The sequence below is a fragment of the Sphaeramia orbicularis genome, chromosome 24, assembly GCF_902148855.1.
Source record: "Sphaeramia orbicularis chromosome 24, fSphaOr1.1, whole genome shotgun sequence".
Taxonomy (NCBI): Eukaryota; Metazoa; Chordata; class Actinopteri; order Kurtiformes; family Apogonidae; genus Sphaeramia; species Sphaeramia orbicularis.
The window spans coordinates 9,579,359-9,822,783 of record NC_043979.1 but is presented as its reverse complement, the minus strand read 5'-3'; the positions used below and the strand labels follow the sequence as shown (position 1 = coordinate 9,822,783).

At 38.6% G+C, this 243,425-nt stretch overlaps 1 protein-coding gene across 1 annotated transcript; it reads right to left on the bottom strand.

The window, feature by feature from the left end:
• Positions 1-109,187: 109,187 nt before the first annotated feature.
• Positions 109,188-233,432, bottom strand: LOC115415227 (CD2-associated protein). Its single transcript, XM_030128733.1, has 19 exons — positions 233,147-233,432; positions 207,939-208,096; positions 191,510-191,696; positions 188,808-188,908; positions 187,207-187,333; positions 181,375-181,553; positions 174,960-175,047; positions 174,539-174,633; positions 168,467-168,571; positions 166,553-166,606; positions 156,771-156,807; positions 156,121-156,183; positions 147,852-147,999; positions 145,760-145,869; positions 143,014-143,129; positions 132,673-132,756; positions 123,410-123,636; positions 121,317-121,380; positions 109,188-112,920 (listed from the first exon to the last, which is right to left on the bottom strand). Exons 1-19 carry the CDS (start codon positions 233,148-233,150, stop codon positions 112,879-112,881), a joined length of 1,989 nt encoding a protein of 662 aa, XP_029984593.1. The 5' UTR covers positions 233,151-233,432; the 3' UTR covers positions 109,188-112,878.
• Positions 233,433-243,425: the final 9,993 nt, after the last annotated feature.

The window sequence follows — 243,425 nt, the reverse complement described above, 5'->3', positions numbered from 1 at the left end:
TCAATGTCTGGAAGGCAATGGCTTGAGAAAAACTTAACATTATCACAAAAGGTGTTATTAATCTACATACACACATTGGGATTTAATGCTGAGTGTGCAGCTCCTGTTAGCACAAAATGTGGCAAGTCCCTCGAGGCTGACAGCATTGTGTGGTTTAATGAGGTAAACCATGTCCCTAACTGAATTCATGCACAGCAGGTCCTCATCTTATGTTTTGTTGCTAATTACTGCTGAAGATTATCTTCGTTCTGCGTTTTGTAGGGGTTGCCCTCAGTGCTCGAGCTGAGGGGGGATGTCATTCCCCTTCTAAAACTACCATCCCCCCTTTCCATCCCTTATGTCATTTTATCAATGAATTACTGCTATTTCAACATTTAGCGTGTTTTGCGCATATTGAGTAAAACACTGTGGGTGAAAGGGCATACACACACATGCAATGACACAACATGATTTCTTATTTTATTGTTATTATTCTTTGATTGACATCAGTGAGCACCATACCAGTGCGCGCAGGTGCAATTTCAGCACCATGGCCAAGCGACCAGGAGTACAAAGCTCTCTGAGGGACTTATAACCCTCTGTCGCTCCATCCTTGTTGCCCTGCCAGTGCAAGGGCAGAGAGAGCAGGTTCTAATTGAGTTAACAGGGAACACCAGTTTTTTGAGGGCGTGGGCTTTAAGTTGCCTGCTCTGTGTGGGCATCTTCAGGATTGGTTCTTGTCTTTGGTCAGTGGCACAGAGGGTGGTACTGAGGCACTCATCCGGCTTTTTCGTTCAGGCACTTTGATTTCTGATTCTCCTACTTTCCACTCACTTGGGTTTCTTTCCGTCTTTCTTTGCCATTTCTCTGACATTCTTTGCATCCAAACTGATGTTTACATTTCATCCACTATCACACATTACACCAACTCCTTCCATTTATTGCTTTATCCCCTAGACAACTGATATTCAGTTTATTAAAATAAACAAACTTCGTGTCAATGTGCACCTTGTGTGGTTGTCTCTCAGAGACAACCACACAAGTTGGTTGATTATTATTAAAATTAGCTGTCTTAATAATAATCGAAAGGCTACACCATTGGTCTCCCACCCTCTGCACTATCATCAGCAAAAACTATCTGTCCCCATATGATAAAATCCACCATCCCCCTTATTTATTTATTTTTTTTTATAACTTGAGAACTGGTTACCCTACAAAACTAGCAATTATCCCACCCTGACATTTCTGCAAACACTACAGAGTAGTCAGTGAATGATTGTACCTGCAGCAAGTGCTGGTTATCATATACCAACTTACTGAGACTGTTGACTGCTGACTGAGAACATACAGCTGCAGTCAAACAGGGTGCTGCTATCTTTCAAGCTATGTTAAGTCAGGTAGAACACCACTGATGGCCAAGGCATGAAATTCACAGCCCACCACTGTATAAATAGTATATATGTAGGAAGGAAAGAGGGAGGTAGCATAATGCTAGATAGGAAAAATGAGGTGAATGTTTTGCATTTTAGTTTTCTTCCATTGACAGGTTTTTTTTAGAAGATATAAGGGAGAGCCAAGGTCAAAACAACAAATAAAATATCACAAAATAGAAACAGAAATTGCCAATAACCTACCCTCAATGAAGAACAAGACTTACTGTAACATACTACAAATGGGTTATTTTTTGACACAGGGTAGTCTGACAGAAGGCAACACAATGTTATGGTTACAGTTTGGTTAGAGTTCAGTTAAAGGGTTGAGGTAAGTGTTGGGAAAAAAGGACCACATAAATTACTTTTACCACCCCAACTATGTTACAGAAAGGTTTTTGCTGCATATTGAAATTTCACAGTCCTTGTTGTCAACTTACAATGCCTCACATGTAACAAAAATTGACACTGTAGGGGTCCCCCTTGCATTGAAAACTGACACCAGAGCTCTTGTCAAAGCGCTAATATCGGACAACTGGAGTGTGAGAACAGGCTCACTAACAACATAAGAAAAACACAAGCAAAGTAATGAACAAAAATGACAGCTCTCTCTGACAAATCCCTACAGGTAAAATAATAAAGGTTGCATTTTAGAGGAACGTAAGTGAAGAAGGTAGCAAAGTAGGTGTAAGAGGTCCAGGCCATGCAGCTCTTCTGTCCTTATGTAGGGTTAACATTGAGCTCTTCTTCTACAATATGGAGTGAACGTGGCTTAGACCGGCCTCAAATGTCAACATTTTTCAAGCCTAGGTTAATGTTATATGTGACTATGATCCTACTTTATTAACTTTGACCCTATTTTTACTGGACTGTCAATCTTCATCCACTCATATTGCACCAACTTATTACTATATAACTCAAACCTGTTATTTTCCTTTGGATAAAACCAGAATATGTTCTCTTTCAAATGAGGTCTAATATGTTTCTTCAGCCTCACTTGTCCTCTGTTATAAGAGTTGGGTTTATATGAGAAGACTGGCCAAACAGTTGACTCCCCCCCCCCCCCCCCCCAAAAAAAAAAACATTTTTAAGGATTTTTCTTATTTCATCAATTGAAATTATCCATTCCGTTCCACAAAATTTACCAGAAGCCATCAGCTAAAACATACACACACAAATACAGATGCGCATGCGCACACACACAGACAGGGACACACACACACACACAATACATTCACACTTTTCTTTCAAAATTTTTATACCGCCTGATATTGTCAAACTGTAATAGTTAATAATGCTAGTAACTAACCAACAGTTAGCTAGGTATAGTCAGTTAACTTTGAATACACTCAATAATGTTATATCTTCTTGCACTAAATATATAAAATTGTATGTGGTATATGCAAGAATTTCAACAAAATGAATTGTTCACCTAAGAAAATTGATCACTGATTACCTTTCAACATGTGTGCTAGAAAGGAAGCAAGGAAGTTTGGACATTTGAACAAAGTCAGTGTCACACCATTGATGTTTTTTTTTTTTTTTTTTTTTTTGGGGGGGGTGGGGGGGTGCATTGGTTTGCACGGTTCATGAAACAGGGGGAAGGGAGGCCTGGTTTGCCTCCAAGTCTGAAAAAGAGAATCATGAAATTGAACAGTAAAAGCAGAGTACTTATTTTTTGAATGGTGAAAGGAAGCATACCGCCATATATTAGGTCCCATTTTCCCATTTTACATCAATGTTTAGGTCCTCATCATCTTCACCCCTGCTTTGAGCATCACGTTTCTCAGGTGTGGTGGCACTTAGTGCCACTGATGGATTCATACCTGCATGGGCCCCTGGTATGCCTATGGAAATAAGAAGAGTTCTTTAATAATAATTTAGAATGTTTGACAGGCACCTCAGCTAATGTCTATTAATCATTTCTTTTCCTAATCATTACTAATTAGGGTATGACTGTCACAACTTTTCATTATAGTGTTTTCTCACCTGCTATTCTGTTTCAACTAAGTCTAAGGTAAGCTTCCCATATTGGGTGAGGTCTTCATCAGGAGGGATAGCCCCTGCTCCTGATTTCCCAAATTTCATTGTTAGCTCCTGATTCTGCAAATATAAATACATGAAACGGAAAGATTAATTTAATGGCATGTACACTGCATTATCTTATGTATGGCTACATGTATTGACAGGAAATAGATTATTGAACTCATTTTGAAATTGGTGATTATTTTTCATGAATATACCTTTATCTGTGCATCAGAGACAAGTTACCTCAACTTATCCACATGCTTGACCATAGTGCGACCGTTGGAGGACATTGTATTTACAGTGTCTGAATGAAGATAAAAATAGCCTATGTTATCCCTTTAGCTGCAGGTCATATTTAAATGAACAAACATGAATTTAAAAAAATAGTCCAAGGGGCGAGAGTTGAATGAAATATTATAAGAAATATAACATCGCAGGCAGTTCAGACATTTTTTTTGCCCTTTTTACGGAGATCTCAGCTAGGTTTTTTTTTTAAAAGATTCTGAAAGATGCTACATTGTATAAACAAAATATCTACAAGAGTACTTTGTAAATATATTTAGAGAGGTGTGAACATGTACACACCTGCCAACTGTTGCTGCTTAGCTGGACGCCGCTGATTGCTGCCATCCGGCCCTGCATGAGCTCCCATGAGGTCATTGCGGTTCTCGATGGCTGCATTCAAAAGCACTTTTATTTCTTCTGGCTGCCACCTCAGTCACCTAGCACGTCACTGGCCAGTTCCTTGTTTCTTTGCTAGCTTTCAGAGGACAAAATGGAATAAAATATTAGAAATTAATCCCAGTCATTTACAACTGCTGATTAAGTTACACTTTACACTTCAATATAATTTCTCCCTTAGGCTAGGGTGGATTGCCCCAATGTGGAACGTTAGTCTGTGGTATATTACAATATTAAGCTAACATGGTAATTTAATAATAATAATAATAATAATAATAATAATAATAATAATAATAATAATAATAATGTAAAGCTTAAGTGTCCCACATTAGGCAGTGTCCCACATTAGGACAATTCACCCTATATATTAAATATAAGGGGGAGGGGAGAAGAAAATCGATGAATGAATGTAATTCCACTTCTCACATCGGCCTGTGTGGGTCTTGTACAAGTATCCAAATCTATGGCAAATAAAATTAAGTAATATATGTAGACCTAAATGTTGTTGATGGTTAATAAACTGAGAAATAAATTGAGAAAAATATTGACAAATAGTTCCACAAATATGTCATACTAGCATTGAACATTGTCGATGCTTTCACCTTGATGACTGATGATTATTGACTCTCACAGGAATTTGGCAGTTTTTCTCCTTGAAACTGAAACGGAAGTGGAAACAGCAAGAGCGAAGGCGTTCATTCATTTGTTCAATAGTTGCGTTGACATTAATGAATACAACCAGCCCAGAAATAGATTTTGCATTTGTTAAGCCTCTGTGTTCGCTACACCATCATTAGCTAGCTGTTTGCTTTAAACAGTGCACTATTTAACACGGAAACAAGGCCCTGCGGAAGGCTGACAGATTAACGTGGCTGCCAATCTACGCCAAACAAATGTTCCACCAAAACAACCTCTTCCCCTGGCAATACATAAGAGTATTGTTGCCTCCCAGGCTCAGCACCACCCAATACAAATATGATTGGTTAAATTAGATTTTTTCACATTCCTGAGAGTGCCAGACCTCTCTCTGGTGCTGGCACTGCACTACAATTAGTATGACAGACATTATAATAGGTGTGTGGTTCATAACTGTAAACCAAGAAAACACAGTGGCCACAAATGAGGCTTTCACACTGTATTCCGTATATATACTATACAGTGGTATTTGTCACTCTCGTCCTACTTTCTTACTTTTATTGCATCCCCCTCCACTCCCTCTTCTCAGCTCATCAGAAAATCCCATCTGCTGCTCCAATAATGCATTCCCAATCCATTTTTATCACTGCCAAGGAGGTTACGTTTTTGCCGCCGTTGGTTTATGTGTCTGTCTGTCTGTCTGTCTGTCCGTGTGCAAAGTAACTCAAAACTTATGGATGGATTTGGATGAAAATATCAGGAAATGTTGATACTGGCACAAGGAACAAATGATTAAATTTTGGTGGTGATCGGGGGCACTGATCTGCCTTGGCGGAGGTCTGCGTTCCCCGAGTGCTTTTCTAGTTTTGTTTGTAGTGTTGTTTGCTTCCCTGCACTTATCTAGCAATTTTCTTCTCATTGGATTGTTCTGATGCTGCATTCTTTCAGATAGGTTTGTATGTGTGAATGCCATTTCTCCACGACTGTAGAGTACTTTGTTGTGTATTTTTCATTCCTCCATTTTTATTCTGTGCCTGTGTTTTCTATAAGGCTTTGGTCTACTAAGATAATAATTATCATCAACAAAAGTAGGACAAAGTTGGCGTCAATAAAATCTTTTGTTATTAGTAATTATGCACAGTGGCAAACTCAGTACCTGCTAAATTTGAGATCAAGTTTTAAACTTTAGGGACCTTAAATGTTTAAGTCATCTATATTGCCGGCATTTTATTCATAGGATGATTACGTGTGTTTTTTTTTTTACTCCTGAATGAACTGCAAACCTCATATCTTAATCAAAAAGGCAATAAAAGAACTGGGCATTAGAAGCTGCTTCGTTACAGTGGTTGGGGGAGTTCATAACCTGGCGGGCATGAAAAGAGCAAATTAAGAAGGTCTTTATCCCTTTCACCATATATCCAGTGTTGTCACAAGAGGATTGTTGTGGTTTTTTGACCTTGTCTCACTATTTGCAATGTGTTTTGGATACTATTTTTCAGTTTACCATTACTATTTGGTTATCTTTAGTCACCAGTAGTACTTTCATGTGCACAACATCCACAACATGTGGGAGAAGTTTTCCTCGGGGCTTTTCAATCACATGGTTATTGTGAAAAGTACTATTTTAAGACATCTTCCTTAAATGAACAAAAATCTGTACTATTATGTTGAGGTTCCATTCAAATTCATCATAGCATACATTACATTACATCTTGTAAATATTACATCTTGTTTGCCAAATTAATTTTATTCTTTCTTCATCTTCATTGAAGTATTAAGTGGCATACTGAAAGGAAATGAACTGGAGAATGGTGGAACTGCATTGTATTTGTTAGGAGTTGCCATACACAGGCAGTTCAAGGCCTCCACATCTGTGTTTCATTCAGTACATCTGTATGGAATAAGTAACGTCTGTTTTTTGCTTGAGTTTCCTGATATTATTCCTTGCTTATGTTCAAGGCAGGGTCACCACTTACAGATGACTGCTGTGGCAGGAAAATGTTCTTCACTGTACCTGTCATGCAGGCCATCCATTTTATCATCTTTTATCATTTATAGCTTTTCTGAAAGATTTAGGTTTGTACTTATCACAACCTCCTGAATTTCCACCCCAGCCTCCATAGCACTTGACCATTAAATATGCTGAATAGATGTGCAACACAAACAACATATTTGCAAATTCCACCAAATCACAGAGATGTCAAATCTCTCTGGGCTCTTATTGTCACAAGACTTGCATTTGCAGAGAGAGCAAACAGTGTAAATACAAAGAAATTTGATTTTACAAACATGGCAAATTCAGGATTAAGATCAGATACATCTGCTATTCTTGCCAAGTACCTCAGGCCCAAAGGTAATAATACTAGTCCTGGATGAATAAGGCTTAAGTCACCTTCAAATATGCTCAACTTCTCATGTTAACTCAAAAATTTGGGTTGCAACAAAAAAACAAAAAGTTGTTGAGACACATTACAAACTATAAATTTGCTGTTTGCATTGTACTTTTTTATATCAGGGGTGTCAAACATATGGCGTTGGGTCAAAACCGGTCCTCCAAATCATTCATTCTCGCCCACAGGATGAATTTGCAAAATGCAAAAATTGCACATGATGACAATGACAGTCAGGTTGTATTGATCATAAAGTTAACCCCTTACTGCCTAAGTTTATTTACAGTTATGTTTAAATTATTTGTGTTGTTGCTGTCAAACAGCTGCTAAATTAAATGGAGATTGTTTACTTGAGTATACCTTATTTATGCTACTATTAATCAGTTCCTCCAGTCAACAATTGTCCAAAAATCAGGAGAATATCATTGAATTAATAACAATGTTCAACTGGCCGTTGAAATCGATCCATGAACATCATTCACATTTATACAGAATGTTGATCAGCACCTCATTACAAAAACTGGAAAATTTACGCAATTTTGCACCAATTGTCTACAAGTGGTTAAATGCAATATTTTTCAGTTCCAGATGTCTGCTACTAAATGTTTTGTGCCTTTTTAGATCCACTGCGATCTGTAAGTTACATGTGTATATGATAAACTGATGCATAATATTGTTAAAATTGCATTTATTTTTCTTACAAAATTTCAGGTTGTTCATGGATGTTCAGGTTCTTCACATTTTTGACAAACGATAGTTTGTAAATCAAAACATTTTATGCTGTAATTTTACTATTTTGCACTAAAACCAACAAATTTGGGGTTGGCATTATTATTACCTCCACCAAGGAGGTTATGTTTTTGCCGGCGTTGGTTTGTTTGTCTGTCTGTCTGTCTGTCTGTCTGAGTGCAAGAAAACTCAAAAAGTTATGGACGGATTTGGATGAAAATTTCAGGAAATGTTGATACTGGCACAAAGAACAAATGATTAAATTTTGGTGGTGATTGGGGGGGGGGGGGGGGGGCACTGCTCTGCCTTGGCAGAGGTCTGCGCTCTCCGAGTGCTTTTCTAGTTTATTATGCCATTATTTTACTACTTCAGCCTGCTTGAGATCCAGTTGGGCTGTATGTGGCCCCTGAACTAAAATGAGTTTGACACCTATGTTTTATATCATTATTATTAGACTTTGCACATATTCATGTATTTGGTTTTGAGCTTTTGCTGTACATGTGTTGTCAGATTTGGACATATTTTCATAAACTGCGGTGGAATGAGCTCTAGTGGCTTAGATGCATACAGCAGAGCTTGGCCTTGTTTTTTTTTCTTTTCCTTTTTCTTTTTTGTGGCACATTACAAAATGCACCTTTCAGGAAAAAGTGAGTGACTCACAGCAACTTCTATTAGATTTATTTTTTCTGTACTGTACTGTTTTTTTGTGACAGAATTTTATTACATAGTAACAGTTATTGACCATGGGAAGACAATTGAAATAATCATAATGTAATTTAAGGGATAAATAAGGTTAACAAGAAAATGCATACATTCATCCTTATACCCCAAACCCATGTTACCAAAGGGGGTTATCTAATTTTAGATTAAAAATGCAATCACAACTCTACCTGCTTGAATGCAATGGCTGAATGCACAGACGTGTAATTATAATTATGACAGAATTTAATTCAAGGACAAGTGAGGTTGTGGGTGGAGAGGTGAATCAGCTTAGGCTGGTTGTACTATGGTCATTTAAGCTCTTACTGTGGACCAGAAGATACAGATAGCTTGAGAAAGACTGTCTCTTTGGTGTAGATGATTATGAAACATCATTTTTATTCATACTACAGGACTTACATCTTAAGTGGCATCAGTTCAATCTAACTTTTTTTTTTTTTTTTTTTTTTAAATCTGCTGCAGCTTGTTGTGAGGTTGGATCTGGCATGTTGATAAGCAGCAGCCAGCAATAGCTCACCTGAAACATAGATTAAACTAACATTTAATTTGGCCTAGTCACCTTGAGAAGAGAGGTTCTTCTTGTATTCAGTTTGCGTCATTGCTTCCACCCCAAACACATTTAACCAGTGATGAGAGGGAGGTGCAATCATGTAAGTAACCCATCACCAGAGCAAATTGCTGCTGTTTTTTTTTAACCCTGGATATTTATATCTTACATATTAATGGATTCAAAACTACATTTCATATCAGCATTTCTAGATAAGTATGTTTAAATTCATGTAATCTAAGATACCAATTAGTGATATTTCCTGTTTATCCTGTTTAGCAGGCTACCACATTAGCAAAAATCAATTCATGCTAATATTAATACACATAACTAAGTTACGTAAGATTAAGTTACACCCACAGGCCATTTTATAAATTACATTTATTCAACTGTACATAAATATAAATATCTAATAATCTAGTCACACAACATTAACTCTATTTATTTCTGCATGTAGGTCAAACGCCTGCTGAAAGTCAAACCAAACAACAGAATGGGGATGAAGGTGATTTCAGTGACTATGAACTGACCGATAGAGGGCACTAGGGCGCCGCCCACCTGTCTCACATTAAGATGACAATAGGAATCACATAAAATAATCTTATAAAAACATTAATGTTTAAATAAATGAGCTATACATGATACGGCCTGTGAGTACCATGTATAATCTGCATTTAATGCCAGTTCCACTACGTGGAACCAGCTCGACTTGACTCGGCTTGATTCGACTCGACTTGGGTACCAGATACTGTTCCTGAGACCGTTTCCATTACAGGATACTACCGACTTTAGAGTACCTGGACATCATAGCGATGCGGTGCGTTACTTCCGTGTCATCTGCTCAGAGAGTTGCTGATAAATCAAATCAAATTTATTTATATAGCGCCAAATCATAACAAAAGTTATCTCATGACACTTTACATATAGAGTTGGTGAAAACCAGACTCTAAGCCAATTCACAGAAACCCAACAGAATCCTCCAGGAGCAAACACTTATGACTGGTGACAGTGGTGAGGAAAAACTTCCTTTTAACAGGCAGAAACCTCAAGCAGACCCAGACTCCTGGAGGATGGCCATCTACCTTGACCAGTTGAGGTTAAAGAGAGAGAGTAAAGGAGGAGAAATGAGAGAGCAATAGAGATAGAGAGAGATTCGGGGAGAGGGGGAGAAGGGGGGAAGTAGGGGGAGACACAAGAATGCAGTTGATGCACAGATAATGGAACTGTATAATAAACACTATCATAACTATATGGATAAGTGAGTGATGACGATGAAGGCAGGTAAGAGGCAGGACCACAGCAGCAGGTCCAGAGATGATCCAGGGAAAACCTGTGATGATCCTGGGAAACCCTGTGAGGCGATAAAGCACAGAGACTCCAGGGAAGAAGTCAAGTCAGTAACATGTATTCACTGGGGTGTAAATAGAAGAGAAAATGAGGAGAGAAAAGGTCAGGGAGAAAGAGGAGCAGAGAGGAGGTCATAGAGGAGGAGGAGGAGCAGAGAAGAGCTCAGTGTATCCAGATGAGTCTCCCAGCAGTCTAAGCTTATAGCAGCATGACAAAGAGCAGCCTGAGTTGCCCTAAGTGTAAGATTCATCAGAAAGGAATGTTTTTAACTTACTCTTAAACATTGAGAGGGTGTCTGCCTCCCGGACTGAGGCAGACACCGAAGCAAACGTGCTCATTGCGTGTTGTCTCGTCAAACTCATGCTGAATTTTTACGTCTGCCACCGAAGACTGAATCTCTTGACTGAATGGTGTAGTTTTGCAGGCTGTCATCATGTGGATTAACCTACCGCTATATTTACTATATTTAAAATAATTTCAGAAGCCGCCCTGGAACTGACTATCTGGCATGGTTGTGGGTTCCAGACAGGCTGGTCTGAGTATTTCAGAAACCGCTGATCTACTAGGATTTTCTTGTATGGCCATCTCTTAGGTTTACAGTGAAAGATCTAATAAAGAGTCAATATCCAATGAGTGGCAGTTCAGTCACTGAAAATATCTTGTTGATGCCAGAGGAACCTGAGTCAAACTGAAATATGCAGATGAAGTTCTGGGGATTGAGGCAGCCACAGATGGACATATGAGGAACTTCAGTTCTTAGCAGGCCCTAGTGGCTTTATTTTTCATCCTTGGAGGTTGTCACTTGACAGAAACATACAATGACAACATTTTTTCCTGGTGATGGAGTTGTAGACTCATGTGGACAGACAACTCTGCAGTTGTTGATACAGTGGAACAAATTATCTACTTAAATGGTCTTGGTTGGTTCACAAGTGAACTCAGCTTATTGTTGCTGCCGGTTGGCTCTGACATGTGGAACAGCTGACTCCTCGAACAAAAGATTAAATCACCTTGGGCAGAGAAGATCTTCTTGTTTTCTTTTACTCTGCTTAGTTGCTCCCTTCCTATACTGATGTGACAAGTGAGAGGAAATAAAGCTCTCGTGTAGCTTTTAGCAGCATTTACGCTTTCCCCAGATTTGTCTATGTGATAGGAAGCTGAAGCACATGAAACACATGAACATGGATTCTAGAAGGTAGCTTTCTGGAGGTTTTTTTTTTTTTTTTTTTTTTTTTTTCTCTAGTCAGGAACATATGACATGATTTTAAAAAACACTTCTCCCTTAAAAGACAACATAGAGGTCATAGGTGCTAAGTCCCTTATTACAGCCCATATAAGTGACATAAAACTACTGTTTTGTGAGATTACTTGTTTTAGCAGTTAGCTCAGGCCACACAGGATGGGTAGTTCAAGAAGATGGAAACACTGACCAAGAACTAAAACAAAGGAAACTGCTCTTTATTTCAGATTGCAAACAAGCAGAAAATGTGCTTTGAAGTGTACCAGTACTGGTCATGCTTATGACATTAATTGTGCTTTGTGTATTACTGATAAGCAAGAGCGGCCCAAATTCAATAAAAAAAAAAAAAAAAAAAAAAAAAAAAAGGTCATAAATGCACCACACTGGACCTTTTTATTATGTGTATTACATGCGAGGGCAAATCCTACGGGGAGCAGCCATTGCCGGCCAGAAGTGGTGTACCATTGTTGACTACAGCTGACAAAGTGTAAGTCAACAAACAGCAGTCAGTGAGCAAGGCTGAGTGGATTTCTACACTTGTTTGTACAGCCGTAAGCTTTACACTCCGCCATTGTCCTTGGGACATGACCCAGCACTCGCCAATAATGTGTCATTTTAGACTGGTGTCTGCGGCTCGAGGTCAGTGACCAGTCCATTGTAAGCCCTGCCAATCGGATAAAACAACATTACTGCATCACTACCAGTGCTGGAACAGCTTATGAAAGAAGAAACACGTCACTGAACATGCCTTACTGACGAAGCAGTGACTTAATACTTACGTGCACTTGACAGTGGGCTATAAAGTAAGCTACCTGACAGAACCACTTGCATTATACATGATCTTTTGAAATAACTAGCAATGAAAATCACTACAGGTACCCTTTAGATGTACTTTATATATGAATTTGGATTTGACTGGATTGATTTTGTTTGACCATTCTGTAACCATGAACTAATATCCTCTAAAAACATGCAAGGTTGTGTTTACATGCAAAGTTATGGTCCCATTTATGTATGTCAGCATATGAGTCCAGGGAATTTCCCTGATCCATTACAAAAATACACACTGTTTTCACTGTCTTTGCTCTAACACAGTTTTCATGACATGAGATCCAATTGCTTCCTGACTTATGCTGTCTATAATTATGCATGACATGTCACATCATTCAGTGTGGTAAACTGTGGATCTCTGTGGTGCAATAATGCAGTACGGCATGTCACTCAAATGGTTCAATGAATTATTTGTTACTCTGTTTACACTGCATCTGTTCTAAGAAGTCAGTGTGAGTGTAAAGAAGACTATGTGTATTTATATACACATAGTCCTCTTTACATGGGTGGTCTGAACTGTTCAAAGTGAACCACAGGGTTTTTACCCCCTCGGCTACCCAAAGAGGGTAGTGTCTGTCTGTCCATCTGTGACACATCTTGTAAACACTCCAACTGAAAAAACAAACAGAAAAAAAAAAAACAGCTGGAACCTTAAACTTTTTACCATACATACATCATGTATAGAGCTTGGACAAATGGGAAATGGGTGACCTGGACTTATTCTGTGACCTATTTTTCCAAGGTCAAATGTCTGAAAACACCATAACATAATGCAGAAGGTTCCTTCTGCATTTGTACAGGAGGGGGCGCTCCACTGTGTGCAACCTAGATGTCTACCAGTGGTTGGGTGTAGATTTTGAGAAATAGGAGAATCTTGTCTCCTGGCGTTCATAGTGTCCTGGCTCAGTGAATTGGACCGGGACAAGACCCTGTAATTCAGCAGGTTCGAGACCCTGATCCATCTGGACCGGTCACCTGAAATCACCGGGAAAAGCCAAGGAGGAGGAATATACTTTTTAGTGATGGGTCAGTCATGAATGATCCAGGTTGGTCAGTGTTAAGGGTTAGTGATTTTTGAGTCTGTGATGTGTTATGTCATTTGTGATTCTGTTGTATTGTTGTAGTTTTTCTGTTCTCTTCTGTGTGTGGGTGTGTGTTCTCTGTCTTTTCCTCCAAACAGATAGTGGTTAATGGAGGATGAGCTGCAGGTGTGGTACTGGTCTGCTGGCTTCTACTGATTGGTTCCTCAGAGATGAGCTGGGAAATTTAAAAGTCGGATCACCCTACCTCCCAGGAGACTCCTCTCTTCCATCGCCCTCATTTCAGACCAGCCTACTGTAGTTTTTGTTGGAACTTTGTAAAGTCAGCTGCAAAAGGAGGGAATCTTTTTCTTTAAGTTTTCTCCTGGTTTTCCGTTAGGGTATATGTAAGATTGATGTATTTTGGTTTCTTTGGTTTGTGTTTGTAGATCAGCCTAGTGAGCAGCTTGAAGTATGATTCTGTTTTTGTTACTTTGATTCCCTACCTGATTTAATTTACTTTTTTTTATAAATAAATATTTCAAATTGCAGTTGCGTGACTGCTGGTCATTTGTTTTTCTAGCTTGCTCCTATTTGTTAAGGGACATGGAGGGAGGGGAGTCTCACACCATGTTGTGTTTCGGCAACCCCTAGACCGAGAGTAACAGTCACTCTTAGAAGTGACCAACAGGAGCGGGCTCTGTTTTCTGTTAACCCTTTATAGGGCACTCATAGAAATATTCGGAAATTCTAAATTTCAACCTTAGTGTGTTATTGGAGGACATAACAAGACTTATTTACTTTTGTGAAATTTTTCAAAATGTTTTATTGCCGTGTAGAAAAGCAAGGTCAATGAAGTTATCATATTTGGTTCCTTGCCCATAAGTGGCAAAAAAAAAAAATAATAAAAAAAATCGAAGAAGTGTATATATAAAGAATACAAGAAAAACACATGTAAGGTGAAGGGAATATGTCTTTTAGAACATTAGAACAACATTTTTAGAACATTAGACTAACATAAGTGCTGATCCAGGTCCTGTCAACATACACATTATCACTTTGAACATCATTACTCACATTAGCGGTATTACTTCATGGTACCTAACAAAGCATTTACACTCACTGTTCATGCAGAGGTGGACCTTACAGACGCTTTAGACCACATTTAACCTGAGATTGTTGACTCACTGTCCTCACTGTAGCTGTTGCTGTCACTGTCTTGTAATGTATGTGGAAATGACCAAAAATAGTCACTTGCCTGATAAAGGGTTAAAGCAGCATGTGATAAGCCAAGAAGTGTGATGGCATTTGTGTGTCCAAACCAAAAGGGCCAGAATTCAAAGAAAGGTACTCTAAAAGTGTGATGGTCAGAGAAATAATCTGCACTGCAATTTCAACATTTTTTCAGGCTGAGGGGGTCTTGCTATGCTGTAGTTCATGGTGCTGTTCATGCTCTTTACAAATAAAAGCTCGTTCCCTAACTACAGGCATTGTTTACTGAGTGAGGTGTGGGGAACTGTGGTACTTTGTTTTTATGTCGTTAATGACCCCAGGAAGAGTAGTTGCTGTGTGTGCAGCAGCTAATGGGGATCAAAACAAATAAACAAACAAGTAAATAAATATAAAAACATATAATCATCATGTAATGTATGTGATATGCTGCCACTTAAGTGCAATGTAGACTTTTACTTTTCTCTCATTTAAGTGTTAATGTGAGGTTTCTGTCACTGCAGGTGTGTCCTAATTTTTCAGTGAAACTGTCATTTGTAGAAATGTTCAAAGTGTGATAGGAAGAGTGAAAATTAAATTTCAGTTAAGGAATGAATAGATTCTATCTACTGAAACATTAGAGCTCTTTTATTTGACAATGATAGATAAAGTGTTGTGTATGTAGAAAATTCTTTTAACTTTATTAACACAAGAGGGTCAAAACAAAGTTTCATACTACATGCAACATTTCTACTAAATAAAAAGAGGAAATTAGAAATAAAGACCTGTCTCTAAAACAAGCCTCCTTCAAATAATGGCCAGGAATGTCCTGCAGCTGAGAAAAATAAAGGCCCTAGACATTATAAGAGGAAATCACTTGTATGATGACTTGTATGGCTGGTGACATATGAAAAGCAAGTTGTTTTAGCACAGATGCTGAATTAGCAGGTGCATTGTTTTGTTTCTTGAATATTTTAGTGATTTAAAAGTATATGAAGTCCATTGTTGACTCTCTTCAGTGACATATCAGATATGAGTGGGATTAATTGTGTTACACCGAGGGTCATTAGGCGACATAAGCTACTGGTAGCTCGTGTTATTCACTACAGTGTAAGGATTTTCACAGTAAAACCAGTCCGAACCTCATAGAACTGGGGCACAGGTTGTAAATATACCATGATAGGTAACTGTGACAGATGTTAAGTTAGAAATATAAACTTCATTAAACATAAATTTCATGTTAGAATGCAAGCATACCCTTAAGATGTCATCCTGGTAGGGACTATATAACCTCTTTTTGTACATTTAAGATTTCATTCTGGCCAGTATTTGTGACAGTACTAAACTCAAAACTCCAAAGGATCCTTTTTACTCAAATATTAACCCTTTAGGCGCCAGTGTTTTTTAATGTTGCTTTGTATTAGGGTTTTTTATATTATATTTTGATATCAAGCTTTCAAAAAGCTGTCACTTTGGCACTTAAAGGGTTAACTAGTTACTAAACAAATGAAATTCAAAGATTAAAAAGTACAATATTGGCCTCTGACATACAGTAGAATAGAGGGATAAATATACATGCAACAGAAATACTCAAGTCAGGTTTCAAGTACCATTCTTGTCTGCACTTATATTTTTAATATTTAGCCAACTTAGTCTGTGCTTTACTATTCACCCGGTGTCCCCTTTCCCCACTCCCCTCTGGGGGAGTGGCTACTTTTTCAGTTGTAGCCGCTTGGGAGCCAATGACGACAGGATCTGCGGTGACCCACCTGTGTCCTGCCCTGACCTGTGTCCTGACCCCCTCCCCCACCTGTCTGGATGGACGTCCTCGGCCTCACCACTGTGGATGGGCCTCCTCGCCCCTGCCTGTCTCATCCAGCGGGATGGACCCCCCATGTGTCGACCCTACTGCATCCTTCAGACTGGAACTCCATCTGCAAATGGACGTCCATCAGTCCTGGTGCATCTATAGCCTGTCCGTCCATGGGAGTGGATCTCTCCTTCACTGTGGTTCTCCCCGAGGTTTCTCCCTTTTCCCACTGGGTTTTGAGTTTTTCCTTGCCAAGAAGGAGGGTCTAAGGACGGGGGATGCCCTGGACACTACTCATTTTCTTGCTGTTTATTTGACTGTTGTTTACATCAAACTGACTCTGTAAAGCCCTTTGAGATAACCTTGTTGTGATATTGGGCTATACAAATAAAACTGAATTGAATTGAACTGAACTGAATTAAATCTGTACTTATGTTCAGTACTCATTTACATTCTATCGCCTCCAGATGTCTACAGGTACCTGACACTCAGATGTAGTGTTATGTAAAAAAGCCTTTCAATCACAAATAAAGTGAAAACATACCTTGATGAAAATGCACTCCATACTTTATACTGCTCCTAGGTCCTCCCATACTTCACATATTGTTTTTTTTTTTTCATATATTAATTTTATTAGTGATAGTTAACAAGACAATGTGGACAGAAAACAACAACACATAAAGGGGAAATCAAACAAATAAACAAACAAACATAAAACAACAACAACAGAGTATTGACAAACAACAACGACAACATTATATTACAATGAAAAGGATCATAAATGTAAGTAGCAACTAAACACTATAGCTTGGTTAGGGGCGATAGGGAAAAGGGGAAGGGGGGGTATGAATGAAAGTAAGAAAGAGAGAGGGGGGAGTGAGGGGGAAAATAATAACTGTTGTAATAATACAAAAATACATAATAATAATACCAGTAGCCTAATTTGCTAGTATTATTGTGGCAGTGGTAGCGGCGGAGGCAGTCACAATACAACAATGAGTTAAATCATTTAATATTTGTAATAATGTATTTGTGTCAGTTACTATCAGTTTTGAATTTATATGAATTAATTTAAATTAATATGGCTATGGGGGGGTGGGGGGGTGGAGCCCAGCATGCAAAGCCAAAGACCGTGGCCATACCACCAGGGGGCTAAGGGTCGGGAGAGGCAGGTGCCACCTCACCCCAGGCCCCGCACTGCCTGGCTCCTGTACCCCCCACACAAATTTATTATTATCCAGACTTACGAATGCCTCCACTGCCACCGCCACCACCCTCACAAACTATGGCAATGGCAATAATAATGAAAATAGTGACAAGAATAAAGATGATAATGATGATAATAGAAGTGGTAACAATAATAACAAAGATTATGACAATAGTAGCAATGACAATGACAATAATACTTGTAACAACAGCAACAGTGATGTTAACACCAATGATAGCAACAACAATAACAAACAGTAAGAATAACAACAATAGCAACAAAAATATCAATTTCTAATCAAAAAAAGGGGGAGGGGAGAGAGTGGGGATGAAAGAAGTGTAAGTGGGAACAAAGGAGAGCAGGTATCCTGGTTTGTCTGTATGTGGAGGTAGAGAGAAAGAATGAAGTTGATGTGAATGATATAAATTAAAAAATGTTTGTTATGGGTTGGATGTGGTCTGATATGTGGTCCTGTACGTGGCTCTGGTTTTGGTTACTGCTTTGGTTTGAGTTCCGAATGGACTTTAGATAATTTTTGAATGGGTTCCATGTTTCCTCAAAGGCTGATATATTGTTCGTTTTGCAGGCTGTTATTTTTTCTATTGATACAGTACAGGCCAAAAGTTTGGACACACCTTCTCATTCTTTGCATTTTCTTTATTTTCATGACTATTTTCATTGTAGATCCTCACTGAAGGCATCAAAACTATGAATGAACACATATGGAATTTTGTACTTAACAAAAAAGTGTGAAATAACTGAAAACATCTCTTATATTCTAGTCTCTTCAAAGTAGCCACCCTTAGCTCTGATGACTGCTTTGCACACTCTTGGCATTCTCTTGATGAGCTTCCAGAGGTAGTCACCTGAAATGGTTTCCCAACAGTCTTGAAGAAGTTCCCAGAGATGCTTAGTACTTGTTGGTCCTTTTGCCTTCACTCTGCGGTCCAGCTCAACCAAACCATCTCGGTTGGGTTCAAGTCCGGTGACTGTGGAGGCCAGGTCATCTGGCGCAGCACTCCATCACTCTCCTTCTTGGTCAGATATCCCTTACACAGCCTGGAGGTGTGTTTGGGGTCATTGTCCTGTTGAAAAATAAATGATGGTCCAACTAAACGCAGACCGGATGGAATGGCATGTCACTTCAGGATGCTGTGGTAGCCATGCTGCTTCAGGTTGCCTTTAATCTTGAATAAATCCCCAACAGTATCACCAGCAAAGCACCCCCACACCATCACACCTCCTCCTCCATGCTTCACGGTGGGAACCAGGCATGTAGCATCCATCCATTCACCTTTTCTGCGTCGCACAAAGACATGGCTGTTGGATCCAAAGATCTCAAATTTGGACTCATCAGACCAAAGCACAGATTTCCACTGGTCTAAGGTCCATTCCTTGGGTTTCTTGGCCCAAATAAATCTCTTGTGTTTGTTGCCTCTCCTTAGCAGTGGTTTCCTAGCAGCTGTTTGACCATGAAGGCCTGATTGGCGCAGTCTCCTCTTAACAGTTGTTGTAGAGATGTGTCTGCTGCTAGAGCTCTGTGTGGCATTCATCTGGTCTTTAATCTGAGCTGCTGTTAATTTGCGATTTCTGAGGCTGGTGACTCGCATGAACTTATCTTCAGCATCAGAGGTGACTCTTGGGCTTCCTTTCCTGGGGCGGTCCTCATGTGAGCCAGTTTCGTTGGAGCGCTTGATGGTTTTTGCAACTGCACTTGGGGACACATTCAAAGGTTTTGCAATTTTCCGGACTGACTGACCTTCATTTCTTAAAGTAATGATGGCCACTCGTTTCTCTTTACTTAGCTGATTGGTTCTCGCCATAATATGTATTCTAACAGTTGTCCAATAGGGCTGTCAGCTGTGCATCAACCTGACTTCTGCACAACACAACTGATGGTCCCAACCCCATCAATAAGGCAAGAAATTCCACGAAGTAACCCTGATGAGGCACACCTGTGAAGTGGAAACCATTTCAGGTGACTACCTCTGGAAGCTCATCAAGAGAATGCCAAGAGTGTGCAAAACAGTCATCAGAGCTAAGGGTGGCTACTTTGAAGAAACTAGAATATAAGAGATGTTTTCAGTTATTTCACACTTTTTTGGTAAGTACATAATTCCACATGTGTTCATTCATAGTTTTGATGCCTTCAGTGAGAATCTACAATGTAAATAGTCATGAAAATAAAGAAAATGCGAAGAATGAGAAGGTGTGTCCAAACTTTTGGCCTGTACTGTATATGTTCTGAGAGTAAATTGATCCAGTGGGTGATATGGCAGGAGTGTTTGGATTTCCAATTTTGAAAAATGATTTACTTGGCAATGGTTAGAGAAATTAGTAATGGGTTATTGTGTTTAGTTGGAATTGTAATGTGTGTCAAGTCCCCCAGCAAGCAGAGCAATGGGGATGCTGGGATTCTGCAGCCCAAGATACACAAGAGTTTTTCTGTGATTTTTGTCCAAAATGAGAGAACTGGCTGGCAAGACCAGGTGGTGTGAAGATAATCATCTGTGTGACCCAAGGTGCATTGTGAGCAGGTGCTAGTCAACCCCATGTTAAACATTTTCCCCTGAGTGATGTGTATTCTGTGAATGGTTTTATATTATATGAGTTGTAAATTTGTATTGGTAGTCATGGAAAAGATGTTTTTATTGATTTGTATCCAGAAACTGGGGTTGGGAGGTAAAGCCAGGTCCTTTTCCCATTTGGTGGTTGGGAGTGTTATGGAGGTTTCTGACAATGAAAAAAGTTTATAAATTTTAGAAATGATTTTTTGGGGGGTTGTAATTTTAAAGATTTCTTCACTTAAATAGGAAGGCTGTAATATGTTGTTGAATATGTTGATTTAAGATTTAATGATGGATTTTAGTTGTTGGTATTGGATGAATTGGTTTCTTCCAACCCTGTACCTCTGGATAAGTGTCTTAAATGATATGAACTGGTTATTTTCAAATAAGTGGTGAAGGTGAGTGATGGCTTTGTGTTGCCAGGATGGAAAGTGAACAGGGGTGTTGTACAGCTGGAAGTCCGGGTTGTGCCAAACTGGGGTGCATGGTGCCTTCATGGTGGCTTTCCACCAGGCTGTCAGAGTTGAAGAGATTGTGATGTTGCTTGTAGTAGTCCTGTTTCTTGATTTACTGTGGTAGGAATGGGAGGTCTGTGAGCAAGGTAGTTTTACAATGATTCTGTTCTATCTGTAACCATGGTGTACTGTACTTACCTTTATGGATCCATTTGAGTAAATATTGTAGTTGATTTGACAGGAAGTAATAAAGAAAGTTTAGTGCTTCAAGGCCACCCTGTGGTTTTGAGCTCTGTAATGCTGAAAGTGAGATTCTTGTTTTTTTTTATTTTTCCAGTAGAACTGAGTTGTTAAAGAGTTTACTGTTTGAAACCAGTTGTCCATGGGGGTAATGGGGAGTAATGAAAATAGGTAATTAACCCTTTCATGCATAGTGGTCACTACAGTGGACAGTTATTCTACAGCTGTTCTCTCGTCTATTCATGGGATTTTGTTGTTTTAGTTTCATATCAGCCAACACAGTGGACGCTTATGCACCATCCCATAAACTGACATTGAAAACATAACTGTAACTTTGCTGTTCTAGATAAACCTAATCTAACCTGTTCGAGTGTAAATCAATTCCTTGTTATTGTTATTAGACTGTAATTAACAACAAAAGTTGTTTGTTTTTTGTTTTTTTTGGCATATTATGTCCATGAAGTGAGTAATGACTAGTATTAGAGTACACTACAAAGAAAAAGTTAAGGATATTTCTTTCTTTTTTTTTTTTTGTCTTTTTTTTTTTTTGTTGTTATTTTTGCTATTTGTAAATAAAACTATGTCTGGTCATTAAAAAAAAGTGTTTCAATTCAGTTCACACACAAAAAATTAAAAAGCGTTGTGCAAGAATCCCAACTGAAAAAAATAGCCCAAAAATTAAAAATATCCATAACTTTTTGTTTGTAGTGTATGTTAAAATGTGAGAAAACATCAAATTTGCAGCATTTAATGTTTTTATTTCATAGTTTTCATACAGTATATCATTAAAAATACATGTTTCTTTGCTTCAAAAATTAAACACATGGTGTCCAGCTGAGTGGACATTTTTGCAACTCCATGAAAAATAGCTTAATATACATATATATACATATATATATATATATATATATATATATATATATATATATATATATATATATATATATTTTTTTTTATTTTATTTTTTTTTTTTTTATTTATTTATTTATTTTCATTTTTTAAGGCCCAAAGAGGAATAAAGAAAAAAATCTTGATTAATGTTTCCATAATTCATGCATGAAAGGGTTAATTTGTGAAAGGGTTTTCATTTTAACAGTTGCAATGGTATTGTTTTGGTATTGGAGCTGTTTTAGCTGGGACTGACTGAAACACCGCTGACCCTGAACAGGGTTTTTGAGGTATAGCGTGTTTGATAAAGGCATCCTTTGCATAAATCACAGCATGATAGTAAATCTACATGCTACTAAATGTTGATGAGGTTGAAGCAATTATCTCCTTGTGTTAATTACCCACAAAGTACAATACAAATATACACGGTCAAGAGTATAGTGAGTATAGTTTTGATAATTTAGTCAACACAATCACACTGATAGTGTTTTGGGAGGAGGAAGATAAGCATCTTTGATGTCAAGCCTAAAAAAGTTAAATAGACTCACCCCGGCAAAGCTGTTTTTCTGGTGCCCCTTTTCATGGAGGGTTTGTTCCTTAATTTATTGCAAGTACAGAAACAAAATGGACTTTGTGCTTGGTATCCTGTGATCTCAGTTTGAGTCATGGTCCTCTTATGGGCCAATAAAAAAAACAAGGCATGTCTTGTTTAGTCAATGTAGGTCAAAACATTTATAATGTGGAACTGCAATGAGAACTTGGAACACTGACAGCTGTGTATAATGTAATAAGGTACTAGTTTCTCTGTTAAACAGTATACACACTGTATATGAATGAATTTATGTAAAGTATTTGTTGATGAATGTTTCTTTTTCTTCTTTCTGAGTATTTTATTACTGTACTTTTTATTACAGGACTGGAAAGTTGTAAATATTAAATGCAGCCACTAGAACAAATCACAACCAATAAGCTAAGAGACCCTAAGTGACCATATTATGTCAATTTGTTGAAAATAGGAACTTGTCATGAGGTAGTGAATGAATGGACTCATACACACGGTACTGAGGGGAAAAAAAGGTGCTCATTGAACAGAAAAATAAGAATATCAGTAACAAACAAAAAGCTGAGGGGAGATGAAGTCAGAGTCCACAGGGGGAAGAGGAACAGGGTGGTGGTGTTAGTGTGGGTTATGCTGATGAGGTAAGAGGTGAAATGAGCTGGCATCGCACTGGAGCAGAGGAGCCTCTAATAAAGGCTCCTGATGGAGATCAGCTCCAGGTGTGGTGCACAGCAAGTGAGTTTGACTGTTGAGGGAGGAGTCAGTGACCGTGCCAGAGCGGACTGTCACAGGACATGATGGAATGGATAATGGATAATGGGCTGGATCTACTAAGATCCCAATTTGCGAAAACTAATTTGCGTGCGCAATCTAGAATTTTGCATGTGGGGTTGAACTGCGGTTTGCGGGTGATTTACTAAGACTGCTTGCACAAATGTCAACAAGTGCAAAGTCTTGCAGACCGCCTTATTTAAATGAGGATTTTTCATGCGCTAAACTGCTTTGGGATATGCCAGCACAAATGGTAACAGTGCGCTGAATGATCCAGACACACAGAAATGTAACGTTGGAGGAGTTTTGTCATAGAAGGTATTGCATGACTCATTCATTCATTAATTTTTCATTTTAAAGGTGAGTCTGTGTGTGTGTGTGTGTGTGTGTGTGTGTATGGGGGGGGGGGGGGGGGGGGGGATTGAATGACTGTCAGGTGGACATAATTTTGTCACACTGTAGCCTAATGTTAGTGCATATTTTTAATCACAATCATCTGGAGCGGAGAAGAGTCCCGTTAAGTGTGTGTGTGTGTGTGGGGGGGGGGGCATATGTCTCAGTTATTTTTTCTTCCATCATTCCAAAAATGTTCACATGAGGGTGAAAAATGCATTCTCTGCATCTCGTTTCATCATTTCAATGTTTCCTAACCACAGCCATGTGTGCGAAATTACACATCCAAACTGTTTGCACCTCCTTTTGAGACATGTTAAATATAGATGCAGTTTCTACAAGCAAAATTGCTTTCGGGTTTGATAAATCACTATGCGTGTACTAAATTAATAAATTTACATTTTTTCCTCCCAGCACACGCACAGCTGCATGTAAACGCCCCATATTGCATATTCATTGTGGCAAACATACTAATTGGATGCAGACGCCCTATTTTGCACCTTTGAAAGACGTAACCCTTAGTGTGCACTGTTAGTAAATCAGTTCGTAAATTTTTTTGTGTGTGTAATGAGTTTGCACATGTTTTAATACACGCAAACCTTTTGTAGATCCGACCCAATATGTATAATATGCATAACTGCTCATTAGCTAGCACAAAATGCAGACTAGCTCACAGCTAATACTGAACTAATAACTTAACTTAGAGGTCAGAATGAAGTGAAGAATTCATAGGCTTCAATTTAAAGCTGTGGTTTTTACTCCTTGATATGTAACAGAAAGAGCAACAGACCTGGGTACTGTCTAGATCAGGCATGTCCAAAGTCCGGCCCGGGGGCCAATCACGGCCCACGGTCAGATTTTATACGGCCCACAGCTTGGGTTTTAGAATGTATTATTTATGGCCCGCATGGACTGTTGAACAGACTACATGAATCATAAAAGGTTCAAAATGCAGTTCCTCCTTTCACCTCATGGTGGCAGCACCACTCTAACTCTATGTGGCTCTGTGACCTTGCTGTGAACCCTTTTCGCTAATTTCTAACCATGGCGCCTGTAAATAAAAAAACGAAAGTTGACAGTGAGGGCCGCCGCTTCCAGGAGAGATGGGAATTACAATTTTTTTTCACTGAAAATCGAGGCGATTGTGTTTGCCTAATTTGTCAACAGACTGTTGTCTTGTTTAAGGAATTCAATGTAAAGAGACACGAGCAGACAAAACATGCTAACGAATACGACAAGCTAGCAGGGAGTGAGCGCTCCGAAAAATTGAAGCAAATTCCAGCTGCTTTAAACTCACAACAGTGACTCTTCATGTGAACCTGTGAGTTCAATGAATTCACCACCAAGGCAGGATACCAAGTTGCCAGCTTAGTTGCCTCTAACTGCTGGTGTGATGTACTTGTAGATGTGACACAAAATATTACTTTCTGAATGATTTTGTGGAAGACAAGAGTAAGAGTCAAATGTTTTCATCTTAAATGTTAACAGACTTTGCATTACTGAGTAATATATGAGTAATGATTACTCATATAAGTCATGTTTAAAATGAATGTGGGGTTAAGATTTTTATCAACTTCTTGGACGTTTCAGATACTCCACACAGTTTGTTCTATGTTATCTGATTCCAGATGTGAAAGGAAGGCAGAAATGTTTTTTTTTTTTAATTTGTTCACACCTGAGTGGCTTAGATTTGGTTACATTGCCATTTAAAAAAAATGATATTGTGACAATGAAAATAAAATTGTTGTAGAACAGCGCTTTTATATGTAATTTTTACTGTTTAAAAAACGTCTGAAGGGACCACTGGCCCCTGGCAATGTCCACATTATCAGATCTGGCCCTCTTGAAAAAAAGTTTGGACACCCCTGGTCTAGATGTAGAAACAGCTCTTTGTAAACAATCTGTGGAAGGAGGATTCACTCCTCGCCTCCCCTCCGTGTGCCAAAACGGCACTGATTGAGGGGAGGTGCCATGCGCTGTATACATGAGTTTCATGTGACGTATGCTTACATTAAGTCTTGGTGGTGGACGTCATGTCGAGTTCATAGCGTGTTAAATGATAGAGCTGCTAAACTCCTGTGTGCCGTTTATTCCTTAGCTTTCACCAAGTATAAGTTAGGCATAAGGACCGCACGGTTACATTGTTGGCAGTGGTGGTTCTGTTCTGCTGACCACTGTTTATAGTTATTACTGCGGTTAGCGTAGCTTCTCAGTATAGTTAGTCTGTGTGCCTGTTGCGCTTAGCGACGTGGAAAAAAAGAATTGTCGTGATGAAGACCCCTTTAAACCTACCAAGGGGGCTTCCCCTGGCCTATCACCCTATAGAGAGAGAGTGATTGTGGATCTGCCTGCTCCCTTTGCCAGCGATGGCAGCCAGAGTTTCCTCAGCTGGGTGAGGCAGCTGGATGTGGCAGTCAGAGCTACTGCAGGCGCCACCGGTGAGTTCAGCGGGGAGCTGGTGAGAATACTCCCCACCCGTCTTTGCAAATCTGCTTTTCTACTATGGGACAGCCTTCCCAATGCGGTCAAGTCAAATAATGCGGCCGTGAAAGAAAAGATGGGATCGGGCTTTTGGACAGAGACAGTTAATGGACCATTTTAGAGCTAACATATCGGCTCGTTCACGAGTTCCGGGGGAGATCCTGAAGGTGTACGCGGCTGATGTGAACCGGGTGGTAGCTGGTGCTCGTGTTTTTGCCTCCGAATTGCGCGCGCATCACTGTTGTTAGTAAACATTGAAACTCATCTATATATACTCAGGTGCACCCACACATTAACCCTCTCTCTCTTCCTCATTGGCAGCAGTGTTAGCCGTGTGGCGATTTAATCCAGTGTAACGCTGGTGGCTGGTCAGCGGGTCTGAGCAGGTGAGGTATTTGAATTCAGCCTTTTGTCCGGTTGCGCAAAAGCACTTTAGTAGCTTTGAGCATTTATGACATTACTGTGCATTGTAGTGTGGCTGACCTCCGGAGCGGCAGGTAGAAGCGCGTTGCCCTGCTGGGGTTCAAGTGGGGTGTGTGTGCTGGTAGGTCACTGTCATCCGTCCTTCAGTGCGGTTCTGTTCTTTGTTGCCTGGCTCCTGGAGTTATGCTTTTTATGCTGCAGTGTGATTGAGCCTGGTCACAACTCCTCCCCTCCACACACAGCGAGGCTGTGGAGCCGGCACCCATCCCCAGCTTCGACTGGCCGTACTTCCCCCACTCTCCTGAGGCGCTGCTGTTCTGGCTTTGATGATTTTGTTTTAATCCTCTCGTTCGTGGTCGGCATAGGTTTGCCTCGTGCCCTGGCCGAAGCTCGTGGCTGGTGTTTAAGGAGTGCTGCGGATGCGCCCATTCCACTCTCCGGGGGATTCCTTCTTTTCATACAATTGATTTGTATTTAGTTGTGTTAAGTGGTTTTTTTTGTTTGTTTGTTTGTTTGTTTGTATTATGTTGATGTCGTTTCATTGAATCTTTTGTTATATTGGGTGTTTTTTGTTCTGTTCTTGTGTATTGTTGGATTGTGTTTATTATAAATTACCGTTTGTTACATTGTGTTTGTCCAACTGAATCTTGGTTTATTTTGTTTCCTGTTTTTTGTATTGTTGGATTGTTTATCGTTATTGTATTTATCTGTTTAGTAACTTGTGTTTATAGTTAAGTTTCCTATTGATTGAATTTTTAGTTTATATGTATTTTTTCCTTTTTGTTCTGTCTTTTGTGCATTCCTAGTTTGTCATTGTGTTTTGTTTAGTTCTTTGCATTATAGTTTGATTAATTGTATTCTTAGTTTATTTTCAGTTGAGGGTTTGGGTACAGCACGTGGCCCTTTTTAACAGTTTTCTTTCTTTCTTTTGAACAGGTGCCGTGGGCCTGGGGCAGCAGCGTGATGGATTTTCTTCAGTTTCCAGTTTTGTTTGGCGTGCAGCTTCACAGGTGTTGGTTTGCAGTCCCTTTTTTTTTTAAATATTTTTTTCGGATCCCTGGCGCAGTGGTAAGCCCCGGCCCTCTTCACCTTTATGGGCCATGTGCTAGTTTTTAAATAATAGTAGTCTTTTAAATATTTTTGTTCAATAAATTTTTTTAAATTGAAACCGTCTCATGCCACCTGTGGTATTTGTCGAACCTGTGAACCTGCCTGCAGAACACTAATTTCCTAGGGTGCAGTTCCCCAGGTGGCATTGTCTAATTTGCATTTTCCGCGCTCGCCACAAATCCTACTCAAATATGTACTTGCATTATCTGCAAAAGTGGTTGAATCCACCCGGACACTTCCTGTGAAAGAAAGAAGGCATCATTACATTGTAACTGGTCACCATGTATCTGTACAGTAAAAGGCATATTTAGTATAGGGGGAAAGAGTTTAATATTTTATTTCAAGGATCAGGCTATAAACAAATGATGTGACAAACAGTAAATCTGATTCTCTCTCTCTCTCCCGCTCTGTGTGTATGTGTGTGTGTAAATATATATATATACATATATATATATATATATATATATATATATATATATATATATATATATATATGTGTGTGTGTGTGTGTGTATGTATGTATATATATACAGGGTGTCCCATAAGTCTCCATACATAGGAAAAATAAACGTTTCTTGACATAAACCATTTTTATTTATTTAATATGCTCTATATGACTGCCATTTTGTTGGGAACACATTTCAATGCGTGTCCTCCACTGCTGAAGAACTATAAAGAAGAAATATAAAGAAATACATGTTAGAACCATATGTATTATGTCTCCTGTGTATGGAGACTTACGGTACACCCTGTATACATATATATATATATATATATATATATGTATGTATGTATGTTAGAGGTCGACCGATTATCGGCCGGGCCGATTATCGGCGCCGATATTTGGAAATATGACGTATATCGGTATCGGCCTTTTTTTAATCCGACGGGCCGATATTAAGAAATCAATTTAAAACTGGGTTATTTCGGCTCAGATGCAGCTGCGCCTCTCTCTCTCTCTCTCTCTCTCTCTCTCTCTCTCTCTCTCTCTCTGATTGGTTGACGCAGAAGCTGTCCTCACACACACACACAGACTGAGACTGACTTGGGATGAGACTGTGTTCTACATACATTTTCTCCATTACTAATCCGTAGTGTGCAGAGCGTTTAGAGCCAGACTGATGAACTAATGTTCTGGTAAAAGCTCATCAGACTCCACCTTAGCGTGCTTCCCTAAAATAAGTGAACTGAGTTTTTTAGGCGCTCTCTCTTAATCCCACACACATGCTTTTCTATCACAGACTGTTTCCATCTCCATATTATCAGCAGTCTAATTCACACACATGTCAGGAGGTAATCTGAGTTAGCAGAGCTGCCGCTAATGTTTACTCTGCTCTGACGTTCTTCTGAAACATTAGTAGTAGTTGTGAGATGTAGAGCACAGGGATGTTTAGTACAGTTTCAGAAGAGTTTTCTGCGTTTACCTTTGACACATGTTTTCTCTCTGGAGCTTCTCACACGAGAAAACTTCGCCTCTCCGCGGTGCGCACTCCTTCCGCGTTGAAATCCGATGTGGAGGAGTACCCCCTGCGTCAAATAGTGCCGCTATGGGGCTCTTACCGCTTGCATCGATTTCTGACTATTTGGGATGAGGCTGTGTTGGTATGTAATGTAATAGTGTGTGTCTGCGTTAAAGTCACATGAAGAACTCTACAACTCACAACTACTAATGTTGCTGTGAGCTTTCTAGTCCTATGATCTGAAAATTAAAGTGAAGATGAGACAGAGTCAAATTCAGAAGTGATTTATCTGAACATGGTGGAACATTTTAAATCCTGTGTGCTCATTAAAGCCCCAAAGGCTGTTTGTGTTCTGTCAGGAGTTTAACTGCACTCATAGCAACTATTATACTTTTTATGTAGCTTTTGTCATATTAATCATTAATAATGTAGCAACATAGTTTTGAATGACAGGGTCCCTGCTATCACATGGTAAAATATAAAATTTAATAATGAAATCAACTTAAGGCTTCCCAAATGCTGTAATAAATTAAGCATGATGAGTTGAGCATATGTCAGCATGTGGCCCAAGAGTTTACAAGAGTCTCCCTGTATTTTTGTTGTGTTTGAACTTAAAACAAAGATAAGTCATTATAGTTCTATTTAAATTTTACTTTATTTACTGTGGAAAAATTTTAAGGGAGCTATTTATTTAAGCTTTTATTCAACATTATAAGAGATGCTTCTGAGTCTAGGAAATCCATGCACTTCTGGAGCTATTATTTTTATTTGTTTGATTAAATAAACATGCTTTAGGCATTTAAACGAAGTTCAGTGTTTGTATTATTCAAAAATTTTCACACCAATTTTGGCACTTTTACTGCAAATGAATATCGGCTCCAAATATCGGTTATCGGCCTTCTCTAACCACTAATAATTGGTATCTGCCCTGAAAAACTCATATCGGTCGATCTCTAATATATATATCTCAAAACACAAACAAAACAACTTGATCACCCATCCTAATGAACACAGTTGCCTACTATCAAATCAGCAATTAGCATTAGCACACAGTAAGAACAGTGAACTGCCATTGAAGCCACTCAGGGACCCTGACATTTTTCTTTTCTTTTTTTTTTTGCCTACCTGACCCATCTTTTAGCAAATCCAAATATTCAGATTTTTCTGCCATTTAAAATTGAGAGTCTCACAAAATTGCTCTGGAAATATGAATAAATTTAATTTAATGTGACTTAATGTACTTTATGTTACTTATCTTTAATGGACTGATAAATAAATAAATGAAAAAATTAGAGACATGCTAGCTTTGGAACATCTCATCACTTTTCTTCAGCAAATTGAATATGTACCTCAGTCTGCATCACATGAATTGCACTCTCCTTTTAAACACTTTTTTATTCAAATTTATATGACTGTTTTTATGTGTATGTGTATGTCTGTGTATGTTTTTTTATGCTGCTAACAACACTGAATTTCCCCACTGTGGGATCAATAAAGGAATATCTTATCTTATCTTATCTTATGAAACTGCTGAACTTTACATTGTAGTGTGAGACTCCAAGTCTTACAGGAGTGAGAAGAGTCAAACAGTACTGTAGCAACCAGACAAAGTATGAGACTGTTCTGGAGAAAAATAAACCATTTTCAACCCTGTTTATAGCAAACCATAAAGTTTTATGATACATAAAGACTAGCTATATTCTGGGGGTTTAGTGCCAATTCTTCGTGAGCTCTTTATTGATCTTCTTTTGTGTAACAAATGTGTAAAGCACAATAAAGCACAAACGAATACAGCCATTCTCTGGATTTAGATTTTGCAGGGCCAGTGAGGCTCACAAGCATTGATCAATCTGGCTTCATGAATAAGCAATCTGTCAGACCCAGGGGAAATGAACATGGCTCCAAGATAAAGACAATGTAAAAGAATGTTTCTTAAAGTGTAGTACCACTGACTGTTGCGTTCCGGCCATAAAGAAGCCTAGCTCCCACAGTATTCCACATATGTACAGTAGTACCCATCAGGATTTTGTATATCCCCTTCAACTGCCTATTACAGAATGCATTAACAGTGTTGGGAGTAACGCGATACAAAAAGAAATGTGTTACAGTAACAGATTACTTTTCGTTGTAACACAGTTGTGTAAGACATTACTAATCAATTTTCAGCAATATTTTACTCAGTGCATGTTCAATAGTGATTATGTTACAATGAACTTTTCACCCATAATTGCTCAAATGAAAAAAGCCAAACCAAAAAAAACTGCAAGACCATCAGACCAGTAAGGAATCAAAAATGCGAAAAGAAAGTTCTATTTCCTGTTGGTGTTCAGTCAATGGGTGAAGATGGCAGAAGACAGTACATTGACCACATGGATGTATGCTCATTACTAACCCTAACCCTGCTTTCAAGAAGCGAGTTAGCATGATCCCTGTGATCAGCAAATGACAAGGTAAGCTAACATTTCTATGACTAGTTAGAATTCTTCATCAGTTGCGGATTTGTCTACTGGCGTCCTCGGTGCCACCCCCCCCGCTTTGAACATGAAAAATATTGAAGAAAAAATGCAAGCATTCCTGCTGGGATTCACACGTTGTAGACAGTAGCGTTACTTACTGAGCTATTTGTACACATGTACTTCAGTGGTGGTGGTGGTGGGGGGGTTCTACTTGTGCACGTGCCATTTATGACGTGAGTCTATATCAGTGGCGGCTGCTCGTCTTTCAGAGAGGGGAAGCTCATTGTCTGCTTACATCAAAAAAATTGTCAAGTTATTTAAACATAAATTCGGCCCTCCATTCCTTTTTAAGAAAATGGTCAGTGACCTTATCGTACCAAGTAAACAAGAAAATGTTGAAATTATGTTAAATTGAAGTAAGGACGTACAATGAGTGTGTTTTATTTACAGTGCAAGAAATGAACAAGTAATTTCATAGTGGTTTCTCTCTCGATTTCACAAGCAAAATGTGCAACCTTGTTAAACTGAACTCTGTCACATGAAGGAGTATATCTCAAAATAGCTGTCAATCAAATGGGATTCAGCCTTTCGACTGATCATCCAATCAGCACGTGGAAGCCCAGCATCCAGCCCAGCTGCGGTCCGCCCACAGCTCCATTCACCCCCAGAGACGCTGAGCGTCTGGGGCGGGACAACATCGTGGCATTTATCCAATTACCGTCCAGTTTTGAGGCAATAAAAAAACTGTTCCACCTAGTCCCATTGAAGTGCATGGACGCTGAGCATCTACAAGCAAATGCATTGACCATAGATCGTATGAGAAAACAGCACAATGGGAATATATGAGAAGTGAACAACATCAAGTCCATTGATTTGTGATAAAGCTGAGTCTGAACGAACTCGTCTTTGAGATGAACATGTTCTGACACATTTGCAGTCAATGAAATGTCAACACAACAGTACATATTTGACTATTTAATTTTTGTAATTTTAGGGGAAGCTGAGCTTCCCTTGCAGTCTTTGAGAAATCACCTCTGGTCTGTATGTAACTCAAAGGCTGTATTCACACCAGGAAAGTCCGATAGTTGACTTGCTTTGGTCCGGACCAAATTTTTATTATTTTTTTTTAAATTTGGTGTGGTTTGCATTCACACTGTACATTTTTGTAAGTGGACCAAAATCTGTAAACAAAACCATGTGTGCTGAGGTCGTTCATCCATTGGACAGAAATGAGCAGTATCGATTAAAGCGCTCAGTCCAAAGTGAAAGGAGAGAATCATGGAAATTTCGCGTGGTGTTTTTGTTATCGTCATAGCGGTTCTTACAGATGTAGGCGTTTGCACAAGTGTTTGAGCAGCAAGAGCGTTTGATGCAACGTCAGGTTTACAATATTGTAGAATTTATTTCTCAATGACGAAGACACAGGGCAAGACAGCTACGGAGGACAGCGCTCATGTGTGCACATTATGTTGTGACTGTTGGTCTTATTCACGCAAGATGTAACAGGTATGAAGTTGGAAATCTGCTGTGTCCTTTCTAGCAGTTGTGTTATATGTACATCTGCCCAGATGTCTAAAAGGCGTGTCTCTTCCGAGCTCCAAGTTTGACCATGGCTCATTTTCAGCTACGTAGCCTATTCTCACTCTGAGCGGTTATCTGGTCTCTGGTAAAACTCTGTCGTCCATAATGCTCGACGCACGACGGGAGCTCGTTAGGTACAAAAAAACCCAACTGTGTTGGATCGGGTCCGGGCTGCTTTCACACCTCAAACGAACCGCACCAGGGTTCGTATGGAACCGCGCCGAGACCTCCTCTTCAACTGGGTCTTGGTTTGCTTGTTTGGTCCGGAACAGAGTTCGGTGGTTTTTATTCACACCAGCCCAAAAGGTCCGAATCAAGGGAGCAAATGAACTCTGATCCGTTTTAAACGGACTAAACAAGGCAGGTGTGAATACACCCAAAAGTAATACAGGACTCATGTAACGCTTTTTTTAATTTTACAAATTTATTACAAAATTATTACAGTTATTAAAATCAACAATAGATCAAAAAAATACATTTTGTAATAGGACACCCCAGAAGCAGTCCTCAAACATGTAGTAAGAGACACATTTTACATTATCATCTTTAAGGCATCAAATGTTCTAATAAATATCTACACAAACATATATTAATATATTTGCCTATCTGCTTAACGATGATAGGTAGTATTTTAAGTGATATTTTAACTAGCATATTCCAAAATTCTCAGATATTTTGATAATAAGACATGGAGCTTTACCAACATAAGTAAAGAATTTATATAATTTGTATATCAGCCATGCAGGGATTTGGATCAGGTGTATTTTTGAAGTAGCTCTCTTTGTTCATGTTTACATTTTTTGTTTCGGTTCATTAGGCCCACCCACTGACTATTATCCAATCAGAAACCCTGCAGAGCTTGGTGCAATAAACCTAAAAATATGACAGGTTAAGGCAACCCAGCTTTCCATTATGACTGTGGTACCATTAAAAACAATAGTAAGTGTGCATACAACACTTACTTACAAATTAGGTATACAGTGCACCTTTGATAATACCTACATCAGTGGTCTCCAAACTTATTTATCCCATGAGCTACCTTTGCATAACAAAAGTGGCAGAGAGCTGCTTTGTATTTTTGTTTTTGCTTAAAACCAAATGATAATTCACATCAGCTGATGATAGTGTTATGCCTGATGATTCACATCCGCTAAATGTGAATCATCAGCCATAAGGGGTTACACTAAGCATAAAGCAGCAACAATTGTTGCTTAAAACGCTTTTTAAATATATTAAGAGAAAATGACTTTTTTATAGAGTTTTCAGTCTCATTCCAGATCTCCGGACCCCTACATGCTACACTAAAGCTGGTACACTTCAGCTTATGCTTTTCCCCTCTTAATAATGGTTTTCTTTAGTGTTATGTTCATAGGAAGGAGAGGTCCCTGGAATGAGATGGCAAAGTCTGAAATTTAGTTTGTATACTACATTATACATAATACAAGCATTGTGCGAACTGTTGCATTTGCATTCTGTGAGCTTCGAATGGGAGCATTAAAATTTGCCCATGATATAACATGTATAACTTTCTTTTGCAAAATCTGTAGTTTCGGAAGGTAGCTAGGATATGTGTTACACCATATGACAATACAATAATTTAGATGTGGTTCAATTAGAGACTGATGCAGAGTTAGGAGAGCTTCAAGGGGAAGACAGTGTCTCAGCTTGAGAAAGAGACCAACATATTTGGATAATTTATTAGTTAGATACTCAAAGTGATTTTTGAAATTTAAAAATTCATCTATATATATATTCCTAGGAATTTGATGTTCTCGACTCTCTCAATAGCTCTACCATGTATTTCTGTCTGAATCTTTCCAGTATTTTTCCAGCTACTATTTGAACAAAATATGATACAATTAGTTTTATTCATATTTAAAGATAATGTATTACATTTGAACCAGTTGTCTATTTTAACTACTTCATAATTTACAAGATTTTGTAGGCTGTCTGGATTTTTGTGTGACAAGAATAAATTAGTGTCGTCAGCAAAAATGACATTATGGAAGACATTAGAATAATTTACAAAGCCATTTACGTATAAGATAAAAAGTAATGTTCCTAATATGGAGCTATAGGAACTCCACATCTCATAATTTTACATTGAGATTTGCTGTTGTTTATTCGCACATGTTCCCTTTCAAATGGCAGCTTCTGAACCAATCAAGTGCATTTCCTATGACACCATAATGTTGCAGTTTGTCGACTAAAATGCCACAATCAATGGTATCGAATGCTTTTGATAAATCAAGGAAGACATCAATTCCATACTCACCTTTATCAATAGCATCATTGATTTTTTTCAATGACATCAAGGTTTGCCATACAGGTAGTGCTCTTCCTGAAGCTGTATTGAGATGGGATGAGTATATCTAGTTTGTCCAAGTAGCCACTAAGTCTATGATACACAATTCTCTCAAGTACCTTCGAAAATGTGGGTGGGATAGATATGGTCTAGTAAAGGTTCACACTGTCTTCCAAATATAACTATTATGGGTAATTCATTTATCAGACAAGGTAGCCCCCCCCAACCAATCCCTCTGAGCAGCCTATAAGACACGTCACAGCAACATCATGTGACGCTTCTGACAAAGGCTACAGGAAGTAGCTGAAATTAGTCAAGCATGTAAACAACTACCCCTGTTTGATAAATGAATTACCCACAATAGGATCGATATGGGTCGATAATTTTGTAAGGTTTTTTTGTCACCAGATTCATATTGGTATAATTTTTGCAATCTTAGTCATTGTAGGTACCACATTATGGAGTAAAGAGAGATTTATGCAATAGACGAGAGGATCTACAATTTCATGTACTATCGATTTGACAATTTTACTACATATATTATCCACACCTGCAGTGTGAGAACTTCTCATGTTAATGAAAATTTTGATAACTTCTGATTTATCAGTAGGTGTAAGAAAGGATGAGTTTAAGTAATTACCTTTTAGATATTGTTGGTAAGTGACTACCCCTAGTGGATGAGTTATGGTTTTTGAGAGAGTTTCTGAGAGAACTATAAGGTAAGAAATTACTTTTAAATAACAGTAGCAAGTAACAGTAGCAGTTTGAAGTAACTTGCACAACACTGTGCATCAAAAAGGTAATAAATCAACTTTAAAATAACAAGAGGTGCCAGGCACAACAAACCCTGCCCCTCACAAGTTTTTCACCCATTATAAGTAAATGGGAAGATTTTAAGAGATCATAAAAAAATTAACTTTAACCTTCCTCTACCAAAATGTAATGAAATCTATTTTAGGTCACTGGCAATCTATAAACCCAATTTGGTATATGAATTGAACCAATAGTTTTGCTGCTAAAGTGTTAACAAAGAAACAAACCAAAAGAAGCAAACAAACAAACCAATCCAAAAACAATACCCCTTGCCTCCCCTTCAAGGGGCGGGGTAATGAAAGTTCTGTCAAAGATGTATTTGATTGTGGAGATATGTACTTAATTTATTTACAGTGACAGTTCAAGGGATTTATGTGACCGCTAGACTGAGTAGTGAGTCACTCTGTCGGTCTTCCATGGTGAGGAAAACTAATGTCATGGGGCATTTGACTAAAGATTCAAAAAGTGACCAGATGGGATGAGAACAACTAAGAAACAACTTTTAGAGTCAAAAGAAGTGACTCAGTGATAAAAGCTACAAGCACTGTTGTTTTTGCCACTGGACACAGTCCTAAATGACAAGAATGGACTTGATTCTGAAATGGCAACATTTCATCTACAGGGGTGAGTTTGATTGTGAGGCTCACATATAAAGTATAAAGTTATTATGTGATGTTATCTTTGCTAAGTTGGCTGTTTGTTGATCCATGGTTCAGACTAAACTGTAACAGTTCTGACATTGTTTGAAGGATTCCAAACAGATCTGTAGTGCAGCTATTGGCAAGACAAACCGTACAGAAAATGGAGATGGTTTTACTATGGTTGTCTTCTGTCTAAAAACAGAGTTAAGCTTTAACCCATAAAGGCTCAGTGCTACTTTTGCGGCAGTTTCCATATGAATATTCTGCCTATTTTACCATTTTTAAGTGACTTAATATGGCGTCAAAATGAGGCCAGATAACACTGTACACATATGTGAAGTATTGTAAGCACAAGTGAAGTTTTGTAAACACACACACACACACACACATATATATATATATATATATATATATATATATATACATACATACATACATACACACACACACACACACACACACACACACACACACACACACATATATATATATATAAATAAATGTTTGTTTTTTTGTTTTTTTTTTGTAAAAGTGCACCTACAAAACTTATTTTACTCCTACAAAGCCTTTTTTTTTTACTAGATCCCAACACAAAACAGATTCCAACACACAAATATGTGCCAGTCTTAAAGATGCCCCCTTTTTGACTGTGATTAACCCATAAAGACCCAGTGCTACTTTTTTGGCAGTTCCAAAATCTATATTTTTTTTCCATTTTTAACTTTTCTTTAGTGATTTATCACCAATTATTATAATATTATCCTCTGTATTTTGCATTTTTTCAGTGAGCATCAGGGATTTTCCTATAATTAATTTACTGATCATGTAGATGTTCATAAAAATTCAGATTAAAGTTGAGGGTTGTAAGAGAAAACTGAAGAAAAAGTGACTTTTTCAGTAAAATATGTCATTAACTGAACATAAACCAAGTGTCTCCATCCACTGTCACTGATCCAACTCCATGGGTTTTACTGGTGAATCAATGTTGTAGAAGATGACAGTGTTTCCACGTTCACTACGGAGCCTCTGAATGGATCATATCTGATGACCACAAAAAGATGACAAACTGCATTTTACACCAGTTATTTACATGTGTTGATAGGATGAGTGGATCAACAGGTATTAAACATTTTAGATCAGTAGATGGTTTTGGTTGTCAATGGCTGTTTGGATCTTTATGAGTTTTGTTTTTTTTTTTTTTAAATCATGAGATAATCTGCTGGTTATTACATCCATTAATCAACTATCCAAACCTATCTAAACCTGCATTGATTAAAAATAGATTCCATTCATTATAAATAAAAAAGAAAAGCTCCAGATCTTCATATTATGTGATCTAGAACCACCATGAAATGTTTTAAAAATGAAGTGATTGTTTAGTAGAGGGACTTCTGCTTAGATGTAAGAATAACAGGCAACCAAGACAGCTTAGTTCAAGCACACTCTGCTCTTAAATGTTGAACCCTCTACATCAGCAGAGATCAACCTGTGGTAACTGAGGAAAGGGAGTGGGTGTCTGCGTGTTAAGGGACAACAGATGAAGAGGATATTGAGAACATAAGAGCTGCACTTTAGCGCTTCTTGCCAGTTTAGCATGTATTAGGCGTCAGTAAAAATATAATCCAAAAGTGCTCTTTCCTCAAGGTTACATTTTTTTCTCACAAACTGCTGGTATTTCTTAAATCAAAGACAGCAGTTTGACAGTTTTAGCCTAAAACAAGAACTACACTGAACATCAAAAGAAACTTATCACATATTCTATGCGATGCCATTTCACACCATTTTATTAAATTTGAAAACAAATTCTTTCTTGTTCTTAAAAAACATTTAATTAACAAACAAAATACAACAAACAACAAAACAGTGGATGAGTATCCAGAGGATAATGTAAAATTTGACAAAGGGTAGTTCAACAAAGTTCACATTTAGCAACAAGCAACATTATTAATCCACAGCAAGTCAAAGATTGACCAAATGGTCCAGATCATTGTCCTCAGTACTGGGTCTGTCCTCCCTGAGCCCTAACACAGGCTATGCACCTTCTGACCATTTGGTCAATCTTTGACTTGCTGTGGATTAATAATATTGCTTGTTGCTAAATGTGGACTTTGTTGAACTACCCTTTGTCATATTTTACATTATCCTCTGGATACTCATCCACTGTTTTGTTGTTGTATTTTGTTTGTTAATTAAATTTTTTTTAACAAGAAAGAATTTTTCATATTTAATAAAATGGTGTGAAATGGCATCACATAGAATATGTGACAAGTTTCTTTAGATGTTCAGTATATAAGTCCAATCAGATGTGTCCACTATCTTTGCATCACAATCTATCCATGCACTTCTCTTAGTCACAAGAAGTTTTGGTCAAAATTGCATTTAGTGAGGTCAAGACAACCTTGAGCTTTGGTCATCAAAATTTAATGTTGTCCTGGAGTCAAAGTGAATTTTTGTTCAAAATCCCACCAGGCTTTACCCAGGTTTCACATCAGTAAAACAGAGGGCTTCAGTGACATTTAGCTACTGACCTTTGACACCAAAATATATTGTAAATTTGTTGCAGATCTGTCAAAATTTCCTCAAGATATTTTTGAATGGTAACCTTGGGCCACCAAAGTTGCTTCAGTGTATTGTTGCCTACAATTGGACATTTTTTCCTCGTTTTGAGTGATTCTGTCAATGCATTCTTGAGGTCTGACATACATGCACCTTGTTACAGAGGTGTGCCATTTATGCATCCACATGTTTCTTTTTGACTTTTTAGAAGTTTTTACAGTTAGTCTGTCGCCTGTACAATTTATTGTATGCCTTTCAGTTAAATTAACATTAACATCATCAAGTCAGGCCATGTTACTTTCCTCAAAGTATGGTCCCATGTGGTCTAGAGGTTAGGATTCCTGGTTTTCACCCAGGTGGCCTGGATTCGACTCCCGCTATGGGAAAATTGTTTTGCGGGGCTTGTGACTAGTGTTTTTGGCAGCCTGTTTAAATTTTAGTCTAGCCTTTGTGTCAAACTCTCATTTCAGTCTTTAATAGTTTTAGTCACGTTCATACTTTTCGTCTAGTCAAGTTTTACTCGACTAAAATTCTGAACATTTTAATCCATTTCAGTAAAAATAACCCATTACCATTTTCATCTAGTTTTAGTCAATGGAAACTGATGACTTTTTTAGTCATGTTTTAGTCAATGAAAATTGTATTTTAGTCTCTTTAGTTATGCATTTCTATTTAACCTGGTCAATATAGTCTAGACAAAACGAACAGTCTCTTTTAGTTATAAACCCATTTTACAGTACAAACAAAGTTATCTTATCGTTATGGACTCAGGAATATATCCATTCAAGAGTCAGACACTGAAGAGGTTCAGTTTTGAATTTCAACATATTTAGTTCAGAACCTAGAGAGCACAGGATTCAACTAACACACACTTGTACATACATATAAAATTAAACTGAATTAATAAAATATATAAAAATATAAATAATGACAGTGAAGTGCAATAAAATGTGTGCCTGTGACCAGTGTTGCTAGTAAACTGAAAGTCACATTTTGCATCATAAAAACTAGAACAAAAAACAAAGACAATGGTTTGGAAATTAGGTAGATATAATAGGATGGGAAGCACTGCAGTGGAATTCTCTGCGCTAGAGAAGAATAAACACTACTCAATTATGACAACTGCTGAAACAAAATAACCATCAGGCTCAACAGCTAGTTACTGTTAGGACTGAAAGTACGAGGTCCGAACCCAAATGCACGACCCGCAGACAAAAATACAATGTAGCTGTGTTTATTTAACACAGACAGGAAATACAGTTCACACAAATAGACTTTGGGTGAGTCCTCAGTGAAACTCCGTGGCGGAGTCGTCACGACGTCCGAACCCAAATGATAAAGCCCACGGCCCGGGTCGGGAGCACACGAGGGGAACAAGCAAGCAAGCAAGCAAGCAAGCGGGCGGGCGGGCAGGCAGGCAGGCTCTGAAGAAGCGCTGGTAAGTAATCACACAGAGGGCAAATACAAACTGGCACAGGACAGGGGAAAACACAGGGCTTATATACACAGGAGGGAGGGAAGACAATGAGACACAGGTGGAACAAATCAGGGCGGGGACAGGTAATCAGCGACAGGTGAAACAATCAGGGAAGGGAAGCAAAGACACCAGACATGACACAAGAGGAGAACTTAACAAAATAAAACAGGAAATAACAGACAAGACAGACAAGACAGACAAGAGTCTGGGGACTGATATGACAGTTACAGCATGTGCTGGCTGAACTTTGGGCTATATATTTGTTCGGGAATAAAATAAAATAAAAATGAAATGAAATGAAATGAAATGAAATTAAATTAAATCTCACTGCCAAATCAGAATCAATAATTTACAATCAACATACAGAAAGATTGATAATCATAATGCTGTGAATGAAAGAGAGAGAGAGGGGAGGGAATGAGACAGTACAGTAAATGCATGCTTGCTTTATGTCTGTTCAGGTCAATTATTAACCATTATTTAGACTTGTTTATTTTGAGGAAAGTGCTGCGATGACACAACCGGAGATGTCAATTGAGATTTGTCGTGTTTCTTCCGGTGATCTTGTGCCCACATTTCTTCCCTTCTTTTAACACGATACATTCAGTATTCTTTTCAACCTCAAAGAATTTAAAGTAAACCCAAATGTCCTGTCTTCTCTTCCTCCTGCCCAATGCCATCAGGCCCCCCTGCTTTGTTTTTTTTTGTTTTTTTAGGATCAGTTAACGTACACCGCAGTTGGATGGGTTGTGTTTCCTCCACAAAGAACTTCTAAATAACAGCACGAGTGAGAATTGAGGGAGCGAAGCATTCTGATGTCGCTTGCGTCTGCACAGATTCTATAAAGGGGAATCTGGCACAGCATAGGAAAGGGAAATGCTGCAAAATGATATCTTAGTGACACAATTAAAAATTATAAAGTCAATTCGTCTCGACTCGTTAACGAAAATGAAGAGATATTTTAATCACAGTTTTTGTTTTGTAAACTACATTTAGTCTCATTTTTATTAGTCAAAAATATTGCATTATACATTTAATTATAGCTATCGTCACATGACCACCATTTTTGTTACATCTCATCTCATTTTTGTCACGCGATAAAGGTTCGTTCATGAAGATATTTTGTCAAAATTTTCATTGACAACAGCAACACTATTTGTGACCAACAACACTGCTTGTCGTCCACTGCAGTCTGTGGACTGACAGAGAGTTGTTGGTTTATGTGTTTTTGAGCAAGGTATTTAAGTCCCCATTTGCACCTGACATGGCAAGCCCACTGCTCCTAGTCTGCAGTGTGTGGTTTGTTCCTGTATCTTCTAATGGTGGTTCAAATGCAGAGGGTCCATTTTGATGGCTGTTGCATGTTCATAAGTAAACTAACAAAGTAAAGGCTCTTCTTCTTAATTACCAAGAACACATCCAGCAGGGAAAGCAGCTGAGGACTTGTAAAGTTGAGAGTGGCTCATCATGATTCATTTATTCTATTCCCAAATGTGAAATAAGCTCCATTTAACCCATAAAAACCTAGGGCTATTTTTGTGGCAGTTCTCAAATAATTTTTTTTCTATTTTAAAACTTTCTTAAGTGATCTATCACCATCTATTATAATATTACCTCTGAATTTTGCCTTTTTTCAGTGAAAATCATGTATTTTCCTATATTAAATTACTGATCATATAGATATTCATAAAAGCTCAGATTAAATTTGAAGGTTATTCTATCAGAAACAAAGAAAACTGAAGAAAATGTGACTTTTTTGGCAAAGTTATCGACAATAGAATGTAAAAATAAGTGTTTCTATTCATTGTCATTTATCAAACTCCGTGGGTTTTACTGGTGAATCAATGTTATAGAAGCTGACAGTGTTTCCACGTTCACTATGGAGCCTCTGAATGTCTGAATGAGTCATATCTGATGACCATAAAAAGATGATGAACTAATGGAGAAACTGTCCTATTCATTAAAAGTAAAGCAGAATAAATTTATGGATATGTGGTCAGAATGGATTGTATATATCACCCCATCAAGGCCAGATTTCACTTGAAATGACGAGTTATATTTGTACCGGTCGAAAGTAATGGAGTTGAAACTTGTGTGGATTTTGATATAAGAATAGTGAAAATAAGGGGGAAAATCTGACATCTATTTGTTCTAATGTATGTTATTTAACAAAAATATATGAAAAAAAGAGAACTTACTCTATATGGAATGTACATCAGCTGATGATTTTGGTCGCCAGTGGCAGATTGGGTCTTTATGGGTTAAACAGCAGAAACTAAACTGCATGCAAATAAAGTTGTTTTCAATCACACTTCTCATCTGAGAGATGTTTTCAGTCGCTCCTTATTTTTCCTTCTTAAGTCCAGGAGAAAGAGGATGGGAAATATGGAAAGAAACTGCATATGGGGAACAACACTGGGGGAGATCCCTAAAAGCAGTAGTCAAGCCAAGGCTGTTTCCTTGGTTACCATCTGCCCTGCTTTTCATTTCCAATAATATGTAATGTCATTTCATAAGCTGTCTTGGAATTCATGATCTCGATCTCACTGACTGGGTGCTATTAGACAGGAGCAGCTGACACCAAACATATTTCCCCCCTGTGAATTCACAAGACATTGGTATATCATGCTTGAAAGCTTTTGGCCATGCTGCCCCATTGCATCCTCTTTTGGTGCAATTTAGCCGCTCTGGCCAACTTTAACACCTTTAATGGGGCCTGTCAGAGGTTCAGTCTCGGGTCAGCTGAAAGCCTATACATGTTTTTAACAGCTCTGTGATCTGTGAGAGGCTACTCCTTGATTTCCAGGCCCACCAAGGGATCCAGATGCAATCCTAGATTAAGCTCTCATACCGACTCCATCTAGTCTTGTTATGAAGCTCTTTGAGGCTAACAGTGATGGGTGAAGGTAGGAGTTTCCAACCGATTTGAGACGGATTTTAATCACACGTACAAACACATTCCTTTGCAACTGCCACTACAATCCTCATAATCACAGTTCAGCACATCCACGTGTATTTTATTTATACAGTTAATACTGGATGAGGTGGAATACTAATTGGAATGCAGTACTTGATTTCCTGTTTTTCAGCATCAAACTGTGCAGATAAGCCTCTGGTCTATGTTTTTAACCATAAGCCATAAATAAGGGAGGAGCAGTCTCCTTATATTACAAATTCTCAGCAATAGCACCCTTGGATGAGTGCATTTGTAATAAGAAACTTCATAAATAACTCACATGAGTTTCCCTTGACTTGCATACCAAGTCCAACTAGCATAATGGCAGCTGTTTGCACAATGTCTTATTTTTATAAACTCCCTTCTCTACAGAGCACAGTGATAAAGCACTGATGAGGATGCATAACAAGTGTGTTGAGTACAGCTTTGTGACGTAACATCATCAGTCTGCATCTGTTTAATCAACACTATGGTTTTAACAGCATCCCAAAAAGGAAAACACAGGTGGACCTTTAGATTACACTTCAGCACTTTTGTGTGGTGTTTCACTGACATTAGTACAGATGCCATATGGTATACTTCCATTTTTAACAGTCAGATCAAAGTGTACAAAGTGGCTGCTATATGATGTTCACCACTTTTGTAGAATGTTTGACTAGCTAGTACAAATATTAAAGGTGATAGAGCATTAAAAAGGATTCATTCAGCACAAGCAATAAAAAAAAAGGACTGTAATGGATTAACATGTCCTTCTATCATTATGTAAAAGTGCTGCATCTGTCGTCAATGGTGGATCCAGAAAAAAATGGAAGAGGGGGGCGCAGGAGAATCGTGGGGCCCAGGGTCAGAGACCGGGGGGGGGGTTCAGGGGGCAAAGCGAAGCAAAATTTTCATAACTGCTTCAAATCACATAAAAACTGTATTTCTTTTTTTTTTTTTTAATTATCATACACTAGCTAATGTGACCACATTGGAGCCAAAGCAAAGACTTGGTTTTAATAAGGTTGGCCTTAGTTATGGCATTCCAAATAATTTACATTTAGAAATAACAGGATACACTAGAGGTATAGGCCTATGTTTGAAAACTTTGTGTGATTCATTCAATCACTAGCTGTGTTCCTTTGCAACTCAAAGGTATTTAATATTCAGTCCATGCAGTTATATAGTTTAGAGTGTATAATAGTACATTACACACCTTCTATGGCTGACCGTTTGTTTTTCATGCAAACTCAAATGCTGCTTGAATACACAGTTGTCTCTTCATGATTAGACTTTAGTTTAGATTTATCTCCCTTTACCATATAGACTCCCATCATATTTGCGTGTGTGCAGTAGACCCCAGAGTTCAAATTATATTTTCTTCTCTAAGGGGGTCTCTATCTCCAAAAAAAAAAAAAAAACGTTGCACAAGTAGCCTAAATATAATTATACTGACAATGTACACTTTCCCAGAGCAACAGCCAGAGCCACAGGTGGCAGTGGAATCATGCATTTATAAAGCAAAGCATTTAGGGCCTATGATTTGTCAGATTTGCTTAATAATGAAAGAAAAACTGCATCAACCTTCCATGGCCAGTAATATCCTCAGGACGCGACACAGAGAGTGAACTCCCGCATTTCTCCTAATATGCCACACTCTCCTTTTCAACAAAAGTGATGAGTGCCGAACACCACAAAAAGATGTTAGCCTATAGACCTACAGGTGCTGGTCAAATAATTAGAATATCCTGAAAAAGTTTATTTATTTCTGGAATTCCATTCAGAAAGTGAAACTTGTATATTATATTCATTCATTACACACATACTGATATATTTCAAATGTTTATTTCTTTTAATTTTGATGATTATAACTGACAACTAATGAAAACCCCAAATTGAGTATCTCAGAAGATTTGAATATTGTGGAAAGGTTCAATATTGAAGACACCAGTGGCGATTTCTCATAGACTGCAAGGCTTCCCCTAAAATTACAACAATTAAATGGTTAAATATGTTCGGTTGTGTTGACATTTTATTGACCACAATTGTGTTAGAAAACGTTCATCTCAAAGATGAGTTCGTTCAGAATCAGCTTTATCACAAATCAATAGACTCGATGTTGTTCACTTCTCATACATTCCCGCTGCGCTGTTTTTTGTTTTCTCATACGATCTCTGCTCAGTGTATTTGCCTGTAGACGCCGGGCATCTATGGGCTTCAATGGGACTGAGTGGAGCAGTTTTTTTCATTGCCTGAAAACTGGATGGTAATTGGATAAATGCCACGATGTTGTCCCGCCCCTGGACGCCGGGCGTCTCTGGGGGTGAATGGAGCTGTGGGCGGACCTCGGCTGGGCTGGACGCCAGAATCCCACGTGCTGATTGGATGATCAGTCGAAAGGCTGAATCCCGTTTGAGATCTACTCCTTCACTGACACAGTTCAGTTTAATACCGTCGTGCATTCTGCGGCGAAATCGAGAGAGAAACCACTACGAAATTACTCGTTCATTTCTTGCACTGTAAATAAAACACACTCATTGGACTTCCTTGTTTCAATTTAACATAATTTCAGCGTTTTCTTGTTTCAGTTACATAATTTAATCATTTCTTGTTCGAGTTTAATATCGTTTTGTAGATAGTTAAATCAATCAAACTGTTGGCTAGGTCGGGGTGAAAAGAGCATCTCTAGTTTAAAAAGGCTGAAGTCTTACACTCGCAACACAATGGGCCAAGGCCGTCTAAGCAGCCTAGCCCTCCTGGCCATTGACAGGACACTGGTCAAGTCCCTGGAAAAGACGCCTACTTGGTACGATAAGGTCACTGAGCATTTTCTTAAAAAGGAATGTAGGGCCAAATTTATGTTTAAATAACTTGACAATTTTTTTTTTTATGTAAGCCAACAATGAGCTTCCCCTGTCTGAAAGACGAGCAGCCGCCACTGGAAGACACCTGGTGCCACACTCTAATCAGCTAATTACCTCAAAACACCTGCAAAGGGTTTTAAATGGTCTCTCAGTCTAGTTCTGTAGGCTGCACAATCATGGTGAAGACTGTTGATCTGACAGTTGTCTAAAAGACTACCATTAACATCTTGCACAAGGAGGGCAACACACAAAAGGTCATTGCTAAAGAGGCTGGTTGTTCACAGAGCTCTGTGTCCAAGCACATTAATAGAGAGGCGAAGGGAAGGAAAAGATGTGGTAGAAAAAAGTGTACAAGCAATAGGGATAACCGCACCCTGGAGAGGAGTGTGAAACAAAAGCCATTCAAAAATGCGGGGGAGATTCACAAAGAGTGGACTGCAGCTGGAGTCAGTGCTTCAGGATCAACCACGCACAGATGTATGCAAGACATGGGTTTCAGCTGTCGCATTCCTTGTGTCAAGCCACTCTTGAACAGGAGACAGCGTCAGAAGCGTCTCGCCTGGGCTAAAGACAAAAAGGACTGGACAGCTGCTGAGTGGTCCAAAGTTATGTTCTCTGATGAAAGTAAATTTTGCATCTCCTTTGGAAATCAAGGTCCCAGAGTCTGGAGGAAGAGAGGAGAGGCACAGAATCCACATTGTTTGAGGTCAAGTGTAAAGTTTCCACAGTCACTGATGGTTTGGGGTACCCTGTCATCTGCTGGTGTTGGTCCACTGTGTTTTCTTAGGTCCAAGGTCAGCCGTCTACCAGGAAGTTTTAGAGCACTTCATGCTTCCTGCTGCTGACCAACTTTATGGAGATGCAGATTTCATTTTCCAACAGGAATTGGCACCTGCACACAGTGACAAAGCTACCAGTACCTGGTTTGAGGACCATGGTATCCCTGTTCTTAATTGGCCAGCAAACTCGTCTGACCTTAACCCCATAGAAAATCTATGGGTTATTGTGAAGAGGAAGATGCGATACGCCAGACCCAACAATGCAGAAGAGCTGAAGACCACTATCAGAGCAACCTGGGCTCTCATAACACCTGAGCAGTGCCACAGACTGATCGACTCCATGCCACGCCACATTGCTGCAGTAATTCCGGTAAAAGGAGCCCCAACAAAGTATTGAGTGCAGTACAGGCTCATACTTTTCATGTATATACTTTTGTGTTGGCCAACATTTCTGGAAATCTTTTTTTTTTTTTTGCATCGGTCTGAAGTAATATTCTGATTTTCCGAGATACTGAATTTGAGATTGTCAGTAGTTGTCAGTTATAATCATCAAAATTAAAAGAAATAAACATTTGAAATGTATCTGTCTGTGTGTAATGAATGAATATAACATACAAGTTTCACTTTTTTAATGTAATTACTGAAATAAATAAACTTTTTCATGATATTCTAATTATATGACTAGTAGGCTTGTAACGGTACGTGTACCGAACCGTTTCAGTACAGACCTGTTTGGTTCGGTACACAGCTGTACCAAAACGGCACAGTATGATGAGAAAAAGAAAAAGGAATGAAAGACGTCGTTCGATGCGGAACTTTAAATCCGCGCAAGTTTCACACGGACATGTTGAAGGATGCACACATTGACCCAAAATATGAAATAGCCGCTGATATAATGTTAAAAAAAAAAGAAAAAAACACAAATATGATGTGAACCTGGAAGGAAGAGACTGAAGACCCTCCACCATCATTACAGTCCAGTTTGGATCAGTTCAGGTTCAGGTGAAAGACAACAACGAGGAAAGAGACGTTAATAAGACAGACGTTGTTTGGCCCCTAGGAACTACAGTAGCTCTAAAACACTGACACTAGCTCTGTCTGTCTGTCTGTCTGTCTATCATGCACGCTGTATAATAGAGGAATAAATAGAACGTTGAAAGTATGTAAAGTTTCACTTTCTTTTCACGACAGCGTTCGTTAGGTTAGTTATGGACTGCACCCCCAGGTATATAACTGCACGCCCCCCCCTACCCCCCGGCTCCGACAAAAAAAAAAAAAAAAAAAATAAAATAATCCCCCGTGCACACAGGCACACACAAATACACAGTGTCCTAAACAGTTTGTTCTCTGTCCTAAAATAAATAATTTGGTTCATTGTTGTCAATGTTGCTCTTCAGTTTGTTTAAAACAGAATACTATTTTTTCCTTTTCTTAACTTTGCACTTCATGTGGAATTTTTTTGTTATTTTTCTGCAGAATGTGAACTGCCAGAACTGTGATTAGATTGTTCTTGTTTGTTCTAAACTACCTTTCAGGGAAAAGTGCAATACTAATGTTTAAAATACATTTAGTAATATTAAGAATTTATTTTATTTTCTATTTGATTTGTAGCAGCAGAATTATATTATTCCTGTTTTTCTATATTCTATTGTCTCCAAAAATTGGGGGAAAAATGTTAAAAAATTCATAAATGCATTAATAGACATTTTGAGGGGTTTTCTTTCTTCCTGTACCGAACCATGGCTTTGAAAACCGAAAACGTACCAAACCGAAAATTTTGTATACCGTTACAGGCCTAATGACCAGCACCTGTATAGTTAAGATATGAAGACAGGATAAAGTGTACTAAAATGGTCAAGTGTGTACATCCAGTATTTGTTGTACATTATACCTTTTATAAAAAGAAAAAAAAAAAATCTTTCAAAATAAGATTTTAAATATAAAAAAATAGATAATCAATCAGGTAACATAGATTTTACATACGAAAAAGCAGCAGTCTGAGAAGACATCACGCTGATAACTCATATGAAAACTGGATCGGCCCAATCACTGTGACTAAATCCAATCCGATCTTCTAAAAAATCCTAGATCAGCAGCCAATACCGATGTTTAGATTGGATCAGGACATCCCTAAGAACTGGCCCACCAATTTTGATTTAACATCTTTCACAATAACACCTCACAGGGATGGAAAATGAGTTTTATTTATGGTCAAAATATAATTCGACATTTGATGGACCCCCACAAATTTTTGACTTTGTTGCTTTCATAGGAGCCATGTCCCCACTCTATGGGGGCTGAGCTCCCTCTGGCTCACGTAATTTGAATACTGGTAGACCCCCCTTCAATACAAGACATAGAAGAACCTTGGGACGCATAACTTTGCATTTTGAAGTCCACATGGAAAGATAGCTCAGTAACACTATAGTTTGTGTTGTGGCAGACCAGGACTCCAATCCTGGTAAGAGCAGTTATATTATTTTCAACATTTTACATGTTCAAATGGGGGAACTACTATATTGTTCTACTGTTCAGTGTTTTTATAACTTTTTTTCCTCTAATAACTGTTTCCAACGTGTAGATTTTCTAAACTCCAGTTTGTGTGTATCCATGTGTTCAGGGAAAACAGAGACTGGAAAACAATGGTATCACACCCCATTTTGCTCATATCTGTTATCACTTTATGCAATGAAGCTGCACCTGAAACATCAAATCCAGGTGTATTCAGTGTATGACTGTAGTAGAGGTCAGCACAGATCCCTTCAGGAGACGGACCAGACCAGTGTTACAGACAAATCCACATCATGTAAAGAATACACTTCCACAACCCCATCCTACGACTAATTTAACAAAGGAGGTTAACTTTATAACTGAACTTGTTCCGGCTCACCGTCATGACAGATTTCAACCTCTTTGTCTGCTATGTCCAGCAATATCTGGTTTAAACAACACTAACTATGGTTTGTCTGAGCATTTGGTCCAGTTTGGAGTTGTATTTGAGGACAGAAATGTTCTAATATGAAAGTCGCACAGACCAAGAAAATATCTGTTTAGAAAAAATATCCACATTCAGTGGACAGAATATGAAAGACTGAACCAGATGAAGTAGGTGTGAAAGTGATCTCAAATTTTCAATCAATTAGTCAAATTTTATTTATACTGCAGCTTTCATACAGATTAGGAATGTGCATCTCCATCAATGAGGCCAAGGCTTATCTCCATACATTTAAGACCAGGCCCGGACTGGCTAATCGGGAGGACCAGGACAATTCCCGGTGGGCCGGTATAATATTTAGGCCGCGAGGGCTGGAGTTCACTTTAAATATATATTTAATATTTTATTTATTTATTTATTTGTTTATTTTTGGGGGGGGCGGTGTTCAGTCATAGCATTGAGTTGATCACGTAATCTGCAACTGCTGTTCCTGGGCCGCCACCCCCTCTACTCACAAGCTGTTTTTTTTCTTTGTCTTTTTTGCAAACGCACCGTGACCTGACATAGCATGTCCTTGCATACGATTAGTAGCTCTATACTGTAGCTGTGTAGCATATACAATCTCTGCTCTGTAGGCTATGTTGATGGTCAGCTGTGTCTGATGTTTGAAACATGAATAATAGAAAGTTTCATGTCTGCTCCCAGACTGTGTCTGGATTTGTCTGTCTTTTCTGTTTTGTCTGTCATTTTCTGTTTTATTTTGTTAAGTTTCCCTCTTGTGTCATGTCTGGTGTCTTTACTTCCCCTCCTTGATTGTTTCACCTGCTCCTGATTACCTGACTCCTCCTTGATTATCTCCACCTGTGTCCAATTGTCTTCCCGCCCTCTTGTGTATTTAAACCCTGTGTCTTCCCCTGTTCCTTTGCCAGTTTGTGTTCTACCTTTGTGTGCTCACTTACCAGCGTTTTGGATACCTGTCAGTCTGTCTGCCCGTCTTGACCCGTTTTGCCTTCTGACCACCGATTCTGCCTGTCCTTCGTCTGCCTGCTCGTCTGGTTCTGACCTGGTTCGTTCATCCGACTTCTGGTTCTGCCTGTTCCCTGTTTACCTCAGCCTCCAACATGTTACCTTGTGTTTCCACCCTCGCTTGGACTTTGACCGTGAGTAGCCTATCCCTCATGTCCCGTTGCCTCCTGAATTGCCCTCCTGTGTATGACCTGGCTTGTCTTTTGACTATCCTCTGTTTTGCCCTAGTCGGGGTGTTGATGGGAATCCTCCGGCTCGGCCGCGCTGACCATCCATATTCCCCGTTCACGGCCCGGACGAAGAGTCCTGAATCACACGCCTCCATAGACATGTCAATTATTCTGTGCTGTGTTTTTCCTACTGTGATTGTGTTTAATAAACACTCTCAATTGGTCATCTGCGTTCTGGTCTTGCATTTGGGTTCAGCCTTTGAACTAGTCCCATTACAGAAAGAGCAAGGGTGGCGCAGAGAAGGCAAGAATTAAAAAGGGGAAAGCTCTTGAAGCAAACGCAGCCAAACGTGCCACAATCGGCAACTTTTTCACAAAAATGACCTCCCAGTTGGAAACAACTAATGAGGATGATGAAACGGGTAAACCACCTTTCAAGCTAGTTAATTATCGAGTCGAATTGTGCGGCATTGTGGCATGTAACATAGCGTTACGCAATTTAAATAACAGTATGATGTGACGCCACATAACTGGGAAACTTTGTCTTGTAGCTCCTCAGAGTCAGAAAGAAGATCCAGCACCAGCCATGAGCCCACAAGTCCAGAATGGGCAGGTAGGACTGCTCATAGAGTGAATATTATTAGAATAAATAGGCTACAATGAAAAGTAGGGTGTAGGCCTGTTCAATATTAAAGGTGCTCTGAGAAGATAGATGACTCAGCACTACATTAATGAAACTGACACGAAGGCTTTGCAAAATAGAAGATTTGTGCTGAGAGTTATGACCATTTTTAAAATGCGATTTAGTGTCAGGAGCAGAGTCCAGATCCAGTAGTGATGAGGGGATTGCTCCTGTCAGTATGGGAGGAAAAGGTGAGCTGTTGTAACAGATTGTGTGAATAAGCAAGCATTAGTTCCAGTAAAACCACTTTCTATACCCAAACGATAATCCTGACCTATTTTATTTTTTTATCATTAAAAGTGAGATAGTAAATACACAAAGCCCACAATTGAAAGGCAATAGCATAAAGTAATATTAAATAAGCCTGCATATTTTGCCAATGTAAATATCTTAATTGGTTAAGTAAGTCAAAATGTCTGTAGATATTTTTTATTATGATACAGGTGCAGGGGAGTCTAGGGAAACTGGAGGAAGTGTGAAAGGGAGAGCAGAGTCTACTCAGGGACTGATGACAGAGGAGCAGCTCAGCAGCAGAACCTGAACCACTAGTCAGAAATGACACAGATGAAGATAACATGTAAGGTTATAATTACATGATTTTAATAATAATTTGTCCTGATCTAAAGTGGGCCGGTCTGAGGTATGAAACTCCAGGGCTGAAAATGAGTTTCAGTCTGGCCCTGTTTAAGACACTACAACATGTTACCTAAGGAACCACTAATATGATAAGATTCACTGCTATTACCCTGTGGTACAATTCAACATATGATTACTAAATAAATAAATAAATTACTGTCCCGTTCTGTTCTCTCTCATGGACACCAGCTGATGTAGTTTTGACAGTTCTAGTTCAGTTATCTGTGCATCGATTGCATCCATGTGTGTCATCCCACCCCCAGTCTCCCTATCTCTCTCTCTCTCTCTCTCTCTCTCTCTCTCTCTCTCTGTCTCTTCTTCTCGTCCTTTACCCTTTCTCTTTAATCCCAACTGGTCAAGGCAGGCCACCATCCTCCAGGAGTCAGGGTCTGCTGGAGGTTTCTGCCTCTTAAAAGGAAGTTTTTCCACGTCACTGTCACCATTCACAAGTGTTTGCTCCTGGAGGATTCTGTTGGGTTTCAGAGTCTGGTTCCATCCGGCTCTATATGTAAAGTGTCATGAGATAACTTTTGTTATGATTTGGTGCTATATAAATAAAATTTGATGTGATTTGACACATCTCAGCCTCCAAAGCAGCCTACAGCATTGCATTCTCACACACGACTTGGCAAGAATTCCACCATGCTTCTCTGATATCTCGAACTGGACCGTGTAGGAGACTGTTGCAGATAAATGGTTTGTGTACAGGCTTATGTAGGAACATAGGAAACTGAGGTTTGTGTCCTAAGGAAATAATCATTTTTAGACTTTAACTTGTTGTCAAGAGTCTCTTAATTTACAGAATTAGCATATTTAGCTAAATATTAGGTAAAATACAGACTGCATTATGTAATTTTCAATGAAAAAAGCTGTGAGTAAATTTGAGCATTATTACATCAGAAAAAGACAAAACTGAGGAAAAAGTGACTTTTTCTACAAAGATATCATTAACTGAACAAACAAGTGTCTCCATCCACTGTCACTGACCCAACTCCATGGGTTTTACTGGTGAATCAATGTTGTAGAAGATGATGGTATTTCCACATTCACTACAGAGCCTCTGAATATCCAAATGGGTCATATCTGACCATGAAAACACGCGGAACTGCATTTTACACCAGCTATGATTAGTGGATCAACAGGGATTAAATTGTTTAGATCAGTAGATGATTTTGGTCAACGATGGATGTTTGAAGAACTACCACAAAAGTGCTGCTTTTGTGGCAGTTCCAAAATGAATCTTTTTCTATTTTTAACCTTTCTTGAGTGATTTATCACCATTTACTCTAATATTATTGTCTGTATTTTGCATTTTTAAGTGAAAATCAGGTATTTTCCTGTATTTAATTTTGTGATTATGTAGATGTTCATTAAAGCTCAGGTTAAAGGTGAGGGTTATTATTCCAAAAACAGAGAAAGCTGATGAAAAAGTTTGTTTGCTGTGTAAAATATATCAATAACAGAACATAAAATAAGACTCTCCATCCACTGTCATTTGTCAATGGGTTTTACTGGTGAATCAGTGTTGTAGAAGATGATGATGTTTCCATCTTCACTGCGAAGCAACATCCAAATGAGTCATATCTGATGACCATGAAAAGATGACAAACTGCATTTTTCACCAATTATTTACATATATTGATAGGATTAGTATCAACAAGTATTAAACAGTTTATAACTGAAGATTTCGGTCAACGGTGGATGTTTGGGTCTTTATGGGTTAAACACCATATTTGAAAACACACACAAAAAAAACATACCAATGCAGGACTCTGGTCTTGTGAGTAATTCCTGAACACATGACTAACTTAACTGTTGTGCAGGAAGCACATTCCTGTGGTGTATTCAAGTCACAAATCAGAGAGGAGCATCATCCGAAGCCTTATCAGGGCATCACCTTTCAGAATGAAACTTTTCTCAAAGCAGCTCATGACCACAGGATGACGTGGAAGCCTCTCTGCTCACATGACAAACCATTTAATGTACAGACTCTAAACATAGGAAAAGTGACGCAGCAACTGTCAAGTGATTTACACATGTAAACTTACATTATTAGTACAAATTAGCATTGTGTCATAATAACAACACACAATTGATCATAAATAGCTACAGGGATGGTGTATATTTGTAGGCTGGTATGGAAGCTGTTACTGAAGTCACAATCCAAGACCCAAAGGGAATTCTCCACACAATCCACTTTTAGAATTTCTGAAGAGTAAATGTCATTACCACAAGCGAAACACCCAATCTTAAACTTCAAACAAACTTCACTTTTAATCCTCAAAGACCTCAACAGCTGCCAGCGACCAAAAGCATCTATTGGCCTAAAATGTTTGATAACTTCTGAACCACTAATCCTATCAATACGTTGAAATAATTAGAGCAAAATGCAATTTCTCAGCTTTTCATCATTATCAGACAGGTCTCATTTGGGCATTCAGAGGCTCCATAGTGAATATGTTGTTTTTTGTTTTGTTTTTTTTTCTGATTAAATAACCTTTGAATTTATTCTGAGCTTTTATGAACAGTTACATGATCAGTAAATTAAATAATGAAAAATACCTGATTTTCAGTGGAAAATGCAATATGCAGAGGATAATGGTGATAATATTGACCTTGAAAAGATGACAAATTACTTAGGAAAATTTGAACATTGAGAAAAATTCATTTGGAAGTCGCTACAAAAACAATTCTAGGTTTTTAACAGTTAACCTTCCAACATGTAACTATATTCCATGTACTTACCAATAACACAAAACCCTTTTATCTTAGTGTGAAATTATCCAGTAGAAGAACAGAATTGAAAATCAAAATGTCTGATACAAGTTCTACACATAATCATAGCTGTTATTATATGTTATCGTGGATGTAGGCAACAAAGACAAATTGTTAGCTTAGAAACAAACATAATGCACATACACTTGAAAACCCTCGGCCTTACATATCAGGCGCACTACGGCCCCCAGTGGCCTGACTTATCAGTGCATGGTAAAGTTTTTGAACAGACAGATGAAGAGATGGATGGCCAGACAATCAACTGATGACAATACCCTGCCAGTGTGGCCGAGGGTAAAAACCTCTTAGCAGACCAGCACAGACACCAACACAAATATCAAATAAGCACATGGGGAATGGTATGAAATCCAGTTTTGATGAGAGGATGGACTGAACTTATATAGCGCATTTTCTTCACCTTAATGGTGCCCAAAGCACTTTACAATTCCTCACATTCACCCATTCACACACACCATCATACACCACTGGGCGGATGCTGCCATGCAAGGCTCTACTAACTGAGCCACAGTCGCAAATTAATAGGCTGTAATTACCCATACAAATTATAAGAAAAGTCATTCATCAATATCTAAAAAGAATAATTACTTGATTAATTATCATACTATTATTATTAATTTAAGATTACTACATTTAAGGTTTTGTTAACACTTTTGTGGTATAGCCAAAGGTCTTCTGACTATTAATTGCTAATTCTAATGCTAGGTACTGTGTGTGTATTGCAGAGACCAAATTTCCCTACAGAGATAATAAAGTAAGTTAAGTATCATCCTCCAGTATCATCAATGACCAACATGAAGCTAATTAGCTGGAGCTTTAATCAGATGTATCACGATGAGCTAGTAGTATCAGGTCTATGACTTTACCCAAGGCCTTTTTAGGAGAGATTAGTAATATGCTGTGTGAATTCAGTTATTTTTAACTTTTAATGATGATATCAAGAAGAAAATAGGTATGAAAGGTCTTGATGTGATGTGAATGGACCTTGATGTCATAATACTTTAACCCAGTGTTTCCCAACATTTTTGAGCCATGGCAAATATTTTACATTAGAAAAACCACAAGGCACACCACCAAACAAAAATGTCACAAAAAGTATATTTATTGAAATATAATGCAAATCTAGTTTCAATTTACTTACTCAGTGTGAAACCTGGGCCTGTTTAGTTGAACACAAAGCTGATATTCTTGCAGGAATTGAAGAAAGACACATGAATCTTCCTCAGTAGCTCTGAGTCTCTCTCATTTTTCAGGGGTTGAGCACATTGTGGGTGCATGGGTGACATTGTCGTGGGGCGTTTGGAACAAGAAAGCTGAGAGGGGTGTGTCAGCAACCCCTCGGACGGACCCCTGGATGGAGGTCCATTATATAATAGTGTGGGAGGTATATCCCTACTGCCCCAACCCGATACCCAGGGTTCGCGGGTAACTCGCTAATCTACGCATCAATAGTGAGGGGGGCTGTATCAACAGAATGCACTGCATCTGGGCCGGTTCACCTTCATTTTTATTTTACAAAGGGAAACAGGAGACTGTTGTAGTGGAGTGGATCATTAGCATGTGCAGTTGTATGCATCTATATCACACTACTCACTGTGAGAACTAATCAGGTGAAATTGGATAATTTTCCACGGCACACCTGATGATTTTTCACAGCACACTTATGTGCCACGGCACACTGATTGGGAAACAGCATAGAAGGGAAGGGAAGGGAAGGGAAGGGAAGGGAAGGGAAGGGAAGGGAAGGGAAGGGAAGAGCAGAGAAGAGAAGAGAAGAGAAGAGAAGAGAAGAGAAGAGAAGAGAAGAGAAGAGAAGAGAAGAGAAGAGAAGAGATCTTTATTGTCATTGTACATTTATACAATGAAATTAAAAAGTGCGATCCTAAAATGTACAATCCCTGACATGAAAAAAACACACATACACAATCACACTTGCATACTAAATAGATTAAGAAAGTAAAAGCACACAGACACAATCACACTGCCATAAAATAGATACACTGCCTTAACCCATAAAGACCCAGTGCAACTTTTATGGCAGTTCCTAAATGGATTTTTCTTTTTTTTTTTTTTTTTTTTTAACCGTTCTCAAGTGATTTATCACCATTTATTGCAATATTATCCTATGTATTTTGCATTGGTCAGTTTAAATGTGTTTTTCCTCTTATTTAATTTACTGATCATGTAGATGTTCATGAAAACACAGAGTAGATTCAAAAGTTTTTAATGTTAAAACAGAGAAAACTGAAGAGAGTTACTTTTTCAGCAAAATATATCATTAACTGAACAACAAGGCTCAAAAACCACTGTCATTTGTCAAATTACATGGGTTTTAGTGGTTGATCAGTGTTACAGAAGATGACGGTGTTTCCACGTTCACTACGGAGCCTCTGAACATCCAAATGGGTCATATTTGATGACCATGAGACGACGACAAACTGCATTTTACACCAATTATTTACATGTATTGATAGGATTAGCGGATCAGTAGGTATTAAACATTAGAGATGAGTGGATGCTTTTGGTCTTCAGTGGCTTTGTGGGTCTTTATGTATTAAACTCACTTTCTAATTTAGATATTAAAGAGAAATGGGAACTAGAGATGAACATAATAATTTCTGATGAACAATGGGAAACTTCATTTGAACAGGGACATAAAACAACAAATAGCCCTAATTGGAGGGAATACGGTTGGAAGCTAAAAATGAGATACTTCAGAACCCCTCGTATAACATCGAGATGGAGCAATACCTCATCTTTGTGTTGGAGGGGTTGTGGCTTGGTAGGAGACCATACACATATATTTTGGGATTGTCCAAAATTATCAGAATATTGGAAAAATATTCAAAGAGAAATAAAAGCATGTTTGTCCATAGACCTACCAATGAAACCATCACATTTTATACTGGGCATAATACCTGAGGATCTTCAGGAAAACAGTCAAACAAAACTGCTTAGAATACTTTTATTGATTGCAAACAAAGTAATAACAACCTCCTGGTTAAAGCCACAACCCCCCACAATAGTCCAATGGAGGGATAGAATTCAGGATATATACAACATGGAATATACCACTGCAGTGTTACAAATGAAAAGAGAAATATTTATGAACAACTGGACCCACATTAAGTCATATTTTAATTTGATGTAAGTGTTGTTGCTTTTCATTGTTGTTGCTGTTGTGGATTTCTATTTTGTTCAATCTCAGATTCTGAAAGAATGTCAAGGTTCTACCATGTTGTATTTTAATGGCTGATGTTGAGCTCTCGTGAATATTCTGGTCCCTGTGGGACCAGATATATATATATATATATATATATATATATGTGTGTGTGTGTGTGTGTGTGTGTATACATATATATATATATATATATATATATATATATATATATATATATATATATATATATGTATATATATATATACACACACATATATTTCTGTTATATAATGATTTGTTACAATGCACTGTATGGCTACACACATGAAATCTAAATAAAAAGAAGTTAAAAAAAATCTCACTTTCTTACAAAAAAATTATTCAGTTAATGTCAGATCTTATCAGGTGGGGTCATACTTTGCCAGTCCATAGATCATCAGGGGTCTTCTGATTGTTATGAAGCAACAATTTTGAGGAAACAGTAATTGATTCAGTGAACCGAGCCACTTCTCTGATAGATCAGACATTGGTCTCCCTTTGCTGGGTAACCCCAAGAGGTGTTTATGTAACCGGTCAAGCCTGTCACTATCTCTACATTGTGGAAAGAAGAACCGAAGACCACTACTGTTTGCCGGATGGGGGCATTTATTCTCAGGGGTTCTTTCCTCTGTGTGAAACACGTGATAAAAAAATCAGTACAGCAGCTTCATGCAATCAGGCTTCATGCACACCTCTCCTCTGCAGGGCCTGTAGCCGACTCACTGTCAGTACAACATGTCAGTCATACATCTTTCACAATCAGTAATCCATTGAATAAATGAACTTTGATCATGTAACCACAAACGTAAATCACCTTTAAATAGTATTTTTCCACCCTCCAGCAACAATTTTTTTTTTTTTTTACATTTTATGTATCAACACTGAAACCAATTTACACTAAAACATACATTGCACATAATGAAACATGACATTTACAAAATAATAAACAGGGAGCTCGCATACCTTTGTGAATTACATTATAAATAAAATCAGTACAGCAGCTTCATGCAATCAGACTTCATGCTCAACTTTTGGAAAGAAAAAGAAAATTGCAGGCAGCATTTAAAACCGCCCCCATTAAGTAATAGTTCATTTTATGTATATTTGTATAAGTGTATGTATCTTAATGTGGAGGATGGCATGGGTGGGAGCCTAGTTGGGGGGAATCACCTGTCTAGTGTAACGAGGGGCTTCTACCTCTTGTGGGACTCACATGGGTTACAGTGCAGGACAGGGTGTGGATTGCAGTGCCTCTGGTAGAGGGTGTTGGCACGCTGTGGTTGTAGTGTGCCTTAAGTATGCAGTGATATATGGAAGTGGGTAATGGTGGGAACCTTTTCCAGAGCCGAGACAGTACAGAACCCCCGTGGCCGCAGCTCACCCTTCAATCCTCCTTTTATGAATTGTATGCTTTTATTTGTAATAAAGATTATTGTATTCTGGGTGATTATTGTACGGCTCTGACTGGGGGACTTTAAGTTCACCACCCTGGTTGAAAACCGCTTTACATTGCAATATTATTTACAGGAGCATTTGTCTTAGCTTACCTCTCCTCAGCATGGCCTGTAGCTGACTGAGGAGAAAACACTAATATCCTGGAAATGACATAGGTAAAATGTCAAAGGTCCCACAATTTTAAAACAATTTAAAAAATTAAAGCTCCCCAAAATAAAAGCATACAAAATAAAAATATGCTCGAAAAACATCTGTAGAAGACAAATAGATGTATGCTCATTATTAACCCTAACTCTGCTTTCAAGAAGCTAGTTAGCATAATCCCTGTGATCAGCAATGACAAGGTAAGCTAACGCATGACTATTTAGAATTCTTTATCAATTGCAGTTATCTGTCAGCATCCTCGGTACCATGACCCCATTTGAACATATAAAATGTTGAAAAATATGCAAGTGTTCCTGCTGGGATTTGAATATCGTAGACCGTAAAGGTTACTTACTGAGGTGTGTGTCCACATGTATTTCGGGGCGCAAATTTTTGCATCCCAAGGTGTGGTAATGCTACTGTTTTGTCCCTCAACACTTAGGGCTGGATCTACTAAGATCATGGCATACGTCTCAATTATTTTTTTTCGATCCAAAAAAGTTGGACAAAGTGGAAATTTGCAGAGCAGTGAAGGGTTACCTGGGATGACATCCTGCGAGCAGACTACCACAGAGTCTGTTTCCTGATCCAAGCTGTGTACGATGGCCTACCAAGCCCAGTAAATCTCCATGTCTGGGGCAAAATTGAGTCTCCAGTCTGTGCATTGTGTTCTGGAAGAGGATCCCTCGAACATATCCTCAGCAGCTGCCCAAAGGCACTTGCAGATAGCCACTATCGCTCGCGGCATAACCAGGTGCTCAAAGCAGTTGCAGAGGCGGTAGCCTTGGCCATAACCACCAGTAGACAGCACTGCCCAAAACCCACCACTTTTATCAAGGCTGGAGAGAGGCACCGCCCACAGCTTGGACCGGTGCCTGGCCTCCTCGCCTCAGCGGCTGACTGGGAGCTGAGAGTGGATCTGGTTAAGCAGCTGCGCTTCCCAGAGCATATCGCCCCAACCTCACTGCGTCCAGACATGGTCATCTTCTCCAACTCCACCAAAAAGGTGATCATGGTAGAGCTCACTATACCCTGGGAGGAGCACATGGATGAAGCCCAAGAGCGGAAACGTGCTAAGTACCAGGAGTTGACGGAGCAGTGCAGGAGCAAAGGCTGGATAACTTTCTGTGAGCCTATCAAGGTGGGATGTCGAGGCTTCGCAGGTCGGTCACTTTGCAGACTCTTAGCTAAGCTAGGGATTGTGGGCCTGGCGAAGAAGAGGGCCATCAAATTAACCACTGATGCTGCAGAGAGAGCCACTAGGTGGCTCTGGCTAAAGAGGGAAGCCCCGTGGTCAACTGCTGCTGGTATGCAGGCCGGGACTTGATCACCCCGGTCGGGTCACCTGGGCGAGGGTGTATGATGTTCGAACAGACCCGAAACACCCGTTGACCCCAGGAAACATCACTGATGATGCATCCCAGTGCATCCACAGGATGTATTCTAGAAGCTAAGACTTAAGAGATTTTGCACTATTAATGGCTGTATTCTGCTAATAAAAAAAGGGGAGATGTATTGCTACTGTTTTGTCCCTTGACACTTACCGTAGAGGTAGCAGGACTGAAGAATGATGGGATAGGTTGTAGGAGAAAAAACGTATGTCTGCAAGGGAATGTACAAGCTGCAATAAAGATGACACAGAACTCTCAAAAGATGGTTTATTTAATGCAACACAGAATATTACACAAGGCTCTTCTATCTGATGAACTGGGGGAAGGATTTCTACTGTGCACACAGCATTTGTGACGAGAGTCTGTATGTAACCACTTTTTCATTATATTGCAATGTGTGGTCACATGGTACATTGCCCATCTTTATATTCAACTTTCTACTTCATGCTGATGCAATAATTTTGAAGATTTATCCCCTGATGAAACCATCAGTTACTGATGCACCTTTTTTCTTAACTAGAAGGCCTATCAAGAAGTTTTAAGGCTCCCAGCAGGGAAACTGTGTATTCCAGTAATTTCCCATCCTTCCAGGGAGCTGTCCTTCACAAGTTCATTTCTGTCACTGCTACTACGAGCTCAGATTTGTGTCCTCATGAGACTTCTTTGAAGGGTAATAAAGGTGCCTGTGTCTAATGTACTAGACAAATATCCAGCGCTAGATGTTACATGAAAGTGTTTCCACCATCGAGACTAATGTTATTTCAATAAAAGAGTCAGTGAAGTGACCAGATGGTTCACCCTGACAATTGAAGACTATGTGCATATTTGCATTTCAGGTGTGAAAAAACAAGCCCATAAAAAGATATCAGAACAGGTGTCATACTGTTTATGTGTGCGAGAAAAAGCAGAGAAAGTGCAAATACCTGTTCCATATTGTGTTAGTTAGGTGGTATATTGTGTAGTATGAAAGCAAATAACCATCCACACCCTTACAAAAATAGCAGAAAAAAATAACAGTGTTGACTGGATGACGTTAATAACCATCCATAAACGTAGGAAAAGTGCAGTTACGTCAACCCAGAGTTTAGCTTTAAGTAAAATCACCATGAATTACTGCTCCAATTACATTTGATACTATCAGTGTAAAAGGTAATTGGTAGCTGTCAAAAAACATTCATACTTACAATTTTATGTATTAAAAACATGTTATCACTAATAAACTACATGGAAACATTATTCAAGTTGCAGTTTAGTCACATTTAAAGGGGCTATGTAGTATTTCTACTTTCAAATGTAAAAAAAAAAAAAAAAAAGACCAGCGTTATCAGTAGAGTGTTTAGAATAAAGAGCTCTGAAGTTCTGCCAAAGAAAGCATTGTATTGGATTGTATAAATATGAACTGAATTTATTTACACTGACAGGCTGGGGTTTTTTACATCACCACTAGAGGGAGTAGTGAGTCACTGTCAATCTCCCATGGTGAGAAAAACTAATGCTACAGGGCCTTTGACCAAAGTGTCATAAAGTGATCAGATGGGATGAGAAACAGTAAGAAACAGCTTTTATAGTCAAAGAAAGTGACAAAGTGATAAAAGCTAGAAGTGCTGTTGTTTTCACAGCTCTAAATGAAAAGAATAGAGCTAATGCTGAAATGGCAGTGGTTCTTCTATGTGGATGAGTTTAAATGAGTTCGACAATTCCAAACTAATTTTTAGTGCAAGTACTGACAACACAAACCATACAGAAAACAGAGATAATTAGTGATTTTTCTGTGGTTGTTTTATGTTTAAAAACAGAGCTAAGCTAACGTAATGGAAACAATCAGCTGACAGACTATGTGAAAATTATGATCATTAGTTATTTTGAGCGACTGTCAAAATGACCCACTATGAGATTTTGTTTGAAGAAGAAAACTTGATGATCCCATGATACAAATATGTATGAATAATGCCCCTTATTCTTGATTCATATATTATACATCATTCCAGGGGTCCCCAAAGTGGGAGTCATGAAATAATTTTCAGAATCTTCACAATATGACCATTAAGATCATTTCAGTAGTTTATAAACATTAATGGAGTACACATGAAAGTCCGGTAGTATGCTCTGTGTGTCTCATAATGCACACTTATTGTTTATATATTACATTACAGGAGCAGTGTCTAGAACAGGGGTAGGCAACCCGTGGCTCTGGGGCCATATTTGGCTCTTGGGCCTTTTTCAAGTGGCTCCATGTGGCGTTGTTAAAAAATATATGGAAATGCATAACACTTTTTTTTTTACACGTTTTGTTAGTGCCACAACCATAAAGTCATTCTGAATTTTAAAAAAAATAGTACTAGTAGTAGTAAAAGTAGACTGTTTTATTTTATGACAATGAAGGTATTTATCTGTTTACTCCATTTGCTTCATATACCGGTCGATTTTTGATGCACAAACACAATAACAACAAATGTCAGTTTTCTTTAGGGTAGTTCTGTAAATGCAAAGAAACTTTGATTTATCCTTGACATATTCCGTACAAACTAGTCCTAAACAGTCACCTCTTTGAGGTATAACATATAGGGACATCTTTTGGCTCCAGACAGGTTTTTTTTCTATTTCAGTTCTAAAATGGCTCTTTAGACGGTAAAAGTTGCCAACTCATGAACTAGAATAAATAGATAGATAATAGAACATGTGCAACAACTTGGCATTGACAAACAGGTAAAGCATTGTTCGGCCTACAAGTTTGACTAATGGTGTCACTTAAATAAACATTAACACAAAACCCCCCTTGAACCCCTGCGCATAAAACAGAACACGAGTAAAATCTCCAGTACCCAGAATGCAATGCAGCAAATATGGCACAGTATCATTTACAAGTGACACATCACTTTACCGTGCCACAGTAAACATCACCTCAGAGTGCACCAGTAGATTTTTCTGAATAGCTTATCAGTATGACAGCAACAATGTTCAGTCATACATTATATGGACATTACTTTGACACATTCTACTTTCATTTTATGGTAAATTGTTATATATAAAATTGTTTCATGGCTGTTCTTTTGTGTTGTTATGCCTGTGTTTGGATATGCTTGTTAGTGTGTGAGTCTTGTGCGCACTTTTTTTTTTTTTTTTTTTTTTTCAGTCACTTCAGGGATAGTGGGGGGTCACCAGTCTCTGGCACCGTTAATTTGGGGATCGTGAGTTTAAAAGTTAGGGAACCCCTACACTATACCATCTGTGGACTCAGCCCTGCGACGAACTGGTGACATGTCGAGTGTGTACCCCGCCTTTGTCTGAAACATAGCTGGGATCAGCTTCAACACCCCCGTGACCCCCTTGAGGATAAAACGTTTCAGAAGATGAATGAATGAAATCACCTTCTCAAATAACACCCAGCTGTCATCACCACACATTGTCAGTGAAGGATCTGTCCAAGCTGCCAAGCTGCCCTGCTGCTCAGAAATCAGAGTGGGTTGGGAGTGGATAGATAAACATATCTAGCAGGTATACAGGTGCATGTAGGTGGTTAATTAACAAATCAAATATGATCAACAAGAGACATAATCCTAATATTAATAGTCTCAGATGGTTATAGCTGCAGAACAGTTGGACCAGAATAAATATTGATTTGCCCACCATAGCACCGACGTCAGCTGCATGAATAAAGAACCATGTGAATGGATACCAACACATTCACAATCACTGAGCTTCCTGTGGCATTCTGGGGTCATTTCTCTCTTTAATATACATATTCTCTCTTTAATATACATATTCATTCATACGTTGATTGTTATTACCTCCACCAGGAGGTATTGTGATCACTTTGCTTTGTGTGTTTGCGTGTTTGTTTGTTAGCAAGATAACTCAAAAAGTTATGGACGGATTTTCATGAAATTTTCAGGAAATGTTGATACTGGCACAAGGAAGAAATGATTCAGTTTTGGTGGTGATTAGCCGGGGGGGGGGGGGGGGGCGCACTGATCTGCCTTGGCGGAGGTCTGTGCTCTCTGAGGGCTTTTCTTGTTATTAATGTTATTACCTCCACCAAGTGAAATGCCAGAGGTTATGTTTTCATCACAGTTTGTCTGTTTGTCTGTTGGCAAGATAACTCAAAAAGTTATGGATGGATTTTCAAGAAATTTTCAGGAAATGTTGATAATGGCACAAGGAACTGATGATTAAATTTTGGTGGTAATCGGGGTGGGGGGGGGACTGATCTGTCTTGGCGGAGGTCTGCGCTCTCCAAGTGCTTTTCTAGTAATGATATGTGTTATTCAAGGATTAAACTGCATTTATTTTTCATTATTATTTCTTATCATTTACATAATCTTCATTATCATTTACTAATTACTTTATTGTGATTTCCTTATTTATTATTATTTAGATTAGTGATTCCAAAACTCACAACAATCTGTCATGTGCTCCCACACATATGCATTTTTACTGTCTCTGAAAGTCTGTTTTGTATCTATTATGTTTTAATGTTGTTGCATCTTTCATGTAATTTTTTATGTGAGTGGTTATGTCATTTAGTCTCTTTACATGTTTTAGAGTATTTTAATCTTCTTAAGCTGTTCATGTACTTTACTCCACAGTGTTTTTATCTTGTTACATATTTTGCTTTGTGCCCACCTCAGTACGTCATGTTCATCTTGTATATTTTACTTCTTTTTTTGTTGTGTTACATCTTTTACAATTGTCATAAATGCAGAGAGGTGCATTTGTGACATTTTCAAAGATTTTTTAATTTGAGACCTATACCCATGAGGGCTCCTCTGTGTCCTTACTTTGACAAGGCACTATATTAAAACTGTATAGATTCCATTATTTGTTTTATTTTTAATACTGGTTGAATCACTTCATTCAAGGTATTTAATTGTGTGTGTTAAGTCTGCTTATCCATAGTGTTAAACTGTCATACATAAAATAAAGAATTTTCTTATGCTCATCTTAAAAACCAACGGCCAAATGGACAGAAATGCATCTACTCATACATGACTACATTTAACTCATTAATAATTTGTTCTCATACTGTTACATCAGCCTGTATAACTCCACTGACGACCACATTAGATACATTAGATGTGGCCCTTCTGCTAAGTCTCATCTTCATAACTTACAGTCTGTCTTAATCACATCCTTGTCATTGCAAACTTCAACACACATTTAACAACAGGCGATGATGCCATCATGGAGGTGATTCACGTAGCTGTCAACTGTCACGGGAGATTCTGGTAAACACTCATTTACATATGACCTAATTCTCTCTGGCATCACAGAGAATCTATGAAGGGAAGACTTTATGTGTGAGGGCTGATGTAAAATAAGAAAAGGTCATTCTTCTGTTTGTCTGCCAGCTGAGGAGGATTGTATCTGCATCAAACTAATACATTTTGGAGGTCATGAACTAGAGGGGAGGCGGTGAACTAGAGTCATATCATAGAAGTGGACTGCATCTGTATTACTATTTTGGCCTCAAGGAAAGGACCGCCTGCCAGTAAACCACCTACCAATTACATCCCTCAAAGACCTAAACAGCCACCAGAGACCAATAGCATTTATTCCATCCATCCATCCATCCATCCATTATCTTCCACTTTATCCAGGGCCGGGTCGCGCGGGTAACAGTCTAAGCAGGGATGCCCAGACCTCCCTCTCCCCAGACACCTCCTCCAGCTCTTCCAGGGGGACCCCGAGGTGTTCCCAGGCCAGCCGAGAGACATAGTCTCTCCAGCGTGTCCTGGGTCTTCCCCGAGGTCTCCTCCCGGCAGGACATGCCCAGAACACCTCCCCAGGGACACGTCCAGGAGGCATCCAAAACCGATACCCAAGCCACCTCAGCTGGCCCCTCTCTGCACGGAGGAGCAGTGGCTCTACTCTGAGCTCCTCCCTGGTGACTGAGCTCCTCACCCTATCTCTAAGGGTGCGCCCAGCCACCTTACGGAGGAAGCTCATTTCAACCACTTGTATCCGGGATCTTGTCCTTTCGGTCATGACCCAAAGCTCATGACCATAGGTGAGGGTAGGAACATAGATTGACCGGTAAATCGAGAGCTTCGCCTCTCGGCTCAGCTCCTTCTTCACCACGACAGACCGGTACAGCGACCGCAATCACAATGTGACAGATTCATTACTTTAATCACTTCTACAAGTAAAACCACACCATCATACGTTGTGCAGTTAACTAAGAAAGTCTCACAAAGATAAAATTCTTACCCAGATAGCACGCATCTAATAATTCATTGACTATATACTTACCAGACTGTGCACAAGCCTTTTTTTTTGTTCTTGTCCATAGCCACAGTCTCGTTGGTCATCCAGCAGTGTCTGCCTGGTATTCAAGTCAGTGATTTGTTGTCTTGCCTCCACTTTAAACTGTCGTGTACGACTCGATTTGCATTTGTATACCTCACAGCAGGACCATTTACATATGAAAACCTCATATAGTCCAAGGGGCTGGAGGAGAGGTTATTACCAGGGCTCTCTAACCAGAGGTTGGGAATTCATGGCAATTCCAGGCAGTTGGAGAGAGTTTTCTGTGTTGACATTAAATTCCCACTAATTTAAAGTTCCAAAGCAATTTATAGTGAGGTTAATTGATGAAAACCCCACTTTTCATGCAGTGAATGTTACTGCAAGGAAAAATATGAATTTTTTTTTTAATAAAAGCTTTCATTGTGGTCTTTTTACAAATTGCATCAATGTTGCCATTTGATGGAGGAATGATATCACAGTAAAGCTTTGTATTCCTGAGGTATAGCTATGCTGTGCTGAAAGCAGAACGACTGGCATGCAGCACTCATTAACCCCATTATAGACTTGAGACTTGACGTGAACTCAAAGACTTGTGAGCATCTCTGGTGTTGATACATATCTATGAAATGCAGGGAGCCTGCCTTGTAAAAGAAAAAGTAAGATTTCAGCTGTTTCAACAATTTGAATAATAAAAACATTCTTTAATGAGATAGTGTCTTGACACTCAGAAAACAACCAAACTCCTTTCCTTACAAAATGTCCAAGTGTCTTCATAACTGAAAGACAGTTATAAGAGAAAAGAGCAGGGCTTCCTGCTGGGTTTCCTGGGAACATCAGTCAAGCTGAAACAACAGGTAATTCAATTCTGACATGAGCAGCATTCAGTGAGAGTTTGATGACTGGTTTGCACTGATGTGCTGGGGCCTGAAACTTGGCTGAGGCCTGTTTTTTTCCCCCAACTCTTGTCCAAGACAACTCAGAGTCACAATATAGTGTACTGCTGTGATCGGTCCATATTGGGTGAAGACCTGCGGAGTGTGTGGTGACAGGCTGTGCAAAATGACTGCTAAGTGCTGAAGTGCAGATGGTCTGGGAAGAGGAACATGCATGATTTCACTACAAAAGGGGCAATTGGTGATCAGCAAGCTATTTGTCCAATCAGCAAGGGCCATCATTAAGTGCAGCTGGAAATGCAGTTGGTAATGATGATGATTTGAAGATAGCACCATTTAAACCGGGGGTGCCCAGTCCTGGTCCTCAAGATCTACTACCCTGCATGTTTTAGATGTTTCCCTCTTCCAGCACAGCTGACGGTTGTTATCAGGCTTCTGCAGAGCTAGATGATAGGCTTATCATTTGAGCAGGTGTGTTGGAAGAGGGATACATCTAAAATATGCAGGATAGTAGCTCTCGAGGATCAGGATTGGGCACCCCTGATTTAAAACATGACTTCCTCCATATAACTCTTCAGAATGTCTGAAATTGACCTCAGTGACACCTGTACCATGTGCAGGTAGAAGGCAAGAGAAGCCCTGAACTTTAACTTTAGAGAAAATTAAAGCTGTGGAGCCTGACAGATGTAGAGCATGATACATGGAGTTAAATAGATTATTGACAACAAGATGTAAGTACTTTCACAAAATTGTTAACAATAGTAGAATATTATATGTTATTTTTGTTGGTAATTTATGATTAGAAAAGATACAAGTTGTATTTACTTCCTATGATTTGCAGCAATGATGAAGACAGAGCTTGGACAACAAGCCCGAACTCATTGTTTGATGTGGTACATACCTGTATTGGAAGATCAATTTTTATCTATCCAGAAACTTAAACAAGTTCTTGTTTTCATCATATCTTCAAGTCAGATGACACAACATTATTTAAAAAAAAAAAGTTTTTCATTTTTCTAATACATGAACTCAAGATAAACATGTTCCAATGATTTAAATTTTTGTGTGTGCATTTGGTTTTAAGTAAATCAAATATCTGACTATCTGTAATATCAGCTAACAATGATGACAAAAGACATATAAGTGCTTTCATCAGATCAACCTAGGCCTGGTTCCAGAGAGCACGTTTAACCCACTTTCAGTCTAACCCTGAGCTTTGAGTCACTAAACCCTGAGGTGTGATCAGAGTTAGTTCAGTCAACTCACAGTTGTTCACCCTGACTTTAATGTAACCTCCAGTGTTGGGCAGTAGCATCGATACCTGTAGCGAAGTTAGTAACTTACTACAGTTTTCAGTAGCTTGACGGTAATGTCACTATTTCCTGAGTCAAGTAACGATTCAGTAGCTTAACTCTTTTATTGATCAGGTAGCATGGTAATGACCACAGACGCTATTTTTATATGGCTTAACACAGTGGATAAGCAATTTGTAGTCTAGAAAATGTGATTATATTATCCACAACACAAGCACTCAAGATTGTTTGGAACAGGGCACACAAGCTGTCTGCACAGGACTCACTATAACCAAGCATTTTGCCTGGAGTGGGTGTGTCTTACTGGGACGTCGTCACATTCTTGGAAGCACCGTGCTCGTGCTTGTGGACAGCTTAGCAAACTCTGGGCAGTGATGGAGCTTTTCCCCACTTCCTGTTCTCTGTCATCCTCCCACGTTGTTGCTGATGGTACCAGTGAGCGGACAGCAGATAGGGTATGGAGCGGACCAGGTGCATCATGCAGGGCTGAGTTTTCATGGCGGAGTTGGAAATGAGACCCACACTGCGCACCTGTCAGATGACAGCGTTCACTTCAATGCAGACGGAACCGGTGTTCTGCAGAGCATCTGATGGTTGTTGTCTGAGGTATGTAGACGTTGATCACCACAAAGGCTCTTTTCAGAGCCGCCAAACCCACAGTAAAGAGCATTATAGCTGGATTCCCTCTTAAAAATAACTTAGATTGTTGCTAAATAAGCTCAACCAGACCGCTCACTGGGACGATATTTTTTCCAAATAAAAATAGAAAATGTGTAATTATCTTACAACTATGAGAATAAAGTTACTTGTTTTTAGAACAACAAACAAATTTTGGAACCAAAGATGAATATGTGACCAATATCAGTGGGTCAATGAGCCGGTTTCCATTGCACATCTCAGAACATTGAAGTCCAAACTGTCCAAACTGGTCCAAAACACAAACATGCCCCATGTGTATTTTCCAGTCCAGTCCTTGTCCATTGTCCAAACCTAAACTCTTTGTTTAGTCTAGTGACAGATCACCATGGCAGTAGATTGGTTTGGTGGACGTCCATAAAATGAGTCCAGGGTGCTCCAACACTGAAACATTAGTTCCACCTGATACAAGTTCTAACCCGAAGAGCAAAAAAGGGACTTCACATCCCCCAGCTTGGCAAACAGTGCACTAAAGGAACCAGTTTGTCAGTGGTGTAGTGGTCCCTGGAGAAGTGGGTATACTCTCAAATTTTGCTTTCTTTTTTTTTGTAAGTAGTCCAGAAAAACACATGGTTTAGAAACAGTGACATGTCAGACTACTCTGTTTAGTTTACCCAAAAATCCATTAGTGGTATTTCCTCACTATTATAAGATGATCCTGACTTAATCAGGAGCAGTTTGTAGGTTTTACTGATCACACAAACAGCTGCATGAATGTAAATGAATTCAACATGAGGCAAACATACGGTTACAGTTATTTTTGAACATTCGTTTAAATAAAATTCTTAAATCTGAAGTTGACAATGCATCCTTGTTCATATCTCACCTTAAATAAATCATTCTCTTCCACACATCAATGCCAATCTGATAAACTCAAAAGTACACTGTCCACGATGTACACGATGTGTGTGACACAGGATGTAGAGCCCCACCCCTGGGTGAAACGCCTGGTTTTAATGAGTCCACTGCCTGCACAGCCATCCATATATTGATAACCCAGTGGAATTGAGTTTGCATGTATTTAGTCATTTAAACATGTAGTTTCTTATGTTTATTGCCGTGTTAAGTTGGTGCAACTTAAACTAGCTTCACATGTAGTGAGCTACTTCTGCGGTGTTTGTGTAACTTACAACTACATTTGATTGAGTGGTAGATTCTGTGTAGTGAAGCTTCATTCATGGCAGAGTAACTGGTAGCTTAGCTCACTACATTTTCCAAGTAGCTTGCCCAACACTGGTAACCTTAGTGAATAAAAAAAAGCAGTTGTCAATGGACTTATGAGACAATGAGTGTATCCTAGTCCTGTTTCCTTGGGAAGGTTCCTAACTGAGTGAAATGACCTAGAAGTACAGTATCTCAGCCATAATAAGACCAGCTTGAATTCCCTAAATGCAGAGGAAAGGCGGTCCAATGCTTCCTTTAGTTTTTCCTAGGATACACTGGATCATCCTTCGCCAGAAGAGGACAGAGTGCTGTCCCTCAATTCACTGCAGCAGCAGCAACACTGACTGACCTGTTCACCAAAGTAAACAACATGACACACATTTTCATCTATGCCACAACTGTCTAATATGCTGATAAATGTAGGCTGATTGTGTTTAATTCACAAGTAAATGTAAGAATGACCACTTGTAGGTTTGTAGAGTTAGAGGCAGAATTTATAGCTGTATGCTTATCTTACATAGATGTAGTATTTCAGTACCCAGATAGCAAAGAGATACTGGGACGGATCTGGAACAGAATTGCACCCCGAAACTGTTTGGCAGATCCGTCCCGGTGTCCAAACGCACATCAGGCCAAAACAGGTACTGCTCCACGAAACGGATCTTCTACAGAAATGGTCCAGCTCTGGCCCAGCTCCATTTAATCACATTTAGAATATACACAAGAATCATGTTGGTCCAGATTTGTATTACGACTCTGGTCTAGATTCATATTACGATTCTGGTCCAGATCAGCATTACAATTTTGAAGTCAGTCTTGGTTGTGTGATGGGAGACTGCTCTGAGCCGAATCTGTAAGCCAGCACAACTCCGGAACTGCTAGAGAGCTGAAAGATGGATCAGATGCAGATTTGGTCCAAAGTCAGAAAACGGATGTAAGCTATAAACGGATGTAAAGGCTTTAATGCGGATCCAGCCCAAAGGTGATGGCTATCTGGGTAGGGACGAGATCTCACTGTGGCCTGTGGCTTACTTCCGGTGCCTGTGGCTCATTTTCGGTGCGCACCTGTTAGGTGATTATTATTACCCAGCCAGAGCTGTTTGTGGGTCTACCTGGTGGCTGTCACGCATCCCCTCCTCCTCACTCTCCGGCCGGTGTGCGCTTTGTATCACTGGGGCTCTTTCTGCGGTAGCTCTCCTCATTGTCTGTGTTGATTTGGGCTTCATGCCAGCACTGACCCCAAATTATGTGCTGGGTCCAAGGCTGTTGATGGGACTAAGCTGTGGTTCTGTGCGGCGCTCCCCCTACTTCTGCTGCCCACACGTGCACGCACTTTTACCAACAGGTAAGATGCTCACACCTGAACCAGCATAGTTTCCTGGTATAGCCAATCACTAAAACTCCCGTCTTCATGTAGATCCAGGACCTACAGCGCTTGGCTCAGTTTGTGCCCGCTGCCTCTGCCTCTCTCAAAGGTGCCGTTGTTTTGTCCACCTGTGTTTCAACGGGGTTCTTACGCCGAGTGTCACCTTTTGGACCCCTGTCCTTTCAACTGTGCATCTGGTGCATGCACGCCGCTGTGTTCTAACCACCGTGCGTGTGCGTTAAAGCAGACCTCCGAGAATAATGAATTCTTTTTGGTTTCTTCTAGTTTGATTTATTCTACATTTGGATGAGTGAAGTTTGCATGAGTGTGTTATTTTGTTGTTCAGTTTGCTTTGCATGATTTTGCTGTTGGATGCTTTGCATGTTTTTTTATTTGCTTGTTTTATTGTATTTTGCTGTGCTTAATTTCTGCTGTGCATGTTTGTTGTGATTTTATTATATTTGCATTTTTGTTTGTCATTTGTTGCTTTGCTTAACGTTATGTCTTTTGTTGTTTTGTTTTACTGAATGTTGTTCTTTGGATGTAATGTTTTAATTATTGAATTTTAATTCTGACAAAATTATTAGGCCCATCTATATAAGTGTTGTGATAAAATAAAGTTAATTGTTCATAATTAATCACATCTTCTGCCTTATCTGCCCAAATCTACGTGGCCTTCTTGTGTATAAGTGTTAAACTGATACATGTCCTGGGGCCTTCTCCCCGGGTGACGTTGTCGATCCTTTGTGTATGAGTAAAAAGTACTGCCATACACCAGCCCCCTCGCGCTACAATAACGATAAAATTCCACATGAAGTGCAACATTAAGGTGAGGACAAACTGGTAATCTGTTTAAACAAACTGAAGAGTGACATTGACAGCAAAATTAACCAAACTATTTATTTTAGGACAGATAACAAACTGTTTAGGCCACCTTGTGTATTTGTGTGTCTGTGTGCGTGTGTGTGGGTGCGATTTGTCAAAAACTTTGGGGTGGGCGTCATATACTTATGTGGGGGTGTGGTCCATAATTAACCCTGGCGTGAAATGAAAGTGAAACTTTACATACTTTCAACATCCAACTCCCAGGTTCTATTCCTCTGTTATATTGTTATATAGCGTGTGTGTGTGTGTGTGTGTGTGTGTGTGTGTGTGTGAGAGAGAGAGATGAACAGACAGACAGAGTAAGTGTAAGTGTTTGAGAACTACCGGACATAGGCGGTTGTCATTCACTGGGAACCCAAAGTGATCCCAAACAGAGACTGTAATGATGGCGGAGGGTCTTCAGTCTCTTCCTTCCAGGTTGACATCATATTTGTTTGTTTGTTTTGTTTACCTTATATCAGCTGCTGTTTTGTATTTTGGGTCAATGTGCGCTCCTTCAATATGCCCGTATGGAACTTGCACTGATTTAAAGTTCCGCATCGACCGATGTCTTAAGTTACTTTTCCTTTTTCTCAACATACTGTGCCGTTTTGGTACAGCTATGTACCGAACAGGTGCGTACCGAAACGGTTTGGTTCAGTATGTGTACCGTTACAGGCCTAGTTTTTTTATATGTATTCTCACAGATGGTATATTTGTTGAAATTATTATTTTTGAAATGTCAAGCAACTCAGGAGGACTTTCTGAGAACTGTTAACACTTTTTGGCAAAGTAGATGGAAGCATTTTTTTTTTTAAATGTAGGATTTAAGACAGAAATGTTATCCATTTAAAGGCTTGTTCATGCTTTATCTGATTGTAGAGCCTTTTAAAAGCTAAAGTTGCAGTTAATATGAGTGTTAAATTATATGCCCTTTGCAACATTTGCATTATACAGATGATTGTCTTATGGAAGTACCGATGTTTGTGGTTCCTGGATCATGAGACTGCACTAATAAATTTGTTCAATTTCTCTCAACATATTTGTACCTTTTTTAATATAGGATATATTGAAAGATAAACTTCTACTGTTAACTACAAATATAATATTAGAATCAACTTGATTTTATTATATATCAGTTAAACCATTCAATCGAGTGTCCACTAGAAAATAAGTAATAACAGTGAAAAGCAATCATATTGGATTTAAATAATTTCACCTTATTTTACAATTCAGAATTGTATTGTACCAGCTCATTCATCTGAAATGCATCATCCCAAGCAGTATTAAAGATTTAAGACCGAGTGTCACATCTGCTCCCAGACGTTAGTCTGGTTTTGTCTGTCTTGTCTGTCGTTTCCTGTTTTATTTTGTTAAGTTCTCCTCATGTGTCATGTCTGGTGTCTTTGCTTCCTGTTTCTATTTGGCCCACCTGTGTGGTTACCTGTCCCCGCCCTGATTTGTTCCATCTGTGTCTCATTGTCTTCCCTCACTCTTGTGTATTTAAGCCCTGTGTTTTCCCTTGTCGTGTGCCAGTTCGTAATCTCCTTCATGTATGTTAATTACCAGCATTTTTGGGATCCTGTCTGTCTGTTTGCCTGTTTTTGACCCGGACTGGCTTCTCTGACTTCTGCCCTTTTGCCAGACCCTTGTCTGTGCCTCTGCCTCCAACGAATCAACATGTGTTCGACCTTTTCGCCTGTTTTACCGGTACGTGAGCTCCCCTGATCCATATGTCCTGTTGCCCTTCCGTCTGCCTTTCCATGTATGACCTGGTTCTGTTACTGACTTCCCTCTGCTCTCCCCTAGTCAGAGTCCCGACGTGTTTTACCGGTCCGAACTGTGGGGTTCCATCTCCAGTCCATTTCACGAACCCTGTGAAGAACCCAGGACTCTGTGTCTTCAAGATTCTGTTTATAAACTCTATCAGAGATCTGTCAGTTAAGCTTACAACAGATATATGTGATATATTCTCATATATTCATGATAAGCTTGTTTTGTTGAAGTCAATCATACTCATTGAATGTCAGTGTGATAATCCACTGGTATGGGTAGATCAATGTTTTATAGGTGAAGATTTGCATTGTTGATTGCTCATACTTCATGAATCCTTTTAATTTGTTTTATCATAAACATTTGTAATCATTTTTGGGGGTTTTTTGTTTTGTTTTTTTTTTTCCCTTTCTCTTCTGTTCATTTTATTGTCATTTGCATTGATTATAATTTTGTTTCATTTATTATTTTTATTTATTCATAAATTATCTGGAATCTCTTGATTTGAAAGTATATTTACTGAATACAGTCTAAACAAGGGGGATATGTTAGAAAAATTAGGCTATTAGACTATATCCTATATATCCTATATCATGGGCCTCTAGTGAATACTGCAGGTTTGGGGTTGGCCTGCAGTTGTCTTGCCATGGCTGCTTTGGTTTCTATTGGTACTTCTTTATCAAAGAGACTTACTACCACAAGAGACTCAGTCAGGTACCACATGTGACGCAATATGAATGTCTTTACTTTAGGCACTTTAGTATCCATTTAGTGTCCATTAAGCATGGTAATGCATTTAAAAACAGCATTTTTTGACGTTTTTTGATGGGCCCTTCATACTTTGTGGTGGGGGGGGGTTAAACGTTGATGGATTTTGCTGAAATTTTTTTTGGGGGGGGCTATTATCACGTTGGAGATTAACTGGTTTAAATAACACTATGATCTGAAGAGAAAAGTGATTTTTGAGACGCCCTAACCCAGGCAAACCTTAAGCAGACACGGGAACCGTATTTAATCGTTTAACCGCTTTGCAAACTATATTAATGTAAATATTTTTAGAATAACTTAATTTTTAGCGCGCTGACCTCCACTTCGGTTGGGGTACTTCCTTAGCGTTAGCCACATTAGCTGAAGGCCTTAAAAATTTTCAGTCTTTGCTTTTTTTTTTTTTTTTTTTGTGATGGCCTTAATTTTAAAGCAAGAGACCTTTCAGGTAGACAGCACCCCCCTTAATTGAAAAGATGGATGATGTTTTTTCCTTTCCTTTTTCTTTTTGATGAAACTTATTTAAAAAGTGAAAGGGTTTTCTTTTTTAGGCATATAAATTTTATATTTTCAAACACTTTTTTTATATAAATGTATACTTTTTTACAGAAGTGCATTACATTCACACAAAAAATTAAATTCAGCTCTGTTTTTCTGAATTAACGAGATAATTATCTCATAATTACGAGAAAAAATAAGTAAAAAAAAAAAATCGGCGTTTATTTTCTGAATTAATGAGATACTGTTTTCTGAAAAACATTAAATTCGGCTCTTTTTCTGAATTTATGAGATACTGTTTTCTGAAAAAAAAATTTTTTTGCTCTGTTTTTCTGAGTTTACGAGATACTATTTTCTGAAAAAAATAAATTTGCTCTGTTTTTCTGAGTTTATGAGATACTGTTTTCTGAAAAAAAAATTGTTTTGCTCTGTTTTTCTGAGTTTACGAGATACTGTTTCCTGAAAAAAAATAAATTTGCTCTGTTTTTCTGAGTTTATGAGATATTGTTTCCTTAAAAAAATGTTTTGCTCTGTTTTTCTGAGTTTATAAGATACTGTTTCCTGAAAAAAATTAAATTTGCTCTGTTTATCTGTGTCAGTGGGACAGTGGTCCCTGTTCCAGGCAGGAGTTCCTTCTACCTGTGCTGCTGAAAAGCCTTCAGGGGAGCGTGAAGTTTTTTCTGTTCTCGTAACCGGTTCCGTTTACAGATCATGGAACTAGTTTCGTTTACAGAACTCAGAACCAAGCTGTGCTCCAACCTCCAAGCCCCGCTTTGCACACGGATCAAGCCCTCCAAGCTCACCGGTGTGCAAGCCAGACAGGTGCCGCCGCTCGGAGCCTGTAGCCCGGCTTCCTGGAGAACACGACGCGGTGATGGGAGTTGGCATTAATGAAGTCAAATAAAATTACATTCGCCAGCATTAAAGAAAATATAAACAGCAGAAGAGTGCAAATGTGTATTCATGTATTTGTTGGACCTGATGGAAAGCATTACTCAGAACTAGATCTGTAGGGGAGCGGCTTGGTGTACCCCCCCGGATAGCTTTCCACCTGGACCTGATGGAAAGCTATCGGGGGGGGGGGGGGGGGTGAACCAGTGCACCAAGCCGCTCCTCCCTGGAATCATACAAAAAAAAAATCATACAAGTTTATTTTATTTTGTTGTACAAATTCATTTTTTCTTAAAAGTTTTTTTTTAGGAGATAGTTTTTTTCATACAAATGTATTTTTATTCAAGGGGTACACTTATTTTTTCAGATACTTCTTTTTAAATAAATCACAATCTCTTTTTTTTGTCTCATAGTGGATAATTTTTTGAGCTGTTGTACCTTTGGGCCACCACAACATTTTAGAGCTGGTCAAGACCAGATTATTAATAGTGTAAGTACATGTGGATTCTCTCAGCACTGCGATGTCATATCTTAAGTCCTTCTGAATTCTCCTTTCCATTGTTCCATAACTTTCATTACATCTTCGAAGTAAAGTGGTCGGGAAAAGTAGATAGGTGGTCTTTGTTTTTTTCCTGTCTTGGAGGCACCCAATGTCTGCATATAGATACAGTACAGGCCAAAAGTTTGGACACACCTTCTCATTCTTTGCATTTTCTTTATTTTCATGACTATTTACATTGTAGATTCTCACTGAAGGCATCAAAACTATGAAGGAACACATGTGGAATTATGTACTTAACAAAAAAGTGTGAAATAACTGAAAACATATCTTATATTCTAGTTTCTTCAAAGTAGCCACCCTTAGCTCTGATGACTGTTTTGCACACTCTTGGCATTCTCTTGATAAGCTTCAAGAGGTAGTCACCTGAAATGGTTTCCTAACAGTCTTGAAGAAGTTCCCAGAGATGCTTAGCACTTGTTGGCCCTTTTGCCTTCACTCTGCGGTCCAGCTCACCCCAAACCATCTCGATTGGGTTCAGGTCCGGTGACTGTGGAGGCCAGGTCATCTGGCGCAGCACTCCATCACTCTCCTTCCTGGTCAAATATCCCTCACACAGCCTGGAGGTGTGTTTGGGGTCATTGTCCTGTTGAAACATAAATGATGGTCCAACTAAACGCAAACCGGATGGAATGGCATGTCACTTCAGGATGCTGTGGTAGCCATGCTGATTCAGGTTGCCTTCAATCTTGAATAAATCCCCAACAGCGTCACCAGCAAAGCACCCCCACACCATCACACCTCCCTCTCCATGCTTCACGGTGGGAACCAGGCATGTAGCATCCATCTGTTCACCTTTTCTGCGTCGCACAAAGACACGGCGGTTGGATCCAAAGATCTCAAATTTGGACTCATCAGACCAAAGCACAGATTTCCACTGGTCTAATGTCCATTCCTTGGGTTTCTTGGCCCAAATAAATCTCTTCTGTTTGTTGCCTCTCCTGAGCAGTGGTTTCCTAGCAGCTATTTGACCATGAAGGCCTGATTCACGCAGTCTCCTCTTAACAGTTGTTGTAGAGATGTGTCTGCTGCTAGAGCTCTGTGTGGTATTCATCTGGTCTCTAATCTGAGCTGCTGTTAATTTGCGATTTCTGAGGCTGGTGACTCAGATGAACTTATCTTCAGCATCAGAGGTGACTCTTGGGCTTCCTTTCCTGGGGCGGTCCTCATGTGAGCCAGTTTCGTTGGAGCGCTTGATGGTTTTTGCGACTGCACTTGGGGACACATTCAAAGTTTTTGAAATTTTCTAGACTGACTGACCTTCATTTCTTAAAGTAATGATGGCCACTCGTTTGTCTTTACTTAGCTGATTGGTTCTCGCCATAATATGCATTCTAACAGTTGTCCAATAGGGCTGTCAGCTGTGCATCAACCTGACTTCTGCACAACACAACTGATGGTCCCAACCCCATCAATAAGGCAAGAAATTCCACTAAGTAACCCTGACAAGGCACAGCTATGAAGTGAAAACCATTTCAGGTGACTACCTCTTGATGCTCATCAAGAGAATGCCAAGGGTGTGCAAGGCAGTCATCAGAGCTAAGTGTGGCTACTTTGAAGAAACTAGAATATAAGAGATGTTTTCAGTTATTTCACACTTTTTTGTTAAGTACATAATTCCACATGTGTTCATTCATAGTTTTGATGCCTTCAGTGAGAATCTACAATGTAAATAGTTATGAAAATAAAGACAATGCGAAGAATGAGAAGGTGTGTCCAAACTTTTGGCCTGTACTGTATATGCACATTTGTCTAAAAAACCTGCAGTTGGAAAGATGAAAGTTTCTTTCATTCATTCATTCATTCATTCATTCATTCATTCATATTAATAAGTTATTTAATGATGATCATTAGTTCAACCTTTACCACAGATTTCCACAGAGGACTATTATTTATTTCATACTTTTGAGGACATTGCAATAACATTAATTTTTCCCTTAAGGCAACTATGCACATTCATGACAGAGGTGATTCATTCATGTCTATATTACCTGTAGATGTAATGTTCTTTTAGCATATTATATAAACTGATTCTCCCCATAACCTATTCATTGAAAGTTTCCATGTAGATTAATTTTTCTTAAAAGCTGCCAGCTGTCTGAATATGCACAATACATTGTTAGCCTGATAAAGAAAATTAATTTGTCAGAAAGAATGAAAATGGATGGATGTTATTCTGGGTTGAGCACAAATCTATCAAGGTTAATGTGTCAAGATTCGGGCAGTTCAAATACAACACATTTTAACTCTTCATTATTCATCTAAGGTTATGCTATAGTCTAAGACAGTATTTTTCAACTTTGGGGTCAGGACCCCACTTGGGGTCACCTGGAATTCAAATGGGGTTGCCTGAAATTTCTAGTAATTGATAAAAATAAAAACTTACTAATAAAAAATATATGATGAGTTGAGAGGGACAATCACAATGCATAAAAGACATGACAAACTCTGAAGTTGAAACTGAAGTACTGTGGTACTGTTTATCTTTCAAATGTTCATTGTGGCTGGTATAAGATGCTGCAGCTCTTTCATAATTCATAGTTTGAGTTATTGTTTGTTCAGTATTAATTTGCAGCCTTGTTAATACAAGCTGGACTGACTGTACATATCCTGACCAAGGAAAATAAAATTCTCACTTTGTCCAGTAATCTCAACCTGGCTTTTCTGCTTCCGTCCATAATAATATACAATATATAGCCTAAATGTCGTCTAAAATTAACATTTATTTACAACAAATTATAGCATACTATTACATTATCAAAAACAAATAAATTTTAGCAAAAAAAAAAAAAGTCTCTGTTTTGAATGTGTGGAGTCGCCAGAAATTTGTGATGTTTAAATGGGGTCACGAGCCAAAAAAGGTTGGAAACCACTGGTCTAAGAGAAGCGACTAACCACTGGAGAATCAGCATCTGCCTCTATACATCAGAACACATAACCCAGTTTTCAACATCTGCTGATAACTTAATGTGTTCTCCATCTGTTAAACTCTGAGTTTTCCCTCCTTTCAGTACAAACAAACTCTAGTATATGCAGAACAGGTGTTTGTGGAATAGAGCTTTGGACATGATTCGGCTGCTCTACTTCCTGGTTTGACTGAGAAACTTGGAAAATTGACCTCTTTCACTTAAAACAGAAAAATAAATGCAAAAAACAGACTTGTGATCGTGTTTTGACAGCAGAAGAGTCAGTTGTATTTGTGTTTGTTTTTTATTTGAATAGTATTGTGTGTCATTACTTGATGGCAGTGTGTTCCATTGCTAAAATAAATTGTTTGCAGTGACTGGGTAAGCTAAAGTAAGTCTTTGCGTTCAGATTACTCCATCAGTTACTAATTGTGAAAAGTAGTCCCTTTTCCACCAACATTTGTAGAAACTTAAATATCTAGGAATTTATTCATCTGGGTAAAAGAATTACTGGTAATCTGTATTGTTTGCCTTTCCACTGCACTTCAAAGTTCTGGAAAGTTTATTCAAATCAGGCTTAGCTGCTTCGAATTGCTGACTTGAAGTCTTGCTGAATTTCTTTTGAACATATTTGGCATCCGCTCATTCAGGTCCAAGCTCTTTTGAGGGGATAGACAGAGAGATTATTGCAATGCACTTGTATGTATGATCTGAATATACTGTTTTCAGATTTATATTTGCTGAATTAAATGGACCTCATCGTGCTTCCATTTCTCATAGCTTCTCTTGTGTGTTCCACCAATCAGCATTCTTCAGTACACAGACCCGCCCCCCCAAGAATTCTCGGGGAATCTGAAAAATTATACCCCCTACTAGGAATGTTCTTCAGGGAAACATTGGGGTTGAGGGAATGTTTTTTCCCTGGGTAATTTGAGTGGAAACGTGCCATGGTTTTTCAAAATCTTGGGGAAATGATAAACATCCTGTGATGGAAAAAAGGCGTAGTGTGTGCAAAGTAATCTTTGCTCTGCTTGTGTATGTTAGAATAAATGTATTCATTTGTTCATTGTTGACATACATTACTATCCATGAATACTGGGTTTCCCATGATTCAGTATCATGTTGACAATAGAAGAGTCAGTAAAAATGTAGACATTGTTACTAGGGATGTCCTGATCCAATCTATAGATTGGTATTGGCCACTGATTTGGCATTTTTTAGAAGATCAGATTGGATTGGCTTTAGTCACAAAATCGGGCCGATCTGGGCCCGGTTCTGGGGGGGGCACGAACGTTCTGCCCCCTCAAATTAAAGGAAAAATAACTGCACAACAGCGGGAGGCTGTAAACTGACATTCTTTTGACCTGCCCCAACCCGACCCACAAGTAACCTACTGTGCAATGTACGGCACAGAACGCGCCCCATATAATCCCTGGATGGACCTGTCCATAGACGTGCTACAGCAGTGGCAAATATAAGGCCCATGGGCCAAAACCAGCCAGCCAAAGGTTCTAATTTGGCCCACAGTATGATTATACTAAAGTTATTAAGAGCCAAAGGTGTCGTACTTGTTTTAGTTCAGGTTCCACATTCAGCCTATTTGGGATCTCAAGTAAAATAATAGCATAATAGCCTATTGTGTCAAGAACAATTTGTGAGAACTTTGTGAGAACTTTGTGAGAACAATTTGTGAGAACAAAACTGGGGCTGCAAGAACAAAATTATATTATTTTGTTCTTGCAGCCCACGAGTGACTGGGGTTTGAATCCTGGCCTAGGAGCTTTAAACAACATCCAGGTGGGCACTTGGGCTTAACGCTATATGCCTTTACTTCAGAATGAGTGATACCTCGAATGATAGTGTCATATTGGCTTGGACGACACCACTAGGTATATGTCAGATTTTGGAGAACCAGGGCACACTGATGTGAAGTTGGCTATTGGAACAAGACATTCAGGGAGCAGGTTGAGAACATTATGCTGATGGAGTGCTACCATAGTACCAATACAGAAGGGACACACACACATACACACACACACACTCACACACACACCCTCTCACACACACACACACACACACACAAGTAGTATTATTGAGTAGATGGTTCTTAGAGAGGAGCAAAACATGTTATAATACTTCATGCTGTGCTCTTTTTTACATATACTTTTTTCTTACTTTTAATACTACTATCCCCAGCAGTTGTAATATGTGAGAATAATAAATAAACTGTTGCTTATTTTCATATTCAACAAACTCTGTAAAGCCCTGTGAAGCAACCTTGTTGTAATATTGGGCTCTACAAATAAAACTGAACTGAATTGAGTTGAATGAAGGATTATCTTTCATTCTTCATTAGAACAATGAATTGACGTATATTATTTAACTGACATATGTAACTGACATTATGTAATTGACATATTTTTTATATGGATTCCACTCTTTGCAACTAGCGTCCCAATAATAACAACTATGTGACCCATTTTGGATCCTGACCCTAAGTACTCCTGGCATATTAGTGTCTCTTTGATGAGGCATATTTAGCTTGTTTATTCTTGCTCCAGTGTCACAAATGTACACGCAAAGACACAGCAGAAGAATATTTACAGGCCTGGTGATGCATACAGCTTCAGGCACAGACAGAAAATATGAACTAACTTGGATGTTGATATGACATGAATTTTAGTCGTTATCAACAGTGGAGATTAGAATCTAGCCTAATTAGCCCTATTAGATCTGTGCTAAAAGCATTGTACAAACAAGTAAAAATATCTCCAATCTCAATGTGAAATGTGGTTTCAGTGACACACACACACACACACACACACGCACAAATAAGGATAAGAAATAACCATGACCACAGTCCCACATGTCCTTCAAGTCAAATCTCCACAATGGCTTTTGGCTCAAACACAGGTACTCATATACTGTGTAGAGCATGTGTAGCATTACATGAAGACAATGAGTGTGACTGAGAATGTTACAGAGTCATAATACAGTGGACCAGGCCCGGACTGTCTAATCGGGAGGACCGGGACAATTCCCGGTGGGCCGGTATAATATTTGGGCCGCGAGGGCCGGAGTTCACTTTAAATATGTATTTAATATTTTATTTATTTATTTTTTGGGGGCCGGTGTTCAGTCATAGCACTGAGTTGACCACGTAATCTGCAGCTGCTGTTCCTGGGCCCCACCCCCTCTACTAGTAAACTGTTTGTTTTCTTCCTGTTTTTTTTTGCGGACACACCGCGACCTGGCGTAACATCTCCTTGCATACGGTTAGTAGCTCTGTACTGTAGCTGTGGAGCTTTTACGATCTGTGCTCTGTAGGCTATGTCGATGGTCAGCTGTGTTTGCTGTTTGAAACATGGATAATAGAAAGAGCAAGGGTGGTGTGGAGAAGGCAAGAATTAAAAAGAGGAAAGCTCTGGAAGCAAATGCAGCCAAATGTGACAAAATCTGCAACTTTTTCACAAAAACGACTTCCCGGTTGGAAACAACTAATAAGGACGATGAACCGGGTAAACCACCTTTCAAGTTAGTTAATTATCGAGTCAGTGAATTGTGTGGCATTGTGACGTGGAACATAACGTTATGTCATTTAAATAATAGTATGATGCGACGCCACGAAAGTGGGAAACTTTGTCTTGTAGCTTCTCAGATTCAGAAACCAGATCCAGCACCTGCCATGAGCCCACAAGTCCAGAGTGGGCAGGTAGGACTGCTCAGAGAGGGAAGAGGATTAGAAGAAATAGGCTCCAATGAAGAGTATGGTGTAGGCCTGTTCAGTATGAAAGGTGCTCTGAGATGCTCCAGGATTCAGCACTACATGAATGAAACTGACACCAAGGCTTTGAAAATAGAAGATTTGTGCTGAGAATTCTGAGCATTTTTAAACTGTGCTTTAGTGTCAGAAGCAGAGCCAGGAGCCAGTAGTGATGAGGGGATTGTTCCTGTCAGTATGGAAGGAAAAGGTGAGCTGTTGGAACAGACTGTGTGAACAAGCATCAGTTCCCATAAAACCACTTTCTAGACCCAAACCATAGTCCTGACCTATTTTAATTTTTATTATTAAAAGTGAGACAGTAAATACACAAAGCCCACAACTGAAAGGCAATAGTATAAAGTCATATTAAATAAGCCTGCATATTTAGCCAGTGTAAAGATCTGAACTGGTTCAGTAAGTCAAAATGTCTGTAGATATTATTTTTTATTGTGATCCAGGTGCAGGCGAGTCTAGAGAAACTGGAGGAAGAGTGAAAGGGAGAGCAGAGTCTGCTGATGACAGAGGAGCAGCTCAGCAGCACAGCCCTGAACCACTAGGCACAAATGACACAGATGAAGAGGAGTCTGTTGTTAGCTTTGATTGCTTTGCTCACCCTCAGTCACAGGATACACATATTTTTTTCTTATCATCCTCATCAAACCCCTAATATCACTGTACCAAAAGTTTTCAATAGCATCGATGGAACAAACCGCAAGTAAGTTGTGATGGAAATCTTTTGTTGCAGAGGATACCAAAATAATAGTTATTAGAAAGTGCAGCAAGCTTAATTAATTAATTTATTTTTTTAATTTTTAATATTTTTATACTTTAATTTCATTTCAAACATTTTAAAGGTTTGAAAAATGTTAACACTTATAAGAAAAAAAATATAGATTTTGTTATTGTTGTGTTGTGAGGAATAATAATGTTGGAGATGTCAATGTGCACTCACTGTTGAAATAAATCCACATTGTGAAGCAACCTTTACTTGCGCTGAATTGGAAATATTTTAGAAAATACACTGAATTAGAAGGCTTTGCAGAACAGTGTGTAGACCTAACATGTAAGGTTAGAATTGCATGATTTTAATAACAATCGGTCGTGATCTAAAGTGGGCCGGTCTGAGGTATGAAACTCCAGGGCTGAAAATGAGTCTCAGTTCGGCCCTGCAGTGGACCCAGACAATAGGTTTAGTTTAAGAGGTTTTTATTTTACAGATCTTGTTATCTGTTACTTACATTTGAAAAGGGTTAGTTTTTGTCTGGACAGATGACTTCACATACTTTAATCATGTAGTCTTCCTAGACTTTTACATCCCTCCGTGTAAGGAGTGATACTGCAGGTCATTCCTCCCCACAGCCATCAGACTCTATAACAGTTCCCCCCACCCCCCACTCACACTATGTGCATGTGCAACCAAAAATACGTATATGTAAATTAAATTTAATTTTAAATGCATTATTATTTATCTAAATGTATTTAATCTGTTAATTTATTTGATTCGATTTTTTTGTTTTCTTCTCTTTATATTTCATTTTTCACTTGTTGTTTCTCTTCAGTTGCTTGTTGTAATGTTGCTGCTGTTAACTGAAATTTTCCCATAGCAGGATTAATAAAATCTTATCTTATCTTATCTTATCTTATCTTATCTTTCACAAAGTCTCCCTCTATAAATGGCAGGGCTAATTTTTGGCGATTTCTTTTGCCACAATAAAACTAGCTGTAATGACAGCCTCACGTTGAGATTTTGCTGTTTTGAACATAGTCTGCTGTGACATCAGACTTCTTCTTAACTCCTCTATCTTCTGAAGTTTCTGCTCTATATTCCTGTACCTGTCATTGTGTTTCATTGTATAGTGCCATATTAAGTTACATTCTTTAAAGACGGCCACATCAGCACAGGAAGACAAACAGGTTTTCCCATTATGCTAGTGAACAGATACTCCGCCTCCCATCTGTCTTGCAATCGACCACTTTCTAAATTGGCTCCTATCCTAACGACTGTGTTCAAAGAATTGCTCTCACTAGGGGAAATTACCCGACACATGTAATAAAGCTCTGATATTTCTAATTATTAAAAAAGATAAAGACCCCACTGATCCAGGAACTTTTAGACCGGTCAGTTTGATTAATGTAGACTGCAAAATTTTGACAAAGGTTTTGGCTGGGAGGTTGGAAAGTATGTTACCACACTTGATTCATCTAGTCCAAGTAGGCTTCACAAAGGGAAGGTCATCTACAGATAATGTCAGACGCCTATTGCACCTTATACAGCTTAATCGGGAGGAAAGTACCCCAGTTGCTGCTTTCTCCTTGGATGCCCAGAAGGCATTTGATAGGGTGGAATGGGGCTTTTTTTTTTTTTTTTTTTTCAATATTTTTTATTGAAGAAAATTAGAACACTTCCAATCACAGAATTACAATTTACCTTCCCTTTTGTTTTTTCTTTTCTTTTTTTTTTTTTTTTATAATTCAAGTGTTTATTAGAGTTTGCACTTGGTACACGACAAGCATACAATGTTGCTTAATGTTAACAAAGAGGGCTTCTATGCATACATGAAAAGTATCAAAAATGCTACAAAGCGTGGAAGTTCCCAAAAATAAAAAATAAAATAGATAAATAAATAAATAAATACTAGAGGGAAGTAGTTCAGCTGTCATCCTGCTGACTGTCAGTCATAATTATGCAAGACCAGAATGGCTCCCAAACTGGCGCTGTGGTTCCATCCCTATTATTAAACTTATGAAGCACACATTCATATGAAGCAGTCTTTATCATCATGTTTAACCATTCTTTAAATAGTGGGGGTTTAGGGGTTTTGCAGTGTTTAAGAATAATTCTAACTGCCACTGAGACCCCAACCATGATAACAGAAAGTTTTCCGTTTGATACGTTAGCTATCTGTCCTTTTTCACCCAGTAAACACAGCCTTGGACAGAGTGGCACGATTCTGTCCAACCAGTTACGTAGAGTATGTACATCAACCATCCAGAAATGTTTGATGATTGGACATTCCCACAAACAGTGGATCAGAGTACCATTATCATTTTGACATTTCCAACACAGTGAGTTATTCATCAGACCGAATCTATTCAGTCTTACAGGAGTCCAATAATATCTTTGTACTATCTTATATTGTGGAAATTTGCCTTTACCCTCCCTTAAAAATTTTCCACATTGTGAAATTATTTTCCTCCATTCCTCATTACCAAAAACAACCCCAATGTCTTTTTCCCATAAAACCCTCAAATTGCTCAGATCAGAACTGAGTGCATAGTTCATTCTTCTATAAAATATTGAGGCACTGTGATGGTGAGGTAATAAAACCAAATACTCCAAAATATGGTTGTCTTCAGTTTGCCGGTATAGTGACATGATACAGTTCCTTATCTGAAGATATTTCCAAAAATGTTCCTTTTCTTTTAGTTTATATTTACTCAGTAGGTCATTATAGGACATAAACACTACACCATCATACAAATTATCTAGTGTACATATTCCATGGTTGTGCCAACTCTTCCAGTAGACTGGGTTTTTACCAACACAAATTATAGGATTTTGCCACAAGGACGAATATAGTTGCTTATAATGAGATAATTTAAGCATTTTGTGCATCTTCATCCAAACTTCCTTTGAATGCAACATAATAGGGTTGGAGATTCTGCCTGAACTTTGAGAGAGGAGCTCTTTGGGTGTGAAAGAGAAAGAGAAATATTTTTCTATAATGGCCCAATCTAAATGATATTAACCAGTCCAATGTAGGGACAGTTTCACCATCTCAAAGGAGATATAATACAGTCTTGGGTCAGGTAAGCCCAATCCACCCTTGTCCCTGGGTAAACATAGTTTGGTTAACTTGATCCTGGGCCTTTTCCCCTCCCAGCGAAACTCCTTAACTAGTGTGTCATATTAATTAAAAATGGAAGGGGGCACTGTAACTGGCAGCATCATAAGAGGATAGTTGAAGTGTGGTGAAACGACCATTTTAATTACATTCACTCTTCCCCACAATGTCAACCTTATTTTATTCCACTTGTCCAAATTAATTTTTATTTTTTGTAAAATTGGATCAAAGTTTAAATTTGGCATTTCTTCCACCTCCCTACATATTTTAATTCCTAAATATTTCATTCCCTTTGGTATCCACTTAAAGCCAAATTTTGTCATTATATCTTCACTACTAATTGCAGATATTGGCATTGCTTCAGACTTTGTCCAGTTAATTTTATATCCTGATACATTTGAGTAAGATTGTATTGTATCCATTAGGTGGAGTATTGAATGACTTGGGTCTTTCAGAAGGACCACTATGTCATCTGCGTAAAGCAGCAATTTGTGTTGTTTGTCACCTCTCTCTATACCCCTTATATCTGCATTTCCTCTTATAGTGACTGCCAGTGGTTCCAAAAAAATGTTGAACAATAAGGGTGAGAGAGGGCACCCCTGTCTTGTGGCTCTTTTCAGGCTAAAGAGGGGCGGTATAACACCATTAGTTATGACTGATGCCTTAGGACTGTTACATAAGATTTTTACCCATGTAATAAATGAAGACGAAAACCCAAAATTTGACAAGGTTATAAATAAGAAGTCCCACTGGACCCAGTCAAAAGCCTTCTCTGAATCAAGGAAGAGGGCAACAAGAGGACTATTTTTCTCTCTGTTCAGACTCATTAGGTACTGTAGTCTTATATTATCTGTTGATGATCTATTTTTCATAAAGCCTATTTGACCTGTATGAATAATGCCTGGCAAAACTTCCTCTAAACAAGTTGCTAAAATTTTGGTTAGGATTTTACAGTCTACATTGAGTAAACTTATAGGCCGATAATTAGAGGGTTGTAATGGATCCCTATCCTTTTTTGGGATGACTTATTAAAGCCTCATCAAAGGTCGGTGGAAGACATTGTAAAACAAATGCTTCATTGTATACATCTTCTAAAACTGGGGCTAGGATATCTATGACCTGTTTATAATATTGTATAGCAGGGGTGTCAAACTCATATTAGTTCTGGGGCCACATAAAGCCCAATATGACCTGCAGTGGGCTGGATCATTAAAATAATTACATAATACATAATTAATATCAATTGTAAAATTTGTATGCCTAATTTCTATGATTCAGAGTGATAAAAGTAAGAATATATTATCAAAATCTCTACATCTACAAACTTTCTTTTAAAAAAATATGGAAAAACATGAACCATGACCAAAATGAAATTTATTAAGAAGTGCAGTTTTAACAATTTATGCAATTATTTGGCCTCAGCTTCTCATTTTTACATGTTCATTACAACGCACAGATCACAGTGGATCAACAAATGCGCAAAACTTTTAATAAGAATATTGGTAAAATTACTCTTAAATCTCTTAAGACATTCCAGGTTGTTCATATTTATTCAGGTTTTTCATATTTTTTGTAAAAGGTTAGTCTGTAAATGTTAACGTTTTTGAGTAATTTTACTTTTTTTTTTGCACTAAAACAAAGAGAAAAATATGTGGTTTTCATTACTTCTGCTTTATTATGATAGTATTTTACTGGTCTGACCCACTTTAGATAGAATTGAACTAAATTTATTTTGACATCCTTGATTGTTAATATCTTCAGTGTAATTTTTGTATTTCACTAATTCATCCCGGGGGCCGGATTGGACCCTTTGGCGGGCCAGATTTGGCCCCCGGGCTGCATGTTTGACACCCCTGTTCTATAGGGAACATGTCTACCTAGGAGATTTCCCGTTCTTCATGCCTAATATAGATTTACGTATTTCTGTTCCTGTCACAGGGCCATCCAACCAGAGGTCGCGTTAACCGGAAATATTCCGCCATTGACAGATTTTTTTTTTAAATGACAGAAAATTCTGAAGGCCGTCTGTCATTTTGACAGAGTAAAATACTGAGGGTAATTGTTGTTTAGCTAACTTTAGCCAAAATTAGATGCTACTTTGCTAGCGCAAAATGTGAAGACAGCCGAGTCTCCTTAGTTATTTTAAAGCCCAGTAAATGTGATGGCACTGATAAACATGGTGAAAAAAGAGGGACTGATGTGGTGAAGGATGACGGACAAGCAAGTTATACGCCAGTTCTTGTGGCATTTGGTGTGTTATATGTACGCATTTTCTACCTTTCATGTGTTATGGCACGTCAGTTTGTGCCCAGATCTGTGGTTCACGTAACCCGAACCCTAACCCTCAGTGCATGGGATTGACACTGTGTGAACATACACAAGGAAAGCTTATAATGTCTACAGATAACACACCAATTAAAAATGGCGTATATAATTATGCGAGTAGTGATATCACGTTGGTTTATCAGCCAGCAGCAACTACAGCTGCTGCATCACTGAGATGTTTTTGAACATTAAATACTACCAAATATATCTCATTATCATTAAAAAATAAAAATTTGAATTGACGGATAATAATATGTTATGACGGAATTTTTACGACCCTGTCCGTCAAAATGACGGACTATAAAAATGTCTAGTGCAACCTCCGCATCCAACACTTTTACCTGATCAATAGACAGCTTAGGCAGGTCGGTATTAATAAAGAAATCAGTTAATGCTTTAAGATCAGGGTATATATCAGGAGTATGAAGTGCCTCATTATATTTTTGTAACACTCATTAATTTGTTTAGTGTCAGTCACTGTTGTATTCCCTTTTCTAATGGCTGGTATTAGATTACAGGAGTTATGCTGCTTTAACTGGTTGGCCAGCAACTTGCCTGTTTTTCCCCCTTCCTCATAAAAGGATGTCCCCAACCTGAACAATGTGTATTCTACTTTTTTTATTATATATTTCCTGAAATTTGAATTTAAGTTTGCAAATGTTTTGATATAGCTGGTTTGAGAAATTTTCTGCCAGATCCCTTTCATGTCTCCTAATTTAAGTTTCCAATTCCTTTATCTTACTCATATCCTCCATTTTCTTTTTAGATGCATATGCTATAATTTCCCTCGAGTATAAGCTTTAGATGCTTCCCATTCTGTTGATTTCCTGTTGGTGCTGCCTATATTTATTTCAAAAAATGACTGCAATTCTTCTTTTAATAATAGGTTAAAAGCGTCATTAGATAATAGTGACCCATTCAGTCTCCATCTACCTCTTCTCTCAGTGTCATTGTTTATATCGATACCCAACCCTACAGCTACATGTCAGATAAGGCTATTGCATTAATTTTACAATATGCAACTTGCTTGGTAATATTGCTTGATATTAGAAACATATCAATTCTAGAATATGATTTCTGACAGTGAGAGAAAAAGGTTTGTCAACTGCCAAATGTCCACTAAACTATTATCCTCACTGAACATGTGTATAGCAGCTCTGTCTTGGGGCATCGATGGACCTGTGAGAGAACTTTGATCTACAAATGCATCCCAAACTTGATTAAAATCTCCTGCCAAGATTTTTTCACCCTCCATTTCACCCAAAGTTTTGTTTACTTCATGAAAGAAGTTTGGGTCCCCCATTGTTGGTGCATAAATATTGTATAAAATAATATTTTTGCCATTTACATTAGCCTGTAAACAGATCATTCTGCCCTCCTTATCCTTTACCTGTCTGACCAAATTAAAAGCCATATTTTTATGTATAAGTATGACCACCCCATTGCATTTACTGGAAAATTAACTATGAAAAACATGTCCTACCCATCCCCCTTTTGTTTTTTCAAGTAAAAACATATATGCATATAGAGACACATTTACATACATACACACACACACACACACACACGCATACAAAAACAACAAATGAAAGACCACTCTTATTAGAGTGTAGCAAAACAAGAAGAAGAAATTAAATAAAATTAAATGTAAAATAAAATAAAATAAAATATATTAATAGGAGCTGATTGGCTACCTGCCTGATGCCAAAATATCAGGTATTGCAATGCAGTCTGGGATTTGTAGTATCAATGGCGCAGAACCTACGGGCCGATTCTGATAGGTATAAAAAATATTACGAAGTGGCTATTGCCACAGTACTGTGGGACTACTTTCTCATTTGTCTATTACCACAGAGCCATTCACCGCCCTTGTTATGTCTTGTGTAGACTGGTAACATGTAACCTGTCACCCTGCTGCCACAGTACTTTGGCAATAAGCACTGCACATGCCATGCGCCTATCCAGTTACTGGAAAAGGCTAGGGTGCCAGTTACCAGAAGCAGGTTTTGGCACCTATTTACACTTTCAGTGTCAGCAAGCAGGCAAATAACATGAAACTTAGTGACTGTTTTGCCTCATATGAGGAATTTGCCCAGCTTTTTGATGAATATAAACCAGCCACTGGGACATAACATTCAGAGTGCAGAATGCAGATCATTTGATTAGCTCTGGGGCAATAGACAAACCAGTATGTCAAGCCACAGTACTGTGGCAGTAGCCTTTGCCAAAATATTATCTTGCAGGCCAGATACAGTTGTCCCATGGGCCGGATGTGGCCCATGGGACTTCGGTTTGACATGTCTGCTCAAGAGGCACAGGGGGATGGTCATGTGTCATGATTGACCAGTGTCATTCAAATACATATTGTCAATGCTGTGCAACTTACTTCCAAACTGTAATACATTACAGATTACTAGTGTGGTGGAAAAATTTACTTTTTATATTTTATACTCTTTTAATATGTTATACTGTTAAGTACATGCTGAGTCATTGTTATGTGTGATGTTTACCACTCTGTAGCAACCCCGACTTGGGGACGAAGTTCTTACCTTGAGTTGAAACCCAAACACCTAAATGTCTGAATGTGTAGATAGAGGATGGCGCCTGTATTCAAGCAAGGTTAGAGTGAAGAGGTCCTCATGACCTCTTCACGGAGCAGAGAAGGAGTAGTATGGGGTGGTACGATGTACGTAAGGAATGACAGCATAGTTTGAGGGGGTTGGATTTGGTTCTATATAATCTTTAGTTTTCTCTTGTTTAGGCAGACTTCATTTACAGAGCTTTGTCTGTGATTGATTTCTCAATAAATGCATTTATTATTTTAACTCTAACTTTCTCCCTTTTTCTTTGTGTGAGTTAACAGTTGAACGGTAAATTTCCACGACACTAGTTACTCATATTTTTTAAAAAAAATTCCTTACAATATTACACTCTCAGAATTTTAATGCCTTACATGACGCCTGTATTACATTTGAGTTACATACAGAATCTTGTTATAAATGTGCATGTGTGCAATAGACCCCCCCCCCCCAGAAGTCAAATAATACCCCCTTCCCCATACAAGAGGTAAGAGAGCCTTGGGATACATAAATTTGCACCCTGAAGTACAGGTGAACGGATTGTAACACAAGCATTATTGAACATGTATTGCTGAAAGTTGATTAGTAATGCCTTACACTACTGCGTTACAGCAAGAAGTAACCCATTACTGTAATGCATTACTTTTTTAATGCATTACTCCCAACACTGCATATTGTATTGTATTGTATATTAGTAACAATGAAGACATCAACATGTTGTATATAAACTGAGAACAACAGAACTTACTCTAAAACTGTATTTTTCTTACTGTCCACCTCTACTCATTAACCCTTTATGATCCTTCTAATCTACTATCCTCTGGGACCCTGGAACCAAAAATGTACATGTAAAAAAAAATTATTAAATCATTATCTATCAATATTAGAGCCCCACCAATTAATCGGCCGGCAGATTAATCAGGCCGATTATAGCTTATCACCGATTAGTCAACATCGGCCAATATGTAACCGATTTTTTCACTTTTTTGCTGCGGAGATTCTGTTGCTCGCAGCTCCTGTGTGTGTGCTGCCCGGAGAGTTAGAGAAACAGTAAAGCCTGTCAGTTTCACTTGCACTTCTGCTCAGACAATCAGGCTATCACCCCCCCACACACACATGCACACAATCACAGAATCACGGACCCCCCCCCCCCCCCCCCATTCCAACAAGGATGGACTGCTAAACTAATCCCCCCCCAGCTCCTTACCCGGCTTTTTTTTAGCCCCCAATATCGGTATTGGCATTGGCCCCAAAAATCCCATATCAGTCGGGCTCTTATCAATATTGTTCTGCTTTTTTCTGCATTAATTTCTCAAACCACTTCAGCTCTTCTCAAAACTACCAAATGTTGAATCAGTTCCAGAATTCAGTCTTGGTTCTGTCAAAATGTAGCAACGTCATCAATTTCATTGCATTAGTATTTTTTATTTGGTGTCAGATTGCCCCTCTGCGGACACGCAAGCTAAAAATTAAAAAAAAAAAACAAAAAACATCTATATAAAATCAAGATGCATCTTTTTTTTTTTTTGCGTAAATTTCTTAAACCACTTTACCTCTACCCAGAACTGCCAGACAGTAAATAATTTTCAGGATTTTAACCTTTTACAAAAAATGTCTGTAGCAAAATATAGACTTGTAAAAGTAACTGACAATAAATAAATAAAGTCTGTAAAGAGGCATTCCTGTAGAAAATTCATGCCATAAGCTGTAACACAGGCATCATGATCACCAAATCAAAACAGAAAAGTGACAAAAATGGCCTAATGGGTACTTAAAACACCTAAAAACATGTTAAATAGCTGCAAAATATAGGCATCAAATATAGCCTTACAGTTCCAGGATGCAGTTCCATGTATAGTTCAAGTAACATGTTTACAGCATGATGTTGGGTGTTCACGACCCACTATTATATCAAATCAACTTTTTCACTAAGCCAATTCTCCATGACAAATTGCACGGTGGTGCAGTGGATAGCACTCGTGCCTCACAGCAAGAAGGTCCTGGGTTCGATTCCAACACCAGTCGACGGGGGGTGGGACCTTTCTGTGTGGAGTTTGCATGTTCTCCCCGTGTCTGCGTGGGTTCTCTCCGGGTACTCCGGCTTCCTCCCACAATCCAAAAACATGCACTAATAGGTTAATTGGTTAATCTAAACTGCCCATAGGTGTGAATGTGAGAGTGATTGTTTGTCTCTATATGTCAGCCCTGCGATGAACTGGCGACTTGTCCAGGGTGTACCCCGCCTTCGCCCCTATGTAGCTGGGATAGGCTCCAAGCGACCCCCGTGACCCTAGTGAGGATAAAGCGGGTTCTGAAAATGAATGAATGAATGAATGAAATTGTCTCAAGTGCTCATATCCTAATTTAATCAAATATTTATGATGTATTCCAACTTGATTTGTCAAACTTGGGCTGGCAACACTGATTGAACACTGACTGAATCCTGTGTAAGAGCATCAAAGTATCTGCAGGGCTACACCCAGGCTACAATTATATGTCCAAAGTGAGAGTCTTCAGATTAATATAGTCTGTCACTGGAGGCTCAATGTTTATTCAGACCAGATGCAAGTTTACAGACAAACTCAGACCATTTTTGTAGGAACAAGGGAAAGGGTAGGATTAGTGTTTTATTTCACTGTTTAATTCTAGTTTTTTGTTTGCATTAATTATGATAGTGTTGTGTACTGTAAGTTCATTTTGAAAGTGATGGTCAGGAAGAAATCAAATCAAATCTGCCCCCTATAACGTTTTGCATAATCGCCTCAGCACCTGTTGTGCAATCCATTATGTAATTTAATTTAAAGGATGGCTGAGCCCATTGCTTTCTGTAAAACCACAATTATCCGATGAGCACTTAGGTTTGTGATGCATAATGACTTTTCTGACAGAGCTGATGCAGAGCATCAGTTTGTTCCACAATGCAACAGTCATGCAGCAAATAAATCTATGTGCATATCTGTTAATACCATTACCAAATGTCTTACTAGTATTTATATTATTTAATTTTTCATACAAATCTGCTATTGCTGGTCTTCCCCAACAAGAATAGTACATTGGCATTGCAGAGATCCAATGATAATACAACATACAGACTCCAAAGACCCCTGCGTGGGTTTTCTCCAGTTTCCCCCAGCATTAAAAACAGGTACATAGAAGTTAATGCTCCTGTCAATGCTCCTGACCACAATACTTATGAAGATGTAGACTTGGTCCCTGAGCATCTTCAGTGGCATCTCACTGCTCCAAATGTGTGCACTATGTGCAAATTCTCACACTAATGCTAAGTACTGTGTGCGTATTTGGATGGATAAAATGCAGAGACTGAGTTTTCCTATATCACTACACAGAATAGCAACAGACACTACATACTTTTTTTCTTAGATCTACATTTCCTTTTTGGAGCAACAACATGGTGGATATTCAAATTAGCCAAAGCAAGAAAGAGGGCTCTGATCTCTCCCACTCTGGTTGCTCTAACCCCTTTTTCCAAATACGATCATTTTTGGTTCCAAAAGTTCCAACACGTCAGCCTCCAAATTGAAAACCACTGGCTTGTATGTATGTGTTGATGTCACCATTGTGATGTCATCCATTGTTTTGTGAACAGCCATTCTGAAGCCTCAACTTTACATTGGCCATTGCTATAATAGGCTGCTAGAGCAGCCCATTATTCATCAGTAATAGAGGAAAACAAGAGCAATCACAGGTTTCTGTTCAGTACTGTAGCCAGACTGACAAAGAACCATAGTGCATATGAGCCTAGTATTCCTGCTACCCTCCATAGCAACGATTTTATGAACTTCTTCAATAATAAGATCTTGCTCATCAGAGATCAAACTAATGGGCTCTTATCCTCTACAAATTATAGTCCACCCTTAAATCCTTCAGATCCAGACACCACAGAGTTGACTATTGAGCCATCTGGTTTTATGGATTACTCTTCCCCTGTAGAGATCGGTCAGCTAACTTCGATAGTCTCTTCATCTAAATCATCTTCCTGTCTCTTAGACCCAGTTCCAACAAAGCTCATCAAAGATGCTTTACCTTTACTTAGCAGCCGCCTCCTTGATATGATTAACCTGCCATTATCAACAGGCTATGTACCACAGTCCTTTAAAGTAGCTGTAATCAAACCTCTCCTTAAAAAACCTATCCTCGACCCTGCAGTTTTAGCTAACTATAGACCCATATCGAACCTTCCATTCATATCTAAGATTCTGGAGAAAAAAGTAGCCAATCAGTTATGTGACTTCCTTCAAGAAAACAGTCTATTTGAGAACTTCCTGTCAGGTTTTAGGGAACATCATAATATAGAAATGGCACTGGTCAAAGTTACCAATGACCAAACTGCTTCAGATAAGGGTCTGGTTTCTATACTGGTTTTATTTGACCTTGGTGCGGCTTTCGACACTGTCGACCATCACATCCTTCTGCAACATTTGGAACAATAATTTGGTATCAAAGGATCGGTATTAGTGTGGTTCAAATCCTATCTAATGGATCGTTCTCACTTTGTTAACATCAATAATGAATCCTCTCAGTGCACTACAGTTAGTTATGGAGTGCCCCAAGGCTTGGTTCTTGGACCAGTACTGTTTATCCTATACATGCTTCCTTTAGGTAACTTAATAAGAAAACATTCCTTCAACTTTCAGTGCTACACTGATGATACCCAATTAAATTTATCAGTTAAACCTGATGAAGCCAATCAGCTAGCCAAACTACAGGAGTGGATCAAAGATATTAAAGATTGGATGACCAACAACTTTCTGCTGTTAAACTCAAACAAAACTGAAGTCACTGTGTTTGTCCCAAAAACTGTTAGGGATGCAGTGTCCAGCAAAGTAGTCATCATGGATGGTGTTACCCTGGATCCCAAAACCACTGTGAGGAATCTAGGCGTGATTTTCAATCAGGATCTATCGTTTAACTCTCACATAAAACAGATTTCTAGAACTGCTTCTTTCATCAGCGTAATATTACTAAAATTTGGCATATTTAACAAAGAACGACACAGAAAAATTAGTCTATGCTTTTATTACATCAAGACTAGATTATTGTAACTCACTTCTCTTAGGTTGTCCCAAAAAGTCCTTAAAGACCATTCAGCTAATCCAAAATGCTGCTGCCTGTGTACTGACTAGAACCAGTATCAGAGACCATATTTCTCCTGTGTTGACTTCTCTACACTAGCTCCTTATAAAAACTAGGATAGACTTCAAAATACTCCTCCTCACTTACAGAACCCTTCATGGCCAGGCACCTACTTATCTGAGAGAGCTTTTAGTTCCATACAATCCATCTAGAGCACTACGCTCTCAACATGCAGGCTTATGGGTGGTCCCTAGAATCTCCAAAGTAGGACGGGGGCCAGAGCCTTCAGCTATCAAGCTCCACGAATATGGAACCACCTCCCTGCCTCGTTCCAGGAGGCAGACACCCTCTAAATGTTTAAGAGTAGGCTAAAAACGTTACTTTTTGATGAATCCTTTAGTTAAGGTGGCTCAGGATGCTCTTAGTTATGCTGCTATAGGCTTAGACCAGGGGTCGGCAACCTTCATTATCAAAAGAACCATTTGGCCCCCTCTTCCGCCAAAAAAATAATCTTGAGCTGCAAAAAATAACAGAGGTTATAAACTTTTACAAGTTTTAATCTTTTTTTACACTTTGTTAGAACCACTGAATACAACAAACAGAAGTGCAGCGTGGAATGGATTCTGGAGTATGATTACTCTAAAAGTAAGCAGTAAAAGTATTTCATAGTTTTTCTGCTAATAGTACATGAAGTACTAATACCAAAAATACCAAATTCACAAGGTACTTATTGGAAAAAATTATTTTATTCATCATTGAATTTAGTCTTAAAGCCTATTTCAGATGAAAAAACAAACACTTTTGGAGCTTGGAAGGGATTTTTGAGTATGATTACTCCAAAACTACACAGTAAAAGTAGTTCATAGTATTTGTGCTGATAGTATGTGAAGTACTACTACCAAATATACCAAATTCATGAGGTACTTTGTGGAAATCATAATTTTATTCATCATTGAATTTAGTCTTAAAGCCTATTTTAGACGAAAACAAACACTTTTGAAGCTTGGAAAGGAATCTGGAGTATGATTACTCCAAAAGTACACAGTAAAAGTAGTTCATAGTATATGTGCTAATAGTATATGAAGGACTAATACCAAAAATACCAAATTCACAAGGTACTTATTGTAAAAAATTATTTTATTCATCATTGAATTTGGTCTGGAAGCCTATTTCAGACGAAAAAACAAACACTTTTGGAGCTTGGAAGGGATTTTTGAGTATGATTACTCCAAAAGTACACAGTAACCCTCTCACATTTTTAAACTCATTGTGGTGTGCAAATCAGAGGCTTACTCGTTGGTCATTGTGTCTCCAATCTTACACTCTGGATATAAGGCTTATTAAAGGGAAGGATAACCTGGTGGCTGATGCCCTGTCTCGTGCTCCTGTTTGAGTTTTTTTTCTCTACTGCTGTCCTCTTTTCTCTCTCTTCATTTGCTTCCAGGTGCCAGTTCCTGGGAGGGATGAGAGTCATGCAGGTAGAGACAGAGGTAGAGGTATAGAGGTAGTCATGCATGATGTAGAGACATAGGAGATGATGGTGTTTTTCCTCACACTAGTTAAATTGTGGGTATTGAGTGATATAATATGTAAAAATTCTAATTCTTGGTAACTTATTGTGACTGGTTGATCCACAGGGTTCCTAGTCGGACCCTCTTTTGATGGGGGGGGGGTGACGGCCCCAGGGCCTCTGGGCTGCCTATCTGTGCTGTCTGTGTCTGTGTGTTTGTGGATGTGTTACCTTCCCCTGCAGTAGCTGCATCAGTGTGCGTGAGGCGGAGCCTGGGAATCGGGAACACCTGCGGCCGTTGGTTCCCAGTCTATAAGGGATGGCTGTCCAGACCGCGCTCTCTCTCTGCCACCGGCTGGATGCTCAACCCGAGCCACCTTTGTTTTTTATATTTTTATTGTACTTCGTGGTCTGGTTATGGTTTCGTTTGCACTTATTCCTTACTTTGTAAAATAAATCACACGTTTAGCATTGATCCTCCGTGCTCTGTTTGATTGTTTTGTTGTGGTCACTGAGCCAAACCATAACAGGAAAAGGAACTTTTTCCTCGCCACTGTCACTAGTCACAAGTGTTTGCTCCTGGAGGATTCTGTTGGGTTTCTGTAAATTGGCTTATTCGATCAACTCGATATGTAAAGTGTCATGAAATAACTTGTGTTATATATGTTTTGTTATGTTTTATATAAATAAAATTTGATTTGATATCTTGGATGTTTTTTGGAGCCAGAAGCGGCCATATTCGGATAAGAGGGTGGACCTGGGGAAGAACAGTGAACTGCCTTCAATAGCAACCCCTAATTCTTCTAATATGTGCTTAATGATAATACTAAGTGCTCATGCTGAAGCTAGGTACTGTCTGTGCACGTTAGAATGCGTAAAATTCAGAGACTGAAATTCCCTATAGGGCAGTGGTGGCTGCTCGTCTTTCAGAGAGGGGAAGCTCATTGTTGGCTTACATCAGAAAAATGTCAAGTTATTTAAACATAAATTCGGCCCTTCGTTCCTTTTTAAGAAAATGGCCAGTGACCTTATCATACCAAGTAAACAAGAAAATGTTGAAATTATGTTAAATTGAAACAAGGAAGTACAATGAGTGTATTTTATTTACAGTGCAAGAAATGAACAAGTAATTTCGTAGTGGTTTTTCTCTTGATTTCACAAGCAGAATGTGCGATGGTATCAAACTGAACTCTGTCAACTGAAGGAGTACATCTCAAAATAGCTGTCAATCAAATGGGATTCAGCCTTTTGACTGATCCTCCAATCAGCACATGGAAGCCCAGTGTCCAGCCCAGCTGAGCTCCGCCCACAGCTCCATTCAGCCCCAGAGACGGCGAGCGTCCGGGAGCAGGACAACATCGTGGCATTTATCCAATTACTGTCCAGTTTTGAGGCAATGAAAAAAACTGTTCCATGAAGTCCCATTGAAGTGCATGGACACTGAGCGTCTACGGGCAAATGCCTTCACCATAGATCGTATGAGAAAACAGCACAACGGGAATGTATGAGAAGTTAACAACATCGAGTCTGCTGATTTGTGATAAAGCTGATTCTGAACAAACTCGTCTTTGAGATGAACATGTTCTAACACATGCGTAGTCAATGAAATGTCAACACAACCGTACATATTTGACCATTTAATTTTTGTAATTTTAGGGGAAGCCGAGCTTCCCTTGCAGTCTTTGAGAAATCGCCTCTGCTATAGGGATAACAAAGCAAGTTAACCATAACCTTACAACTGTTAATGCAGTAACGTCAGCTTCAAGTAACACAAAGATTAATTAGCACTATCTTGCCTAATTCACATGCTAGATGAACCATATAATGCACTACTAAATCAATACTAACAACAGCCAAAGTAACTAGGTTATGTTAAAAGGCTGGATATTCTAATAAAGTAGGCAAGATGGCAGCTGGGACTTAAATTCTAAAAGAAAATAGACATAAAAAGCACAGATATGTAGCTGGTTAGTGCAAAGTAGAACAACAAAATGTTTTTTCGTGCTGTCCTCCCCAGCTTTTCACCATTCCCTTCTATTATACACTCTCATCAGAGGATTTCAAGGTGAAGGATTACAATCACAGAGGCCACAGGTGCAATGAAACAAATGTAGTTCAACAATTTGACAAATGGACAGAGTTTAGTCACTAAGCTGAGGCTTGATCTGGGTTTGATGTACAGACTCTCTGTGGTTGTCAAACCATCAGCATGGAAAGGTCATCTAGACTTAAATCCCTCCCCCTTATTTCCTAGATGACAGATTTGATGAGTGCTTTCAGGTGGTGATGTCAACCTGACAAAGCCATGTGAAACACAATGTCACAGGCGTTACATCAGAGTGATATGTAACCATTTTCTTCTTTTGTGTGGGCATCTGTTTTTCTTCTGTGATTGTAATGGTGCACCCAGATAACTTTAAGGTTAAAATTGAAATGGAGACTGAGGAAAATGAAATGACAGAAAAAGCATCACAAGGTTTGGGGTGAAATAAAGCTGAACGGAAAAAAAAGAAATGGAGAAGGAAATTCAGATAGCATGTGAATGTGTGACTGCAAAAGAATCTTAATTTTTGTTTTACTGCTGCCATGAAGGCCTACACATTCCTGCACAATGATTCCATTTAAACCAGACTTATGATCTCTACTAAAGAGTCCTACTGCTTCAACAAACCGTTAGTGTATCTATGTGGACATGTTGACTTTTTTTTTTTTAACAATGTTTTTATTGGTTTTCACTCATTTTATAAGACAGACCAAGAAACGAAAGAAAAAGAAACAGCTTAAAAACAAAACAAAACATGACATTCCACACATTGAACAACTCCACATTTACATTATGATGAAGTAGGTGGCTGTGCCAGATTGTAGCAACAGTGCTTATTTTCATCTGTAGTCCCTAAACAGGTGACAAGAAAGACAATTGACATAACACCATAAATACACACAAAACAACACTGAGGACAATCTACTGATGGTCACAGACTTAGTTTTCCTTCATCCAATGTTTAAGCTGTGATTGGAAGGTTGTGAGTCTCTCATGTTGTCTTATGTTTTTCCAGAATAGTGCAATCAACCTCCTGGCCTGCAGGAGTCCAAAGTTAATCAAGGTTGATTTGCTTGAACAAACCACAAAGTATTTCGAGTCGATCCCCCGTACAAAATGTTTTGCTTGGTGAGGTACATTAATTACAACAATTTTTGACATGATCTGTCCCTCTTCTCTCCAGTATCTTTGTAGTTTAGGACATTCCCAAACACAATGAAAGAGAGTGCCTTGTTCTACCAAACATTTGATACAAGTGTCCGGTATATTAGGAGACCAGATGTTCAACTTTACAGGTGTTATATACAGTACAGGCCAAAAGTTTGGACACACCTTCTCATTCTTTGCATTTTCTTTATTTTCATGACTATTTACATTGTCGACTCTCACTGAAGGCATCAAAACTATGAATGAACACATGTGGAATTATGTGCTTAACAAAAAAGTGTGAAAAAACTGAAAACATATCTTATATTCTAGTTTCTTCAAAGTAGCCACCCTTAGCTCTGATGACTGTTTTGCACACTCTTGGCATTCTCTTGATGGTCAACTTGAGCCTCAACCTGGATTTTTTTATTGTTCCAAATGAATTTACTGAAGGTGCTATTAATTGTATTAAAACATGCATTTGGTAAAGGCAGAGGAATTGACTGAAATAAATATAAAAATTTGGGCAATATACTCATTTTTATTATATTTATAAAACCAATTATTGACACAGGCACTGTCATCCAGCTTCAGTTAAAGGATCACAGTTTGCAGGGAAAATTGTTTTAATTAAGAGTGTAATCTTGAGCTCAAGATATGTAAATCTGTCTTTGGCATTAATAAATGGCGTTTTCATAATTGGGTTTGATCTTTCTTCCTTATTTAGAAATGTTATACATGATTTTGTGTGGTTGAGAATGTAGCCAAAGGATTGTCCAAATATTTCTATATAATTAACCAAATTTGGAATGCTATTACATAGGTTTGTTAAGAAAAGAATCACGTCTTCAGCATATAGTCATATTTTATGTTCCTGTCCTCCTAGCTTAACACCTGCTATGTTGGTTTGGTTTTGAAGGTTTTTAAGATCAATGTTATAAGTTATAACTTATCGTAACGAGGCTGGGAGAACTTGAATGATTCATTAAACATATTTAATAGCAGAGTAAATAACTTTGAACTTTTTATGGAATGCAATAGGCAAACCATCCTGGTACTTTACCACTATTAATACTATGAATTACTTTTGAAATTTCTTCAATAGTTAAATCACTATCCAATTCCTTTTTTGCATCTTCTGTCAATGTTTAGAATTGATATCAGTCAAGGAATTCATTTTGTTGTTCTAATGTTTTAGATGTTTCTGATTTATATAAAAATTGACAGCACTCTCTAAAGCTGTCATTTATTTCCAGTGGATCCAAAATTAAGTTACCTGATGAAGATTTGATACATTTAATAGCTCTTTCAGATTGTGTGTTTTTAATTTGCCACGATAGCAGTTTCCCAGCCTTCTCTCCTTGATCGTAATAAGTCTGTTTTCAAACATAAAATACTTTTTGGAAGTAAGTACCTCACTTGGCGAAGTACTTACTTGCAGTTTTTGGAGGCCACATTTTCTGGTTGACCGGGTTTGCTTTGGACATAGTTCACACTTGGTCGGAGGTCTATACATTGGGTTTAAAAGTATATTTTGTATGAGATTGTTCAGAGCTACAAAACTAAGCAGCCATCTTGGATCGCGGCTCCACAGCACACACACACACACCCCTGACATGTTGACTTTAGCTTAACACAACACTAAGTTTTTCAGTCTCCAAAAGCTCACAAGCCTACATTCAGGTGATGAATATTTTTGCCTTGATGTAATGAAGAGGGGAAACCCCGAATGTGATTGAGTGCAGATACATTTTTAGAAGTCATGTGAGGGTGCTCTGTGTCATACTTTTTCTCCTTAAGCCACAGCTGCATTCCTTTAAGGTCAGTTTTTAGGAGATAACAGACTGCATGGTAACATCCTCTGCTTTCAGCCTGACAATTAAAAGCACATGCGAGGTATTTCATGGTGAATTTGTCTGTTCCAAAGTGCTTGCTGTGATGCTGACTCACAGATCCTTATTCTAAAGCCACGCTTGCCAAGGAGCCTGTTGGTTGGTTTATCTGTCAACAGAATTATGTAAAAACCACTAATTTTCATGAAAGTTAGTGAAAAGCAGGGCACTGGCCAATGAAGAAATCATTACACGTCATCTCAGATTCATAGAGAAGAGTTTTCCCTATTATGAGATTGAAAGAGGTTGACTATTAGTGGCCATTTAAAGGCTGATATTACAATGATAATTAAATCATTATTAATAATAATAATGTCATTTTTATTGTAGGAAATAACTGATTAACTTGGTCACTATCATCCCCACTTTCCCACCTCCCTGAAATAATTAAAAAAGGTGGACATGTATTATCTTTGACTTTATTAAAAAACTGGGTGACAATTGAACTGATCATTAAACTAGCTCTAAAAAAACTATAAGGAACTGATTTTAGTTTTTTTTAAGCTAATTTCCTTTAAAGTCAGTAAAAACTGTAGATTATAGATTAAGTGGACATATCCACTGTGACACTACCAGTTTGTTATTTGAGTTTCAGCTAAACAAAATTTGGACAAAAGTATGGAACTGGTGTAAAATTTGCAAAAAGAAGGTTAACTTGCTGAAAAAACTTAATTGACCAGGAGATGTTCTGTTAAAACACCATCAAGCCAGCTACTTAAGAATGAGAAGCTGCTCACTGCATCAGTTAGGGTTAAAGAACTTCTTGCAGCTGAAACACATTAATCACTGCTGTAAATATACTTAATGTCATTAAAAACGCACAGTCCAAACATGTGGTGTAATTTCCAGAAAAGGATTTGCTCAAGTGCCTATTTTGTATGTGTTGCTCACAAGATGAGTAACACAGTTAACAGCTGTATTTTTTTCATTCCCGACGCTTGCTACATCGGCATTTGGACTAATCCCTTAATGTAAGACATTGAGTTCATTCTCCTGTACAGAGTCACGCTTGACTGCTAACATTAGGTGTGATCAATAGCCTATACAAAGGCAGCAAAGAAAACACCGACAAGTTTTTGCCAGCTCAAAATGCCACGACTTATGATACAACAGAGAGAACGTGCCATTGGCATGTTACATGCAGGTCTGAGCTGTGGTGAAATCGCTCACTGTCTGCGCTGTCATCGCAGTACAATCAGTCTGAGTGCCAAATCGGATCACATCCCTCAGCACAGGATCATGAGACTTGCCAGTTCCATGCGTCGTCACTGCACTGCTTGTTTGGAAGCCAGAGGTGGACACACCTGATATTAAATGATGACACTTTCAATTTCTGAGTACCTGTATTCAGTGCACTGAATAAACGTGTTAAGTTGATCACAATTTGTCCACAATTCATTGTCTAATGACCAATACTTCCCTCTTTAATATGAAGGTGGTTCTTCATACCATTACCAATTCAAACCAATTACTTTAATATATCTCTAAATATACATATTATTCTGACCCGTGTGTTTTTAATGGCGCTAAGTATATATAATTCAATGATCTGAAGTATTTGCTCAGTGAGAGCTACATGAGGGTGTCAAACATATGGCCCGTGAGCCAAAACTGGCCCACCATAGGGTCCAATCCAGCCAAAATTATGAATTTATAAAATGCAAAAATTACACTGACGACATGAACAGTCAAGGATGTCAAGATCATTTTAGTTCAGAGGCCACATTCAGTTGAACACCTCAATCTCAAGAGGTTCTTGTTTTAGTGTAAAAAAGGTAAAATTACACCAAAATGTTTACATTTACAAATTATTCTTGCATAAAAAACATTAATAATCTGAACAAATAGGAATAACACAAAATATCTTTAGAGACACAAGTAGAATTTTAACAATATTCTGCTTGTTATTATATGTTATGTGTATTTGTAGATAAAGTGTGATCTTCAAGTTGTAATGTACATGTGTGAATGATACACTGACGCATTATGTTGTTAAAATTGCACCAATTTTTCAGGCTGTTCATATTTGTTCATGTACAATTTGTAGGTGTAAAATTTTTCATAATGGAATGTTTTGTTTTTCCACTCTAAAACATAGAGAAAACTTTGGAGACATTATTTATGCTGTTATGTTAGTATTTTACTGGTCCAGCCCACTTGCCATCATATTTGTGTGTATGTGGCTTCTGAACTGAAATGAGTTTGACACCCCTGATTAAGGCGGGTTCAGACTCCTGGATCATACAAATGTAACTATTGTAAGCCTGGAAACACTGATCCCTTGTCTTCATCGCTGACATGTGCAGTGCAGTCTCTTCCTTTTAGACCACTCCGAGCCAATGGTCAGCAAAGTCTGTTAGGGTTTAGTAATTTGGGCCTTAAAAATACGTCCTTCAGTTGATGCTAGTCATGCGTTTATGATTTCTAGTGCTGCTCCCAAGTGGCAAAGGAATTCCTGCAAATATTATGGTCTTACATGAAGTCTGAGTAGTGGTCTATACTGTGCACAAAAGGTTACACAACATTTTCTTCTCACTGTTCCTCATAGGGTTATCAATGAGTAGGAACAGAGCTCGGCATGCGGTTGGTACTAAATCACTGAAATGTTCTGAAGCATGAAGACATGGAGCTAGAGTCTGGATTAGGAGTGGATACCTTCAGGCAGGACTTGCATCATAATCCCACGCATATATATATTCCTCTTTGGTTAAGACTGCATATTTTCAAAATGATCCTCAAGCACTACTGTACTTTTCATGCCAAATGCAAGATTTACCTGTGCGCAGTGTCCCATCTGGCCTCTAGCCCTATATATATAAAAGGAGGTCAGATATTATTATTTTTCCTGATGCGTTGCAGGGGGAGATACATACGAAGGTCACAGCAGAACAGACACATCACTGCAGGCTAAATTTGTTATAAGCTGCATTTCTTCAGAAAATCTCTCTGAATGCTTTCTATTTTCCAGTGAATATTTCCAAGAAGGCAAACTTTACAAATTCAAGCATGGAAAAGCCACAAGGTTTGGAGAAATTGCACTTTTGACAAAAATGAACCAAGGCCAGTGTGACAGTAAATAAAGATATTTATTCTTTTTTTTTTGGAAAGAATCTCAGCTCATGCAAGGATACAGCTCTTGTAAACAAAATCACTTGAAAATATGTTATAAATGTGCTCAGATTTCTTCTTTTCTTGGTGTCAAACTACAGAATGTACAACATGTGGAAGTAAAGCCGTGTTACAGATTACAACAGGAGATGTCACAAGACTCCCTGGCCCCTCTTTAACACCACAATGTGATTATTTCATTGCCCGGGTGTCCTTTTAAAGAGCTGTGGAGGAAAACGCTGTTTGTTTCATGTCAGGCGACGACATGCGTGTTAAGGTCCAACATTAACATTAATATGGACATTGCTGTACTTACAATGCATACAAGGCATGCACACACAAGGAATGAAGCCTGAGGATGACAAAGACTTGGATGTAACCCCTTTAAGACATTTATGAGATATGAATCAAGATATTTAACATAAAAAAACAAACAAGGACTAATATGAATCTGCATTTATGTGACACAATTGTAGGAAAGACTTTTCTGAAGCTTCGACATAACCTGCACCGATGGAAATGAAACCTGCCACAAATCTGGGGGCAAATATTTGAGCCAAAACACATTCCTCTGACATATTATGGCCAGAGGGGGTGTATTTAGTAGTTGTGCTGGTCGGTAACTGTTCACAGAGAAACAACAGACTACACTGAGCTCAGAGCTGTAGGCTAAGAAACAGATGAGCTCAAATCCCACAATGCATCAGTAAGACTACAGCTGCAATGTACATTTTTGTAGCCCTGAACAGAAAATTTATGTTAGGTACGTTTCCAAGTTAACTTAAGTAACAAGACTTAAGTTAACCTGATTTTATCTATATTAGTATCTAGAAGTGCACCATTTGTTCTGCAGCACAGAGATTTTTTGCAATAAAATCCCAATAATGTACAGTTGGCAACCGTTTTGAGATAAATGTTAAACCACTACATGCAGGTATTGATGTGTCAGATTTTAACAATAAAAAATTAAAAAACCATAGACTGTGTATAAAGAATGATCAATGAAAGCTCTGCAAAAGTGAAACCAAAATATCTGCACCTCCCCTTGGTGACTGGCTGCAGTGTAGGTCAAAAACCCTGCCCCCTGAATGGTATTCAATAAGTATTCAATTCTTAGAGTCAAACTAACAATTGAGAGTATACATGCAATCAATTATTTACCAAATGTTCTGTCATTTTACATTTTGATACTATACTTGTGGGCAGAAGTTTGGGGAATTACATTTTGTTTTTGCAAAATTTGCATCCCGTGTTTTTTTCTTTTGAAATATATATACATAGTTCCAGTGTACCTCAGAAACACATGGAATTAATTTTACTCAATAGACAGAAGCTCTGAAATTAGGCAGGCTGAGCTGTCAATGATGCTGCTATCACAGCTCTATGGTTTTATCATAGACCAGAATGATGATGGAAAATGTTTTTATATTTCTAGACACAAGTTCAATGAAAGTCTATAAGGCAGCATCTAGTGGCCATCAGTGGTATTACACTTCAAGATGCTTCTACATTTGCTTCACATTTACAGAGAAGTGACACATCATCTTTATTTACAGTCTGTGGTTTACAGCCTAGGTACCAGCTATACGCTAATATTGTTCCAAAGAAGATAGGAAAGGTTAATGGGGTTTCCATAATTTCTGCAAGTCACAAAAGGCTTCCAAATTCCCAATGACCAAGATAAGGCAGAGCTGGTGTGACTTCTCCTCTGACAATTCATGTCTGTACATTTCATTTCATTTGGAACCAAGAGGCAGGCTACCAATACAGCTAAAATGATGCTCCCATTTATGCAAATCTTATTTACAATCACTGCTTTTAATTTGAAGTACAGTTGTAACAGATGATTATTGATAATTAATAACTGATTGATTTCATAAATGGTGAAAGATTTCAATGAGTGGTTGCGAAAGCCTAAAGTTGGCGTTGAATGTCTTGTTTGATTCACAAACCAAAGAAAGTTTACCGTCAGAGATGAAGACACCAGAAAATATCAACATTTAAGAAGCTTCAATTAGAAAATTATATATTTATTTGATATATTTTTGTTTAGTTTTTACACGTGGAAAAGACATTTTTTATTTTAAAGGCAAGTGTAGTTTATGTCGAGTTTAGCAACTTCCCAAACTTTCATCGGAAAACCAAAAACTGAGATTTGTACTAAAATTTTAAATTTTAGTTTGTGCTGCATTGTCTATTTTACAGCTTTTATCTAGTTTTCACTTCGTTAAACTCTTTTCTGTCAACAAATTAATTTTTTGCACTGCAAGTTTTCATCCATAATAACCCCACTCATTGATGAATCACTGCTGCTCTAATTTGAGAGTTGTCAGAATCCCACAAACACCCAGGGGCTTTAACACTCTTAAGAATGAAGAAGATGAGTTTGGTACTGTTTTTTTGTATGATTCCAGTGCTTCCAGTTACGATGAACTGCGGAATGTAGGAAGAAATGTGGACATGAGAGACACAAAACATAGAGAACAGACTGAGTGCATGACATGACTGAGCAGAAATACAAAGCAGATTAATGACTTAAAAAAATTTCAACTCAAACGGAGAAAAAAAAAGAAAGAAAAAATAGGGAGACGAGAGGTAAAATGGGATCATGAGGTTATAGAGATGATGACCTGATTGAGACAAGACAGACAACAATGCAGAGATGATCATACTGGGGCTGCACTTTTCACTGATAGGAGTTTTTACTTGTCGTGTGTGAATTGTGGCTAAACTTCTGAGAACATTCCCAGTAGCTGAAACAGTCTGACAAAAATAGAAGAGACCAGCATAGAAGAGGCCCTCAATATAGAATTCCACAAGGCGTTGTCAGTAGACTTAAAAAATAGAGATATACAATATCATGCTGAGAGTTTCCAGACACCATCTTGGTAAATATAAGCTCCCATTACAAACACTTAATAGATTTTTGTTTGATTTTTTTTCTTGTTATATATTTTTTAAACAGGCACAGTAGTGTTACCCTGGATAGGAATCCTAGAAAACATATTTAAAAAAACAAAAAAACAAAAAAAGACAAAGTAACATTAAAGCAGAGCTCTCTCTGAAGTGCTGTAGCTGTGGAGTCGAGTACTGCTGCCAGGCCTCAAAGAAAAACACTGTGAGGATGTTAACTGAAATCAGTTTGTCATTCTTAAAATCAACTGAGTGCATCTTAAAAAGAAAGAAAGAAAGAAAGAAAGAAAGAAAGAAAGAAAGAAAGAAAGAAAAGAATCGGAAAGAAAACCAGGTGGAGGAAACAAGCGCCCCCTGTTTTATACAGTCAGTAGTATGAGTGAAGGGGAGAGTCCAGCGCAGTAGTCTGAAGTAAGGCCTCCATTTGTTTGTTTGTTTTTGTGTGTGTTGGCAAAAAAAAAAAAAAGAAACATATACATCTGTAATTTAATTACATCTAGCTTGAAAAAAATTATATGTGCAAAATGTAAATCTTACAAATACAGGGAGAGTTTATTTCTGCAGATCACTGAAAAGGACTGTGCTCGAGGTGGTTCGGTCCGAGTCCCGCCCCCCTTCCTCTCTCGGTCTCAACTATGTGTCTGTCCGTCTGTCCGTCACCCCCCTCCAGCTCCCTGGGTGTTGGTCGACGGGCTGGCGGCTGACCTTGAGGCTTGCTGTTGATTGGAGCGGCGTCTTCACGTCGAGTGGACGTTCCGCTTCAGCTTCTCGATCTCCATCTGAGGGGACAGAAGACGAGACGTGCTGCTCAGTATGGGCACTGATGGACACATGGACCACAAACTATTTTTAAAGAAAGACTAGTTGAAATCGGTTTTATTTAATGTTCTTATGAGCCATGCACCTGTTTTTCCATTTCCTACTCTGTTGCTCATGTTCAAAGATGTAAAACTCGTTTTAGTTCAGGTTCTACATTCAGCCCAATATGATCTAAAGTGGATCGGATATTGTATTATGAGAATGCTTACATCTACAAAGTTTCCTCAAAAATCTCAATAACATGAAAAACCTGAAATGTCTTGAGAAAAATAAGCGCAAGCGTCAGTTTATCAGTTACACATGTACATTACAACTTACAGATCACAGTGGAACTACAAATAAACAAAACATTTAGTAACAGACACAAAATTGGTAAAATTACACTTACTTCTCTAAAGACATTTCAGATTACTCATATTTGTTCCGGTTATTCACTTGTTGGTAAAAAGAAAGTTTGTAAATGTAAATATTTTTATGTTATTTTACTTTCTTTTTTTTAAACAATAAAAGACACAAAAAAATACAGTTGTCATTATTTATAGGTAATTATGTTATTATATTACTGGTCTAACCCCTTGAGATCGGATTGTTCTGTATGTGGAACCTGAACTAAAATGATTTTGACACCCTTCATTGTTAATATCTTCAGTGGAATTTTTGCATTTCACAAATTCATCCTACAGGCCAGATTGGACCCTTTGGTGGGCCACGTTTGGCCTGTGGACCACATGTTTGACACTTGTGCTTTTATTCATCCTTCAGGTTGAGACTGCAGTAAAATTAAAATACAAATTTTCCTGTTATTACAATGTCAAAATTGTTACTGCAAAACAGAAAACAGAAAATCCATCTTCGGTATGTTTCCATCCAATAGATCAGAATGTGTAGACCAGATGGGTGTCAGATGGGGGCACTATGGGCTGTATCACATATACACATCCACATCCTCTCCCTTTGGGCTCTGTCCCTAATAAGCCGTTATGATAGTGTCAGCATGTAGAAGCTAGAAAATGAACCCAGGAATCCAAATTAGCATGTTTTGAGGTGGCTAAGTTAATTCTTGTAAATTAATGTCACATTTCTAACCTCCAGAGGTCCAGGGAAATACAGGTTCCTGCTGTTATTTGCATGTAAAAAATATCTTAAGTGAAAACAGCACAACATAACAACTTTTTCAAATACATTTCTTTTAGGTTCTTTACAGATGACAGCTTTAAAATAAATAAATCAATCTGTGAAATCCTTGTCCCTTACGGAGGACTGAAAAACTCATAGCTGGGCCTCAGGAGTTAAATGAACATTATGTTGGCTCAGATGGTTGTAGCTGTATAGTCACTTAAGCTCCGTCAAAACTGTCTCAATGATCCTTTTAGTGAACAATCTTCAGTTGTGAATTTTTTTTTTTCTTTTTCCACTTAATCTGCTTTTTTACCAGTGACATCAGCTTGGCCTTCTTGACTTGGCTTTCATTGAGAAATGGCTTAAAATGTTCCTTTTTGATGAAGCTTATAGTTAGGGTGGCTCAGGCTGCTCTTAGTTATCACTCCTATATCCATGTAGTTATGATAGTGTTTATGATTTTGTTAAATAGGTGGTTTCTATTGGTGGTACCAACAGCTGTAGCAGTGGTACATTCACTGTTAGTATTTGTATTTGGAGTAGTAGTATTAACAGTTATGGACATTTGTTGTGTGTGTTGTCTCTGTTGTGTTTAATACTTTTTAGAAATACCCTGTTTACAACCTGCAGGTCCAGCACCCATAATTAGGGTTAATAAATTATTCCTACTGAAGCAATTTCTAGTTGTTTTTGGGGTTGTTTCATAATACTAAATACTAGGCCTGTAATGGTACACGTACCGAACCGAACCGAACCGTTTCGGTACATACCTGTTTGGTTCGGTACACAGCTGTACCGAAACGGCACAGTATGATGAGAAAAAGAAAAAGGAACGAAAGGCGTCGTTCGATGCGGAACTTTAAATCTGCGCAAGTTCCACACGGACATATGGAACTAGCGCACAATGACTCGAAATATGAAATAGCTGCTTCAATAAGGTTAAAATAAACAACAAATATGTCAACCTGAAGGGAAGAGACTGAAGACCCTCCGCCATCATTACAGTCCTGTTTGGGATCAGTACAGGTACAGGTGAAAGACAACAACGAGGAAAGAGACGCTGATCAGACGGACGTTGTTTGGCCCCTAGGAACTACGGTAGTTCTAAAACACTGACACTAGCTTTCTCTCTCTCACTCACACACACACACACACACACACACACACACACACACACACACACACGCTGTGTAATAGAGGAATAGAACCTGGGAGTTCGAAGTTGTAAGGATGTAAGAAGTTGAAAGGATGTAAAGTTTCACTTTCGTTTCATGCCAGCGTTAGTTATTACATTAGTTATGGACTGAACCCTCACGTATACCCCCCCCCCCCCCCCCCCCCCCCCAAAAAAAAAGAAATCCCCCCACTGTGTTTTTGACAAATCGCACCCTGCACGCATGCACGCATGCACACACGCACGCACACACACAAGTACACAAAGTGGTCTGAACAGTTTATCTGTCCTAAAATAAATAATTAGGTTAATTTATTTGTCAAAGCTGCTCTTCAGTTTGTTTAAACAGAATACCAGTTTGCTCTCTTGTTAATGTTGCACTTCATGTGGAATTTTTTTTTTTTTTTTGTTATTTTGAAGCAGAATGCGAACTGACAGAAATGTAATTAGATTTTTGTTGTTTGTTCAAAACTCCCTTTCAGGGAAAAGTGCAATATTAATGTTTAAAATACATTTAGTAATATTTTATTTTCTATTTGATTTATAGCAGCAGAATTATATTATTCCTGTTTTTCTATATTCTATTGTGTCCAAAAATTGGAGGAAGAATGTTCAAAAATTCATAAATGCATTAAAGACATTTTGAGGGGTTTTCTTTCTTCCCGTACTGAACTGAAAAAAACGAACCGTGGCTTTCAAAACTGAAAACGTACAGAACCGAAAATTTTGTGTACCGTTACAGGCCTACTAAATACTGCATGCCACTTTCTGCATCATTTTTGGGAAGCATCCAAGGACCGGATGATGCCCACACACCACCACTTGATGTTTACTGCTGTAATTTAATGAAAATACTGTTAACTGTCATCAGCGGCACATGAGTCCATGATCACCCACCTACTGTAAAGTACGACAGTGGAGGCATCATGCTGTGAAGCTATTCTTCAGAAACACTGATTAGTAGGATTGTAATTACGATAAAGTCATATTTTGGTGGAGAACCTAGGCTGAGGAGCAAATACATTTGAAAAAGAAATGATAACAGTATATTTCATCATTTCAAGGCACTGACCATGTCGCGTGGTTTTAACTTTGAAACATTCTGACAAACACACATCAGGTTCCAAACAGATCTGGACAGTCAGTACAAACAAACTTATTACTCATTCAGTAAATCGTGGACATTTGTCTGAAAGCCTTAAATTACAGGTTTGGCAGAATTAGGGGTATGGTGGGACATCGTAATGAGGAAAGTGATTCTTTCTGCCAACAAATGATTCCTTCACCCAGCAACAAACCAAGAGAAATGCTCTGATAGACTATTTTTCATTTTGTCTTCTCTGACCATTTCTATTTTTTTCCTTTCAGTTCTGTTTTTCTACATATCTGCAGAAGCACAACACTCAACGGTGGGGGGTTTTGAACTAAAGCCTCAGTAGTTGCTCTTTATGTGTTTGCTGTGTGTACATGTGGGACTCTCCGTGGGGTGTCTCCCCTCCTGTGTGGAGCAGTGCATGGAAGACGTGCTGGGTCGGCCTGTGATGGCTGCTATTTCTTAAGAAAAATCAAATGTTCAGCAAGCGGATGTCAGGTCGAGTCAGAGCTCATGGAGACTCGATATGGTGAGTTCACTGGAGACTCTAATGGAAACTTCAGTGAAGCTTAAGTCTCAGTCACAAATGCCATCACAAACTGCTACGAACACTGTGCGAACAATTTATGGACCATTTAGTACGACCTTCTCAAGGCGGCCGTATAAGAATGGAGTGTTCATGGAGTGTTCGTGGACAGTTCCTAAATTTGTAGTCAGGTGAGCGATCTTGTCCAAGATTTTGTACGAAAGCAGTACGAAATCCCCTTTCGCACGACGCACTAACGAATGCCATATGAACAACATAAGAACAACGCACAAGGTTCGTGGATCAGGAGGCCTTTTCAGGACCCATATGTTCCTGCGGTGGCCGCAAGTAGATGTCAAGAACACACTACAGTGTTATTAGGGGTCCCTTATGGCGTTCACACGAACGGACGCACAGACAGAGATTCACACGGTGTTTTCAAGGTGGACATAAGGTGTTTGTGCGGCAGCGGTATGACATTCATGGTGTTCTTAGAGGGGTCGAATACAAACTGTCAAGACGGAGTGAATGACTGGACTCAAACGCATGGTGCAGAACATATAAAGAATAAAGTGTTTTATTAACAGAAAAATAAGCTTGAAAAAAACCACACTAAACCTGCAGAGAGATAATGTACAATCCGCAGTACCTGGGTGATGAGGATCAGGCTGATGGAGAGAATGTGCATGACGGACGGATGGTGTTTTTAACGTTCACTTCCCCCTATTATTCTGGTGTATCTTTGTTTTATTCTTAAACCTTCTACTTCAAATGTCTTAATTTGATGTCTCATTATGACTTCTAATTTCTAACGGTGCAGATAAGTTTCCCTAATACATCACAGGAATGCTGTTTCAGCACCACGGACAGCGCACGATCCCAAACACAGAAAACGCACATTCTAAAACATTCAATGTAAAAAAAAAAAAAAAAAAAAAGCTTAATGTAGTTTAATGTTTGAAAAGAGCATCAATAATCACCAAATTATGTGTAGACATCTCTAATGTTGGGATAGGCTCTGCCCCCGCGACCATCTGGAGGATAAAGCGGTTCAGAAAATGAATGAATGAATGAATGAATGAATTAAAAAAACAACATTCTCAGACTAAAATATGTTCAGTTTTTTGCAGAGGTGAAAGTGGACGTGACTACAGATGTCCACACGAACTTTGGTGCTGATTGATCACTGTTCTGGACATTAAACTACATTAAGGTGTTTTTTTATGTTGCGTTTTAGAATGTCTCTCTTCTGCTGCTGTCGGACTGAAACAGTCAAAACAATTGTTTTATCTTCCTCTTCATCTTGTAGGTGTAGAAGTTTCAGTCTTGTGGACATTATTACCATCTTCAGTGCAATGATCACGACATGGGATGGAATACATGGCCACTGTTTATATACCGAACTAAATATTCTGAAACAGCGTAAGATCTTCCTACTTGAGAGTGCCATGAGTTTCACGTAGGGCTGACGTACATTCACCTTACGACACAATAATTTGTGAAGTGGCTGTAGGTGTGTGTGTGTGTGTGTATATATATATATTTATATATATATATATGTATATATATATATATGTATACACACACACACACAAACACAAATATTTACAGCTTGGTACCCCCATTTCTAAAATCCTATCTGTCCCCCTGCCTGGCTACGAACTTAGGAACGATCCATGAACACTTCATGAACACTCCATTCTTATACGGCCGCCTTGAGAAGGTCGTACAAAATGGTCCATAAATCGTTCGCACGGTGTTCGTAGCTGTTCGTAATGGCATTTGCAACTGAGGCTTTATGAAGACCATGACAACTGTACAGTGTTCGTACGACACAAAATCATGTTATTTTCTCACGGAGGCCTCAAGCTGCTCTTGTGGCAGCTGTACGGACTTTATAAGACGGCCGTAAGAAACTACTGCTCCCTCCATGAATGTCTACGAACTCCACAACTCGTACGAACCAGGAGATTCATCCCATCGTTCATAAGAAGCTTTGTGACTGAGGCTTCTGGAAGACTGTGGCTATGTTTGGAACAGCATATCACTGGACCTACTGCTGGTTTCAATTTGTGAAAAAATCCTAATATTCACATTTTCTGACACGGATAAAAAGACAATGTTGAACTTCATCAACAAAACAGCTCCATTTATTTATCTAAAAGTAATAATCTCAACAGTCTACAGAATTGGGTGGCACAGTGGCATAGTGGTTAGCACTCACCTCACCACTAGAAGGTTCCCTGTGCATTTCCCAATCCGACCAGAGTATTTCTGTGTTGTGTTTGTCTGTTCTCTCAACACCAGGTTCCCTCTGGGTCCTCCAGTTTCATACATTATGTTATGCTAATTACAAATGCAAATACTAAGAAGATAAAAAAGTGAGTTCATCTTTAACCAATTTTAAACTTTTAAATTATAATCCAAGTAGGACAGTCCAGTACTCAGTCTTTGGATGTTTAAATGCTGGCATAAATTAGCTTCCTGCTACAGGTAGATCCCATGCGCTGATGACATTTTATTCTTATACAACATCACACAGTCTCTACATGTCGTACCCAAAGTTTCGTAACTCATGTTGCACAGTGTGACTGCTGATAAACTTGTAACATAACATGCCTGCACTTGAAAACCCTTGGCATTCAGTCTATGCCAAAGTTCTTGCACATACAGATGGAAAGACAGATGAACAGACACACAACCAACCGATGACAATACCCTGCAGCAAGGGTAGACGGTAAAAACCTCTGCAGCAAGTTAAAGCGCATTACCAACACCTGCTAATGATGAAGTATGGGCCAGAATTCACTATTAAATATGAATATACAGCTCAGGAAATTTATGCAAAAACAGCTGTGTACTGTTACAGACCAACAACTACGAGTGTAGGTACATAACCTTGCTATGGTGCACTTTACCATGATACAAATCATGATTTGTGGCAAAGCTTTGCATACTCTTCCAGTTTAACATATTGTAATGAGCAGAAGCATAAGATCAATAAGTAGCCTAATGCTGGGTCTTGACAATGGTAACTGATTTAACCAGTCTCGTTTGTATTAAATAATTTCACATGGATTATATAACACAAACATGTTCCAGTAAGAAGTAACTGTTTCCATAGTGTTAAGATTGGTGGTCATGTGTCATCCTGTAGTGTATACAGGATTATTTTATTTTACAAAATATAGCATGAAGTATAGATAAACTCAGCCAGTCTCCATTATAATCATAGAAAGAAATTATTCAACTGTTATGCCTACTCAACTGTGACAAGGGCACAAACAATCTAAAAAAGGACAAATCACATAGTAAATAAAATCTGACAGACATAACGCTGTCCTTAAACATTCCAGGTGTGGCTTGAAGTCTTGAGAGAGATGTAACACACAGCAGCTGCTCCCCCTCCAATCCAGGGCTAACGGCAAACTCATCTTTTCTCATGTCATTCTGAATTCTCCTTCACGACTTATATTGACTTGATGTGACATTTGCTAGCGAGTTCAAGCAAAGTCAAAGACATAGGTGGGATTTTTCTTGCAATCTGTCAAAGTTCAAAAGGACATCTCAGCACCAGGATGCCATAAACACAAAGGGCTGACATGTACTGTGGCTACATATAACCTACTGCTTAGAGGCACTGTACTGAAATGGAACATTGTACCTACAGCCAGCCTACATTGTTTACATCACATGTAGAAAATTTCAACGTTCATTCTTTTGGATTTGGTCAAGATTGTAAACCCATGTGATTTGTGATATTGGGTTCTATAGGTAAAATTAAATATAATGTTAATGAACAAGAGGGTTAACCCAAATTTATGAAAATTGTATGAGAGGCAGAATGTAAGCTATAAAATTAAAAGGCAGAAAATTTGGCAGGGCTTAGGTGTTGCCATCCATTCCATATATTGCAAAGAAAATAAAACATGGAAAACATTTTTCAAAATCATATCATCATCACCCCCCCCCCCAAGTTTGAGGAGGATCTATGCACACAGGTGGTCATTTCAGGGGTTATCCTCAACAAAAAGTGTATATTTCTTGATAGAAATGTTCCCTTTCTAATAATTTTGGACAATTGTGAATGCCATACCCAGCTAAAGCACAACATAAACAGACAAAAACCATTAAACCTGGAAAAAGTCATTAGTTACTTTTGATGTTCTGCACATAGATTTAATATTTACTAGGTGCAATCCATTATGGCTTGGGTGCTGCACCTAAGCCTTGTTTCCTTCATTATAACTTTTCAGATTATATAGCGGGGCTTACAAACTTTCTGTGTCATCAATACGGCGTCAGTGAAAGTCTCAGTGTTCCTGTTTACTGTAACTCTGTATCAGCTGTGCACTGTGTTGACTGTGTGCATTTGAGTCAGTGTGCTTCTGGCTGTAATGTGTATTGACAGCCCAGCATGTGTTGCTGTGGAGATCAATGTTACCTGCAGCGCCACACGCTTTAGCCTCTCCTCATCCAGCTCTCCTCGCAGCTCAGCTATTTCTTTCCTGGAAATAAAAATACACACTCATATCCACACATTTGACGTGTATATCTCAGCATGCAATCTACAATTGCTCGTAAACTTCTGCTGTACTTTTCTTTAAAACCACATCTGTGAGTGGAAAAGGTGAGGATAAATGGTTGTTCACTTTAAACAGTCCTAGATTAACAGTGAGCATGTTTACATGAACATAAAAATCCAATAACTGACTGTAATCAGATAATTGCAATAATCCTATGTGAGGCATTTACAATGCACTTAAGAAATGTGATAATTGAAAACCCTGGTTTAGATGCTTCAGTCCATTATTGGATTTCTTTTGGAGTACGTATGTACATAGTGATAGTGGACTCAAACTTCCCGTTTTTGTCCTCTGCTCACATTTGACTATGTCTTCTACAATTTTTAATGGCGTTTACACACGTACAGATGTAAAAGAATGAAACAAATCAGATTAATATATACAGGAAGACATTGGAGTATTGGGGAGAAATTCAGGTGTGTTAATCTGATTTCTCATAATCACATTACTGCTGTTATCTGATAAACCATATCAGATTATACTGTTTATGTGATCACTTCAATAATCTGATAACTCCAGAAATCGGATAATGATTGGAGTATTAGTGGGCATATAAATGGGCTCAGTGTGACAGGAGCTTTTGAATAACCAATGAATGTGAGGGGAAAAAAAACATGAGAAATCCAGGCACTGGACAGCACTCATAATTTATCATAAACATAACCATAAATATGCCATAAAAATGGGAACTGTGATTGCCACACGGCTAGACGCTTAAGTGAATTGAAGGAATTTTATGCCTTCAGCTAGAGCTGGAGACAGAACACAAAACCTCCACCAGAGGGAGTTTCTCCTGGATTCATGACAAAGCCATCTTGTAATATCCTGAGCAACAAGACTACACTCATTTCTTAAAGTATTTTACAAACAATGCCTGTGATATGGATTACCAATTTTAACAACTGCTGATAACTATTGTTCCTGCTTTTGCTGTACCTACAGTTCGAGTATGTGTGTGCTATCTATCTTAGGTTATTACTGTCTTGGGTTCATTTGTTATAGTCACGATTGTCTCCCATTGATTATTGTTGTATAACTGTATAACTATATAACTATGTGTTTGTTTGTAGTCCTGATGAAGGCCATTTAGGGTTGAAACATGTTGTCACCATGTAAACAAATGTTTTTCAAATGTCCTTTCTTGAGCAAAAGAGGTTTATGTCGTAATGATGTCTACATAAAAGGAAAAAGTCATGTACCAGTTTGAACCCACAGCTTAATAAAGGAATGCTACATCCCCACAGACTGTATTACTATTTGAATACATATTGAAAGTCACTGTTCACACAAAATGAGTAGTATTATTATGTGTCAAGTTCCCCTTCCAACATAAACTCAGTCAGTTCAAAAAACACTGTCTCATGATTGTCATGTTCTGTGTCAGCTGATAGTTTACATTATAGCTCTGTTTTTAGACAGTAACAAATCACCACCGCCACATCGGCCCATGTCTGTGAATTAATTCTTTGCACAACTCTGGATTAACATCTTTGACACAATGTCAGAACTCTTTTCTAGTCACTCTAGGATAATATTTGAATATTTTAAGGTAGAAATACTTTTAGCTCCAGTAATTGTTTTTTCTCTGAAGAGCCTGGATCTATCCTCCATTTTTTTCTCCAAATCTGTAAGTGGTAGAGTTCACCAGAGGAGAAATTTATGATTAATAACTGCTGTTTTCATGTTGTAGGACATAGGGAATTACGGGCTGGAAAATTGCTTTAGAATCACTGTTACTAATTCAGATTGACCAGGGTTGAACATATGTAAACTATGAGCCTCTGCTCCAAACATAATGTTTGTCATATCTCATACCATCACTTCACTTTATCCTGTCACTGTTTAACGTCCGTTTATGATAAAACTTTAAAAGACCGATGAGCTGTCACAGCAGGGTATTTACACAGCGAATCCTGCTGTGAGAAATTCTGCATGTGTTTTTGGTCATTACATTTGCTGGACTTTGAGCAGCTCCACGGACAGCAGCAGCTCCTTCATCTGGCTCCTCAGCTCATCTAGCTGGGCACTTGTATCATCGGACTCCACTGTCTGACCCCTGCTGCTCTGGGGGATGGCATCTAAGCCGGACGTTGGGGCTGTGGGGGTGGGCTTTGTCTCTGTGCTGGGAACGCTGGTCTTGAAGAGTGGTGATGATTGGGATATGGTGTTTGCCGAAGGCTGCGGAGATAAAAGGAGGAAGAAAAAAAATATAAGAGCACTGTACTGGATGGATGAACATTACGTTTTGATCAATCATTACATCATTTAGCAACAGGGAGCGCTGATGTAAGTCCCCTGCTCCTCTTCCAAAGCTCAAAAACAAGTATTTTTTAGTGTCTTTTCAGATGCATTCTGTCCAAGGTGACTGTTAACAGAATTTGACACTTGGAGGGTCTTCTAACACCAAAAATCTCTGTGGTGTGGTGAAACATTTTGAAGCCAACTGTGACAGATGACATAACTTTTACAGATGTGATGATGAAACTTGAGGCCATTCATACAAAGACTGAAAGTGGACAAGAAGGAAGTAGGAAACATCCAGTACCCAACAGAGATGCACAATTAATCACAATGATGTGATATAGTGTACTCAATGACACTGAGCAGAAAGAGGTACTGTAGAAAATGAAGTATAAATGAATGTCACTATGTTTTATAAGTTCTTGAATTTTGATGTTTACGTACTTGACATGAAGAAGGAAATGCACATTAAAATGATCCAGTGATCTCTGCATTGTCTGCAATCTACCAAATACTGACCTCATATAACTTCTCACAATACTTGTAATGTGACCCCCCCCCCCCCCCCCAAAGAATCCTGCTTTCCTACTGCCAAACAGATACACTGAAGAAATTCACATTTGCATTTTCTTTTATTTCATTTTTCTGAGCATTTCGTAGACATGACAATTTTACAGTTCTTGTGGTGGCTTGAAGTTGTTTTTAGTTACATTAAAAAAAGTTATTAAACTTGAAGTGGTACATATGCAGACACTTTTCTGAATAAACTGAAATGCAGTCAACATTTGTCTTAAGGCTGATCAACTGTTTCTTTAACATCTTTCTAGGTTTGCCCATAAAGCACTGGTAAATGACTGGTCGTAACGATTGGTAGTGTGGACTGATGAGAAGACACATTTATTCCTTGTTCTCATCCATGGAAAAAAAAAAAAAAAATCAGAGACATCTTACAAGGGAAACAGCAACAAAAGGCACTACATCATTTCTATTTATTACAGCTATGTGTGATAGAGTCTGCAATGGCGCCTGGCACCCAAATACAATCTAGTTTACTGCTCAAAATAGAAACTTATTTAGTTGTCATCATTTCTTTTCTCCAACATTTCAGTCACAGGTGGAACTGAACGTGGAAGAGAAAATATAAATGTAACATGCTATCAAAAGGGTAATTTGTGCAGACATATGGGGTGACACAATTAGGCTGTGATTAGGAATTGCTGTAATTTGTAGTAAACAAATGGTATCCCGAGTCTACTTGCATGGTTAACAAGGTCAGTGTCACTGAATCTAAAAATTCACCCTGGAACAGAAGTTGTTTAGCCCACAGTTCGGTGTTGGCATCTGTTCATATCATGTGGATAGTCATGTGGCCATATACTTCCAGGATGGATGAACACTGCAAAAGTGATTCAATTAGTTCTACAGATCAAAAGGTCACTGAAATTTCTGTGGGAAATAACCCCCCAAAAACATTGTAAACTGACTAAAAGGAATCAATATGATGCTGTTCTTTAGTTAGACTGGGTTCAATTAACATGAATGTGATATGAATGTGCTTCATTAAATTTCATATTTGCTACAGGGCCTGGCCAAGCGAGTCACGGAATGAAAAAGCACTGTGCAGCAATACTAATCATTCCATATCTGTTTTTAAAAATTCATTCAGCAGCAGCCATGTAGGTCTAAGCAAGTACTTTAACATCCCATTAAGGAATAATAACCAAATATTTAATAAAAACATGAATTTATCATCATTGACAAAGTAACAGAGAGAAGAAAAATATAAAGCAGTTATTCAAGGTTTGGAAAAAATACCAAAAAGTACTGTTCTTCAAGCAAAGTGCAAATATTTAGCATGCCACACTTGTCTTAACTCTTTCAGTGCCATGGGCCGATTAAATCGGCTTTACGAATACAACCTTTAAAGTGCCACGGGCCGATCAGATCGGCTTTGGAGAACACACCATATTTGTGTACAAACAAACCATTTACCCCCATTTCTTTCTCACATTTCGATGACGTTCTTTCAAATCTTCTTGCAAATTACTATCAATAATGAATGCTGCGTCCGGTGCGTTTTGAATCTAAGTAGCAATCGGTCGGATGTTACCGAGCGGTTTTTGACCAAGGAAGAGCTCGCGTTTCGTTTTCTGCTTGGGAAATTTTATGAATGAATTTATGAATGAAATCATATGCAAATTAGATGGCCATTTTGTAGTAATATCGTAAACACAGCGATCTGTCAAAACAGTCCCATCTGCTAGAAAATGAGTTCTGATGACGATTCAGACTTCGATTATAAAAACGACGCGAAATACTGAAAAACGGCCAAATTCTGTGGCACTTTTAAGGCTTATTAGCCCCTTAACTGTCTGGCACTGAAAGAGTTAAAATACGAGAGTACATTATATCCAAAAATGAAACTGATATCATTTTTATTTTAGTTTTAAAAGACATTAATTCATGGTAACGAAGTGAGAATCCAAAAAAATAACAGAGTGAGGTGTTTGTTCAGTGTGGTGCACCATAATAAAAATCAATGTTTTTATTAAGATACTGATAAAATTATCAGTCTTTGGCGACATGTTTCATTACTATATTTAATACACATCTTTCTGCTGCTTTTTTATATAACAAATAGCATTCAAAATCATTGTGATATTTGATTATTTTGAACTATAAGGTTAGACAGACATATCTTGAACATTTTTTATTTACACACTGCTATTTACATTCGGAATACAGGCTGTATAAATTCCTTTACAACCTTTACTGTTCTTAATTTACACTGTATTCTCATATATTTTCTTATATATCCAGTTGTAATTCAGGTACAAATTACATAAACACAGTTTTAAAAACTAGAGATATATGTCTTTCATGCTGAGTAACCAAAAATATTGTTTTAGAGAAAAAAGAAATTGACCCTGATGTTCACTTTTGCTTGGCTAGGCCCTACAGTACTCAGCAACAGTGAGTACATCAGATTAGAGATATCCACATGACTTTCAACAGGGTATCTTTATCCAGTGATGGTTGTTCCATTGTGGTGGTGCGGCATCGGGAGGCTTCTACATAGTTAAATAAAGGTTTGTTTCCCTGAAAAAAAATAACCACTTGGCCCATGTCTAACCTGGTTTGGAAACACGTGAATTGAAGCCTTAATTAGTTTGGATGTGCAGTGGGCATGTAGTCATTTGCTGGTTAATAGATTTTGCCATTTACAAATAGATTGTTCCACTTGGAAATCACTTGCTATTGACATTTACAACAAGTAGAACATCACCGCACTGCCTAGTCCAAAGCACCTGTAGCAGACTTTTCATACTAACCAAGCAATTTTCCAATGTTTCCCAAAGAATCAGCCAAAAACAGGACATATCATTATAAAAGATAAGAATGTCTCACTAGCTGGTCACACTTGGTGACAGTAGTAATGGTGCATAGTTCATAAGGCTTTTAGATGTATTTGCAAATGTTCAGGCCCAGATCTTAGAGTATCAGAGTAATGTTCAAGATTTTGCCGGTGATCAGCTGCAGAAAAACAGGGTGATATGACTGCCAAAATATGAGGCTTATGTATTTCTGGTTAGGACGGAGTTGAAATTATTTGGACGTCTGCTCTACTGGAAATCCAGCAGGTGTCAGTAGTTGCTGCCCCTTGAATGGCCACTTGAGATGCCTCAAAAAGAGAGATAATCCCATAGAAACCCATGTTAAAATATAATAAACTGGAGAAATACAGAATCAGAGGGATAGTTGGGAACTGGTTAAACAGCTACTTAACAGGACAAACTCAGTATGTACAAATGGGAGAGGAACTTGGTGTTGCTTGTGGTGTCCCCCAGGGGTCAGTGTTGGGTCCTCAACTGTTCAACCTATATATATATATATATATATATATATATACATATATATATATATATATATATATATATATATATATACATATATATATATATATATATATATATATATATATATATATATATATATATATATATATATATATATATATATATATATATATATATATATATATATATATATTAATGATTTATTCAACGTATCATAATTATTTTTTTGTTTATCCAAATTATTTTTATGTTTGCTGACGGCACAAAAATATTATAGTATTGTGACAATTATAACAAATTCGTGAATATAGTAAATGTAGAACTTGATAAAATTAAAAGATGGATGGATCACAACAAATTAATTCTAAATGTAAATAAAACAAAAGTATTGATATTTGGTAGTCATAAAAGTAGCCCAGAATTGCAAATAAAGATAGACGTGCCCAATTAGAAAGTGTTACTTGATATAAATTCTTAGGGGTAATAATTGATAACAAGTTGTCATGGAATGCCCACATCAGACATATAAGAACTAAAATTTCAAAAAGCCTCTCAATTATGAACAAAGCAAAGCAATTCCTGGATCATGGTGCTCTCAGGACATTATATTGCTCCTTAGTACTCCCTTATCTCACCTGTTGTATTGAAGTGTGGAGAAAAAATTATCAATGTTTCATACATCCATTATTCATACTACAAAATTGAGCAGTGAGGATCATACACTAGGCTGAATTTCTAGTAATAATTTGTTTATTCAGTCAAATTTATTTATTTCATGACCTTGCAAAATATTATACCCTGTTAATCCTTTTTAAAGCATTTAACAAATCACTACCAAATAACATACAAAGGTTTTAGTCACTTGGAGAGAGTATTTATAGGATAATAGGCTTTGGAAATTTTACATTTCCTAAGGTTTGAACAACTACGAAGAGCTTTTGTCTGTCTGAATGTGGGGTGAAACTGTGGAACAGTATGAATCTTCACCACAAACAATGCCAAAATATCCAGTTTTAAATCACTTAACAAACGGATGGTCTGGTCACTATGCAGGAAGGGTAGGGCTTATCGTTAATTGCTGGGCCATTCCATCCTTGGCTCTTTCTTACCTTTGTTGGTATGTGCTTGTTGTTGTTTACCATGTTGGTATGTGTCACTTCCATTACCATTGTTAATATGAGATTATTGTTGAAATATATTGTATTGCAAGGTATGCAGACTATCATTTAGATAGTTACTAAGTGTAATATACATCACTTTTCCTAATCAGTTTTCTATCTGTTACTTACATTATTAGGACTGAACAGATGTTATTATACCATTAAGGAAGCAAAAGTAATGTGTTGTGTTGTATAAATGTGAGATGGGGGTGAGATTTAATAAGTTTTCTCCTTCCCACTCCTTTTTGAGCATTACATATTGAATTTATTTTGTTATTGCTAGTGTACATGGCAATTGCTATTTTGTCTTGATCACCTTTGTTTATTAATGTATTTACTCTGCCATTAGTTCCTTGTACACAAAAGATGTTTGACTTTTTTCTTCTGCTCAAGACAAATAAATGAATGAATGAACAAATGTACAAATTTACAACAGAAACAAAAATGGGTTTTCATCTCTACAGACAATTACCTCATTCAGGGTCTATTTCACTTTATTAACTACCTAATCCAAACATTTTTATTTCAAGTAAAGCCTTCCTTGTGAAAGACTACTATAAAGCATCAAAACTTAGCTCTACTTAAAAAGGCTGGTATATATATGTGAGACTCAGCTTGATCTTTCTGGAACGAACATTAGTGGTACTTATTGTAAAGGTATCATTGAATTTTTTTTCCATCGTGGTACAGTTATTCAAAAAATTACAAAGCTAACCCTCACCTACCCTGGACACACATGCTCTGATCTGTTCTCTCTTCCCCTTCGCTAGACAAAATACTGCAAAAGGTCAGAGTCTGATTTTCAAACAATAACGGGGTGAGGAGGAGGATGTGGAGAGTTCATGTCCTGTAATTTCACCCCTTCAAGTCTGAGCCGCTGGTTTATGAGTGCTTCCAGCCAGGCTTTTGTCTGACTGGAGTGTCTGCTCTGCTTCAATTGTGTGTATGTGTGTGTTTTAACAATACAATGGTGGGATGCCGTGGACCCTCTGCTGAACCACCAGGTCTAATTAATCCTCGACGACCGTGACCAATCCACAGAAGACAGTGTGTAATTGTCACAGAACAATATGTTTCCACCGGCTCAGGTTTCAATTTCTATCTTTTTTCCTTTTCTTTACTCTGTTATATCTTTATTATTTTAGCTTACTGCTGCGGGGACAGGAAGAGGTGCTCTGAACCCAGCTGTACAATAAAATTCAATATGGTGGTGGATAAACATGCCTGTCATTTAAGTTGTTTCAGTTATGTTTTCCATTAGTGTTTGCGATTCCTCAATAGAAAAGAGTATATGAACATAGCCGTCATGAATATCTGTGCTGAGCCACATTTTTAATGTTTCAGTCAGGTGACAGTGCTTGTTTTTGCCTTTGACTGTAGTGCTTGACTGAAACTCACCAACATCAGTGCATACTTGCATGAGCCAACTAGCCAAATATTGTTTGGCATCACACTCCATTCAACTAATAATAATAATTTAAAAAAAAAGGCCCATTGTAAGTGAAGGCAAAATTTTAGTAATTAAAAAATTTGTCAAAAAAAAAAGAGCAAAATTTCTCATAACTGTAAACAAGCTTTGTAGACATTGTCCCAAGGAACTTACATATAAAATTTGGACACAGCACCTTCACAATATCTCATGTCCAATTGGCTGGCAAGTGAAAAACTATTCTGATTGGCTACAGATGATTTTTTTAAGGTTGTGGACAATTTGTAATTTTAACTGTGACCTGGAGGCAAAGCATTCACTTATACTCTTTATTAAAACTAGGCTATAGCCCATAAAGTACACACTAATTTTACCAGTGCCTTGTGACCAAGATGTTGAAATTTCCGCACAGAACTTTCAAATAACATCATTAATGTTCACCTATAGGACAGAGGATGGGAATTTTATAATCATGAAAATAATGTAAACATATTTTTATTCCAGAGACATTTTTGCTAAAATTAACATGTTCAAAATCATTTTAATTTTGGACCAGCCATCACTGATCATCACAAAACCTGGGGGAAACTGATGGCCTGATAACTGTATGATCACTATCGATTTTCATTTTTCCCCCTTTCCGTTTGTTAGTGTCTACAAAATAAAGTAAAATCCATTTGTTTAAGTTATGTGTTATGGTTTTTATTTCCTCATTTCTCTGTTTTATGTCTCCTTGCTCCTCTATGATCCTGCTTGTGAAGCTGATCTCAGCTCAACACCTTTAAGGATCTCTTACTTTCTTAGAATACATCTTAAGGAAAGGGGATGGAGGACATGGTTGACACCTCACGCGTTATGTGGCATCTCACGTGGGAAGGGAGTCAAAAACAGGAGTGGAGGATGGATGAACTGGGAGATAAAAAGCAGTGATAGTATACAGTCTCTGACTAGAAGTGTAAAAAAAAAAAAAACTGTGGCTATGCAATTTCCTGGGGTGTAACTGAAACCCGTCCTTGACTTTGGGGTTAAAAAACAAAACAAAACATAATGTGCCTACACTTGAAAACCCTCAGCCTTCAGTCCACACCAAAGTTTTTGCACATATGGACGGACAGACAGACGGATGATGAACTGATGACAAGACCTTGTAGCGAGGGCCGAGGGTAAAAACTGTCACTGTTATCTTCGCTGCTGAACAGTTGATAAAGTTTTTCTTTTAAACTTTAGACTGAATTGATTCCCTTCAGCAATTTTGGTGACAGTGATATTGCTTATAGTTTTTCTGCCTCTGCTACCTGCAGCACCAGTTTGAAAGGCCTCATCATCATATGTGAGCTTCTCTCAAAGTGCTTGAAAATATAACTAGCGTGTTCCGTTATTAACCTCTCACCAGCATAGGTTACATCTAGCAGATTGTCTGATAAATTGGCTTCAAAGCTTGATAGATTTTTTTCCCCCCATTATTGAGCAAAATACTGGAATTATCTTTCAGCATATTGTAATTCAAGAGGGGAAACAAGAATCCTATCCGTTCCAGTAAGACTGCTTTTTCATGCTGTAGAAAATCTACCCTGGGCGACACGGTGGTGCAGTGGTTAGCACACGTGCCTCACAGCAAGAAGGTCCTGGGTTCGATTCCAACACCAGTCGACGGGGGGTGGGACCTTTCTGTGTGGAGTTTGCATGTTCTCCCCGTGTCTGCGTGGGTTCTCTCCGGGTACTCCGGCTTCAGTCCAAAAACATGCACTAATAGGTTGATTGGTTAATCTAAATTGCCCATAGGTGTGAATGTGAGAGTGATTGTTTGTCTCTATATGTTCAGCCCTGCGATGAACTGGCGACTTGTCCAGGGTGTACCCCGCCTTCGCCCCTATGTCACCCCGTGACCCTAGTGAGGATAAAGCGGGTTCAGAAAATGAATGAATGAATGAAAATCTACCCTATGATGTGGACTTTGGCGAATCATAGGTGTATTCAAACAAATAGGGGTTTAATTACCTCCACCAAGGAGGTTATGTTTTCATCAGGGTTTGTTTGTTTGCAAGATAACTCAAAAAGTTATGGAAGGATTTTGATGAAATTTTCAGGAAATGTTGATACTGGCACAAGGAACAAATTATTATATTTTGGTGGTGATTGGGGGGGGGGGGGGGGGGGGCTGATCTGCCTTGGTGGAGGTCTACGCTCCCCGACTGCTTTTCTAGTTTATTTAACGTTTATTTAACCACATAATACCCACTGAGATCAGGATCTCATTTGCAAGGGCGACCTGGCCAAGAGGCCAGAAACACATCATATTAATAAACACAAGTTAAAGGAAAGAATTCTAACAATAAACAAGTGAAAAAGTGAGTGGAGTTTACTATTACCCTAGCCCCACTGCACAACACTTAGTCAGGGATTCATTTTGAATTTTAAATTGAAGATAACTAGCGAAGATAACAGTGATTGTCATAGAGGGGCATTTTGACTGAGACCTTCCTACGTCTTCTTGCGTAATCTGGTGAATAACAGTGCTCAAAGTTACCTTTCTGGTTTCTGATAGCTTTGGTTTGGCTCCATCCTCTTCTTCAGCCTTGAAGGATTTCTCCACACTCAGTTCTTTGTTAGGCTGCAAAGACAAGTTTGTGTCAGATTTGTAGAAATTAAAGAAAAAGTCAGTATCAGGTAGAGGTGGCCAATCAATCCATGTATCATTCGTTCATTCGTTTTTCAATTTAAAACCAAAAATTAAAAAACAAAAAAACAACTTGTTTTTTTGTTTTTCATTTTAAAAACCAGAATGAAAAACGGATAACAGTTCATTTTTCCATTTCCCAATTTTGTGCTCAAATGAAAAATGGAAAAAATGGATAATGACTGTTTCATCCGATTTTGCTATTTTCAATATAGTTAAGTTGTCTGACCCAGAAGTAGTTGTTACAAGGGAAAAAATAAACAAACGAAATCATGGCCAGTGTCCTGTCTACCTGTCGAGTTGAGCTCCCTAGCGCTACTGACCCCTACGCGTTTTCACAGTTTAAATGCCCATTGATTTGTGCTACCCCAGGCAGAAGCGAGTCATATTTTGTATGTATATTTCTTTTATAGTGCCTTTTGAGCAGTAAGCATAGAAGCAATTATGTGCATGTGCATGAAAGATAGACGTAAAATACTGACATGAGATGATAATAGCGTAAGGAAGTTCTCATTGTATGATATTAATGTTAAGTACATGAGTCAGGTGGGTGTTAATGGCGTTTAGATTATTGTTTAAGTTAGTTCAACAGACGCCAATGGTAGCCTACCATTTAACTGACTAAATCTATGTTAACCATTCCTGTAAGCAATTACATGTGCACAAAGGATAGATGTAGAATATTGAAGTGAGATGATAATAGCGTAAGGAAGTTCTCATTGTATGATATTAGCGTTAAGTATGTGGGTCACCTCAGTGTTAATGACGTTTAGATTATTGTTTAAGTTAGTTCAACGAACGACAACAATGGTAGCCTACCATTTAACTCATTAAATCTATGTTAACAGTTCTCTTAACTACCCACACTTGTGTTAATTACATTATGATTCCATACACGCTGAGGATGAGTAGGCTAGGTTTGGAAAACCAAAGAAATGCCTTACTGTACAAATACCTACATACCTAGTTCCCCAGTCTGTCTTATTTGTCATTTATCATATGCAAATCTCTAACTTGTGTGGATGTACGTGTATAAAAGTGTCTGAATGTGGCTTTCACAAAAAATGTGTTTTGTTGTGTGTTTTCCAGTTTTTACATTTGTGAAGGCTTATAGGCATGGAGCAGAGGTGCAAGGAGAATCTACATTACCTGTCTGGGAGGAAATACCCAGACAGGTAAAATAAATGGCAAAAATTAAGCTTAAGGAGATACGCTGAGAGGTTTAGACTCAGCTGATGGATATGCTGAGAGGTTTAGTGAGTAGGCAAAGGTGTATTCAAATATATATCTGTTTTGGTAAAATGTCTTTTTGTTTATATGTACTTTATGAATGTTCAGTGCAGAAGGACAGCTCTTCTATGGGAACACAAAGATGATCCAGTCCCCAAGAGAAGCCAGATCATTGGATGGCTGATGACATAAGTGATCATTCAAACAAAGTATTACCAAACTACAATGTGTTTTTTTCCCTATTACTGAATTTTTTTTTTGGGGGGTGTGTTTGTTTTTGCAATACAGGTAATTGATGCATACGTTCATATCCTTGCTGAAAAACAGCAGGCAAATGCTGGACGTAAAATTATATTGTTCTTAATGCATTTGTTTAATGTTGCCTGGAGAACAGTATAGTCTTACACACTTATTTTTTTTTTTTCAACAGGAACCCATTCATCAGGTCTGTGCTGTGGTAGCTGGAAGTTTGTTTTCCAGAAGATTTCAGCCTCTTAGAAAAGCAATCTATTTGTTTATTTTTATCTAGCCATATCACCTAACACCAGTAACCAGAATTAACAATAATTTGATATGAAACCCATTCTTCAGATGAAATTTCCAGAGCTAAAAAGATGGATTTGTCCTGTAAATGTAGGTGCTCACTGGATTTTAGTGGTTTTCTTCTATTTTCCTCAGACCTATTTCTGAGATATATATATATATATATATATATATATATATATGTTGCAGTTGCCCTGATGCAACAGAAGTCAATTTTCATGAAAGGGTTTGCTACACAAATATGTCATAGTGTGATGGAATAACATGAATCCAGTAACCATTTATAGACTGCCACCATGTCAAGGAGGACACTGCTACTTGTTGATCCAGACAAGTATATCGTGTATTGCGTATGCTTGTTATGCTTTTTAAACAATATTTAGGAATGTCTTGAGGATGGTGGGCCATGAAGTCCAAGGAAATAAATGGACTGTAAAAACTGCTCACCACAACAAGCAGTAAGATGCCAGTAGCTGTGGGATTTAGGCATTAAAGGTAAATATTTTAATTCAGACTGTTTGTAGTAAACATTTTTTTTCCCTTTATGTTAGCTAGTCATATGTAACTGAATGCCTAAAATGCCATTTTGCAGTTTGCAGAAGGGTTTCTCAACAATGGAGACATCACAAGCATCCAGACACATCCTGCAGAGGTTTTAAAGGCTCGATGGGAAGCAGCATGTGCCCTCCTACAGGTTGGAGGTCTGTGAAAAGAAACATGAAGCCATCACGGATGGGATAAATACAGACACCAAATTTCCTTCACAAGATCAAAATAGTGTATATAGTGTATATATCAAATAAAGTTGACTTGATTTGAATGTAATGTTTCTTCTGTTGTCCCATGTTCAATGTGTCGAGTATCATGAAGGTGAGGTGTGTCACCTGTAGTAGGAGCTTTATTTGATAGAAGTTATAAGCCTGTCTAAATGAGCTACCTTTACCCATATTCATATGAATAAGTAAATAATGGTGTTTCTATAGTGGGAGCTTTATTTGATCATAAAAGTTAATTCTGTCTAAATGAGCTACCTTTACCCATATTCATATGAATAAGTAAATAATGGTGTTTCTATAGTAGGAGCTTTATTTAACAGAAGTTATAAGCCTGCATAAATATGTTACCTGTAGTGGGAGCTTTATTTGACAGAAGTTACAAGCCTGTCGAAATGAGCTTCCTCTACCCATATTCATACGAATAAGTAAATAATGGTGTTTTTCTACAGTAGAAGCATTATTTCATTTTCAAATAGGCGTGTCGAAAAGTAAGGTAGCATGTTTTGACGGGGTAGCATCAATCAATTGACGTCACTGTCAATATAAGCTACTGGTAGCTGCTCGATGAAGCAGACCGGTGCGCTTGGAGGGCTTGATACGTGCGCGAAGCGGGGAGCACAGCTTGGTTCTGAGTTCTGTAAATGAAACTAGCTCCATGATCCTCAAAGGGAACTGGTTCTGACATCCTTAAACGGAACGGGTTCCTTAAATGGAGCTCCTGCCTGGATCAGCCACGACTGGCCCATTGACAGAGAAAATCAGAGCCGAATTTTTATTTTTTCATAATACAGTATAAAATTAGTTTTTAAAAATTCGCTCTGTTTTTCCAAATTAACAAGATACTGTTTTCTGAAAAACTTTAAATTCAAAAACAGAGCCAAATTTATTTTTTTTGTGTGAATGCAATACGCTTCTGTACGTATCAAACAGCTGCTTAATTATAGCAAATATTCCTCCAGTCCGGCCATGATTCCATTTGTTTATTTTTTCCCTAGTAACGACTACTTCCGGGTCAGACAACTTAACTATATTGAAAATAGCAAAATCGGATGAAACAGTCGTTATCCGTTTTTTCCATGTTTCATTTGAGCACAAAATTGGGAAATGGAGAAACGTTTATCTGTTTTTCATTCTGGTTTTGAAAATGAAAAACAAAAAACGAGTCGTTTTTTTGTTTTTTCTTTGTTGGTTTTAAATTGAAAAACAAATGAACGAATGATACATGGATTCCAATTTGTCCATCCATCCATCCATCCATGTTCTTAACCGCTTAGTTCTTGTGAGGGTCGTGGATGTACCAGTGCCTGTCCCACATAGAGGTGGGTGATAAATTGACAAAGCATCCCATCAGGGTAAACTGGGTAGGGTAATAGGGTAGAGGGTAATTTGACATCATAGTAACAGCAGTGTTGGGCTGTCAAGTTCAGTAAGGAATTCTCTGCTGGTTTTATGAATCAGAATCACTGGCCTACATTTACACATTTTCATATATGCTACATGAAGATGTGTTACATTATTCCCAATAGTCTGTTCTCTTTATTTCATAGTTTTTCTCTTGGTCATGCTGCTTCCAGAAGTGTATGTGAATGTTAGGGCTTTTGTTCAATTATGTGTCATCCATCAAGTGTTGGCGGGGAAGATTAATCTGCGTTGAAGCTCAGAATCAACAGTGCAGCTTCTGGAGCTTCAAATAACTTGAAATGAACCTGTTGGCCTAACCAATCTGATTTCATGTAGGCCAAACAGGGGCGATCAAACAGGCATAAATTAATGTCTGCATTTTCACATCATTTGATTGGATGATTAAACAGCATATTGGTCAGATTGGGCTCAGCTAGTAAACCACGTCTATAGTGACTATAGTGACAAAGCTAAAATACAATGGTTTAGATTTAACAGCTGTTTTTCCAAACCGCAGTGACTGACAGGAGAAGAAATGGATTTGGTCGCAAACATACTAAAAAATAAGTTACTAATATTTGTATGTTTTTGCTGTTTTATTTTTATTCAGTAAATATTGATGATTGTACTTGGGATGATGTATGTAGTGCAGCTGTGGCTGTAGTGAAGGGAGACCTGCTGAGATGTGTTTGTTGCTTTAGAAATGGAATTGATTCTTGCTACACCAGATATCTGTATGAGATGCAATACCCGGTTATATTACGTTTAGATGGTATAATATAGATATTAAAGGTGGATTAAGCCAGGTAGAGCAACACTGAAGTGTCAAATACACAGCTTGCCCCTGTGTCACAGTATATGTAAATCACAATGACAAGGTCATTTTTTGGTAAATTATGTTCGAAATGATTTAAAATAACTATAGCATACTTTATACAGGGTTCCTACAATTGAAATTCAAGACTTTTTAAGACTACTTACAACAGAATGTAATGCCTACTTCACAGCCATACTGGCAAAAATTCTTGACTACTAGAATTTAGGAAAATGTATTTATTTACTCCAACCATTTCAAGTCATTTCTCACGAGGGGCTGCAAAGTTAGCGAAAATTGGTTCTTAATTTTAATATAAATTCTCAGGTTGGAAGTGAGTAGACTAATGTTACTTTCTTTGCAGTTTGGACATTTCCCAGACACATTTAAACACAACAAAGCCAACAAGTTCATGGCAACATAACTTAAGACCTACCATATCAAATTTAATACATTTTAAAGACTTTTTTAACACTTTCAGTGCCATGGGCCGATTAAATCGGCTTTACGAAAACAACCTGTAAAGTGCCACGGGCCGATCAGATCGGCTTTGGAGAACACGCCACATTTGTGTACAAACAAACCATCCACCCCTATTTCTTTCTCACATTTCGATGACGTTCTTTCTGTGTCCCCCTTTTGAGACCAAGCAGACGGGAATCTGAGGTCACGCGACCGAATAATATTTTTATATCTTTTTAATGTTTCTTATTCTCCGGTGTTCCATCAGAGGGAGCCCTCCATGCCGGGGGGCGGCTGTGGACTCCGGGGGCTGTGGCGCCTTCTCTCACTGGGGTCCGCTCCTTTCTGGTGGGTGGGGGTCCCAGTTGGCCCTCTCCCACTAGTTGGGATGCGGGGCTGTGTTGCTGGTGCCTGGTCGCCGGGGTCGGCGGCTGCATCCTGGTGCGGATGGCTCCCTGAGACAGTGCCTCCTAAATTGATGTTTTACTTTTACTTGTACATTTTTGTTCTGGTCTACCCGTGATCAGTCAGTCTTCTTAAGTATGTGTGAGCTTGTGGGTTTGCATGTATATGTGTGTGTGTGTGTGTGTGTGTGTGTGTGTATGTGTGTGTGTGTGTGTGTGTGTGTGTGTGTGTGTGCGGGTGAGTGGGTGGGTGTGGGTGGGGGGCGGTACTGATTTTTAAACTGATATGTAAAGCACTTTGTGCTACAGTTTTTAATGTATGAAAAGTGCTATATAAATAAAGATTATTATTATTATTATTATTATCATTATTATTATTATCATTATTATTATTATCATTATCATTATTATTATTATTATTATTATTATTATTAATTATGCAAATTACGATCAATAATGAATCGGCTGCATCCGGTGCGTTTTGAATCTAATTAGCAATCGGTCGGATGTTACCGAGCGGTTTCCTGCAGGATTCTTCAAATATTATAAAAACGACGCGAAATACTGAAAAACGGCCAAATTCTGTGGCACTTTTAAGGCTTATTAGCCCCTTAACTGTCTCGCACTTAAAGAGTTAAGGTATTAAATGCAGATTTGTAAATTCAAGACTTTTAAGACTTTTTAAGACCCCTAAGGAACCCTGTTTATAACATCTGACTGTTTTCTTCTTGTACAAATAAACACAAACCACTTTGTCACATGGACAAATACACTACTGTTAGAATTAAGAATCAGAGCTGTAAAACTACTTCTTTCAAAATGGAAGCTTTAGGGCTCTAAATGGAAATATTAACACTATCAAAATATAACTACAGTATATGTAAATGTCTGATAATCATCGAAGTGCCCTTTACAATACAAAGACAAAAACACAAAGTCAAATGCGGTAATGCAATCATGCAAGATCCAACAGTAAAATGGTATTACCAAATCTCTACAGGTAGACACATGTCTACATATCACCTGAGTTCATTCATGTGAAAGCTTTGGCCCTCATGCAGGTTAGAAGTGAGTATGGATCTCAGAGAACGGGTCAACGTGCATTAGACTGAACAGGGCATTGGTGAGGTCTGACACTTAATCAAACTGTTATTTGCAGTGGACTGTGGCCTCGACACATGTCACTGCCCTGACAGATATGAGGAAGGCTGCCACTGTGCACTCTATTGCTACATCTCATATGGCCAGGAAGTGACTGTCAAGTGCAAATTGACCCGTGTTACAATACCTGTGATGGGGAAAAAAACTCCTGCGTAAAGTTTCAACTGCACTCACATAACCCCTGTAAGAGTGAGAGTGAGTTCACTTTAGGTGAGGCCTTACAGACAGCAAATATCTACAGCGAAATGAGATTAATTCATAATAAATGAATAATAATCTTTATTTATTTGTCTTTCTTTGTCCACCACAAGTAATTGCAGTCATAACTAGTGATGTGGACTATGTGCATATAGTGTTGAGATGTGTCCACCATCCCTGCATCATAGTCTGTTTACAATCACTACCTTGACCTTTGGCCACCAAAATCCTTATGGTTTTTTTGTTTTTTCATTAAATAAGTGCCTATACTGGAAACATCATGATGTAACAGTTTTTTCAGATGCAGTTTTTAAAATTTTTATGGAATGTCCTTAGTGGTGGACAGTTTTCTTTTCTTTTTTTTTGTATAAAATTGTGAAACTCTTGTCCACAAATGTGGACAGAAAACCAATAGCTGGGTCTTAGGATGTCAAAGGGTCTATATGCAGAGTTTCTTCTTTTAACAAATGACTTAAAAGTAGGGCTGCTCGATTATAGAAAAAAATAATAATCATGATTATTTTAGCAATAATTGAAATCATGATTATTAAAAACGATTATTTGTTAACCTTAAAGTTGTTCATTTTTTTCTTGCAAAACAATGTAAAATATACTCTTTAAACACAAATAAAGCTTTAAAACACTAAAACAAAGTATGTTCACTTTTGTACGAAACAAAAAAATCTTTGAATGCAAATAAGTATACTGTAATTTCAAGTATGTTCCCTTTTGTGAACAAATAGTGCACTGCAATTAAACTGCTATAGACTTGCCATAGAACTGTAGCAATAAAAAAAAAATTGGACCAATGGCCCTGTAGCTTACCGGCCAAATGAAAAGCTTTGGGAAATGTATCCAGATGCCATTTATTATCACCCAGTTATGTGTATTTATTATATTACAGAAAAAGCCCATGTTTCAGTCATATTCCAATCAGATCTGTAAAAAATTCCAATTTCAACTTGATATCATTGATACTTACTGATTTATTGTATCAATCCACTTCCTATGTCTTATAGTGGGTAAATTTTTCAAAGTCGCACCAAATCCAGAATCAGATCCGGATTGAAATAATTTCAATACCTTGAGTTGACATCATCATAAAGAAGCTGTACACGAAGTCTGAAGTCAATCGGAATTGTAGTTTTGGAGAAAAAGACGATTGAAATTTTTGTAACGGATGACAGACAACTACAGACGCCTGGATCCAGAAGAAGATCCTGATCAGCATGTGGCCATTATGTTTTGGTCATCTCCCCATCGGGGTTGGACTGTAGAAATTTCAACTTGATATCATTTATATTTACTGGGTTATTGCATCCATCCACTTCCTATCTCTTATAATGGGGAAATTTTTCAAAGTCACACCAAATCCAGAATCAGATCCGGATCCAAATAATGTCACTAACTTTTGTTGACATCATCATAAAGAAGCTGTATACCAAGTTTGAAGTCAATCGGAATTGTAGTTTTGGAGAAAAAGACGATTGAAATTTTTGTAACTGACGACAGACAACTACAGACGCCGCCGACGCCGCTGGACGCCACATGACGGCAATAGCTTACGGCCTGTCGGCCGGTAAGCTAAAAACAACTCATGTAAAGTGCAAATTATAAATTCAGGTATGTTCAATGTAGTAGCAGCTTGTGTAAAATGATGTCTTGAAGGCAAAACCTAGCATTTGTCCAGTGTATTCACCATATGTCTGAAGCCCGAGTTGTTAGTGGTGTTAATGGAGCACATACCTTTAACCAGGTAATGGGCAATGGATTCTGTTATCTTTTGGTGTCTCTCTGATGTTGTTGTGTAGGGAGTTGCAGCGTAAAGAGATTCGGAGATTGAAGATTGCATTGCGGACGAAGTTGTAGACGGAGTTTTTTTTTTTAATGTGTTTTGGTTTTTCATTAGATTATCATAAAGATTGCGGTGGTTCCGCTTTAGATGGCTAAAAAGGTTTGTTGTCTCACCGGTCGGTGCGGACACAACTACGAAACACTTTTTGCACATGATGAGTTTTTGCTCTTTGTCTTCTTCATCAAACCCAAAGTGATTCCATACAATTGAATTTAACTTGCCTTTTTTGTTTACCAAGCGCTTCTGCTGTGATTCTCTTGCCATTTTTCAAGACCGCTAGGTACAACTTTCCTCGTGAGGTCGACCTGCCAGCTAGCTGACAGCTGTAGCTTAGAGGGGGGTGGAGCAGCTCATGGTAGCTTGTGTGCGCATGAATTAAAACTCAAAATTAATAATCATTTTTTCTCGATTACATAATTTTTGTAATTGTTGAGTGTAATCATCAAAATCGTAATTGAATTTAGATTAATCGCACAGCCCTACTCATAAGTATAATCAGATTGTTTGGAATAAAGAATTCTGAAGTTATACCAACAATGTCAATGTATTGGATTGTATTGATATGAACTGTACCTATTTATATTGATGGACTGTGGGGTTTATGTGACCACTAGAAGGAGTAGTGAGTCTCTCTGCTGGTCCCCCGAAATGAAGAAACCAAAGGTTGTTTTGACACTGGGTATCCGGATCCGTGCCGTACTTGGATATGTTCACACCTTTTCCGTAAATGTTGCGTTCATAAGCACGTACTGCAGCCCGTGCCCGAGTGTGAGTGGGTGTTACAGGGCTGAAGCAGTAGGCGGCGGTGTGGAAGGAATTCTGTTGCCATCCAACAAACGCGAAAGTAAGAAGAGAACAAAACCTTACATCATCAACCGAGTGACTGTTCTGTTCATTTGTCTGAACAGGCAATACTTTTCTATCTTCTATTCTTTTCTGTTTGAGGCAAAGTAAAGAAATCTAGATACATATAATTATTATAGATACTTAAGTCATTATTGAATTCTTAGATAAATGAGGCCGGTGGTAAACAAGGTTTGCATTCAAGTTGACAAGTCAGCATTGGCTCTAAAGGTTTTTTCATTTGCAACCAACCACAAGGATCCAAAATGTCTGGTGCTAATTCTTCTCCAAACATATAAGAAATCACCTGAGAGCAAGATGTTTGTGTAAGTTTTCATTTGCCCAGGTCATCATTCATCCTTCATCCCAGTCCAGTTGGACTTTGAAAACAACCAAGGATGACCTGGGAGCAGCGACCTCTGACCCACCCCCTGCTTTGCATCTACAGCCACAAAAACTTCTTTGCCAGTCAGCTGAAAGGGCGGATCATGGTGGAGTACTCACCGAATGTCCTCCACCAAACTGGGCGGGCAGTCTCCTACCAGGCATCTTTGGTCTGTTAGCAGTGGGGTGAGATAGCTTCTCTGAGGTAGACGACAAGTCATCAAAACTCATCAGATCTGACAGCAGAGAGAAGAGTCTTAAGTTAAGAGATTTAGGTGATAATCACAGGTCAACTGACACATGTAGTGGAATTTAATTAAATCTTAGTGGAATCTGAAGGGGCCCAGGGTTATTATAATTTATTCAACGAGACCAGAAAGCTGGTTACTGAAAACTGAAAGCATATTAACCTCACATGAGAGACAATGACTTTTGTTCCAAGTAGAGAATATAACTGTAACTCTTACAATGGTAATTTAGGCTTTGCTTACACTATACATACAGTGGACATATGGTGTGAGCCACAGAAATCAACAAGACAATGTTTAAGGAATACGTCAAATTCTCAACTTTTGGACTTGGCACAGTTCTGTGAAACTGAAAAGAGATTTTTCTCAGAATTTGTGTAATTTGAATAAGTTAGCTGTTACATTCCCCAGTAATCTGTGTCAGAGGTTAAGTGCAATACAAGTAAAAATAATCACGTTTTTTTTTTTCAATAACTTATTCTGCTTGTTTTCATGTCATTTATTTGACTGTTTCAGTCTATCTTACAGGTCCTGGTAAACAAAAACTAGGCTTGACTCTCAAACCCAAACTGCCATTAAGCTAATCACTGTCTGTAAATCAGTAGCTTAAAGCTGCGGAGGGCTTTCATCACCAATTTTTCATCAAATCTGTAAAACCAGAGTCATAGCCTAAATATTACGAATCCGTAAGTCTTTCCATGATTTCTCACCTGAATGTCTTGCATCACAATGAACAATTTCGAAGTGTACTCCACCATAAACAAACCATTTGTTTACAAACAGAGCCGGTAGGTAACTCAGGCATCTTTGGAATTTTTTCACGACGTGCATTGTGGGAACCAGAGCTCCAGCCGTTTCCACATTGTGTTTGTTGCAGCCATATGATACCATATGGTTGCACTGTCGCTGCCAGGCGGCTGCGTGAACCTCTGTTTTTCCACAATGCACGTTTCGACAAAATTCCGAAGATGCCTGAGTGACCTACCGCTTCTGTAAACAAATAGTTTATTTATGGTGGACTACACTTCAAAATTGTTCACCGTGAGGGAAGAGATTAAGGTGAATAATCACAAAAAGACTTACGGATTCGTGATACTTAGGCTATGACTCGGGTTTTACAGATTTGATGAAAAATTGGTGACGAAAGTCTCCCGCAGCTTTAATGAAAAGTATGAGCATTTAATGATCCATTTCTGTTAGAGTCGTCTAATCCTTGCATTAAAATTATAGAGGACTATTTTTATGTTTTAGCGATCACTCACTGTCACTGATTATAGTAAGGCAAGGCAAGGCAAGGCAAGTTTATTTGTAAAGCACATTTCAGCAACAAGGCAATTCAAGGTGCTTCACACAGGACATTGAAATAAAAGAAACAAAAAGAAACACATTTAAAACATAAAAGAAACATGTAAAAGGTGATTAAAAACAGCAAGTAAGAAAACAACACATAAAATAATCAATCAATCAATCAATCAATAAACAGAAATATTGCGTTGCATAATCTGCTTTAAATTACATGCTACTGTAGCCAGGGGGTTACTCTTAGAAGCTAACACCACTCAATTTTAGCTTTGTGGTACTGGTTGCCTATCAAGGTCAGAATATGAGCCCCAATATCAGCTGATCAAAAACCTTTAAGTGTTCCACGGCCTTCCTTTCAAAGTGAGCTCAACAGAGTCCACAGCAGCTCTTGGAAATTTTCTTGAAACACTGTTTTACAGACTGGCCAAGATTTTTAAATTGCCTTTTAATATTTGATAGGATATTATTCATTTTATGCATTTAAGTTCTTATCACACATTTTAATTGCAGTCATTTTAGTATCATAATTTCTATATATTTCATACTGTATATATATATATATATATATATATATATATATATATATAAAAACACACACACATATGTATGGTGCAATTCATGACAATAACACTATGTTCAGTGTCTGTGTTTACACGTAAGCACAACTTGCTGAAGAACAAAAAAGAATGACTCATCCCAACTTTTATTACACAACACTTAAAACTTGGGCAAGTGTTGTGCAACAGCACTTTGCACCTTTGCAGTGGTAATCTGCTGTGCTTGGGGTGTTTGTCTGATTCAGTGTTCATGTTCAGCTGCACCACATGTCAGACCGCCTTCTGCTGAGCGGTGGGGTGCTTTAGCAGCTTTTTAGCACTTTTTCAAGGCATCCGTCATGAACACAAAACTCTCTGGAGAAACACCTTCAAGTTGGCTCTATTAAATCCTTTTCACATGTCTTTTCTCTGTATGACCTTTCTGCCTCCATTTACTGTCACCCTCTAAGCGGTTTTGGATGCCTATTGCTGTTTCTTTTCAGCTTCCTGTTTTTCTCTTTTTCTTTTTCACATAAATAAGACTACTTCTGCTGGTGTAAGTTCTTGTTTTGCCCTGTTTCCACCCATTTGCTTGCATACTGATGGAGAGACCTGATTCCTCTGAGTTCTGCAAAAACTCCTACCAGCTGACTATGTTTTAAGGCTGGATTTAAGCTAAAATTGAAGACTAACTCAAAAGGACTAACATTTTCTAATCATTATAAACATTGTATTACTGCTTTTTTCCATATGCAGCTAAAGGCAATGAGATCTACATACCTGTATCTGAGGACTTCTCCCCCCAGTCCCCAGAGAGGGTTTTGGGTTTGGTGGGTGGTAATGGCTCAAAGTCGGACTTTGGTCGTATGGAAGGCACCTCTCCATTGTGCCTGCAGGGAATAAAAAATGGGAAGGGAAAGAGGGGAAAACATCCTTACTTAGAGATAGGTATTGTCAAAAAACCTTTGGTCAACACCTTGGTGTTAGTACTGGTTTTAACCTTTAGACACCCCTCACGCTACTTTTCTAAATTTCTGTACATTTTTCAGTTTTGCTTTGATCATCGTTATGGCTGTACTACAGCTTATGCAATATATTTCTGTAAGAATACATTACAGAGACTTTTTGGGGGACTCTCATGCCAAAAATGTACATGCAAAAAAACCTGCTATAAAGTCATCATATATCAACATTTCTGTCTGCTTTTTCTGCATAAATCTCTTAAACCACATAAGCTCTGCTCAAAATTACCAAATGTTCAGTACATGGTCAGGATTTTACCCTTCAAATGGAAATCATATGATGCCACTTGTTTTATAAGGCTACTACTACTACTACTGCTACTACTACTAATAATAACTTTATTATTATCATGATCATCATTATTATTATTATTATTATTATTGTGACGCACTTCACGTCTGTGACAGACAGATTTCAAAGTGCTATGGGACAGGATGCACAAAATGTGTTGTTTATTCCTAAAAAAACTCTTGATGCAGTTGAACGTAATGACGGTATTTAAATGCTGTCTCCATATCTGCGATTGTTGCATCAAGGTTAATTTTAGCATTAATGACCCTAGGGTAGAGAGTGTACTGAGATTTGTACTGATTTAGAGTAATTTTTTTTTATTCTGGTAGCATTAAAAACACTTTAAACACAAGAAGAGCTAGTGTTTTGGTGCGATTCAAAAATACAAAAATACAATAAACTAAGTTGGACAAAGGACTTCAGGACAACTCACTACAGTAAGTCAGCTGTTTGTGGCAGATGTCAACACACACATTACACAAACATGCTGATGCATCATCTCAAACCACAATGTTTAAGCTCTTTTATGACATTATGAGAAGTGTAAAAATAGTTTGTGTATATCATGAAACTGTGGTTGGACAAATTAGACTGTAGGGTTAGGGTCTAAGTAATAAAAGTGTTTGTGTCAACATTACATGATGTGGTCAATAGCATGCATCATTAGATATTGAGATATTGGTAAAAGCAGATTTACTCCTTAGGGACCGTTGTTCCCCATACACAAGGTGTCCACAAAGTCTCTTTACAATAAAAAAAAAATACTACAAAAGCAACTGATGAGATATGTTGATCAGATTTGTTCTATGAACTAAGTGGTTATCAAAGTTTTTATATCACATTGTGAGATCATGTGCAATCGAATCATTGCTCCATTTTTCTTCAATGAGAGATCAATTACTGCAAATGTTCACCTTGACTTTTTGACTGAATATGTGGCACCACAACTGCATAACCTTCAACCAACCATCATTTTCCAGCAAGATGATGCACCACCACATTGGGGACTAAATGTTGATGGGTTCCTAAATCAAACATTTCCAGACCGGTAGATTGGAAGGGATGGCCCAATTCCCTGGCCATCTCGTTCACCAGATATCACTGCCCTGTATTTCCTTCTATGTGGTTATGTTAAAAATATCATGGATCAAATAAAAACATAGGACATCAATGACCTGAAGCCAAATATCACTGATGTCTTTGCCACCACTGATGAGGCTATGATACAGCCAACATGGAAACAAATCCAGTACCATCTTGATGTGCTTCATACAACTAATGGTGCCCATAAAGAGATGTATTAAAAGAAGCAAACAGAAAACTTCAATATCTACTTTTCATTTTGTAATAATTTCCAAAGATTTGTCTATTCATTTGCTTTTGTGATAAATTTGGTAAATTGCAAAAAGACTTTATAGACACCCTGTATTTGGAGTCTTTATGGTATCTAAATATCATTAAAGTCTTTTGAAAAAAAACACGAATGCCTCATATTCTGTACAACCTTCTGTCAGTGCAGAGAGTGGACATACAGACACACTGACTGAACCACACTTACTTTAGGTTTGATGAAGGAGTGAGGGGCTTGTCGGGCCTCTTCGGTGGAAGGCTTCCCGGTCTGCCTTTCCCTGGAGGGGGCACAGGCTTCTTGGGCGGAACCACCGGTGCTGCAGGCTTGGGTTTGTGATCTGGTGTGGGTTTGTCAACTGAAAAACAGAGGCACAAGGAGAGGAAACATATGTGAATGAAGTGGAACACTGAAGTAGAGGAGTATGAGAAAGAGCCTTGATGCCTAGTTTAAATTAGGATGTGAAAGTAGTTTAGGGACGGTCAATAAGAGTCACGAAAAAAAGGACAAATTGAACAATTAATTTTTGCCAAACATTTGGCATCACAATAATTAAAGTGGTGTTGAAGCCAAATTGGTTTCATCCCAATTTTGTTTCATCAACAGAACAAGCGATAAACTGATGTCCATAACTACCCATCCATAACTACACCAACAATTACTAATGTAAAAATTATTTGACAGATGTGAACATGCAGCTTTCATAGTCCATTCTTTTATCATCCTACATCATCCTACGGTGTGTGACACCAAGTGCGTGTAAGCGGAGTCCAGTTTAGGTGGACGTGTCTGTGGAGTCAAGATCACCCGACCCCCAGACTTGATCTCCATCCTTCATTCACTGGCCTCTGACTGCTGCAATCAGGTTTTTCTGTTTGTTCCCCTTGGTTGTTGTTTCTGTTATTAAATCCATTTTTTCTCTTCAACATGTACACGTGCATTTGAGTCCTATCCATTCACACCCCTAGACAGGAGACTGCAGTCAGTGACAGGACGAGCAGCAGGAGTGAAACGTCAGATTCAGAGGCATCGGTATCGGATGCAGGACGGTGGCAATGAATGATAGACAGGAGGCTCAGCCAGGCTCGAGAATTAAACATTTTTGAGTTTCAAAACCTGGTGGACTTCTTTTACATTTTAGTTTGCCACACGCTCATTAGCAGCATTTTAAGATTACAAAAGAAAAGTGTAAAAATGCCACATCGTATACTATAGCTTTAAGTACATAAACAGAAGTGGACTTGAGTGGGGTCCACAATGTTTTCCTGGAGCATTTTTTACATAATTGCTTAAAATCCCCTTCACATCCAGATTACAACCAATTAATTAAATGCACTTAACACAAAAATAAAAAATCTCGTCACCTGTGGAAAGGACCGGACTGAAAAAACACCATCAAATCATTTTGAGCGCCCACTTGAAATGATTGAACGGGTGATATGTCTATCGAACTCAACTGCCATTTGTCCCTCCCCCCTCTGTGCGTACCCCTGTTCGAGCATGAATCGTGTGTTCTCAGAGGTTAGGAGCAACTGTACAGGACACGAAGCCAGAGCCAGAGCTTGGCTATATTAGTTATATTCAGATGGAAAGTTCACTGGCAAACTGTTTTGTCACCAACATAAATCACTAGGAAATGTAACGTTAGCCAGATAGGCATGAATTGGGGCTGCTCTGTAAGAGTGGGGGTGTTGGAGGAGACTGAATGAGGTATGCATGGATCCACAAACTGGAGCCTCAGCCAGGGTCATAGCTGGAGCTGGGGCCGTAGTTAGCATTGGAGCCCGAGCTGGGGCCGTACGGGGCCGGGGCTGGGGCCAGAGCCTCAGCCGGGGTTGGAGCTCGAGGGAATTGTTGCTGTGCAGCACTCGTGAACCCTCGGGAATGAGCATTGCATGTGCCAGTACTCTGGAGGCATGGCTTCGGAGGGATGTCTGAAGAAAGGGGTTTGGACTTTTGAATTGAGTATTTTCAAAATGGAGCTTGCTCAAACTGTTTTTCTAAGATCTTGTACCCCACCTTTCATTACTGAAAGAAAATTAAGTTTAATACTTTTTTCATCTTGTAATTGCTGGTTATTTTCATTTTTTGTAATAAGCTGTTTTCAGAAGGGTTGGAAGAATAGTGTCTGAAATGAAACTGAACTGAATTGATCAGTTTTCTTTAAATTCAAGGTAGCCACATAGTAAGATATATAGTAACATGTAACATGGTAAAGACTGTCTGCATCTCAGGTGTTTCCATCAGTAATTTATATCTTTCATTGACATTTGCACTGAACCCCATTCAAACTGTGTATGGTTAGTGATCCCCCAAATCACTATTTCCAATGTGTTTTTTGATTACAGTGTTATTCCTGTTGTAGACAAGCTATTTTCAGGGATAGAAACATTCAAGCAGAATATTTCAATTTTATTGAGCAGCTCATACCTGATTCAGAACCACATTACAATCCTCATTTTGATCAACCTGAAAAGCACATTTTGTTTGATTTATTCCAGCCTGTTTACCAGACCCTAGGGCCCCACTCTGCACTTATGAAACAGAGTAGAAACTGGTACAGCACTACTTGTTCATAGATACAAAATGAAGGAGCTGATATTTGGATCCACCCTCTAAACTGAAGTGATAAGATAAGATAAGATAAGATAAGATAAGATAAGATAAGATAAGATAAGATAAGATAAGATAAGATAAGATAAGATAAGATAAGATAAGATAAGATAAGATAAGATAAGATAAGATAAGATAAGATCAATAGATAGATAAAATACGAACTTAATATATTCTAAAGCTTAAAGTCACGATTTTGTGTGACCCCTGACCCCATGACAAGAAGCAGCACAAATGATTAGAAACATCTGACATGGGTTGAACGAAACCTGGTACAAAACATCCGAAAATGTATGCAAGAAATCTCATATTGTCTGTACAAACTGGTTGAAAACATGTCAGGTACAAACTGAGGTCACACTAAATACTACATAGAAGCTGTTTTTTTATCCTGAACCTTTCGTTTTCCTGCTGTGCATACTTCCACGCAGGTGTGTCGTGATGTCCACACATGTACCATGAATATATAGATCAAATATAAATGAATATGCTCTGAAATACTGTGGTTAAGGATATATTTACATTAATGCTGTCAGGGTGATGTTATTAGATACCTCTGAAGAGAGCGAACAGATACTCAAGCTCATTCATTCCCTCTGCCATTAGGCTGCTACATGAGTCAGATGTAGTAATTGGTTTTGAATAAGCTATAAAGGTCAGTTGACTAACTTACCTTTGTTTTCATCAGGCTGCTCTCACTGTATGATGTGTGATAAATGGTCGATGTCCCTGTTGCTTATATTGTGTAGTGCATTTATGATTGACTTCCTGAAACAAAATTGGAGACTAAACTCTATTGCCCATTTTGGGATAAATACAATTATCTATCTATCCATTTGGTATTTCCAGTGGATTTTAGGTCTCCTGTGACCATCAGCTCCATTTCCACCAGTTTGGTTGCCAGCGAGGCTCGCATTACCCTCATCTGCTGTATGCAGAGCCATATTGCCATGTTAATGCACAACCTCAATTCATGTATCCACCAAATCTACAAGTCACCCACAGTTGACACTTGGCAGATGTTCATTTTGGACTCTGACAGCATATATTACTCTTTTGCAATTAAGGCTGATGGACTGTGGCTCATGTAATTGCCAAATCCAACATATTTTGCTCCAAATGCTGCGCCTATTTTGTATCCACCATGTCGCTCTGTGCAGAAGCTTTTCTATGATCCTAATTACCCTTACCCATTTTTAAAGCACAAAAAAACAGAGACAAAGCCTAACAAGCTTTAGTAGTGTTTCATGACTGGTGGGGGAAAGCACATTTAAGAATTAAGGTGAAGGCAAGCTACTGAAGAAATTTAACAGTAGTAATGACATGTTAGGAGTAAGTTGATGTATGATGGCATTCATTGTCATTGCCTTGCATTTACATTTCAGAAATGCAAACTGATACAGATATACAGTAATTTTTAGCTTGAGGGTAAAGGGGGAAAACCTTAGATTTGATGTAAACTTGCTGCTACAAAAGGCCATTTTTCTGAAAGTAGGAGGTCTAAGTCTATTGAAATAAATTAAGTGGTATTTAAGTTCAATGTTAAGTACATATAACACAATTTTAACAAGAGCCTCCAGAGGATGGTGTACCCTCAGGCCCCCACAAAGTATAAAACCTGTTAGGGATGTTACTGTAGTTTCACTGACTCCAATAACAGAATGCATATACAGTATTGTGCAAAAGATCACCTTTAGCTTTGTTGCTTCAGCAGTATTGAAATAAGCATACATATTTACTTCTCATTCCCTTTTCTTCAGACACAAGACAATACAGGAAATATGTGCACAGCCTTAAAGACACACAAAAAACTGAACTAAATTGGTTGTAAAGGTTAAACCTCCCACCCCTGACCCCATGACAAGAAGCAGCACAAATAATTAGAAACATCTGACATGTTGAAGGAAATCTGGTATAAAACATCAGAAAATTAATGCAATAAATCTCATCATCCAAATAAAAGGGTTAAAGATATGTTAAGTGCAAAGGGAGGTCACACTAAATTCTGTAAAGCCCTGTGAGGCAACCTTGTTGTGATATAGGGCTCAACAAATAAGACTGAATTGAAAATTGAATTGAATACTACCTCTTTGGTTTACAGAAGCTGTTTTTTTTTTCACTGAAGCTTTTAATTTTTACTGCTGCACATACTTGCTATATGTCCAGATTGGAACTTTTGCACAGTACTGCACATACAGTATATAGCATTGTGAGTAAAAGCTCCTTTTCCAATTAAAATTGCCCTCTTTCTGTCTGCTTCGATTTGTATATTCAGTTTAGCTGATTGTGAATCGTGACTCATTGGAAATAGAATAGAATAGAATAGAATAGAATAGAATAGAAGAGAAGAGAAGAGAAGAGAAGAGAAGAGAAGAGAAGAGAAGAGAAGAGAAGAGAAGAGAAGAGAAGAGAAGAGAAGAGAAGAGAAGAGAAGAGATCTTTATTGCCACTGTCACATGAATAATGAAATTCCATTTAGCAGCTCTGATCTGTTTAGCAGTGAAAGCACCTACTGCAAAAAAAAGACTATATAAATCACACAAATTACTGAAAAATGTAGGGAATGTGCAAAAGCTACAGGATAAAATATTAAATATACATATAGTACTAAAGTACTACTAAAAACTACTGAAATATGCAAAAAGTTAACTCTATACTACAGATGTAAAACATGTACAACAAAAAATTATATGTACAGGCAGTATAGGATACATACAAGGTAAAAAAAATGAGCATGCACGAGTTATGACTATTGCGCTGAGGTAGGGTGAGTATTGCACAGTCCATTAGAGTGAGGGTGGTGGTTGTTCAGTCAGGGGGTGGTGCATTTAATCATTTGTGGGTAAAAACTGTGCTTGAGTCTGTTTGTCTTTGTTTTTAGTGTCCTGAGTCACCTTCTGGAGGGGAGGGGGGAGAAGAGGGGGTGTCCAGGGCATGAGGTGTCTTCGATAATTTTGCTGGCTTTCCACTGCCAATGTAGATGTCACTGAAGGAGGGTAGTGCTGTCCTGATTACCCGCTCTGCTGCTCTCACCACCCGCTGCAGGTCCTTCCTGTCCTCTACAGTACAGCAGTAGGTCAGGAGGCTCTTGATGGTAGAGCAGTAGAAGCTGATTAACAGGGGTCAGGGTAGGTGGGCCTAACGGAGCTTCCTGAAGAAGTATAATAACAATAATGGATTGGATTTCTATAGCATTTTTCAAGGCACCCAAAGCGCTTTACATTATTGATCCTTTATTCATTCACTCTCACATTCACACGCTGGTGGTGTGAAGCTACATTTGTAGCCACAGCTGCCCTGGGGCAGGCTGACGGAGGTGTCGCTGCTAATCCGTGCAAAATGGCTCCTCCGACCACCACCAAGCATTCATACACCAGTGTGAGTGACACTGGAAGCAAGGTGGGTGAAGTGTCTTGCCCAAGGACACAACGGCACATGACTGAGACAGAGTGGGATTCAAACCACCAACCCTTATTAGGCGACCTGCTCTACCTCCTGAGCCTTAGCTGCCCCCAATATAGTCTTTGTAGTGCCTTCCCCACCTGGTGAGAGATGTCTGTGAACCAGATGAAGTCAGCTGAGATGTGGACTCCAAGGAACTTGAAGCTCTACACCCTTTCTACCTCCTCTCCATCAATGTAGGGGGGTGGGGTGCTCAGTTTGTTGGGATCTCCTGAAGTCCATTACCATCTCCTTAGTCTTCCATGTGTCCAGGTTATTGTCAACACACCATCACCGCAGATGCTGGACCTCCTCCGTGTAGGGCAGTGTTTCTCAAATAGTGGGGCATGCCCCCAAGAGCTGGGGGACTGAGAGACCAATCTGCCTTGGTGGAGGTCTGCAATCTCAGAGTGCTTTTCTAGTTTACATTTAGTCTTGATTTTGACAGAGTGAAGAGCTGCAGAGGAAGCTAAATGATCCAAAATCAGAAAAGACTAGACGCATGTTGACTGTTATAACACCCCCCTACATGATACACCAAGGGATAAAAAGTGGTGTTTACTTATTGAAGAGAAGTAAATGTGTTCAGTTTTCTTTAAAACAGTTGTCATTCTTCCACTTTACATGTGATAAAGAGCAGAGGAAGTGGATGAAGTTAAAAATTACTCAAGTAGCAATTTAAAAAAAAAAAAAAAAGCTAAAAAGTAAGCAGAGCTTACTAATACCCCCACCCGGTTGCAGAACACTTTGCCCTTCCTGCTCACTGATACCCTGCTTAACTAGCGATTAATTTTGACTAAACTTTCAATCTTCAAAAACTTGTGAAAATTTAGTAAAAAACCTAAAATTTGAAATTCAGCCATCAAACTGTGGACTGCACCTCTCCTAGTGGTAAAAAACATTCAAGAAATTTTAAAAGAATCGGTGAATAGTGTCAGAGAAATGGGATGAACAAATTTTCTAAATTGAAATTTAAAAGAATTGGTTAAAAAAAAACAAAAAAAAAAAACCTTGAAATTCCGCAGTCAAACTTTGCACTGCACCTCTCCTTGTAGTTAAGAACGTGTGTGAAATTGAGTGAATAGTGTCAGAGAAATGGGAAAGACAAAAATCTTGGATGGAAAGAATTCCTTATCCGTCTGTCCATCCATCCATCTAGATATATATGAATAAAGATTGCAAATTAACTGATTAACTAGAAACGGTTCACACTGGAGTAAACAAGTTCACATGAAAACCGTTTTTTCTACATCTATTTTTTCCCCACCACCATGTCATACCATTATAATGGGGATCTTAAATCTGACTGCTAATTTATTCCAGTTAAACACCATTAATTAAGGCACATAAGGTGCAAAACATGACACTGACAGCAGTTCTTGCAGACACACGTAAATGCTCATAGTTATTCCCTGTGAACAGCTTCAGCAAAGACAGAGCCTGCATTAACAGCACATTAGGCTGAAGTTGCACGACTTGCTTGAGTATGTAAGACGGTTCTATAACTACCATTAACTTACATGAGCACAGGAAAACCGACAGACAAAGGAAGGGACTCATTCATTTCACTTTTTTTTCCTTTCATAATAAACATTTCTCAATGATCCTAGAGTGCTGATTGCAGAGACACCAATAGCAGAGTCTTATGGAATTCAGTATTGATATTCAATTAACCCTTCAACCCCTGAGAATGGTTCTTCAGTGGTTTTGCTTAACTGTGTGTTTTAGGAGTCAAAACAGGGTGGAATAACAGAAAATGACAAAGGAATTGAAGTTTTACAGGTTTTCACTACATAAGGCACTCAGAATTTACATCAATAAGATATTTAAAATGTTTAACATGAACTGTAAAACACTGAACAACAAATATTTGAATTTTGGCCCAGTAGTTTTTGTTTAAGGGCGCTTTTTTTCTAAATCAGTCCAGCTGCTTTTTGGTATGCAGTTGAACTGCAAAAAGCAGTTACACAGTCAAAACTAGATCAAAACACAGCAAAAAAAAAAAAAAAAAAAAAAAAAAAAAAAGGAAAATCATGACTACACTGTAAACAACAGTAAAAACAAAAAGCGACAAGGAAAACTGTTTGAAAAAAAGCCCAAACCGCCTATTTTTATGGTGAGTCTGCCTCACTCACTGCTCTGTGTTTTGCCCCCCATTACACAGGTGGCGGGGTGTGCACTGAGCATGCTCAGATTACTATGGAAAGCACAAGGTCTACTCTCTCAGCACATTTGGAAATGTTTCCTGTTGAGAAAATGGTTGAATTTTTATGAATATCTGAAAGAAATCATTCAATGAGAACGCTCACCACAGATGCATCGGGGGCAGGGTTAGCAGCTTTTTTTTTTCCTACAATATGTTTGGCCTGAGTTGTAAATGAGATGCCACAGAGGCAGTAAAGATGAGGGTGCTGAAAAGCCCTACCTTTGTCCTCTGGCCTGATGGGATGAGGCTTCTTGTCTGCGCTGGGAACCTCTGGCTTGGGCCCTGAAAAACGGAACATGGCGAGTAGAATTTCAGCACTTCGTCTGTACGGCCAGACAGTTTCAAGAGGCAACAGAAAGTTACAGGGAAAGAAGGATAATCCTGGTTGAAGGGCACTGCCCGCTATCTACTCAGGGACAGACGCATGCAGTCATGCACATCGTTTTTCTGCATCTGCCACAAATCCACTAGAACTCTGCATGTACCGTCGCCTGTACCCATTTGTGGTTTTGTTTGTGCGAGACACTTCTTACAGAATCTCGACACAGACGGAAGTCGCACACAAACTCACTGCTGTCATAGAAACCAGACACACACTAAAGTGTAGCATTGGTAGAGGGAAAAAAAGAGTGCATACACTTCCTGTTCAGACAGCAAAAAAAAAAAAAAAAAAAAAAGAAAGAAGTGATGCAAGTGCGCTTTTTGCAAACTGCAGATGCTGATACAATGTGCAGCTGCTGGGTTTGATTACAAAGGGGCAGAAAGTGTAACAGAGGTTTCCTTAGACATGCACCCAGTATCAAAGCTTTTACATTTGACCTGATGGCATGTAATGAGGCACAGATGGAGATGTGCTCGGTGGTCCTTACCGATGCTTTTTGATGGCGGAGGGGGTTTCCTCGGTTTCTGACAGGAGAGAAAAATAGATCAGGGTGAAATCAAAGTGGACGGCGGCTCATTAAGACAGTTAAAATACTACATCAAACAAAGATAGAGAAGTCCAGGCCTGAGGCAAGGACAGAAGGACAATGACTTATGGTTGGTCTAATGAAGGAAAATCTAATTACATGCAAGATTAGAGGGAGAAGATATTTCAGTGGAGGAAGCTGAATAACAGCAGTGTTTACAGTTATAGAACTGAGAAACAACTGTAATGTTAAAACCATGTGGACTTATTTTTACTCAGTTTAACTCATCACCTGGAAATTCATAGTCACTTCAGCCATGACAGCATGTTGTACATCTTCAACTAAATATTTGAGTTGTTGATTAATGTAGTTCACTGAAGACAGATCACATTTTTGGACCGAAGTACATAATTAATAAATTGAGTTTAAAAAAAATTTCATTTCCCCTTCGCCCACCTAGGCTCCAGCACCCCTGTAACCCTCTTGAGGCTAAAGCAGTTCAGAAGATGAATTAATTTAAAAATTTGGCAAGGAGCTGGATTTTTTAATATTCTCCTGTTTTACTGTACGGTGTCCTTGAGTGCCAAGAAAGGAGACTATAAATAAAACGTATTATTATTATTACTATCATTATTATTAGTAGTATTATTATTATTGGTAGTAGGGGAAATTTTGTCACTTCATACTGATGTAGCATGTATCCAGAGGGACATAAGATAAGACGTAAAGAGCTTCGCTGACAGACTGACCACATATTAGACTGTATTTTACAGACATGTCAAGATCACATATAGATTAAAAAGGATGAATTTTTTTCCATTACCTTTATTACGTAATTAACTATATGCTTCACTAATTTATCTATGCATATACATATTATGTATATGTTATGTTCTCGTTTTCTATTTAAAACGTTTACCCTGCTTTTTAAATTACATTTTGTCATTTGTCACTTTCATATTGTTTGATAATGGATTGTAAATGTATTTTTCTACATGTAGCTTTGGTAAGAAAACAGTGTAATGCAACTGTACATATCTGCTTTGCACTGAAATTCCAATATGATCAGCTGCATCAACATCTTTAGAAAGTAACAGACAGCCCATCCAGTATGACACCTTCCCTCTTAATGTGTCAACTGTGTGGAAGCTGAAAGATGACAGTTAAAAGCAGCTTCTCCAGCTTTTTCCAGATAACTGCAAGAAATGTTTATGGCTGCTGCTTGATGACACCGAGTCAGTGACACATCTTCATTTTCTGCATTATCACTGTTTTCTCCCTGGGTTACAGAGACTCAGACCTTGTGGGCTGAGTAATCGGCCAATGATGCTAGCCCACTCTAATCTAGTCCGATTATGTAACTCCAGTGGATCTGGCCAGAAAACACTGTCACATCCCGTGTTATGTGTGTTTTTCACTATCACATAGCATCATGCCACAGGGGTATTTTATATATTCATACATAAATACATACATTCACACCCCTTATCAAAAAATGCCTTCGATTGTTTGTCATCAGCGCTGTGTCTAGAGGGCATTGCATGCCAAGTCTTGGCATAACAGCTTGATTAACTGAACCGCAATAGGCATTTAATAACACGCACAAGAATAAGTGACTGAAATTACCCTCAGCATATACTGTACCTGTAGTCCTGTAGCCATTGCGAGTACACAGCTACATTGTGCAGTTTTGTTTTTTTTTTTTTTAAGTGAACATCTTCTGCTCTCCATTTGCTCTGGTAATAATGATAATAATAATAACAGATTGGTTGTACATTAGTGCTTTCCTAGGCACTCCAAGCGCTTTACATTGCATTCATTATTAATTGCCTCCACAGTCATACACTGTGGCTGCCAATCTGCACCAACCTCCAAACATCCATTCACATTCATACACCAGTGTGAGGGACACTGGAGGGGAGGTAGGTGAAGTGTCTTGCCCAAGGACATGACTGGGACAGAGTGGGATTCAAACCGCCAACCCTGTGGTTATTAGCAGACCAGCTCCATCCTCCTGAGCCACAGCTGCCCCAGTTAAATAGAAAAATGTAAACCCCCTTGCTGTCTGGCCAATCCTCCTGAGCAGCCTATAAGACATGTCACAGCAACATAATGTGAAGCTTCTGACGAAGACCACAGGAAGTAGCTGAAACTAGTAAAGCAGATAAACACACAACTACCCCTGAACTACCCCTGACTGATACATGAATTACCTACAATAATTATATGTGGAAGATAGTATGAACCTTTACCAAATTTTAAGAGGTTTTGTTTCAGGTCAATGGTGTCCCGCAACTTTGTTTGATACACAATATCTTTAACATAACCCCATAGAAAGAAATCCAGGGGATTGATATCTGGTGAATGAGGTGGCCGAGGAATTGGACCATCCCAGCCAATCCACCAGTCTGGAAATGTTTGATTTAGAAACCCACCAACATGTAGTCCCCAATGTGGTGGTGCACCAACTACCTGGAAAATGATGGTTGCTTGAAGGTCATCCAGTTATGATGCCACTTGCAGTAATTTATCTCTCATTGAAGAAAAATGGACCAATGATTCGACTGCACATGATTCCACAATTTTTTTTTTTTTTTTTTTTTTTTTTTTTTTAATTGTAAAGAGACTTTGCGGACACCCTGTACATCAAAAAAGTGCCTCACAAAAAAAAAAAAAAAAAAAGGACCAATGGCCCTGTAGCTTACCGGCCAAATGAAAAGCTTTGGGAAATGCATCCAGATGCCATTTATTATCACCCAGTTGTGTGTATTTATTATATTACAGAAATAGCCCATGTTTTGGTCATAATGGGAAAATTTTTCAAAGTCGCACCAAATCCAGAATCAGATCCGGACTGAAATAATTTCAATACCTTTGTTGACATCATCATAAAGAAGCTGTATACCAAGTTTGAAGTCAATCAGAACTGTAGTTTTGGAGAAGAAGACGATTGAATTTTTTCCCCATAAGAGCCCATGTTAAATTTTCCGTAAGTTCCCGGATCCAGAAGAAGATCCTGATCAGCATGTGGACATTATGTTTTGGCCATCTCCCCATCAGGGTTGGACTGTAGAAATTTTAACTTGATATCATTTATATTTACTGAGTTATTGCATCCATCCACTTCCTTTCTCTTATAATGGGGACATTTTTCAAAGTGGCACCAAATCCAGAATCAGATCCAGATCCAAATAATGTCACTAACTTTTGTTGACATCATCATAAAGAAGCTGTATACCAAGTTTGAAGTCAATCGGAATTGTAGTTTCGGAGAAGAAGACGATTGAAATTTTTGTAATGGATGACTGATGACAGATGACGGACGCTGCATGATGACAATAGCTTACGGCCTGTTGGCCGGTAAGCTAAAAGACTTTTCTGAGTTTGCTAACAAGCACTCATTTTCCAATATGTTTCATCAAATTATATGGTGTGATAAATATTGAATTTCATCAACTTGTTAAAATATGTATTTTGTTTACCACTTAAAAACTTTAACAGCCGCAGGTAACAAAAAGCATATGTTGATCTGTAATATTTAATAACTTTTGAAGCATTCATACTATCAATACTTGTCCGTAATTCAAGGAAAATAAAGTTTCTCAGCTTTTTATCATTACCAGATATGACCCATTTGCACATTCAGAGGCTCTGTAGTGAACATCAAAACACTTTCATCTTCTGGAACATTGATTCATCAATAAAACCCATGTAATTTGACAAATGACAGTGGTTGTAAACACTAATTTTAAGTTCAGTTGATGATACATTTAACTTTGACATATATTGACCTTTGATTTTAATCTGACCTTTTTGTTCTGCTCTATGGAAAGTAACTAAATGATAAATAACAATAAATCACTCAGGAAAGGTTAAATATAGAGAAGGTTTATTTGGAAGTCACTACAAAAAAAGTTTTAGGCGTTTAAGGGATGTTTTTTTAAACGGGCAACTTTTTTTGTTTGTTTGTTTTACTTAACACTTTCAGTGCCATGGGCCGATTAAATCGGCTTCAGGAAAACAACCTGTGAAGTGCCACGGGCCAATCAGATCGGCTTTGGAGAACACGCCATATTTGTGTACAAACAAACCATCCACCCCCATTTCTTTCTCACATTTCGATGACGTTCTTTCTGTGTCCCCCTTTTGAGACCAAGCAGACGGGAATTTGAGGTCATGTGACCGAATAATATTTTTATATCTTTTTAATGTTTCTTATTCTCCGGTGTTTCATCAAAGGGAGCCCTCCATGCTGGGGGACGGCTGTGGACTCCGGGGGCTGTGGCGCCTTCTCTCACTGGGGTCCACTCCTTTCTGGTGGGTGGGGGTCCCAGTTGGCCCTCTCCCACTAGTTGGGATGCGGGGCTGTGTTGCTGGTGCCTGGTCGCCAGGGTCGGCGGCTGCATCCTGGTGCGGATGGCTCCCTGAGACAGCGCCTCCTAAATTGATATTTTACTTTTACTTGTACATTTTTGTTCTGGTCTACCCGTGATCAGTCAGTCTTCTTAAGTATGTGTGAGCTTGTGGGTTTGCATGTATATGTGTGTGTGTGTGTGTGTGTGTGTGTGTGTGTGTGTGTGTGTGTGTGTGTGTGTGTGTGCGGGTGGGGGGCGGTACTGATTTTTAAACTGATATGTAAAGCACTTTGTGCTACAGTTTTTAATGTATGAAAAGTGCTATATAAATAAAGATTATTATTATTATTATTATAAATTATGCAAATTACGATCAATAATGAATCGGCTGTGTCCGGTGCGTTTTGAATCTAATCACCAATCGGTCGGATGTTACCGAGCGGTTTCCTGCAGGATTCTTCAAATATTATAAAAACGACGCGAAATACTGAAAAACGGCCAAATTCTGTGGCACTTTTAAGGCTTATTAGCCCCTTAACTGTCTGGCACTTAAAGAGTTAAATAACTTATAATTAGTTTGATATAATACTTTATAGTTTTGCGTTTTTTTTCTACTGTTTTGCCCTTGAATTCCAAATAAAATCTAGCTCTATTACACTGATCCTCATGTCTCACTCCTGTGTTTGAATAATTGCTAGGAGAAATGAATGATTTAGGATTGGAAGGATTTAACCCCACCAAGCAAGGAGTCATTTAATAAGCAAAAACCTGCTCAAAGTCAGACTGAAAATAATGTAAAACCTCAATTTTACAGAGAAGACATGTTTGAAGAAAAAAACATTAGTGACAGGATTCTTCTCCAACCCTGACATCCAGTTATGTTAGTTAATAGACTCTTTGATAATCTAATCTACAACTGCACTGCAACCTCTTGGTAGAGTATTTCAGAGACTTCTGATTATTATTATTAAGATTATTGTAGACAACAATCTTGTGGTGGTACAATGTCGCTAAATGTATAAAAAGAGCCCTGTCACCCAACAGCCCAATGGCCCTGTATCTCACCGGCATGTTCCCTCAAGAATCAATAACCAGTTGAATTTGTGAGGTCATCAGGTTCTGCCACTATGTTAGAGTCCTGTGGTCTGGATGCAGGAGATTTCACTTGAGGATAACTCAACTCTAACCATTTCCATGTTGTAAGCCAGCAGAATATGGCCCATTATCAGTAAAAGCACATTTTTGATATTTCACAAATTCATTAAAAAAATCCAAAATCAAAATTTTTCTCAAAACTGTGAACAAACTTTGTAGAAATTGTCCCAAGGAAGCTACATATAACATTTGAAATTAGTCCGACCACTAGTTTCCTCGGAGAAGATGTTTGAACAAACTGCTAACACAGATGATGAAGACCAGGACAAAGATGGACACAGTGCCTTCATAATAGCTCATGGCCTGTTGGCCGGTGAGCTAAAAAGAAAACTTTGTCAAGATAAATTGTAAGTTATGATTGTCTATGCAATGTCACCATAGTCTACCTGTTTTAACCTGGATGTAATTAAAATACAGGAGGCTATTCTCTCTGGGACATACTATCACTGAGTAAGTTGAAGTGAGTCAGAGTGTAGCAATGTCATGAACAGCAATATGGACAGAGTGGTCCAACACCCTCTTTAGTCACTGATGTTGCATTAGCAATGCTGGGTGCTGTGTCCCTATCAAAAATGAGGTCACACCCATAGCTGTAGACACCAGTATAACAGAACAGCATCGGAGCAGAGCACTGAGTATTTGATTTGGCTGCAGCACATTTTACTGACTGATCTCATTAGTTCTTTGGGTATTTTTTTTTCCTGAATCGAGGCAAAGATGAGCTGTTCCAACTCATCTGAATTTCTCTGCAGTATTTTACATGACATGTCAACCACTGATTCCAATTCCACCTTCTTCTCTAAAGATTAAACATTAACACGGATATATATTATCTCCTTAGGGAAGTCTCTGCCTCTATATTTTATCCATCCTAATATACTCAGCACGCAGTGTTAGCATTAGCAGTTAGCACCACTGCACAGTCCAGCATGTATATAGTGCTTAACAAATTTATCAGACCACCTTTCCCTATATGTCCTAGAGACCACCCACCACCATGAAGTGCTTTAACAGGGTTTCTGCAGGTATCAGCAAATCTAATTTAATGCTTTTTAATGCCACTTTAAACAAATGAAATGCCCACGCTGAACTGCAGGAACAGTTTTTATGACGATTTACCGTCAATAGGCTTCTACCACGTTTTGAATAGTTCCTCCTCCAACCACTTCTGCTGAAACGTGCATTTTCCCTTTTTTCTTACATTTGCTAATATTCCCTCTGCTCTTTCACTACAGCATGAGCATGCTCACAGCACGTTGCATTCCAAGCATCTGGTGTTGTGACCTCATGTATCAGCCAAAAACAATAGCCAATTAAAGGTTCCGCCTGTCAATCATCACACTATACTTCCGATCAAAATTATTAAATGTTTATATCATCAAAATAAATCATGAATAACAATGCTTTTTTCCCTATCAAGTGTATTTAATGTTTTAATGCCTCTGGATGTCAAATTTAATGCTTTTTAATGCCATTTAAGGCCTTAATTTTCACAAAATCTATTTAATGACTTTTAATACTTTTTAATGGCCCGCATAAACCCTGTTTAATGCGGACTCTTTCATTCTCAGTGAGCTCTCAAAGTTTTAGCATTTTGGAAAAGGAATGAGGAACATTAGACTGAATTCACCTTTTTTTTCCCCCAAATTTGAGCCGGCTTAATTAATCAAGGATAACATTCAACCACTGCAACAAATTCTGCTATTCAAGAATGCAAGTAAATAACTTTAATTGAACATCTTAATCAAGAAACAACAATGTGCTTTACTATTTTTTCAGTTTTTTTTTTTTTGTAAAAGTAGTTATTACCGCAGTATATTTTAGCCTTAAAAATATCATTTCAATTAAAGAGCTTCTACATACTGGTGTTAACCATTACAGAAATATAAAAAATGATTTTGGATAATTACCAATGATGTTAAATTACGCCGACCTTAATTGGGTGGTGATCTAATAAATTTGTTAAGCACAACATATACAGGATATCTGGAAGATGCCAATAAACTATTCTTACTCTCACACCCATTCAAATTGAGGGATCTTGTGGAATTTAAAACAGCACAAATATTATACAAAACAAGAAATAAATTACTCCCAAATAACATACAAAAATTATTCACAGATAGAGATTCAGGTTATGACTACAGAGAGAAACTAAATATGAAACATTTTGCTAGAATACATTTTTTTTTTTTTTTTAAATAATGTATATTTCATGTTGTGGAGGGGTTTTGTGGAATAGAATGGAAAAAATATCAAAAATCATAAAATTAAAGATGATGCATAAAAACGTTATTTTCCAGAGATATAGCAACAATGACCTGGAGTACAACAGTAATGGTATGTTTTTTTGTTTTTTTCAGTGATCTAACAAATGACCTATTCTTTATTATGGACATTACCTGATTATACAAATCATGTAAATTTGGGGTAGGACAATATAAGGTCAGCTTCTTTCTACACCATTTCGGACATATAGTGTTGTTAAAGCGCCACAAAGAAATAGTTGTAAATTGTACGACATTTGTTCTGTTTTTTTTTTTTTGTCAACTTATTGTCTTCAGTATTCTGGAGTGTTCCATTCAAATTTGTAATATCTCTTTGCCACTTGTTAACCCTCATATTTTATTCCTACTTATGTCCGAAATAAATGCTATCATTATCATTATATATATATATATATAGAGAGAGAGAAATCAGCATGTTTTTTTTTCCTCCATTAGTTTCCATGTTATGTGACTGGGACTGATTATCAGGCTTAAGTTGTCTCAAAGACAAGATCATAATGTTGTACTTACAAGCTTGTGCACACTCTTTTATATTAGCATCATCTCTGGGACATGCAATGTCAAATAAGGAGAGAGTTACCCCATGCATTCATAAATGATCATCTTGTGTAAATGACTTATATGAATAATATCAAAGAAGAAAAAAACTGTCAGTTTTTTCCCTAGTGCACTGCAGCCCAGCTAATCGTATTTCATAACTGTGAGAGGGAGAAAAAGATCAGAGCATGTGCTTGTGTATGTACATATTCGCCTCCTCACAGTGTTTGTGTGCCATGTTGAACAAGCTGCTTGTCATGTGACCTTTAACTAGTCATGTCCCTGGTGGCTAATAAGACACACAGGAGCTCTGTGTTAGACCTACGGTATGATAAACAAGCTGAAACATTAGTTTGAATTTTACCGTGTGCTGTCCAGAGAGTACATTTCCATATTCCACATTACTCACACTGAGACATTTGATATTTAATTCTAAAAAACAAAACAAAAAAAACGTCCACCATGGCACATGAAACAACAAATACTAGATGCTAAAATAAATAAATTGCTTTTAATGAAAAGTGATAGCCGCTGACGTGCCTGCATAAAAATGACTCATTTGAGACAGGTTTTGTGTTGTTTACTACAATTGTCCACTGTTACAACTCCCCATTTGTTGTGAAACAACTGCTACATCAGCATCAACTCATAAATCACTGCTGAAGATAATGATGAAATTGTTATTCTTTTATTTATTTTTAATTACTGCCTGATTCTGTACCTTTTTTTTTTTTAACCTGAAACCAATTTATTTTAGCTGCTTTTATTTGCATAGTAAGTTTTCTATACGATGTACAGATTGGATGACACTTTCTAATTTTTTTTTTTTTTTTTTTTTACAAATTTTGTTGTACTTCTTACAATGACAATACAGATATTTTATTCTACTACAGATATTCTATTCTATTCTATTCTATTTACTATGCTTGATGTTAAATGCTGTTGAATTGCTTTTGGTTCTGGCAAATGTCCACATGAAGACAAAAACAAGAATATCAGATTATTTTTTAGTTTCTTTCCTCCTCTATGACAATATATTGGGCTTTTAATGCATTTTAGTGCATTTTGGGCTCTGGGGAAACATTGATTGACATTTTTGGAAACTTCACCAACCAAAAAACAAATTAATTTATCAGACATAATCAACAGATTAGTCTACACTGAAAACAATCATTAGCCGTATGATCTGTCAGTGAGTTCTAACAATCGACTGCTGACCGCTATATGTTCATTAGCAGTTGACCTTACAGTTAAGACTGTATACTTCCTTCCCCTCCGCCTTCTGACAGCTCAGGATACCACTGGCTTACTAAGAAGATCAATTCCCTTGTGCCTCATTAAAATGAGTGCCACTGCAGTTGAGGACATCTAACATGCTGTCACCATTATATTTCATCACATGGCTTACCTCCTCTGTGTCCTGCTTCGGGGAGGCCTTCACTGACCCCCTCGACATGGGAATCTGAGAGACAGGGAGAGAGAGAGTGAGAGACAGAGAGAGAGTAAGAGAGATGCTGAATGTAATCGTGGCATGAGGCAAAAAACCCCACAAATAATAATAATTAAAAAAAAAAAAAACACCTTTTGTGACAATGCTAAACAGGGGGGGAATACAAATAACACTTGCACTTCAGAAACCACATTCATCTGTCAACTTCGCACTACCAACACACCCCAAAGACCCTCTTCAACAGCTTGATCGGTGATCACCACGGAAGCCAAGAGGAGACTTCATGACAGCACTGAAGTTTTCACCCCAAGAAGGGGATCTGATTATCAAGAGGCCCTATTACCCACGTGAGAGAGGTTTGTAGCTTTGTAGAGAATCACACAGGATTTCCACAAGAGTGTAAACCATACTTATCACTCCATTATAATAATTAGATTATGTAAGAAACAGCAAGTCAAAGTTCACAGCTTAGATAAGGAATATATTCATTCATTCACTGCCTCTGGATGCTAGTCCTTAGTTGGGCTCTGTATTATGTCTACGGTTCACAAATGGTTTTACAGACACATTTCTAAAGTTTTCCATGGGTTTTCAACCTCCATAATCACTTACAACCTTTATTAATACATGAACAGAAGTGGACGTTAGTTGATTCCAGAATCAAAATCACATAACCCTTTTCATTCTCCATTTGTCAGACTCTAAGCACTGCAGTAATATGTCTAAATGTACACCAAAACGCATTATTTTTAGTCGAATAACAACAAACAAGCCATTCCAGCATTCAAGACTCCACAGACCTAAGGAAAACGGTACTTTGAATATTAGAACATTAGTGTCTAAATCTGACAAGCCTTTGAATCTTGTTTTGCAACTTTTATGACAGTAAAACATCAGGGATGTGAACTCATCAGTGCAAAAATTGACAAAGATGCAAAACCCCTAAGGTAGTGAAAGGGCATGCTCCCACACAAAGAAATGTCTGTAATATCAGCTTTAAAATGTGGGTTTAAGGTTGATTTTTGCATCAGGATAAAGAACAAATCCCACACAACAATTACTGATTTTACTGCTCCAAAACTAATGTGAAGGTATTTAATTTCACTGAAATGTATGACTTTCACAATGTTCTATTAAAGACATTCTGTAGCTTATAGGCTATATATACATACATACACTGAACATAAGCATAAATCTTAAAAGCTGGTAATTATTTCTAGTTTGTCTAAGGTCTCACTTTTACTGTTCAACCTTTCACAAGACATCCAACTAATTTGACTTACTCTTAGATCCAGTCTAAAACATATTTGCCATGTTTTTTTTCTTAAAGTTACTTTAACAGTGTAACCTTACCTTTGTCACACCTTCACTGTAAGTTGCCACTATGTGAAATATTCAGTACTGTGCAAAAGTTGTAGTCCACAGGTGTCAAACATACTGTCCGCAAGCCAAAACTGGCCCACCAAAGGGTCTAATCCTGCCCACGGGATGAATTTGAAAATTTCACTTTGTTTGTGCTGCAGTTTAACCTTTACAACCAATTTTGTTCAGTTTTTGTGTGTCTTAAGGCTGTGCACATATTTCCTGTACTGTCTTGTTGTGTCTGGAGAAAAAGGAATGACAAATAAATAGGTATGCTCATTCCAATCTTGCAGAAACAACAAGGTAAAAAAAAAATGTCCTTAGGCAACATATTGGGACTCTTAAGGACCATTTATTTACCAGTGATATCATTGTTGGTGTGGATAGCCTTTTAGTCAACAAATGAACAAACTTGAGAAATGTGTTTTGGGTCACTGTCCTATTCTAGCTGACATGTTTAAAATGTGTAATAAGGCATATGTGGAACATTTGTCCACTGGTACAACTCACCTCCTTCTCTTTCTCTATTTCAGTCAGCATCACCACGAAGTTGTCAGGGAAGACGCCTTCTTTGCCTCCAATCTCCCCTCGCCACCAGCCGGGTTCTCCTGTGTCCTGTAAGAGAACCAGGAGAACATTATCTTCAAACCTCTAACACTACTGAATATGTTTTACACTCAAATTTACATACAAGAACAAAATAACACAAAACACAGTAAAATAAAGAAAAGAATATGCAAAATTAAAAATAAAGAAAAAACATTAATGTAGCTACCCGAACTGAACCAAGTGAATGTACAGCATCAGATTTAACGTTGTACATGCACTTCTACACATCCTCCACTAGGTGGTGGCAACTATCCAAATTACTCTTGGCAGGGAACCAGAGGTATGACCATTTGTCTGCCATCAAATAACAAACCTCGTTTAGAGTGATCACAGTTCGAAGCCTGAGGCAACTGCTTAGAGTCGGTTCTATGTGCTGGATCACCCTGAACATCCAAGTCTCTGCGACCGACTCAGTACGACTAAAGCAGGGGTGTCAATCATATGGGCCACGGGCCAAAACCACCCTACCAAAGGGTCCAATCCGGCCCGTGGAATGAATTTGCAAAGTACAAAGCTTACACTGAAGACATAAAAATCTAGGGTGACAACTCCAAATGTTCTATTAAAAAAAAAAGAAATTGGAATAAGTAAAAATCACATTATGAACATGTTTACATTTACAAACTCATTTTACAAACAATGCCTATGATCTGTGATCAATGTGAAATTTCTTAAGTAAAAGTAAGTGCAGATTTAACCGTGCTCTGCCTGTTACTAAATGCTTCGTGTCTATAAATCCACTGCAATCTGTGAATTGAAACGCACGTGTATATGCAAAGATTACGCATAGTATTGTTCCTGTGAAATTTCAGGTTGTACATGGTTATAAACAGGTTTTTGTGAATGGTAAATGTAAAAAATGTTCATTATAATATTATAATGTATTTTTGCACTAAAACAGAAGGAACAATTTGGAATTGTCATCATTTATATGTTGTTAATTGACCAATTGACAGACCAAATTGGGCTGAATATGGTCCCTGAACTAAAATGAGTTTGACACCCCTGGTCTAAAGTGACAACTGACTAGGCCAAGTTTGGTTTGGTGTAAAATCATTTTGCATTTAGAAATGATAACAAAAATAGAATTTTAAGACATCAACTGCTTCATTTATTTTTAAAAGGCTGAACATGTGTGAAAGAGGAAATGACTGGCGATTTTGATCAGCTTCTTGGAACAAAGCTGACGACTCCTTCCTGTTACCATCTGCACAAACACAGAATCATGACTCCATTAGAAGTATCGTAAGTCTAAGTTGAGGCAAAGCCATTGCATTTATATGAATATTATCTGGCCCATCCCATTTGGTTTTACCACAATCCTCCACAGTAGAACAGTGAATGATCTAATCCAGGGGTGTCAAAGTCATTTTAGTTCAGGGGCCACATCCAGCCCAGTATAATCTCAAGCGGGCCAGACTGGTAAAGTAACAGTGAAAAGTAAAATTACATGATGAAAATGTTTACATCCACAAACCATCCTTTAAAAAATTGTGAATAACATGAACCTGAAATTTCTTGAAAAAATACATGCAATTTTAAAGCTGCAGTATGTAGGATTGTGGCCAAAACTGGTACTGCAATTACATTCAAAATACTGTAGAACGTGGTATCCTCTCCTCCTCCCCCCAGGCTAGGGGTTGCCAGATCCCGCATGAGCATCCACTACTAGCGTTTCCTCTAATCCTTGCCACCACACCATAAATTTCATACAAAAAAATCATCACCAGACTTACTCTACATAAGTCTAATATATAACAGGCCAGAACAAACGTCCTGCACAGTCAAATGAAAATTTGCGAAGATTCAGGAGCTCTAACCCCCCCACCACCACCACCACCGAACCACGGACACCGAGCTACCGAGCCCCCCCCCCCCCCCCCCCCCCCGTTCGGATTACACACCGCTAAATGAACAGGTCACTTCCACAGAAAACACTGAACTACAAGGAGCTACCATGGCAAGAGACAAGTCCTACACCGGCACCTGGTCTGTTCACCAGTCCCGGACCGGCAGTCTCTTCACCGGGGCCAGGAGAAGAGACTGCTGCCCGGCCCCGGAAGAAGGGACCAGGTGAAGAGGCTGCAACCCCGGCTCTGAGTGGCTCTTACCGGTGGTCAGACTAAGGCAGGGCCGGCGTCGGTCTTCAAATCCTTCTTCTCTTTCAGCCGTCTCCATGTTTCTAAATCATCTCCTATACATCTCCTTGTTTTATTTCTCACTTTGTCACGATGTATTTGGGAATAATAAGAGTCCTTTTAGGTTTAATAACGTCAGACATTTGTGATCAGAAATGTTCCAGCTGCAGCCCACGGGGATCTGGCAACCTGGATGCTGAAAAGCTTCTGACTCTGTGATTAGCAGACAGGTGATGGGCGGGGCATCAGACCAAAACACACAATGTCAACATAAATATCATTTCAGGGCTGACACTGAGCTTTTCAACTGCACATATTCTGGCTGGACTACTGCTGTCAGTGAGATCAGTATTTGAAATGAACATGATTCCTTAATGTCTGGTGACAGTCAAGGCAATTTTACAGTTACTTAGAACATAATTCCTACATACTGCAGCTTTAACAATGTTATTCCTGCAATATTATGCCTTTACACGAAAACAAAGAAGCTTTATATGGTCCCTAACTAAAAGGACTGAGTTCAGTATAGTCCAGTACAATTTTTGCATTTCACAAATTCATCCCACAGGCCGGATAGGACCCTTTGGTGAGCTGGTTTTTTGCCCCCAGGCCGTATGTTTAACACCGATTTCTGGGTCACTATCAAGGTGTCGGATCTGAGAATAGTTTTCACTTGGTCTCAAACCCCTCAGGGGCTCATTAGTCAAAGTTAGTTTTCAGTGCTCTGTAATGTTTACCAGCTTCTTGCTAATTTACACTATATGGAAAAAACATATTAGAACACATCATATTTCAGTGTATAAATACTAAAAAAAAAATTTCAAGTAACTTGTTGTCAATAGTTATCATGGTAACTGTCTAATCACTATTTCTTTTCAGTTTAAAGACTGATATTTCTTCCTAAGTGAGAGCTGAAGAAACCAGACAGCTAATTGTGGTTTAAAATGATTATTTATTGCTGGGATTGTGACAAATTGTTCAGAAATCTACATGTAAAACATTTAAATCAATTCAATATGTCCCAATACAATTGTCCATATAATGTAACTGAGGGTTATGAATTCCACCAATACTTAACAACAGATATAAAACAATAAGTTGGAGGCTCTGTTGCCTGAAGATGTCTGACATGCTTTATTAATTTACTCATATGCCAAATGAAATACAGACCCTCACAATAAGACCTGTACACACAGACTGTGGCTAAACTTTAAAAATAAATGTCAAACACTAGTAAGAGTTCATTTTTGTACATTTTTGCAGATGGACAGAGGTGGTACAGGGTTGGTTTGGGTTTTTTTTTTTTTTTGTGCTGGATAAAGTTTTTTTCTCCTGCTGCTAAAATAAGTTGTTATCAAGTTCTGCTGAAGACACATTTAAAAATCACACTGACTATATCTAGATTGGTGTGAATATCACAACACTGAGCTTTTTGAGGTGATAGAAGGAAATCAAGCCAGAGGCTGTTTGCCACAGATGGAAAACTTCCATGCAAAGAAGCACAAAGGACCAAGTTCTCACATTTTGACAAGATAAACATGATATTAGAGGGCTGTCATTTATGGTAATCATGCATGATCTTAAACTGAAATATTAGATATGTCAGCACCTTAGCATAGGGCTGCATGATTAATCGATTTTAAATCGAAATCGGATTTTTTAATTAGGACAATTTTTAAAAAAGGGAAATCGTAAAATCGATTTCATCTCTCTCGTGCCTGCGGGCCGCGCGCTTGCGGGCTCCTGTAGGCTCCTCCTCCTATCAGTGACAGCAGTCTGTCACAGAAGTCCGTGTAATGACCGGACTTTAAATGTGTTAATGAGCCCTCAGTACTTACGGCAATATAAGCCGTGGTTTCACGCACGGATCCCGCAACTGAAATAGAACTGCATGCGGATCATTCATCTTACGTTGTCCCGGATCTGTACCGAACCGGGCCCGGGTCCGGGGTTGTGGGGTCATCAGCCTCAGCAGAGGAGCCCACACAGCCCTGTGCCCACACACATCCACCAGCTCCACAGATAGAATCCCTCCAGTGTGTCCTGGGTCGGTCTGTTCCAAGCACGGATCCTCCAGTTTAAATAGAACCCATGGGAATCACTCATACTAACGTGGTCCACGCACGCACGCACGACTGATGCTTGTCACTGACTTACATTGGTATCACTTCTGTGGGCCAGACACCCCAAAAAGAAAGGAAAATAAATAAATAAATAAATAATAATAATAATAATAATAATAATAATAATGATAATTTAGTCCTCTTACTTGCTAAATTTTTCATTTACAAATGTAAGTTCTTTAACACAAAACCAAATATTATTTATTTTTTGAAAGATGTTGAACTTTATTTAAAGCTATTAGATATTAGATAAATCTGGAAACAAAAAGGCTATAAAAACCATCAGTATTTGCTCTGATTTGGACATTGTATTATAGTGTATTCCCCCTGGCAAACTTATGTTATTTCCTTGTTGTATACATTGTTTGTTTACTCTACTTCATTCAATAAAGATTTAATTAAGAAAAAATAAACTTCTGTGGGTTCATCACGTCATACCATCACAGATTTGAGGTCAGAGCAGTGCCTTGCACTGTGGGCTGCTCATGAAAACGACATGCTGACTTCTGTTGTCTTTTGTAGTTTTACCCAAAAATCGAAATCGAAAATCGAGTTTTTAGAGGAAAAAAAAATGGGGATTTTTTTTTTTTTTTTTTTTTGCCAAAATCGTGCAGCCCTACCTTAGCAGAATTTCGACTTGCACTGATCACAATTTTTTAGGCCAATCCCGATTTCCAATTTGCTGGGTGCTTGGACAGCCAACACCGATTTTGGCCGATTCCAATTTCATTTTTGCCAAACACAACACACAAGACATTGCCCTGTAACTTTCCAATTAGAAAATTCGTTTTAAAAATACAAGAAAAGTGTGCAAAAAGGTTCCAGGTTTTCTGTATGAAAACAGGTGCATTGATTGAAACGCCTGGTTTTTAGTGAGTCCTGTATCGTAGCAGTGGCTGAAAATCATCATATTTGAAGGAAAATGATCACACACACCCAATTTTTATTCTGACGTGGATCAGACCATCTGCTTTAGTAACCCATTATCATAGACAGTACATGTTACATGCTGAAACCCAGTTTTATTTTCAAATAATCTAATAGAACCTTGGAAAAAAGCAAGCATCTCCACATATGTGGAATACCGGATGAATCCCTGCACTGAATGGACCAGAACACCACTTATAAATTCCCAACTTCTACATGCTTTGGACTGAATCAAGGTCCTGCCTCACACATAGACAGGCACGTGAGAGGATGATTAAAACAAGTGCAACACTATGCAAAGGATCCGTATCGTATTTGTGTTTGGTAATTAATTAATTTAGTCATGTAATGAAGGGGTCAAAATTTCGTATATTAAGGGGTTTTTGGAATTATTGATCATACATTGTACAGAGGGTAAATTTATTGTACAAATACAATAATTATTGTAGGTCTGTCCGTGTCCGGTTCTAGGGGGGGCAAGAGCGGGCAATGCCCCCTTAAACAAACATCCTGCCCCCTCAAATGAAAGTTTCCAAAGGTGGGGAAAAGGAAAATGAGGTGCACAATAGCAGGAGGCTTAGAGGAATTGGTAAAATGTCTTTAGTTTCACTTTCACTTTGTCCAGTCGGTGTGTGTGTGTACTCAGTGTGAGGTACATATGGCATGGAACCCCCCCACCCCACCCCCCAATTAAATGAGTATTACTGTACATGTAAACTGTCATTGTGACATCTGAACCCTGTGTTGTTAACCCCAGTTTTAACACCAGCACAGTGTTGTCTCACCTTGCTCAGTATGTGAATGGTCTCTCCCTCTTTCAGAGTCAACTCGTCCTCATTCGTAGCCTCGAAAGCAAAGGTGACTTTGCAGTACTCTTTTGCTGAGGAGGCACATATAGTGGAGTTGAACAGATCAATATGGTTACTTTTACAGGGCTTCATGCGCAAAAAGACAACCTGAACATCATTTAATCATGAACAACATGGTGTTTATCTGACTGCTTGTATAATCGACAAAGGTATCCACCTGTGCTTTTTTTTATACAAAATCAATTAATTTTATCATCCTTTCAATAAAATTGTCAGGCCTGGTAAATCAAGGGCCTGTTAACAATGTGGGTTGGGGAGTGAGCTAAAAAAAATATGAAAATTCAATGACTGTCTCAGTGTTAACTGTCTACATGTCTGTTGGCATGTTGTGTTTTACCTTTGGATTTGCCGTCTCCGTCTCCTTTCTGCAAGTCTGTTGTGTTGGGATGGGCAGGCTTTGCAGCAGATGGTAATGATGGGATTGGCTAAAATGAAGCAAACCATACAGATGGACATGATTTATCGAACATGCGTGGATATGCGACCGAATATGAAGAAAGAGTCTTGAAGACAGCTTGTGTCTGGACCAGATGACAATGAGTCTGTGTCATTACATTTAGATGTTTATGAAAGATGTGGTTAATAACAAAAATGGTAAATCAGTTAGAGGCTGCAGAAGGTGAAAAGAGTGAAGAATTACTGAGGGGAAGAATCAAACAGTGAAAGTTTATTTTCTTCAAGGAGAGCGTCATGTTACAGCTTGTAAGTGATTATGAGTGTTTCATTCACAGGCAAAAAAAAGGAGTACTGAGAGATTTTCTGTTGTTTGGGTTCGGAGCACTGACTGAAAATATCACAGTATCCCTTGGATTTCAGGGGCAGGATGCTTCACATCCCTGACACTACAGCAGGGAGGAAGACGCGGAGGAAGAGGAGGCGAAGGAGTGGATGATGTGGGGAAGTGGAGGCTGTGAAAAGGACTGTGTGACCATGCAATGTGTGGTGGTAGGTGAGGAAAGGAGGAGAGTGGAGGATAGTGTGAGGGCTGTTGTGAAGGAGAGAGACAAGGAAAAGGAGGCAGAGTTTCAGAACAGAGTTACGTGCAAAACTGATCCAAGCAGTGAAGGGCTAATGTTAAATGTGACCAAAAATCTACCAAAGCAAACGCTGCACTCTAAAGATCAGGTAAAGGTTACATTTTCTACTATGTGAAATATGCTGAGGAAAACAGAAAACATATTTTCACAACAAACAGAGTCACTTTATGTTCCAGAAGTACAGATGGTTAACAGTGTAAACACACCCCTGCAATTCAGGGGACAGACTGGAAAAACAGGTAAGGATATTGGCTGCTTTGTTGAAGATGAAAGATTCGAGTTTAAACCAATGATAATTTGGTCCATTTTAAACCAATCTATTTAACCCTTTTATGACGGTTGTCACTCCGGCCCTACAATTCACACTTTACAGCATACAAATTACGGCAACTCCTGAACTGTTTGCGCCATCCACAAAATTCAATTTCAGCATTGGAAAGCTGAGATTCTGAGCTTTCCAACGCTGTGCAACACTTTACGGTACAGGCCCACATTGCATGTGGGGGAGGGGTGGAAGTGGGCGGAGCAGAGAATCTGGGGAAGAGCAGGCAGAGCTGAGTGCAAGTAGTAATAGAGAAGAGAGATTTTGATTTCTTTTAGCAATGTTTTAGCAATGTTTTAACAAAGTTTTACCGGTGGTTTGCGGTGAATTCTTGAAAATAATTGCACATAATATTGATAGTGCTGTTTCTGAGTGTTCTACTGGTGTATTTTGCTGTCTTTTTGTGGAATTGAACCGTTTGTTTTTTTTTTTTTTGCCATTTTATCTTTATTTTCCCATTTGTACAGTTCATTGATAGTTGTATTGTAGCTATAAATATTATATAAATGCAAATATGAAGATCATGGATGTTTTTCTCAGTGGAATGAGGTGCTCTGTTTACAACTAGACAGTGCCACAGAGACTATTACACAGGCTAAAAATGACTGGAAGTAATAAAAAACAAGTGTTCAGAGAACGCAAACCTCCGCCATGCACCCCGAACACTGTGCATGTGTGGATTGACTTTCTTTTTAAATTAAACAGTTTCAAGGTTGTTCCATACAGCAGAACAAGTTGAAGCTTGGTACCAGTCATGTGTATGTCAAATTATATTAAATTCCAATCAATATTTGTTGAGTTATAATGAAAAACGTGTCGTAAATGGGATTTTCAATGTTAAATTGAAATGTCCACAGAGTGCCCATTCCACTGTGGATGTGGACAATTTTGTGACAGATACAAGATATTGTTATAAGCTACGGGTGTATCAAACTGGAGGCTAATCGGAGTTGCTTTGAATTTTTTTATGAATTTTCGAAAATTGCTCAATGATGAGAGATAGGAAAATGAGAATTTGTGACGTTGCTGTGACCTTGAACTTTGGCCTACTTGGCCCAAAATTTAATGGGTTCGTCCCAGGGCCTAGGCGTATCTGTGGGTAAAATTTGGTAAAGATAGTTGTAATAGTTTTCCCATAAAGTTGCTAACAAACAAACATGCAAACAAACAAACACACAAAGTGATCACAATACCTCCTGGCAGAGGTAATAAGCTATAACATGAAAACAGAATGCTCTAAACAAGCAAAAAAGTTTTAGCACATTTGCTATAACACACAGTTTTAAGCATATATTGCATATAATAATGATAATTAATGGCTGGTGACACAGTCTCACACAGTCTAATTTATTCACTCCAAACCAGAATTCCCATTTTCATGTGTGCAACTTTTCAATAGTTTGCTTCAACTTTTCACACAAATATACACTAGCTGCGCACTGTAAATAATGAAAAGGTAGTTGGTGACATGAACCAAAAATGTATTTAATGTTTTACGCAATGTGAGACTTTGTTGGCTCAACTGTCCTATGTTTGAATGGATCTGTAGGAGGACCTTCACATGGGAGACCTGGTTTGGTTCCAATATGGTGAAAGACAATTTCTCCTGGTTTTCTAGAGTCTGTCATCTGTTTTTTGTTTTGCTTATGCTTGGTTATGATTATTCAGTTATGTTTATGCCCATTTCTGACTAAAGATTTCAAAAGACCAGAATGTATCATTTCCTGTACACTATATGGACAAAAGTATTGGGACATTCAGGTGTTTCTTTTTTAACAGGGATCTGGGCAACAAAACAGTTATGAAAAATGTTGTAATATGGTTTTGTGATGCATGTCATTCCATTGGTTAGTTTTGTTTAAATTGTTATCTTTGCTTTCTCTCAACATTGATTTTGTTTTTGTTTTACATTATGACATTTGTTATTATTGTTTTGCAGCCCAGACCCCTGTTGGAAAAGAAACACATTCAACGTGTCCCTATACTTTTGTCCATATAGTGTACTTCCACTCTGATGTGCCACCTGTCCAGGTTTTTCTGTAGCTGGATAGAACTTGCAGTTCCTTAAACTCAGAAGAACTGCAAATACTATGCTGGACGCAAGTAGAGTTTTCAGTAGAGATCGACCGATTATCGGCGCCAATATTTGGAAATTGGACATATATCGGTATCAGCATTTTTTTTAATCCGACGGGCCGATATTAAGAAATCAATTTAAAACTGGGTTATTTCGGCTCAGATGCAGCAGCGCCTCTCTTTCTCTCCTGCACTGTCCACTCTGCACCCTCTGATTGGTTGACACGGAAGCTGTCCTCACACACAGACTGGGACTGATTTGGGATGAGACTGTGTTCTACATACATTTTCTCCATTACTAATACATAGAGCGTTTAGAGCCAGATTGATGAACTAATGTTCTGGTAAAAGCTCATCAGACTTCACCTTAGCGTGCTTCCCTAAAACAAGTGAACTGAGTTTTTTAGGCGCTCTCTCTTAATCACACACACATGCTTTTCTATCACGGACTGTTTCCATCTCCATATTATCAGCAGTCTAATTCACACACGTCAGGAGGTAATATGAGTTAGCAGAGCTGCCGCTAATGTTTACTCTGCTCTGACGTTCTTCTGAAACATTAGTAGTAGTTATCAGATGTAGAGCACAGGGATGTTTAGTACAGTTTCAGAAGAGTTTTCTGCGTTCACCTTTGACACGTGTTCTCTCTCTGGAGCTTCTCACACGAGAAAACTTCGCCTCTCTGCGGTGTGTACCCTTCCGCGTCGGATTTCGACGCGGAAGGAGTACCCCCCTGCATCAAATAGTGGCGCTGTGGGGCTCTGACCGCATGCGTTGATTTCTGACTATTTGGGGTGAGACTGTGTTGGTATGTAATGTAATAGTGTGTGTTTGCGTTAAAGTCACATGAAGAACTCTACAACTTACAACTACTAATGTTGCTGTGAGCTTTCTAGTCCTATGATCTGAAAATTAAAGTGAAGATGAGAGAATCAAATTCAGAAGTGATTTATCTGAACATGGTGGAACATTTTAAATCCTGTGTGTGCTCATTAAAGCCCTAAAGGCTGTTTGTGTTCTGTCAGGAGTTTAACTGCACTCATAGCTACCATTATACTTTTTATGTAGCTTTTGTCATATTAATAATTAATAATGTAGCAACATAGTTTTGAATGACAGGGTCCCAGCTGTTGCATGGTAAAATATAAAATTTAATAATGAAATCAACTTAAGGCGTCCCAAATGCTGTAACAAATTAAGCATGATGAGTTGAGCATATGTCAGCATATGGCCCAAGAATTTACAAGAGTCTCCCTGTATTTTTGTTGTGTTTGAACTTAAAACAAAGATAAGTCATTATAGTTCTATTTAAATTTTACTTTATTTACTGTGGAAAAATTTAAGGGAGCTATTTATTTAAGCTTTTATTCAACTTTATAAGAGATGCTTCTGAGTCTAGGAAATCCATGCACTTCTGGAGCTATTATTTTCTATTTGTTTGATTAAATAAACATGTTTTAGGCATTTAAACGAAGTTCAGTGTTTGCATTATTCAAAATTTTTCCCGCCGATTTTTACACTTTTACTGCAAATGAATATCGGCTCCAAATATCGGTTATCGGCCTCCTCTAACTACTAATAATCGGTATCGGCCCTGAAAAACCCATATCGGTCGATCTCTAGTTTTCAGGTCTCTAATTTACTTGAATGTTCATTTATCCTGACACCGTTTACCTTTACTTGCAGTATTTTAACACATACCTGCACTTTTCACACCTTTTACATTATTAATAAGCTTGTCACTCTGGTTTGCATTTGAGAGGTATTATCAGTATTATCAATACTGCATCATGGCTTGCTCAGGTTTAGAGCTTAAACACCTGGACAATACTGGAAATACCTTAAATAAATAAACTTTTGGATTTTTCATATATCAGTGCTGTCAAGTGATTATAAAGTGTGTTATAGGAGAGTGTGCTGCATACTTGATCCACTGATTTAGTTCTCTAGTTAGTTAAGGTGAGCCTGTGAATGTTGCAAGTAGCTCTTTCAGTGTCATAAAGATTGCAGATAAAGAATTCACTATAATTCTGCCTCTGACTTGGGGCGTTTTCACACAGCATACTCGAGTCCGTACCGTACTTGGGTTCACACCATTCCCACAGAAGTTGCGTTCACAAGCATGTACTGTAGCCCGTGCCTGAGTAAGAATGGGTGTTACAGGGCCAAAACAGTAGGTGGCAGTGTGGAAGGAATTATGTCGCTATCCAACAAATGCAGAAGTCAGAAGAAAATAAACCCTTACGTCATCAACCAAGTGACTGCTCTGTTCATTTGTCTACAATAGCGGCAAGACAGGCACTACTTTTCTATCTGTTAGCCAGTTTGAAGCAAACTAAAGAAGAGTGACCTTCATTGTCCCTGAAATATCATTGAGGAGTTCGGTCAATAAGGCGAGCCTGTGCCGCACAGATCCAGGGCTTTTTCAGGAGACAACAAGAGCATCGTCTATGGTCTCATGGTGATTAGGTCACTTCCGTTGTCGGAATGGTGATTAGGTCACGTCTGTCTCGGGCACAGATTGCATTGACACAGCAACGTACTGTGCTGGCAGTCCTACCAAGGACTACCTTCTCAACTGGACTCGGGTATGGTACTCGAGCACGGAATGTTTGCTTTCACGTGGATAAAAGTAAGTGGAGTTTGGGGTCAAACGTAGTTGGATACGAACTCAAGAACGCTGTGTGAAAATGCCCTTATTTTCATGTTTCTGTTGACAGGAAGTTAAGAGTATTTCATTCATACATCCTCTGAACCACTTTATCCTTGAGAGGGTTGCAGGGGTGTTTGACCCTATCCCAGCAACGAAGGCAGGGTACACCCTGAATGTGTCACCAGTTCATTGCAGGGCTGACATACAGATACGAATAACCAATCACTCTCACATTCACACCTACAGGCAATTTAGATTAACCAATTAACCTTTTAGTGTATGTCTATGGATGGTGAAGTACCCAAAAACATGGGGAGAACACATAACACCCCATCCCCCACCCCCAATCGGCTGGTGTTGGAATTGAATCCAGGACCTTCTTGCTGTGAATGCTAACCCTTGCACCACTGTGTTGCCAAAGACATTTAACATGTATAGGTGATATTGTCATGGCATATCAAGACTGAATATTAACCACAACAGACTAAGCCGAGATAAAAATCAAGAAAAAGACAAATACTTCAGGATCATATTGGGATTTGTTTTTTTTTAGCTTTGTTGTGTTGGTATAGTATGTGTAATGTCCTGAGTCAATGAGTCATAATAAAAACAACTTTATGTGACCCGCATTTACAAACATTTCTTGTGATTGATAGATACTCACTTTGTCCTTCTTTTCCTCTAACTCGGGGCTTGGTAGTCGGACCTTTAGCTTGACTGAACCTTCTCTGAAAATATCTCCGAAACCGACTCCACGGATCTTCTTGGGCTGTGCGATTGCTCCATTCCCTGAGGCAGGCTGTGGTGATGTTGGAGTGGTGACGCTGTCCACTACACTTCCGTCTGAGGAGGAAGAGGAAACACTGTGGCATATAACTGCTTTACCCCAGAGGGAAGTGAAGAAGTGTTTGGGGGTGGTGGGGTGGAATCAACTAACTAAATATGCACTTATAGACAAGACATCCTCAATTCATAGCAGCTCATCCTCTATCTCCTCATTTCATGGTATTATTGAACCACCAATAACAAAAAAGGACCAATGGCCCTGTATCTCACCTGCATGTTCTATCAAGAATCATTAACAACGTGAATTTATGAGGTTGTCAGGTTCTACCACTATGTTAGAGTCCTGTGGTCTTGATGCAGGAGATCAATCTCCCAATAGAAGTGTGGTACTTTCACTGGAGGATAACTCAACTAATTAAATGAAAGTCCATATATGACTTTCTATCAGTGCTCAATAGTAACTTTATTAATATCTAAAATCATTCCCATGTTATAAGCCATCAAAATTCTGACAATTACAAGTAAAGGCACATTTTTAATATTTCAAAAATTCATCAAAATTTAAAAATCAAAATTTCTCTAAACTGTGAACAAACTTTGTAGACATTGTGCCAAGGAAGCTACATATAAAATTTGAAATCACTCTAACCAGAAGTTTCATCTGAGAAAATGTTTGAAGAAATTGCAAATGAAGATGATGAAGACGACGGACAAAGCACCTTCACAATAGCTTATGGCCTGTTAGCGGGTGAGCTAAAAAGGCAAATTTAATTCAAAGTCTTAGGGGATGTTGCTCTCACTTCATTGTGCCATGTTTGTGTGGCTTGCATAAATGTATGTTATTTTATTGTTTATTGTGACCATGATAACAAAAGGCCCAGCTTCTAACTTGTTGGTCAGTACCCTTGAATCACATTTTTTGATTTTGTCTCCAAGCAACTATGGGCCGGGTCTATCAAAGGTTTGCGCGTATTAAAACGTGTGCAAACTCATTGCACGGGCAAAAAAATGTACAAACTGATTTACTAACAGTGCGCAATAAGGGTTGCGTCTTTCAAAGGTGCAAAATAGCGCATCTGCATCCAGTTAGTACGTTTGCCTCAATGAATATGCAATATGGGGCGTTTACACGCAGTTGTGCGTGTTGTGGGAGGAGAAAATGTAAATATATTAATTTAGCACTGGCAAAGTGATTTATCAAAACCGAAAGCAATTTTGCTGATAGAAACTGCGTCTATATTTACCACGTCTCAAAAGGAGGTGCAAACGGTTTGGATGCGTAAGTGCGCACACATGGCTGCGGTTAGGAGACAAAGAAATGATGAAACCAGATGCAGAGAACATATTTTTCACCCTCATGTGAACATTTTTGGAGTGATGGAAGAAAAAATAACTGAGACATATGCGCCCCCCCCCCCACACACACACACACACACACACACACACACACATACTTTACAGGACGCTTTTCCCCTCCTGATGATTGTGATTAAAAATACGCACCGACATATAGCTACAGCAGGGGTCTCAAACTCTATTTACCTGGGGGCTGCTGGAGGTAGAGTCTGGGTGAGGCTGGGCCGCATCAAGTACTGCACAACAAGAACACTTCCTCTGAACACAAACGCTTCTTCTGAACATGAACACTTCTTCAAACATGAACGTTTCTTCAGAAAAGGTTTCTATTGAATACTGGTTGCTACCAGACATCTGGCAGTGCGTCCTCCTGCACACATGAGCCACATTTGGCTTCGGGGAGGAAGCAGTGGAGACCCTCAGTATGTCTTGCAGATGCTCATCATGTCCAGTTCAATAATGACGTTTGCTGTTGTATTCTTTGTGCACTGCAACTTTTTCTGTGTATATCAGACCCGTCGGGGTCCCCCTGTGCTCAACAAATAAATATTCCATCCCCCACTTCTCCTGGAATTGTCTGTGCTTCTCGCTAATCTGTCTCTCCATGGTAGATTTTGAAAAAGCCATGACTGGGACAGGACACATGTTTATGTCACTTACTTGTCACGTCCTCCTTCACTAATCGCGCATATGCGAGGTGCGTTCACGGGCGTCGGAATTCCGAACATCAACATTAATGAAAGGGAACGCAACAAGTAGCTATAAATAATTACTTTTTTAAATAAATTCCCCCACAAAAAATAGATCCTGTGAGAAAAAACTTGTGGGTTGCACTAACATTAACCTTTGGTATCAACTGGGGGTCCACAAATTCACATACTGCGGCCGCGAGTTTGAGACCCCTGGGCGACAGTGTGACAAAATTATGTGTGCCTGACAGTCATTCTATTCAAATACAACCCCGACCCACCCCACGCACGCACGCACGCACACACACTTTTAAAATGACAAATAAATGAATGAATGACTGAGTCATGCAATACCTTCTATGACAAAACTCCTCCAACGTTACATTTCCGTTCCTCTGGATCATTCAGCACACCGTTCCCATTAGTGCTGGTTTATCCCACAGCAGTTTTTACAGCGTATTGTCTCCAGTAGCGCACGCAAAACCCTCATTTAAATAGGGCGGTCTGCAAGACTTTGCACCTGTTGTAATTTGCGCAAGCAATCTTGGTAAATCACCCGCAAACCATGGTCACACCCCACACACAAAATTCTAGATTGCGCAAGCAAATTACTACACGCAAATTGGGATCTTAGTAGATCCGGCCCTATGTGTATGGTGAATGGTACAGTAACAAGGTTTTTGGTTCTAATTTCCCTTTTAAAAAAGCAAATAAATTAATGAATGCAGTCTCTGTCCCTTCATATGGATCAGTCCAGACATGAGCAATTACATTACAGTGATTACAAATCCTTCATAGAACAGGTTCAACTTTTGGGTCTATCCGTACTAATCTGCATTACATTTTGGTGTCCCTGTTACGCAGTAACATGTACAGAATACATGTTACCGCATAACAGGGACACCAAAATGTAATGCAGATTAGTATGGATAGACCATTTTATAACAGCGTTGTATCATTGTCGCTTCTACCTCATCAACCAAACAAACTGAACAAGGTGCAGGACTTACAATATCAACATTATCAATAATGACAGATGAGAAACTCAGACAACCCAGTTAATTATGATGTAACATTTAAGGATTAACATGATGTTATGAAAAAACTGAACATCCTCAACATTGTTTTGGAAACTTCACTGTGAACAGAATGCTTATACAGGACTCTGATGCATCCTCAGTCTAAAGCACATCTTCGATTCAATCACATGACCTGCTTTGTGCTACTATGCACTACCATACCATACCAACTTTATTTATAAAGCACTTTAAGAACTTTACAGCAGGCCAAAGTGCTGTACACCAAACATAAAACAAGGGATTAAATAAGTAAATAAAACTAGTGACAACACAGGGTGTTAAGCGGGCTAAGAACAACAAAATACAACTATCATAAAAACAAAGACAAATTAAAATCTGTTAAAAACAGTATAAAAAAAAAACAGACATGTCACTCACTGATTAAAAGCTAATGAGAAAAAGTGCGTTTTTAGACGTGATTTAAAGACAGGTACAGACTGAGACTGTCTAACAACTAAGGGCAACTGGTTCCAGAACTTAGGGGCGACAACAGAAAAGGCACGATCCCCACGAAGCTTCTTTTTAGTTTTTGGAACCACAAGCTGCATCTGATCTGCTGACCTGAGAGCACGAGGGGGGGCGTAGGGGTGGATCAGGTCAGACAGGTAGGAGGGGGCAAGGCCACTCAAACATTTAAAAACAAAAGAATTTTAAAATCAACTCTAAAACGCACTGGTAACCAATGGAGTGAAGCTGAAATATGTTGAAGTTTCCATGTCCCTGTTAAAAGCCGAGCTGCAGCATTTTGGACCAGCTGCAGTCAGGAAAGTGCATTTTCACTAAGCCCGGCATAAAGTGCATTACAATAGTCAAGTCTAGTAGTTACAAAAGCATGGATCACAGTTTCAAACAGATCCCTGGGCAGAACAGATTTTACTTTTGCAAGCTGTCTTTAAGTGAAAGAAACTGGACTTGACCACACCACTAATTTGTTGGTCGAGTTTAAGATTGGGGTCCATTTTAACACCCAAATTTGACATGACCAGTTTAACCAAACGTGATAAGGAACCCAGGTCAACAAGAGCTGTGTGATTTGAAACACTGGGGCCAAAAACCATCACTTCTGATTTGTCCTGGTTTAGATTCAGAAAATTCAATGACATCCAAGATTTAATGTCATCAATACAGTCCAATAGGGGTTTTATCGCTTGTGGGTCATCCTTCTTAAAAGGTAAATAGATTTGACTGTCTGCATAAAAATGGAATGCAATGCCATGTTTCCTCAGGATGGATCCTAAAGGGAGCATATAAAGAGAAAATAACAAAGGTCCAAGGATGGATCCTTGTGGTACCCCACATGACAGGAAGGGCAGAAGAGGAAACAAATTCACCAAAGTGAACACAGAAGTATCTCCCAGTCAAATAAGACCTGAACCAGTCCAGAGCTGAACCCCGAATCCCCACCCAGTGTTCCAGTCGGGAGAGGAGGATCCCATGGTCAACGGTGTCAAAGGCGGATGTCAGGTCAAGCAGCACCAGAACAACAAAAAGGCCAGCATCAGTTGAAATAAAAATGTCATTAAAAACCCGTAAGAGAGCAGACTCCGTGCTGTGAAGATTTTTAAAACCACACTGAAAAGTTCCTAAAATACCGTGCTCATCTAAAAATGATTTCAACTGAATAAAAACAATTTTCTCCAGGATCTTTGAGACAAACGGGAGCTTAGAGATAGGCCTGAAATTTGACAGTGCTGCAGAATCAAGGCCAGGTTTTTTAAGCAAGGGATGCACTACTGCATGTTTAAAATGAGCAGGGACAACACTGGATGACAAGCTACTGTTTAAAATGGATTGGACAGCAGGCGCTATGGTTTCAAAAACCTCCTTAAAGAGACACGGAGGTAGTGGGTCATCTGGAGAACCTGCAGCCTTCAACTGAGCAACAATGTTTTTTAATTCTGGGAGAGTTACTAGGTGAGTATTTCTATACAATGATTAACTTACAAGTACCTCTACAGTCGTGATTTCATTACGTGTAAAAACAGCACATCTTCAAAATTGAATCTATGTTGATGTTGCATGTTTAACACATTTTGATGCAAAATGTGACTTGTTTTTTTTCCCCAATAGTGTTGTCCAAGTAGTATGATAATTGATCTCCAGCTGTAGATCAATACAAAACGCTTCTGCGAGGTGCTGTCACTCACAATCATATGAAACATCCACACGCAGACTGAAGCTTCAGTCAGCCCTCTTGTCAAGACTTGTTTCTGCTGCAGTCATGCCTCAACAACTCCAGTACAATGCTCTATTTTACTGACACTGAATTAATGAGAAAAATGGAACAAGACTGTTTTACAAAACTGCTCTGAAATGCTCTGTGCCACCAGAGAACAAAGGCCATGATGATATTTTTTAAGGTGTGAATGTCCTCATTGCAGTTCTACCAAGTTAAAACCAAATGCATTACAAACTGTGGTCCACACCCTGAACACAGCTGAACGACCAAAAATATACTGAACTACATGCACTACATATTTAATGTTCTTCTATAATTGTTATCATAGAAGATGTTCATCTGTAAAAACAATCAGTTTCATTGCCAGACCAAATGTACCGGCTGCATCCTCAGTGTACATGCCTTACCAGTCTCATCTGCTGCAGTGTCATTTGAATCTGCGTCCTCTCCCATGGCATCCAGCTCTTTGACAAAGTTGGAGGGGAAGAGTCCTGATTTGCCATTGAGCATGCCGCTCCACCAACCCTCTTCCACCTGGACACACAATGAAGGCAATTTCTCCTTAACCCTTAGATGCATAAATGGGTCAAATATGATCCAGTGAAGGTGTTTTCTTGCAATATTTTTGTGATGAAAAGTTATTATTTTATATTCCAGGTTTTCCTCAAAAAACATGCAATTCTTATAATAACAATTAGTATTATTATTTAAATTTTTAACTTACCTTTTATAGATTTTACAAAATTCTAGTTCTTGTATTACTACCCCAAGCTCCCATAGGCAGGTCAGAATGACCCACATTCATTTTCAATTGAATTTTATCTGAACGACGCACCCACTCACACACTCACTCACTCACAAAATGGATGTTGACATTGTTCTATTGCTGTTATATACTATATATACTTAGCTTTTCACATTTTCAAAATATTCTTAAAAAAAAAACATTTTAAAATTGATAAAAATGCTAAATAACAAAAAATTAAAAAAAATATTTCAAACATGAAATCATTCTTTAGTGGACCAAAATATAATACAAATGCTTATTTTTAACATGACAGAAGTGGCATAAAAACACATTGTTTTTAATATGGGTGATTTTTGACACATTTATGGAAGAGTGGAGGGTCCAGGCAATCTATCTAAGGGTCAAAAATGGTGTGCCAATGTGATGTTTTGGCTGCCAATTCTAAATTTTAGTCCTGAACAATGTGACAAATTTACATTATATTGAATAACGTTGTAGCACACATTTACAACTCTAAAAGCAAACCAAGTACGACAGAGATAAAATACAGATTTTATATATCAGTAAATTCTAGGCCTCCAACTAACAGTAATTTTTTCCAATCACTGAATTACTTATTTGGTTTGTAAAATGTTTTTAAAAATGGGGAAAATTTCAGTGTTTCTTAAAGCCCAAGATTATGAATGTTCTCTTTAATCCACAAACCAAAGAGGAGTAGAGAAACCAGAAAATATTCACCTTAGGACTATTATTTCTATGCTAGGATCAGGAAATTTCAACTTTCTTCTTTCTGCTGCAGCTGTAATTCAGTTCTTCAACTTGTTCAATAACAATTAACTCCATAAACCATATTTCACTATACAAACTGTTCACTTGAATTCACCACACTTGCATTTCTTACTGCACACAATCTCCGTTGTATTGCACAGTCCTGTCTATTGCTTGTCCTGACTTGCCAAAAAAAAGATAAGCTTTTACAAGTTAATAACAGTCTTCAATGTTCACAAATCCCCATCCGTTTGTAATATTACACCTGCACAATCTCTAAAACAAAAAGCAATAACTGTGGCCTTGTGTCTTGTTCAGCTCAACTTCTAAAAGGTCAGTAATTTCTGGGACACCCACACCATTCGCAGACTTTTTAATTACTGCCTGTTAGAAGTGTGACTAAACAAGAGACCGTTCTTACAGCAGTGTGGGTGTCCCAGAAAACTGCACTAGGAGCATGAAGCCCATTTATCAAAGGAAAAGTCAAAGTACCTCTTCTGTGATGTCTAAGATGTCTCCCACTTTGAGCTCCAATTCATCTTCATTCTGTGGCTGATACTCAAACAGTACCTTGCACTGCCTCTTCTTCGGTTCTGTGAACACAAAGGCGGGTTGGTTTGTTAGTCACCCAACCCGTAAGAAAGAAAAAAAATCACGCCTATAAAGAGGTGCTCCAAACTTTCACAGTGTATAAATCACTACAGGACACATCAGAAAATGCAGACATAGAAATGTGCTGCATCACTCAACTGTTTCTTTGAGGTTTGAGCTGTGGTCCATGCTGCAAATTACAGGATCATCAACGGCCTGAAAATACTACACTCTGATTAGTCAGGGTGGCACTGATCTATCAGTATCAGCTAAATTTCAACTGCTAATGGCCTATCAGCCGATACATTTCACCAGTGGCAGTGGACATATATGAGCTCCTTGTGCTGTTATCTTGTGTATCAACACTTGGTCAAAATCCCTGGTTAGAACCAAAGTCACTGAGGGTGGCTCAACCATCTCCCACAGACATACAATGAACTTCTCTCTAAAAAACTATATATTTTTTTTATTTCTATGACTCATTTTAGCCTCATTTGTTTTACTTGGAACCTCTGGTAAGTGATATAGTCCATCTTTCACTTTTTCCTGTTAATCAGGCCTCAGGTCAAATAAAATGTTTCAATGTCTGCTGTGTTGAGCAGGTTTGTATGACAGCTTCTTCGCCTGGTGTCTCACTCTGATTTACTGTTTTAGTGAAATGTATTTATTCCTGACAGACAGCTTGACTATAGATGTTATTAATAGATTCCACAAGACTGAAAAATGTCTTTGTTACACAGTGGTTGATAAAGTTAACTGCTTTACTGAGTCTGTAAACTAGCATTTAGCATTAAGTCATCTGATCCCTTTCCCTCCTATATCTCCACTCATTTTGTCACTTGTTAAAAAAGAAAGAAAAAAAAAAAAAGCAACCACTCAAAAACAAAGTAAAGAAAGATCATCTGTGCCACCTCTCAGCCCAACTGTCCTCATGTAACCATTAGTCAGTCCTTAATCATTCGTTTCAGGGTCAGTGCATCCCTAGTATTTAACCACAGGTAACTAATTTGAAGTTCATTTTCTCCCTTGGCATGATTCATGTGAACCAACCCCAGTATACACAAAAATTTCACAGTATTATTAAACCACCAATGGCCCTGTATCTCACCGGCATGTTCTATCAAGAATCAATAACAACTTGAATTTATGAGGTTGTCGGGTTCTGCTGCTATGTTTGAGTCCTGTGGCCCTGTTGGAGATCAATCTCCCAACAGAAGTGGGAAGTACTTTCACTGGAGGAAAACTCAACAAATGAAATGAAAGTCCATATATGACTTCCTACCAGTGCTCAATAGTAACTATATTAATATAGCTACCAATTTCCATAATAAATAAAGACAAATTTTTAATATTTAAAAAATTTGTCAAAAGGCAAAAATCTAAATTTCTCAAAACTGTGAACAAACTTAGTAGACATTGTCCCAAGGAAGCTACATATAAAATTTGAAAATAATCCAACTAGTAGTTTCATTGGAAAAGATGTGAACGAACAACGGACACAATGCCTTCACAATAGCTCATGGCTTCTCGGCCAGTGAGCTAAAAAGAAGCGTATTGTATGCAAAAAAAAAATGTGGAGCTACAAGATGAGGTGAACAGTTCATGTAGCCAGCTGTGATTTGCTTTCTGGGAGTGCAGCTAATGTCCAAACTCTACTAGCGGAGACTAGAGCAGTGAAAATTGTTTGTCTCTGATGTTTGTCATACTCTCCTGCTGGTTCTTTCAGAATTTTCAATGAGTCAACAAACCAGCAGCCTGAAAAAATATTACAAGACTTGCACCTGTATTAGCAGCTTGCCAGCTGTCCGGATAAAGTATAGTTGTGAATCAGGAATCTCTTTTTTTAAACTGAGCATCAGAATTGATATTTTTACATCCAGCTGTTTAGAAAGCATTTGGGAAAAAAATCTTTTGAGTTTTAGAAGATGAGAATTTTTTTTTTTAGAATCAGAGGTCAAATCAGGTTTGTCCCAATGGACACATCAATACATGACAGGCATAGACTACGACTACTTTTCTAACTCACTATACACTACAATATCTTTATCAGCCACTCATTTTTTACTGATTTTACTGGGAAGTAAGGGTTAGTGTAATGTGGGTTTATGAGATTACCAACACCTCCCAAAAATATTGCACGTCACCTTTCAGGATATTTAAATTTTGTAAAATTAAATAAAACCAATGCCCTCATTCTCATCCTCATGTTATGATAAAATGGCACATTGGTCTGAGAAGGTGTCTGCATTTACACCTCGGCCATGGTCTGTTCTGTGGAGTTCTGCTTGATCCATGTGGGCTTCTTCTTAATTCCTCTATATCCCAGTAATGGTAACAGTTGCTAGGAGGGACAGGACAAAGACATAACAGCTCCCTTGATAGGATCTTCATGCAAGACTGGACTTGGTGTAGGCATGCAGCGCAACATATTCAGTACATTTGTTCTAAACTGAGCACACACAGGTGAAAAAACATTTGCAAATAAATCTTTCTAAAGTTTACATAACATGCTTTCCATTTGCCAGAAAGTATGATTAGGGTCTTTCGGCCTAGCAATATGAGGAGAGGAAAAAAAAGATGAAAAAGGGGTCAAATGCTCGTACTCCTTGCTGCTGCTGGAGGCTGAGGAGGTTGAGGCTGGAAGCCGCCCGTCGGGATGCCAATAGTGCTCATCCTCTGAACCAGGTTGGCCACATTCCCTGAACTTCTCTCCCTCTTCTGTAGCACACTGGGCTCCTCTTTTGGTTCATTTTTTGTCTCCTTGACCTCTTTGGAGTCCTTCTTCATTTCCTAAAAAACAAAACAGCAGAGAATTATTACCACCACTACACATCATCTTCAAGGCAGTACAATTAAGAGGAATTAGTAAAAGTTGTACGATCTGCAGTTTCTTTTAGAAGCAACAGTTCAGAGTATGAAAGACATGGGTAGAAGGGCTGCAACAGGCACTGTCTATTAAATTGTCAATTACAGTCTTGATTAATTGATTACCATTTGGTACAAAAAAATCTCAAGATGACATATTCAGTTAAAATATTGAGTTTACTGTTATAGAGAAGAAACCAAAAAAAATTCATTTGAGCAGCTAGAGTTTGAGAATTTTGAAAGAGAGAAAGGGTAGTAATGGAATAAAATTATCTAGGTGATTAATATGGTCAGCGGGGTGGCTGGGAAAATTTGTGTGACCAAAAGAACAAAACATTAGAACCTATCAATTTCAAGCATTTCAAATGACCTTAAAACGGATCGTGCTTTATTCATATTGTTTTGTATTGCACATTTATCAGTGGATCAAATACAAAATCTTACAATAATCATGAGAAAATCATGACTTTTAATGAAGGCATGTATTTAGATCAGACATATTTAAAATGAGTATTATATTTATTGATAAGAGGAAGTTTTCAAAAAATTTTACATCCAATCATTCATTTGCCCTAACCCGGTAAATCCTCTGGAAAGTGGCAGGGAGGCTGAAGTCAGCTACTATCAGCCAAATGTAGACAAAAACAACCATTTAGTTTCACATTCAGACTTACAGTATGGACAGTTATAAAATATCAACAACAGCTTGATCAACAACAAACAAGCTATTAAGGTGCTCATTATTTAATAAATGTCTGTTTAAAATTGATAATTTACCTATTCAAGACGATTTAAGGAAGAAAATTTCAGCAAAAATAGTCAGGATTACATCTTTAAAAAAAAAAGAAAAAGGTTACCATTATCATTTTAAAATGCAAGAGAAGAATCAAACAGCTATTGTTTTTGCTTAACAGTGTAAAATATTTTGTATAAAATAAATACTTCTTTCTTTAATCTAATTAGACACAAAGCAACGAAACCCAAAACATACTACAAATTAATAAATCTAACTGTACACTGTTGGAAGACACCCTTGTAATACAAAGACCATTATTGTAAAATATTTTGTACAAAATAAATACCTTTTTATTTATCTAATTGGACACAAGGCAACAAAACACAAAACATACCACAAATTAATAAATCTAACTGTACACTATTGGAAGACATCCTTGTAATACAAAGACCGTAAATGTACTATCCACTTTAAGACTGTTGTAACCAAAAAAATAATGACCATAATAACTTCAGAAATGCAAAATGAAAGTGTAATCTATCGCCAATATGAGAAACAACTTTTAAGGAGCTGATCTGTTGCTTCAACAGGACTTCCTGAATGGTATGTTATTTCTCAGTGGTGTGGCACTGTTTTGCCACATTTGTGGTTTTTGGTCTGAACATGGTCTTATATCCTCAGCAACAGACCATAATCTGCACAGACCAGAACAGTAGAGTGTTACAAAAATAACTGTAAAGACATAAAAGAATGCATTCACATTACTTTCAATTTTAAGTTGCCTTTCTTTTTGTATCTCCATCTGTGCTGTGACAAAATTTTGTAAGTTTGTTTTGAGCAATTGTGTTAGTGGAATTGCTTTCCTGACATGTAATTTCCACACCTCACACATAAACCAAAAATGTATTTATGATGACAGACCACTGTTAATCTTCCAACAAGGCTGTAAAACACTAATTTAAGAGGTAAACCACCTTAGGCGAGAGTGACTGTGGAGTTAACAGAGCTTTAAAAGTTGAGTATCAGCCAGTGGTGGCCATCAGGGTCAGCAAGGCCTTCTCTGCTGGCCTAAACACTGTCAGAAACACTGACTTACATTTACAACCTAAATTGTAATATCTGTTCCATGAAACTGTATTAATTTATTCCCAATAGACTATTCTCTTCATTTCTTAGCATTTCTCTTGGCTGCACTGCTTCCACTATGTGGATGTAAGCTATTTCAGTCAATCAGATTTCAGTCTCTATGTGTTGCCAGGGTTAATCTAATCTGCCCAAGGCCTTCAGAATCAGTAGTGCTGGGCGATGTAACTTAAACTGTATAGCATCTGGACTGTTTCTTTAACCAATCAGATTTGTATTTCACTTCACAGGGCCAGCACGCTGGCCCCCAAAGTCGTCAGCATTTTTCCTTCCTCTGATTGGATGGTGCAAAACTATTATTTGATATAGGTTTTTGATTCATGCCAATAAAGCTCATTTGAATTGACTTGAATTATTAATACGTTTGAGGTAGAATTTTTTACTCCTACAACGGCAGACAGACGCAAGGAAAATGATTTGGTCTCGGACATACTTAAAAATCTACTTTGAAGGCGGAGTTTTACAGAAAAGCTGGACATCGTAAGGAGAGGTCTGCCCACCCTGACGCTAGCTAGCTTGTCAAGCAGACATTCTCTGCCCTCAAGAAAATAAAAACTTGTGCCAGGAATACAACTGGACAGAGGCAACTCGCAGCCTTGGCCTCCAGGGCCTAAAAAAAGGACTTAATGACGGAACTGAAATGTACAGATCACCTCTATGACAGTCATTGAAGTTTTTCTGTGCAAAGAAAGGAGGATGGATTTTGTATAAAAACAAAGAGCATCTCTGATGAGTATGATGTTTATTTCATTTATTTATGTTTTTGTCATGTTACTAGATAAATATTGATTCTAAACTGCTCCAGATGATGTACATAACACAGTTGCGGTTGTAGTGTAGAGGTCTGGAGTCATCTTTACTGGGTTTCTTGCTTTAGTAATAATGGTATTCACCCTCAGCAGTATTGATGGCTTCCATAATTGTGATGTCATAGTGGTGGTATTAAGAGGTGGATTAATTTGAATAAAGGCTGTTTTATGCTTGCCGCGTCAGCGAGCTCCGTGCGGCTTCACGCAGCCAATTGACGTCATTTTCACATCCATGCCCCTTCACGCGGCTCATCTTAAGCGGAAACTTTCTGCTTCTCGCACCTCAGAAAATTTATAAGAGACGGTAGGACAACATGGCCGACATTCAGGAGCTCCTGGTGGTAGAAGTACAGAAGTGCAGGCACTTGTATGATTCGTCACACCGGGACAGCTGCGACAGCCGTGTGGTGAACAATTCATGGAGGGAAATTGCAGCTACAGTCGGCAAAGAGGAGGAATGGGCAAAAAAAAAAACCTGGAAAAACATTCGGGACAGATGGTTTGTTATGGCAGTTTTCTTCTTCTCTAGTTTTTTACTGTGATAGACGTGCATTTGTGGCACACTTCCCCCTGCAGTTAGGGAATAGACACTGCGCAGAGCCGCCCGGAGAATAAAAGCACCATGCATACTCTCATGCTGACTCCCCATGTCTATTTTCCGCACTTCACGTTCGTGCGGCAAGCATAAACCAGCCTTAAGTCCCCACTTTAGGCCCGGGTACCAAAGGCACAGCCCATCACTGGTATCAGTACACTTGTGATATAAAGTTAATGTGAGGAAGGTGTATCAGTTTTTAACAGCATATGAAGAAGTGAGACTTGTGTGGCTGTGAAGAGTCTGTGAACCAAAGAGGCAAAAATAACCCAGATCTCTGGCAGCCGGCTGCAGTGTTGCATTGTGCTGTTCACAGCCCACTCAGGCTAAATGTAGCTACTGGTAATGATACCAGTCATTTACACAGCCAGACTGTAAATCAGATCCTCCGCACCACACCTTCACTAAACAATACCAGAGGCTCATATGTGTATTTATCTGATGTTGTAAAGACTTTCTGCAAGTTGAGTTTCTCAATCATCTGGTTGCTTATTTCACTGGTCCTGCTGTGGTCACAGACAAGCTCCCAGTGGCTCTTCAAGGTGCTGTCTGCACCCGAATATGAGATGCATTATTCACAGTGTTGTGTGAAAATCACCTTCAGGGTTCTAATCTGTCCATCACTGTTACAAATCTGTCATTGATGGAAAATATTTGGTTACCACAACCCCGATCCACAATGTGAGTGAAATTAGACAGACATCAGTCTATATCTTTCAGCTTTGGATAGAAGAGAGGCTATCATCGCTGTCAAGAACCTGACAAAGATCCTTGACAAAATAATTAGTTAGGCAACAGACAGCTTTCCTTTAAGTCACTATTAGCTTAACAAGTATGATGTGGTTCTGTAAAACAAAGCAAGCAGAATATACCATTTTTCGACTTCTGCTTGAGTTTTATTTTTCACCTGAACAAAATTAGCGCTAAACCTACTTCCTGAATTTGACATCAATCTGTTTTAAAAATAAATGAGAACATAAATGAAAAGAAGAGAAATTGACTACACTTTAAAGCTGCACAACTGGATTCTGCATACTAAACACAAAAACACGAAAACTTCTTAAGTGATTTTTGAGAAAGAAAAAGTGGACAAAAACAAATAAATCTTCTGCAAACAAACCTTAATTCTAGTGTTTTTGTCATGTGAAAACAAACACCATTCTGTAACTCTCCTCTCAGTCCAAGTGAAGAGACTAAATATAAACAGATGAAGCTGACATCATTTTTTACCACTGTGGAAAAGTGAAGCCACTTTCCAAGCTTCTGTCTGGGGCCTGTACGAAATTGAAAGTTCCACACCAGAACTACAGGTCAAGTGCATCAGGGCATCCTCAGACTATTTGAGAGAACTGAGTGAAAGACAAAGGTCACTAAGCCTTGAGGAACCGTAAAGCTCCTAGAGTTGGTATCTGATGCTCACTGTGCCAGCATCCCAAACAGTTCTAACAGTACATCTGTCAAAATAAAACACAAGCACAAAGAAATATGTGTCAAAAATGTCACATAGTGCAATGAAAGACAGTTATGCATTTAATTGCTAAGAAGATAATCACTGTCTTGGCTGAAGCTCTTCAGTGAAAGGTTAGGAAGATATACTGCACAGAAAACAAAACCAGAAAACTGTAACTAAAAACATGCATTTTCTGCACTAAATGGTCCAAATTCAAGTAGATTTGTTTTTGTCACACAGATTCACACAATACAAGTATTTACAACTTTTACAGTGTTTATATGGTCTTTATCCTAATTCTATCCTCATCGTAACCATCATATCACTATGTAACTCTTCATTTTTATTTTTTTTCTAGAATGAAAATTAGGGATGCATCGATCCGATACCAGTATCGGGCATTGGCTCTGATACTCAGTGTGTGTACTTGTACTCATACTCGTGAATGTAATCCGATACAACTGCACCGATACCACTTACGGCGTGTGACATTCACAGTTAAGTGCAGCAGGTGCGCGGTGGTGGAATAATGTGTGGGGAGTGTGAAGATTTTTCAGAATAAATGACGGTGATAAAACTAACGCTGACTGCAAGTAACGTTAAAGACATAGACAGATACGGACGGAGTGTTCTGTCCGTCCTCTGCGTACATTGCATCCATTTTTCAGGTGCTCGCAGATGCGTACCCAGATGGAGAATACCACCGGGAACCATGGAGGTAGAGGATCTGTTCAAAGAGCGACTGTGTGAATTAGAGAAAAACTACTGATATATTTATGACAACTACCCAGGGCTCGGCTGGTTTCCATACTACTTATAATACTATGGAGGTCCAGAGCGGTGCAGACTGTGCCGCCAGTGGAAGTGAAAACTAAACTTATCACTCAGTTATCTTTTCTCTACCTCCTGAAGCTAAGCTTTTAAACCTTACCAGCGAAAACGCTGCAATATTAGTATCACGTTAGTGTTACCTCTGTCGTCTTTATATTTGTTATTACTGAATTTCTTCTTCTCAAAAAACTTTACTCTTCTTCGTGGTATTTGTCCAGTATGGTTAATTAAGAGCAGCGCCCCCTGGTGGATTAATTGAGAAACGCTCATTCCAACACAATAAATGCCAGTAGCAGCACCTTGTTCCAGTCAGACTAATGACAATGACAATAAAGCACATTTACAAAAGGAACTAAGAACTGGAATGGGATTATTAAGTACTTGTATCGGTACTCGGTATTGGCAAGTACTCAAATGTAAGTACTTGTACTTGGTCTGGAAAAAAGTGGTATCGGTGCATCCCTTATGAAAATTACATATGGGTGGATTGACATTTCTGCTGGTATGGACTGTATTGTACTGTACTGTACTGCTGCGGTTTAAAATAAATGAAAAGATGGGGGAAAAAAGCTTTAGTGTCAAGGTTCACTATCAACATCCTGTAGTAGTCTGATGTAACATTTAGATGTGTCTGTGTGCGTTACAACCAGTCATAAAATATGAAACACACCCAGAGAATCACAGACTTGGAAAAGGCCGTAAAAGAGACAGGACACCCAGAAAAAAACAGTCTGACATCAACAAATATACACTTGTATCACACAAAAAAGTCATCTAGAGTTCTGCAAAAACCAATATAAACACAACTATAAAATAAATACACATAGATACATAAATACATAAATACACAACTCAATATAAATAAATACACATAGACACAAACATCTTTTCAGACAGTCATTCACTAATTACCAATGATTTAAAGTTTCTTCACCTACAAGAGCTTCAGTTAATCACACCAAACCACAGCAAAAGTAAATATTCTTAAATTCCTTACCATGTCCCACCCAAACATGTTTCATATCTTCCCAATCGCTCAGCAACCACAATAATTACAGCAAGGCGGAAGAAGCAGCACAGCATCTGACTGTCGGGAGCAAAGTTCAACAGGCAGCAGGCTCCTTAGAGGATTAACTCTCCCAGCTCAGAGACTGGGCCAGGCTTCTTAGCAGATTACCGATCTCACTACGAGGGATTACCAGGAAGGATGGGAGCAAGGAAGAGGACGGTGGGGAGACACAACAGGGACAGAGACAAACAAAACGAGACGAGAGCACAGAGGGCTGGAGGGTAACAAGTTAGAGTCTCAAAGGGGGATGAGCATATCTGGTTTCTTTAAACACATTCAAAGTCATTCTAAATGAATGAGAAAAGGATAAATCTGGATGTAGATGTATTTCTAACTGACTGACTCGTGTTTGGCTTTGAGATGCTTTTCAAGAATATTGCACACTTTTAGTAGCCTACCTTTTGATTAATTGATTGTTTTATATGCATGTTTTTAGTTTTGTTTTATTTCTGATTATGTGTTTTATGTATGATTTTAGTGCAGATGTAGAGATGAAATCTCTATTGTCTGTAACTTCTACTACTGCCGTCTTGGCTAGGACACTCTCGTAAGTGAGATTTTTAATCTCAATAAATCTTTTCTTTCCTGGTTAAATACATTTAAATGAAATAAATAATGAACTGTAACAAAGAAAACAATGCTGAAAATGTCCAAGACCAGATCCTGGATCCTGCACAACTATGGGCAGTCTGATGCTGCAAAGAGACATTCTTTGAGAGCATGTCAACATTCAACATCTTAAAGATTAAAATACCAGACTATAGACCCACTCATTTAGAAACTACTTAACGATGGCACAGGTTCCCGTCATGCCAATTAGAGCAGGGGTGTCAGACTAATTTTCTTTCATTTTCTTTTCTTTCAGCCCAATTTGATCTCAAGTGGGCCAGACCAGTAAACTCATACCATCATAGCATAATGACAACTCCAAATTTTTTTTCTTTTAATGCAAAAAAATACAATTAAATTGTGAAAATATTTACATTTACAAACTAGTCAAACAAAAAAAAAGATGTGAATAATCAGAAAAAAATCCAATAAAACCATTTTAACAATATTATGCTTCAACTTATCATTTACACAAGTACCTTACGGATTAGATTTACAAAGGTAAAAAACATTTAATAACAGGCATTATATTGTTAAAACTGTGTTTAATTTTCTTTAGACATTTCAGGTTGTTCATATTTGTTCAGGTTATACACATTTTATTGTTAAAGGATAGTTTGTAACATCACTGAAGAGACAGACTTGAACATCACTGAAGATGTGTCCAGAGGCATCAGTAGATGTATTCCCACAGCAAACACCCTGAGTCATCAGTGACAGCCAGGAAAGACTGGATGACAACCATGAAAAGTGTGGTGACTACTGGAAAGACAGTGACAGCTCGGAGAGACGGCAGCCAGGCAGAATGGGCTGGCAACCCATTCTGCTGTCCCCTGAGAGGGGGACGCCCAACCAAGCTACGATGACCTCATTGGAAAGATACCCCCAGGGGTGCCAGAGAGGGGGGGAGGAAGAGCACCCCAGTAGGACGGACACAGTGGTTACAGACCCGGATAACGGACATATGACTAAGAGCAACCAGTGTATGTGTGGGAAAGTCTGCAAAAACATCCGCGGCTTGAAGATCCACCAAGCGAAGATGAAGTGTTCGGAGGGAGCAGGAGCGACACATCGCACAGGCGTTCAGCCTGGTGAGACGCAGGAGGGGCCAGGCCCGGAGTCACCCCACAGTGCCCGGAACCTCCAAGTGTTGTCGACTAATCCCCTGAACATTAAGTCGGACCGGAGGCGGATCAAATGGCCTGCAGCTAACATGAAGTCACTGTGGAACCAGTTTGACAACGATGTCGACCAGATACTGGAGGCAATGGGGAAAGGGGAAGCCTGTCAGAAACTCCAGGCCATGACAACAACCATTGTCAACGTCGCAGCTGAACGGTTTGGTGAGGAGGAGAAGAAACGCCCCGGAACATCTTACTCAAAGAACCAGAGAGCTACAAAGATTCACAACATCAGAAAGGAGATGAAAGCCCTGAAGTCTCAGTATAAGGTGGTAGGGGAAGAGGAGCGCATCGGCTTGGCCCAGTTGATGCACATCCTACGGAAGAAGATTATTGTTCTCCGCCGGGCAGAATGGCACCGGAGGCGACGCCGCGAGAGGGCACGAAGACGAGCTGCCTTTATTGCCAACCCTTTCAAATTCATTAAAGACCTGCTGGGACAGAAACGCAATGGAAGACTCACCTCATCACAAGAAGCGATAGACCAACACCTCACACAGAAGTACAGTGATCCCGAGAGAGATCAGGAGCTGGGAGAGAGTAGCACCATTATTGATCCCCCTGAGCCGGAGGTGCAGTTTGATATGACAGAGCTCCAGCTGAAGGAAGTCAGAGAAATTGTCCATAAAGCAAGGGCTAGCTCTGCTTCCGGACCTAGTGGCACTTCATACAAAGTGTACAAGAACTGCCCTAAACTCCTGCTACGCCTCTGGAAAACTCTGCGAGTCTTCTGGAGGAAAGGGAAGATCCCAGACCAATGGCGCGCAGCGGAAGGGGTGTGGATTCCTAAGGAGGAAAACTCCACCCAGTTAGACCAGTTCCGTATCATCTCCTTGCTCTGCATTGAGTCGAAGATCTTCTTCAGTGCCATTTCCAAACGGCTGTGCACCTACCTAATAAAGAACACCTACATCGACACATCAGTCCAGAAGGGTGGAATCTCAGGGATGCCGGGCTGTGTGGAGCATACTGGTGTGATGTCACAGCTAATCCGGGAGGCTAGAGAAAACAACGGGAACCTGTCAGTGCTATGGCTCGACTTGGCAGATGCTTTTGGCTCCATTCCACACAAGCTAATCCAGCTCACGCTGTTGAAACACCACGTCCCCAGCAGGTGTAGAGACATCATCACTGACTATTATAACAACTTCAGGATAAGGGTCTCTTCAGGAGCAGTGGAATCCAGCTGGCACAAGGTGGAGATAGGCATTATCACAGGGTGCACTATCTCAGTGACTCTCTTCACCTTGGCCATGAATATGCTCATCAAGGCTGCCGAGCCGGAGTGCAGAGGGCCCCGAATGAAATCCGGACAACGACAGCCACCCATCAGGGCTTTCATGGACGACCTTACAGTCACCACGGAATCCATTGCAGGCTGCAGGTGGATTCTAAAGGGACTTGAGAAGCAGGTGGAGTGGGCCCGGATGCATTTCAAACCTGCCAAGTCTAGATCCATGGTGCTGAGGAAAGGAAAGGTAGAGGACAAGTTCAGGTTTTACATCGCAGGCACAGCCATTCCAACGATCACTGAGAAGCCAATCAAGACCTTGGGCAAGGTATTTGACAGCTCTCTGAAAGACAGAGCATCCATCCAGTCAACCTGCTCTGAGCTGGATGGCTGGCTGAAGTCTGTGGACAAGTCCGGCCTACCTGGAAAATTCAAAGCCTGGGTCTACCAGCACGGCATTCTACCCAGGATCTTGTGGCCCCTCCTTGTCTATGCCATCCCGATCTCCACAGTAGAGACCCTAGAGAGGAAGGTTAGCAGCCACCTTCGGAGATGTCTAGGACTACCAAAGAGCCTGAGCAGCATTGCTCTTTATGGGCACAACAACAAACTGCAGCTGCCCTTCAAATCTTTGGAGGAGGAATTCAAGGTGACGAGAGCCAGAGAAGTGATGCAATACAGGGACTCAAGCGATCCGAAGGTGGCCAACGCTGGAATATGCGTGAGGACTGGTAGAAAGTGGAGGGCAGAGAATGCCGTCTTAGAGGCAGAGGCAAGGTTGCATCATAGGGGCCTTGTGGGAGTGGTCACACGGGGACGTGCAGGGCTGGGATCCTTTCCAACTCCTGAGTTAAACACCAGAGGAAAGGCGAGGAGGCACCTCATACAGGAGGAGGTCAGAGCCACAGTGGAGGAGTCAAGAACATGCAGGGCAGTGGGGATGAAACAGCAGGGTGCGTGGACAAGATGGGAGAATGTGGTTGAGAGGAAAGTGACCTGGGCTGAAATCTGGAAAGCCGAGCCTCACCGCATTAAATTCCTAATCCAGGCAGTTTATGATGTGCTTCCAAGTCCATCGAACTTGCACTCATGGGGCCTGGCAGAGTCACCAGATTGTCCTATGTGTTCTAAGAAAGGAACCCTAGAACACATCCTCAGCTGCTGCTCTATGGCACTTGGAGAAGGGCGGTACCGGTGGAGGCATGACCAAGTCCTGAAAACCATCGCTGAAGCCATCAGCACTGGAATTGAGCGGGCAAAACGGTCCCGTCCCTCCAAGAAAACTATCACCTTTGTCAGAGCTGGGGAGCAGGCAATCCCGGCTAGAAGACCACCAGCTGGCATCCTGACCACCGCAAGAGACTGGCAGCTGCTGGTGGACCTCGAGCGGCAGCTGAAGTTCCCCAGACATATAGCTGCCACCACCCTACGCCCAGACATCGTCATACTATCAGAGGCCACCAAGCAAGCCGTGCTGCTGGAGCTGACAGTCCCGTGGGAAGATCGGATAGAAGAAGCCTTTGAGAGGAAGCTCTCGAAGTACACAGGACTGATCAGTGACTGTCAACAGGCTGGTTGGAAGGCAAGGTGCTTCCCAGTGGAGGTGGGATGCAGGGGTTTTGTGGCTCAATCCTTGGCCAGAGCCTTCAGTAACCTGGGCATCGAGGGAGAGAGTAGGAGGAGAGCCATCCGCAATGCCACCGAAGCGGCAGAGAGAGCCTCAAGATGGCTGTGGCTCAAGAGAGGAAAACCCTGGAGCCATGGTAGCTAGTTGCCATCTGGACACAAGCCGGGGTCTGATCAGCCCTGGCTGGGTCACCTGGATGAGGGTGTATGATGTTGAAAGACCCGAAACACCCAGTGATTCCAGGAACATCACTGAAGATGTGTCCAGAGGCATCAGTAGATGTATTCCCACAACAGTAAATGTAAATATTTTTATAATTTAACAGGATTTTTTCCACTAAAACAAACAAAAAAATTTTAGTTGTCCTTATCTATATGTACAATGTAATAATTTTTTTTTCCACATTAAACCAAGAAGAAAGTTTGGAGTCATTATCTATAGTTTATTATGCTATTATTTTATTTGAGATCACAATTGGGCTGTGAGTGGCCCCTGAACTAGTTCGACACCCTTGACTGTTAATATCTTCAGTGTACTATTTGCACTTAGCAAATTCATCCCTTGACCCTAGTGAGGATAAAGCGGGTTCAGAAAATGAATGAAAAAATGAATGAATAAATGAATGAAATTCATCTCGTGGACGCAACTGGGAGCTTTGGTGGGCCAGTTTTGGCCCACAGGCCAGATGTCTGCCATCCCTGCTTTAGAGGTTTTACAACAGAATCCAAGGAAGCTCAAGTTCTGTTTTGGCAGCATATGTGTGTATATGTGTGTGTTATTCCACCAGCATTCTGCACTATTCCACCCCTGACCCTTGGAACATTAATTCAACTTTCAGTATTTTATCATCATTAAAAATAACTGTCCCCATCCACAGAGGACAGGGAATCATCAGTGGAAGTAACCACTCCACCACCTGTCTCCCAACGTCCTGGTAAAACACCTAATCCTGACCAAACATCTTCAGCCATAATGACCTCATCTGACTCCCAGTCACCAACACCCTACCGCATACCAACAGAGTATGTGCTGCTAATAAAGGATGAGAAAGCAAACAATGAATGAAAAATAAGATAAGAGTGTCAAATATTATGCACATACAGGAAGGACTGCAACTAAAGCTTTCATAGGAACAACACTTCTGTTGTCAGAATGTCGATGTGGTGAACTGAAACACTTAAACAAAAAATAACAGGTCTGCAAGAAACACACCCTGCACAGCCAGCAGACTTTCAGTGCCAGGCAGTGATATCGTCTTCAACAACAGGTTTTTAATAGAGACCGTTAAATTTTGCATTCTGTTTGGACTGCTTAGAAACTAAAGTTGCACAATAAATCAAAATAATAATCATAGTATTAGTATTAACAAATAAACAAAGAACAAGCACACATTTATTTGTTTGCAGTCTGCTTATTTTCCACAACGTAGGTCTGGGTAATACTGTCCTACGATCATATGGTCCCCTTTTTGTTTTTTTTAAGGTATTGTCACCATTTTCACACCTCTTATTAAATGTATGCAAGTTAAAAACAAACTATACATTTTCCTAAGGTTTCTGGAGGCTTAAACGAATGGCTTTTGGTTGAAATAATCTTACTTTTGCATAATTTTGGAGCAAAATTAGAACAATATTGACAATATGCAGATGAATTAAACACGAGTCCACATTTTCCTGAGCATACAGCTGCAGTGTTTCTATTCATTACCTAGACTGCTGCACCTAATTTGTCCCACTGGAGTTTTGTAATGAATCAGCATTTTCACACTCCAGTACAACTCTAACCATCTGGGTAAAATCAGACTCACTGCACGTCAGAGCTCAAAAGCAGAACCTGCAGTTGACAGACTCACAATAATTATTATTTGTTCAGCAGCAGCTGAACAACACATTGCATAAACTGTGTAAGTTAAAAACTGGACTAAACCCAAACACTTAAGTGTGATCACACTTAATACACTAAAATAAAATCTATAATCTACTTAATGACCAGAAAGTGGATCTTATTCCAAGTTAACATCAATAGTGATCTAACATTCTGAGATTGCCCAGCCCTATCAAAATAGACAATAAAGCAATTACAGGTCATGGACTGTTAAGGTAACGAAGCATGATCAACATATGTTCACACAATGATCTATTGGCTATGGGGGAAAAACACACCATCTCTGTTGTATGGTGACATGACTTTACCTCCAAATGCATGTATCCTAATTTAAGTGAAAAAAAAAAAAAAATCCATTCTGTCAGCGGTGTTCAGTTTACTTTAACCTGGTTTTCCTCCTGCTGTAAAATTACGATGTCTGATTTTAACCCTCAAAGACCTGAACAACCACCTCCAACCAAAAGCATATACTGATCTAAACTGTTTAATAACCACTAATAGAGCCACTAATCCTATCATTACATGCAAATAATTGGGATAAAATACAGTTTCTCAGCTTTTCATCATCCTCAGACATGATCCATTTGGATGTTCACAAAGTCCATACTGAAAGTAGAAACACAATTAAAATCTGTAGCATTGACTCACCACTGCTACAGAATTTGTATGCTTTAAACCTTTTAATTTATTCTTAATGAACATCTACATGATCCGTAAGTTAAATGTAGTAAGACACCTGATTTCCATTGAAAAACACAAAATGCAGAGGATAATATTTAGGCCTGTAATGGTACACGAACCGAACCGAACCGTTTCGGTACACACCTGTTCGGTTTGGTACACAGCTGTACCGAAACAGCACAGTATGTTGAGAAAAAGAAAAAGGAATGAAAGACGTTGTTTGATGCGGAACTTTAAATCTGCGCAAGTTTCACACGGACATATGGAAGGACGCACACATTGACCCAAAATATGAAATAGCAGTTGATAAAAGGTTAAAAAAAAACAACAAATATGATGTGAACCTGGAAGGAAGAGACTGAAGACCCTCCACCATCAGTACAGTCCAGTTTGGATCAGTTCAGGTTCAGGTGAAAGACAACAACGAGGACAGAGACGTTAATAAGACGGACGTTGTTTGGTGCCTACGAACTATGGTAGTTCTAAAACACTTACACTAGCTCTGTCTGTCTGTCTGTCTGTCTATCGCGCACGCTGTATAATAGAGGAATAAATAGAACGTTGAAAGTATGTAAAGTTTCACTTTCGTTTCACGACAGTGTTCGTTACGTTAGTTATGGACTGCACCCCCAGGTATATAACTGCGTGACCCCCCTACCCCCCGGCTCTGTGCACACAGGCACACAACACAGTTTGTTCTCTGTCCTAAAATAAATAATTTGGTTCATTGTGTTATCACAGCTTCTCTTCAGTTTGTTTAAACAGAATACCAGTTTGCCCTCTTGTTAATGTTGCACTTCATGTGGAATTTTTTTGTTATTTTTATGCAGAATGTGAACTGACAGAACTGTGATTAGATTTTTCTTGTTTGTTCAAAACTACCTTTCAGGGAAAAGTGCAATAATAATGTTTAAAATACATTTAGTAATATTACTAATTTATTTTATTTACTATTTGATTTATAGCTGCAGAATTATATTATTTCTGTTTTTTCTATATTCTATCTCTAAAAATTGGGAGAAAAATGTTTAAAAAAATTCATAAATGCATTAATAGACATTTTGAGGGTTTTCTTTCTTCCCGTACTGAACTGAAAAAAACCGAACCATGGCTTTGAAAACCGAAAACGTACCAAACCGAAAATTTTGTGTACCATTACAGGCCTAATAATATTGTAATAAATGGTTATAAATCACTTAATCCTTTAACCCCTACATGTCTGTGGTGCTCGTTCTGTATGACTTCTTTTAAATATTCATAAAAATTCAACCATTTGTTCAAAAGAAACATTTCAAGACATGCTGAGAGAACAGACCTTATGCTTTCCGTAGCCATCCGAGCATGCTCAGCGCACACACACACCCCCCCCCCAACACCTGCGTAATGGGGGGCAAAACACAGAGCAGTGAGTGAGACCGACTCACTATCAAAAGAGACAATTTGGGCTTTTTTTTTTTTTAAACACCATTTTTCTCGTCGTTTTTGGTTTTTACTTTTGTTTGCAGTGTTGTCATGACTTTCCTTTAATTAATTCTTTTTTTACTGTATTTTTACTGATTTTTGACCGTGTAACTGGACTGATTTAGAGAAAAAAAAAAAAAAAAAAAAAAACTAGGGTGCTGGCCCAAAATTCAAATGCTTGTTTTTCAGTGTGTTCCAGTTGACAGTTCACATTAAAAAAAATCTAAATCTCTTATTGATGTACATTCTGTGTGCCTTATTTAGTAAAAACCTGTAGAAGTTCAATTCCTCTGTCTTTTTCTGTTATTCCACCCTGTTTTGACACCTAAAACACACAGTAAGGGAAAACACCTGCCAAATCTTGAAAGTAAAAGCATTCCTGAAGAAAAGGAAGTCAAGCACATACTTACAGCAGCTTTTATGACACTTTAAAACTGCAAATTCCAAGTAGCCCGTTTCATTGAAATAATGTCTCAATGTGGAGAAAAATACATCTCGGTCTTTAAGGGCTAAATGAGCATGCCATGCTAGTCCTTGACAAACTTCAAATGACACAGAGGAGGAGGCCGTCTAGAGACCTTTCGCAGCATCAAATCAATCAAAACTTTTCAACATCAATTACAAAATAATCTGTCTATTTTAACCCCATGATTTAGACGACAGTAACCTGTGAGTGACCCACATTCACTGTAGCTTGTGTATGTGTTCGCCAACACTCACGGCTTCAACAAGATTATCTCTAATCGACGACAACAGCAGACAACAGAAAGTAAAGCTCAATGAAGTGCAGGAACAGCACATCATAAACAGGCTGAGTGTGTTACAATACATTCACATTGAGGTCTGAACATGAAGCTCACCTTAACAAAGTTGTCTGGGAAGAGGCCCCTCTTCCCGTTGAGATCCCCCTCCATCCAGCCGTCCTCCTCGATGTAGCGCACATTCTTAATCACGTCACCTAGCCGCAGCGTTAGCTCATCCTCCTGGAGCGCCTCGTACTCATACTCAACCACAACCTCTGCATGAGATGAAACGGGACGAGGAAGGAAATGCATGAAGGAAGAGAGAAACAGGGGAGGCATGGTGGAAGAAAGAGGGGAAGCCCATACAAGGGGGAGGGAGAGAAAACAGGATGCAGAGAGAAAAGGAAACAAGGAAGAGCAGACAGAGAGCAGGAGCAGTCAGAGGGAGGTCAAACAGTATGACAACACGAGGAAGATGGGGACAAGAAAAGAGGACAAAAAGAAAACAATAATCATGTTCACATTTTCAAATACAAAGCATTTTGTCTAAAAAACACAAAGCCTGCTTATGCAATGCTATAGTTTCACATTTGTGAGAAAAATAGCAGGGGTCACTGGGAAGTTGGCGAGATCCAAAATCTACACTAAAGGCCCATTCATGCTTTACGTTAAAGACGAACTAGTATCCCAAAAAAAAAATCAGATCGGAAGCAAAAAAAAAATCCTTTAATAATAATAATAAGAATCTACCCTAAGGGACACACCAATCTGGCTGTTTCAGTGCAGTCGACACCAATACAATTCCCCAGGCTTTGGTTAACAGCCAAGTACTGATACCACTGTTTAATAACTATGCAGGGTTTCCCCTATATACATTCTGCAGCGGTGCCGTGCCACTGTTGAATTCTCAGCGCCACTGCAAAAAAAACCAAAAAAACACTGACTTTGAAGTAACGTGATGTGCTAAATTTTAATACAAGTTGTTAACCGCTATTTAACAAACTTGGCAATTGCTTTAGGCATCACAACACAACCTCCCTCCCTACCCTTTCTGCCTACGCTACTGAAGCAAACAATCTGGAATCCATACAGAACGGAAAAGAAACATTGTAGAACCAGGCGCATACTGTAGCGGCGTTTTCATACCAACAGAGTACCATGCCGGTGCTGGTTCCCACACCTAATCTTAAACCAGCCAGCGTGTTCACACAAAGTCAGAGCATTCGGGAACTGAAAATTTGGTTCCTGACACTGGGATCATTCAATTTGGTGTGAAGTGACATCAAGCTTCACTTAAACATTGCTTTCAAACTTTGTTCAACAAATAAAAAGGCATCAATTCACAGAATTTCTCAAATATAATGATAATAACAATCCATCTGCCATTTGGAAAAACCCATTGTTAATGTAGCAGCACAAAAAACATTTGAATTTCAGCCCCTTTGCTGTTTGCTGCAAAGATTAACTGTGGTAAGGATTAATTTCAAAGTAATTTAATAAGGCCTATATTTTAAGTATTAGTCATTGTTAGATAATGTTAGGATATTATTGTTTTCTGTGTTGAAACTATTTGGTTATTGTTTGTGGTTTGCCGAAATGATGTAATACACATATGAAGAATAAAACTACACAGATCGGCCAGTCAAAAATCAATGATACTTTTTGGATCAGTGTGGGACCAATATCCAAAAACAGCATCAGTAAAAGCGCATTCCTTGTCTATAATATAACAATTGCTTTTTCAGTTCCAGCATCTGTGTGACCAACCACAGGATGTTAACATTACAAAAAAAAACCTGAAATCCTACAGTGATTGTAAGAAGAGCTGTGGAGATACAGTGGCTTCAAAATTTGTTTGTCTGAGAAAAAATTTTCACGTCTCACCCTACTGATTATTAATAATAGCCACTGACTGACCATGGGGAAAAAAAAACAAAACATGAGTGATTGCTACATGAGATATATTATATACATATAATATATATACATATACATATATATATATATATATACATATACATATACATATATATATATATTATATATATATATATATATATAATATAGATATATATATAATGAAAATCTAACAATGATATTTAACCCATAAAGACCCAGTGCTACTTTTGTGGCAGTTACAAAATTGCTTTTTCTCTATATTTGACTTTTCTTAAGTGATTTATCATATAATCCTCTGTATTTGTGTTTTTTTCAGTTTAAAATCACGTATTTTCCTATATTTAATTTTAATGACAATGGAGATGTTAATAAAGGCTCAGATCAAAGCGGAGAGATATTACATCAAAAACAGAGAAAATTGAAGAAAATGGACTTTTTCAGTAAAATATATCATTAACTGGACATAAACCAAGTGTGTCCATCTACTGTCATTAATCCAACTCCATGGGTTTTACTGGTGAATCAATATTGTAGAGGATGACCTTTCCATATTCACTACGGTGTCTCTGAATATCCACATGGGTCATATCTGATGACCATGAAAAGATGACAAACTGCATTTTACACCAATTATTTACATGTATTGATAGGATTAGTGGATCAGCAGGTATTAAACAGTTTAGTTCAGTAGATGGTTGAGATTGACGGTAAATGTTTGGGCCTTTGTGGGTTAAATTTTTTTTTTTTTAATCTTTGTGCAGACAAAAACTCACAAGTCAGTTACATATCACAAACACACAGGTTTCATAAACTGCAATATTCAAGAAAAACCATGCATTGAAAAAAAAGTGTGGATTTACTCAACTAATATGTGCAACAACAAAAGTCATTTAGTGCAGTGCATCTACTGAAAACAGACTTTATGAAACTATGACGAAATGCTCGAAATAAGAGACTCAACATAGAATGAGCTACACTTTCCACTGGGTAAAAACATCTCTGTACAAACCCAGCTACTTCACTTATGCTGAGCTGTGGAAGACTGGAGTCACAGGATTATTTTTATTTGCATGAGACTAAAGCACCCCTCCAGTATGATATATATATCTATATCTATATCTATACTATAGATATATATATATATATATAAATAATATTAATAATAATTCATAGAAATAAAGACAAGACAGCAGGAGTTACTTAACCCTTGTGGATCCCTCTAATGTCTTAACCTCTGGGATCCTGGGGCCAAAAAAGAACATGCAAAAAAAAAAAAAAACCACTGCTATAAATTTTCATGCAATTAATATTTTGTATGCTTTCTCTGCATAAATTCTTAATCCAACTTCAAATATATGATGTTACTGTTATTATGAAAATAACACAAAGTGAGATTTTTTTTCATAGTCTGGGATGGGAAATGCTGGTGATTACGGTCTTGGATATGTCAAAAATTAAGAACAACATTAACTTAATAGCATTATTTTATGCGAGATTAAAAAATGTGGTTTTAAAGGCAAGTTAATATGGAATTTTTTGCCATTAGGGTCCTACGTTGAACAAAAAATAATAATGCAATGAAATTAGTGTTGCTAATCAATAGGCCTGTATGGTACACATAGCGAACCGAACCAAACCGTTTAGGTACACTAGGTTCGGTTCGGTACACAGCTGCACCGAACAGCACAATATGTTAGGAAAAGGAATAAAGACATCGTCGATGCGGAACTTTAAATCTGCGCAAGTTCCACACAGACATATTGAAGGAGTGCACATTGACCCAAAATATGAAATAGCAGCTGTATAAGGGAAAAAAGAAAACACTACAAATATGATGTGAACCTGGAAGGAAGAGATTGAGACCCTCCACCATCATTACAGTCCAGTTTGGGATCACTTCAGGTCCCAGTGAAAGAGACGTTGATAAGACGAACGTTGTTTGCTGCCTATGAACTACGGTATTCTAAAACACTTACACCTGCCCTCTCTCTCACACACACGCTGTATAATAGAGGAACAGAACCCGGAAGTTGGACGTTGAAAGTATGTAAAGTTTCACTTTCGTTTCACGCCAGCGTTAGTTACGTTAGTTATGGAACCGCGCCCCCATGTATATAACGGCCCCCCCCATGTTTTTGACAAATTGCACCCTGCACAACAGAGACACAAATACACAAGGTGTCCTAAATAGTTTGTTATCTGTCCTAAAATAAATAATTTGGGTAATTTTGTTGTCAGTGTTGCTCTTCAGTTTGTTAAAACAGAATACCAGTTTGCCCTCTTCTTAATGTTGCACTTCATGTGGAATTTTGTTTTTTGTTATTTTTATGCAGAATGTGAACTCGCAGAACTATGATTGATTTTTGTTTGTTCAAACTCCCTTTCAGGGAAAAGTGCAATACTAATGTTTAAAATACATTAGTAACATTTTATTTATTTATTTCTATTTAATTTATTAGCAGCAGAATTATATTAGTCCTGGTTTTCTATATTCTATTGTCTCCAACAACTGGGGGAAAAATGTTCAAAAATTCATAATGCATTAAAGACATTTTGAGGGGGTTTTCTTCTTCCTGTACCGAAACAAAACGAACCGTGGCTTTCAAAACCGAAAACGTACCGAACCGAAAATTTTGTGTACCGGTACAGGCCTGCTAATCAATGTCCAAGACTCTGAAGTATTCAAACTGGTATTTATAGGGTTAAAATCCCTGAAGTTATTTACCAGATAACCTTTGTAGGTTTGTGCAGAGTTGAGGTGGCTGAGAGAGAAAAAAAAAAAAAAAAAAATGGATATATGATCATTTTAAAGGAGTGGGTGCAAAAACTGTCATTACTGTCAATAGCCCTGAAAGGGTAATGGGCATTAAATTCAATAAATATGTCTAAAAAAAAAAACATTCTTGCAGAAATCCAGCCAATAACCAAGTAAAAAAAAGAAAGATTATATGCATAACATGCTGCCATACCCCTCGGCCAATATAGTGTAAGACTGTGTTTTAACATTATGGCCCTATAATATAGATTAGATTGTCTTTGTGTAAACTTAGTATTACATACAAACATATTTATATATAAAAGTACTCAGATATACTGCACAAGGCACAAGGCCATTGGACTTGAAATAGAGGGGGTGGGGAGGGGCTTCTTTCAGGAAATTTTCAGATTCAACTTTAGCCCAGATTTTCTAATGCTCCCTATGTCTTGGGAATACAAAATGTGAAAAAATTTCAAATCAAGCCCAAACCCCCCCACCCACCCACCTCAAAATTACTTTTTTCAACCGTGAAAACGTGGGGTTTTGGCAAACCTTTAAACCTTCTTCACTTTTGATAAAGTACAATGTAGCAATATGCTCATGCTGGGCCCTTCAATGTTGTTTTGTGAGACATGTCATGTCTGAAGAGTGCTTTGCACTACAAAAGGGGTAGTGTCAAGGTCAAATTATAGGTCAAAGGTCACCCAAATGGTCAAAATGCATATTTCATGGAATTAAGCTGTTAATGTGGGTTCTTCAAAATGTTCGTCTTAGGTTTTCTCCTCATAACACATCCAATGACCACAAACAACTTCCATTCAATAAGCCACATTAACAGAACTGTTTACTCAATGTATTATCGATATAGACATGTCAAAAATAACAAACGGTAGTTCACATGACTTTGCAATTTTGTGGGTGACACAGTGGTGTAGTGGATAGCACTCGTGCCTCACAGTAGGAAGGTCCTGGGTTCGATTCCAACACCAGTCGACGGGGGTGGGACCTTTCTATGTGGAGTTGCATGTTCTCCCCGTGTCTGCGTGGGTTCTCTCCGGGTTCTCCGGCTTCCTCCCACCATCCAAAGACATGCAGTAATAGGTTAATTGGTTAATCTAGATTGCCCATGGGTGTGAATGTGAGAGTGATTGTATGTCTCTATATCAGGGATTAAAGCAAAAATTTTTCATCTGACTGAAAATTTCTTCTGGTCAAAATCATTGGCCACTATTAAAATGATGCAATACAATACTACTATAGCGTACAAGTTTATATAGTCAAATTTGGCAATACTGTACAACACACTGAATGGGAGAGTGTACAGGTGTAGAAGATTAGTAACATGGATAGAAAAAATGTCATGAGTGGTATTGGTAAGGGGTCTGGGGGTCCTCCCCCAGAAAATGTTTAAAGCTTCAGGTCAATTTTGGTGCTCTCTGGTTAATTTCAAAGGGTATGAAAACCTTTGAAGCAAGTGAAAATAATAACTAGAAGAAAACCTTACTGCAAAAAATGAGTGAAAAACTTTTTATTTAACAATTTAGGAACTCCTAAAACATAACTCCAACTCCAACAGCACATGAATTTTGGGGAAAATGTCTGTGTAAATGTAACCCTAACCAACTAATCTTTTATTTTTTCTGCTTTCTGGTACTGCAAATACCAAGGGTGTTACTCATTCATTCAATTTATCTTCGTACTGTACCACACAGATAGAATAAGATGCTAAACAGGTCAAAATAAAGCACTTATGCAGTCGGGCACGTAACCGCGTAAGGCCGCAGCTCGCACAGCCGCACGCACAGGAGGGGCACATACACACAAACACACACACTAGTCATATACCGGCAAGAACGAGATAAGCTATGAACCCAAACATGAAGGTACATGTAGATCAATTCTGTCCTTCTTCCCTTTTCGCTGTGGTTCTTTCATAATGAAAGCTACTTGTTAGCACTAAACTACAGTTAGCATCTGGAGGCTGAACTTCGGTAAAGCTGAACTTGTCCATGTGTTTCTGAGGCACATAATGAGCAGCGTTTCCTTCCAAAGATAAATAGTCATCAATCTCTCCTCCCGACATAAAAATAAAGAAGTCTCTTATATCATCACTGTTAAACCTATCAGCCCCCTGTGCGTGGCGTGCCTGTGTTAAACACCTGCAGATTCAGGACAGCAGACCAGGACAGGATCACGGTGCCGACTGGACTCCACGAAACACGTGGGGAAGTTACTTCAACATGACTTTTTTCCCCCTCAATTTTCCATTTGACGGAAATCCGTCGTGGGACAGAGAACTTTAATCCCTGCTCTATATGTCAGCCCTGCAATGAACTGGCGCAATGTCCAGGGTGTACCCCGCCTTTACCCGTAAGTAGCTGGGATAGGCTCCAAGCGACCTAGTGAGGATAAAGCGGGTTCAGAAAATGAATGAATGAATGAATGAAGTGTTAGTGATTCCCGCCAAAATGTGTGCTAGTGTTTCCCCGCCACACTAATGGCGGCTGTACATGTACATGTTGCATTATTTTGTCTCTAATGTGGCTTTGAAAAGGCCAAAGGCCTTGGGGGATCACCATCAGGAAACCAGAGGGAAAAGAACTTCGGACATATTTGATAAAATGTCAGAATGGTATGAATTTTGAAAAAACTAGGCATTTTGGTGACCTTTAACCTACTCCATGACCTTGACAATAGACTTTTCATAGTACAAATTACTCTCACGATACAATATGGCACTTACAAGATCCCTTGTTGCATCAGAAAATCAGGGCTAATGTGGTTTTGAAATATTAGCCCCCCCCCCCCCCCCCCCCACTTGAAAAGTAGGTCATGGTCACCTATTTTCAATAGGCTTGTACTCCATGCCAAGATGCATGCACAGTATAAATTTGGTGTGATATGTCAGTTCAATTCTCAGATAATGCGATTATGTCATCGAATGGACAGACAGACAGACAGATGGACTGACAACAAAACGATTACAATACCCCTCAGCCGAGGGGTAAAATGGCCTGAAGGTCCCCTCGTTAAGACATCCTGGTATACTGAGGTAAGGTAAAATAATGTAACTTACTATTTCTATTTCTTTTGTTCTGGCTAAAAAGGCTGAACCAAAACAATGTCTTGACATGGAAATCACAAAGGTCAGGTGAACAGAGCAGATGTGTTAAATGTCCTACAAACAGACAGGCAAGCAGGACTGGCAGCCTGTCTCAATGCTTCCAGTACAGCAGGTTGAACGGCCCTCTAAAATAAGTCCACTGACTGGTACTGAGGCGTTTTACTCCACGGAACCCTAACAACAAATGATTCATACCTGTTAGACTCTACTGACAAGGCTGGCTTCATAACAAACACAGCTGTAACAAAAACATAGAAGGCCAGGCTGCACTGCAAACTTTGCAAGTTGAATTTGCAAGGTTGTCAGGTTCTGTCGCTATATTAGAGTCCTGTGGTCTTGATGCAAGAGATCAATCTCTCAATAGAGGTGGGTGGTACTTTCATTGGAGGATAACTTTAAAGTAAATTAAATGAAAGTCCATATATGACTTCCCATCAGTGCACAATAGTAACTATATTGATATCTCTAACCATTTCTGTATTATAAGCCATCAAAATATGACCCATTATAAGTAAAGGCAAATTTTTAATATCTAAAAAATTCATCAAAAACGCAAATTCTTCTAATCTAAATTCTAAATTTCTCAAAAGTGTGAACAAACTTTGTAGACATAGTCCCAAGGAAGCAACATATACAATTTGAATTTAATCATACCAAAACTTTTATCAGAGAAGATGTTGAAAAAATTGCTAACAAAGACAACGACAATGACAGCACCTTCACAATAGCTCATGGCTTATTGGCCAGTGAGCTACAAACCAAAGCTACTGGAAATGTCAACTTGAAAGGTGGGGTACGAGATCTTAGAAAAAACACTTTCGAGCAACTACATTTTGAAAATACTCAGTTCAAAAGTCCAAACCCCTTTCTTCAGACATCCCCCTGAAGCCATGCCTCCAGAGTACTGGCACGCGCAATGCTTGTTCTCGAGGGTTTATAAGCGCTGCACAGCAACAACTCGCCCAGCTCCGGAGGCCCCGGCGGCCCAAATCCATGCATACCTCATTCAGTCTCCTCCAATACCTCTGCTCTTACAGAACAGTCCCAATTCATACCTATCTGGCAAACGTTAAATTTCCTAGTGATTTCTGTTAGTGACAAAACAGTTTGCCTGTGAACTTTCCATCCTAATATAGCTAATCAAGCCAAGCTCTGGCTCTGGCTTCATTTCGTGAACAAGTGCTCCACACCTCTGAGACCATACGATTCAAGCACAAAGAGGGGTACGCGCAGAGGGGGGAGGGGGAGGGACAAATAGCAGTTGAGTTTGAGAGACATATCACCATTCAATCATTTTGATTGGGCACTCTAAATGATTGGTGCTGTTTTTTCAGTCCTGTCCGTTCCCACAGGTGACTATATTTTTTTATTTTTGTGTTAGAGCATTTAATTAATTGGTTGTAATCAGGGTGTGAAGGGGATTTTAAGTAATATAGTAAAAAATGCACCAGGAAAACATCTCACACCCCCACCTTTAATCTCATACACAAGATGTTATTTGATGATGCAGTATCCAGTGGTTTCTAGAAACCCTGTAGACCAGGGCCATTCAACTAATTTTCCATGGGCCAAACTGTCAGAATGCAACAGACTGTGGGCCAGACCCTGTAGTATTACTCAGATAATTGGATATACAATTGACAGATATCGCCATTACATTCTCAATATTTTATTTAACAGTTGTTGTGTCAAACTTTAACATAACACATCACAGTCATAGTAAATGCTACCTTTAGTGCAAGTAAGAAATGTAAGATAACATTTAAAACAATTTATGAACCATCAATATTGCTTTGTTCTCTGATCAAGGTAATCTAGTTTTGCTAAATTTTCCATTTTCACCGTCACATTGCGTCGCTTCTCCGCTGAATGTGCTGTGTCTTCACTCTCTGGTCTTCCGTAAACAGAGCAATGCAATGTGTCACAAATGGTGTAAAGTGATGCAAAATGGTGCAAAGTATTGCAACGGCCGTATGTATGGTTTTAGTGGCTGTTGAACTATTATTTACTATTTGTGGGTAGAGAGGCTGCGGGGCAGTCCAATATGATTGATAGGCTGGTTCTGCCATGCAGGTTGCCAGTTGAATGGTCCTGCTGCAGACTCTCTACACCCCTTATCCGGCCTAATGTCGCTGCACATGACACTACAAATAAGCTCCAAAACCAGTGAACCAGTGCCCTCACTACAACTAGCACTGTAGACACACTGAAGAAGAAAAACACACAATACAAGGACAAGTAGAGGCACAAAGTAAACAACTCAGCCAAAGCCCAGACAGTAATTTGGACCTATGTGTCCATGTAACCACAAGGAGAGATATGATCTGCTGTAGTAAACAAAACATGAGGCAGAGTCACACACTGGTTGGTTCATGCAACACATAGGGAAATCTCTTTCTTCCTCCTCCTCTTCCAGATGAGTGGATGTAGAGCAGAGGGACTTTCTGCAACCGCACATTACAGCAACTCAGCAGACACACAAACAGAGCCCAGTTTGAGGAGCACAGGCCGCAAATCACTACCAGTTACATCTCACCATAGCACACTGCTATAGGTTCACTGGAGTTTTATGTTTCAGCTTTGCCCACTGAAGTCCTATTTATCATGGCAGTAATACAGGGTGTGTGTAAATATTTATTACATTATTGTGGTTCTGAGTGGAGGAGAACATTCAGTTATCATTTAAACCGGCCCTTCCCAAACTTAGGGTTGCAACCAAGTATTTATACCTTGTTGGGATCTAAAATGAACAACAATGTTAGGATATGAATTAGAGATCGACCGATATGGGTTTTTCAGGGCTGATACCGATACTGATTATTAGTAGTTAGAGGAGGCTGATAACCGATATTTGGAGCCGATATTCATTTGCAGTAAAAGTGTAAAAACTGGTGTGAAAAATTTTGAATAATGCAAACACTGAACTTCGTTTAAATGCCTAAAGCATGTTTATTTAATCAAACAAGTAGAAAATAATAGCTCAAGAAGTGCATGGATTTCCTAGACTCAGAAGCATCTCTTATAAAGTTGAATAAAAGCTTAAATAAATAGCTCCCTGAAATTTTTCCACAGTAAATAAAGTAAAATTAAAATATAACTATAATAACTTATCTTTGTTTTAAATTCAAAAACAAAAATACAGGGAGTTAACAAGCTTAGCAGCAACTCTTGTAAACTCTTAGGCCACATGCTGACATATGCTCAACTCACCATGCTTAATTTATTACAGCATTTGGGAAGCCTTCAGTTGATTTCATTATTAAATTTTATAATTTACCATGCGATAGCAGGGACCCCGTCATTCAAAATTATGTTGCAACATTATTAATGATTAATATGACAAAAGCTACATAAAAAAGTATAATAGTTGCTATGAGTGCAATTAAACTCCTGATAGAACACAAATAGTCTTTAGGGCTTTAATGAGCCCACACAGTATTTAAAATGTTCCACCATTTTGTTCAGATAAATCACTTCTGAATTTTACTCTCTCTCATCTTCACTTTAATTTTCAGATCATAGGACTAGAAAGCTCACAGCAACGTTAGTAGTCATGAGTTGTAGAGTTCTTCATGTGACTTTAACGCAAAAACACGCTATTCTCCACATTACATACATTTCCCCATTGCTAATGCATAGTCTGCAGAGCGTTTAGAGCCAGACTGACCAACTAATGTTATGGTAAAAGCTAATCAGCCTCCACCTTAGCGTGCTTCCCTAATACAAGTGAACTTAGTTTTTTACGCACGCTCTCTTAATCACACACACATGCTTTTCTATCACGGACTGTTTCCATCTCGATAGTAAGTAATTCACAGACCTGTCAGGAGGTAATATGAGTTAGCAGAGCTGCTGCTAATGTTTACTCTGGTCTTACATTATTCTGCTGCTCACTGTAATGTTAATAGTAGTTGTGAGATGTAGAGCACAGGGATGTTTATTACAATTTCGGAAGAGTTTTCTGCGTTTACCTTCGACACGTGTTTTCTCTCCGGAGCTCCTCACACAAGAAAACTTCCCCTCTGTGCGGTGTGTGTGAGGACAGCTTCCGCGTCAACCAATCAGAGGGCGGGGGTGGATAATGCTGGAGACAGTAGGCAGGAGAGAGGGGGGGCGGCTGCATCTGAGCCGAAATAACTGAGTTTTAAATTGATTTCTTGATATCGGCTCATCGGATTAAAATAAGGTCGATGCCGATATAAGTCAAATTTCCAAATATCGGCGCCGATAATCGGCCCGGCCGATAATTGGTCGACCTCTAATATGAATGATATGGTCTGAATTAGGGATGCAAATTATCAATTAATCCATTAATCATTATTTGGTTGACCTTATCGATCGATTAACGATTAATTGATAAGCGGCGATTTTCCTGAGAAACCTGAATTTCTCTTTTGATAGGGTCTATAAGAATAAAAGCTAAATATTATTTATATACTTCATAAAAAACAAAAAAAAAAAAAAAAACATCTAATATCCATTAATGATTGATTTATTATACCATTGGATACAGTACAGACAATGACATTTATGTAGTAGAACGAAATAAATTCTGCAGAGAAATTCAATAAAATAAATGGATCTGAAGGGCAGTTTAGAAGAAATGGGCATTTCTGACTTTGCATCACTGACATGATGGAGTGAGATTTCAGAGAAAATGCCACAATGCACTGTGTAAATATTTCTCTCTACTATACGGGATCAGGGTGACTCATTCACATGTCACATTACTGGCAGTATGCTTTCTTTCCCTCATAAAGTACGGTCGCTGCTGCTGAAAGAGTGCAGTTAGTGATAGGTGTTGGCTTGTAAAGTCCCAGTACCAACGCAGTACACAAAGTCTTCTTGGTTTGTTCCTCGAAGGAAATGCCTTTCTAAATACACTAAATGCAGCCAAAAACAGGCCAGCTTACAGGTGGTTTTTGTGTGTAGCAGGAGCAAACTTCCTGCTACTTCACTGCAGTCAGGCAGCAGCAGAGGCGGGGGTCAGGAGGAGAGAGGAAGGGAAGGGAGGATTCTGGCCTAAATAGTTCTCTGGACTTATGAAACAGCCTAGAGGGAAAGAGCAGAGACTTTTCTTGAGAAATGAGTAAAGTCTTCCCACAAACAGTAGGTGAGATGACCGAGGTCAGATGACTAAAAGTCTTTGGGGGTTTGTCGTTGTGAAGGCTGACCCAAGGTCAGTACCTAAAGTGGAATATTCACACTGGCTTATTACTAAGCCCTTACAGCCAAAGTAAGTACACTTAATGTCCATTTGGCTCCAAGTAAAGCTTACTCACAGTCAAAAGGTAATTGACTGGATAAATGTGTTGAAAAAGCAGTATGTTAAGTGAGCTAACCTTTTTCTTTATGTAGCAATGTGGATGTGGGTCAGACCTCAGTCTTGTTACTACCAGATGCACATCACTAGGGATGGGTAGTAAAACCCAGTACTAAATGGGCCCTGAGGCAAAATAAAGAAAGAAAGCAGTAGTAAGCATAAATGGTATCTGTTTTCATAACAGTACTGGAGGAAGAAAATAGAAAACTGATTTCTCACACAAAATTTCTCAATAACTCTGCTTCTCAATTACAATTAATTATTACTGATTATTAATTCTTAAAATTAATTTAAATTAATTAATCTGTGATTTATTTTTGTGATTTTTGATCCAGATGCAACCTGGGTTCAGTTTCTGAGAGGCCAGAGAGTCAGATCTCTGTCACACACTGCAGCTCAGAGCAGCTCAAACACAGATAGGCTGGCGTTAAACCAGAAACTACAAGTGGACACTTCACTTGATGGCAGAGAGCATTACTACAAAAGCAAGTGAAAACCTGTCAAGTACAAGTGGACAAATGCAGTTTAAATATTAAGCACATAGCCATCTTGACCGGGGTTTGCTATGTACAGAAAGCTTCTAGAAAACCCTTGGCTAGCATACATTTAGAATATGTAATGTATACTAGCCAAGAAAACACAATAGAGATGTAAAGGACTGGCAGACAGCTTTTTTTACCCGCTTTGGATTCATTCATAAATCTAATCTGAAAAGGTCAGCACATCAACTGATCTGTCATTGATAGTTTCACAGATCAGAGCAGTGTGGCACTGTCAAAATACTAAGAAAAAGTCCTGTATTCAGTTTTATTCTTCCTCTATGTTGTAAATGTGCATATAGTCTGTAGAGTTTTTCTTACTATTATTATCATTTTATGTTACATTGTTTGCACTATCTTGTTTTTTGCACTATATTTATGCATGTACACTTTCTTTCTTGTACTTTATTCTGTTGCTGCCTTGACAACTGAATTTCCCCACTGTGGGATCAATAAAGTTTAATGTAATCAAATCTTATTAAGTATTTATATTTGCTTCACATTACAATCATAACAACAATGGTGTTTCACTTTCCAAACTGTCTATATAGATAATATATATATTTTTTGTTTAATTAAGCCACAATCAATATCCCTAAATTTAATTTTCCAAAGACGAAAATGTTTTATTAATTGACTGATTTAACCTAAAACTATGAAGTCCCAACCAAAACACTGTGTAGAATGACTGAAACAACAGCTGCTCTGTTGTCCAACCATACAAGCAGAAATAGGTCAAAAAGCTACAACATTTGGCCAAAAGTACATCCACTAAACAGTGTGCTGTCAAGCAGATGATGACACTAGAGGGCAAGTCAAAAGACCGAGCAAAGAGATGAGATCCACAAACAATGAAAGGCAAGGAGCTGCATGTCCTGCAGCGGTGTCATTATTGTCCATGTCTGAGGGGGAAAAAAACCCCACATTTTAGTGACTTTACAGAGGATGAGTCTATTACAGTTGTAATATCATTTACATAATGCCGCAATATAATGTAGACTGGTTTGTGGAGGGCCAAGGTACTTTCATGTTCTTTTGCTTAGTCGCTCAAGGGTTTTGTTGTACAGACTGATTTTACTACAATATTTAGTCAAGAACAGAAAAAATGCACAACAAATCTACTCAATGACAAAGTATAGACTATGTCCTAAACATTTTTCCTTTTTAATAGTGAAGACAATCCTGTAGAAATGATCTGAAGTTAATTTCAGTTATGACTTCATTTCTTCATCAGCAGTAAAATATGCAATACAAACTGCTGTGCGTTAAAGTGGACTAGCTGAACACTTAGTGCTGAAAGACACTAAAGAATTGCTATTAATGGATTCATATCCTCATGTTTACATCCATTTACAATGTATACTTAATATTACAGACTTATCTAATGGTTATAGAATTATAGCATTGGTAACAATTGCTAACAGTGGCAATCAGCTAATGTCAAAAAGAAAACCACCTCCAAAAGCACAACACAGATGCCAGCACAAACTTCACATAAACCCTTGAGCTCAAGTAATCTTCCATTATGACCCTTTACAAACTGTCAGAAGAAGCCTCAAGCTAAACTATTGATAAAGACCATGGGTTACTGAGGAGCCCCTGTGCTGGCAAACAAGTTAATTGAATTGTATCACTTGAAATAACCAAAATTCTTAGAGACTTCCTGAGAACTGCTTTTATGTTTCTTCAGCAGAAGCCTGAATCTTAAAATGGAAAGAAAAATGCCTGAAACACATAACAAGCGAGTGTCACATTCCTCTTAATTTTTATGTGGATTTTTATTTAGGTTTGTGTAATGCCTATGTGCAAAGCTCTCTGACTGGGAAGTATGCCGTCTTTCTTGTTATCGGTGTGACATGACACCTAGGTTACTGGGAGTGGCAGGCGAGGATTCCTGACATATTTGCTGCAGTAGAGACACGTGGGTATGCAAAAAAGGGAAAAGGGGAGGAAGTGGATCAACATCTAAAAGCTAGTTTACTGTACTTTGGCCCAAAATGTGTGTTAAATGTGTCTTCATGTGCTACTTCCACTGCAGCCCTTCAGACAGCGTTACATATGTCTGGCTGAGTCATCACAGAGGGAAGCCAATTTCAACTACAGAAAGCATGACATAAATATTAAAAATTATATATTATATATATATAATATATATATATATATATATATATATATAATATATATATATATAATATAATATACAGTACAGGCCAAAAGTTTGGACACACCTTCTCATTCTTCGCATTTTCTTTATTTTCATGACTATTTACATTGTAGATTCTCACTGAAGGCATCAAAACTATGAATGAACACATGTGGAATTATGTACTTAACAAAAAAGTGTGAAATAACTGAAAACATCTCTTATATTCTAGTTTCTTCAAAGTAGCCACCCTTAGCTCTGATGACTGCCTTGCACACCCTTGGCATTCTCTTGATGAGCATCAAGAGGTAGTCACCTGAAATGGTTTTCACTTCATAGCTGTGCCTTGTCAGGGTTACTTAGTGGAATTTCTTGCCTTATTGATGGGGTTGAGACCATCAGTTTGTTGTGCAGAAGTCAGGTTGATGCACAGCTGACAGCCCTATTGGACAACTGTTAGAATGCATATTATGGCGAGAACCAATCAGCTAAGTAAAGACAAACGAGTGGCCATCATTACTTTAAGAAATGAAGGTCAGTCAGTCTAGAAAATTTCAAAAACTTTGAATGTGTCCCCAAGTGCAGTCACAAAAACCATCAAGCGCTACAACGAAACTGGCTCACATGAGGACCGCCCCAGGAAGGAAGCCCAAGAGTCACCTCTGATGCTGAAGATAAGTTCATCTGAGTCACCAGCCTCAGAAATCGCAAATTAACAGCAGCTCAGATTAGAGACCAGATGAATACCACACAGAGCTCTAGCAGCAGACACATCTCTACAACAACTGTTAAGAGGAGACTGCGTGAATCAGGCCTTCATGGTCAAATAGCTGCTAGGAAACCACTGCTCAGGAGAGGCAACAAACAGAAGAGATTTATTTGGGCCAAGAAACCCAAGGAATGGACATTAGACCAGTGGAAATCTGTGCTTTGGTCTGATGAGTCCAAATTTGAGATCTTTGGATCCAACCGCCGTGTCTTTGTGCGACGCAGAAAAGGTGAACGGATGGATGCTACATGCCTGGTTCCCACCGTGAAGCATGGAGGGGGAGGTGTGATGGTGTGGGGGTGCTTTGCTGGTGACGCTGTTGGGGATTTATTCAAGATTGAAGGCAACCTGAATCAGCATGGCTACCACAGCATCCTGAAGTGACATGCCATTCCATCCGGTTTGCGTTTAGTTGGACCATCATTTATGTTTCAACAGGACAATGACCCCAAACACACCTCCAGGCTGTGTGAGGGATATTTGACCAAGAAGGAGAGTGATGGAGTGCTGCGCCAGATGACCTGGCCCCCACAGTCACCAGACCTGAACCCAATCGAGATGGTTTGGGGTGAGCTGGACCGCAGAGTGAAGGCAAAAGGGCCAACAAGTGCTAAGCATCTCTGGGAACTTCTTCAAGACTGTTAGGAAACCATTTCAGGTGACTACCTCTTGATGCTCATCAAGAGAATGGCAAGAGTGTGCAAAGCAGTCATCAGAGCTAAGGGTGGCTACTTTGAAGAAACTAGAATATAAGATATGTTTTCAGTTATTTCACACTTTTTTGTTAAGTACATAATTCCACATGTGTTCATTCATAGTTTTGATGCCTTCAGTGAGAATCTACAATGTAAATAGTCATGAAAGTAAAGAAAATGCAAAGAATGAGAAAGTGTGTCCAAACTTTTGGCCTGTACTGTATATGTGTATATATATGTTATATATATATATATATATATATATATATATTATTATATAATATATAATATTAAACATTAGTCTTCTTTTATATATTTATATATTCTTTTATATCTTTATCTGGGTTTTCTGTTTAATGGCAGGTCAAATACCGGTAACAAGCAAATACAGAAATTCTACACAGCTGAAGTACCTGATGCCATTGCCAATGTTTTCTGTTTGTGTGTTTGATTCCCAATTGTGGCATATTGGCAAATTGGCAAAAATGCAATGGTTCTTATTTTTTGGAGATTATATACAAATAGGATATAATTAGTAATATTATTGTTCTTACAGCCTCCTGACCTTATCACATTGGGCTTTTTTACAGGAACTAAACATAATATTTTGACTTTAAAAAAGTCAAAAATTACCTAAACACATCAGATGTGAATGTACTGATATGAACAGAATTCAATCACTGAGCCCCGAGCCCTACAGAGAACACAAACCATAAAGAAAACAGAGATGATTTGTGGTTTTACTGTGGCCATTTTCTATCTAAAAACAGAGCTAAATTAACAGAGCCAGAGCGTAAACTATCAGCTGATGCAGCAGATGATGCTTATAAGAAAGTGTCATTTTGAGTTTTTGTTTGGAGAAAAGTTCATACCATGATACAGACATATGTAAACAATGAGCTTCATACTTTATTCAGTCAGTAGTAGAGTCTGCAGAGATGCTGTATTAATTCATTGTTGCTTTTGGCAGCTGTGAGTTCATTTTCGTACGTCCTGCCCTTGCTGTTAAAAATTTGGAATATCAATATTACCCATAGCCCCTTTAAAAATGTATTCATTTCTAGTCATAGAGGACCGGTGTTGATGTATGTGGGTTTGTTTTGTAAAGTGTGTGTGCTTTCCCTGGCCTCTCATCATTCCTCCATCATGCCCAGTCTTGTTTTGACTTTAGTTCTTATCAGACAGTCTTCCTGGAGCACCAACTCAACACTCAAATATTCCTTTCCACCATCAGCATTTGCAAGTGTCAGTACCTCTTGGCAAGTTATTTTCACTAAATCTAGTGCTGTGAGTAAAGCACATCATCCGACTTTCAGTTGGTGTTCCAGGTTGAGGTTCAGACGACAAACAGGAAAAGACTTTCGGGGTTAATGTTTGCCCTTGGTGGGAAGCGACTCCAGGTATGGACTGTGTTACAATGTGGGCCTTATGTGCACCAGTGACAGACAAGAGGATGTTACAGGGGAGGGAGAAAGTGCGAGGAGGAAGGAAGGAAGAGAAAGGGAAAGGGGGGGGGGGACTGAAGGCCACGCAGGCGAGCTGACTGCCAGGCAGACTGTGAGGATCAGCGCAGCTCTCTCAGTCATTCACACACATCACTAAAGAGGAAACTCATAACTGTATTCCTGATCTGAGAGGGAGCCGATATGAAGGGCGAAGTGTTAGCAGGAAAACAATTGACTGAGCCATGTTGGTTTGCTTCATAAAAGCTTGATTTCACCTTTATTTACTCACAGTACACGATGGACCAACACCCCACCAACGCATTACATGTTACACATTACACCTGAGACAGAGCTTAGCAAACTTCACAAAGACATGCATATGGGCACGTCCATCATTATAATCATTTAACCTTGTCTGTCCTTACAAATGATACAACCCATATTGTTATGAGAAAACAAAATGCCTATGTACATAAGCAAACAACAGCTCTGTGTGTCAAATGTCAAAGATTCAGCGTGGCATGGTAGATACTGATAAAACTGTCTCACAAGCAAAAAAAAAAGTAAAGACAGTCTATACAGATGAGTCATATGAAGGAGAATTCATTTATTAGTGTTCATACTTATTTGGGCATTTCGATGGCACAACACCAGATTTCTTTTGTTAGCCTTATTCTGCTGCTATCCCAAACACTTCATCTGCATTTGCAGAATAAGCTTTCTGAATGCAGACAAAGTGACAGCAACTTCCATGTACATACGTGTTATGTCTTTGATAAGTCAAACTGCAGGTATATTTTAATAAAAACATCAATAACTAGTGAGAGTGAGATATGAGGTTTTGAACAATGTGATAAAGGACTGGGCAGTACGTAGTAGTATTCAAATAATCAAGGAAAAATCATTGGGGGCATGTTTGCTTTTATATATCCAATGTAGGGCTGCACGATATTGGAAAAAACAGACACTGCAATGTTTTTTAACTCTGTAATATATATTGCAATATGAAAAAAGTACTCATGAAGATATGTGTGGTGTCAGAGTAAATGGTCAAACAAATTAGTTGAGTTACCTCTCGTTGTGGCAACAGGTGCAAGGCACTATCAACACAGAACACGTGTTTCAATTACGGCTGGGCGATTTTATCGATTCTGCGATATATATCAATATTTTGTTTCCCCAGAAAGTATCTATTTTTCAGCTGCAAGGATCGATACATTAAGCCCCTTTCAAATCCCCCGTGTCCCGTCTGGCACTCTGCTCGCCACCCATCTCCCCGTTTGCTTTGCAGGACGAACGATTACGTCAGCCAGCCACTAGTGTCGCTGTAGAGCATTTCTAGCAACTTACCCGTCTAGATACTCTCTTTACACAGACGTCCACATCTTTCTCTTCATGTTTACGCAGTCAGAGCTAAGAGATTCAAGAGAATGGCAGCGAATATAAATCCAGCACCTCCATACTTAAAAGCAGATGTGTGAGAGCAATTAGGGTTTAAAAAGAAGAAGGAAAGCGACGCATCGCCATGGCAAAATTGTTACCGCCACACCATATATTTCATACAAAAAAAAAAAAAATCCTCTCTGCATAAATGAGCAATAAGTTTCACTTTCACATCCACCGGCGGCACTGTCCGCATTGCCCCGTATCTCATAGTATTATAAGTAGGAATCCGGCCGAGCCCTGCCCACCCCCCGACTGAGCCTGCACGCGTGCACCCTCCCATCCACGGCCAAACACCACGCGTACCAGCTACCCCCCCCTCCGCCGAACAGTGCACATCCCCCATCAAACAAGGTATAGTGAGGCTGATAAAGTTCTGGTTGTGTCTGTCCCATTTTTACCTCCGCCAAGGAGGTTATGTTTTTGCCAGGGTTTGTTTGTCTGTCTGTCTGTCTGTTTGTTTGTCTGTCCATTAGTGTGCAACATAACTCAAAAAGTTATGGACAGATTTTGATGAAATTTTCAGGGTTTGTTGGAAATGGGATAAGGAAGAAATGATTAAATTTTGGTGGTGATCGGGGGTGGGGGGGCCCACGGGGGGGGCCACTGATCAGCCTTGGCGGAGGTCTGCGCTCTCCGAGTGCTTCTAGTCTTAGGGATTAGAACTACTTTTTTTTTTTCTTCAAACATCCAGAGAGAGAACGGCATGGACATTTCTAGCTTTGTATAATATTCAATAGAAAAGAAAGATTATGATATTAACACAAAATGAAATAAAAAGTAAAAAAGGACATATTTAATCGAATAGTCTCCTTTTATATCACCAAGGTAAAATTTGGCATGTATTGTTTCACATAATTTTCCCATTTTTCCTAATGTCTGATGAATACTTCTAATTTTAGATTAACGGTGAAGGTTTTTTTTTTTTTTTTAATGTCCCATGTTATTTGAACCCATTACTGAACAGTTGGCTCATCTTGTACCATCCATTTTAATGTTATTGTTTTTTTCCCTACTGCCAAAAGAACATTCCAGAGATATTCATCTATTTTCATAGCAGGTGTTTTGAGTCCTAAATACATAGTTCTGAAGTGAGAGGGAATGTATGTTTTAAAAATTAATTGTATTGCTTTATTGATCTCAGACTAGTAGTTTTATATACCCTGACAGTCCCAGAATATGTGGTAGTGATGGGCCAACTGACAGCCACAGTTTGTCCAACATTTACTATTTACCTGGGAAAAGTGTGCACTCTGACATGGGGTTATGAAAAAGCCTGACATGTTTTTACAACAATATTCTTTCCACATATGAGATCTCATGCTTTTCAATTGAGATGTGCATATCCGCTCCCAGTCTTCATCTGTTATTACAAGTCCTCCTTCCTTTTCCAATTTTTCTTTATTGCAATTGGTGGAATGATTATTAAGATTTGAAATATTCTTATAAAGCTGTGATATTATCCCTCTTTGAAGTTTTGATTTGTATGCTTTTATAAAAAGTTTAACAAGGGGGTTATAGATATTGCACTTTTCAAAGGCTTGTAAGCCACAGTTTGCACTGTTTCAATAAATCAAACAAATTTTCTCATCATATCTTTGATTCATTTTGTCCAGCATTTGCAAGCTGTAGACTCTCTGTCCAGTCAGAGCCATATAATTGTGTAACTGATCGATGCTTTCAGTTTTCTGATCAATTAATTCAGTCCAAGTCAATGGAACACTCACAAGATGTCCCAAAAATCACTCTGTCCCTTTAAAATCTTTCAGAAAATTATGTAAGTGTAAATCGTATCGAAGCACATCGAATCATATTGTGGGCTGAATATCGTGATATATCGAATCATGAGCCGAATATCGTGTATCGTATTGTGAAATTAGTGTATCGCTACAGCCCTAGTTTCAATATCATCTTATAGCTAAAATAATTCTAGATAATGAACGTTGCTTTTCTTTTTGGCACCAAGTCATCGTTTTTGATTTTCTCTTGTTTGTTGCTCATTTTTCAACGTTGCAGTGTTTCCTGTGGAACTGATCTGTTGGTGTGGCGGTGCGTAATCGGGGGTGGAAGGGGGGGGGTGTAGACACGCGTGTGATTTGGTCAGGGGGGAGAGTGCACGGTTGGTGTTGGTGGTGGTGGTGGTGGGGGGCTCTACTGGTTTCTGTCCGACTTATAATACTATGGGGGTACACCCACAGAAATGAAAGTGAAACTCTTAACGCTCATTTATCTTTTCCCTACCTCCTAAGTGCATTCTGTGCTGTCCGTACCCCACAATGACTACATGCACACCATACGATCGTACAAAGTGAAATTGAAACTTACAAGTTAAGTCTCCTGCTGTTGAGCAGCAGCTCATTTTCCTTTTCCCTACCTTTAGAAACTTTAATTTGAGGGGGCAGGACGTTTGTTTACGGGGGCATTTCAGTATGTTTATGTTCTTGGGACATGTTGGCAAAATTGTACAAACTATCTAAATTTAAAATGTTCTGGAAGGTTCTTTGGGCTAAACTGTTTAATTTTTTTGTTTTAAGGCTGTTTTACATAGGGAAATTTTTTGGTTGCACTGTTCAGAAACTTGCAAATTAGTCTTAAAGATTAATGTAAAAAATTGTGATTTGATATTTTTGCCATAACACCCACCCCTACATGTACAGCATAGTTTTACATATATAAACTTATCCCTACACTGCATTAGCTCTGTGCCAGGGCTGCATATAGGTTTGTCACTCTCCACAATCACTCTGGAATAGGAGTCAAAGTTATCTGAGTTGTTTGGCTGGTTCTTAGTCAGCAACAAGTAGGCCTACACAAAGCAGCAACAGTGCTTTTGCAAAATAATATTGGGCAAGAAGTTGTTTTGGTGGAGCATGTGCATAGGAAGCATGTTGTGGTATTAAAATGACCACATACAAACATTAGCAGTCAGTAAAAAGATGTGCTTAAAAGAATGACAGTCCTGACATTGTGCAACAGAAATATTCTCTTTTTGCCAGCAGAGCACTTCCAATGAGCCAGACAATGCACAGAATATAGATTATTTAAAATAAATAAATAAATAAATAAGAATAAAAAATACTTCCGATCACCTTTTATCTTGATTTCATGTGGACAGTAAAGACAAGAAATATTATGAATCATCCCTAACACTTTGGGTGGGGGAGGGGGACTCCAGGTTAGAATTTAAGCCATACTGCACAGCTAAGTAACCATATATTCCAGCATGAACATTTAGTTCTAGATAAACTATTTATTCACTGGATCTTCAAAAAATATGCATGTTGTTATCAGGATATGACATTCTATACACTGCACAAACCCATTAATTATCATCTAACAATAAGCACAAATAATTACCAATAAATAAATAACTACTTCCACAAATGTTACATAACAAATGAATGAACTTTCTGGCACTAGAGGGGTGTGACTTACAATGACCACCATCAGTTCAGCAACGAAAATGGTGGGAACATAGCACTAAGCACAAGCTGGTAAATATTAACTCAAGCATGGGGGGGTTAATGTTTTATCACATTGTTTGGCATATGACCAGTCATTGTTTAGGTGGGTGTGTGTGACATTAATACAGAGCTGCCCCACAAAACAGGTAGGCCTATATGAAGCCAGTTGTTGCATTAAATCCAGTGATACAACTTTGAATGCTACAAAGTCAATGAATAAGTCTTCTGCTTAGTTATGTATAGTACATTTTTAGATCAACTCAAAGAGCTATAACACGGGACTTACAGCTTCAAAACATCTGACCAAACAGATTTCAGTGGATCAACTCGTAGCTGTGTGAAGTCAAAGCAAACAAAATGTGAGGGGCTCACACACAGCTCAGACATGTTCAAACACAGCAGAGATATCCAGCGCAAAGATCTGACAGAGGCATACCACAGTGAAGTCCAATGCAATACACACTGTTAGCTGAATGTACATCCTGTACACTCACACAAATTATCTAATGGAAAAATCACATTTTCTTCAATAAAATTCTAACCATTTTCAGATTAACTTTTCTCATTTTGCCCCGAATAAAACCTGTTAGTATCACATGTCTCCTCTGTGATACGTGACACTCTAAGTACCAGCTCCGATTTAACAGAATTACTGCTGCATTGCAAAGATCAGGCAAGTTTGTTGACTTAGCCTATCAAAAGTACACCTTCTGCTCCTTTACACAGCAGCAGGCTGTTCATGTGCATAAAAACCTGTTTCACAACATAGCAAAGCATGAAACAAGCCCTGCACTCACTGCATACAACCACACACCACAGACTGCACATTTAGCAAGATTAAGTAGGCAGGTTTTTGAGATACAGAGCTAGACGCCAAGATAACAGTGTTTTCTTTAAATTCGGTCAGCGTGACCACCATACTTGTCTCTGAGATAGTGGCAGTGTCTGATGGTCTTTAAATAACTATAGGTCTTAGAGTGAAAATCTTTGATTCTATAATGTTTTCAGTGTAATAATGTATGCGCATGCAGGATCAGGTTCTATATACATCTGCAAAGTTGAGTGTTATCGGTTATAAGACGGGTTTTGGGTCTGTTTTGGTCCAATGCACTGCAGTGAAGCACAATCATGTATCTGGGTGTAGAAACTTACAGTAAGGATGGTAGCCTACTGTAAGACAGACCGTAAGTCACGGCACTCCCCGTGTGCAGTAACGGTTTTATCATCGCAATATATCAACGGCAAGGGGGAACTTATTCCATAGTTTCACACATCATGCCAGAGTTTCCTGTCAGTGTGCAACTTAGGGAGTTATTCAGTCAAATATGCTGCAAACAGCCCTAACTTCAGATACCAAGCAGTAGAATGAGAAAAAACTAGGACTGTAAAGCGTCTACGGGTGTTTCAGGACAGTGGATGCATCTGCACAGGCTATGGTGTCATGTATCTCAAATATTAGGCTGCTAATTTTTACATTAGCTAGAAGTGTAGTCAAATCCAAGGATGGAAGTGGCGTTATCCAGTTAACAAGACAGCTAACTTAGCAAGCTAGGCTAACTAACTAGCTAACTGGTTTGCTAACTTTAACTGCAAAAATCAATTTAAGACACTGACATGCGGTCTAATGCTTTGCGCTGGTTCGAGTTGGTTTGTGAGTTAGGTCCGAAAGAAAATGTAGATAGTGTATAAACACAAGTAAAGCGCCACATCATGGAAAACTCACCCATTCCTGTCCTTCGCACTGCCTCGCCACCAAACGTCGGGGTCTCTTATCCAGCAGCTTCTCTGCTAGCTAGCTACTAGCCAGGTAGATGTATAAAATCACCCGTAAAGTGGGTTATTTTCGCCGATGTACCGCCGTAAAAGAAGTCAAGTACTCCGTATATCCATTCGTCCTTGCCCCAGCAGCAGCCTCCCCAGATCTCTCTTGGTGGTGCTTTAAGATTATTGTGCAGGAAGTTGAGCAGGAGTCTCCACCTTTCTTGGACTTGCCTCCACGGAGTTGCTGCCTGGTTCTTGCCTGCTGTCTGCTGCCACCAAAATACAAAATAGCAGGAAACTTCGCGATGTTTCAGACTGGACAGTCCCGCGAGAAAGAAACCGGGGTATGTATGACGGAATGTTGATCCTGTCTTGTTTTACTGGTCCAGTCACCTGGTACAGTTTCCACTAGAAGGGTTCAGTGTGTGTGACTCCTCCCAAGTATTGTGACATGTGTGGTTCAGGAATATTATGGGAATGAGAAGTAGCTTGGGCCCTTTCTCACTGCAGTTTCCCTCCTCATAAATAAATGGATGACCAGTATCAATAGTCATGGCCCAACTACACTTTCTTTAGTCCAGCAGAAGTACAGGTACTTGTGTAAAAGTCTGGCATTAGAAAAAGTACAGATTCAACTTCTTTACTGTAAAAAACGAGGAAAAACAGCGAGCTCTGATGCTGTCAGAATGTAAAAAGTAGGCTTCAGGAGGACGTTTCATGCAAAACAAACTGAACCTCATGTGATATTTACATCATATGCAGACTGATAAACTAGATACAATCAGTGAAAACAATGGACATTAACCTTACTCTAATGTTCAAGTTTCAACAAAACTTCAATCATCAGATGTGTCTGTTTCAGAGCTTATTTGTCTTCATGGTGTTAAGTTTTCTTAATGCCTTGCACATTTTGTTTTATCATTTCTTATTACTTCTTTGTTATGTCTTTTACATTGCTTTCTTTCTGTTAAATCTTTTAAGTTGTATTCATCTTGGCCTTTTACATAGTTTTTGCAAAATTATGTCTATTAAGTTCAAACACCTAAATCTAAACCTAACTGTATTTAAATAGGTACAAGTACATATATATATATATATAGATATATATATAATATATATATATATATATATATATATATATATATATATATATATATATATATATTATATAGTATATATATAGATATATGATATATGTGTGTGTGTGTGTTTGTGTGTGTGGTGTGTGTATCTATTTATCTATTTATATATATACTATTATATATGTGTGTGTGTGTGTGTGTGTATGTATGTATGTATGTATATATAATATTGCCTGTACTGTGTTGTCTGCTGTGGTGAAATGTAACCAAGTACTTTTACTGAAGTACTGTGTACTTCTTAAGCTATATAAACCATTTTGAAGAGCTGGAAAATGCATTTTCACAGCAATAAAAGCAGGCCTGTTTTTTCTGAGGTCATGAAAATGGTTTTTCAGGACAGTTACACCACAAGTATATGATAATTTTATAAAATATGATGTATTAAGTTGAAATGAGCCCACTCATAGACATTTACAGAAGTTTAAATATTTAGATGAATCCAGGTTCTCATTAAGAAACAAAGCCCTCTTGACATTTGAAACAACTTAGTTATTGAGTGAGATGTTGTGGATCAGTGAAGACTTGTGGCTTTTACTCATGACCTTGATGGCTTCTAGTGAAAAGCTGTGCTAATTTTGAGTGAAAAGACTATCAAATAACAAAAGAGAAAAACAAGGACCAAAGAGAGAAAAACACCCTAGAGCTGTCTATTTCTGGTGCATTGTGGGGATGAATCAAATGACACTGTGTGTGCTGGTCTGAAATGGTAATGAGGTCTGAGGAGGAACCAGGTGATAGTGGTCCATATCTATGGCTGAGAATCAAAGCTGTGATATACAATACTAGAGTATTGTATCTCAGTGTTAAATCTCACTATATAATTACTCTAATAATACCAGGCTGGGCTTTTGTTGTAACTCTAGGGGCTATTTTCCTTGTCTTTAAAATAAACAAAGTAAATAAAACATCTGCTTACATCAGATAAGTTGCCGTTACAGCTATTCAGTTAACAGTTTACATGATAGTCAATGAAAATGAAGAAATCCAAATATCCATTAGTAAAATTATTTCATTACATGTTTTTTAAAGCTTCTCTATTCTCGCCTTATACAATCTCTTAAACTGAAAAATATTGTACAGCTCTTCTCTTGCCAAAGAATTCCACATTCTGACACCCCAACAGAAATACACATTTGCTTTACAATAGTCCTTATCCTTTGCTGTTTAAAATTAAACCTCCTTCTATGTTTTTCATCCTGTGATACTAAAACAAATATTCTCTGCAAATTTTCAGGCAAAAGTCTGTTTCTCGCTCTAAACACTATCAACAATGTCCTTAATTCAGCTAACTCTTTAAACCTAAACAATCCTGATTTAATAAACAACTCATTTGTATGTTCCCTGAAACTAACAATGTACATGATACTTATTGCTCTTTTCTGTAATAAAAACAATGGCTTTGTGTTACTCATGTGTTGCCCCATATTTAGGTCCCAGCACAAATATTCCACAAGTGCTTAATTTTGTGATGTGTTTGTCTTTTTTCACAGTGTTTGACTGAGCCCTTTGCAACTACAAGCACATATATTTTGCTTTCTACCTCAAATTGTCATTTTGCCTCTGTGATTAAACCTTTCTCTATTGTAGTTTTACACAAAATGCAGGTGATTGTTCCATCATGGGCCTGCTGCCTCGCTGCCTGCTGCCTTAGCTTATCTCTGTGAAACTAAAGAATGAATTGACTGAAAAGGAAGTAGTTGAAGGCAAATTCAGTCACACAGGATCCATTTAGTCAAAAATGTCAACAAGCTTTCAAAAAGCAATGTGGACTCAAATCCTATGAAAATGTGTTAAACCACAAATGCGCTGCACACACAAACACACACTTTCTGAGTGGTCAATTGTTGGTGTATATGAATGACATGCAGTGGAAACCCAAAAGATAGTGAAACCCACAACCTTTTTCTCTCAATAATAGAATCATGTGGGAGAGCTTTGTGCACTAACTCACACAGCCTTTGCAGTAATTTTTTTTGAAATATGTGACTTAATTATATACTTTGTAGCATGTTAGTTAAAGTGGTATGAGTATATTAAATTTTTTTCCATTCAACAGAGGATACAGTGGACTATTTCTCTTCCTCTTTGTGTCAGACATTTATTAAGGTATCCTTGTGAGATGTAGTCATACATAATATTTCCAGTCAGTTACCGCTAACAATAGCTTGTTGCTTATCTTTTTCTCACCCATACTTGTGTGCGAAAGTGATGTTTGTGTTGGAGCCTATTGTGTGCGCGGGGCTGGTCATTTGTTGACATTGGCAAACTCTATTTCCAAGATAATGATGGTCTGTGTTGCATGTATTTGTGAATCAGTCTGCCATCCGTGCACTGATTTCTATGAATGGATTGTTTTTTCTTCCACTAACCATGTACAACACTAGCTACCTCACTTAAGCATACAAACATGGGTAAAAATAAGAATAATTAGCAAGCTATAGTACCTATCAGGCCAAGAAACATACACAAACACAGCCAAACACACAAACCAGCCCAACAGTTACATTGTCATCCATGCTGCAATATGGTTAATGTAATTATCTGGATATTAATTTGTCACCCATATTGTTATGTATATAGTATACTACTTTGGATGTAAACTGTCACCCCGCTGCTATGTTTATAACACATTTATGCTGGATGTCAAACTTTTAACCATTTTGTTATGTTATAAAAACTATACTGGAAAATAAGCGCACTACATTGCGCATATTTCTACCTATAGCCATATTTTTGTACTTTGTCATATTTATGCTCACATTTATATTTCATATTTCAACCCATCCTGCACATTTACTACTCTTAGTCCCTTCTATTTAGATTTGTATATTGGTAAGTGCTTTAAAAAACAACTATGTATGTGTGTGTGTATGTATATATATAATATAGATATATATATATATATATATATATATATATATATATTTATGTACATATATATATATATATATACCTCTCTCTCTCTCTCTATATATATATATATATATGTGTGTGTGTGTGTGTGTGTGTGTGTATTTATTTATTTATTTATACTGGATACCTGACAGAGTTCTTGTTGCATTCTACTACTTGTGTTTTGCAATGACAATAAGCCTGATTCTATTCTATTCTATTCTATTCTATTCTATTCTATTCAGCTTAGAAGTTGAGTTAGCTAATGTCAACCAATGACTCACTCACGTACGCCCACAGAACACATGAATGTTACATATTGAACCTGTAACTGAATTAATTTTTAGATTCTATGTTGCATTTGTTATTTTTAAAAGCTCTATAGCGATATCAATTTCTAATATAACAAATGCTTTCCATCGTATCGTCTAGGCTATGTGCTAATGTTAGCTCAGAAACGGAAGTAGTTCACATCAAATTCAGATACAATCTGACCCACAGACATAAAATGCAGGTTTGTGTCTGTTTTAATGTCTTTAAACTCATGAATGTAATTTCTGCTTGTAGAAACCCACAATATACAAAAAAGTAATAGATAACATGGTAAACAGTATGAAAATGTGTTGCTTTTATTATCACTGCTGATAAAATGCAGACAGAAATAATGTTTACAGAGGACGTACAGCATCAAGTGCTTTTCATGGTATTGAGTGTGTGTGTGTGTGTCTGTGTGTATGTGTTCTTCACTGCTTTTTGATTAGAATTAAATGATACAACATGAATATGAATTAATACACATACATACATACATACACAGTGTATGTGTATATATATATATATATATATATATATATATATATATTATATATATATATATATATATATATTATATATAATATAATTATCATCAGTGGAGATTGAAATCCAGTAGGATTCGTAATCCTACTAGGACAGATAGGAATTTTAGTTTGTCCTAGGACAAACTGAAATCCTATCTGTCCTAGGGTTAGGTTAGGGGTTAGGGTTAGGGTTAGGGTTGGGTTAGGGTTGGGTTAGGGTTAGGTTAGGGGGGTTGGGTGGGGGGGGGATCTAGGGGTTAGGGTTAATCTTCAGATCCTAATTTCTTGTAGGATTTCAGTTTGTCCTAGGACCAACTAAAATTTCAATCTGTCCTAGTAGGATTTGTAATCCTACTAGGACAGATAGGAATTTTAGTTTGTCCTACATACATACATTACATACATACATATATATATATATATATATATATTATAGATATATATATAATATATATATTATATATATATTGTCACGGCCCAGCCTTTCTTTCCGTTATTTCAGTTCTAGATGCCCTAATTCTAGGCCCTGCAGGTGCCCTGTCTCCTGCAATCACCCGGGGTGTGGCTATAAAGCCTGAGAGGCATCATCTCTGTCTCTTCCCTGCTCACTCTGGCTGTGCTGCTGCACAGCCCAGACCTGCTGTTCTTTTGTTTGAGTTATTTGTCATCTGGCCAGGTATGGTTTCAGTTTTGGCACTTGTTTTGGTTGGATTCTTTTGGCTTAATTTATCACTTATAATAAATTTTGGTTAACCTTATTGGTTGTTTTGGTTGTTTTGTTATGGCTATGAGCCGGGTCATGACAAAGTGGGGGCTCGTCCATTTAAGTGAAGTTGTTGTTTCAGGGATGACGGTTAATGAGACCATTGTTTGCAGCTTGGTTGTCTGTTGCTGACTTACTGATCAGACTTGACCAGATGTTTGGTTGACATTGTGGATTGTGTAGGGATTAAGAGTAAGCAGCACATAAGCCAAAACATTCTGGCTTGGGTCAGTAGTTAACAAACCATCCTGCAAAAGAGCCAAAGGGCCACGAACAGTGTGACCAAACACCAGTTCATTTGGACTAAATCCGGTACCCTCCTGTGCAACTTCCCTAGCTGCCAGAATCAGCCAAAGAAGACCTTCCTCCCAGTCCCTGTTCATTTCTGTGCAGTACGCCCTTAAGAGTGACTTCAAACGCAGATTGTATGAAGCTGTAGAACAAGCTAAGAAAAGATTGAGTGTTTCTCAGGATAAAATGAAACAGCTTTTTGATCGTAGGTCAGAACTAAGGGAGTTTAGTCCAGGAGATCAAGTGCTGGTACTTTTGCCTGTCATTGGTTCACCTTTTCAAGCAAAGTTTAGTGGACCATATTCTGTACTGAAGAAAGTTTCAGATCTCAACTATATCATATCTACTCCTAACAGGAAGAAATCAAGTCAGTTGTGCCATGTCAACTTAATGAAGCCTTATTTTTTCTTCTGTTGCAGATGTTGGGGTTCTATCAGCTGATGTTGTTAAACCGGTGGGGGTAGTTGTCAGTGGGGAGACTCCTGACAAAGCAATGTCAGGAGATGTACAAGAGGGGTAGTTTCCCCAGATGATTCTGTTTTAAAGGGTCGCCTAAAAACTCAGAATTTCTGGCAAATCTTGAAACTGAGTTAGCATATTTGTCACAGAGTAACGCACTGACATTAAAAGTATCATCAGGATATGTCTCTTGTTTCCAGATGCACCCTCACGCACTTCCTGGATTGAGCACGATATTGATGTGGTGAGGCTCAGCCAATAAAACAACGGTTTTACAGAGTTCCTTTGTTGAAACAGAAAATGCTTGAAGCTGAGGTAAAGTACATGCTTGATAACATTGCAGACCATTCTTTTTCTAGTTGGGCCTCACCTTGTTTATTAGTGGCTAATCAGATGCAACACCACGGTTTTGCACTGATTTCAGGAAGATCAATGCAGTAACTAAATCTGATTCATCCTCTCCCTCCTAGAATGGATGATTGTATTGATCTGGTAGGCTCAGCTAAGTTTGTCAGTAAATTTGACCTTTTAAAGGGGTACTGGCAAATCCCTTTAACTGAAAGAGCAAAAGAAATTTCAGCATTTGTGACTCCTTCAGGGCTATATTCATACCAGGTGATGCCATTTGGGTTAAGGAATGCCCCGCCACCTTTCAGCGCCTGATGAATCGTGTGGTCTCAGGGCTGACTGGGTGTGCAGTTTACTTGGATGATGTTGTGGTGTTTAGCAACTCTTGGAAAGAACATTTAGCCCACATTGGTGCTCTTTTTGATCGTCTCACTGAAGCCTCGCTCACTGTCAACCTCGCCAAATGTGAGTTTGGTAAGCGACAGTGACCTATCTTGGGAGGGTGGTAGGCCAGGGCGAGTCCGTCCAGTACAGGCTAAGGTTAAAGCTATACTTGAGTATCCATCTCCTACAACAAAAACTTATGAGATTCTTAGGCATGGTGGGGTACTATAGAAGCTTTTGTAAGAACTTCTCCACAGTTGTAGCTCCCCTCACAGATTTGCTTAAGGGAAAGGTTAAGTTTGAGTGGGACTCAATATGTCAGAGAGCTTTTGAGAATGTTAAAGGACTCCTGGTGGCTTCCCCGGTCCTAGCAGCTCCTCAGATGGATCAGCCTTTCAAGCTGCATGTAGATGCAAGCAATGTAGGGGCAGGTGCAGTTTTACTGCAGGAGGATGTGAAGGGGGGACCACCCTGTTGCTTATTTCTCTAAAAAGTTCATGTTCATCAGCTAAATTATTCTGTTATTGAAAAGGAAGCTCTGGCTTTGATCTGGGCATTAGGACATTTTGCTGTCTACATAGAGTCTGGTCCAGTCCCTGTCAAAGTGTATACAGATCATAACCCTTTGACTTTCCTTCATTCTTTACAGAACCCTAACCAGCGGCTTATGCGATGGTGTCTCTTTCTCCAGGCGTATTCCTTGGATATCCAACACATCAGGGGGAAGGAGAATGTGATGGCAGATGCCCTTTCCAGAGCGTGATTGCTGCCATGGCCTAATGTCACTTATTCTTACTCTTTTCTCTCTCACTCACCTTAAATCGCTTCTAAGTCGACAAGTTGCTGGAAAGTGGGAGTAGTTGGGGGTAGTTTATATGTTAATTCTCATTGGCCACTGGAAGTGTCCTCTTAAGGGGGAGGGTGTCACGGCCCAGCCTTTCTTTTTATTTCAGTTCTAGATGCCCTAATTCTAGGCCCTGCAGGTGCCCTGTCTCCTGCAATCACCGGGTGTGGCTATAAAGCCTGAGAGGCATTCAGTCTCTGTCTCTTCCCTGCTCACTCTGGGCTGTGCTGCTGCACAGCCCAGACCTCCTGTTCTTTTGTTTGAGTTATTTGTCATCTGGCCAGGTATGGTTTCAGTTTTGGCTCTTGTTTTTGGTTGGATTCTTTTGGCTTAATTTTATCACTTATATAAATTTTGGTTAACCTTATTGGTTGTGTTGGTTGTTTTGTTATGGCTATGAGCCGGGTCATGACTATATATATATTATATATATATATATATATATATATATTATATACATTCATATTCATGTTGTATCATTTAATTCTAATCAAAAGCAGTGAAGAACGTTAATGTTAATGTTAGCAAAGGGAGACAACATGACATCAGATTCATTAAAATATAACATACAACATAGACCAAGTCATTTTTAAGTACTTTAATTCATAAATGCTACATATAGCTGTAAAATGTCACTAAAATATTGCAGTCTTATGGTGTTAGTGTGGAGTTTTTATGTATGATTAGTTTTTTTTTTGCCTCTAACCTTTGTTGACGTTTGTAGACAATGATACTAACACCTTTACCCACATTGAGTTTATGAATAGTATTTTTTTTATATCATTCGTCACTAGTCACACTGTGTTCATTCATTTATTAGGTAAGGTAAACAGGTGACTCTTAGAGTAAGGGTCCCTGTTTGAAAGGGAGAGGTAGAATAGTCTGCTGGTGTCTTCATGAAACAGAGTAGTAAAGAAGGATGACGTATGGTCTTTGTAAATAAAACTGGATAACAGACAGCAGTGTTTGGTGAATGTGGGAAGGTCAAAACTACAACAATGAGAGTGCAAGATGATGAGTATAAAGTATCCCTTTTGGTTTATTTCATGGAACAGTATGAGAAAATCTGATCATGGATGTACAGATCTTGTGACTTTAAACTAAATAAATAAAAATTTACAGTAATTGAAAAAAGACATTTAAAATTTCTGATAGCTTTTTTCCAAATTAAATCATGTTACATTACTGTCCTGTGACTGAAAGTAAAGCCACAAGATAATATGACTGTTTGATCCAAGTCTGCAAAAGTCTATTACATTTTTTTCTAAAGTAAATGTACTAAGCAGCACTATATTAACTGTAATTTCCTCAAAGCTGTGATTTCATTGTGTCTTCTCAGTTTGAGGTGCACTTCACATTGTGTGTCTAGAGCCCCTTGTGGATAAATGTGATCCATCCTGTACAGTATTTTGTATGTTGTACAATATGAGTGTCAAACTCATTTTAGTTCAGTTTTTGCACTAAGAAATCTATATCCTTTCACATGTTAATTGTTGCACAGTATGAGGATACATTTCAGCTGCCACTTTCAGTCAACTACCATATTGTTGAGTAACACCCAAGCCTCTTGTAGTATAGAAGTAGGCCGATGCTATAGCTTTCAGAGTCAGTGTGTCAGTTAAATACTGCAAAAGTGGAAAGTCATCCATTGACACACTTGCTCAGTAGAGACGTGTGGAAGCTCAGCAGTGTATCCAGAATGATGAATCCAGAAATACTAATGAGTTAATTTTTTATAGTGTCAGATCATCAGTTGCAGAAGGATTCAGATGTTTTACATATATTTTAAGTTAATGTACCAATACAGCCATGTAAATTACTCCATTACATGAAATGTCCATATATTTGAATACACACCTCCCTTCTGACCCGGTTTCATGCCACTGTAGAAAATTGAAGCCACTGTACATTCGTGGCCGATTAAATCTTAACAGTGATTAGTAACTACAGCTGTCAGTCATGTCTTTAACCCTCCTTTTCGGAGACAGGGAGTATATCTCTGTGTCCATACAAGTTGATGTAATTCTCGTTTTCTGTTGGCCCACTTGAATTACAATATGCTGAAAGGCAGGCTACTTGTGGAATTTTTGCCCTATGACGGCAAAAAACTATCAAGCACTGCCGCTTCAAGTAGAACATTTGAGGTAAGTGAAGTTTTATTATTTGCATTCATTTCTACTCGTTTAATGCCCTCTTGTGGTGAAATTTGAATAGTGTTTTTGTTTCTTTCACATTGGGTATGCAACGCATCTGCTGTGAATATTGTGTGATGGGAATGT

Excerpts from the sequence above, each read along its gene's own strand:
- LOC115415227 (XM_030128733.1), bottom strand. Across the intron at positions 174,634-174,959 it reads CGGAGACGGCAAATCCAAAG|CAAAAGAGTACTGCAAAGTC; the intron begins GTAAAACACAAC and ends GTGCCTCCTCAG. Across the intron at positions 123,637-132,672 it reads AGCTATCAGAAACCAGAAAG|CCTTCGGCAAACACCATATC; the intron begins GTAACTTTGAGC and ends TTATCTCCGCAG.